Source organism: Bactrocera neohumeralis, unplaced genomic scaffold (assembly GCF_024586455.1).
Source record: "Bactrocera neohumeralis isolate Rockhampton unplaced genomic scaffold, APGP_CSIRO_Bneo_wtdbg2-racon-allhic-juicebox.fasta_v2 cluster10, whole genome shotgun sequence".
Classification (NCBI taxonomy): domain Eukaryota; kingdom Metazoa; phylum Arthropoda; class Insecta; order Diptera; family Tephritidae; genus Bactrocera; species Bactrocera neohumeralis.
The window spans coordinates 5,236,368-5,470,485 of NW_026089623.1; the positions used below are offsets into that span (position 1 = coordinate 5,236,368).

General features: G+C 37.2%; 3 protein-coding genes, 6 long non-coding RNA genes and 2 pseudogenes across 12 annotated transcripts; 6 read left to right on the top strand and 5 right to left on the bottom strand.

The window, feature by feature from the left end:
* Positions 1 to 13,168: 13,168 nt before the first annotated feature.
* Positions 13,169 to 24,550, bottom strand: LOC126765016 (uncharacterized). The gene is made up of 2 exons (XR_007668232.1): positions 23,985 to 24,550; positions 13,169 to 13,329 (listed from the first exon to the last, which is right to left on the bottom strand). It is a non-coding gene; the product is annotated as an uncharacterized LOC126765016 (long non-coding RNA).
* A 24,176-nt stretch (positions 24,551 to 48,726) lies between these two features.
* On the top strand, positions 48,727 to 48,929 carry LOC126765615 (small nucleolar RNA U3; annotated as a pseudogene).
* Positions 48,930 to 54,274: 5,345 nt separating this feature from the next.
* On the bottom strand, positions 54,275 to 103,893 carry LOC126764959 (uncharacterized). Of its 2 annotated transcripts, XR_007668165.1 has the most exons (4): positions 103,796 to 103,893; positions 95,914 to 96,171; positions 93,781 to 94,273; positions 54,275 to 54,972 (listed from the first exon to the last, which is right to left on the bottom strand). It is a non-coding gene; the product is annotated as an uncharacterized LOC126764959 (long non-coding RNA). The 2 variants fall into 2 exon arrangements; XR_007668164.1 differs by lacking the exon at positions 54,275 to 54,972 and having other exon boundaries at positions 93,637 to 94,273.
* On the top strand, positions 95,559 to 97,271 carry LOC126764960 (uncharacterized). Its single transcript, XR_007668166.1, has 5 exons — positions 95,559 to 95,649; positions 95,706 to 95,831; positions 95,920 to 96,021; positions 96,239 to 96,574; positions 96,735 to 97,271. It is a non-coding gene; the product is annotated as an uncharacterized LOC126764960 (long non-coding RNA).
* A 533-nt stretch (positions 103,894 to 104,426) lies between the features above and the next one.
* On the top strand, positions 104,427 to 163,363 carry LOC126764875 (putative nuclease HARBI1). 2 transcript variants are annotated; one of them, XM_050482519.1, is made up of 3 exons: positions 104,427 to 104,798; positions 162,137 to 162,563; positions 162,632 to 163,363. In XM_050482519.1, exons 2-3 carry the CDS (start codon positions 162,148 to 162,150, stop codon positions 163,293 to 163,295), a joined length of 1,080 nt encoding a protein of 359 aa, XP_050338476.1. In that variant the 5' UTR covers positions 104,427 to 104,798; positions 162,137 to 162,147; the 3' UTR covers positions 163,296 to 163,363. The 2 variants fall into 2 exon arrangements, with proteins under 2 accessions (XP_050338476.1, XP_050338475.1); XM_050482518.1 differs by lacking the exon at positions 104,427 to 104,798 and adding an exon at positions 161,794 to 161,926 and having other exon boundaries at positions 162,632 to 163,362.
* Positions 109,606 to 198,706, bottom strand: LOC126764867 (galactosylgalactosylxylosylprotein 3-beta-glucuronosyltransferase S). 2 transcript variants are annotated; one of them, XM_050482506.1, is made up of 6 exons: positions 198,331 to 198,432; positions 138,097 to 138,187; positions 124,443 to 124,715; positions 110,557 to 110,819; positions 110,146 to 110,497; positions 109,606 to 110,089 (listed from the first exon to the last, which is right to left on the bottom strand). In XM_050482506.1, exons 3-6 carry the CDS (start codon positions 124,600 to 124,602, stop codon positions 110,022 to 110,024), a joined length of 843 nt encoding a protein of 280 aa, XP_050338463.1. In that variant the 5' UTR covers positions 124,603 to 124,715; positions 138,097 to 138,187; positions 198,331 to 198,432; the 3' UTR covers positions 109,606 to 110,021. The 2 variants fall into 2 exon arrangements, with proteins under 2 accessions (XP_050338463.1, XP_050338462.1); XM_050482505.1 differs by lacking the exon at positions 138,097 to 138,187 and having other exon boundaries at positions 198,331 to 198,706.
* LOC126764955 (uncharacterized) lies at positions 125,688 to 126,316 on the bottom strand. Its single transcript, XR_007668156.1, has 2 exons — positions 126,067 to 126,316; positions 125,688 to 125,846 (listed from the first exon to the last, which is right to left on the bottom strand). It is a non-coding gene; the product is annotated as an uncharacterized LOC126764955 (long non-coding RNA).
* Positions 155,470 to 171,015, top strand: LOC126765027 (uncharacterized). The gene is made up of 2 exons (XR_007668243.1): positions 155,470 to 155,752; positions 169,920 to 171,015. It is a non-coding gene; the product is annotated as an uncharacterized LOC126765027 (long non-coding RNA).
* Positions 163,406 to 164,494, bottom strand: LOC126764909 (uncharacterized; annotated as a pseudogene).
* Positions 198,707 to 207,373: 8,667 nt separating the features above from the next.
* On the top strand, positions 207,374 to 214,629 carry LOC126764870 (uncharacterized). Its single transcript, XM_050482510.1, has 2 exons — positions 207,374 to 210,049; positions 210,129 to 214,629. Exon 1 carries the CDS (start codon positions 208,702 to 208,704, stop codon positions 209,881 to 209,883), a length of 1,182 nt encoding a protein of 393 aa, XP_050338467.1. The 5' UTR covers positions 207,374 to 208,701; the 3' UTR covers positions 209,884 to 210,049; positions 210,129 to 214,629.
* Positions 214,630 to 214,690: 61 nt separating this feature from the next.
* On the top strand, positions 214,691 to 216,198 carry LOC126764985 (uncharacterized). The gene is made up of 3 exons (XR_007668199.1): positions 214,691 to 215,501; positions 215,570 to 215,690; positions 215,770 to 216,198. It is a non-coding gene; the product is annotated as an uncharacterized LOC126764985 (long non-coding RNA).
* Positions 216,199 to 234,118: the final 17,920 nt, after the last annotated feature.

Below are 234,118 nucleotides of genomic sequence, written 5' to 3' on the forward strand. Positions count from 1 at the left end.
ATGGCAATCAACACTTTTATATACTTCGATAAATTTATATATGTGTACACGGTATGTAAATATATGTATCTGCAAAATATAAAACCCAAACTGTTTCCTTTGCAATATTTCCGTTTTTATCAAAAGTTACTTATAACTGTTTGACAACCGGCATTTTTTTTGCAAGGTCAATAAAATAAAGTGAGAATAACTTGATGAGTTATTCTATGCAAGTTAAATGAATTTATTATAAAATATTCATCGCAATAATATACATACATATATGCAGAAATTGAGAGTTGAAAAAATTAAATACTAAATGGAATCGATACGACTCACTTTGATAACCGTCATGGGATTTTGGGGATTAGTGTTGGCGACAGTGTGTGTCGGAAGGCTTTCGTCTCTGTGCTCCTGCCCTGGGATGGTTCGGTGGTCTCCTTCCTTGCTGGCTTGTTGTTAGTTGTGCTTTAATTCCGCGCCCGTTTGATATTAATATGTATTTTTACATATATGGTTATATTCGCGCCCGCTGTTTTTGTTTTTTATTTATTAGTTAGGTGGTTTTGTTTCCTTTTTTCCGCGCCCGTTTTTTTTTTTTTTATAACTGCTTATTTTTTACACCGCACTGTGATGTATATATGTATGTATGTATGTGTATTTTTATTTGCTTTTAATTTCTTTGTTTTCCTGTTTTTTTGTCACTACCCAAACTTTGTTTTTGGGCTTTTTGTGGGCACTGTATCTTGCTTTTTTCTTTTTATAATTTCACATATGTTGTGTTTGCACTTGCGCACTTATTCACTTTTATTTGTCACTTTCACTCAATATTTTTTTTTTTGTACTCTGTTTAAATTTTCGAGCACTTTGTATTTGTAACTGTTTTCTGTTTCACTACACTTATACATGTATTTTCCACAAGCCACTTTTTCCACTTTTAGTAATTTATTGAAAAATGTTTTTTTTTTATATTTAGCTAAACGAGCTTGTTAGCTTTTTACCATAGTGCCATTCAGAATGGCTCGAAGGACCATAGTTATTTTACCACTTACTTACTTATAGATAATTTCTTTAGCACTTACACCTTAGCACCCACTCCGAAATAAAATGCCTTTTTTGTTATGGCCAAATGATTGCCTTTTAATTCAGGAGGATATTCACAAGCTTCACAAATGCGTTTACAATATTTTAAGTATAATGTTAAAGAAGAAAATCTCCCTGGTCGGATACCAGTGGAGTGACAGTAAATGTATGGAAAACCGTGAATTGTTGGGCTCCTTGGTCGGAGGCTGCACCAAGTGTATATAAAACAAATCGAAAGTAGGTTGGATGAACTGCTGTGCGAAGATCAAAAATGATGACACCCGATGGTTGTGAAAAACTGAGAAAGTTGCTGCGCGCCGAAAATCAAAAATGATGACACACGATGATTGTAAAAAACTGAAAAAATTGCTGCGCGCCGAAAATCAAAAATGATGACACACGATGGTTGTGAAAAACTGAGAAAATTGCTGCGCGTCGAAAATCAAAAAGTCCGCTGATGTTGCTCGCTCGTAGGTCGTGACCGAAAAAAAAGGCACGCTTCTTTCAGGACGAGCCCTTTTTTGCTCGTTGGGCTGTGGAGAGTGTGGTCTCCAAGTGTGGAGAGTGTGTCAGTGTTGCTTTTTGAGTGTGACAGAGTTGCTTGATGAGTGGTGTGTTGTGTGGTGTAGTGGTGTATGAGGGCGGAAAGCTTAACTCATTTAGCCATCTGGATATAACTTTCGTTATCTTCCTGAGCCGAATGAGTGGTTGCACAATTTGAGGCGATTTCATCTTCCTCAGCATTGCATTCTTCGATTTTTATGCGTGATAACCCATCCGCAACGTGGTTTTCCCTGCCCGGGATGTATTTCACGTCGAAATCATACTCATTGAGGCGTATCTTCCATCTTTGCAGTTTTGCATATGGCTCCTTTAATTTATGCAACCATTGAAGTGGTCTATGATCGCTGTTGATAGTAAACTTCCTACCATACAAATATGGTCTAAAATATTTAGTGGCCCAAACCATTGCTAACAGCTCTTTTTCTGTAGTAGAGTAGTGATGCTCATGCTCATTCAGAGTGCGACTCGCAAAGCAAATTGGGTGACTTTGTTGGCTTAACACTGCACCCAAGGCCACGTTAGAAGCGTCCGTAGTTAGCGTTTTTCATAATTTGGGTACACTAATATAGGATCTTCAGTTATCAAAATTTTAATGGTGTCAACGGTATTTAAATAATCTTTATCTTGAGCATTTATCCTGTTACCTTTTTTCAAACAGTTCGTTAGCGGTTTGGTAATTTTTGCAAAGTTTTTAATGAATTTGCGATAAAAACCCGCCAAACCCAAAAACTGTTTGATCTCTTTTTCCGTTTGAGGTACAGGATAATCTAAATACGCCTTAATTTTATTCGGGTTTGGCTTTATGCCTGATGGGGTTACTACGTGCCCCAAAAACTCTGTTTCATGTTTTAAAAACTCACACTTGGCAAGCTGTACTTTAAGGTTAGCATCAGACAGTCTTTGGAAAACTTTATCGAGCGATTCGATATGCTCCTGAAGTGACGTGCTAAACACCACAATATCGTCTAGGTACACCATGCAATTTTTACAAATTAACCCTTCCAATAATGTGTTCATCAGTCTTTGGAATGTAGCTGGGACATTTTTCAGCACAAATGGCATACGCAAGAACTCGTAATGCCCTCCTTGCGCAGAAAATGTTGTTTTCTTTCTGTCAGCAGGGTCCATCTCGATTTGGTGGAAACCCTGAGCCAAATCCAACGTAGAGAAGTACATACATTTACCTAACTTGTCTAAGATTTCATCCATGTTCGGGATCGGGTACCTATCGTCTATCGTTATTGTATTTAACTTACGAAAGTCGAAAACTATTCTCCATTTCTCCTTCCCTGATTGATCCGGTTTCTTAGGTACAACCCACAGCGGTGCAGAGTACGGGGAATCGCTATGGCAAATAATCTTTTGCTCCAGCATTTCCGCTATTTGCCTGTCTACTTCCGCCTTGTGCACTTCCGGATATCGGTAAGACTTTACGTAGATAGGATCTTCGTGCATGGTTTTGACTTTAAGTTTTATTTTGTGGGTGAAAGTTAATTGATTTCCTTCCTTATAAAAAATGTGGCTAAATTTTATCAATAGGCCTTTGATCTCTTTATATTCCTCAATGTTTAAGTGGCTTAGTCTAAATTTAGTTTCATCGTTGTCATCATTCATAACATTTAAATTACTGCTAAAGTGAATTCGAAAATTAATTTTCAAAATATCAGTTTCTTAAGTATATCAAAACCTAAAAGTCCTTCGTAATTTTCAGAAAATGTATACACATAGAATTTTAAATTATGTTTAGTAAAAGCAGCTATTTCCTGCTTTTTGTCTAGAACAACTTTACCTGTTGCCGTCCTCCGAGGCTTCTAATTGAAAATTTGAAATATCCTGATCCATTGGCTCAACGGGATGAGATACTCGTGTTTGTAATGAACTTGTTTGCAGGGCATTGCCTGGGGTATGTGTAATCGGACTATGTAATGAGTGGGTACAATGATTTTTTTGACTGGGTTGGCCAACATTTACCTGTCTGGATTGATTTTGACCTAAAGTAGTATTACTGGATGGGACTCCCTGTGCATGAATGTTGTTATTAACAGGTAGACAAAAATGGTTTCTATAGGGTAAAGTGTATTTATGAAGTTTGTTATTATTAGGGTAAAAGGGAGCGCGTGAGTTAGTTTTTACAACATAGTCATAGGCATCATTTTCTTTTAAAATTTTAACTGCAGACTTTACATTAGTGGCTAGGTTTGCATTTATCAACGCAGTTAAATGGTTTGGAAATTCCGTTTTAAGAGTTTTGATACTTAATTGTTCTAATTTATTTGTCAAAAATGTTTTAGTTGCACTACTTTTATTTTTTAATTTAATACAATCTTTAATTCTACAAATTGCGTTATTTATTTCCTCACAAAGAATGCGTACACTACCTTTAAATTTTATGTTACTAATTTGTAAAATAAGAGTCGAAATTGGAGTGTGTTTTCCAAACTCATCAACTAAAAGTTCCCTTAACGTGGACCAATCTGACGGCTGCTCCCTTCTTATGATGTCCAAAGCTGCCCCTCGTAAAGTTCGTAAGATGCAGTTAAAATAAAAGGCTCGCTCAGCCGGCTGCGTTGGTGCAACCACAGGCATTATGGAATCAATGCTATCGACATACAGTGCTAAGTAATTAGCATCACCATTAAAAGGCTGAATTAGTTTAATATTTTGCATCACCAGCTCTCTTACTTGTTGTGCTTCAGCCATGTTTATTTTGTTTGTTTCAGCGTTAATATCTACAGTGGGTTGCCAAATTATTAGGGACAGTCACAAAAATATGGTATAAGTGAAGTATTGGTATTTTTTTAATTATAAGAAGCTTTAATAATAATAAAAGAGTAATTTACAAACTAACATAAGAACAAAAAAATAAAAATAATTTTTTCAAAAATATACATATGAGCGAGATAAAATATTTCTGATTAATAATCAGTACTTAGTCACATTTCCTTTCGCCTCAATGAGTGCTTTAATCCGTCTGGGCATACTTTCTATGCACGTTAAGGCACTTTCTTTAATCATGGGGTTGTAGTGCCATACATTTATTAACTTTTCAATCAATTTTACCTTGGTAGTTATTATCTCTTTGGCAATTTCGGCCTTGGTAATCTGCCATAAATTTTCTATGGGGTTCATGTCAGGTGAATTGCCAGGCCAAGGTAAAACTGGAATGTTATGGTCTGCCAGAAATTTGGTTATGCTTCTTGCTTTATGACATGGCGCTGAATCATGCATAAAAATGAATTCCTCACCGTCTGGGAACCAATCCTTAAGTTGCGGTAACAGTCGAGTTTCCAGAACTTGTCTGTATTGGTCTTGTCTCATGGTACCCTGGACAATGTAGAGACGTCCAACCCCTTTAGCGCTCATGACAGACCACACCATCATTTTAACAGGGTGTTTAACCCTTTCCACAATGCAGTCAGGGAGATATTTTTCGCCTGGACGTCGCCTGACGAAGCTGCTCTTGTCGGCCAGAATTTCAAATGTTGACTCATCTGAAAAACATACCTGAAAAAAAAGAAAGTTGCTTATTATTTTCAAATATATGATTTAAAAAATGGTGTAAGTTGCTAATAATAGCTGACCTTACTCCAGTCCTCATCAGTCTTCTGGCAGTATTTTTGAGCCCAGGCAAGACGTTTTTTCTTCATCGCATCTGTTAACCGAGGTTTCTTAACAGGACGATGACCAGTCAACCCTTCTTCTGCTAACCTTTGCTGCGTTCTTTTGGATACTAGTACTCCAGACTCTTGAACTAAGTGAGTTAAGTGCCCAGCACTTTTCTTCCTGTTTTGCAAGCAAATGTGTCGAATTTTCCGGTCAGATCGTGATGTTGTTATACGTTTTCTTCCACTCTTGCCTTTTCTTTTTGGCGAAGGTGACTGATTTTGATCCAAACTAATCTTTATTTTATTCACTGCTGTCTTAGAAACTCCAGCTAGTTCTGCTATCTTCCTTTGCAAATGGCTTGTGTGCTGGAGAAGAGTTTTAATCTATGATTTTTTCCTTCCGGACAAATCACACCCTCGACCCATACTGGAGCAAAATAAAAAAAATATTATATTGAAAATCGGTCCAAATTCATTATTTTTTAATAATACAACTATGATACTTACATTTCAACTCAACTTTCACTAAAATACGTGTTCAGCACCCTGCGAGTCTACTGTTTATAAAATATTTGTAGAAAGTAAACAAATACATTAACTCTCAAAATCTTCTTAAAACTGGTGTTATCAAGATGTGGTGAACGCAAAAAGTACTTTCCTGTAAAGTTGTTCCTCTTAAAACCGCACTCAACTGCGCCCAAAGCAACAAATTGGGGAAAAATGCGACTGTCCCTAATAATTTGGCAACCTACTGTAATGTTCTTAAGTACTCATTTAAAGCTTCTAACTCTTTACTTAAGTCCATCTATTACTCTTTTTATATTGGAAAGTGCGGAGTATTTAAATCTCTCATAGCAGCGAATATACATATGTTTGTTATAACAACACAATGCAAAAATTGGATAGTGTATTCTCAAAGACATAAATAAAAAAATATTTTGTTGTTGTTTCGCATTGCTCTCTGCTTCAAAAATATTTTTGTTTCTCACGTTTGTAAGTTACAACACAAACAACAATGCAGGTATGCCAACTGCTTAGTGTTCAAAAGTATAGCGCACAATTATGTTGTTGTTGTTTATGCACTCACTTGTTGCTATTATTTAGTTTTTAGTTTTTGCTTGCACTATTTTTATTTGTTTCACTCAGTGCGATTTCTAAGTTCCACTTCCATTTGTGGTTTGAGATCAAGGTCAATTGGAAGTCGACCGAAATCAGTTAAAGGCATCCAGAGGTCATTCAAATATAATAATACCAACAAAAAGATTAACGAAAATTAAGAGTCTGTCTTTTTGTTTTGTACTAATATATAAAAAAAAGTACATTTTTGCTTATTTTATTTTAACTTTGTTTAACAGCTTAGGTTAGAAAACACTTTTATTTATTATTATAATTGTTTCATATCTTTATTGAATCATTCACATAAATTATTTTTTAAGTTCACGTAAGCAATTAATTTTTGTTTGTTTTAATATTTAATTTTTGCGATTAGAACAAAGAATGAATATTGGTTCGTTTTAAAAGGATCTTTTTCACAGATCCTACCGACTGCGCCAGTAGAAAAATAAACACACGAGATTTAGGTTTAACTCAAATTATATGACCTTTAATTCACTTCAAGTGCTTAAACAATAATGATTTCCTAATCATAAGCTTACTTATTCGCCACCCACACTACGAGCTCCTATCTCTGAGTATAAGAGGCGTAGTGTGAGAGAGGCGTTTAGGAGTTGAGTTACACACGTACATATGTAGTCGACATATGTACGTATATATGTCACTTGTATATGTGTATATAAACAAAAAACACTGTACCCTGCCAGTAGCTGTGTGATTTTGTTTTGTATTTTTGAAGAAACAAATTTTCAAATGATCCTTACATGAATATTGAACACCTGCTTAAGTTTTGAAATGTAATTTTTTGTATTTATGAATTGTTGTGACTTTTTACATAAAAACGATAGAAAGTAGCCTATACCCGTCCCGAGGTTCCAAGCTATCTCGTCACCAATTTTCAGCCAGATCGGTTCAGCCGTTCTTCTGTTATAAATATAGACATAAGTTGCGAAATCGGGGACTATTTTGCAAAAAAAGTCCGCCATTAGGACCTTCCAGAACTAAAGGAATACCCTTTTTTACGTCTTTCCGTGCTGTGGTTGCGTAATGCACGGGCATACAACAAAGGCGTTTAATTTTTATATATAGTATGTATAAGATAAATTTTGTTGTTCGTTTTTAAATTCGTTTACTTTTGAAATTCGAATTATGAATTTTATGATAAATGTGTGTTTTAAAGATATGACAATATACTTGTCAAATAAGCGTAAAGAAAAATGAAATCTCAGATACTTATTTCATTTAGTTGAATACGCTTTAGGTATGGCATGGGTAAACTTGAAGATTTTGAGAAATTTTAGTTTAAAAAGCAAACAATTTATAGGATGTATTTTATTTTCGATTTATAATAAAATGTATACTTGTATTTTTTACTTGCATATCCTCTAACACTTCATTCTTTCTGCACATTTTATTCATATTAAATAGTGCATAAATAACTTTAAATCATAATTCAAGTTTTCCTTAAATCTCACTTATTTACCGAATGTAAAAGGGTTGCATTCCAAAAATTAGCAAGTATTTCTTGCAAATGAAGGAAAATAAAATAAAAAAAGAGAAGATTACACCCCAGATAAAGAAACCGTTATCGTTGATAGCGAATGAAAAATATTTCAGTATTTTCCCTATTCTGAGAAAGCGCGGTGTGATTAAGATTGTTGTTTTGAACCGCTCGAAGGCTGTCGTTTCGGAAAAAGTGAGGAGATCCCCGCGTTGGACCTACCAGGTTATATATTTGAACAGAAAAGATCTAAAGACATCGCATTGTTGAGCCGACCAGGGTCCATGGGTGTATTTTAAGCGCGGCCGAAGACCGACAATGCAGAAAGAAGTTGTAAAACCAAGAATGTTTTATTTATTTCCTACCATTGTGGTATAATCTGATTTATTTATTATTTATTTTAATATGTCCTGTAAATAAATATACAGACATACTAGAAAAATAAAGGGAAACTGACTGTTTAAGCCTTCGTCCCATTTTGTATAGATACATTTTAATTTACTTATGTGTACATTTCAACTCTAAATTAATTTTTATAGTATAGGAGGTAGATATTTACTTATACACCCAACTCTTTTTTTTTACACGGTAGATACGTTCTTCAGAAATCCATGTAAAAAAAAAACCGTGTAAAAAAAGAGGCGTTTCCTATAGTAAAATGGGGGATACGTTCCATGTCATCTCAAAACCGTTTAAGATGAAATAAAGAACTATATTTACTTCGAAAAACCGTGTAAAAAATGTTGAAAACTGTAAAATTTCAGATATGCATACAAATTGTATGTTCATATGGCATTTTATTGAGCATTAAAACTTAAAATACATAATTCATACAGGTGAAAAATTGGTAGATTAAGCAAAAAACAAAAGAAATCTGTTAATTCAGAATTAAGAACAGAAAAATTAGAATAGAAATAAAGAAAAAATACATACATACATACATAATTATTCGTCGTTACTTGATAACAAGCGCAATTGTTTGCGACGAACTGGACTAAAGTCGGTATCATCGCTGGAGATATCCATTTGAACAATGTAAATATCATGCGAACAAAATGTGTAGGTAAGAGTTATCGAATAAGTGGATTTCCCAGCTACTACTATGTAAGTATGTTCATTTCAACAATGGTGCTAAGTGTTGTAAACACAAACATAATTACAAGACAGTGATATTTAAACCCTACTAGATTAAAAGTTTTTTACAAAAAAAAAATTTTTTTTCATCCGTGTAACTTCAAATTCGTGTATAAAGAAACCGTGTAAAAAAAAGAGTTGGGTGTATTTTCGTAGTCCAGTGTTGCTATAGCGGTATGCAAATCAACATTTTGCGATGTGTCGTTGTAGCAGTTTGTTAGGTGTTGCATGGTTAGGGTATCATTACAGTTCATGATTCTTTTAAAAGTAGATATCCGTGCTTTAGTTTAGTATGGCCAAGATTCTCAAAACACGTTGCTGGTGTTTTGTCTTAAAATTCGATTTGCTGCCATGTTGATATATCTGATGCATAGTGTGCATCAATGAGCATTAATTTTATTTTTATATCCCCATTACACATTACAAGAAGGTAAATTAGGCGAATGCTGTGGTTGCGGCACGATATTAGTTGAAAATGTGCGAAATGATCACTAATAACCAATGCAGTATGAGATGGTGCATTATCGCACTTCTTTATTCAATAATTTCATACATAGTAAAAATCGAAAAATTCACTTTTAGAGCCTCTCAAAACGACGCGTATCTCAATTACTAATGAATATTTTGACATGAAATTTAGCATAGATGTCACTAACAGTACTTCCAACTTTCAGAAAAAAAAGAAAAATTTACCGATTCGAAAAACACGCGAAGTATAAATTAAAAATTCACCTTTCATGCTGGATGTACTCTGTTAAGTGGCAAAAAAGAGGTTTGCACATTCTTCTGTGGATGGTGATCAAATTGATGTAATCATTTCTGCGGAAATTCCTGATCCAGAGATAGATCCAGAATTATACGAAGTGGTGAACACCAATATGATTCATAGACTTCGCGTCAATCCCACTGCAGTTTGTTTGTCTGACAATAAATGCACGACAGAATATCCACGTGCTTTTCTTTCGGAAACGCAGACTGAAAATGATTGATGTCCACTGTATCGGCGTCGCTTACCAGACCATAACAGCAGAATGTTCGCATTCAATTTAGAAGAGTGAATATCGAAGTTGACAACACATGGATCGTACCATATTCACCATTTTTGTCTAATTTACGTTCAAAACTCATATTAGTGTTGAGACGTCACCAAAGAAAGCAACATGACGGTTATTGGTCTTGAACGAGATGAGATCAGCAAGTACCAAATTGGCCTATGCGTGAAATGCAATGAAGCGTTTTGTAAGATATTTACTTTCGCAATTCATGAACGTTTTTCCACCGTTGTGCATCTCGCAGTTCATTTGGAGGAGGCCAAAGAGTGTATTTCAACCCAGAGAATACAGTACAGCCAATGGAAACAGCGCCAACAACAAAATTTACGTTAACGAATTTTTTCTCAACTTCCGTCAGTGATCCGTTTGCGAGAACATTGCTCTATTCGGAAATGCCTTGATATTATACATGGAATGCTTCGTCGAAGAAAGCAAGGCCAAGCAGTAGATGAACATCCAGGTGCGTTCTCAACTAATGCATTATGTCTAATTTATACAATCCATCCGAGAAACGACGATTGCTTCTATTGATTAATGTACGCGATTCAACTTCATTTGAGTCATTGTGCATTGTGAATGGTATGGTCTGTGTATGTTTTTGAGAGGCACGCCAGCTATTACAATTGCTGGAACATGGTAATCACTGGAATCAAACGATGGACAATGCGATAGCTACTTCGCATGCCATTGAAGTTCGTACACTTTTCGCGATGATCATTTCGACATATCAGCCTTCAAATCCGCGTCAATTATGGGATACGAATAAAAATAACATTGCCGAAGACATTTTACATTGTATTCGCTAAGAATTCGAAATGGGCAAATTTCGGTTGATACTTCCAGTGGTTTGATATCAATTCCACCAGCCTTTGTCGATTCACTTCAATGAAAAATGAACTCATCACGAATGTTTACCTGAACATTGCTTGAGTGCACGTGCAATTTTAGTTTCCGAAATTGCCGATGTTAATGACTTAAACTGGAAGATTCAAAGTCAAATGCCGGGAGTTTTGCGCTTTTACAAATCGGTCGTTCGTCTTGACAGTGAAGACGAAGCCGTGAATTATCCGGTGGAATTTCTAAATTCCTTGGAGAGGTTTGATATGCCGCCGCATCATTTGCGACTCACAGTTAGATCTAACATTATTATGTTTTGCAATCTTCATTCGCCGAAACTGTGTAATGGAACCCGACTCATTGTGACACATCTATCGAATATAAGAGGGCAGAAGCTTGATTTTACAAATTCCTTTGAGCTCCACCATTTGCCATTTCAGTTCAAAGGTATTCAGTTTCCAGTGAAAATTGTATTTGCGATGACAATCAACAGAACAGAAGGATAGTCGCTAGAAGTGTGTGACATAAACATGGAAATACCATCTTTTTCACACGGCCAGCTATACGTGGCGTGTCACGAGTTGGAAAACCATTTTCTCTTTACATTTACGCACTGGAAAAGAAACCAAAAAATGTTGTACTATATCAAGCTGCGTTACATTGAAAAAATGTATTAAAATCGCAAATAAATGATTTTCAATTATATTGCGTTGACTTTCATTTTATTTTAAAACACATAATTTCACGCCTGCGGGGTCAGCTATATTTATTTTCCCTGTATTTATTCGTAATATATCATGGATTGAAACAAATATTAGAAAAAATAGTTTTTCTTTATCATTTGTTTATTCGTTTTTCTACAAAATGTCACAGACTACTAGCGGCATTCTTGCTATCTTCATAGTATCTTATTCTAATTGAAACACATTCCCCGACATCGACAGTTTTTGCTTCCATGGCTTCTCATAACCGCGACTGTATTACGGACTTGCGCCAATTTTCGTGAAACCGCGTTGCTCCAGCTCTTTTTTAAGTTGTGGAATTTTCAAATTGTTTATCTCCTTGGTAATTTATTTGACAATAACAATTGTGGAATCTTTAAATTGTTTAACTTTGCCATTTTGGAATAATAATCTCCTTGGGAATTTATTTGAAATTACATTTTTAACACCAATTGTAACAGAGTTCTCAGTAAAGCGTCTACCTTTTAACTCACTCTTGAATTCGGTCACTGGATTGTTAAATAAGAGTTTCGAGGTTCCCTACTTTTTTTAAAGAAATCACACAGAAACTTCAAATTTATTTTGCGGTATGCTTGTTTTAACATTTATTTATTGAATATTATCTGTTTCAAAGATGGAACGGCCAAAGACGTGAGATTATTATTAATCACGGACTTTAATTTAAGGCATCAAATAGTCGGTATTCATAGCGCGATAATGGTCCCATTGACGGTTACGTTTTCCGTTCTCACAACAGTCGAGTCTACGTAACTGGAACGAACCCGGACTTTTATCCGGCCAAGCACTGTCAACTCGCAGACTTTTGCCGCTATATCAACAACGGTTACGTTCTCACCGGCATCATATTTGAAGAAGTATGGACCGATGATTACACCGGCCCGCAAACCACAGCAAACCGTTTTTTTCTGGATGAATTGGCAGCCATTGAATTTCTTTAAGTTGGTCTTCATCGCAAATGCGGTATTGTTGCTTGAGGAATACTTTAGTATATCGTCCCAAAATTTCGAGAATAAAATGGGTATGGTCGGATAGGAAAGGTTCTCCAGATCACTAATATATATAGTTATAGCCGCAGGAAACTTAAAATTTTCGACATTTTTGCGTTTAAAGTTGAAAATTACTACTATTTGAATTACGTATTTTTACGATTTAAAATAAATTTTACAATTATATTTTTATTTTTATGTTCACTAACACTTCACTAATTCATATGCACTAATTTTTTATTATATAGTGCAAAAATAGTTGTATATCAATATTAAATTTATTGCTAAAATCTATTTATTTAACAACAACTAAAGGGTTGCAGTCTGTCAAATAATCAGAGCTGCCTTATCGACATCTTTTGTAAATGAACTAAAAGAAATAAAGAAAATAGATAAAACTCCAAAAGGGTTTTTGCTGTTGTCTATCGCAAAAAATCTTTTTATTACCCGCCAAAGGGATGTGTCAAGTTTTTTTTCGCGTAGAACTCCTTATTGCGTTAAGGGGATAAACCAGTGTGACGCATGAAAAATTAGGCGATTTTCGTGAATTCTTTTAAAAGAAAGTACTAGATTGAATGTTTCGACGTTCTATGGACGTAATAAAGTATATTTTTAGCTATATCAAAATTTTTAGTTACAAAAATATTGAAAAATAACGGAGTTATCTGCTGTCTGCGGAAGTGCCGAAAAAAGGTGTCTCAACTGCTGGCCTGATTCCGGTCGAATGAGTAGCTGAAACGAAAAAATTCAAAATGTTCATTAAACTTAAATATATTTTCTATACAATGAACTACGATCTTTGAAAAATATCAAAAATTAAGAAAATGGCGTAATTAAAAAAAAAAATCGTTTTAAGTTTCACTTATATATATTTGCTCCTCTGAGCGGTCGCTGTTTAGAACACTGCCATTTAAAAACTATTCAAGATACGACCTTGCCGATTTCACAGGATAGTTTTGAATATATAAACTATCGAAAAAGCAAAAAAATTTTTTTTGAAAGTGTCACACTGGTATAGCCCTTTAGCGGCCTTTGACCGCGCTTCAAAAAAATAACCCTGGTCGGTCCAACACCGGGGTTGGCGGCCTTCGGCGGCGCTTCAAAAAAGTAACCTTGGTCAGTCCAACACCTGGGTGTGTAAAATTTTTCTTCGCGCAAAACTCTTATTTGCGTTGGCGGCCTTCGGCTGCGAGTTAATTTTTATTAAGTAAAAATTATTCAAAGGAAAATGATTTTGAGCTGCACCGAAACGTGTACTCTTTATTAAAACTCTTAAGACTAATTTAATACACGGCTTTTATTTCGATTTATACTAACTAGTTGTTTACTTATTACTATTTTGTTTAGATACAGATCTATGTATATTATATTATTTATTTAATTTTGTTTACATATACATATATTGTTTGCTTAGATACATTTCCTTTGTTCCAACTCAAGGTGGTTTTGATGCATTTTCTTTTATTTTATTTTGATACATTCTGATTATATCATAAGGAATACGCTCCTTATCTCTCCCCATTTGTTAAAATGAAATGTCCTCATTTCAAAATTTCTAGGCTTGAAGTCGGCGTATAATTATTAATCATTGTATGTGTTTGATTTATTTTTATACCCTGAACAGGGTATATTAAGTTTGTCACGAAGTTTGTAACACCCAGAACGAATCGTCGGAGACCCTATAAAGTATATACATATATAAATGATCAGTATGTTGAGCCGAGTCGATTTAGCCATGTCCGTCTGTCTGTCTGTATATATACGAACTAGTCCCTCAGTTTTTAAGATATCGTTTTGAATCTTTGCAAACGTCATTTTCACTTCAAGAAGCTGCTCATTTGTCGGAACGGCCGATATCGGACCACTATAACATATAGCTGCCATACAAACTGAAGGATCGGAATCAAATGCTTGTATGGAAAACTTTCACATTTGACAAGATATATTCACGAAATTTGGAACATATTATTTTCTAAGGCAACAATGTAATCTCCGAAGAAATTGTTCAGATCGGTTAACTATAGCATTTAGCTGCCATACAAACTGAACGATCAGAATCAAGTTCTTGTATGGACAACTTTCACATTTGACAAGATATATTCACGAAATTTGGAACATATTATTTTCTAAGGCAACAATGTAATCTCCGAAGAAATTGTTCAGATCGGTTAACTATAGCATTTAGCTGCCATACAAACTGAACGATCAGAATCAAGTTCTTGTATGGACAACTTTCACATTTGACAAGATATATTCACGAAATTTGGAACATATTATTTTCTAAGGCAACAATGTAATCTCCGAAAAAATTGTGCAGATCGGTTAACTATAGCATATAGCTTCCATACAAGCTGAACGATCGGAAACATGTTCTTGTATGGACAACTTTCACATTTGACAAGATATATTAACGAAATTTAGTATATGATGTTTTCTTTGCTCTTATAATTTAGTTTTGAATTGGCGTTAATTTTTTAGAATTCAACAACCATTTTCCTCTTTGGCTTGCAATGTTTTTGGTGCCTTTTTTTTTGGAATTATTACCTGTGTTTGTGGAATTTTTCACTTTTCGACTGAGGATAATATTTGTGCAAAATCCTCTTGTTGCTTATTTATAATAACCATCAATGCAATTACTTGTGCGAGGAGTTGGGCTACCTTTGCTTCTTCTTAATGGTTGATTTACTGTAGTGTTTCAGAATTTTTCAGGACCTATACTTTTTTACCTTGTTCCACTTTTTTTTGGAATTGTCGCTGTCCGCTGTTTCAGGGTCTGTTGTAAATCTTGCTGAATTCGTCGCTGTCCGTTTTTTCAGGATCTGCTGTTGATTCATTCTGGAAGTATTGTCCGCTGTTACAGGGTTTATACTTCTATCCACTACCATTTGTTTCTGCACTTTTGTCAGGCATTTAGTGCTGGAAGTACTACTTCCTGTGGAATTTTTTGTTTTATTAATTTCGGAATAAGATCTCACTTTTTGAATAACAAATAAATTTGCCGTCCCGGTGGAGCCCCCAATTCATTTTTACATTAAGTAAAAATGAGTCAAAAGAATATATTTTGAGCTGCACCGAATTGTGTACTCTTTATTTATACTCTTAAGACTAACTTATTACATGTTTCTTACTTCTATTTATACTAACTAGTACATATTTTTACTTATTACTAGTTGATAGTTTGTTTAAATACAGAATGTATTATTTGTTTAGGTTTGTTTACATATATATTGTTTGCTTAGATACATTTGCTTCAAAAAATAACCCTGGTCGGACCAGAATCTTCGACGACAGGCTTTCCGGAGCCATCGTGGTGGAAATGGAAACTGTATCGGGTCCATAAAATGCACAAATTTTATTGGCGGCTTGAGATGTAGTTTTGCCTTTATCGTAGTAGTACCGTAAAATATGCCGTATTTTCTCTTTATTTTGCTCCATGTTTGCGACGCTATAACTCACGAACGACTTAAAAGAAACGACAATCAATCAAACACGTGTTAGCGCGTGAAATGAGCTTTCCAAAAAGGTATAGCATGACCCGATGCGACGATAAAACTAGAACTACGCGCTTTCAGCGTCAACTAGCGAAAATACCGCAAGACTTTGTTGACAACCTCTTATATATGTGGCCGTGTGAAAAACATAGCATTTCCAGGTTTATGTCACACACTTCTAGCGACTATCCTTCTGTCCTGTTGATTGTCATCGCAAATGCAATTTTCCCTGGAAACTAAATACGTTTGAACTGAAATGGCAAATCGTGGAACTCCAAAGGAATCCGTAGAATCAAGCATTCTGCCCCCTTGTATTCGATAGATGTGTCACAATCAGTCGGGTTCCATTACACAGTTTCGGCGCATCAAGATTGCGAAACATAATAATGACAGATCTTTGATACGCAAATGAAGCGGCGGCATACCAAGCCTCTCCAAGGAATTTAGAAATTCTACTGGATAATTCATGTCTTCGTCTTCATCCGGAAAATGACTTTAAATCTTCCAGTTTAAGTCATTAACATCGGTATGTTTGGAAGCTAAATTTGTGAACCTAAGCAATCGTAGTTACGATAGTGGCCAATGTTTAGATAACTATTCGTGATGAGTTCATTTTTCATTGAAGTGAGTCGACAAAAGGCTGGTGAAATTGATATCAAACCACTGGAAGTATCAACCGAAATTTGCCCATTTCGAATTCTTAGCGAATACAATGTAAAATGTCTTCGGCAATGTTATTTTTGTTCGTATCCCATAATTGACGCGGATTTGAAGGCTGATATGTCGAAATGATCATTGCAAAAAGTGTACGAACTTCAATGGCATGCGAAGTAGCTATCGCATCGTCCATCGTTTGATTCCAGTGATTACCATGTTCCAGCAATTGTAATAGCTGGCATACCTCTCAAAAAGATGCACAGACCATACCATTCACAATACACAATGACTCAAATGAAGTTGAATCGCGTACATTAATCAATAGAAGCAATCGTCGTTTTTCGGATGGATTGTATACATTAGACATAATGCATTTGTTGAGAACGCACCTGGATGTCCATCTACTGTTTGGCCTTGCTTTCTTCGACGAAGCATTCCATGTATAATATCAAGGCATTTCCGAATAGAGCAATGTTCTCGGAAACGGATCACTGACGGAAGTTGAGAAAAAACTCGTTAACGTAAATTTTGTTGTTGGCGCTGTTTCCATTTGCTGTACTGTATTCTCTGGGTTGAAATATACTCTTTGGCCTCCTCCAAATGAACTGCAAGATGCACAACAGTCGGGAAACGTTCATGAATTGCAAAAGTAAATATCTTTCAAAACGCTTCATTGCAGTTCACGCATCGACCAATTTGATACTTGCTGATCTCATCTCGTTCAAAGCCAATAACCGCCATGTTGCTTTCTTTGGTGACGTACTTGCAAACGTATTTGATCGATTTCACCAAACTGCAATACTCTACATTGATATGAGTTTTGAATGTGAATTAGACAACAGTGGCGAATATGGTACGATCCATTTGTTGTCATCTTCAATATTCACACCTCTAAATTTAATGCTGAATATTCTGCCATTGTCGTTTGGTGAGCGTCGCCGATAGAATGGGTATTCAACCTTTCCAGTTTGCGTTTCCGAAAGGAATATATTGTTTCGTGCATTTATTGTCAGACATACAAACCGAAGTGCGATTGTGGTATCCACAAGGTCCATGCACCATTTTGGTTTTCACCACTTCGTATAATTCTGGATTTATCTCTGTATCAGGAATTTCCGCAGAAATGATTTCTTCAATTTCCAAAGTAGAATCTGTGCTTGGGCCAAACCATTTTCTTGCCACCCAACAGAGTACATCCAGCATCTAACAGCACCATATGTACAATGCTTCAAGATAAAGTTCATCAAACATCGTAGCTCTTGCTTGAAAAGTCGTGCTGTGACGATCGCTTACTAATTGACCGCGATTCATAAACCCAACTTATTTTTATATATAAGATAATGCTAAGATACCACTGAAGTTACAAAATGTATCAACGTATGTAGATTAAATTGTGAATAAATTCAATCAGATCCGTAACTGAAAGTAATTATTATTTTTATGCTAGAATTCGAGAATTCGTGTTAAAAATTTGCTGGGCTTCTTTTTTTGATTTATTGACGAACACAACTTTAAGTGATTAATGACGCAGGGGTTAGTTTAGTTGCTTCATACACAAATTTGTTAAGATATGATTAATCAAGATTGGTATGCTATACCATAAGAGAGGTGGACAAATTTTTCAAGAAGACGTATCGCAAGCGTTCGTCCGCATTAGGAAAAATACTTGGCGAACAACTTATGAAGTTATGTGAAACAAGATGGGTTCAACGGCTCGATTCAGTTATCCAATTTGCCGCAAAATTGTCGTTGATCGTCAAAGCCTTTTTTTTGGACTTTTTTTCTACCTTTGGGAAAATCCCTTAAGTACAAAGTTTTACGAATTCAAATTAATTTTTGCTGGTGTGTTTTTGTCTCTTGCCTCTAAAATACATATTTAAACATAATTAATGAGCCCATAGCAAATTTTTTCACATACATATATAAATACTTAGAAATGCCCCGTTTTTTAATTCCGCAACTCACTCATCAGCGGATATATTTCGACAAATATTGTCGATTTTGTGATGATATCGAAATTGGCGCCTCCTATTGGAAATCTTAAAATTATAAAAATTAAGAACTTTTAATTCAGATATCTTAAAAACCATGTATTTTATTCTGGAAAACTTCCTCTTACAGCTCATAACTGTTTAAAATCCCGATTCGAATATTTATTTTAGATATTTAGTAGAACAGTCAATTTATCGGATACTAAATTTAAAATTAACTAATGTGTTTTGTTTTAGGACGGAGATAGATTTTGGCGAATGCCTGAATGCTATGTACGAGGTAGTACTATAAAATACTTGAGGATCCCAGATGAAGTAATTGATATGGTAAAGGATGATGCACAGGCTAAAACAAGAAATCGGTCTGAAATCAATAAAGCACGTGTAAGTGGTGGAGTTCAAAATCAGAATGTGAGGGGACAGGTTCGATCACGTTATAAGAATGGGCAGCAAAATGGAGCGAAAAATGTTTTGCGTGGACAATCAAGTCGGCCTCTTTCTCAAATTGCTGCCAATAAAAATAGAAAATGAACATTTTTAGATGCATTTTGAAATTATTTCATTAATTAAAATTGTTATGTAAAGAGGTGGTGGTATCGTTATTTAGGGACTCATTTCAGGTTACGTCGTGATCAAGTTTGCATATGTATTGGAATAATCTGCTGGATTGACACCAACAAAGCCTTTAACGAGGAAAGAGTAACCGCTTTGTTGTATATGGCTGTCAGCTGTCATTGTTGTTGTAGCGGCAGGAAACATTCCTGAAATAATTTCGAGGCATGGTGCCGAGTTGGCAGTCCTTGACCAGATAAAATCCGTATCCGCTCCGGTTACTTAGACAGGACTGTCGTGGGTAACTGAGTAGGAAGGTGTACAATTGTATATGAGTTTTAGAGTGCGAATTGATTTACCAAAATTTATTTCTAAGATTCCTTTATAAATACTATATGCAAACGGATTTTGCGCATAATATTAACATCGTTTCACATCCTTTCGCTGTGAAATATTTTGTAATAATTTATAGTGTCTCGGCTTGTTTTTTAGATGTTACTTTCTAAAAAAAAACGTATATAAAATCAAGAACAAAAAAAAAATATTTTGCGCATTGGTTTTACCTAATATATTCGAGTTCTATAAACAAGTATGTATTTGCTTTTTTATCAATAACAGCGTTCGTATCTTTGACTTTTAATATACATACAAAAATACCACGTCTCATAAATTTTGAAGATTTCAGTGATTTAATATGAGACTTAAATCTATCAACAAATGAAGTAGAGTTTTCGGTATCGCTGTTAAAACAATTTATCACTTTTTTTGATAGCTCAACAAAAAGTCTAAAAGATGTTTTACTACACAATGGGAACAAATTCCATTTATTACATTGACATACTCCGTATATCTCAAAGAAAATTACGACAGTATTAAAATGATATTGACTGCACTTAATTATATGAACTACTTGTGGTAAGTAAATGGAGACTTCAAGATGGTGTGTTTTTTGACTGAAATGCAAGTTGGGTATGTTAAATACTCCTATTATCTCACTCTCTGGGATAGTGGAATGATGCTGAAAACTACCGCTAAAAACATTGCCCGTGATGTACCGATTACGAATTGGAAAATGCAATATTAAATGATAGATAATTGTCGGTCTTAATTCTACATTAATACATTAATACTATGACTCCCAAGCTTTCAAATATTTGAAGAAGCGAAAATAAAAGCTGTAATCTTTATAGGGCCTCAAGTACAGAAAATTTTAATTGTAATAAATTTCTGAATTCACTTTCGATATATAACTTTTAATACACAAAAGCAAATTCAGAATTATTTTTTATTCTCATTGTTATCTTGAGGTATAAAAGTACAAAACAAGGTATGTTCAGTCCGTGTTCAAAAATTCTGTACACCAGTGTAAATTAATATTACGACCAAAAATTTAGCTTTATAATAAAGGCAAATGTTTGCTAATGTGTTTAAAAAATCATTTCTAGCAAGTGACCGTCGCGGCTGAATCGAATAAATTTCAGACGGGACGCCCACTTTTTGCATTGAAATTGAGGCCACATGTCAGCAATAAAGCACTGAATATTCACCTTCAAGGCGGCAAATGGTAACAAATTACACATTTATAAAAAAAATAAATATAAACTTAATAAAAATTATTATATATTTTTGTAACGAGATTCAGGAGATTAGCTTTATGATTAGGAGTAAGAAAACTAACAAGCAATGTCAATTAATACCTGAGACAGAAATATAGTAACACTACCATACATGGTACAAATACCATATGTGTGCCTCCAAATACCAGCAAAATACCATATGAGCAGGGATGGGCACCATCACAATCAAACAAGCATCACAAAATGAGATTGTGTTAGTGCGCTTACTGTGGGACCAAGCGTACCAGCAACCAAAAATAATCAGTCTGCTTGCAGATGTCGAACGAGCAGGTCTATGTCGCACGAAGCCGCAATGCTACGAATACGTATGTATATACATATGCACATTTTTAAGAATATGTGCATAAACCATTGAATATAAAATATAATTATTTTTCATTTCAAGCAAGAATAAAATTTAAGTTATTAGTTAATTATAAATTAGTAATCTAATTCATTTAAAAACTTAAAAATAAATTAAATTTGTATATGAAAAGAAAATATAAATCTATATTTGAATTCATCGAATATTTGAAATATATAACGAAACTTCAATAAAGTTTTTTGGTCTTCCATGTTTATACTCGCATATGTGTTCATTTACAGAGAGCTGCAACGGGTATATCATTTTCGTGCACACTCGAATGTCCATTCTGATTTTGTTTGATCAAACTTTTCAGTATGAATACATGTATTGATCGCTAGGAGATATGTTCAAAACGAACGAGCCTTTCGCGACACTCGAACCACAAGCATATCTGTTTGTTTTAATAGAGTGCCGAGTTGACACTCGTTTGTGAACGAGCTGAAACTCTAACCCGATCGTATTGAATGTGATCGAGTTACACACGAGTGTGCACAAAATTTGACAATATGTATGTGTGTAATAGGCAGTCATGCTATTATTGCGTAGTGATTGTCAACGGTTAGTGGTTTTGTTTGTTTTGTTTACTTTTTATAATTCATAATGACAACAATAGAAAATTCGGTTTGTGAGAACATTTCCAATGGCACCTACACCTTGCCTGGTAGGCGCAAAGGCCGAAGTTTCGTCTGGAACGTTCTGTCGGAAATATTAAAGCCAGATGAAACTGTAGTAGAAGGTTTCGTTTACTGTCGCTCTTGTTTAAAAGTGTTAAAATATTGCAAAGGTCAGACATCTAATCTGGTTCGTCACCCATGCTGTAAGAAAATAAAAGAGGGTCAACAGTTAAAAACTGTCACAGCGTCAGATAAAAACGAGACCATTGAAAGATGTGCATCGTGGATTATTGAAGACTGCCGGCCATTTTCGGCAGTGCAAGGTTCTGGCTTCTCGAAACTGGTAAAATTCTTTATTAAGATCGGTGCAACTTATGGCGAGAACGTTGATGTAGAAAATTTGCTACCTAACGCAACAACAATTTCCCGCAAAGTCCAAAAGTACGCAAGTGAAAAAAAAAGAACTTAAAGATGAAATAAATAGCATTGTGACCAGCGGTGGAGCTTCAGCTACAATCGACATGTGGACGGAAAGCGGAACTTCTTAGGCGTCACCTTCCACTACCAAAAAGACCTAAAATTTTATGATATGGTGCTGGGTATGAAAACCATGGATTTTCAGAGATCTACGCGTGATTATATCTTTAAGAAGCTTGATGATTTGTTTAAGGAATATGGAGTTCAGAATATGGATACAGTTAAATTTACTACTGACAGGGGAAGTAATATGTTAAAAGCATTGCAAAAAAATATACGCATAAACTGCAGCAGCCATCTATTTTCCAATGTTTTGGATAAGTCGTTCGCGGACACAAAAGAGCTGACAGATGTCTTAGAGTCTTGCAAAAAAATTGTAAAATATTTTAAAAAAGCAAATTTACAGCATTTACTACCCACTTCATTGAAAGCCCAATGTCCAATGTCTCGGTGGAATTCCCACTACGGAATGATTAAATCCATAATTGACAATTGGTTTGAAATTAACAACGTTCTAATTGATAACGGAGAAAGCCAACGATTGCTACACGTTAATATACCGATTTTAAAAGTCTTGTTTGAATTGTGCAAGGATTTTGAAACTGTGTTCAAGAAATTACAACTTTGTAGTTCTCCATCGCTGTGTTATGTTTTTACATCTATTTTAAAAATAAAAAGTATTTGCGAACCGAATAGTGATGACATAGCTGCAATATCGATGTTGAAAGCGAATATTAAACAAAAAATTGAGGAAGTATGGGTCGCCAATTTAAGTATATGGCATAAAGCTGCATGCTTTTTGTACCCGCCTGCTATAAACACGCAGTCAGATGACTTACATTGTATAAAGAATTTTTGCATTTCTCAAATTCAATATAATACACCAACTTCTACACAATCATCGTCTGTGTTATTGACGGAAAACGACTCCGTAAGCCCAACCACTCCCGTTTCTGCTTCGACATCACGTTTTTCTTTTAATGAAAGTGACTTAGAACAAAGTCAGTCAAGTTTCCCAGCTACGAATTCCAATAAAAGCAATGATGCATTCTTTTTCTCAAATTTGCTTAAGCCATCTGTCTCAAATACCACAGAAAACCCTGAAGACGAAGTAGAAAGATATAGCAAGGAAGTAGTTGAGATGACTGAAGCTTTCAATTTGATGGAGTGGTGGCAAATAAATCAGAAGAAATACCCTCATTTATCAAAACTTGCATGTCAGATTCATTCAATGCCAGCTAGCAGTGCAGCGGCTGAGAGATCTTTTTCTTTAGCTGGCAACATAATATCAGAAAAAAGAAATAGACTGGGACCCGGATCGGTAGACAGCTTGTTGTTCTTAAATTCGTACTATAAAAACTATACTGATTAAAAATTATAAAACTTAACACGATCTCATAAGTTTTTTAACTAATAATATAATGTATTTCTGTTATTTATTATTTTTTTCTTGAAATTTATGTTTTAAAAAAATCAAAATATTTAAGAAATATTTAAGTGCAATGAAATGTTTGTTTTTTATTTATAATGTGTTAATTAATAAATAAAATAAGTTTTGAGTGAATTCTATTCTTTAATTGAATTATTATTATTTAATATGTAATATGTACATACATACATACGTCTAATTCAACAAACGAAGCTAAGACAGAACGCGACATCCCGACGCCAACAAACATACATATGTGTGTACGTATGTTTATCTATTATTCTTTGGTCTTCGAGTGCCACTCGAGTGTGTTGATCACAATCAACACGTGCACGACACACCCGAAAATATAATATACACAAAATCCGAGTTTGCTGCTTGAACCCGAGGCTGCTCTCTGGTGGACACTCGCTTGTGATCGTTTTGAAGAGAGTATGATCAAACAGACTCGAACACACAGAAAGCAGCTGCCGGGTGTGCCACTCGATCGAACCCATTGCTGCCGAGTGTGGCGCTCGCTCGTGCTCGATTTTTAATGAGGGTGATCGAACAGGGTCGAACACACCCAATGCAGCTCTCTGTTCATTTATATACGGCATACAACTCGTGCGCATCAACCTGCTCAGTTCAACTTCTGATTGCAGACTGATTTTAACATCGCTTTGTTCCATCGTAAGTGCTCGTTTTACGCTCTTCGCTTGTGCGTGTTAGTGACAATCGGTGTGTGTACGTATACGATAGCTTACGCTCTTTTAGCACCTGCTAAGACTTTGCCCATGCCTGCATATGAGCAATGTAGTATTTTGCTGGTAATACCTGAGACAGACATGTAGTAACAATACCATATATAGTACAAATACCACATGTGTGTCACCAAATACCAGCAAAATACCATATGAACAATGTAGTATTTTGCTGGTAACAATACTATGCTGTTTCATTGTGGTATTTGTATAAACACAGCTAAAAAAACAGGTAACAAACTTTGCTAAAAGCTGTTGCACAAAAGCTCTTTGAAATATTCTGTCAAAATTACTTAAAAAATTAATTAATGAAATGGAAAGCAAAAAATTTTTTACAATTTTTTTCCCGAAAAAGCAGGAAATGCTTCATTTCATGTGAGGATTTTAGAGAAACTTTAACCAAATCGCTTTTTTGCGATAAAAATACTTACATCAACTTTAGAGTATTTTAAATAATTGCACTTATTTTTTCAATAACACACAACTACATATTTATTGTTAACATTTTTTTTGAAATATTTAATGGCTATGAATCAAAGGTAGTATTTCAGTTTACTACATTGCCATGTGTGTCACCAAGGTAGTAAACAGAATACCATGATACCTTTACTATGGTATTGTTACTACATGTCTGTCTCGGGTATAAGTCAGTATTAAGATTCATCTCAATTAAGGAGGTTGTAAAAAAGCCGGAGCTTTTTATTTCAACACCATAACTCGCGTGATTCCTATTCTCACAGTTTTCATCTTCGTTTAACATTAATAACAAAAGTTAAATATCAATTTTCACAACAAGATGCACAATCAGATATGTAATTCATAACGAGTGCTGTCAAGAGCATTTGAAATATGTTTTAGTGTAAGAATAAAAAAACCAAGCTTTTTCGCTTAGGTCTATTTTTCCATTTTAGAGTTAAAAATAAAAACACCGAGCTTTTTCGCTTAGGCCTATTCTTCAACTGAACTGATCTTTATTTCAATCTGTGTCGCTTACATTCTAATTTTATGTGCGAGCAGGCATTTATGTGTATGTATACGCTATAAGTTTTGTTGTATCTAATTTCATAATGCATGATGGAGTTATTCGCTTTATCAATAGAAATGTGTGACCAAGTTATATTCGCTTCAAGAATGAGTTCTTATTTGAAGTGTTTCTTGAAGTGAATATTGTTTATTTATATTGTTTAAGATTCAATGGTCTCCAGTGAGTAACTATATTAATTTTTCTTAAAACTTTTTTTTATAAAAAATTAAAAATAAAAATTTTGATTTAATATTAATCTTTCGTACAAAATTACTTTCTATTTCCATTTTTTTATACAAAATATTTGTTTTGCATTTTTTTTCAAAACATTTTTCTTACAATCGCTAAATATAGTTTTGAAAATATTTTTTCTGAAGTTTTCCACAAAAACTGTTTTATCAAATTTTCATAAAATTTGTTCGCTAATATCCCTTACAAATACTGTGTTTTTTATTTATTTTTCTTTCAAAAATTGTTTATTTAATATTAATTTTTCTTTCAAAAATTGCTTCTTTTATATTAATTATTATTTAAAAATTTATTTTTATCAATTTTTCTTTGATTTGTCTATTTTTTCAAAGGTTTTTAGTATTTCTGTTTTATCGTCTACTATGTTTGTTTTTTTTTTTGTTTTGTTGAAGTTGTCATTTACATATGTATATTTGTTGATTTACCGTTCCTATTATATTATGGTTATTTTTCTCTATTACTTCTAGATGTTGTATATGTTAATACTGAAATTTAAATAAACTTGAGTTTTTTACGTTTTTTTAAACTTGGAATCTGTTGATATTAAGTGATTTCCCTCTTCTTTAAAATTGTCAATTCTCTTGTATATTCTCTTGTATAATATACATTCTGAAAATCTTGTATGTTTACTCTGTTCTTTTTATTGATATTTTTTATTATATTTTCTTTCTGCTTTTGCAATTTTTCCGCGAGTTTGATTAGTTTTTGTTCGGAAAGTGTTTTATTATAAGTGGTCGTTAGGTGTAGGTTTATTTTATTATCTTTTAAGAATTGTATTATTGGTTACCATCGAAAAGGAACTATTAGCAATAGTATGGGCAGTAAAATACTACAGACCCTACTTATATGAAAAAGAATTCGATCTAAAAGCATATCATTTTGAAAAAGTTAAGATCGCTATACAAGGAATTTTCCAAAATAAACAGGACTTTTTGAATATAGCGCCCCCTGGTGGCGCCATTTATATGTCGACTGGTGCGTTAGAATCTGCTATCTTTACTGATTCTCCAATGAGAATTTTACGACATTTCATCTATTGGAAGTGAAAATGAGCTTCGAACAAAGAGCCAACATTAATTTTTGTTTTAAAATTGATAAAACTTTTACCGAAACATTTTATGGCGATGATTGCTTATCCCGTAGCAATGACGATCAACATGTGGGCCAATCAAAATCGGTGATCACCGGACATGCTTTAGGACGGTGCAAAAGCCTGTATTGAAGCAGAAGAAGACTATTTTGAACAAACAAAATTGATTTAGCCGAAAAAACCATTTGTTCGGTTCTGGAGAAACTACCTTACTCTATTTATACTGAAATTCGTTTTGTGTCCTTGAACGCCAAAGTAATCGGAATCGTGCCATCAATTCATTGGTATTTGAAGTATGCTATAAAAAATAGCAAACATATTTACATAATTACACCAACACACACATATATGTATACATATACACGCAGTTGAGAAATTAAAATTAAAAAGTGTATTAGAAAGAAGTTTAAGTAAAGAACCAGAGTCAATACTGAACTATCAGAGTTCAGAGTTTCTGTACACACACTTTACAAACCAAACATGAAAATATCAGAAGAGCTGTAATTTTTTTTCAAAAACACAGAATTTCTGGTCACATACAGGGGTGTTGTGGAATCTGATAGTTGTCGGAATCAGAATTGAAACCGATAAAAAAAGTAGTAGGTGTCATGAATTCAGATATTATTGGTTTGATGTTCGAAACAGAATATGTATCAGTTTTGGGTGTCACGGAAACCAATTTTATCGGTTTTAATATCGGAAACAAAGTAAGAAGATAGTATGCTGCGAAATCAAGTTATTTTATTGTTACGAATTATTTTATTTTCTTTATAGTTATATATTTAAACATCACTCGAAAATTTTTTGGATACGAAATCTTTGATATTCTGCCTTTGGGAAGCAATTGCCCGCTGCATCTCGTATATGAAACAAAAAATTCAAAGAGATTCATATAGTATGTTCATAACTTATGCTCTAGCTGAACTAAGAAAAAATGCAAAATTCCAAAAAAGTTTGGTTTTTGACCAAAAAAATTGTACTTTATGTTGTTTAAACAAATGTTCAAACTTAACTTTTTTTAGTTTTTTTTTTTAGTTTAAATAGAAGATTTTTTAATGCCAGAGATAATAAACTTTTCCCCAATTCCATACGACGTTAAGTTTTTTTTTTATCCTGCTCGCCACTTAAGAAAAATCGTAAAAATGAAAAACCGAGAAATCAGCGTCAAGGTTTTCGCTTTCTGCCCTAGCGCTCATATACTTATCTGCTAGACGCTCGGTCACTATTTCCCTTCTTGCTTCGACAATATTTCGAATTTACATCTATAACTTTGTAGACATATTCTTAGATAAAGTTTATATTTGAATAAACGAATTTAGATAACAGGATCCCCCTAAAGAGGATTTACAAAACGTAATTTAACTCCCAAATGCGTTTTTATTTATTCGATAAAAATTATCTCTTAAAATCTTCCTTTAAATCGGAACTCATTAAAAACTTTAATAAGATTGCTTCCAAATGTATTCATTTGCAAGTTTTGTCACATTATTAAACAGCTGATTCGAATACTGGTTTTGTGTATGTTCGAAGAAACGAGAATCCAAGCAGATTCCGTGACACATATGAAAATCAGAATTGGTTTGCATTTCTGGCAGCAATTCTGTCTTGGATTCCACAACACCCCTGATATAAAAAAATGGTGAAATCACCGTTGACCCTGATAAAATTAAAGCAATCGTTGAATACCCAATTCCCAAAAATCTAAAGGAACTTCGATCCTTTCTAGGACTAGCTTCGTATTACAGGTTAGGTTAGGTTAGATGGCTGATCAGAGATCACACATAGACTAATAATGTAGTCCTTTGTGATGCCATTTAAAAGAACTCCCCTGTGCGGACGTACAGATTGGCCAAGCGCTTTGTAGAAAATGCATAATTACACAGACGCTTAAATTCAACACCCGCCAGTTCGATGGGATGTCCGAAGGTATGCGTCCCCAAGTGTCTCAGTCTTGACCTCCCAAACGCGGGACAGTCAAGCAGGAAGTGCTGGCTTGTTTCCACCGCATCTTCTTCCAAACAGCTTCTACAGTCTCCATCCGGTAAGATACCCATTCTTACCGCATGTATGCCAATAGGACAGTGGCTTGTCAAGAGTCCCACCACTAATGAGAGGTTAGCTTTACTGAAGGCTAAGAGATCACTAGATCTTCTGCGATCTATCTTGGGCCAAAAGGCCTTTGCAACCGCACAAGTACCGATGCTTGCCCAGCGTTGGACAAGCATCCGCGAGGTTCAGCTATTTAATAGTAGAACACAAGAGGATACAGGAGCACCGATCCTTGCTAACTCATCAGCTTTGCAGTTACCTGCAATTCCGCTGTGGCCCGGCACCCATACCAGTCTAATCACAAACACTCTAGCTGCTAGAGATAGCGACGTTAGACATTTTTAGACCAACCCTGAACGCACTGTGAATGAGTTCCCGGCTAGTATTGCCGCCCTGCTATCAGAGTGAATGGTCACTTCTCTGAAGGTGGATGCACTCCGTAGCAGCAAATCTGCTGCTACCTCGATGGCTGCGACCTCAGCCTGGAATACACTGCAGTAGTCGGGAAACCTTAAACAGGAATTTATGGAGAGCTCTCGACAGTAGATCCCTCCGCCGACCTTCCCCTCAAGCTTTGACCCATCCGTGAAGAAGCTTGCTGCCCCTCTCCTCCAACGGCTTCTTCCCACCCGTATCTCCCTCGCTGGTATATGGGCAGAGAAGGAGCCGCCAGAGTTCGAAATGGCGACTCCATGATCTAGATGATCCGGTATGCAGTCAAAGTTTGTGAGGATATTCGAATGTGCAGATACGGGTTCCTTTATGAATCCAGATTCTCTGAGTCTGATAGCCACCTTCGCGGCTATGCACCTACCGGTAATGTCCACGGGCATTATGTTAAAAATTGCATGAAGTGCACGGTTGGGGTGGATCTTAACCCTGGTCGAGACCAACGTTCTGATACACTTAGTCGAGGCCAATGGTGCTTGGCTAGGCCTAGGCTAGTTTACAAACATTTGTATGGAAACACGTGTTGTATTTACGCTCATATATGTACAATATAGATACATTTTTGAAATTTCTTACCTCTCGATTAGGTTGAAATCAAATTGACTGCCTTGTTCACGCTTGGCGTGGCAATAGTGTTCACAAAAAATGAAACATTTTCAGAAAAATAACATTTTTCTTAACTTTTAAAACGCTCTAGCAGCTAAAGTATTTGACCTAGATAAATATACAAACATTTGGACATGTAACGAACATGGAAGCAGATAAATCAACCGTGCGAAGTGATAGAAACATACTAAAGTTGATATATTTTCATACAAAATATATGGGCTCTAGCCAAGCACCATTGGTGCACTAAGGTGTAATATTATAATATCCTTTTTTCGTCCTTTTCGATACGATATCCTTGAATTTTTTGTCTGAATTCTATAGACAATAAAATTCTAGTAAGATACCTGGAAGCGCAAGTCGTTTGCTACACTCTAAATATATTTAAATAACATTTAAAAACAAAATATGCCTGGCCAGACCCGAAGGTCTCGATGAGGGTTAATGCACCGCATATGCTAATTAGCGCAGCCCGTTGTACGGTTTCGAGTTTCTTGGCAAGTGTGGTCTTCCCTAAAGCCCTCCGCCACATAAAGACACCATAGAACAAGATGTGCTTGACTATGGTGTCATAGAGCCAGAAGTCCACTTTCGGTGAGAGGCCCCATCTTTTGCCAATAGCTCCTCTACAGCAGTATAAGGCAATATATGCCTTTTTTGCTCTCTCCTCGATATTCGGCTTCCATGAAAGTTTCTTATCCAGGATGAGCCCTAAATATTTCACTGTGTCCGCCAGTTGCAGGCGAATACCTCCAATTTGCGGCAACGGTGGCAAAGGGATCTTATATTTTCTGCTGAATAAGACCATTTCCATTTTGTTTGGGTTAATAGCGAGTCCACTTCCGATCGTCCATTTTGTTACAACCTGAGATAACCCTGCGTCAAATCGTGCACGCTGCTAAGGAACTTTCCTTTGACCATAAGTGCTACATCGTCTGCATAGGCAACCACCAGACAGCCGCGATCCTCTAGTGTTTTGATCAATTCGTTAACGACTAGGATCTATAAAATAGGAGAGAGAACCCCACCTTGTGATGTTCGCCTACTAACGCTGCCCCATTTTGTTTCGATCACTCTGTCGCACAGAAGATTGAGAATGAGGTGTTTGAGGTTCGATTGTCCTGAAATCCTTGGCCGTGACATGGGAGCCTCTGCTAGCCTTCGGGATGAACGTAACGAACGAGAGATCCCCTCACAGAGGACGTGTTGCTCGGAAAGTGAGCGTCAAGAAGCATCTGAAGTGTTTCTTCACTGCTGAGAGCCCACTTCCCATTTGCGTCTTTGAGATACCCCAGGGACACTGGATTTTTTGCGAGAATACGCCTGAATCTAGAGGACTCGGGACAGCCTTTCACTTTTTCACAGAAGCTCTTCCACGAGATCCTCTTAGCCTTTCTTAACTCGGACTTGTATATTGAAAGTACTGTTTTATACAAAGCCCAGTCATCAGATAACCCACTTCTGCGGACCTGTTGAATAAATGTTTACATGACGCCCTGATATCTGAGAGCTCCGTAGTCCACCATAGAGGTTTCCCTTTGCCCTTCAGTGTTTTCAGTGGACAGGACCTCTCCAGCGCAGCATTGCACGCCGAGCTGAAGACTTCAACCTACTCCTCCACCGTATCGGTAGTGGCCAACTAGTCCACCCCCGGTGCGCGTGGGAGAGTTTGCCGAAGCCTCCTGCGGTAACCTTCCCAATCCGTGTTCCTAGGGTTTCTGAAAGATTTCCTTCTCCGCTTAAACTAAACCCGATGTACCTGTGATCTGAAAAGGAGTGATCGTCGAGGACCCTCCAGTTCGAGATCAGCGGGGCAATCCATAGTGAGGTTAGGGTCAAGTCGAGAACCTCCTCCCTGCCTGCCGTCACAAAAGTAGGAGAGTTTCCTCTGTTACAGATGCGAAGATTTTCGCTAACAATAAAATCAAAAAGCGACTCACCTCTATTATTGGTATCCGAGCTACCCCAGATGTGGTGTCGCGGGTTAGCGCCGGAACCGATGATGAAGCCGGTGCCAGTCTTAGACGCTTCGGCTAAAGTCCTCCTCAGCGGTATGGGAGGTGGCTCCACCACATCGTGAGGCATGTACGCGGAGATAAGTAAGAAATCTCCGGTGTCACACTCGTTTCGCTGTCACTACGTCAGCGTTGCTGAAATTAGGTAAAATAAATACTGTTAATTCATTCCTTACCAACATAAAGGCTCTGTTCCTACCTGCATCCTTGGCCGTCAGGAGCCTATGGCTCTTTGTCCTCAATCCACATATCCCGTTGCCAGTCAGCCACGGTTCCTGGATCAGGACGACATCAGCTCCGTCTTGTTCCAGACGGAGCAAAAGATTGGCGGAGGCCGCCTTCGCATTCTGGAGGTTAATCTCGAGGAATTTCATTCTTCAGACTTTCCTCCAGGAGCGCTAGTTCAGCGCCCAAGTCGTGATCGACCCGCACCACCTCAAACAGTTGTTCGAGGCTGAATACGGAGTCGCCGATCGACGAACCGCCCCCAGTACTCGCCACGTCCGAGAGATTCGGGTCGATTTCCAAGGTCGTTTGAGCGTCAGCGCCGTTTGTCACATCCACCGCAGCCGCAGCTTGGGTGCCAACATCTCTGGCGTCTGATGGAAGTACTTTCAGCACCACCATTTCAAAACCATAGCTTATGGCTCCCTTTGTTTTGCTGAGACGACCGATGGATTCCGCGTTTAGCATTATCAGCGCTTGCCGATATGGTTCATCGGTTCTCTCTAGCCTTAACACTCTCCAGTCTTGCGTTGGAACTGAGGGATTACAATATCTGAGGATTTCCTCAATGTCTGAGGATTTCCTCAATCTCATTCGCAAGGGAAGGTTAGGCCGACAGCCAAACGCGAGCTCTAGGACGAAGAGGAAGATCCGCTTTGGCCACGGCCTCCAGTCTGGCTCCCTTCCAAACCTCCCCCACCGGAGATACTGCCTACTTATATAAGACGGCCGATCTCTCTTCAGCACAACTTGTGAGCTAATGCAGCCCCTGGTGCCAACCGGCACTCACACATTTTGGGGGTGCCCCAGGATTTTCCTTGACCACCCACAGGAAGACCGACGAGATACCTGACCAACATGCTTGTCACCGTAGCGTTCCACGATCTTGGCCGCCAATCGCCAAGTCTGACTTTAGCTTTCTCGCTAAAGCTGCTTTGCTTCTACCCCCGTGGGCCCTTTCATAACTCTAGCAGAGGTTCCTCTGCTAATGCTGGCGATTCCGCCGCGTATGAAAGATTCACCCTTCGCTACTTCTCTAGCCGGAGGGTTTGCGCCTGTTTCCCCCATTCTGCTACCTGAAGAGACACCAACTGGAGCAGCAGCCCCGTCGTATTACAGTAAATTTGTAAAAGAAAATGCTCATATGTGCAAACCGCTAAAAAGTTACTTAACAAGACACAAAGGACACTTATCAAAAAATAAAATCTAAAATAAAATGAGATTATGAAGCTATCAAAGCAATAAAAATATTAAAATAAAGCCTAAATGAACAAGTCGAATTACACCATCCAAACTTTAATGTAGGATTCGATCTAATAACTTACGCTAGTAACTATACAAGATACAATAACTATACATTTGTTATATCCTTCACGGACAGCGACTCAACCTTACCAAACAACAAAGCAGTATTTAAATCCAAAATTATCGCAGCATTCCATACAGAAATACAAATAATGTAGATAGCGAAAAAGAAAAGAAAAAAAAAGCTCATAAAAACGCAAATCGTAACATAAAAGAAATAATGGAAACATGAAAACTGAAGCTACAAAAATAGTAAAGGACTGTGCTGACCAGTACAGCAGCTATTGAGAAAAACACTAACGTATCAAATTCCGTACGAATGTACGTTTAACCAATACAAAGCATATAATGTGTAATATATATCCTTCTAATAAATGAAAAAGACTTGCAGACTCGAGAAATATTTAAAGAAATTCGTTCAACATACGGTACAGGAATGTCGTGAGGATACAATCTTAAAGAGGAGTGTAATCTTATCCGACAAAATATTAAAAATTCTGACACTTCTAAAATTACTTAGTAACCATGTACTGATCCAAATAATTATATTTAAAGCTTAGTACGCAGCTCTCAAGAAACGTAAAAACTTCATATAAAAAAACGCTTAAGAAACGGTCAAGATACTTTCCTGCGACAAACTTACTTGTGCTAGTACGCAGCTCTCAAGAAATCTAGTACTAATTTTTGATACTTTTTTTTAGTAAAATGTGAATATGGCAAACCTTGTTTTGCGAAGAAACATCAAATCAACAATTGTTTCTTGAAGGAAATTCGAAGTAATCGTCAAATTCGTCCTAAATTAGTTGAAATCATTATTATGAACTATATTCCATTTTGAAATGTTGCATAAAACCTACCAATCATCAACAACATTTCTTAAATCTCAATAAAAATATTTATGTTACCATACACATACATATTACGCACAAAGTTTGTTTTCTTTGTTTATCTCTCTTGCTCTTCTAATGCAGATCATTCACAATGCGTAACCAGCTGTCAAAATTACTTGAGAAATAATGTATTTTTTTTCTTGAGCAATTACTTGAGAGCTGCGTACCAACCTTAACAATGAGCCGTTTTCGCAGTGATTAGTTAACGATTGGTTGACTATTAGTCAATGTAGCCAACAGCTGTTTGTTAACTAAAGCAATGTTTTTCACAGTGCTTAGTTATAAAAATAAATTTTCTGGCTAAAAGTCTGGTAGCACCATAGAAAACATATGATTTTGACATTACAGTTTTACAATTTATGTTTTTATTTAATTTCACAATTGGTAAAAATTGCAATTCAAATGGCGACGAAAAAGATTAATTTCAGTGAAAACGACGTAAATTTATTACTTGCTATAATAAAACAACATAAAAATGTGATAGAGTGCAAAAAAGCGATACTGTTACGGTAGATGTGAAAAATAAAGCTTGGTTAAAAATTCAGGAGGAATATAACAGCAGAACCTCGTCTTCATTTCGCGATGAAAAAATGCTGCGTACCAAATATTACAACATGAAAAATGAATTAAAGGAAAAGGTAGCAGCCGAAAAAAGAAGTTGCATCGCGACAGGAGGAGGGCCGCCATTGAAAATTAGCACCAATGATATTGATGTAATGTTAACATCAATAATAGGCTCGGTGCAGTTAGAAGGAATGGAATCTGTATACGATTCCGATAATCCTTTTGAGCGAAACAAAACGGAGGATGTTATCGATAGCATTGGTAAGAAATTACTTAATTATTCTGCTCTTGAATTGGGAGGTTTCATTGTCTATATTCATGCTGTTACTCAAATACCATCATTTAAATGTATTAATGGTTTTGCAGATAAGGCAGCAAATAACATCAGTGCTAAGCAATCTCAGGATGGGAGCGAGGAATTTGAAGACATCAAGAACACATCCAACACAGCTACTACTTCGAAAAATTGGAGTACATACACGCCTGCAGATTTAAAAGCTCCTAAATGTAAAAAACTTATAATCGACGAATCGCAAAGCAAAGAGAAAAATACATCATGGTCGAAGCTGGCCGAGCTTCAGTATCGCGATGTAAGCAGCATATATTTTGCAACACTGCTGTGGCGACAATTATTGATTGGACTTTGGTGCAATTCATTCGTATACCCAAAGACAATACTGGAAACCTTCGCTTCCAAACACCATAAGAGCGTTCAATTGGATTTCTTGACCGAATATGTGATTCGTTATATAGTCTTTCAGCTGCACTGTTAACGGAATGTAGGGGTGTCCGTGTATTATTTTCATACCCTTTATCAGCAATCACAAGTCCATCTCCGAACTCTGCGTTCTCAAGACGAGCAAAAATACGAGAGTTTCGTAATATGGTAGCATCGTGTGTTGCTGCTGACCACCTAGAAACTATGTCTAAAATCATCAAACGAGCATCGCAAATCGTTTGTACATTAAAAGAAAATATGCTTTCTCTATTACGAAATAGTTCCGCATGGTCTCCGCCTGAAAAGGAAGGAAACATGTAAAAATAGGTATTCATTACGGTTTTGAGGTGTTTCAGCTCACCAGGTGACTGAATTTTTACGTTCATGCAATCTAAGGCACCAATAACTCTGGGAAATTTAGCAATTCGAAAAAACTCTTTCTGTTTTTGATGTATATCTTCCGTTGTAGTAGGAAATCATATGAAACGTTCTCGCAACCTTTCTATTTTATCTGAAACAAGAGTAACAACTCTTGATACTGTGGTAGTAGACACTCCTGACACGTCTCCAATCAATTGCTGAATACTGCCAGTGACATAAAACCTCAATGTAATGGCCAACACATGATCCGGCGACAACGCATTATTCCTAGGAAAAAATGTATGTAAATCGGCAGGCAAATCGTTAAAAAAGCTATACCATGTGGTAGCATACTGTATATTTGGACGTATGAGCTGCAATACTTATCTTTGCATAGGCGGAAACTCTCTCTAAAGTCCTTTTCATCATAAAGTTGAAAGAAGTTAAATCGCTCCCGGATTTCTTTTTTCCGACGGAAAATTACCACTTTTAGCAGCTCTTCGTAATCGTCGTCACTGTCACTGAACTCCATTGTTGTGATCACTACTTCCCACCAAATTGCTTTTTAGATTTATTTTATTTTTCTTTTAATAAAAATAAATAGTTTGACATTCGAACAGCTGTTTCTTAACCAATCGTCAACCAATGCCCGGGAGATGAGTTAACTAATGGTGACAATTTTACAAACTTTGAAATGAAAACCAATTAGTTATCTTCAACCATTCGTTAACTAATCGCTGTGAAAACGGCTCAATGAAAACAAAATATCACTACTGTTGCTGCTAACTAAAAGGTGTAGGGAAAAACCAAATATTAGTCAAACAAAAAAAGCTTAGTAAATTTTATAAACATCATCTTTAAAAAATTTTAAGCACCCTAATTGTCGCATGAAATAAATGCAAATTAAAAAAATATGTTAAAATTCGTCTTTCGGAAATTAATTCGAAAACATAAAATAAAAGAAAAGAAATCAAATTAAAATTTTTTGTAATACAAATAAATGAAACGTAATTTTAGCAAGTGATTCTAAATATGAATCTGATAACTGCGAAATTTATTAAATGTATAATGCTACAAAAAGAAACTGTAATAACTTTTTTCTTTGTGAGTAATGGACTTTTTTTCTTGTAACTGAAAGGATAGTATTTAAATGTTTAAACAATGAATGTCTGAGAAGCGTGTGCACCATAAATCCTACATCAAATTTGTGTATCGTCTCATTACAGCTATAGTAGATGTCATATTTCGTGCAGCCATGTCCCATCCATCGAATTTCCTGAATAGCGATGATGTGGGCATTATACATATATTTCGAGGACATTCACCAGCTGGATAGCGGTACTTTACCTATAGAGGGTACGAACATTCCAGATGCAAATCCGTAAATTGTGTTCCTTTGTGATTTCGCAGTAGTTGTCAACGTTTGGGGAAATAATTACCAGAGACTTTCGGTTTTCTTTCATTGGAATTACATTTCGTTAACATTGCGCAGGGTGTATGACGCAAGAGTAGAGATTGAGTATGGTAGCTCAACTGTGGCCGGACACTCAATGCAACTACCGAACCCCATTTACACCCCCTATTCTTTATTCCATTCAATGCAGGAATTATACTTTTAAGCTTAGTATTCAGCTCTCAAGAAATGTAAAAACTTCATATAAAAAAACGCTTAAGAAATGGTCAAGAAAATTTCCTGCGATAAATTTTCTTGTGCTAGTATGCAGCTCTAAAGAAATCTAGTACTAATTTTAATACATTTTTTCAAAAAATGCGAATATGGCAAACCTGGTTTTGCGAAGAAACATGAAATCAACAATTGTTTCTTGAAGAAAATTCAAAGTAATCGTTAAATTCATCCTAAATTTGTTAAAATCATTATTATGAAGTATAGTTTATTTTGAAATGTTGTATAAAACTTAACAATCATCAACAACATTCCTTAAATCGCAAGGAAAACATTTATATTACTACACACATACAAGTATATACATGCATATTACGCACAAAGTTTATTTTCTTTGTTTATTCTCTCTTGTTCTTCTAATGTCGATCATTCACAATGCATAACCAGCTGTCAAAATTACTTGAAGAAATAATGTATTTTTTTTCTTGAGCAATTACTTGAAAACTGGAAACGGACCTTTAATATGGAATGTTCTTATTTTCTGAATTTTTGTTATTTAAGTAAAAAGTAAAAATAGTATTACTATTATTATTATTACTATTAAATATGTTTAATGAACTTTAAATCTATAATATGCTCTCTAACACCATGTTCAGACCGACACTTAATCACAATATTTCGGCTGTTGAGTAGTTTATCCCACTAATTTTATAAATTTAACCAGATTTCGTCATTCAAAAATGAGGTGTCCGAGGTGATTTGAATCTAATCTACGCAAAAACCCTCTGTGCGACTCTAATTTAGCATCATCTACTTGTCAGCATTGGAAATCTATTACATCATCACAGCTAATTTAGACATTACAAAGAGAAAAAAATGTGAAGAAACATATGAATTAAACGCAATGAATGTGAATTCACCTGAAAATGGGCTTCCCAAATAAATCATAACTCGTCCATTATTTCCATATATGGAAAATATTTGAAAGAAGACGGCTTTCATAACAAAATACTATATGACAATGTTTTCTTTTGATAAACATTGAGCGATGTAAATTCTTGAATAGCAAAAATAGCTGTTTTTAATCTTTTCAACGGCAGTACGAACACTGTTGGGTTATGAAATGCTTAAATGTAATCTAATCCTTCAAATTTTCGATCTGAACATGGTATTATAGCGGGAATCCGTAACCAGTCTCTATTTGAGACATTTTGAGGTAAAGTCTCAATGTGTGACTATCCACTAAACAGTCTCTAGCGTTAGTCTCAAAATATTGCCTCAAATTTGAGACCTGATAGTTAGCTGGTCACAAAACTAAAAATAACTCTGGTCTGCCATTTGAATATACTGAATAAAGATCTTCATAGATATTAATCGATTGTCGCTTTTTTAGGATTTTGTAAGCAACTCAAACATGAAAAGGTTAAAAATATATAAATTTTACAGAAATTTCGTAAATATTATGAAACAAAGTCAACATATATTTTTATTTTTATTGATAATAATGTTTATTGACTGTGTTATAGAAAATTTACAATTTATTTGTTATCGACATATTTATTTTTATTCAAGTGTAACAGCATCTCTGAATAATGAAATGTAATAGATTTTGTGACTGTCACTTACAGAATAGCAAAATTGTCTCAAGTCTCAAAAATTGTCTCTAACTCTAATCTCAAATTTAGAGACTTGAGACTGTATCTCAATACAGAATCGCACGGTTAGCGTGGAATGCTTGATATATGAAAAAAAGAAATGTGGTGTCATGGGACACCAGCTAGGAACGAAGTTCCTTCGGCTAATGTAGAATCGATACAATTTGCAAAAAAAAATAATTTTATGTAGATTTTCTTGATATTTCTCTCAAATTTTGCTGATTAGTTTTTATTTAGGTACAGATAAGTTTTAAGAAAATTTAGGATTTTAAGAAATAATGAATTACGTAAAATAAAAAATAATTCAAATTATAGCTAAAATAACAAAAAATGTGTCTCTTAATTTTTGTTTGACACCATAAAATTACATAGAAATAGAGAGAGAAGGAATGAAAGAACGAAAGAAAGAGGGAGAAAGAGAAAGGTATTATGCACTACTCGCTGGTGTATACGACTGTCGCACCTAATTTTTTAAGGAAAAGGAATTGAAAGAATATGGCAACACAATGACACATTCAAAGCTCTAAAGCTTATTCACAAAAGCGCAATGTAAACTTTTTCAATGGTGAAGAAATGTGAAGGGGCAGAGAACGTATATTTATAGAGAAGGTTCACGATGACGAAAATTTAGGGATATTTCAATTTTGGGATATTACTGTTTTGGATGAGCATGTTTCACCACAGAAAATTATTAGCGTGTTTCACCACTTAACATCAGGGGACACGAAAATAGTAGAATTGAGCATTTTCAGTGTTAAATGAGAAAAATAATAATTCCAATGTTAAGGAATGTACGCTTACAGATTCGCATATTTACTATGCGCAAACGATGCTGCATATAATTTATACATACATACATATATTTGTCATGAAAGCACATACATAAGTATGTACATATGTATATATTTGAGCTATTTTATGATGAATTCCATAAAATCTTTGCAAATATATAATTGAATAAGATTTGTATTACTACCCAATTATGCATTTTATATAGGTTTGGTAAGACATTCATATGTATATTTATATACTTAAATAATTATTTGCTTTGGTCAATAGACTTTTCGATATCATGTTAAAAGACCAAGCGGTCGCACATTTGCCCATATATAATTATATGTGTATGTAAACAAATATAAGAACCATACGCATAATGTTCGTAAATTTGTCTACATGCAACAACTGTATGTAAATATGTACATTCAATGCTTCATGCGAAATTTCCGTTGACGCGGACAACTAATGACGAAGCTCATATTTTTTGCTTTCTTGTCAAAGAGTCAATGTGACTGATGTGCTGCACATAATGAGCGCGACAGACTGCAAACGACATCTGTGAAATATTAAAATACACACGTTCTTATAGACACAGTTATTGATGCAGCTGCACAACTACATAACTGTATCCATAAGAACGTGTGTATTTTAATATTTGACAGATGTCGCTTGCAGTCGGTCGCGCTCATTGTGTTCAGCACTTCAATGTGCCCAAAGACTGACGCGTCACAACATTGTGTTGTTGGTAGAAAATCCGAGCTGTGCCGAAAACACAAGCGAACGATCGCCAATTGCCACTGCTTCCCTTGCCGCTGTCACAGCTTCTCCAACAAACCAGCGTAAATATGTATGTATGTTTCTGTATGAGCTTGCATACATATCGACGCAGATTTTTGCAAGCCGCGTAACAATATTTTTTACATTCCTTGACAAATACAGTCAATCCCAGTTATGTGCCACAATCAAAGATACAGATTTTTGTGGTTTGTTAAAAATAAAAATATAATATGGCATATAAGCGAGTGGTACTTAAAACAATAATTTCGATGTATGTATGTTAAAAAACATACAGTGAGATGCTGCAAGATATAGGCAGTTAAGAGGGATGATTTTCATTTAAGCGGAGTACTACTTAACCGGGATCCACTGTACACACAAATCAGAGGAATATTGAATATTTTCTTTGACACATTTCTTGACTTGAGAATCGACAAATAAACTATGTTGTCAATTTTATTCTAATATATTTTAATATTTATATTTGCGGGGTTGTCGCTTTTGCCATCGTCGCGAAAAGACGCTTGTTGGCAAAGGCATGCTCGGGGAGATGTAATGGTATTTGTTTTTATGAATGAAGCAAGTTTGCCTGTTGAAAGTGCGCTTGCGTTCATGAATGAAAATATTGTTGGTGTGTGTTTTTCTACAAATTTGGGCATCGACTTGGCTGCCATATTGAATTGTGACGCTGCTGATGCTATTTGAAAGCATTGTTGTTTTTGTAGAACAATATTCGTAGTTTTTGCGGGTGACATAAGTACATCTGAACGTTTATATAAGTGTGTATGTTATGATATATACGTAGGATATCAGTGAAAGTAGATAGTTTTTTAGTGATCTAGGATATTTGCAAAAATTTTGTGGTGTTTTAAAGCGATAGAAAACTTGTTTCTGTCTAAGACTTACCGGGAGACTGGAACTTTTATTTGACTGGATGCTAATCACAAAATTAGATAAGTACAATAAATTGGTTCATTAGAATATATTTATTTGGCACTTACCTGCCCCTTTTTGGCAAATTTAAATATAAATTAAATAGGAATTTCCCCACGTAACAGCGAATCAAAACGTGCACTCAATTATTTTTTGCCGTTTTGACTTGGTCAACCAGCTGTTTTTTGTTTTTGTTTCGTTTCTCCTTCTTCTCCTTATTCATTTTGTTTTGGGTTACGGCATTGCCAGCCCACAAAATACAAGTAAGGTTTGTTAAGGCAAAGGACTGAACGTACCCACTGACAGGTGTTCCCAACTATTTTCTGGCAGAGTTATGGCCTCTGAGAATAGTTTGGGATGTACACCAGAGAATCCTTTTCGGAGGAACTCGAAAATTTTGAGAACGCCTCCAAAAGGCAAACTTGAAGAATCCGCCGCTGCTGGATCAGCAAAAAGATGTGAAAATGCCGACCAAACAGACAAAGGCGATAAATCTGAGCAGCTTCAGAATAGTGAAAATCCCAATATTTTCTGCAAATTGGGTATAAAAATTAGAGAGCTCGAAAGCATGATGTCCGGACAGAGACATATAAATCAAGCAATGCGTGATCTAGTAAGCTGCATCACAAGCTTGTATGAAAAGCAGGAGAATCCGTCGAAAAGAGTCATGGTGGGGAAAGCGTCGCAGGTATCCCCTATTCAAAGTGAAAAAAATGCACCGAAGAGACCACGCGAGATATTGGGATATTTGCCACCAACGAAGAAGCCCAAAAACATGAGCCACAAAGTGCAAGCGACATATAGTGAGGTCACTAAACTCATGCACAAAGACGGTTTGGGAGACAAGACCGCAGGCGAGAAATGGATAGACGTTGTCAGAAAGAAGAAACCGATCGAGAAGAGAATCAGATCGAAACCAGACGCTATTATCTTAACAAAAAAGGAGGGAGCGTCGTATGCCGATATCCTGAAGAAAATAAAATGTGACAAAGGCCTTGAAGAACTGGGTTCAAATGTGAGGTACATTAGAAAAACCCTCAAAGGAGACCTACTGATTGAATTAAAAATCAAGCAGAAAAGAGAGCCGACACGTTCGAAAGCGCCCTAGAGGGAGTTATTGGTGAGATGGCCGTAATACAGTCCAAATCCCATAATATTACCATTGTATGCAAAGACTTGGACGAGATAACCACCCCTGAAGCAATCTGTTAGGCATTACAAAAGGAGTGTGTGATCCAAAACCTGGGGAAGCAAAATATAAAAAATCTGCGGAAAACTCGAAGTGGCACTCAAATAGCCCTTATATTCCTACGAGCTGAGGATGCCAAAACTTTACTCAAGTGTGGTAAAGTTAAGATCGGGTGGTCTATCTGTCGCCTCCGGGAATTTTCACCTATTACTCGTTGTTTTAGGTGTTTCCAACTTGGACATATAGCACACAAATGTTGCAGCCCCATTGATAGGTCTTCCCTTTGTACACGTTGCGGAACCCCAGGTCACGTAGCAAAGTCATGTACAAATTCCCCAAGTTGTATGCTCTGTAAAGGGGAGCACTCCGTTTTAAATACGGTCTGTCCTAAATACGCAGATATGTTGAAGACAACGAAATAATGAAAATATTGCAACTAAATCTCAACCATTGCGCTGCAGCACAAGACCTTCTGAAACAGACAGTGCTAGAAGAAAACATAGATGTCGCTCTATTAAGCGAACAATATTCTCAACGTTCGGAAAGCACTTGGAATAAAGATATAAGTGGCAAGGCGGCAATATGGGCCTGCAAAGGTCAAGCCTTCACATCACGTTCCAACGAAACCCATAACGGCTTTACATGGGCGAATATACAAGGAATATTTTTTGTAAGCTGTTATGCTCGTCCTAGTGCAACAATTAGCGAATTTGAAGACTTTCTCCTGGAGCTATCCCTAGAAATCAGAAGCAAATCGCCAATAATTATAGCGGGAGATTTTAACACGTGGTCGCCTCATTCTAGAATTTTTGAGTCAAACAAACCTTACGATTCTAAACAGTGGCACACAAAATACCTTTCAAAAGGGAAATAAAGGTTCAATAATAGATTTAATGTTTGTTAACGACTCGCTTAGCAGGCATACTGTGGAAGGTGTCAGATATGTACACAAATAGTGACCATATGGCTATAATTGCTGAGGTCTCGTTCTCCCAAGAAACGGAACACTGTCCGAGAAATACCTCCCGAAAACGAAGTTGGCGGCAAAATGAATTTGATACTGACGTTTTTGAGAGTGTCTGGAGTACGGCAAATGCATCAGGCGAAAACGCAACCCAATTAGTATCCGCTGTGCGGAAGGAACTAGTTGCAGCTTGCGATGCAACTATGCGCAGGACGAGATACTATAACAATCGAAAGCCGGTATACTGGTGGAACGACGAAATTGCCAAGCTGCGGAAGCTCTGTCATTCAGCTAGACGCCGCCTACAGCGTAATCAGGGAAGTGATAATGAAATCAGCCTTAGAGAAGCATTTAAATGCCAAAAAAAGCTCCTGAAGTCAGCCATTATCCGTAGTAAGAGATCCTGTTTCGAAAAGCTCTGCGAAGAAGCCAACATAGACCCCTGGGGAACGGCATACAAAATTTGTATGTCGAAGTTTAAAACTAAGTCGCAGCAGCCCAAGAACGCATTATTTATGAAAAATGTTGTCGAAACGTTATTCCCGACACATGCTGCCATTTCCTTTATTAGACGAAACGAAGCTACGGAGCCACCTCTATTAGTCACAGAAGACGAACTATTGGCTATTGTGAAAAAAATCAAAAACTCCAAAGCGCCTGGAATAGATGGTATACCAAATAGAGCCCTTAAAGAAGCCATAACTCTAAGGCCCGGTTTATTTGTTAACATGTACAATGCGTGTATATTAGAAGAGGTATTCCCCGACCCGTGGAAGATACAACGTCTGGTTCTACTGCCAAAGCCGAAAAAGCCACCAGAAGAACCTTCATCTTATCGACCTCTTTGCATGCTCGACACAATTGGGAAAGTGTACGAAAGCATTGTAAGAAACCGCTTGGAGATAGCAATCCAAAAAGCCGGCGGATTATCAGAGAGACAATACGGCTTTATTAGAAAGAGGTCCACTGTCGACGCACTAAGAGAAGTAGTCGACACTGCGAAATGTGCAATAAGTGGAAAAAGATGGAAAGGTGGTACAAAAAAATACTGCGCGCTAATAACCCTGGATGTAAAGAACGCGTTCAACTCCGCAAAATGGGCAAATATAATAAAAGCTCTACACGACATACACGCTCCTCATTATCTAATAAATATTATAATGAGTTACTTTCAAAATAGGAGATTGCTATTCGAGACGGACGAAGGCACTCAGAGCTACACTATCTCCAGTGGAGTTCCGCAAGGCTCGGTTTTAGGCCCGCTGCTATGGAACCTGATGTACGACGGAGTGCTAAGAATACCGCAAACACAAAATGTGAAAACAATCGCATATGCGGATGACCTCATAGTGGTAGCTGTAGCTAAACATCTGGATGACCTTCGGATCAAATGCAACGACAGCATAAATGGTTTGCGCAGATGGTTCGCTACCATGAGTCTAGAGCTTGCTGAGCAGAAAACAGAAGTCCTGCTCATAAGCTCCAGGAAAATTGAGGAGAAAATATCGCTCACCATAGGAGAATGTGAGTTTACTTCACAGCCGCAGTTGAAGTACCTTGGGGTAATAGTGGACTCGCGACTCAAGTTCAAGGAACACTTGGTAAATGCGACACGTAAAGCAAATAAAATAAATAATGCGTTATCTAGAATGATGGCAAATAAAGGCTGTGTGCGTTCCAGCCGACGATGTTTAATAGCTAAGGTAATATGTTCAGTTATCCTGTATGCGGCTCCAATATGGATACAGGCGCTAGAAATAAAATCATATGCTAGACCGATTAACACAGTGCATAGACTTTCAGCAATACGCGTGATAAGTGCTTTCCGAACCATTTCAAATGACGCTGCTGAGGTACTAGCCAGTATGGCACCGATTGACATCCAGGGAGACGAATTCGCGCGAATATATAACTTGTCGGAGATGTCTACCACAGCAAAAAGAGGTGAGAAAATTAAAAGCATTGAAATGTGGCAGCAGCGGTGGCAAACTTCATGCAAAGGACGTTGGACCTACCGACTGATCTCGGACATACATTCGTGGATAGGTAGACAATATGGGGACCTTGACTACCACCTTACCCAAATACTCAGTGGGCATGGTTGCTTCAGAAGCTACCTATTCAAATATCGTCATGACGTTAGTCCATACTGTCCGACGTGTACAGAGTGTATAGAAGACTCTGAACACGTGTTCTTTTATTGCCCTCGGTTTTCAGGTATAAGGGAAAAGTTGAAAACCACCCTGGGGTGTAGTTTCTCGGTGGAAAATTTGACTGCACTTATGTGCGAGTCCTCTGTAAAGTGGAAAGCTGTTAGCGGAGCGGCAAATCTAATTATGACAAAATTGAGACATTTAGAACAGATTAGGCGTCAGTCAGTCCGTGCAATAGAGGAGACTTAAACGTCTTCTTCTCTCCCATGAAGTAATACTTTGTCCAGTGGTCCCGTGGGAGAGACATAAGGTGGGAGTAGGTTAGGTTTAGCGGATTAAAGTCCCGCACTCCGGCTTTCGATGCTTCCTCCTACTATAAAAAAAAAAAAAAAAAAAAAAAAAATAAGTGTGTATGTTGTGTATGCATTATTTGTGTGGGAATGCCATGCGCACATATTTACATGTGTACTCATATTTGTATTGTGGTTGGTATACATTATTTGTTCGGCAATGTCGTACACACATGCATGTACATACATATAGAGCAGTGCGCGCACACTTTTTACTGATAAATGATATTACGATTTGAATTTGAATTATACTTACATACATATGTGCATACATTAAAATTAAATGACATATTATTGTAATATGTATATTAAGTTTTTATGATATTATGATAGTATCTCATATAATCAAATAACTCTTAATTTCACATTAACTACAAACATTGTTTTGAAAATAGCATAATTTAGTTAGAATGATATAAATTATGCATATATTCATAGAAATACGCAAAATGATAATCACATCAATTAACATGATGGCATGTGAGCATATAAAAATATAAGCAAAAGGCCAACATACGTCTGTAATAGCAATGCATGATTCTGAGCATAATTTTCATTAAATGCTCAGCTCTGTTCACGCGCCACTGTTAAGATTTCTCCTTCTTAGCTAGCTGTGGTGAAATGCACTCATCGCATTTTGTTAGCTTTTGACAGTTCACACGCTTGTCCGTTGTTGGACCTTCTCTATAAATATACGTTCTCTGCCAAAACTAATTTGCATACACAATAATGTTACAGATTTTCATGCCTAATTATTTTGCAAAACTTAAAGGTAGGCTATAACTAGCGATCTTACAGTCTTTTTCTTACGGGTTATTTCTTACGGTTTTACTATCACTTTTTTTCAGTTAGGTCCCGCAGCAAAATCCCTATCTTCTCCAAGCCTGACGTAAGGAACTTCGTTCCAAAAATATGTAGTTCACAATGCATCCCACGCTTTTCTCACAATAATGCAGGAATTTTTCCTTCATTATTATTGTTAGTTTATACAAAGCATTATTTTTCACTTTTTAGTTTGATATGCTTTAAAAGCGTGTTTTTTAGTTTTTTTAAACAATATTTATTTTTAATTTTTTAGTGTGATGTGATAAACCCCAAATTTGTTAAAATATGAACTATGACATGTGGAATTGTTTAAGTAAATCGATAATTAGGCAGCATTTAATACCTACTCGTAACCTTTCATTGACAGAAAAGTAACGGTACAGACTTGGTTTAATCCATTTCTATTGTTCTTGGCTAGCACTTATAATTCAAGTGGTCGACACGGAAAGTAGGTAAACTAGGTAGGTGGGTTGTCTCATTTTCCATTTCTTCAGGTAGAGGGGTTAAAATATTAGATAGGTAGAATATTTTTTGTGTATTTTACATTTTTACGAATTCTTATTTTATATTGAAATAAGCTATTTATTCTTTCATAAGATTTACCAATATTGTGAAATATAAACGAATATTACTTAAATCGTATTCTCCGCCAATAGATTCGGTGACAATTTTTGAAAAGCTCACATCGACGTGACAGCCAAAGTTTAAAAAAAAAGGAGTTTTCTATTGCAGTTGCTTTACGGAGGCGTTTTGAAAAGTGGGATCTGAAATTTTTTTGAAGTTATACATACTTCTTATACGAGTTCGGAAAAGGTTGCGATAGATTCAGGTTGCGCAACCTAGCTCAATATCAATATACGCAACCTTGCTCAAGGTTGCGCAACCTTGCTCAATATGAATCTACGCAACCTTGTCTGCGAAGATGTTCGAGCAGCAAGCGAAGCGGTGACAATCGGCGATCGCTTGTTCGTTTCTTTCGGCACAGCTCGGCTTTTCTACCAACAACACAATGTTGCCATGCTTATGCTGTTGTTGTTTTTGTAGAACAATTTTTCAATTTTTGGTTGGTGACTTAATCAATTAAAAAATCAATTCTGTTGGGATTCGAACCTACGTACCTACGTGCTCGTCGTAACTTTTCAAGCGCTTACCACCAAGACCACCATTGACACTTGTATTGCGTTGTCCTAATTATGGTTTGGTTATGCATGAAAGAAATATACAATGGATCGCCGATTGTTCCCTCTTTCCTTGCTGCTGCTGCGCATATGTATGTTTGTATGCTTGTTCATTATTGAAGTTATACTGCTTTTTCTTTCCTTTGTCTTTCATTTTTGCGAATTCTCAACTATTTTATGTGCCCTTTTGTTAAAATACCCTGCGTTGGCCCTTGAAAAATTAGGGCTATACTTTACAGGATTATTTCTGTAGTTAGTCTTCATTTACATTTTTTGGAAATCGACCCGCGATGACGAGATATATCGTTTTATCTGACAGCGTGAGGTTTAAGAAGTTCATTTCTAATTTTGTCTTGTGGCATATTAGAAATGATGTTTCTTCGAAAATCGTTCGCTTACAACGGATAAAACGACTTCTGAGTGGTGATTTTAATGAATAAATTCCTTTTGGTTGAAATGCTCTGCGTTGGCCGTTGAAAAGTTAAGACTATACTTCTCATCATTCATTCCTTTCATTTTTTTCAAAGAAATTAATGACCTTTAGAAATATGCATATTTGGATTATTTCGTTGTCATTTCCATATTCGTAGCAATAGAATTTCTATGGCATAAGTAAAGTAATGGCCGCCGATTGTCACCCTTTGCCGCTGTAGCAGCTTCGCCTACAAACATGCGTAAATACTTATGTATGTAAGTATACGTATGCTCGTGAATACATACCGACGCAGATTTTTGCGAGAAGCACCAGAAAGTTGTGACTTTTAGCTTTTGCCATCGTCGCGCAAAGACGACTTGTTGGCAAAGGCAGGCTCGGGGAGATAATAAATTATTTTAAAAAAAGTGAATTTAAGTTTTCTAGTTTTCTTTCATACAAAATGATATGCATTTCTTGGAATATCACTAAGAAGTATAACTTCATCCGCGCGTAGGGACTCCACGCACCTTTTTTTTACAATAAAAATTCTATTATAAGTATTAATTTTTTTATTTCCTAAAAGTCACATGTTTTGCATTATTTGATATTATTTCTTCTGGTGCGCGGTTATACTATATGTGGCAGAGAACGTATGTATGTATATTTATAGAGAAGGTCCAACAACGGACAGGCGTGTAAACTGTCAAAAGCTAACAATATGCGATGAGTACATTTCACCACAGCAGGCTAAGAAGGAGAAATTTTAACAGTGGCGCATGAACAGAGCAGAGCATTCAATGAAAATTATGCTCAGAAACATGCATTGCTATTACAGACGTATGTTGGCTTTTTGCTTATATTTTTATATGCTCACATGCCACCATGTTAATTGATGTGATTATCATTTTGCGTATTTCTATGAATATATGCATAATTTATATTTTTCTAATTAAATTATGCTATTTTCAAAACAATATTTGTAGTTAATGTGCAATTAAGAGTTATTTATGGAAATATTTCTTATGTTTGAGAATATATTATAATTTCATATGAATATGTTTGTAAATATAATATACATATGTACGTATACATACACTATCATAATATCATAAAAACTTGATATACATACATATTACAATAATATGTCATTTAATTTTCATACGCATCTACATATCAGCTCATAATTACATATGCACATAGGTATGTATGTATGTAAGTACAATTCAAATTCAAATCGTAATATCATATATCAGTAAAAAGTGTGCGCCCACTGCTCTATATGTATGTACATGCATGTGTGTACGACATTGCCGAACAAATAATGTATACCAACCAACTTACAAATATGACTACACATGTACATAAATATGGCGAACTAAGGGGCGAAATAAGCAAACTGCTGGGAGACCAGGCACAAATCAAAGCGCTTACCCACGAAGTCATAATAGAGATTCGGGACCTGGACGAAATCACAACCAAGGAGGACATTTCGGAAGCTATACGGAAGCAGGTGAAAAAACTAAATAACTTTGATGTGAGTGCGATAAAAACCCTCAGGGCGGCATATGCGGGTACACAGGTAGCGGTAGTAAGCCTCCCTACGCTGGAAGCAAGGATTCTGCTAGATGAGCGAAAAATTAGGATAGGCTGGGTAGTCTGCAGGTTAAGAGAGAAACCCAATTTAAAAAGGTGTTTCAGGTGCTTGGAATATGGGCATCTGGCAGCAGCATGTAAAAATTCGGACGACAGGAGCAAGTGCTGTCTAAGATGTGGCGAAAAAGGGCACTTCGCACAGACGTGCGACAAGGCTCCCTCTTGTGGTGCTTGCAAGAGCAAGGGAAGGGAAAACTCAAACCACCAAATAGGTAGTAAAAGATGCCCTCTATATCAGGAAGCATATAAAAAATTCAACAAATGAAAGTTATCCAGCTAAACCTGAATCATTGTGAAGCGGCGCAAGATTTGCTTAAGCAAACCGTCTTTGAGGAGAAGGTGGACGTGGCAATACTGTGCGAACAGTACAAAAACATAGACAGCGCCACATGGGCTTCAGACACCACCCGCAAAGCTGCCATATGGGCATGTGGAGGTAAAGCTTTCCAGGAAAAGCCACTACTAGGAAAGCCCTACTTCACACGAGCCAGGATCTGTGGAATCAACTTTTATAGCTGCTATATACCACCGAGTGTCCCGCAAGGCGCGTTTGAGAGGATTTTGGATGATCTGGTACAGGAAATCCTAACAACTACGAATAACGTGGTAGCAGGTGATTTTAACGCATGGGCTGTGGACTGGGGAAGTGTCAATACGAACAAACGAGGAGACGCTCTTCTCAAGGCATTCTCATCACTCGAAGTGGTGCTATTAAATACTGGAAATAGGAACACTTTCGAAAAAAATGGCCGTGGATCCGTGATTGACATCACGTTTGTTAGTAGCCCGTTGGTACGATCAACATGCTGGGAAGTGTCGGACCTCTATACACATAGTGACCACCTAGCTATCATAATGGAGATCGGAAAATCCAGGAGTGGAATATACACGCACGCAAAGATGGTACAGACAAAAGGATGGAAAGCAGAAACGTTCGACGAAAATCTCTTTCGGCTTATGCTAGATGACAACATCGCAAATGTAGAAGATACAGAACGACAGGCGGAGATATTGGTGAGGCATGTCAGCAAAGCATGTGACGCTGCAATGTGCAGGAAAAAACAAGGCGCTAACGCTTACAGACAGCCTGCATACTGGTGGAATAGTGCAATCGACAGCCTGAGAACTGATTGCAACAAAGCAAGGCGTACTTGCCAGAGGAGACGAAGTGGGCCAGAATACGAAAACCTGCGCGAAAGTTTTAAGAGGAAACGCCGTGAGCTCAAGAAAGCAATCAAAAGAAGCAAACTCTCCTGTTTCAAAGAGCTCTGCGAAAATGCCGATGAGAATCCATGGGGCGATGCGTACAAAATAGTGATGTCAAAACTCAAAGGAAACAAAGGGAGAACACCAACCTGTCCCACCCTATTGAAAAACATCGTGGAAACGCTTTTCCCTACGCAGAGTAACGAAGGGCCTGTATTAGCAAATATATCTACGGTAATAGATGCACCATCGGTCACCGACGATGAAGTGATTGAAGCAGCCAAAAGGTTTGGAAATACCAAAACACCGGGTCTAGATGGAATCCCCAACAAGGCCCTTAAAACGGCCATAGCACACAAAGCGGTTCCCTTTTCACAGCTCTTTACCCGCTGTTTGCAAGAAGGTGTCTTTCCAAAAATTTGGAAGAAACAGCGCTTAGTACTTTTGCAGAAACCAAACAAACCGGCTGGAGAACCAAGTTCGTACCGCCCACTCTGCATGCTAGACACGCTTGGAAAAATTTTGGAGAGAATAATATGCGTACGTCTGGAGAAGCATCTGGAGCAAGAATATCCAGGACTCGCCGAAAACCAATTTGGTTTTCGTAAGCACAAGTCAACTATCGATGCGATCACAAAAGTGACAAATGTGGCAAGCAAGGCTATCGAAGGAACGAGGTGGATGTATGGTACGAAAGAATACTGTGCAGTCGTAACGTTTGACGTTAAAAATGCGTTCAATTCTGCGTATTGGCCATACATAATGAGCGCTCTGGAAGACAAAAGAACACCGAAGTATCTGTTGAGAATTATCTCCAAATACCTGTCGAATAGGCTGCTACTCTATGATACCGATGAGGGACCAAAGCAGTACAGGGTGACGGGAGGGGTACCACAAGGCTCAGTGCTAGGTCCACTGCTGTGGAACGTGTTGTATGACGGAGTACTTCGACTACCATTAGAAAGAGGGGTCCAAATCATCGGGTACGCCGATGATATTGCGGTAACGGTGGTAGGAAAAGAAATCAGTCAAGTAGAAAGTTTATGTGAAGACACCGCTTCAAGAATAAAGAGCTGGCTCACGGCAAAAAAGCTTCAATTAGCAGCCCAAAAAACGGAAGCAGTGCTAATTACCAGCAGAAAAAAATTAGAAAATGCTACTTTCAATATTGATGGCCATAGCATAACGACTCAGCAGTCGTTAAAATACCTAGGCGTTGAAATAGACACGCGGCTTAATTATTACACGCACATTGAAAAGTCATGTGCAAAAGCGACGCGAATAACGGTGGCCCTATCCAGGATGATGGCTAATATTGGAGGACCAAGCCAGGGCAAGCGAGCACTCTTGGCTAAAGTGAGTCAATCGGTGCTAATGTATGCGGCGCCAATATGGGGAAAATATGCCAACAAGCGTCTTTTCGCGACGATGGCAAAGGCTAAAAATCATAAATTGAACAATTTCTGATATTTGTATGAGAAGGAAAAAGCGACAACCCCGCAAATATAAGTATAGAATAAAATTGACAACATAATTTATTTGTCGATTTTCAAGTCAAGAAATGTGCCAAAGAAAATATTTAATACTCCTCTGATTTATGTGTACAGTGGATCCCGGTTAAGTAGTAGTCCGCTTAAATGAAAATCATCCCTCTTAACTGCCTATATCTTGCTGCACCTAACGGTTTTTTAAAATACATAGAAATTATTGTTTTAAGTACCACTCGCTTAAGTATCCGCACCCGCTTATGTGCCATATTAAATTTTTTTTTTAACAAACCATAAAAATCTGAATCTTTGATTGTGTGTATCTACGCTGGTTTGTAGACGAAGCTGGTACAACGGCAAGGGAAGCAGTGGCAATTGGCGATCGTTCGTTGGTGTTTTCGTCACAGCTCGGATTTCCTACCAACAACACAATGTTGTCGTCGAGTCATTCTTTCGACACATTGACTCTTTGACATGAAAGCAAAAAATATGAGCTTCGCCATTGGTTATCCGCGTCAACGGAATTTCTCATAAAGCATTGAATGTACATATTTACATACATTTGTTGCATGTAGACAAATTTACAAACATTATGCGTATGGTTCTTTTATATTTGTTTACATGCACACATAATTTATATGGGCAAATGTGCGACCGCTTGGTCTTTTAACATGATATCGAAAGGTTTAATGACCAAAGCAAATATTTATTTAAGTATATAAGTTAGCACGAACCAAGCATAAAGTGCAACTATGTCAACAACCCCGAAATTACAGCGCAAGCGACAACTGGTAAATTCTGCCGATGCAACCTCAGCACATCCGGCACATGCCAATCGAATTGCTTATACTAATTCTAGGAAATAGATCACGCCACTTAATAATTCCGTGGCTTAGAATAAGTATAAATTAACCAAATTTTTAAATTTAAGTTGGAGTCGTTTTTGGTCAATAAAGCGGACACACTGTCCGATTAAAAAATAATTTTTTTGGTATTCCATACCCGGGAATACATAACTGGCGCCCGAGCAAATTCAGTCGGTCCGGTAGGAAAACTGGCGCCCGGTTGAAAAAGTATTTTCGATAGCGGTCCCTGAATAACAAAAGTAAAAAGGAGGCATCGACGTGCCAGCCTTATCGAAAGACATAAGTAACAGCAAGTGAAGTGAAAAAGTATTTTCGATAGCGGTCCCTGAGTAACAAAAGTAAAAAGGGGGCATCGACGTGCCAGCCTTATCGAAAGACATAGCAGCAAGTGAAGTGAAAAAGTTTAGGCCAGCGAAATAATTGTTGTGAAAAACATAAAAGCTTTAGCAGTGATAAAATACAACAAGCAACAATAACAATGCAATTTAAATAGCGTTTATTGGCGACTACCAAATTGTAATTGTAACTAAAAGCGTAGATATGTACGAAAGTAATTATTATAATTAACAAAACTGTAACAGAACAATACTCTAAATTTGTGATTTTATATAAAACAGTAAACAAACACAAGCCTCATTATAAAATCCTAGTGTTAAAGATTAATTACGCGCGCGATCACACATGATAGTTAAAATCAAGCGAGTGAATGGCTAAAAATGTTTAGCCGAGCAGCACAAGCAACAACAACTATTGCTCACATAATCAACGACGGCTAGTGTTTGATAGTGGGGCTGTACAATTTGCCAACGTTGGCAACGAAGTAAACCAGCAGCAGCAGCATCTAGAAACATCAGGATTAGAATAAGAAAATTTTTTTAAATTATAAGAATTATTTAAATTAATTTAAATTATATTAAATTGTAAAATGGCTAATCCCAACAACTTGGTCAGACCTCCCATTCTTCCTTCTAACCAATCCACTCCTCAAGCGACAAATAACACTCAATTAAGTATAGACGACTTGACATCATTAATAGCGAATATAGCGACAAATATACTACAGCAGCAAGGACCAAAGGTAGTACAGGCCACCCTAAATCCGGATGCCAACTTGGCGACTACAACTGATCAAACTATAGAGGACAGACATAGAGGAATTTTAGACGGTTTAGATAGGATCCCTGATGTAGTGAAGTGTCTAAAAGAATTTTCTGGCCGCCCAGGAGATTTCATATCGTGGAAAAAAGTGTAGACCGTATATTAAATATATACGAACCATTAAAAGGAACCCCGATATACTACGGAATCCTTAGTGTAGTTAGAAATAAGATTGTAGGCAATGCAGATATGGCATTAGAATCTTATAACACGCCACTTGATTGGTCAGCAATAACAAAATGTCTGGCAATGCATTATGCCGACAAGCGTGACCTATCCACCTTAGAGTATCAAATGACAACTCTAGTACAAGGTAATAAAACGGTTGTTGAATTCTATCAGCAAGTATACAAACACCTCTCATTAATTTTAAATAAACTAGGATGTACCGAAATGAGCAACGAATCTCTACTAATGATAACGCAATCATACAGGGATAAAGCTTTCGACACCTTCATAAGAGGATTAAATGGCGACCTCCCACGATTACTGAGAATAAGAGAACCGGTCGACTTACCTCAGGCCCTTCATTTATGCCTGAAAGTAGACAACCAGAATTTTCGCATGAATCATGCTCACAATGTGAAAACGGCATACCAAACTCCTCAACTCTATCCTAAGCGACGTTCTTCACAGGAACAACTGCAATCCTTTTACCCTAAATTGGCGTACTTGCCACAACCAAATCAAACAAATTGGCAATCTAGACAACAATTTCCTAACCAAATTCAGCATACAATTACTCCACCCAGGCCACCTAAACCTCAACCCCGGCCAGAACCCATGGAAGTTGACGAGAGTATGCAATCACGTCGAATTAACTATATATGAACAGAACTCCTCAAAATCAATTTCAAGGGAAAAGACCACCATCAGTTAATAATCAGCAACAAAGGAAAACCCAAAGAACTTTCCACATTGCCACAATGTCGAAAGATGTGGAGAATGATTATTCGGAAGACGAACCATCTGAAGTTCATTTCTTAGCTTGATGAAGCAAGAGCTGATAACGGGAAAATTCTTAAGTTTTTGGTAGATACAGGATTTAGTAAAAACTACATTCAACCACACTTGGTTAAAAAACGTATTAAAAATAAAAACCCATTTTTTGCAAAAACAGTAACAGGTGATGTTAAAATTAATGAACACACAATGCTAAAACTATTTGGTCTAGATAACGAAATCAAGTTTTTCTTAATGCCATCCTTAAAGACATTCGATGGAATTTTGGGAAACGATACATTAAGAGAGCTTCAAGCAATTATCTACACAAATGAAAATTATTTAATAATAAAAAATCGAATAAAAATGAAACTAAAGCAGCTTCCATCAAAGGCAGTAAATGCAATACATATAAAGGACGAGCACTTATCGTCACAGCAGAAGACTAGCATTAAGCAAGCAGTAGACGCATTCCCAAATCTGTTCGCGGAGCCGAGCGAAAAATTAACATACACAACAAAAGTTGTTGGAGAAATAAGAACCGTAACGGACTTTCCTGTTTACTCGAAATTTTACCCATACCCAGCATCTCTCAAATCAGAGGTAGAAAAGCAGGTAAAGAAACTTTTAGATGATAAGATTATAGACCCTCTAGGTCTCCCTACAATTCACCCTTGTGGATCGTCCCGAAAAAGGCCAACTCAGCGGGGAATAAACAGTACCGAATGGTCATCGATTACCGAAAATTAAACTCAGTCACGACAGCAGACAGATATCCAATTCCTGAAATAACAGAAGTAATTTCGCAGCTCGGCGAAAGCAAATTTTTCTCAATGTTAGATCTGAAAAGCGGATTTCATCAAATTCCTCTAAGAGAATCTGACATCGAAAAAACGGCATTTTCCATCAACAATGGTAAATACGAATTTACACGTTTACCATTTGGTTTGAAAAATGCTCCTTCTATTTTTCAGTGCGCTCTTGATGATATCCTGCGTGATCACATAGGAAAATACTGTTATGTCTACATCGATGACATAATTATATTCAGCAAAACGGAACAAGAGCACCTTTTTCACATTAATACAATTTTCAATACCTTGGACGAAGCCAACATGAAAGTTCAGTTGGATAAGTGTCACTTCTTCCAAAAGGAAGTAGAATTTTTAGGGTATGTCATATCTCCAAATGGCATAAAAACGAATCCTGCAAAAGTTGAAGCAATTGCCAACTTTCCAGAACCTATAACTTTAAAAGAGCTTCGCAGTTTTCTTGGTTTGTCAGGATACTACAGAAGATTCATAAAAGACTATGCGAAATTAGCAAAACCACTGACTTCTCTTCTGAGAGGGGAAGAAGGTAGAATATCGAAAAACAAATCCGCAAAAGTAAAAATACTTTTGAATGAAGAAGCAATATAAGCTTTCAATAATATAAAACGTTCACTCACTTCCAAAGATGTGATACTTGCATATCCTGATTATAAGAAAAATTTCGAACTGGTAACAGACGCCTCCAACTTTGCAATCGGAGCCGTACTATCGCAAGACTCAAAGCCTCTGGCATTTATCTCAAGAACATTGAGCAAGGCGGAGGAACATTACGCCGCCAATGAAAAAGAGATGCTAGCCATAATTTGGGCTGTGAATTCATTTAGGAATTACTTATATGGCTCAGCTAAAGTACAAATCTTTACTGATCACCAGCCGCTCACTTATGCTTTGAGCAATAAGAATAACAATCGCAAGATGAAAAGGTGGAAAGCAGCCTTAGAAGAATATTAATACGACTTACATTATAAACCTGGGAAACAAAACGTCGTAGCAGATGCACTATCCAGGATACCCCCGAAGGAATCACAGGTTAACAGTCTATCAATAGCAACCAATTCGAATGATAGCTCGTCCCATAATTTAATTTATAGCATAGAAGCCCCTATAAACGCTTTCAAAAACCAAATAATTTTAAAAACAGATAGAACATCTACGTACCAATTTAAAATTGTGTTTCCTACATATCATAGACACATAATTACGGAACCTGATTATTCCGAACAAACCCTTAAATAAATTCTAAAAAGATATTTGAACCCATCAGTTATAAACTGTATAAAAGCGGAAGAATATGTTATGGGCAAAATACAAGAGGTCTACCCATTACATTTTAGCAAATACCAAGTTAGGTTCACACAGATACAAGTGGAAGATATACCTAATGGAAAAGAACAGGAAGAGATCATTATAAAAACGCACAATAGGGCGCACAGAAATACTAGGGAAAATAAAATGCAAATTCTGGAAAAGTACTATTTTCCTGCAATGGCAAGTAAAATAAAGAAAATTATAAGAAACTGTGCAACATGCAAGGAAAGCAAATATGACCGACGTCCAATAAAACCTCAAATTCAGGCCACACCCATTCCACAGTTCGCAGGCCAAATAGTGCACATTGATATATTATAGTTGGTAAGGAATTAGTTCTAACCGCGATGGACAAGTTCTCTAAATACGCAATAGCAAAACCCATTCGATCGAGAGCATCGGAACACATCAGACAGCCTTTACGCGATATCCTTTTTTCCTTTGTTCCAGAAGCAATAGTGATGGATAACGAGAAATCTTTTAATTCTGAAGCAATAAACTTCATGATAGAAAATGAATTCGGAATCAATATTTTTAGAACCGCTCCGTATACAAGTTGTTCAAACGGACAGGTAGAACGTTTCCATTCTACATTACAAGAAATAATGCGATGTCTTCAAAAGGAGAGCACGTACCGTTCATTCCACGAATTGTTGGATAAATCAGTTTTCGAATATAACTCCACTATTCATACGACAACAGGAAGAAAACCTATAGAAATATTCTTTGGCAGACGTGTTTATAGCGACCCTAAAATAATGGAGAAAGACAGATAAGAAACTATAAACAGACTCCTAGCGAAACAAAACGCAGACCTTACATACCATAACAAGAACAGATCACCTCCAAGCACATACATATGCGGAAGGAGATATCATATTTGTCAAAGTAAATAGAAGATTAGGAAATAAGTTATCGGCTAGATTTAGAAAAGAAATTGTTGCGAAAAATTTTAATACAACAATAGTAACTAAATCAGGTAGAGTAGTTCATAAAAGTAACATTAAATAGAAATGCATGAGTAAATATGAATTTAAGCACATAAAATTTCTTCTTTAATAGGAAAAATGAATACGGGGGAAATCATGACAATCATGCTGGTATTAGCATTGACGGTAGACGCACAACAAGGATTTAACGAATAATAACGGATATTTACTCATCAAAACTAACGAGCTGAAAATAATTAATCATTATGACAAAACACTTCATTTTATCAACTTAACAGCCTACGAGGAAACAGTAGCCTTAATATCAAATAACATTAACATGCTAAAAACCACAACTTTTGAAGATAAACAAATTTTGGACACAGTTAATAAGAACTTTGCATTACTCCAATCAAAAATAAGCGGCTTACACCCTCATTTTAAATCAAAACGAGGACTTGTAAATATTCTAGGGAAAGGATTAAAATATATAGCAGGATCCATGGACAGTGATGACGAGACGGAAATCCATAACGCACTCACAGAAATACACGAAAATGAATTATCCACAACAGCTAGTATGACGAATATAGTACGCGTTAATAACTTCATATCCGAGGAAATAAACAATATAACAAAACATATTAACCAACAGCAAATCTCAATAAGTCATTACATTAATACATTTAAGGACGCCATACAAAATAAAATAAAGTCATTAGAGGACAAGGTTCAATTTTTAGAGCACACATACCAAATAGAAAACGATATATCCTTTTTACGAAACCACATAGACGACATAGGACAAATTATATTTTCCAGCAAAATAGGTATAATTCCTACGGACATCCTCACCAAATTAGAACTCGAATTAATTACAGATTTCGACAGTTACCAAAATATCAAGACAGCAGTAATATTTCAAAACAACAACATAATCATAATCCTCCTAATACCCCAATATTCACCAAATACCCTTTCACAAATCAGACTTGAACCACTTCCTAATGTAGCTAACAAATCAATAGCCTTAGATACTTACGAAGTATTAATAGATTCAGAAAACAATATGTATGAAACATATGTAAAAAACAATTTGGAGAAAAATTTAATAAAAATTCACAATAAATGTTTAGAAAATATATTGAAATTTGAAGAAGCAAATTGTAATTTAGAAACTATAGATAAAATAAATGTCACTGAAATAGTCCCTGGTATTCTAGTATTTAAGCATTTTGATGTAGAAATAGAACACAATTGCAATAAGCAAAAAATAAAACAGAAAGACAACTTTCTTATCAAATTTGAAAATTGTTATATTAGTACGCTTAATAAGACGTATTCGAACATTAACATTAAAATATATGAAACATTTATTTTGCCAAATCGAATAACAAAAATTTAAGAGAAAAAAAAATGCAACTGAACTTGTTCTTAAATTAGAAAATCTTTATGTAAAACAAAAATATCACGAAAATAGTATCGAATTACTAAAGAATAAAAATAAAAAGAGGAATTTAATCAGCATAATTATAACTACAATTTTAATAACAATTGTATACATCATTATAAAAAGTAAGCAAAAGCTAAATATTTCAATTGAGCCACCGCAAGCAACTTCAGCAAAAAGGGGACCATTTCTACAAATTTCAACACCACAAATGCATTAATTCCGATTGAGGACAATCGACTTAGGAGGGGAAGAGTTAGCACGAATCAAGCATAAAGTGCAACTATGTCAACAACCCCGAAAGTACAGCGCAAGCGACAACTGGTAAATTCTGCCGATGCAACCTCAGCACATCCGGCACATGCCAATCGAACATGCAATCGAATTGCTTATACTAATTGCTTATACTAATTCTAGGAAATAGATCACGCCACTTAATAATTCCGTGGCTTAGAATAAGTATAAATTAACCAAATTTTTAAATTTAAGTTGGAGTCGTTTTTGGTCAATAAAGCGGACACGCTGTCCGATTAAAAAATAATTTTTTTTGGTATTCCCAACGCGGGAATACATAATTTATACATACATATATAAATATATGTATGTCGTACCAAACCTATATAAAATGCATAATTACATAGGTAGTAATACAAATCTTATTCAATTATATATTTGCAAAGATTTTATGGAATTCATCATAAAATAGCTCAAATATGTATATACATATGTACATACTTATGTATGTGCTTTCATGACAAATATATGTATGTATGTATAAATTATATGCAGCGTGGTTTGCGCATAGTAGATAGATATGCGAATCTGTAAGCGTACATTTTTTAACATCGGAATTATCATTATTTTTCTCATTTAACACTGAAAATGCTCAATTCTGCTATTTTCGTGTCCCCTCATGTTAAATGTGGTGAAACACGCTAATAATTTTTCTGTGGTGTGGTGAAACACGCTCATCCAAAACAGGTAATATCCCAGACGTGAAATATCCCTAATCGTGAACCTTCTCTATTCTTTAACGTTCTTTGGTACCACTTAAAAAGTTACAAACAAACAAACAAACATACATACATACAAGTGAAGCTAATAAAAGCGTATTACAAATGAATCGAAAAATGTGTCGCTAAGCGCATAACCATGGATAAATTGATACGAAACTCTTTGATTCGAGAGAGCGCTGTCAAAGTCCACATTTTTTATAACATTTGCCAATGATGCCACTATGGAAGAAATGTGTTAGGGAATTTTTAGTAAATGTTTTGGGAGTTTGTAATTTCCACACCACCGCTGAGGTATACAAAAGGCGCGTTACCGAAGTTAGTTTTGGGTGCTCGGTTTCCCTATAGGCCTATATCACCCATATAGGTACAAAATAAAATCACAAAAATAACAATATTTGTTGAAATTCAAAAATAATATAAAAATGAACAAAAACATCATTCAAAACAAAAAAATCTTAAAACTATACAAACAAAATATCACATTTCATTATTCTGTTTAACAGCAAATATTTGTAACCAATAAATATGAATATAAAATAAGAAAATAAATAAAATGAGTACGCATTATTTACATATATACAAACTAACCTACACTCAGTTTTCAGGGGTAATTATTACATAATTTAAAACTAAAAGGGCTGGGCAGAAAATAAAAGATTTAAAATTATCTATGTTAATATATGAGAAAAAAATTCAAAAAATAAAGTTTACACACATATGCTTCCGTAGAGCTTTGAAGATATTTTACCACCTACTGTACCTACAAGTGAGAAACGCATAATATTTTTGACTTAAAATTAGGGGTACTAAGGCTTCTATTATAAAATTTAATTAAAAAGAAAATTCTAATTTTAAAAAATAATGTTAAAATTAGATCACTGTTGCAATTTTCACAGCAGGAACAGGGTCTGACACATTTGAGTTTATCAAATAAAATTTGCCCTACACCTATCCTATGACAAGTTGAATCAAATTCCTTTAGGAAAATTGCTTCTAATAAAAAAAATAAAATTCTCGTGAAATATCTTCATATCCTATATATGGCAATGGTTGGGAGCAAGCGTGTGTCTTATAAATTTTTAAATAAAAATAACCACAGAAATACGAATATGCGTTTTCTTTTAAGAAATCTACTTCTAAATCTTATTCTAAATTTTCTCCTACTGCTATCCGATTAAAGGTGTGGTCTGGTCGCGGTGACCTTGAAATTCTTGCCAAGAAAGATCCCGTACCACTTTGTCATTGCACACACTTGCTATTATTTTATGAGACTATGCAATTGAAAAGGTTTCGTTTTCTGGAACGGGTTCGCAGTTTCCCTTTACTACGATATTGGCGTATCGCAACCCCCAAGATTTTTTAAAAAGATTGCAAAACATGTAAGGAGTAATCCTTACACTTCTTCCCCCTCCTCTTCTAATATGTCCGAAGTAGTGTTCTAGTGACTGTGACAAAAATCGCCACAAACGTCTTAAACTACTTATGTTTAAAATCCAACCCTTAATATAATTGAAAGAATTTGTTATGTCAGACCCATTTTCGTCTTCTATTCTAATTGTCTTTAAAATTCCTGCTGCCTCATCTAAAAATTCTAACTGGTCGTCTGACGCCGAAAAATTTTTTTTTGTTGGCAAAATAGCTTCAAAGTTGCTGCTATTTAAAATATCAAATAGCTTATTAAAAAATAAAAGATATTCCGCGGTACTTAAAAATCGAGCATTAGGGCACGACAAAAGCCCTGAACTGTATGAAGCGAGCATACCAGAGGCTACAGTGTCGCTCATAACCTGGGATGCCAGCTTCACACTCATTTTTTGAAAGTTATTAGGAAACATATGTGCTTCAGACAGTTTAGGGGCGCAACGCACGGGATTTTGGGAATCCTTATTATAGAAATGTACAATGTCATCCCAACTCACCGGACGCGATTTAAAACTGACTTAATTTTTTGAATTTTCTAAACAATTCCTACTGTTTTTTAAAAGGTGGGGGCTATCAAAAAAAAAGAATATATCCTTGCCTTGAAAATATGGGCGTTCTTCGGTCACTCCTAAAATCCTAGATAAATAGACAAAATTAGATCCCTGATCTGAAACAAAATGGCAAGGTATGAGACCTATGTTTAGTAATTGGGTGATGGTCTCAAATATATACTTTTTGGCGACATCCCCTTTACATGCACCATGAAAAAGGAAATAGGAGAGTGGGTGTGTCCAAGGCATTCAATACCTTGGACCATAAGAGTCATTGCACTATTACCTATACGAGACATACGATTTTCATCGCCGTAATCTTCTACTCCTATAATCTTATCGTATTTAGGGACGTATTGGAAATTACTCTTAAGTGCCATTTCATCGCACAAAATTGATACAAACTTTTGTTCCTGCGTAGAACCCCGACTTCTTAACTCTAAACACTTTAAAGAACTAGTACTACAACCGGGGTCTCGGGGCCATTCGGAAACGAACTCGTCAAGTGTTCTCTCTTCCGGAAATCTAAGAAGAGGTTTTAGGTGTCTATATGCTAAAGGTGAAAGAAAGTATACACCTAAAGCCAAAGTTTTGAAATAGGTGTCGTATCTACGACCTTTTGGTTGACGGCTACAATTTACTAAACTATTTTTTATTATACTATTTATTTGAGGAAGAAGATTTCTATTAAAATTTTCATAAATTCTAACCTCTCCTAAATTTTTAATTTCACTTTCTAAAGTCTTCAGCTTTACCGACATTTCTTTTAATTGAAATTTTAAATTACTAATCTCCTCATCTTTTTCTTCTAATTTAACCCTCAAACTTACATTTTCCTCCATTAATTTTAAGTTTTTAGGCGCGAAGGATGTCAAACTAGAACTTGTTTGACATCCTTTTTCTAACGAACTATCGCCCATGGAAATATTTTCCAAAACTCCTATTTCCTGTTCGAGTGCGTCTTCTGCTACAGACGCTAGCAATAACAGGTCGCTTGAACCTGAGGGGTTCTCGTCTAATTTAGGTTCAAAATCTAATATTCCTAATTCGATAGTCGAAGTAGGATCGCTAAATTCTACCTGAAAACTGGGTGTAAGAGTTAAAGTTTTATCCGGAACCGCAGTCGGCGATAGTTTTTTCAAATACCGGACTTCATCCGAAAAGTGGCGGTCACAGGCATATAAATATTTTTGCCGATTTTCTCCTACGCCCAATCGTTGTTTCCAAATACTATGCTTAAGAAAAAACAAATATACCCTAAACCTTAATACCTTTACTTATAATAATAAATTTTAAAATCTAATATAGACTACAAATAAAAGCAATATTGTTACATTATAACATTTATTAGTATTTACGATACTTTCTACTCGTATTACATTTATTTGTACTTATAATTTATAATTATAGTAATAAAAAAGAAAGAGGCCGAAATGCGTGAGTATGAAGAGCTTGATAAGCTGGCTGACAGGGGTAATGCTCGAAAATTCTACGAAAAAATGCGGCGGCTTACAGAAGGTTTCAAGACCGGAGCATACTCTTGTAGAACCCCCAAAGGTGATCTAGTCACTGACGCCCAGAGTATACTTAAATTATGGAGGGAACACTTCTCCAGCCTGCTGAATGGCAGTGAACGCACAACACCAGGAGAAGGAGAACCCGATTCCCCAATCGATGACGATGGAGCAGACGTACCATTACCCGACCATGAAGAAGTTCGAATAGCAATTGCCCGCCTGAAGAACAACAAAGCGGCAGGGGCCGACGGATTGCCGGCCGAGCTATTCAAACACGGCGGCGAAGAACTGATAAGGAGCATGCATCAGCTTCTTTGCAAAATATGGTCGGACGAAAGCATGCCCAACGATTGGAATTTAAGTGTGCTATGCCCAATCCATAAAAAAGGAGACCCCACAATCTGCGCCAACTACCGTGGGATTAGCCTCCTCAACATCGCATATACGGTTCTATCGAGCGTATTGTGTGAAAGATTAAAGCCCACCGTCAACAAACTGATTGGACCTTATCAGTGTGGCTTCAGACCTGGAAAATCAACAACCGACCAGATATTCACCATGCGCCAAATCTTGGAAAAGACCCGTGAAAGGAGAATCGACACATACCACCTCTTCGTCGATTTCAAAGCTGCTTTCGACAGCACGAAAAGGAAACTGACGTTGAGCAACACCAAAAGCTCCGTCAGGATCGGGAAGGACCTCTCCGAGCCGTTCGATACCAAACGAGGTTTCAGACAAGGCGACTCCCTATCGTGCGACTTCTTCAACCTGCTTCTGGAGAAAATAGTACGAGCTGCAGAACTAAACAGAGAAGGTACCATCTTCTATAAGAGTGTACAGCTGCTGGCATATGCCGATGATATTGATATCATCGGCCTCAACACTCGCGCCGTTAGTTCTGCTTTCTCCAGGCTGGACAAGGAAGCACAGAAAATGGGTCTGGTAGTGAACGAGGGCAAAACGAAATATCTCCTGTCATCAAACAAACAGTCGTCGCACTCGCGACTTGGCTCTCACGTCACTGTTGACAGTCATAACTTTGAAGTCGTAGATAATTTCGTCTATCTTGGAACCAGCGTAAACACCACCAACAATGTCAGCCTAGAAATCCAACGCAGGATAACTCTTGCCAACAGGTGCTACTTCGGACTGAGTAGTATTGAAAAGTAAAGTCCTCTCTCGACGAACAAAAGCCAAACTCTATAAGTCGCTCATAATTCCCGTCCTGCTATATGGTGCAGAGGCTTGGACGTTGTCAACAACTGATGAGTCGACGTTGCGAGTTTTCGAGAGAAAAGTTCTGCGAAAGATTTATGGTCCTTTGCGCGTTGGCCACGGCGAATATCGCATTCGATGGAACGATGAGCTGTACGAGATATACGACGACATTGACATAGTTCAGCGAATTAAAAGACAGCGGCTACGCTGGCTAGGTCATGTTGTCCGAATGGACGAAAACACTCCAGCTCTGAAAGTATTCGACGCTGTACCCGCCGGGGGAAGCAGAGGAAGAGGAAGACCTCCACTCCGTTGGAAGGACCAAGTGGAGAAGGACCTGGCTACGCTTGGAATATCCAATTGGCGCCACGTAGCGAAAAGGAGAAACGACTGGCGCGCTGTTGTTAACTCGGCTATAATCGCGTAAGCGGTGTCTACGCCAATTAAGAAGAAGAAGTAATATTTACATCTACTACGCTACTCCAAACAACATATTAAATTGGATCTATTAAATATTACAATACTATTTACTAAATTACATTACATTTCGCAAGTATAATATATTTTTTATCATGCAATAAATTGCATCTAAGACAATATCAAAATAGGCACAATTTATAAAAATATTTCTAAATTTCACTAAATAACTATATTTTTCTACTAATTAAAATTATTCCGTCGCGCTCCTACGCATCCAGCCACACACTTATTTTTAGTTCTCGGCATTTTCCTATAATACGTTAGGAAAACATAATATATTTATATACGTGTATTTACGATGGTTTTAATAATACACTTACCAACTTTATTTTTAGTAAAAACACTTATACGCTGTATTTTTAATAAACAAACCTAAACACTATATTTTCACAACATGTACTCCACAATGAAAAATAACGAACTGCTTTTGTTAGTTATTTTTAACGGGATTTTGTCTGGCAGTTCATTGATTTGCTTGTCACCTGATTCGTAGCCCATGAACTTTCAGTATTGCCATACCAAACCGTGAGATCATGGGCTCTCTCAAAAAGCGAAGAGAGGAGTTTCGGATCAATTTATCCATGCGCATAACTTAACAACGCCTCGACCAATTTTGCCAATTCTTTTTTTTTTTTTAATGTTCGTTAAGGTTCAAGGATGGTTTTTACGTGGTTCAAGGATTCGAATAATTGCTGGAAAACTCCTAAAAACAGTCATTTTCTTTTTCCCATGCTAACGAATGAATGTTTGTTTGTTAGTAACGCTAAGAGAACAGATGCACCAATCTTGATTAAATTTTTTAGAGGTTGTTCGTTGTATTTGTTTTGTTTTTCAATATTTTGATTTATAAATTATTTTTTTTTTGTTTCAATATTCTTTTATTTATTGAATCTGCTTTTTGTTTTAAAAGCCTAACAATAAGTTATAAAAGCCTTTTTTGAATCGTTCAAGTTCGGTCGCTTGCTTTTTTATTCCGTTATTCAAAAGAAAAAATATTGAAAATTATTCAGTGAAAACTTTACGTGTGTTTCTCACAAAGAGATCAATTGCAGATTGAATTTTGTTACGAAGCCACGAAAAGGTCGCCCAAATATCGGTCGGCGTTCTTTTTGCCATCAACGTATGGCAGCCCAAGGCAAGGCAAGGCAAGAAGTACTCCCACGATGCGGTGACATACGTGCGGAATTATGGATCGCGGTCAATCAGCAAGCGATCGTCACGATGTCACAGCACGACTTTTCAAACAACAGTTACGATGTTTGATGGACTTTATCTTGAAGCAACGTATATGTGGTGCTGTTAGATGCTAGATGTACTCTGTTGAATGGCAAAAGAGAGGCTTGCCGCACGCACACATTGTTCTTTGGATGGTGGATGGTGGTTACACCAGATCAAATTGATGAAATCATTTCTGCGGAAATTCCTGATGCAGAGAAAGATTCAGTATTATACGAAGTGGCGAAAACCAATATGGTTCATGGACCTTGCGGACACTACAATCCCATTTCGGTTTGTATGTCTGACAATAAATGCACGAAACACTATCCACGTGGTTTTTTTTCCGAAACACAAACTAGAAATAATGGATATCCACTCTATCGGTGTCGCTCACCAGATGACAGTGGCAGAACATTCAGCATTCAATTTAGAAGAGTGAGTATCGAAGTTGACACCATTATTGTCTAATTCACATTCAAAACTTACATCAATTTTGAGTATTGCAGTTTGGTGTAATCGATAAAAATACGTTTGTATTTACGTCACCAAAGGAAGCAACATGGCGGTTATTGGACTTTGCATGCGCTTTGTAAGATATTTACTTTTGCAATTCATCAACCTTTTCCGACTGTTGTGGAGAATGGCCAAAGAGTGTATTTCAACCCAGAGAACACAGTACAGCTAGTGGAAACACCGCCAGCAACTAAATTAATATTAACGAGTTTTGTTTTTCAACTTTCATCAGTGATCCGTTTGCGAGAACATTGCTGTATTCGGAAATACCTTGATATTATTCCTGAAAGGCATCGTGGAAGAAATAGTTGCGCAGAAAGCAAGGCCAACCAGTAGATGGACATCCAGGTGTGTTCTCAACTAATGCCTTCGAAAGAATTTACACAATCTACCCAAAAAATGACGATTTTTTCTACCTTTGTTTGCTATTGATTAATGTACGCGGTTCAACTTTATTTAATTCATTGCGTACTGTGAATGGTACGGTGTGTGCAAGTTTTGGAGAAGTAAGCCTGCAATTACAATTGCTGGAACATGTTAATCACTGGAATGAAACCATTTTGCGGGTTAATTCACCCCTGGGGCTTTGAGGAAAGCCCTCAACCTCCCCTCTATCCCTACCAGGGGCGTGGCAATAACGTTCATGAAAAATGTAACATTTTGAGAAAAATTACATTTTTCTTAACTTTTAAAACGCTCTAGCAGCTAAAGTATTTGACCTAAATAGATAAACATACAAACCAATTTGGACATGTAACGATAAATCAACCGTGCGAAGTGATAGAAGCATACCAAAGCTCATATATTTTCATACAAAATATAAGGGGTCTAGCCAAGCACCATTGGTGCATTAAGGTGTAATATTATAATATCCTTTTTTCGTCCTTTTCGATGCGATATCCTTGAATTTTTTTTCCTGAATTCTATAGACAATAAAATTCTAGGAAGCTACCTGGAAGCGCAAGTCGTTTGCTACACTCTAAATATATTTAAATAACATTAAAAAACAAAATATGCCTGGCCAGACCCGAAGGTCTCGATGAGGGTTAAACTGGAAGATTCAAAGTCAAATTCTGGGAGACTTGCGCTCATACAAATCGATCGATCGTTTTGACAATGAAGACGACGCCGTGATTTATCCTATGGAATTTCTAAATTCTTTGGAGAGGCTTGGTATGCCACTGCATTATTTGCGTCTCAAAGTTGGATATATCGCTATTATGTTTCGCAATCTGCGCTATCGAATACAAGTGGGCAGTATGCTTGATTCCACGTATTCCTTTGAGTTCTAGCGATTGCCATTTCAGTTCAAACGTATTCCGTTTTAGTGAAAGATGACATTCAACTGGGCACAACAATAGTCGCATAGTGTGTGGCGTAAATTTGGAAATGCTATGTTTTTCACACGGCCAGATACACGTGGCGTGCTCAAGAGTTGGAAACCCTCTTTTCTGTACACCGGAACAGAAACCAAAAAATGTTGTTTATCAAACTGCGTTACATTGAAAAAAATAAGAAGTGATAAATTTAACTTTCTTTTCAATTCAAAACACATAATTTCACGCAGGACAACGCCTGCGGGGTCAGCTAGTATATATATATATATATATATATGTGAATGGCGAGTTGGCCGCACGCGTTTGAAATAAAGTTATAAAAAGTTAAACTTTGAATCTTATTATTTTATAACAGTAAATTCAACAGTAATTTTCATACCGAGGGCAGGTAGGAACAAGCGGACCTACTCAGAAGAGTGTAGGCTTATAAGCTTAACTTTCTTCCTGCTGAAAACGCTAGAGAAGATCTTGGACGCGCATATTAAGGCCGCAGCGCCTTTGAAAAGCTTGTCCAAGGCGCTGCACGCATATACGAAGGGCAGATCAGCAGAGACTGCACTCCCTACACTGGTATTTAATATCGAAAGGGCTCTTGAATATAAACAGTATGCTCTTGGAGCATTCCTGGACATTTCCGGAGCGTTCAACAAAGTCTCGACGGAATCTAGTCTGAATAGTATCTAATCAATAGGCGTTGACCCCGCTATACAACGCTGGATCAGTAGCTGACGGATAATAACAAAATGGAACGACGCTAAAATGACTAAGGAAAACTGTAGAGGTACTCCTCAAGGTTGAGTACTATCTCCGCTTCTATGGACATTAGTGGTGAATATCCTGCTAAGGAACTTTGAAGGTAAAGCCAATAGGATAGTGGCAGATGTCTATAGATCATTGCAGTATTATGACCACCAGTCTCAGTACAGTACAGAATTGGGCATCGCAAATGGGTCTAGACAACGGATCTGCTTGTGTTCACAGGAAAACACATAATTCCGCTATGAAGGTTTCCTTCTATACATGGGACACAACTCTCTCACAAGGACCGCACCAAGTACCTTAAGGTAGTATTGGACAACAAACTGCTGTAGAAGCACAACGTGGAAGAAAAAGTGAGGAATGCCAGCAATGCTCTATATGCGTGTAAGCAGATGCTCACCACACACTTGGGGACTGGTGCTACACAGTTATTGTTAGACCAATTCTGCTCTACGGTGCAGTAGTAAGGAGGACAGGTGTACAGAAATCCACCTGTCGGAAGCCAATGGAAAGGGCTCAGAGGCTCGCTGCGCTGTGCATAACAGAAGCTTTAAGAACAACTCCAACGGCGACTCTTGAACTGTCACTTAACCTGCCACCTAAAGACATCTTCGCTGAAAACCGCGTACCAAAATCGGCAGGACGACTATTGACTGAAGGGGAATTTACATATAGAACCTTCGGCCATAGCTCAATGAGTAAAGACTTGCTTCTCCTCTTGGACTTAGCAAACTGGTCTACACGCGGCTTATTGGATTACCAGATTAACATAACCTAACTGCAAGTAACCTATGTTTCTACACAAACAACTACAAATATAGAACCTATCAACTTATCTCACGTGGTCTCTGCTACTGGATTAGCGTCGACTGTTGCTACGTTGTTTTGCTTCTCATAGTTTTCTTATTGTTCCTTTTTTACTCTGCCATACTTTTTCTCAATTTTCCTTTCTTCAATTTATAATTTTTTGTTGAGTGTGGTCTCAACTTTAATATCGTGACTTTTTTAAACCTGTTTTTTATGTTTTTACAAATTTTGTACAGTCGCCCATTCAATTGAATTTCACTGGGGACCAACTATCAGTGCGCGTCCTCACTAAGGCGTGTACTTCACCGTCTTTTTTCATTTAAATATTATTTATTAGTTAATTTAATGCAACAACGTATGTTTTGCTCTCTTGTCTGTATAGAGTCTTCTGCTTTTGACAAGCTAAGTATATCTTAACAGCAGCTATGTTTGCGCATTCTGATAGATGCCTCGTTCTTTTTCGGACAATTGGTGTTGTATCATATTTACTATTACCCCTGAAGTTACCTCGTTTCATCTATTTAGCTTAAATAATTTGAAAACAATTGATGAAAAACCATGAATCTCAACAACAGATATATGGGAGTGTTTAGGATTATTTACGTTAGTTTTAAGTTTATTTTCTAATAATGTTAAGTCTGATCTGGCAATACTGTTTTATCTAAGCTTTCTATTTTTCCTCTCTCTTTTATCATACAGTTCTGTTTTATATTATCTTTGTTTATTCATATTTCGAAGTTACGGTATTTTAAATTCCTTTGTACTCCTATAAATACCGGAGTTCATGTATGTACAACCCTCTTCTCTGATTGTAACTTAGTGCTGATGGTACTCATCTCAATAAAGCATTGAGAACTCTACCCGCTGGTAAAATTAATTATTTAACATTTTGGTGCCTCCTGTGAGGACAAATATTATTAAACTTATTTTGTAATTGTTTGTTATTGCGGTTGTGTGGTTTCATAACGGAACTTAATTGGCGATCATCGGCGGTGAAAGCAATAAAGCGCATACATGCACGTGTCTCGGAAGGTGCCATGGAAAGCCGTGATGTGTTTCATCTCCAACAAGAGCTTAAGTCGCTTGAATCGCATTTTGAGCGCTTCATGGAGAACCATAATCGTTTGGTTGGAGGAGCTACGTCCACCGAGATGGGGCCACATGATGCACTTTTGGAATCAGTAGAGGAGCTGTATACTGCAGCATGCAGCAGACTTAATCGTCTCATCGCTTCGTCAAGGGTTGAGTCTAATGTCGCTGACGGAACGCAAAATTGCCCCACGACATCTCTGGATGGGCATTTGGTTGATCTCAAATTAGACCCGTTAGCTATCCCGTTGTTTGATGGAGACATGTGTAAATGGTTAGCGTTCAAAGATGCCTTTGAAACACTGGTACATAATTCGACATATCCAGAAGCGTTTAAGTTGGGAAAACTTCGGCAGGCAGTAAATGCGGCCACTGTTCCTTTAATTGGTGGGATATATTCAGGTGGCTATCAGGAGGTGTGGAAGGATCTCAAGGACCGCTATGACAACAAAAAGCAGCTAGCGGAAATACACGTATCCCGTTTTCTTAACCTCAAAACAGCTACTCATGAGTCATCGCAATCGTTATTGATTATTGTGGATACGGTTCATGAGTCGCTGCATGCATTGCGTGTTATGGACATCCCTATAAATCAGTGGGACGCATTGGCTGTACCAATCGTGGTGGCTAAGCTTCCAGCCGTAACTAAGCGTGACTGGTGTATGAGCTGCTCCACTACAGAGATACCACAGTTAGAAGATTTATTGAAGTTTCTGGAAAGACGTGCTCACAGCCTAGCTCCTGAACCATCGGTCTCACTAGTAGCTTGCCGTCAGTAACGACCACTGAGGGCGCATGTGGCTACTACGGATGCCGCTCTGTGCGCTCATTGCGGGTTAGCTCATCGGCTTGCCAATTGTCCTGCAATATTGGCTCTTAGCATCGAGCAACGATTTGAAGCCCTTAAGAGATTGAAATTGTGTTACAACTGTTTACGTTCGAGTCATTCTTATCGTCAGTGTTCGTCTGGTAATTGTCGAAATTGTGGTCGCAAGCACAAGTTCAACAACACGACAACGTTTGCTTCTACAACTACACCAGCCGTATGCAGTGAGGTACCTGCGGAGATGCCGACAATCACAACAGCATGACTAGCTGCACCAGCAAAGCCTCTCGCTGCCAATCCAAAGCCGATAACTCTTTTAGCAACAGCGCGTGCATATGCCTTTGGAGAAGCATCGGTGCAGCGAGCGGCACGAGTTCTGTGTGATCCCGGATCACAGGTTAGCTTTATAACGGATCGTCTAGCAAACTGTTTGCAGCTATATCGACAAAAATGTGACTAGATGGTAGAAGGTGTAGGCGCGACCATCAATACTCGAGTGAAAGGCAGCGTTACGTTCACTCTGAGATCAACAACATCTAATTTTGAAATGCGAATTGATGCATTGGTTTTATCGTCCATTACTTCACCGACTCCAGCAGTGAACATTGACATGAACCAATGGCCATACTTGAGAGGCGCGGACGTGTGGGGGCGTCTCATAGAAGGCGAAGTCATCGGTGGAAGACCAGACGAACCTTTTGCCCAGCGTTCCCGCTTCGGATGGGTGGTTTTGGTCCAGCAGCAGTGACCTCTCCTTCAACGGAATCATTGCTCACACTCACCACTTCGCTAGACACGGAGGACTACCGGTTGGAGGAACTGGTGTCAAAGTTCTGGCAAATGGAGGAAATAGCGGTGGTTGACGATCTGCCACAGCACGAGTGTGAGCAGATTTTCGAGACCACTTATTGCCGTACCCCAGACGGCCGTTATATGGTACAGTTACCCTTGCGGCGAAAGGCAACGGAACTGGGTGACTCGTATACACTGGCATTACAGCAATTTCATAGGCTAGAGCGTCGTATGGTTGCGGATCCAGTCCTTAGAGAAAACTACATTTCATTTATGAGAGAGTATGCAGCACTTGATCACATGGAGATAGTACAACCACCTTACAATCACACAAATTGCTACTACATTCCTCATCATGCGGTCACAGCAAAGTTTCACGTGGTGTTCAACGCTTCGGCACCTACCAGCACTGGAATCTCACTGAACGATGTTCAACTGGTAGGTCCAACGGTTCAGGATTCGTTGAGTAGTATACCTTTACGTTTTCGTCGCTATCGAGTGGCGATAACTGCGGACATAGAGAAAATGTTCAGGCAAGTGTTGGTTGCACCTGAACATCGCGACTATCAACGAATTATATGGCGTGAGTCTCTTGCAGACGATATTCGAGTATATCGCCTGAAGACTATGACATATGGTATGGCATGCAGTCCTTACAATGCAGTACGAACCCTGCAACAATGTGCTTATGACAATTCCGCTGTGGTTCCTGACTTACAACAAGCGGTTCGTGCTCGAAGTGCGATATTAACTTCGTTTTATGTTGACGACTTCTTGACAAGTTGTGAAAGCGTTACTGATGCAGTGGATGGCATTTTATCTGCGGGAAAGTTCAGCCTAAGAAAATGGAACTCGAACGATAGTCAGGTGATGATGCGTTTATCTAATGAGCCGTCTCTTTCTAGTTATATCTTCCATCCTTGGGAGACTTCCGTTTTGGGCCTAAGATGGGACGCACTGTCGGATCAGTTATTCTTTCGCGTCGATCTACGTCAAAGAGGGGAGATACTCACAAAGCGTCGTGTACTCAGCGAGGTGGCACGACTCTTTGATCCTACTGGATTGTTATCGCCTGTTATCGATACTGGGAAAATATTCATTCAGAGATTGTGGTCTGCCGGTCTATCTTGGGACTCACAATTGCCAGACGATCTTTGCCGCGAATGGCTGAAGTATCGGGCACAGCTTCCAGAGCTTAATCAAATTCGAATCGAGCGGTGGATGGGCATGATTCCACGCGTTGAAACATCATTTCACGGGTTTTGCGATGCTAGCTCACACGCGTATGCAGCGGTGATTTATGCGAAGACGTTGCACACAGACGGTTCAGTACGTTTCACTCTTCTTACGGCACGTACCAGGGTAGCACCACTCAAGGCTACTACCATTCCAAGCTTGGAACTTGCGGCAGCGCTACTTCTTGCCGAAACATTCTAGAACGTTCGGGATTCTTTGGGACTAGTTGACGTTCCCTACTATCTGTGGTCGGACTCAGCTATCGTACTGTGTTGGCTGAGGAAGGATTCAGCAATACTAAAACCATTCATATCAAATCGGGTTCGTAGAATACAAGAGCTGACATCCCCGACGCGATGGCATCACATTCGTTCTGCTCATAACCCAGATGATTGTGCCAGTAGAGGCATCACACCTGGCGAGCTACTAGTACATCCACTTTTGTGGCATGGACCTAAGGAGGCAGATATGATCTATTTGGACGGTAGTGATGTTCCTCTCAGCAAGGATGAGTCAGATGTCTTACTCGCCGAAAATCGCAATACGAACAAATTGATTGCACTCGTGTCACATCCGTTATACACACGTCGTCCAAACGAGCATGCTATCCTCTTAACTGAACGGTTCATTAATATCACACGATTGTTGGGAACGGTGGCCATTATTCTACGTTGGTTAAGAAACCGTCGACACCTTCACCAACCGGTTATTAGTGCTCAGGAATTGGAAGACGTACTATACACTATAATCCGTTTAGAGCAACAGGAACATTTTGCAGATGAAATCCGTCAATTGAAGTCTAGTTCAGGTTTGGCATCTTCCAGTCAAATAATGCCTTTAAATCCCTTTATAGATAAGAACCGAATCCTACGTGTTGGAGGACGCATTCACAAGGCTGAACTGGGACATGATCAACGATTCCCTATTATTTTACCAAAATCAACGCCGTTGGTCAAGCTTTTACTACACCAGGCACATGAAGCTACACTGCACGGAGGAGCGCAGCTCATGCTACACACTCTTCGTCGCCGCTTCTGGATTTTGAGTTCCAGGCAAGCAGTCAAAGGTTTCATTCATAACTGTGTAGTGTGTCGGCGTCACAGAGGGGAAGTCCTGAAGCAGCAAATGACTTCCTTACCCGGGCAGAGGATTAGAGCCGCTAGACCGTTCATTTCATCTGGTGTCGATTACTATGGGCCTTTTACACTACGAATCGGAACGAAACGCTCTCGAAGGCTTATCAAAACGTATCTCGCAATTTTCGTTTGTATGGTCACCAAGGCTGTACACATTGAGGTGGTTGATGACCTATCGTCACAAGCCTTTCTAGATGCCTTCACTCGTTTCGTCAGCCGACGCGGTCCTTGTCGGGATTTATATAGAGAGGTGCGCAGGTCATGTGGTATTGTCAACTGCAGACGCTGGCAGTAAGAATAGAAGCCTGTCTTAATTCCCGTCCTATTACACCACTTTTCGACGATCCTGAGGAGAAACTTGCGTTATCGCCTGGTGATTTCCTGATTGGGTCTCCACTATTGGCGGTCCCCGAACCAGATATCAAGCATATTCCTAGCAACCGACTGAAGCAATGGCAATGGATACGTCATATACAGCAGGTATTTTGGGAGCGATGTAGTGAGGAGTATCTCACCATTCTGCAGAGACGAAACAAATGTCTTCGGCGCTCGAGGAATATAAGGGTGGATGATATCGTCCTACTCAAACAAGAGAACCTGCCTCCAACTCACTGGTGCCTGGGTCGAGTGACAACAGTACATCCCGGAGCTGATGGAGTGGTCCGCAATGTCACGTTGAGAACAGCTAGAGGATACATGAAACGAGCCGTCCAGAAACTATGTCTTTTGTTAGAGAAGGAAGATTTCGAGTCGACCGACTCGACCGGGCAGGATGTTTAGGATTATTTACGTTAGTTTTAAGTTTATTTTCTAATAATGTTAAGTCTGATCTGGCAATACTGTTTTATCTAAGCTTTCTATTTTTCCTCTCTCTTTTATCATACAGTTCTGTTTTATATTATCTTTGTTTATTCATATTTCGAAGTTACGGTATTTTAAATTCCTTTGTACTCCTATAAATACCGGAGTTCATGTATGTACAACCCTCTTCTCTGATTGTAACTTAGTGCTGATGGTACTCATCTCAATAAAGCATTGAGAACTCTACCCGCTGGTAAAATTAATTATTTAACAAGGAGAATAGATTATAATCAACCTAGAGTAAATGACGAAAAATGACATGCAGGGATATTAATATAAACAAATAAGTAAGGAAGGGCTAAGTTCGGGTGCAACCGAACATTTTATATTCCGCTACTTACAAGAATCAAAGCCAGGGGAATACTTTATAGTGTAAAACGTCAACCTGAGGATCGAAATCCAAGCAATTTTATATATATGTATGTACATACATATGTACTTGCATACTATACCAGCAGCCCACCCCGGCTTCACACGGGGATTAAGCAATCATTTCAAAAGTTATAATTTTGACACACTCTCATTATTCGTTAAAAATGAGAAAAGTGAAAGAAAAATGGAACATGGAAGTATATTTTTTGTATTATTATAATTTTTTAATTTTTGTAAAAAGACTTTTCCTACATATTTTACTCTATCTGTTCCTGAAATATTATTTATTTACACATAGCTTCCGTGTAATATCCCTACGACATTTCATGTTAATTTATTTTGTGGTAGCAATATACATTTTTTTTCAGGACCTCCGACCCTCGATAGACCAACATACAGTTGGCCATAAGTAAAACATTCTTTTCGTAGGTCAATCTACTAATACGAAAGTTTGGCCTTTTAACTTCCTTGTAAGTAGAGCGAAAGAAGTTTTCACCAGAAATTGAAGCCGTTTAAATGGGATTGGCAGATCACTTGGGATCATCGGAATCCTCGGTATATGAGTTAGCTATTAAATTGTCCTTCAATTTTTTGGAGAGCCTTAATTCCTCAAAAGCGTAATTGAAATTCCAATTTTTAAAGCCAATTCATGAGGTGGCAGTCCAGTCCAGATAAATGTTCGGTAATGAATTTAAAAACTCCTGAGGATTGGTTGAAAAATCAATTTAAAAAAAATTCAAATTGGTGCTCAAAAACAAGGACAGTTGGAAACTTAAGTTCCTAAGTGAAAAGGGAATTAAAGTGTTTGTTCCTTTATATACTACTAATAAAAAAAAACCGCTTGTTAATATTACAAGGGTTTCATTTATGATATATGTACGTTAGGATGTGTCATTCTGAGTCAACCTTTTTTTTTCAACTGAAAAACAGGCTAAAAACCTTCGAAAATGTGAAAAAGAAAGTCACTTAAAAGATGAGCTCTTAATATTAATATTAAGAGGTGCCTATTTCAAATTTTGTTTTCCATATAAATTACATGGAAAAATAATAATTTTTTTTGTGGTGGTTATTGTGCGGAGGTTATTATATGTGCACGCGATGGCTGCCAGTAGGGATGGTAAACTCGATTCCGATTCTACCCGAAAAACGAGTTTTCTCGTAAAATAATCGATTTTCCCAATGTCAAGAATCGATTCTTAATCGACTTCGACTACTGAAGAGCGATTCCGAAAAATCGATTATTTTACGAGAAAACTGGATTTTCGAGTAGAATCGGAATCGAGTTTACCATCCCTACTGGCAGCCATCGCATGCAAATTATTTTTAGGCACTGGTGCGCTTTATTCAGGCTCGATCAGAACTAAACTCTAAAACATTCTTACTCTTAAGTCTAAGCCTAAGCCGTCCTCACTGTCGTCGCTGTCGTTGCTATGTTTTGTCAGATGCAGTGTCAGCGAATCCCACGATTACGCCGACTTGCGTGTAGTGTAAGTCGTCGCTTGTTTGCGCTATATTTGTGCTGCGCCAGCGGATCCCACGGCTACGCTAGCTTGTGAGTATCGTTTGTTGTTGCTTGTCGTTGGATCATAACTCGGGCCGTTGGTCATGGATTGGGGTGGTGTTAACGTTCAGCATTGCTTGAAACGGATGTTAGGCAGACAATGCTGAGTTGGTGTTTTGGTGGTTTGCGTTTCGAGTTAACTCCTCCCTTCCTAAGTGGGAATCGTCCACGATTCTCTCGGTGACCTCTCTTACTAAGACATTCATTGCCTTTTTCGCGGTGTGTTTTTTATATTTGCTTAGAGCAAGTCGCAAGATTACTAGGATAAAGAATGATGCTATCGTTGCTATAAAAAGCAATGTTGTTGAGTTGACTTCTCCTCGAAGAGCGCCAATATGACTGATATTTTCCGCATTCATTTCATGAAGATAGTTCAAACTCAATGTCTCTATATGTCCTAAAAGATTGACTCTTTGAGCCGTTGGAGTGCCAGGAGTACGAGTAGGAGTATGATTTCGATTGTGATACTCGGTCCCATTTACCTTTACTAACTAATCGAAAGTCAAAAGGTAAGTACCGCTGACGGTTCTGCTATCTCCTTTTTCAACCTCTATCGTTGTTGTGGCATTGTTGATAATGACACTGCCGTCATCGATTTCTGTGATGCCCTTATCATGATTGGTAGTAGTTCAACAATTTGCTACAGCACCTGTGAATAGTTGCTGACAACAAGTAGGGGTTGTTTGCTTCTTGCAAAAAGTTGCAAAAGTTGATTTTTCACATTTAACAGCATACGCTTCGTTTCCGCACTCAGCGACGGTATTAGTATCCCCAAAGTGTAGGACTCGTCCTTCGTGAGGCACGGCGAATAAACTATACTTTTTACAAACAACTTGAGGGATTGGAGACTTAACTACAAAGTACAAATTATTCTTATTTTGTAAAGTCTTAATGCTAGACATTCCTATTATTTCTATTATGGTTATGTTAGTCGAGTGCTCATTGATAATATTATTGATATCACTATTATCTAATATTATTGGCTTCACTAGGTTCAACTTAGCTAGGGCTATTGAGATTGTGATTGATTGCAGTTCGAGGATTATTACTCTATTTCCTGCAGGTATTGTTTCGTAAAGATGACCTGTGTCTATTGCTTCCTTTCTTGTTGAGTTTATAATTGTGTTTATTGTTTGCGTGATTTCCAAGATTTTTTGCTGAATATGCGTATTAATTTTGTACTGTCTGTTATTAGAGTCAATGAGCATATCCTGTCTTAGTTGTAGTCTTTGGAAATCGTCAAAGTCAGGGGTGCCGGCGACGACTTTTAGTGCAGTACCTAAAAAGTTTAAGCTTCGAGCCTGTCGATGGTGAATGTCAACGGTTCGAAGTAAAGTCTCGATGTATTTTATGTCTGCTTCTACTATTTTCTTCATGTGTGTCAATGGGAAAAGGTCCATAAATCCTGCTGTCTCGTCTTTCAATGTTGCATATAGTGTCAAGTTGGTAAAGTGCGTCAAATAACCGTAATGTTCCCATACTATTGCGTTTCCGTCCAAAATTGGGATGTAGTTGGAGTTGGTGTAGTCAGTTAGCTTTTGTGTGAAAGTGGTCGTCAATTGGAATGTCGATATTATCCTGTAATTTAAAATACAAGACTTAAAGTAATAAAGTGATTAATTAAGGTGGACGAAGGTTGTCTTTGTGGACCCTTCTCCCCTTTATAAGAACGGTTGTGCCTAGGTCCTGTTCGACTACTTCTTCTGTAAATAGTGTTGAGAGTTTATTGCCTAGCCTTCGATTAATTTTCACTAGGATCTTGTCGCCAACGTTATACGTCACATTCTGACGACCCTTATTATGGTATTCGCGATCACTGGCCTGTGCTTTTTCGACTAGTTCCGTAATGTTAGCTGAGCTGGGATGAAGGATGTCGGGGCGTTGGCGATTTCCACAATGTTGTAATTTAGCAAAGTTGATTTTATAGCGCTTGAGTTAAGTGACTTTTCGTTGTCACAATATACATATAGTTTTAACGTTTGGAAAAATACTTATTAGATGTAGTATAGGTGGTTTTACGTCTATGATGACGCAAGTTGGAAAATATTTCTGGTCTGTGGAGAAAATATCGACGTGTAATATTTCACCAGGATTACATGGAACCGGTGTTGCCGCAATAACATGCTTCTTTGGATGTCTAATATATTTAGACTTTGAACATATTCGGCAATTTGCTACTATTTCCCTTGCCTTTTTATTCATCTTCGGGAAAAAATAGTCAGCCAAGATCTGCTTTACATTTTCTTGCGCTGCCCTATGAGCTCTGTTGTGTTCAGCAAATACAATTTCTTGTTGATCACTTTCGCTGAAGATGTCCGTAACCATCTTTTCGGTATGACGGAATCTTACGTTGGGGTGAAGTTCTACCAGTCGGTGTTGAATTTTTGCCAACACTGGTAGGCTTCAATGTATTGCGTTAACTACGCCATCATTAATGACTTCTTGCAGCGTTTTTAGTAATGACTCTACGTCGCAAAATGAAATACACGTCTGCTTTTTGAACCAAATATTATAAATGTCTGTTTTGACTGGCTTTCGCTTTCTTGAAGAATTATCTGGTTTCTATAGCAATTTACGGGCTTATCCACCGTCTCTATAGTGTAGGTCAGTGACTCCTCACTGTGCTGTTTGGACAACGCGTCAGCGACATGGTTTTCCTTTCCTGGTTTATAGAAAATTTTTGCGTTGAAGCTTTCTATTAGAGACTTCCATCGTTTGATTTTTGCGTTCGGGTTTTTATCAGAAACTGCAAACGTCAGAGGCTGGTGGTCAGTGTAGATATTCAACTGGTTAAGACCGTACAGGTAGTTCCTCAAAGTGTTAAGAGCCCATACCATCGCCAAGAGTTCTCTTTCATTTGTTGCCAAATGCTCTTTTCTATCTCTAAGTGTTCTTGAAATCATGGTAATGGGTTTTTTCTCTTGTGAACGGACGGCCCCCAAACCCCTTGAGGATGCATCGGTTGTTAAGTCAAATGGTTTAGTGAAGTCGGAATATGCTAACGTGACATCTTCTGATGCCCGCATTTCTCTAAGTTTATTAAATGCATCTATACCTTCTGGTGCTAGTTGAATTTTAATTTTTTTGGACTGTGTGGCACTTAGTTTGCCATTTTCTCCCTTTAGCATATCAGTCAGATGTTTTGCAAGGTTGGCAAAATCTTTAATGAAACATCGATAGTAGCTAGCCAATCCAAGAAAGGAACGTAGTCCTCGAAGAGTGGTTGGCTGCTCATAACATTTGATTCCATTGACTTTATCGGGGCTTGTTTTCACACCTCACCTTGAGACAACAAATCCTAGGTATTCTACCTCGGTCTTGAAGAATTTCGATTTTTCGGCAGATATTCTCATATTTGCCTCATGGAGACTCCGCAAAACCCATTCGATATCTTTTAAATGGTCTTCTGCCGTTTTTCAATAGACAATTACGTCGTCAACGTAAACGTGGCAGGTTTTGCCAATTTGCTCCCTGAGGACATCGTCGATAGCTCTCTGGAAGATGCTTGGGGCGTTTCTTAGCCCAAAAGGTAAACGACAGAATTAATATTTACCATTGTTAATGGAGAAAGCGGTTTTCTCCCTGTCTCTTTCTGCTAGCTCGATCTGGTGAAACCCAGATTTAAGGTCGAGGGTGGTAAAATATTGTGCACCTCTTAAGTTTGACAAGATTACCATTGCGTTTGGCATAGGGTATTTATCTTCGACTGTGACCTCATTCAGTTTCCTGAAATCAATCACAAGACGTTTCTTCTTATTTCCGTTTGATCTACTCCCTTCTTATCAACGACCCAAATTGGGTTATTGTAAGGGGACCTTGAGGGTCGAATGCTACCATAGACGAGAAGTTCAGCCACTTCTTTGTTTACAAAGTCGGCTACACCCATAGGATATGGGTAAAGTCTCGAGTAGACCGGTTCATCGGTTTTTGTTCTGATTGTACCAATTATATTAGTGTTGAAGGGTAGTGACTCGTTAGGGTCAGCAAACGCCTTATTTCTACTTTTGATAATTTCACAAAATTGCTCACGAACTGAAGATGGAATTTCTTCACTTTTTATGTCGATAAAGTTTACATTTTACATTCATGGAACAAGAGCTTTTCAGTTCCAGAATCGTGCTTTATTGTACCCGTACTGAGGTCTAGTTGGGCGTTTACCTGATTGAGCAAATCGAGCCCAATTATGCCGTCGAATGTTGTTATATTTGGTAGTATAAAGAAATCTGCAGTTACGCCAAACATCTTAATTCTACACTTTTGTGTTACAGGACTATTGCCGTGCAAAAACTTTACTATAAATGGTGTGGACGCTGGAATTATATTTTTTAGCTCAGGTATTGGTTTGATGTAATTTTTCGAAGCTCCTGTGTCCACTAATAATTTAATTTTTTTTTCTCGATAACCTACTCCTCGCTCAATCCACGGGAGTAGGGACGTCCCCCTAAAAAATTGCTCCTCCTCGAGATCTTCAGCTTCATCTTCGGCTTCCTGATTATAAGTTGCCTCACTAACCTTTTCTTGATTTAAGGTATTAATGCGTTGCATCTTTGGTCCAGTAACCCTATCTGAATCTGCCTGTCGTTTTCCCTGCTGTTGATTTGAACTATAACCCTGTCTACTATTACTTTGATTCTGTTGTTGGTATTGGTTGGCTCTCTGTAATGGTTCCCTACGCCAATTTACATTTTGTCTTAGTCTTGAAACCGATGGGTCAACGTCCATGGGAGTCACTTGTTCTTGCTTGTTAGTCCTAGTATCATTTGTTCTGTGCTGTTTATTTGCAAAATGCGGATTTTTTTTGTTGCTGTTGCATTTTTTCTCCGAATTATTGTTTATTCCTAGTTTATATTGGTCTTCAATAGACGTTGCGAAATTTGAAGCAAATAAGTACCTTTCCTTATTTGACTCCACCTCCTGGGCTAATGCCAGAGCGCTAGGTAGGTCTTTAGGGCGAGAGGCAAATAGTATGTCACAAGGTCCTTTAAGGCGTGATATAAAAACTCTTAAAGCGTCCGCTTTATATTTTTCGCAAATTGATTCTGATACTTGACCCTCATGGGTCATTATGGTTTTATTCGTGAGGAGAGTTAATATTTTCTCAACCTAGTCGAAGTATCGACGCACAGATAGGTTACCCTGTCGTAAGGGGGATAATTGTTGTTCGATTAAATATATCGGTCGTTTGTCTGCGTACGTAAAGTCTAGTCTCGCGATTATTGCGTCGACATTTAAAACAGTGTTGAAGGATGCCAAAATGGCATCAGCAGAAGCTTTTATTATACTCTCGCAACAAAGTGGCTAAGGAGAGTATTATAGTTTTGTTCACATAACGGATGTTTGTAAGTCCTAAAACTAAAAGAGTCAGATATAGAGTTATATATACCAAAGTGATCAGGGTGACAAGTAGATTTGAAATCCGGATGTCTGTCTGTCCGTCCGTCCGTCCGTCCGTGCAAGCTGTAACTTGAGTAAAAATTGAGATATCATGATGAAACTTGGTACACGTATTTCTTGGCTCCATAAGAAGGTTAAGTTCGAAGATGGGCAAAATCGGCCCACTGCCACGCCCACAAAATGGCGGAAACCGAAAACCTATAAAGTGTCATAACTCAGCCGTAAATAAAGATATTAAAGTGAAATTCGGCACAAAGGATCGCATTAGGGAGGGGCATGCAAAGGTTATGTTGAAAATCACTAAAAGTGCGTTAACCGACTAACAAAAAACGTCAGAAACACTAAATTTTACGGAAGAAATGGCAGAAGGAAGCCGCATCCAGGCTTTTTTTAAAAATTGAAAATGGGCGTGGCGTCGCCCACTTATGGACCAAAAACCATATCTCGGGAACTACTCTACCGATTTCAATGAAATTCGGTATATAATATTTTCTTAACACCCTGATGACATGTACGAAATATAGGTGAAATCGGTTCACAACCACGCCTTCTTCCAATATAACGCTATTTTGAATTCCATCTGATGTCTTCTCTGTATAATATATACATTAGGAACCAATGATGATAGCGGAATAAAACTTTACACAAATACGGTATTTGAAAAATATGTAAATGACTGATAATGAAATCTCGATTATCACTTTATCATGCGAGAGTATAAAATGTTCGGTGACACCCGAACTTAGCCCTTCCTTACTTGTTTTATTTCTAATTATACCAACGTCAAATTCTGGTAATGATTTTACCAGATCAAGAGGTTCGTCACACTTTACGTTCGGTAATATTTTTACCGGTTGGTATATTTTTGGCGTTTGACCAGTGGTCAATGCAGTCATTTGCTCCGTTAATCGTTGGAGCTTAACCTCAAAAGTCTGTCTTTGTTGTTCAAGAGCGCATGAGACGGCTACTTGAACCACTGCGGTTACCTGATTTGATTCTATTTTACTGGTCACCTGTAGTTTAATAATTCTTTCGAAGAGGTTTTCTAATTCTGAGTCACTCATAGACTTGGAAATTAAAATTGAATAGACTTGTAACCGTTCCTATAGTCGAATCAATCAATCACACTCTTTTGTTGACATGGGTAGAAAATTTCAGTTATTTATTACAATTTTCTTCACAAATTCTGTTTCTTTTTTATTAAACTCTGGAAAATTTGTTTCACAAAATTTTATGATTAGCTCCTTATTTTCTAAAATAAATTTCTTTCCGTCTATTTTGAAAACTTAGTTTTAATTCAAAAGATATTATAATATTTTTACTTTAATAAGCACTCTACTTACAATACTCGAAACATGTTTTTTATTATAAACTGCTTTCTGAAGAATCCTCGGATCCTTGGAGTCCTTGTAGAATACGTTTTTAAAGATTGTAGCTATTCTCTGTGAGTCCTTGTAGGATACGTTTTTAAAGATTGTAGCGATTCTCTGTGAGTCCTTGGGTCCCTTGAAGTCATTAAAGACACTCCACCGCAAAATACCTTGGTGATGTTTACTTTCTGGAGAATCCTTCGTATCTTCTTTACCCGGTTGGGCTCCAATTACTTTTAGGCACTAGTGCGCTTTATTCAGGCTCGATCATAACTAAACTCTAAAACATTCTTACTCTTAAATCTAAGCCTAAGCCGTCCTCACCGCCGCTGCCGTCGTCGCTGCTGTCGTCGGTGTCGTTGCTATGTTTTGTCAGATGCAGTGTCAGCGATATTTGTGCTGCGCCAGCGGATCCCACGGCTACGGTAGCTTGTGAGTATCGTTTGTTGTTGCTTGTCGTTGGATCATAACTCGGGCCGTTGTTCATGGATTGGGGTGATGTTAACGTTCAGCATTGCCTGAAATGGATGTTAGGCAGACAATGCTGACTTGGTATTTTGGTGGTTTGCGTTTCGAGTTACCTTGCACATATAATAACCTCCGCACAATAACCACCACAAAAAAAATGATTTTTTTCCATGTAATTTATATGGAAACAGAAAATTTGAAATATGCACCTCTTAATATTAATATTAAGAGCTCATCTTTTGAGTGACTTTCTTTTTCACATTTTCCAAAGTTTTTAGCCTGTTTTTCAGTTGAAAAAAAAGGTTGCCTCAGAATGACATACCCTAATTTACGTATTAGTTGCAAACAAAATTTACCAAGTTTTAAGCATTCAAATCTTGTATTGTGTATGGCGATAACAAGGCGAAATGTTTTGATTAACCCTCGTTGATATGTAAATTTTGGTTGTTAGATTCATTAGTTTCACCTTCTTCATTTATACATTCATTAATGTAAAATCTTTCGTCTTTTCCTGTAGAATATTTTGCAGTATCCGACAAACTAATATCCCCTGACATGCAAATTTCAGGAAACGGTTGCTTTGTATTTATATTTAAACTATTGAACCGTCCTTTTATTAAATCAAAGCAATGTTCAATTCTAATTCGATACTGGCTAAAAGTTCTGTTGACGAGATATTGTTGTTGCAAAGTGCCTTCCGTTGCATTTGCAACGGAAATAATGAGTGACTTATAGTGTTTGGCCCTTGTTCGTCGAGAGAGGACTTTACTTCTCAATTGCCTGCTCAGTCCGAAGTAGCACCTGATCGCTAAAGTTATTCTGTGTTGGATTTCGAGGCTGATGTTGTTGTTGGTATCAATACTGGTTCCAAACAAAACGAAATTATCTATGACTTCGCAGTTATGACTGTCAACAGTGACGAGGTATGTCTTGAGTGTGACGACCGTTTGTTTAATAATAGGGGATATTTCGTCTTGCCCTTGTTCACTAGAAGTCTTACGTCACATGTTTGTACCGAACATCGTAGAAACGCTGCAGAAACTATAAAGTAATACATATTGTAACGGATTTTCCGATAAAGTCTAGTTTGAAATTCTCTCTAGTGTTCGAGCTTATTACTCGTTATTCGAGTTTACAAGTTATTGCTTGTAGCTCTTTCCTAAGCAGTACTCCAACTAGAATTGTCTCTGTTGCATAATCTGGCAGCCCTTATATGGTGGTCAGCTGTTGATTTTCCAGGCCTAAAGCCACACTGAAAAGATACATTCAGTTTGTTGACGGTGGGCTTTAATCTTTCACACAATACGCTCGATAGAACCTTATAAGCGATGTTAAGGAGGCTTATCCCACGGTAGTTTGCGCAGATTGTGTGGTCTCCCTTTTTGTGAAGAACTGAAGAAATTATTTTAAATGAAACCATTTAATTTTAACTGGAACCGGCGAGCAACATATTATGTGGTTTTATTTAACTATAAATAGTTGGGCATAACATAGAGAATTTATGTTTAGTGAAAACATAAAAACAAATAAGGAAGGTTAGGTTCGGGTGTAACGTTTTACACTCTTACAACTTGCAGGAATCATAGTTCAAGAAATTCCTTCAGGCGTTGGGAAAACTTTATGTTAAAAAATATTGCGAAAGAATTCAACGATCACTATTCAAATTAGACTTTTTCTTGATTTATATTGAAGGCCACTAACTTTGACTTAATTTTATAGTTATATTTTACTTCGTGTCATTCTAAAATGTGAGATAAACTCGGTCGAGGAGGCCAAATTTAGCATATTTAGTCGATGTGGAAAACGTTAACCAGAGCATCGAAGTTCGTTATATTGGGGATATGAGGTTTAGACCAATTCCATCATAATTCAGCTCTAAACCATATAATTAAAGAAAATAAACTTCTCTATGTTCATTAGAATTTTACACATTTTGATCATTTTATATATTGGGGTGAGAAGGAATCAAGATGACCTCATTACTTTTAACATTTAAACATATAAAATTAGTTGGAATAACGAAAATCATTATATGGGATTTGGAAGTAGTATGGTCTCGCTTTTATAGTATCTATTTTATGCAAAACTGCATTCAATTAACATGCCACAGACAAACAAAACGCTTCTAGGGTTTCATCAAGGGTCCCTACATACATTCACTAATCAGATGGAGTAAAGGCAGCCGGATGTTCAAAAAGCCTGATAGTAATTATGTAAGAACTAGGTCAAGTTTTCGCTCAATTTCATCAATTTCAGACACAAAAATACACTCTTAGGAGTAAAAATGATTTCTCAATTTAATTAAGATAATTTACATATTAGCCAATAAAAGTAGTATAAAGACACCCGAAAGTTCGAAAGTCTTTACTTAAGGGACATGTGGGCCAAGGGAGGTATTGATTCGATTTCGGTACCTAGCGGCTTAAACAGTTTCGGTTCGATTTTGTTTAAATCTTTTCTTTTCTTTCCTTTGGGTTGGTTTTATCTCGGTATATTAATTGCTGCTTGATTTGTACACCGGAAAGTGAAAAAATAAAAAGGAATTTAAAATTTTGTTCTATGGAAAGTAGGCGTGGTTATGTCCAATTACGCCCATTTTTACACTGTGACATAGGAATGTTAAAATAATGTCATAAACAGAATTTGTTTGAAATTGTTCGAGCAGGTCTCGAAATAAGTGATTTCACTAAACAGGGCGATTCCACTCCCATTTTCCAAATTTTTACCCGGCTCTTACAAAACTGTCCATTGCATTATTCTTTGCTTCTAATTATTTTACCCAATACTTTAAACGCAAATATTTCAAAAACCAAAGTCAGCGGCAACTATATGTATATATTTTCGTAATGTGGAGAACTTCCTCTATGCGCACATAGCCGTTTAAACAATAGTAATATTTATCGATTACAGGGCAAAAAAAACGTCTTTACGCACGATTACGATATTTTTGGCACCGCGATCTGAAGGTATGGGCAGATAGAGGAGGTCCTCAGAATTAAAAAATGTATGTATACACATATACCCACCTAAAGCTTCTAGTTTTTGAGATAGTTTTTTTTTCAACAATTTCATATAAGAAATTAACATTCATAGTTTGTGTGTTTACATTCATGACAAAGACCTGTGTTGCCACATATTGTGTTGTGAAACACTATTGAAAAATTTTCCGTTTACCATTTTTTTCTTTCATATAGACTATATATCATATACAATTTAATAAATATAGATATGGTGATAAGTTATATAATTTTTTTTGCATCGGCCGTCTTCAGCTTCAAAAAAATAACTTTGGTTGATCCAAAGCCGGGAAAAAAAATAAGCCTGTCGGTCCAACACCAGAGTGTTCAGAGTTCTTTTGTGTCGAACTTCTTTCGGCACTAAATAATAATAAAAATTATAAACACAAAATTTTTTTTATTTGTTTTTTCACTACACAAAATGTGGTAACACTAATATTTGTAATAAATGTAAAGACACAAATTTTTGAAACTGTAGGTGTGCTAAATATTTTTTAAAGTATATTTATTTTCTTGAAAAACGGTGTAATTATAAATATGTTAATTGAAAAAGGTGTGCAATTTGAGTTAAACATAGTGAAATAGCGTGTATTACTTTCAGAAATTTTTGAAGTTTGAATACAAATATTTCGAATACTAAGAGTCTGAGATGGGTATACATTTTTAATCCTGAGGTTTTCCTCTATCCTTCCGTACCATCAAATCACGGCACCAAAAGAATCGTAATATTGCTCAAATTTCAGAAGCCAAATCGATTGTAAAAGTTTAATGCCCGGTTTCACAGTCCATACTTAAGTTGTGCCTAAATAAAATCTTAGCTAAGTATTGTTGCAAACTGAGTGGTCGTTTGCGTTTCACAGTCAATGCTCACTTTCTATAAAATTTTATTATGATATATGGCAACGTTATGGGCAACATATGTTTTACAAATGTCATTCATAAAAATATGTTTGAAATATTTAAATTATAACAGACAATACATAAATTTGCGAGGAAAATTATATCAAAAATTGATGAAAACAACAAAAGAACCCCAAATTTCATCACTAGCGAGTCGGAGCACCTATGGGAACTGAAGGAAAAGTATAAGCTGTTATTGAGTGCAAACGAACGGACACTTGCCCTACGCTACGAAAGATGTCGCTGAAAATTCAAAGCAAATTCAAAACAAAAATCAGCTGTTATTTAAGCACTGCTTAAGTCTCCCCTTTTCAGTACTTAAGCATTACATAAGTATGAACTGTAAAACAATATTTTCCTGTTTTATCTTAAGTTCAACATAAGTATGGACTGTGAAACCGGGCATAAGTATTTGAAAACTATGTTCGTGTTAAATATATGTAATTAAATAGGAATTGCTTGCATTTCGTGCGAATCAATTTGTTATGAAAAATATATAAACTTGAAAAGCAATAATCTACAATCCCCTTCACATTTAAGCGGAATGGAAATGGGTATTTTAAACAATTTTCATTATTTTTATAGACTAATACCGGAGCAAATAGAGCATTGATTTTGTTTAAAATAGTATCTCCCGATTTCGGGACAAAATGGGTATGTACCTATAGAAGAGGTCCTCCACATCAAGAAAGAATTTTTAACTTTCCAACACTCCACTAACACTTCACTAATTCCTTTCTACCCATTTTTTTATATTAAATAGTTCAAAAATAGCTTTTATTTAATATTTAACCTTTATTCAATTGCTTTGGTTCACACAATAACAAAAGGGTTGCATTCTAACAAATAATCAGTGTTACCTTATGTACATATTTTACAAAAGAACCAAAAGAAATAAAGAAAACAAATAATACTCCAATGGCAGGAAATAAATAACACATTATTAGAATCGCATAGAATCCACTTGTGCATTTGACGCCTGGTCGGACCAATTCTTGGCCGCTTTTAGTTCTTTCGCGTTTAACTCCTCTTTGCGTTAACAGCTTTTCAACACCGTGATTTATCAAGATAATGAAAATTCCGAAATCATAAGATAATGAATTTTGTATTGACGGTATAATTTTTCTTTCAACCATTTCCTTATTGTATGAATAAAAGGATATTAACGAAAGTTAAATATGGAATTAAAGTTATTTTTGCAGTATTTAATACAAAGCAAATGTAAAGAACCGAATTAGTGAAGTGTTAGTGGATATAAAACATACATGGGCGTTTTGACTCACATGAGCAGTTACTCTCAGCACACGTATTCTTACGCTCTTATTTCAGTCGCTATTGAGAGCGAAAAAACCAGTTTTGCACTGTGGGATAATGAATTGATTTTCCTGCCAGTTGCGCTGCAGACAGCAACGAGGTAACATAGGTAGTCGGTATGTTGATGTTTTTTTATGCCCTAGTATATTTTTGCCCTATTTGAAATGTATAACATAAATAAAATGTTGTAATTTCAGATACCTTTGGTGGGGTAAATTGGGAGTTGACTACTTTTACTAGCAAACTAGTTAGCGGAAATTTTAAGATAAAGTTGAAATTGTGAAGTTCTCGCGTCCAAAAACACCTTCGCTTTGAAATATATTCACTTTCATAAAGATTTTCGTCAAAACGGGGTTGTTTCTGGGCGCCCCAAGAAATTAATTTTTTTTATTTATATTATTTTGAATGCCTACATTAATTTTTTTCTTTTGTGACACTTTCTTATTAAAATTGCATTCGATAAATTTCTAGTAGTTAACCTGCTTCTGTGCTTGGAACAGATGAATTTCATATCAGAAAAAATGTGTTCACAAAAGAATGTTGAGGGGAAAAATGATAAAACCTTGAGGGAAATTTCTTTAAGCTGCGGATAAAATGGGCTTTCTAAGCTCCTCCAGAAATCGGTAATATCCTTTTTATCATTGAATGACATTTAACTTCTAAGAATTATTAATTCTTACTGGATTTTTAATTCATATTGGTTTACATCACATTTAAACGGGTTTACAAATATATCGATTAAAGGTTGAATTTTTCGGAAGTCCTCAAATCTGTCCTCAAAGTTAAAAAATAGAGTCTCTAACAACTGAGTGTGCGCACGTTTTACACTTAAGCCATCAGTACTGTTCATGAGGGAGCAGGCTTGTGGAAAACTTGAATAATCTTCGTCTTTGATCTCAGAAAGCAATAAAAATAAAATAGTTTGAAAATGAGTGTTTTCTTTGAATAAATCGTTTTCAACTTGGAAAACCCAATCCTTATACTTCTGCAAAAGAGTATTTTTTTTTCAAAAAACATATTATCTCTTTCAATACCCTCATATTTCTCAAAGTATTTATGGAAGGTATTATAGTGCCTCCTAAAATTATATCCCCGGGTCCCCTTTACACACATATTACACAATAGACATTGCACATTACCAAAGGCATCGGAAATCATAAAGCAATATCTGTCATTCATTTTGAACAAACTCACATAGGTACGCGCATAAATAGTATCATAAAACAATCAAGCGGCGCACGATGTTGCTTCGCTGTTGTTTGTTAATCAGCTGACTGCAAATGTTCTTTGTCCTATGGTAGCCACTTTACGCTCGCGGTTACCAATACATCCATACATTTCATTTGCCCATCTCTGATATAAAAGTTCAAAATATACATTCTGTCAAGAAAGTATCCGGAATTTGTTTTGATGTCTTCAATTGAGTTCCCGGAAGGGGATATTTCAGTGTGAAGAAAGGTAAAAGTCAGATGGAGCTAAATCAGGTAGACTTGGTACTTGTTCAATGATATTTGTTGAGTGTTTGGCTAAAATTTAGCACAAATACGTTAAAAAATTTTGTAAAATTCGACAAACACTACTGAGGTCGACTGACATAATCAGCTGCTGTAAATACACTGGTTGACAGTTTGCGCTAATGTTTGGCATCAAAATTAAGGACAGTTATACCAACCCAGAAAGAAATTAACCTGTCTTCCATATAAGCGGGAGATGAGAGGGGGAAATAAAAAATTTCAGATACTTTCTTGGCAGAATGTAAGTGTAAATGCAAATATCTCAAAAACCACAAATCAGCGGCAACTTTATATATTGATATATTTTCTTGATCTGGAGGATCTCTTCTATCGGTACATACCCAGTTAGAATGCTGTTCTAAGTCCAACCGTTTAGTGTAAACTACCCGACTCATCCGGCGCTATGGTAGAAGTTGGCAGAACAATTAAACGCGCTCAATGATCCAGAACGAATTCCCAGCAAAATTAAAAGACGTCTTGTGTATAAAATGTGTAGTGAATGCAGAAGTGTCTTATGACACTTCATCAATTATTATGAGGATAGCAGTTATATGTAATGAGTGTACTATGAAACTCCAATACTTAGTAGCACCTTGTCTGTGAATGTCGATGTTTCCCGTGACGCTCCATAATCATCGCGTCCTGGAAAAGTTACATCAGACGAATTAACTTTATATCTTAACTGCTAGTAGTTCCTAGAAGATTGACTGTTATTCCCTCAAAAAACGAAACAACGGAAAAGTAAATAAATCGAAAACCAGAAGAATACAATACTTAGTAGCACCTTGTCTGTAGATGCCGATGTGTCCCTTGACGGTCCATAAACATCGCGTCCTGGAAAAGTTACATCAGACGAATTAACTTTGTATCTTAACTGTTAGTAGTTCCTAGAAGATTGACTGTTATTCCCTCAAAAAACGAAACAACGGAAAAATAAATGAACCGAAAACCAGCAGAATGTAGCAAGAAAATAACAAAATGTTGATATGTTTTCACAACCACTTTGTATCAACACTGTGAAATCATCAATCGATTTTTTTTTTTTTCACAATTCAAAACAATGGAAATAAGCAAAACCGAAACAAATGCGTCAAATATCGTTTGCTTTTACAACTGCTTATTCATATGGAAGTAGTTATTTTCTGCTGGCAGAAATTTCACTAGCAGAAATATACAACTCTCTCAGCTTTTTACACTCTCTTCTGCCAGTTTCAGATAATTTTTTGGGTTAGAAAAGGGTTTTGCAGCAGAAACTTTATTAACAAGTAATAGTTAGCACTTATGAAACAAACTTACTGTTTTGAAAAAATTGTGATTATCATGAAGAGTAGAAACAATATTGAGAGAAATATCCCCAACACACGAATAAGTTTGCGGAGACATTGAATAAAGTAGCGGTTGCAGGGTTTTTCTCAATTCAACTAAATAACAATAAAAATTAAAAAACTTTTTAGTTTTGTGTATTTTATGTGTGAAATTTAACAACGAAATACAAGTCTGAAATTTCAACCTAAAGATCCTTTAGGTGAATTGATATTATCAACGAAAGAGAATACATAACTTTTGGCAAATGGATTTAGGAACCTCCAGTGAACTTTTACATATGGTGAAACTATCAATAGAAAAACAAGACACAGAAATGCGAGATATGCAATTGTCAGCAATACTTAGATATTTAACCTCTTCTTCTTTACTGGCGTAGACAAATCTTATAGCTCTGACAGCGCTAGTTTGCATTAGCGGGCTTAATATGCATTAACTTGCGCATTTGACCCATGTTAATGCAAATTAGTAATGCACAAAAATTTCGTGCAATTAGCTGAATTTACCAAATTTTAGTAGGCAATATTGGTTAAAAATGGCAGATTTTTGCTATTGTGAATGATGATTGATAGAAAGAAAAATATAAAAACGTTAACAAAGGATTTAAGGAAAGCGTTAGAGGTAAGCTATTTTTATATTGCTAATTATATTATGTGCCAGTAGACTTACAAAAACTAATATTTTTAGGTGGAAGGAAATAAACAACGAACAATGTGGACAAACAGTGACGAAAATGTTTAAATTCATTTTTGGCGTGAACGAGTCGGAAAGTTTTGACGTGCTAAGCGAAATTTGCACATCTATGCCAATATATCTGTGCAAATGGCACACAAATTTACATTAAAAGAAGTTCATGTAAAAATAAGGAATCTCTCTTAAAAATATAGGTATACTATGCATCAACATAATCTTTTTGACATTATTAACTTTTATGAAATTGCAGAGAGGAAAAGAAAAAGTTGGACCCTCGGGGAGCAGTCCATCGGGATGGAAACATTTTAATGCGGTTCATCAAATTATCGGATTGACGGCAGCCAATATTGTTAAAATCTACGAATCATATACTGTGGTAAGCTTAGTTTTACACGTTTATTATTAAAATTATTTCTTCTTTAAAACATATCGAATTCAACATTACTTCTGTTCCTTACCTATAGGATCACCAGAACCAATGTCATCTGAACCGGTGTGTACGCCAGTAATGACATTGATGAACTCGCCATGAGTGTCGACATTGGGTAGTTCAACATCAGCAGTGGGTACATCTAAAATTTCCAAACATTTTGTATGTGTAGCTGATCCCAGCTTTTAAGATTGCGTTACAATCAAGTATTGTGTTTACTTTCACTCAATTCTCTTTTAACTCATTTAGTATAAACGGATTTTTTCATTAAATTCATTTTGATCTTCTAAAAATAACAAAATTGCCATTAATATTTTCTTCTTATTAATTTTTATTTCACTATTTCTAACAAGTAAACAAATTTCAACATCAGCTGTCTAAATGCACAAGTCTGCCGTCTGTCACCATAAAATTTCAATGCGCTTTCGCCTTGCTTAATGCGCATTAATTTTGCTAGTCTGTCAGGGCTATTACGCGGTTATAGCCGAGTTAACAACAGCGAGAGTTAGGGTGTGTTCGTCGTGAAATTACTGCGACAATGGTGCCTTAGATGAGAAAGCATCACGTTCTACGAAAAATTCGAGCAACACTTCCAAAGAAACACGTTCTGTCGTCAAATTGTTGCGCATCACTAGCGTAAAAAAAGTATCAAAAAAATTTTCAATGCGCGATAAGATCGAGGAAGAATTGTAAGTGAATTGTGTGTTATGTAATGTAATAAAAGATGAAATTTGGGTATAATTCAATACTTTTGAAAATTCTTTTACTCTTCTCTTTCTTTTTTGCAGCAGTCTTTAGATAATTCAATACTTTTGAAAATTCTTTTACTCTTCTCTTTCTTTTTTGCAGCAGTCTTTAGACAAGAAACGATTTCATCTACATCTTCTTTCTCTTCTTTTCTTAAATTGTCACATCCATTTTCCAACATTTCGTCAACAAAATAATTATTGCAGTATTCAAGCAAAGTACCAGCTGGGCATCAGTAACAGAGCATCAAGTTGGCAACAAGATTGCAGTAAGTTGCAACCAGATAACAGCAGCCGCATTTGACTAGTAAAAATAGCTGTAAGAAGTTATATTAGGGACAGTTTTTTAAGAATGTCAATAAAGTGCACGCGTTTCGGCATAGTGATAAAAAAATATTTATTTTCACTCATATTATTTGGTGGCTCAAGTCGATCCAACTCTTGACTGCAGCCAAATATCCTCAAACTGCAAGATGATAAAATTAAAATTGTGCGGCTTTGAAGAAAAACATAAAATTAATATCTGAAAGTCTTATAAAGTTGCGTAAAAAGCAAACCTTGAAATAGCAGGCGGTCTAAACCGATAAAAAGTGTGAATAAATGTATACAAAATTTATGTGAATACAAATAAATTTTGTTTGTATTTCAACAAATAAATTAACGAAAATATAAATTTTAATGTTATAAGTGTTTTAAATTTTAATGTTAATTGAAATTAATATCGACAAGCGGGGTGGCGAGAATCCCCTTCCTAGAAACAACAGGCGGTGCGTATATTTAGCGTCTGTAATCTCAGTGAATCACTTATGAGAGTTGCACCAGCATCGATGTCAAAATCGTGATTGGCGACTTTAACGCCATTGTTGGCAAAGAAGGTATCTTTGGCACCACCGTCGGTAAATTAAGTCTCCACGACGAAACATCCCCAAATGGGTTGAGGCTGATCGACTTCGCCGGGGCACGAAATATGGTTATCTGTAGTACTAAGATTACAGCACAAGAAAATTCATCAAGCCACCTGGCTGTCTCTGGATCGAAAAGCTACCAACCAGATCGATCATGTTGTGATAGACGGAAGACACGTCTCCAGTATTCTAGACGTGCGTACGCTCCGAGGTCCTAGCATCGACTCAGACCACTATCTTGTTGCAGCCAAGATTCGCACCCGCCTCTGTGCAGCAAAAAACGCACGTCAACAAACACAAGGAAGGTTCGACGTCGAGAAGCTGCAATCACAACAGATAGCAGAACGATTTTCTATTCGGCTTGCACTCCTGCTCTCTGAGAGCACTCGTCAACAACTCGGTATAACGGAACTGTGGGACGGCATTTCAAGCTCTTTAAGTACAGCTGCAACCGAAACCATAGGTTTTCGGAAAGTACCAAAGAACAGCTGGTACGATGAGGAGTACCGTGTCGCAGTACAGAGAAAGTAGACTGCCTACCTCGCAACGTTACAATCGACCACAACATGTGGGGGATGTGATAACTATCGAGAGTTGAAGAGGGAAGCAAGACGCATTTGTAGACAAAAAAGAGAGAGGCCGAAATGCGAGAGTACGAACAGCTTGACAAGCTGGCCGACAGGGTTAGTTCTCGAAAACTCTACGAAAGATGCGTCGATTAACAGAAGGTTTCAAGACCGGAGAATACTCTGGTAGTACATGCATGCATGTGGTGGTTTTCCCAACAAAGCTACAACAATTTCGGAATCGGTATCGATACGTGATAAGATGTTGCGTAATATAGATATGCAGACGACGCATGACTTGGCTTGGTATGTGGGGAATAGTTTACTAATTGCGGTAGTGTATCTGTGAAATACTAGTTCAGTTTCAGTTTTTCTCTAAAATCATCAGGAATCATAATTGGCGAAGGCCATCCTGGGGATCGAAAAGTAACATATATTTCTGCTTTTTCTTAAATTGGGATTTTAAGACTTAATTCCGACATTGTTTTTGTTTTTTTCCGCCAATAGTATGTGGAGTGTTGGACGATTGTGGCTCTAGTGGTAGTCGTACGACGTACCGGCCATTATTTGATCGTGTAGTTGTGGCAGTCTTCACAATACCGACCTTTTAGAGTTTTGTTTGTTCTGGGGGAAGTTTCCTTAACTTTTGGATTTTCCTTAATTGGGAATTAGGGTATTTGTCTGCATTATCCTCAATTTGGGTTGGTATGGTGGTAGCTGGTTCTGAACTAGTCCCCTTAGAATCTAACCGAATATAGTGTTTTGCGCTAGAAAGGTGGTTGATATTTTTTCAACACCTTTAAGTAAGATTTACGGTATAAGGTCGCTGCCTAATATTATATCTATTTGAGAAGGTTTGTTGCAGTCAGGATCTGCTAGTTATAAGTGTGAGACCTTGTGCCAATGTCTGTTATCTATGTGATAGCTTGGAAGCATATTTGTTAATTGTGGTAGGACTATAGCTTCTGTTTTAATTCGCTTATCCGCTTGGGGGAAATTAGGGTAATGTTTGGATGACAATTTTAGCTTATTTTGTGCCTTAGACGCTATCAATGTTCGCTGTGATCCTTGGTGTATTAAGGCTTTGAGTTTGAACAGTTCTCCTCGGTGTTCGATGGAGACGACTACTGTAGGTAGTAGTACCCTATTTTGATATTCGCTGTATAGCGTTTGCATTTTTGATGCCCTTGAGTAGCTTGCTTCTTGTCAATTTTCGGGATTTGCTTTGGCATTGAGTGATGTCTTTTATGACAATATATGCAATTGAATTTCCTCGCAATTTTTATATGTATGGGCATGTGACAAGCAATTTATACATCATTTTTTTGATCTCACGAAATTGTTTCTTTCATTAATTTTTAGTTTTTTAAACTTCTCGCAAGATATCAGTTTATGCCCTCTTGTGCATACTTCGCATGACGTACTATGTTTTTTCTGTTCGGATGTGACCGACTCTGTTTTGTTAAAGTTTTTGTTTAAATAGATTTCGCTACTAACTTGGGATCTATTAAAGCTTCTTTTTTGAACATATGTTGATTTAATTAAGTTTTTCCCCATCCTTTCAGCGATTTCGTACTACGTAGCTAGAAAATCATTCACTTGTTCCTACGTAGGACACTTTTTTTGTGATAAGAGCGTTTGCTTCCATAGACTTAACGACTTTACTGGTGATGCGGCGGTGCAAATGTTTACCAGAATTGGGTCCCAGTTGTCTGTGAGAATATTATGTGTCTATGAGTATTTGTGTAGCCTTATAAATTCTTCACTTATTTCTTTTTTAATTTTAGGCAAGTTTAATAGTATCGTTACTTGTTTATCGACCAGTACTCTTTCGTTTTCGTACCTATCTATTGAAGCTTCGATTTAGTTCTTGTTGAACGTTTTTAGTTCTGACCATTTTTTTATCTACCCTTTCCGCAATTTCATATTGGGTAGTTAAGAAATCTTTCATCTGTTGCCACGTTGGGCACTTTCTTTGTGATGAGAGCGATTGCTCCCACAAAAGTAACGATTTTTCTGGTAATGCGGATGTGCATATATTTACCAGAATGGGGTCCCAATTATCTGTGGGAATATTCTGTGTCGATAAAACCGACAAACAATTTGAAACCGTGGATTGAAGCTTTATGAATTCTTCACTGGTTTCTTTCTGAATTTTTGGTAAATTCATTAGTATCGTTACTTGCTTGTCGACTAATATTCTCTCGTTTTCGTAACGTGCTTTAAGAGCTTCCCAAGCAAAATTGAAATTTTCGTCATTTAATGCGAACTGTTTGACTATTACGCCTGCTTGACCTTTGGTTTTGTATCTGAAGTGATACAATTTTTGCGTTTGTGATAATTAGGATGGTTTATGTACACTGCCGTGAACATGTTCCGCAAGGACGGCCATTATTCATAACCTCCGTAAAAGGTTTCTGTGTCAGATACGGGCACATCGAGGTGGATGCCTGAACTTGCCTTTTGATTATCTATTTGTGGCAGCTCTACACTCGGATGAGAAGTAGGTGCAATTGCTTTTATTAGTTTTAATTGATCGGAGATCATAGCTTTTTTTTCTTCGTACTGGTCTAAGGAGTTTTCTTATATTGCGTAAGCCGATTGTTTAAAATTTTGTGGTAGGTCTGAATCGTCAATTTTACTATGGCGTCATGAGCTGGTGGGAGGCGAATCCAGAAATTCTTAAGATTTTGTATTTTTATTTCTAATAACGATCCAGAGTTTTCTTGAATCAGTGTAGATGCAAATCTAGTGCAGCATTTTGTTAAACTGTCACTTTGTGAAATAAATTTAGCAACATGTTTTGAGCGCGTAGCTACTTCAGGTGTATTTTGATTGATATTAACTTTTATCATTTTGATTGTATATTAAAATCTTTGTCAAAACGAACTAAGTTTCCCTCAGTTTAAACTGATTTATGTATTTGAAGCGGTAAAGTATAATAAACTCTATACTCTTTTAAGTAAATAAGAGTTTATTTGTTTATATTTTAGTTTGAAATATATTTTAATTTAATTTATTTATTTATTATTTTTATGTTTTTCTTAAATCCGAACTTTTATTTTTTTATATTTTTATGTCCTTATGTAGGTATGTAGTTACACCCTAATAATTGGACTTATATGTACGTATTTTTGTGCAATTGAGAGCTCGTTGAAGAGAGTGAGTGGGTTGATGTACAAGTGCGGTGAGTTGTGTTGTGTACAAATGTGATGTTATCGACTATGGTCGTTTCCAATTTGTTCCCAGATGCGGTGTATTGGTGATCATTTGGAGTATACAGTGTTTTTGTTAGGGTGCACTATTTTATCGCGGGTAAAGTGGGGGAGGCTTAACTCATTTAAACAAAGTGAAATAAGAAATTCCTGGTTTCAAAGAAAATCCTTCACGCTGGACTCACGAGATAAACTCCAACAAATTTTCAATTCTATGAGCTAAAATGCCACAAAACGATACAATGGCTCAGGACATCGCAACTCTACGAGTACAGGTAGAAATAGTCACACAGGCTTTAAATAACACACAATTAAAGGTAAATACTCTAGAAGCACAACAATCCTCCCAGGAAGTCACTTCGACAGATCATCATGTAGAACTCACACCAAACATAACCAACGGAAACTTTATAACTTTAAAAACATTTGAAGCCATACCGAGCTTCAGTTGTGATAAGAACCAGTACAGTTCTTGGAGAAAAAGGGCATGGACATTTATGGAAAATATCAAAGAATTTTCTATCCTCCCGAACTATTATACAGCCTTTACAATTATACACTCAAAAATTATTGGGTAGTCAGCAAATATTCTAACCAACCACAACATCAAGCTGAATTTCTATTCGATAATCAACAGGCTTGATTACACATATGCTGATCAATGACCATTGTCTGTATTTCTGGAAGAAATTAAGAATATTACACAAGTAAAACGAAAACTATCGGAATTTCACGGTGAAATCAGCAAAACACTGAATCTCGCGCTCTCAAAGATAGAGATGTCAGGAGAACAAGGACCTGCATCCATGTTACAATATGCAAAGCAAGAAGCAGTCCGTATTTTCATCACAGGACTCAACAGCAGATATACAAGCGGCACATTATACAGTCGTCACATGCAGTTTGACGCATTAATTACACCATATAACCAGCGACAAAATCTTACACAACAGAAATGTGATGATAGAATAAAATACAACCCAAATGTGCAGGTACAATATAACCACCAACCACGCTAGAAACCAATGGAAGTAGATGACTCTCGACAACACGTACGACGAATACAATAGAACTATCGACCCCTCCCAAGGAACAACTTTAAGCAATCTCAACGATTCTATAACCCGTTCAGAGAAGATCAACAAGCAGCAAAACGCGGAAGAATTATTTTTTCAGGGAATAACAACATCAACAAGGTACAACGAGTAAACCAGACGAGAGACGAAGACCTACAACCACTTGCCCCACATACTGATGATATCTATGAGACAGGAAGTGTCCACCCACAAAACCGGTTAAAGTAATAACGCTTAACTCATCAATCATAATTTAGAATTCTTTGAAACCGAAGCTTTAAAGGAGTTCGATATGCTTCTGGGTGAACACGGTCTTAGGGTCTTGAAAGCAGAAATTAACATTTTCGAGAATCAACTCTCATATAAATATAAAAAGCAAGTAGTAAGCAACCAAAAAGTGAATTTCGCAATCAATAACGACACGTATAAAACTGAAATTGAAAATATCATGAGGATAAATGACGAAACTAACGAAATTATTCCAATTACTACTACAATACAAGCTACAATTAGGACAGAATCAGAAGATCCTATTTGGTTGAAGCAGTATCCGTATCCAATAGCAGACAATTAATTTATAAACAAAGAAGTATATAAATTGTTGGATAACCAAATTATTCAACCTAGTAGAAGTCTTTATAATTCTCTATACTGTAATTGTAATAGATTTTCAGAAGCTTAACGCTCAGACTATCACTGATGATATCCTATCCCAGATGTAGCTATGACAATACAAAATCTGGGTAAAGCAAAGGTTTTCACAACGATAGACTTAGGTCACCAAATCTTGATAAAAAAAAATCAGAGAGAAAAAAACTACATTCAGTGTGAACGGGGCAAAGTATGAGTTCCTTAGGATGCCGTTCGATTTAGAGAGCTGAAGAGATTCGTACAATAGTAAACGCACCACACAATGGCATTATGAAGATTTCAAACGAGAAATCGCTGACAATAACTGTAGATCCAAATAAAACTCAAACTATAAAGAATTATCCGACTCTAAAAAATTTAAAAGAATTACGGTCATTTCTTGACCCAGCGAGTTATTACAGAAAATTTGTACAGAATTTCACTGCAATAACGAAACATCTAACAACATGTCGCGGAGACAATGGTGGTGTAACTCCAAATCAAATAGCAAGGGTCCCACACTACAAACACAAGTTGAATTGTTTCAACCAAATTTCAGCAAACCTTTTGAACTAACGACGGACGCAAATAACAAATAGCTGTACCCTCTTAGAAGAAGAAACCTGTTTCGTTTATACATATTTAGAACTTTTCGTCAAACTATACAGCACCAATGAAAATAAAATACTCGCTTTCGTTTGGTCACTTCATAAATTAAGAAATTACCCATATGGTATATCAGATTTAACGATTATACATAATCGTCACTCACCTTTTCGATTTTCTATAAAAATGCGAACACTAAACTAAAACGATGGTAAAATTTCATAGCAAAATACGGCGCTAAATTAGTATATAAGCCAGGGCATCACGGCATAAGCGACAACGTTGCTGATGCATTGTCTCGCCAACAGATTAACACTTCAAGTTGCTCACAACATTAAGCTTAAAGTTCAACCAATCTAGTGGAAATCTCTTCGCAAAATATTTTTTCGTTTTCACAACACACACTTTTTTATTCGAATAAAGAAGAAATAATTGATACACTGAAAAGAATAATAAAACCCAATGGTAACAAGCGCTATAAAAAAATTAACAAACTCTATTCCACATAGAAAATTACATAATTTCACCGTTTCCAAATACCTCGATCGTTCAAACAATCTCAAAAAATGACAAAAGACTTAGAAGAGAAGAGCACGTAAAAAAACCAATACGCCAAATGTGTAAAAAAGCAACAGAAAATTGTGAAATCTGCTTAACAAACAAATACGAACACAGACCAAACAAACAACCAATTGGAGCCGCACCAATACATTTAGACTTATTTCACATGAACGGAAACACATACATCAGCACAACTGATAAGTACTTAAAGTACTTATACATACGGGAAATTCCAAGTAAAAACTATATATACAAACACATTGACGAAATATTATCACAGACTTACCCAAACGCCAAGTATGTCATTACATAACAAATCAACATTCACGAGCATATGTGCGAAACAAGTACACGAAAAACTACAAATACATACAGTTACACCAATATTTCATTCGACAACCAACGGTCAAGTCGAACTCGCTAAAGTCCCAGCACAGGAACATAACCACTCACCGGAAAACGAAATTTTTAACGCGGCACGACAATACAATGCAAAAATTCACTCAGTCAAAGGAGAGAAATCCGATGACGTGTTCTTCAATCGATGAGGGTCAGGATATCAAAAACAACTTGAAACAAATCAATTAGTTGATACCATAATAAAAATCGTAAGTGTATTAAGTACAAAAATTTTATATACTCCGAAACACACCGTCAAAACAAAAAGTCAGCTCATAAAATTATTACGGGTACACCTGACCACGACGACTTAATCGAAATTAAGACATGATTAATAGCGGGATTCTGTAACCAGTCTCTAGTCTCTATTTGAGAAATTTTGAGGCAAAGTCTCAATTTGAGACTAGTTACTATTCACTAAACAGTCTCTAGCGTTAGTCTCAAAATATTGAGACCTGGTAGTTAGCAGGTCACAAAACTAAAAAGAACTCTTGTCTGCCATTTTGAATATACTGAATAGAGATCATCATAGATATTAATCGATTGTCGTTTCTTTATATTTTGTAAGCAACTCAAACACGAAAAGGTTAAAAATAAATCAATTTTACATAAATTTCGTAAATATTATGAAACAAAGTCAACATATATTTTTATTTTCATTGATAATTATGTTTTTTGACTATGTTATAGAAAATTTAATATTTGTTATCGACATATTTATTTTCATTCAAGTGTAAAAACATCTCTGAATAATGAAATGTACTAGATTTTGTGACTGTCACTTACAGAATAGCAATATCATCTCAAGTCTCAAAAATTGTCTCTAACTTAAAATCTCAAATTTAGAGACTTGAGACTGTCTCAAGTTACAGAATCGCACGGTAAGAATGCTGATAGAAAAAAGTAAAAAGCAAAAGAAATAAAGTTATAATCTGAAATAATCTTAGAAACCCTAGATCTTAAAACTATAACAGACAGCTATGTTCGAGCTGCTTAATGATTACCGCAGTACTACAATCCTGTTGCTAACTTGATACTATGTTGCATATGATCAACTGATACTTTGCTGCAATACAGCAATAATTATTTCGCGTAAAACATGTGGTTTCCAAATATGGAAATCTTAACGTATGTATATATGGTAATTGCTGACGAAATGTTGGAAAATGGATGTGAAAATGTTTAAAAAAAATTCTAGCAAAAGAAAGGTAAGACTGAATTTACCGACTGTTGTGCCAAAGATACCTTCCTTGCCTACCCTGGCGTTAAAGTCGCCAAGCACGATTTTGACATCCAAGCCCTCATTGAAGGCATCTTTGGTCACATCATCTTCCTCTTCCGTCGGGGCGTGGAAGCAAATCAGCGATATGTTGAAGAACTTCGCTTTGATGCCGATTGTGCCTAGACGTTCGTCCACCAGGGTGAATGACAGTACTCGGCGACGGAGTCTCTCTCCCACCACGAATTCCACACCGAACTTGCGCTCCTTTATATGGCCACTGTAGTAAATGGAACACGGACTTAATCGCCTCATTCCTTTTCTCTCCATCGCATTTCTTGGGCGGCGGTGATGTTAGCTTTTACTCTAACGAGGACATCAACCACTGAGCAGCGGCAACTTCCCAATTAAAATACCGGACATTCCAGGTCATGCCCTGAAATCATAATTCTTATTTCGTTTGCTGTGGTCGAGATCAAAAGGGAGGTTTCTCTTCCGATGCTGTTTTTTACTTTTAATTTTTTACGTGTCGAGCCCCAAACCCAGCGTACAACCCTGGGAAGGGACGGTCCGTTTTCTCACTCGCCTTCAAACGGATGTTTTCTGGCTACCCAGAAGATACTTCACCGTCTAAGACTAGAAGCCGTGAGCTACTTGAGCCATATGTAAAATAATCGATATTTGACTAAAGTAACTTAATTAATTGAATTAGTGATTTTAAATAGTTAAAGGTTTATTACCTTTTAATTAGCCTTAAAAAATAGTTTATATTATAGAAAATAAAACAAATCTGAAAGATTTAAATAATATAAAATGTAAAGATTCATAGGGTCTTCCCGTCTTTTAATCCCACAAAAGGTGACGGCTAAAATACACTTAAAGCGCTGATGAAATTATTCGATCGTCTCTAGGGTACTTTAAGAAAGCGAAAGAACCTCCGAACGTACTAAAACGAGTCTTCTAAACTTAAAACGCGCCTGCAAGGATAGCTATGAATGAGATAAACTCACTCTATTAGTAAGACTCTGTAACGAAGCTTTTTTCTGCCCCTGCTTCTTACAAGTATAAATTGCTGAGGTATACTCGCCGTGTCCAGGGTTCGTTACAATAAATTTGTAAATATTGGGGCTCTTCTGCGAATCGTACTTTATTTTACTTTCAACTTATATTAATATGTAATATACATATATTAATCTACTTTGTTACAGAATAGTCTTCTGCGTTGTACTGTCGTCGCCCGAGGACGACGCTGTCAGGGAACGGTTCTGTGTGGCCCGTTAGGGCAATACCGTTTCCCGCTCTGTTGCGTTCCTGGGTGCTAGACGACTGCAATGACGATGTCCTGCGACGTGCGTTGACGCTGTCGTGCTACGACGACCACGCTCAGCTATTTCTGCCGACGCTCGTGTAGGCTTCAATGACGGTGTCCTGGCGTACACGTTGACGCTCCTCCGCAACGACGACTGCGCTCGACTACTTCTGCCGGCGATCCTGTATGCATCGATGACGATGTCCTGGCGTATACGTTGACGCTCGCGTGCTACGACGACTACGCTCGGCTACTTCTGCCAGCGCTCGTGTAGGCTTCAATGACGCTGTCCTGATGTACACGTTGACACTCGCGTGCTACTACGACTACGTTCGGCTACTTCTGCCGACGCTCGTGTAGGCTTCAATAACGCTGTACTGGTATACACGTTTACGCTCCTCTGAGATCCCGGATCACGGAAGACTGTGTTAGCGGCCGCGATGTTAAAGGTTGAGTTGGTCAGAGGATAAACTCACTACCAAGCTCACCCTTAACAGACGCGTTCACAAGTCAGGGTATCAAGACTAGCCAGAGGATAAACTCACTGCGTAGTCTGATGCCAAGCGTGCGTACGCTGTCACAGTCCCGTGCTGACTCTCTGATCATCCATCACCTAACTCCCCAGCAAGCCTGTGCTGCGTGCTAAAACATTCGCAACATGTTGCGTTGGGATGGCGTGTGTTGCTGGGACGGCGTATGTTGCTGGCAGTGGCGTGGTTTTACCGCTGCGTATGCATGCTTGTTGTTGTTCTATCTGCTTGTCTAATTTCTCCGTCTTCGTGGTTATCCCGCTGCATTGTTTGCGTGGCGTGTTTTTACCGCTGCGTATGCGTTCTTGTTGTTATATCATCTGCATGTCTGGTTCTTCAATCTTCTTGTATTTCTAGAAGTGGCGTGGTTTTCCCGTTGTGTTGTAAACATTAGGGTGTGCCTTTATGGGTTGTGTGGGCTAAATTCTGTATAGATATTTAGTTCTCACAACTCTTGTTATAATAATAGTTAATAATAGTCATTAGTCGTAGTAATGAACCCAAAAAAACAGATGTTGGCAGTATTACCTTTGTGATACCACCGTCAGAGACCAGGGCTATGTTCGTAAATGCATCATGACTTGCAGCATAAGCAACACTGCAAGTTTGACGTTTGATACTTCTTATACAATTTTTGACAATTTGCAGATACATTTGTTTGCATTTTTGAACGCGTATAATACTAAAATGGAAATTTTGCTGAATCTAAAACTAGACGAAATTTGTGAGCAAAGAAATGATAATTTTCTTAAATTTAAGAAAAAGAAGGGTATTGAAGTCAAAAAGAAAAATTTGTAGGTACAAATGCTTGTCTTTTAAAAGACAAAGTAATTATAGAACAAACTTTCGGGAATTTTTAAGAAACAGTTTAAAATTATAAATTATATTGAAGCTTCGAGCTTTAAAGCCACATCTAATGTAATACTCGCTTGTGCTTACACAATTTTATCATAAATAAGGTAGGTTATTCTGAACATATTAACGATACAATAACACATGCCGATATGGAAACCAACAATGAAATCGAAGGAATTCAAGATGCCCCCATTCGCCGTGTTGATTCAGATGATATCAATGGAATCGATAGAAGAAACTATTTTACCACTCTGTTTTCATCATAAAAAATTTACTTTACCTCACCTTCCTTTATTTGAATAATTTTTTTATTACTTTTTCTGATGAACTTCATTTTAATTTTTATTGTTTTCATTTACATTTTTAACTTCGGTCACAACTTTCTTCCACAATACATTTTTTTTTTTCCTTCTACCCGATTTAAACTCGTCCTCCATATTCAACCATACTCTCAGCAATAACTGTGTCTCCGCATTACTGAGATTTTCACTAAAAATTTAAAAATAATAATTTTTACAATTATTATTAACATAATTTAACTAAATTTCAATACAAAAATTAAAATAAAACTTCTCTTACTTTTCGTCAGATATCGTAGTTAAATGCAGTAAACAATTTTTTGATAGAAATTATGAGTGACAGCTGATAGAAGTGTTGTCTTTTTGAACGCTTGATTATTGCAGTGCTGCAATATTGGCATTTCTGAACGTTCTGTTTGTTATGCAATCGTCATGATGCGCGTCATGATGCATTTACGAACATAGTCCAGCTGACGGTAGAATCGAGAGAAAAAGCTCAAAATAGTATAACGTTAGAGACTACCTCGGCGGTTAAAATATTATCTTCCACAACTCCAAGTGTTAAATCTAGTAGCGTCTAAACAGATGAGATATTTGACTTTTCTACTTACTATATACTCCACAAAATTTTTTATGTCATCTCCTCCTTTTTTCTTATAGGTTTAGTGGTCTGGCAAAATTAAAACAACTGATACAAAGAGTTCCCTTAAGTATTGATATCCATATAATGTTGTTTAAACTGTACAGTGAAATTAAAATTTGTTTTCTGAATTGATACTATCATAATATATTACACACACAAAATACATTATGGCAATATATTAAATATTTTTAAAAATTTATTGAAAATTTAATCTGATTATCCCTTATAAATGAAAAATCACAAGGTAGGCTAAAAATGTTGTTCATCTTTATCTGCAAACGCCGTTTCTAACATATTATAGTTTTTTGGTTACATTTTACACAATTCGGGTAACTGATTCTATATAACATTTTGAGTGATGCTATGTTGGGCATTTCAAAAACGAAATAGAAACATTGTATATTAATGGCTCACAGTTTTTATGAGGGTTATTGGAACGTTGGATGATAGATAACATCGAAATAATGCCCCATGTAACAAATCACAAAAAACTATAGCAAGCTTGTTGCCCAGAGACTTTTCTTTTTTTTCTACCACAACAGATTGCAAATAGTACAATATATATAATACACATTTTTTAATTTGTACTTAAAAAATAGCTTAATGGTTTAGCTTTTCCATTTTTACTAATAACAGCCCTTCGTCCTGCAAGAAAAAGATTTTTAATTACAACATTATTAAAAAAGTCTTTGTATACATGCCTTCGTTATCCGAAGAGTTCGCAATCCCCATTACATCCAATGATTTTATGAGCGTACCAAGATTTGACCGATCGTCGAGATATTTGTTGCTAATACGTAGAGTGGTTCGCTCACGATTCTTCGTTTGTGTATGCCAAACCAATATTTCTGTACAGTTATTTGCTTTAGGTTCAATTATATTTAAATTTAACCGGATACTACGTAGAAAAAGGTCCTCTTCATAGCCCGGTTTATAAGGCATGCTAGCATTTGGATACTCAGCCATATATGCCAAATTCGTTGCAAATCCGGCCATATCCACTGGCCAGCGCCTTTCTGCTACCCATGAATCTAGAAATCCAACCACTTTTCCCTATCGAATATAATTATTAATAATTAAAAATAATAAGAACAAATCTATTCAATGCTCACCTTTCGTACAACTGGTCCACTTACGGAGTACTCTTCAATTAGTCCCACAGGAAACATAGAAACCCGTTGTGTATTTCTTATTTCAGAGAATAACTTTAAGTCATACGTATTGTCATCATCACCAAAGTAGAGAATTCCGTTTGTGATATTTCGCTGTCGTAACCATTGTATTGCTGCCCGGCGGTTGGCTACACCACGAGGCATTGGCTTTTTCTTGCGGTAAAATTCTGGCATTGGACTTGCCAAGTGCGTAAAAGGTAAACCTAATATAAAAGACTATTTAATCATTTACTACAGTTTGTTAAATATAGTATTAGATGTAAATAGTATACACTTTTAAAAATTATTATATACAACAGACATACGCCAATGATTAGCTCATATATGTAATAGTGCAAGTTATGTTACTCATTCGACGAAATATCATTATTAATTTTCAAAGAAAAATGTATTTAGTTTTAGTCATAGTAGAATACATTCAGCCTAATTGGAAACTTCGTGTAAATAAATCAATCTCATGTATCTTTATTTTCAAGCGAACGAAAAATTCGTTTATCGAATTTCGTGTGGATGAAAACTCAGTTTCGAATCTCGATTATACTATTGTGAACTTCGGCGATCTAAATTTATAAAGCCAATTGCGAATTTTTTGGCTTAAAAATATCTTTTTATATCCTTGCAAGATATTGCTACAGAGTTTGCTCACCTAAAAACGTACGAACGTGATCGGACCATTGTCACGTCCACAAAACGCCATTAATCGAAATCTTATAAATTGCCATAACTAAGCCGGAAATTAAGATATATGTATAACAAGTTTGGAAATTCTTACGAAGTAGGCGTGGTTCCACCCCGTAATAGATTTAATGTACATATCTTCTAAACCATCCTAGCTATAATGGTCAAATTCGCACAACGCAAATCTTTTTAGCATCTTTATCCACCCTGTGAAAATGGGTGCATTTGGATTATAGCCTCGTCCATTCCACATACATATAACGGTTTTGTTATAAACTATTAAAAGTGCAATAAATCTATAACTGCTTGACCGATTACAACAGTGAAGTATTAGCTCTACAATTTAGTTCTTCTTCTTCTTTACTGGCATAGAAACGTTCCATCGAATACGATATTCGCCATGGCCCACGCGCAAAGGACCATAAATATTTCGCAGAACTTTTCTCTCGAAAACTCGCAACGTTGACTCATCAGATGTTATCACCGTCCATGCTTCTGCACCATAAAATGTGTGACTTATAGAATTTGGTCTTTATTCGTCGAGAGAAAACTTTACTTCTCAATTGCCTACTCAGTCCTAAGTTGGTATTAATGCTGGTTCCAAGATAGAAGAATTATCTACGACGTCGAAGTTGTGACTGTCAACAGTGACGTGGGTGCCTCATCGCGAGCGCGACGCCTGTTTGTGTGATGACACGAGATATTTCGTCTTGCATTCGTTCACCACCAGACCCATTTGCTTCGCTGCCTTACCCATTTTGGAAAAACTACATGAAAATTCTGCATTAACGGCGCGGGTGTTGAGGCCAATGATATCAATATCATCAGCATACGCCAGCAGCTGTACACTATTATAGAAGATTGTACCTTCTCGGTTTAGTTCTGCAGCTCGAATTATTTTCTCCAGAAGTAGGTCGAAGAAATCACACGAAAAAGAGTCGCCTTGTCTGAAACCTCGTTTGGTATCGAACGGCTCGGTGAGGTTCTTCTCGATCTTAACAGAGCTTTTGGTGTTGCTCAACGTCAGTTTACACGGCTGTATTAGTTTTGCGGGGATACCAAATTCAGACATCGCGGCATAAAGCAGCTCCTTTTCGTGCTTTGAAATCGATGAAGAGGTGGTGTGTGTCGATTCTCCTTTCACGGGTCTTTTTCAAAATTTGGCGCATGGTGAATATCTGGTCGATTGTTGATTTGCCAGGTCTAAAGCCACACTGATAATGTCCAATCAGTTTGTTGACGGTGGGCTTTAATATTGCACATAATACGCTCGATAGAATCTTATACGCGATGTTGATGTCCCATGGCAACTACCGCGTAGCGCACATTGTGATGTCTCTCTTTTTATGGATTGGGCAGAGCACACTTAAATTCCAATCGTTGTTCATTCATTCGTCCGACCATATTTTACATAGAAGATGACTCATGCTTCTTTTCAATTCTTCGTCGCCGGGATTGAATAGCTCGTCCGGCAAACCGTTGGCCCCTGTCGCTTTGTTGTTCTTCAGACGGTTAATTGCTATTCGAACTTCTTTATGGGCGGGCAATTGAACGTCTGCTCCATCGTCATTGATTGGGGAATCGGGTGTGCCTTCTGGCGTGAAGTGTTCCCTCCATAATTTAAGTATGCCCTATGCATCAGTCACTTGATCACCTCTGGAGGTTCTACAAGAGTATGCTTCAGTCTTGAAACCTTATGTTAGTTGCCGCACCTTTTCGTAGAATTTTCGAGCATTACCCCTCTCGGCTAGCTGTCAAAACTTTCGTACTCACGCATTTCGGTCTCTCAATTTTTTTGTCTGCAAATGCGTCTCGCTTCCCTCTTCAACTCTCAGTATCTATCCCATCCCAGCAGTCTGCTTTCTCTCCGCTGCGACACAGCACACCTCATCGTACCAGCTGTTCTTTTGCATTTTCCGAAAACCAATGGTTTCGGTTGCAGCTTAAAATGCCGTCCCACAGTTTCCTCATACCAAGTGTTCAAGTCAAGTCGAAAATCGCTCGGCTGGCTGTTGTGAATGCAGCTTCTCGATGTCAAACCTTCCTTGTATTTGTTGACGTGCATTTCATGCTGCACGGAGGCGGGTGCGAGTCTTGGCTGCAACAATGTAGTGGCCCGAGTCGATGTTAGGAGACGTCTTTCTCTTCCGTCGGGGCGGGGGCGCATCTCAGCAGAAGAACTTCGCTTTGATGCGGATTGTGGATAGCCGTTCATCCACCGTGGTGAATGACAGTACTCGGCGACGGAGTCTCTCTCCCATCACGAATTCCACACCAAACTTGCGCTCCTTTATATGACCACTAGAGTGTGCCATTTTGAGGCTACCTTTTTTTTCAACTGATTCGGAATCGATCTTCAGTAGTCGAAGTCGATTAAGAATCAATTCTTGACATTCGAAAAATCGATTTTCGAGTAGAATCGGAATCGAGTTTACCATCCCTACTGGCAGCCATCGTGTGTACATATAATAACCTCCGTACAATAACCACTACAAAAAAATGATTTTTTTTCCATGTAATTTATATGGAAAACAGAAAATTTGGAAGAGGCACCTCTTAATATTAATATTAAGAGCTCATCTTTTGAGTGACTTTTTTTTTACATATTTCGAAAGTTTTGAGCCTGTTTTTCAGTTGAAAAAAAAAGGTTGCCTCAAAATGGTACACCCTAATGCCCACTGTAGTAAATGACACAAGGATCTACTCGTCTCAGTCCTTGTCGCATCCATCGCATTTCTTGGACGGTGGTGATATCAGCCACCGGACAATACCGGACAATCCAAGGCATGCCTTAAATCATAATTCTTACTTCGTTTGCTGTGGTCGTCATCAAAAGGGAGGTTTCTCTTCCGAGGCTCTTTTTTACTTTTCATTGGGGGCTTTTTTACGTGGCGGGTCCGAAACCCTGGGAAGGGACGGTTCGTTTTCTCATTTTAGCTCACCTTCAAACGGATGTTTTTTGCTACCCAGAGGATACTTAGTCAAAGACCGGAAGTCGTGAGCTGTAAAAGAATCGTTTCTGGCCACTCCTAAGTGAACGGCGACCAGAGAACTTTTCTCACTTGCGTGAACTTCTACACATGACTCCATCCTTAGTATTAATTTAGTTAGTTACCTTTTTTCAGTCTGAATCTGATTTATCAAGATTTTCATCTTAGTATTGACCTAAAAGACAACGTAGTTGTTTTATAACCCTTTGTAACCACAAAAGTTTTAAAAGTAAGCTTACATTTTTTTTATGGTTGTTCCCCGCTAACTATTTCGTGACTAGATTATATTTTTTATTTCGTATGAATAAATTAAAATTTCGATTAGAAAAGATATTTGAATGTGGCAAATGTTTCCCATGTGAAGTTGTCGATAAGAAAAATACTAATATATGAATTTTTCCATCGGGAATGGCGTTCATACGAAGTTTATAATAAGGCTGATTATGTGCAACGGATTAAGCTTCGCACTGCATGCAAGCCAAGGACGCCGTTGGCCGTGTAATATCATATATACTAAAAAACCCAAATTGCGTAAAAGGAACCAAATTTTTAAAAGTACCTTTACACTAAATTTCTTGTTTGTTGTATTCAAAGAGCGTTCCATGGTAAACAGGACTTCTATATGTCGACTGGTGCGTTAGAATCTGCTACCTTTATCGATTGTCCAATGAGAATTTCATAACAATTCATCTATTGAAAAGGAAGTTATTGCGTTTTAAGTGTCAGTATGTTTGTGTTATCGGTGCGAAAATGAGCTTCGAACAAAGAGTTTTAAAATAAATAAAAGTGGTAAAACTTTTAGCGAAACGTATCAATTGATGAAACAAGTTAATGGCGATGATTGCCTATCCCGTAGCAGAATGCACGAGTGGTTTCAACGTTTCCAAAGTGGCCAAAATCTGTGATCACCGGAAATTCCATCAAAACTGTGCGTGAATTCATCAAAAATCAGCCGAAATCATCATTGAAATTCATGGAAATTGAATTGAACATCTCCAAAACATTGATTTATCGCATTTTGACCGAACATTTGGGCTTACGAAAGGTGTGCGCACGGGGTTTTTCCGCACAAATTGACTGACGACAAAAATTGCTCAGAATCCAACATTCCAAGAAAGATTATTTGACCAAAAATCACATTTTAACCATTAACCACTCACCGTATTCACCTGATATGGCACCGTGCGATTTCTTCCTTTTCGGAAGAATGCATTTGCCCATGAATGAAAGCGAGGCCATTCAAAAGGCTTGCACCGGCATACTGGCGGCCGTACCGGCCAACGAGCTCAAACACTCGTTCAACATGCTATTGGGCTGTGCAAAAAAACTGTATTGAAGCAGAAGGAGACTATTTTGAATAAAATAAATTCATTTTGCCGAAAAAACCATTTGTTCTGTTTTTTTTAGTCCTCTTTCGTTCACAACCAGACCCATTTGTTTCGCTGCCTTATCCTTTTTGGAAAAACTGCATGAAAATTTTGCATTATCGGCGCGGGTGTTGAGGCCAATAATATCAATATCATAAGCATACGCCAGCAGCTGTACACTATTATAGAAGATTGTACCTGCTCGGTTTGGTTCTGTAGCTCGAATTATTTTCTCCAGAAGTAGGTTGAAGAAGTCACACGAAAGAGAGTCGCCTTGTCTTCTTCTTCGGAGCTTATGGTGTTGCTCAACGTCAGCTTACACAGCCGTATTAGTTTTGCGGGGATACCAAATTCAAACATCGCGGCATAAAGGCAGCTCTTTTTCGTGCTGTCAAAATCACCTTTGAAATCAACGAAGAGGTGGCGTGTGTCGTTTCCCTTTCCATAAGTATTTTCTAAGATTTAGAGCATGGAGAATATTTCGTCAGTCAGTCGTCAGAAAACTAATGGTCTCGGTTGCAGCTTGAAATGACGTCCCACAGTTCCTCTATACCGAGTTGTTGACGAGTGCTCTCGAGTGCAAGTCGAGTAGAGATTTGGGTCCAGCACCCAGTTGCAATGCAACTCCACAATCAACTGACAAAGTCAGTTCTTCCCGCATTTGGGTTTTAACCACAACCACCACGATACTCCCCGAGGGGCCAGTCCGCATGAGCAGGTTGGAGTAAACTCCAAGGTCGGTCCGGTCCTCGTAGCCGAAGCTACTACCAGCTGAGCTTCCGTGCGGCTCTGGACTGGTGGCCAGGGGTTGGACCCCATACACTCATCACATACACGCACCTTTCATACAAAAACTAACCCTATTTCCCAGTTAACCGCCTTCGCCGCTTAAACAATTCACGCGCAAACGACACTAACTGTTCTGTATTCCGACTAGTGGAGATCCTACCACTAACATCTTAATCGTCCATCAGTCCAGCTAATCCCCATACCACCCAGATCCCTAATGTCCTTAGGTCTGTTTAGACCTAACTAGGCAAAAGGCGTATCTAATGGAGGGAGAGGCACCTCTTGTGCTTGACCTGCACCTCCGACCTGGGAAAGAACGCACCTAACAGAACCCCCGCACACTCTCTCCACGACGATAACAGAGTGTCACCGACGCGAAGAGAGGTGACATCCTCCCTCCTACGACCCCGGCAGATCCCATAGACCTGACCCCAGGGGTCGGTCCTATTCTCCCTAACAAAACTCCTCCAATCTTCCTCTTTCATTTTCACTATCATTTCCTTATACTCCCTATCCGCTAACTAAATTCATACCTAAGCTGGGACAGCCTATCAGAATTGGACCGTCGGGCGCGTTGAAACTTTCGCCTCAATCGCCTGGCAGCCCTCCTCTTCAAGGTTAACTCACGCGTCCACCAATTAATCTTACTAGCCTTATAACTTTCACACTTCCTAAGTACCCTATCATTTAACCCCCAAACTACCCCATATAGACGAGCAATTTGCTCGTCCACCCCCAACTCTTCAAACTCTCTAAGCGGTATACTGGATACCGCTTCCCTAACCGAGAGTCTATTTTGAATCAAATTATGATCACTCAATGATACTAAACCACATCGAGGACAAGGAATTTACATCCAGCCCTAGGATAAATGGGCTACTACTCGCAAGTAGTAGTAGCTTATCCATGTAGCCCAGGTAGGGATCTAGGGGCTCGCAATATTTACAATATAAACTAGCGACAATCATCCTACCGAACTCCCCTTCGATTGCTACACATACACCCAGTTGTGAAGAATCCACAACTACGCAATCGTAACTTGCGGCGTTAACTCTAAGGTCCGTGAGGACCTTAAAACCGCCAGGAAGACCCCGCACCACACCGTTGGTGGCGTAGAACTCCTGAAGTTGAGTAATACCACACCCACCCTCAAACATGCAATCCCCCAACTCGCACATTACGGCATAAGAGCCCTGACTGTTAAGCTGGATGATTCCACCCATCAGTTTCTGGCGAGGGCGCGCTCAACAATGCCACAATAAATAGGGCAGACAGCTGACATCATGAGATGCCCGGCTGGCCTACCCTTAAATGCACAGGCAATGGGGTGCATTGACGCAACCGGCATCATCCATTTCTGGGACGACTGACCATTCTTACGTCAGACCTCTGGGAAGCCGGGCTGATATCCTGGAGGTTCAGCCGGAGTAGCTCCTCCATGAATCCCTGGTGGGGGATCTCCGTATGGACCCCCTGATCCACAACCCGACGACTCAACTTCGGGTTGACAGAGACGTCCACCCCCCATACTCGCATTTCTTATTATTCGCCACTCTTTCCCTCTCTAAAACAGAGAGAGTGCGAGTAACCGCCCCACCTCCCTTAATTGGTCGTACTTCGTGGACCCTCACACCAAGTGAGGGACCCACCTCTTTGACCATCTTCTTTATAATTTCTTTAGAGGAAGTTGCAGGCCCCTTACTCCTGACCACGACCGACCAGGTCTCCACAGGCTTTGGCGTCACCGGAGTGATTGAGCCGGCATTGGCCTGATCGGCGCCGAGGAGGAGTGTCGCCCACAACTTCCTTAAAGAGCGTCAATTTGACCGTGAAGATGGGCATTCTCGTTTATAACCGTCATCAGAAGCGCCTCATACTTTGAGGCAAGCTTCAACAGCTCCTTCGCAGTCCCCACATCCGACATTCTTGGGATCGAATACCAGTTCGTCTAGCTCCCACGTTATTCTCTTGGCAGCCGCAACATGGCTGCCTGTCCCACCCCCAACAATAACCGTTCCCGAGTCAGTACACAAAAATGCACAAAATTGTACAAAAAATGTGTACCCGCACAAAACACTCGCGGTTAATAACCCTCGCACCCAACGATCGCACAAGCAATTTCACCGCCAGGCAATAACGGTGCCAGCAAAATCGCGTAAACAAATGACCGCACAAAAGGAAATCGGAAAAAAAATCGCCGAAAAACACTTTGAAAATATCGCAACGATGCGTACGCACGTCTATCCGTGTCGACAGTCAACTAACGAATGGACGTCACTGTTGACAGTCATAACTTCGAAGTCGTAGATAATTTCTTATATCTTGCAACCAGCATTAATAGCAACAACAACGTCAGGCTCGGAATCCAACGCAGAATAACTCTCACCAACAGGTGCAACTTAGGACTGAATGGGCAATTGAGAAGTAAAGTTTTCTCTCGACGAAAGAGAGAGTCCTCCGCAATATCTGCAATTTTGCTAAGTGGTGGCAAAACTGCATACCCCGTATTCAAGTTCCCGCTGAACTATGAAAATAAAGAAATGCGCATTTGCAACCAGTGGCGTAGCTAGGTAACCAAGGGCCCTGGGGAAAATTAAAAAAATGGGGCCCACTGCTATGTAAACTGATTAGGTTTCATCAAATAAAAATATGAAATATATAAATATTGTAAAAATGCTAAGCTACCTAAGCTCTTTTTTGTGCACTTCAGGCAGGTAATAAAAATATTAAACAATAACAACATAAATTATAATTAATACTTGGTATAGGTTTGGCTAATAAATCTAAATAGAGAATATTCATTCAATGGTTTATTATATGAAGGTCGGGCCTACCAACTGACTAAATATCAATTATATTTAAAATGTTTTCTTAGCTTAAGTTTTCGCAAATGTATCAATGACTTCGTTTAAATCCAGGTTTGATGCGGTTTTGTTTTCAGTTGCTATAATGGATGAATGTCAGCATCGAGTTTGGCCCATAATAGTTCTTAAATACTTTTTTATTATTTTTAATTTGCTTAATGAGTTTTCAGCTGATGCAGAAGTAACAGGAATTGTAAAGAATAACAACATTACTATATTTTCATGATATTTCGCGTTATACAATGAGCTGTAACCGAAATCTATAGATTTGGCAAGATTTATTGATTTAACGGACATCATTTATTGACCAGTACCAAAAAGTTTATTGCAATTAGCTTTCTTACTCCTGATACGGCATTAGTTTTTTAACCGTTGTTGTAAAAAAATCTTAATTCGAATTCACAATAAAACGCACATCGACGAATAATAAAGCGTACATATCACAATCCGTCAAATTGACAACACTGCTAACCTACAGAAAGAATTTAGGGGATTTTCCTAAGCATAACTTTTGAATTTTTCCCAACTGAGTTGACATGATTAAAGTGGGGTTGCAACATGTCATATTTATTTCGGAAAATGGGAGATATTTCCAAAAGTTCACGCAAAACAAAAACAAATTGGTTGAAAAAATTAATGAAAGAATATTTGAGCAAATTCCAGGTGAAGTGGGGACCTACATCTCAATAGACACGATGATAGCAACTGACGGCGCAACTATATCCCCTTAAGTTCTTAACTACTGACACGTAACCTAGACGCACCCAAATTGTGCAACGGCACTAGGTTACGTATCACAGATCTGAAACGGCACATCGTCCAAGCCACTATTCTTAGTGGAGAGACAAAAGGAGAGACCCAGAACAAACAGCCTCGAAAGCTAGCCGGCATTCACTTGGGCGCTCTTTCCTTCTTCCAACTGCACGTGGGTGACTCGCGTGTTTTGATAGCAAGAAAGCTGTTGATTAAAGTTTAAGAACTTCAAACTGACTTCGCTTTCATGACCAGAAACAATTTAGAAGTGAATAGTAATGGAATTATTTAATCTTGATTTCGGGGCTTGTGATCATATGATCAAAGATAAAAATTTGTATGGAAGTTTTATTATTCTGAAGTTACCAATTGAGATTGCAGTAGCGAAATGTGATGTTTTCGTCAATGCAACAGCTAAGGGCACGACTACAAACTATTGATGGGACCAAAATTACATTGGAACATGTTTTATACTGTTCAGACATTCCCCACAATTTACTGAGTTTGACTTAGGAGATGTCAAAATAAAACGAAATGGTTGTATAATCCTTGCGGGTATGTATAATAATAACGTACATATTTTAATTTTAAGTTATGTTTAAGAGTTTTGCAGTTGCTTTTGCAATAAACAATATCAATTATGTCATAATAGATGAGAAGATATTAGCAAAGGCAAATTTAAAAAAATAATTCCAAAGTATTTGTTCAAGGATACAAATATATTTAAAAATGTTCCGATTGAAACTTCTTTAGAATATTGTGAAGCTTGTATAAAAGGGGATTATTTGCGGCGCAAGTTTGAAAGAGAAAAATTGTCTAGCCATAGGAACTCATAAGTTTCTATCGTAATCGAGACGTGAAATTCAGAAAATATTTCATAGATATCGACAATTTTGTTTACTGATGCGATATTGAAGGACTAATAAACGAACATGGCGCCTATTTATTGATTCGTCAACACGAAGTTTAAAACCAATTTTGCTTCACATTAGCAACCAATACCCTTCATCACCAGTTGCTAATTCTTAGTATTAAAAAAGTATTCTTCCAACCTCCAGTTCTTACCCGAAAAAACTAGAATATGATAAACACAAGTGGCAATTGTGTGATTAATTAAAGATAACGACAATTTTTTGGGTTAACAAAGCGGCTTTACAATATACCCATATCATTTATGTGAATGGGATAATCGAGCCCGCGACAAGCTTTATGAGTAAAAATATAGTAGAAATAAAGTAATTATTCAACCACTCCATAAAAAATTTGGTACAGTAAAAGCTCCTTATTCGCGCTTCCTTTATTCGCGTTTTCACTATTCGTAGATTAAAAAAATGAGACCCAATTTCTTTATTCGCGACTAAAAAATTTTTTATTCGCCGATCTAATAAGTACATATATAATAATTAAATTATTCCAATAGGTATCCAACCCAATATTCTTGTCAAATGGACTAATAAAAAAGTAAAATAGATCTTATTACAAGTTAGCCTTAGTAATGTTGTTAAATGATATCGCCGAGGACTTTGACACAAGCCGCCTTCGCCGCGATCGGTTGAATGAAAGCAACCTTATACCTCAATAAATAAAGTACACTTGTGCTCACATAATTAAGCCACTGCATAACAAAACTACGTTTCTGAAAATAAATTCACCGAATTATCTGTTCATTTGTATAACGGTATGCAAAAAAATTCCGTTATATGTTGGGAAGTTGCTAAGAGCATATTCAAAGAAATAAGTATCGTGGTTGGCGAAAAAATTAAAATAAATTTTTAAATGTTGTTGTTGTTGTGTTGTTGTAAAAGCCGCTTTGCGTGTTTTATTGTTTTGTCTTTCATATTAGTTACAAAAATTTTGATCGAGTAACACGTCTCTACTGCACTCTTCCTAGTTCATAATGTCAACTAAAAAAAATGAGAAACGAACTTCGACACGAAAAAAACTGTGTTACCGCTTAAAGTGAAAATAGAAATGCTTGATCGCTTACGCCTTGGAGAGTCATTGCATCCATATCACGCTCATTCAATGTCAACGAATCAACTGTACGATCGATAAAAAAATCCGAAGATAAAATAAGGTCGTGTGTAGCTTCAACTTCACTATCAGCTAAAATTGTTCGTGATCCAGCAATAGAAAAAATGGAAGTGGCGTTGTCATTTTGGATCGAAGACCGCAACCAAAAAAGGGTGCCCCTGAGTGTTCCAATGGTCCGGGAGAAGGTGAAGCGTCTTTACGCTCATTTTAAAGAACCTGATGGTAGTTTTAGTGGTGAATGTACAGATGGAGGATTTCAAGCATCAGAAGGTTGGTTCAATAAATTTAAGGTGAGACAATCATTGCATAACATCAAAATCGTTGGAGAAGCAGTATCTGCAGACACTGCTGCAGCCGGACGATATCCAGAAGAATTTGCAAACCTAGTAGCTGATGGAGGATACAACCCTGAGTAAGTATTTAATGCAGACGAAACTGCACTGTTTTGGAAGAGAATGCCAAACAAAACATTCATTTCTAAAAGCGAAAAGTCTGCTCCTGGATTTAAGGCAGCAAAGGATAGAGTTACACTGCTGCTATGTTCTAATACATCTGGAAATTGTGTCATTAAGCCGCTGATGCTTTACAGATCGTTCAATCCTCGGGCTTTAAAAAATCAAAACAAAGACAACCTGCCAGTGTTTTGGCGTGCTAATAAGAAAGCGTGCGTTACAAGCGCTATTTTTTGTGACTGATTCCGGAATTGTTTTGTTTCTGAAGTTGAAACTTATTAAAAAAAAACAGAATTTAGACTTTAAAGCGCTCCTAGTTTTGGACAATGCACCAAGTCATCATCGCGAACTTGAAACTATGCATCCAAATATAAAAGTGACATTTTTACCTCCCAACACGACGGCTTTGCTTCAACCTATGGACCAAGGAATAATCCAGTCCTTTAAGCTCTATTACATTAGACGAACCTTCAAAATCATATTGGATAATATGGAATGTAATCCTGATATGAATGTTATGGAATGCTGGAAGAAATTTCACATAGCAAAATGCATCGTAAACATAAAAGAATCAATGGAAGAACTGAAGCCACACACATTGAAGTCATGCTGGAAAAAACTGTGGCCTGATCCGACTGCAGAAAACGACGAAGAATCTGTACAAGCTCAAATTTTGACGGTTTAAGAATGGCAAATGAGCTCTGCGATTTCTTTATGAACATTGATCCGTCTATGGAACGAAGTCTAATTTTTAGGAGACAAATTGCTAATGCGACTGCTGTGTATCAGTCTGAATTGAAGAAGCTTTTGAAAACTGCTAAGCAAGAAAAAATTACAAAATACTTCAAACCATTGCCTAAGACATAAGATAATTAATTAAAATGTTCAAAAACTTCAATTAAATATTTTTTTTATATACCTATTTGTTTTTTTTTTGTCACCTAGAAACATATCCCCTATAATCCCATATAAATTACCATCCCGTATTCACGGTTTCTGTACTCGCGGCATATTTATGGAACATATACCCCGCGAATAAAGAGCTTTTACTATATTGTAAAACAATAAAAGAAAGCGAGCAGCCTGGCAAAGTTTTAGAGGAGTTACAACAAAATTTTTAGAAAATATATAATTACAAGTGTTGTTGACAAAATGGTGAAGAGTTTTCACAATTTCACTTTCTTCATTTACATGTTGAATATTTTCGTGAAAATTGAGGTGACTTTACTGAAGAGCAAAACGAAAGATTCCATCAGGATTTAAAAGACATTGAAAAAAGGTATCAGGGAATGTGGAATGTTCACATGTTGGCAGACTACTGTTGTTCAATTAAAAGAAACACATACAAGCAACATACAAGAAAAGCACTAAGAAGATCATACGAAACTAAAAGAATTCGTTATCAGTAAGTCAATACATATTTTATTTATAAATTTAACCTAACGTAAGAATGAGAGCAAGGGGATTCACGTAATCAAGCACCCCAATCCTGCTACATCCACGTCGTTGTTTCTGGGTATGGCTGAATTTAGGTATTTCCAAAATAAAAGACGTTTAGAAAATCTGATGTCAAATTCGTAATCAGCGATACTCAAAACGCCCAAGGAACAAGTCTCAAGCGAATCTGATAAATTTTTAATTTTTCGTCCGCCCTATTGGATGCGCCATTGTAAATTTTCAAAAACTAAGCTCATAATAAGCGACCTCAAAATTTTTAAACGTTAAGAAACTTATCATTGCGTGATGAGCAAAACGGACTTTAGTCTCGAGATCTATAAAAAAAAATAATTTAATTCATTATCAAAAATAAAGTTTAATAAAATATCTTTTTTTAATTATAACTAGCTAATCTTCCTAAATCCATATATATATATGTACATATATTTATAGATATCTTACCAAATCTTTTGAGTAAACCATCTATATAAGCATTGCATGCTTTAAGATCATTTGCAAGTATCCAATGAATACGTGGTACATGTAGTAGTGTATATGCCAACCGAATGAGTTCAGGTATCTGCTCTCGTCTAGGATATGTGGGCGTCACAAAATATATCATAGGTAAGGCTTCATAATCGCGGAGTGCGCGGTCGTGAACAAAAACTCGATGGTCAACAAGAACCTCGTTGCAAACAAGATAAGACTCGTTGAGCCGAGCGTGTACTGTCTCATCTTTAAAAAATAAAAATATATATATTTATTGATCCAATCGTGAAAAACATCTTGTTTATAAATTTATCTATAAGTTTACGGAATATGTATGATAGTATACATTTATTTACGGAATATGTATGTTGATTTTAAATATTTTATCGTAATTATATTCCTTTCTTATGAAATCGTTGATATGAGGTGTTCAGTTAATTCTTCTATTGCCATTTACCATACAGAATTATTTGAAATTAAATACTTCAGGACATCTATTTTAATAGTATAAGCATAAGAGTATACGTACATAGTGGTTATATTTATATATACCTCCCGAATCTGACTTGTAGGTATTATATGCAGCATCTTCTTTAAAATAAACACATCTGTTCAAAATTGAACACGTGCGTTGGTGGCAAAGGGTGCCACTTAATCGGTACGGAACATAATACTTACTTTTAAATTTATTCTTATGAAACTTATTAAAAAAGCACATACCGTCACGCCGGATCCAGAAATAGTTCCTTGGGTTGGTGGGGAATAAACATTTACTTCAAACATTAAGAATATTATTATATAAAACATAGTAGTATTTATACAGTTTAGTATCATTGAAAAGACACATTATAAATCGTAGACGTGCGGGTGACTTACTTTATTGCAATGTATAATATTGTAGTCAGGTCATGCATTGAATAGAAAAATTTCACGAACCAAAACGATGTTGGCCAAGTTTTAAGAATCTTTCAAGAACTTATGTTGTGATTTCAATGTCTAACTATGTTGAGTAAATTTTCGCCCTCTAAGTCCACCCCTCCATTCAGTCCACTCATTTTAAATAACTATTTTCTTTTCCTCGGCAATATGTTCAAATATATTGACGCGCAATTATAATACAGTCGGGCAGCAAAATTAGCTTAAGGGGCTATACCAGTGTGACGCATGAAAAATTAGGCGATTTTCGTGAATTTTTTTAAGAGAAAGTACGCTATTGAATATTTTGAACTTCTCTGAACGTAATAAGGTATATTTTCAGCTATATTTAAAGATTTTTTTTTTTACAAAAATGTTGAAAAATAACGGAGTTATCGGCTGTCTTCGGAGGCGCCAAAAAAAGTGCCCCAACTGCTGGCGTGATTCCGGCAGAATGAGTAGCTGAAACAAAAAAATTTGAAAAGTTTATTAATCTTAAAAATATTTTCTATACAATGACCACCGATTTTTGAAAAATATAAAAAATTAACAAAATGGCGTAATTTAAAAAAAAATCGTTTTTTTAGGTAAAAAAATGGTCGTTTTTTTAATGTCAAATTGACAATTTTCAACCAATCAAAACGATCGTAGGTCATTGTATAGTAAATGTATTCAAAAATACTCAGTTTTAATTTGAAGTCGATCGGTAAATTTTTCGTTGAGTTATGACGCCAGCAATTTTGAAAAATGTCGTTTCGAGAAAAACGCGTTTAAAATTTCACTTATATCGGGTGATTTTTTAAGAGCTTGATAACTTTTTTTAAAAAAAAAACGCATAAAATTTGCAAAATCTCATCGGTTCTTTATTTGAAACGTTAGATTGGTTCATGACATTTACTTTTTGAAGATAATTTCATTTAAATGTTGACCGCGGCTGCGTCAACATTCGGAAAGTCCAATTTTGGGCAACTTTTTCGAGCATTTCGGCCGGAATAGCCCGAATTTCTTCGGAAATGTTGTCTTCCAAAGCTGGAATAGTTGCTGGCTTATTTCTGTAGACTTTAGACTTGACGTAGCCCCACAAAAAATAGTCTAAAGGCGTTAAATCGCATGATCTTGGTGGCCAACTTACGGGTCCATTTCTTGAGATGAATTGTTCTCCGAAGTTTTCCCTCAAAATGGCCATAGAATCGCGAGCTGTGTGGCATGTAGCGCCATCTTGTTGAAACCACATGTCAACCAAGTTCAGTTCTTCCATTTTTGGCAACAAAAAGTTTGTTAGCATCGAACGATAGCGATCGCCATTCACCGTAACGTTGCGTCCAACAGCATCTTTGAAAAAATACGGTCCAATGATTCCACCAGCGTACAAACCACACCAAACAGTGCATTTTTCGGGATGCATGGGCAGTTGGCCACCAAGATCATGCCATTTAACGCCTTTAGACTATTTTTTGTGGGGCTACGTCAAGTCTAAAGTCTACAGAAATAAGCCAGCAACTATTCCAGCTTTGGAAGACAACATTTCCGAAGAAATTCGGGCTATTCCGGCCGAAATGCTCGAAAAAGTTGCCCAAAATTGGACTTTCCGAATGGACCACCTAAGACGCAGCCGCGGTCAACATTTAAATGAAATTATCTTCAAAAAGTAAATGTCATGAACCAATCTAACGTTTCAAATAAAGAACCGATGAGATTTTGCAAATTTTATGCGTTTTTTTTTAAAAAAAAGTTATCAAGCTCTTAAAAAATCACCCGATACATATATGTATGTATGTTTGCACCTCCGAGCGGTCGCTCTTTAGAACGCTGCCATCCAAAAACTATTCAAGATACGACCTTCCCGATTTCACAGGATATTAATGGTAATATAAGCTATCGAAAAAGCAAATAAAAAAAATTTTGAAGTGTCACACTGGTATAACACCTTAAAAGAATACCACGGTTATTCAAACTCAAAGGAAAATTACTAGGCGAGGTTAATAAGACGAGACCAATAGAAAGGAAAATTATAACAAATATATGCCATTATAATTACAAAGAAGGATGGCGCTCGTATGCAGATATCCTGCGACTTTACAATGCGACAATGGAGTAGGGTATCCATAAATAATATAATGTTCGAAAACGACTCGGTTAGAAGGCACATTGAGGGCACGGTGTCAAACATATACATGGAGTTTCCTGCTCACGAGAATCGGAACTCCTTATTTGAAGCACTTCCCGGAAGTGAAAGTGGAAACAACAGGAATTCGACACAGATCGGCAATTACCAGAAAAAAACCTGGTTTGAAAAGCTCTGTGCATCATTTATGGGAAAAGTTATGGAAAAATCATTTTCGAAACACGTAAGAAATATGAAGACAGCAATTAACAAACGTGAAACTAATAGCATATGGTATACCGATGTTCTTATAGTGATAGCAGTAGCTTAACAACTAGATGGCATAGAAACAAATGCAATGAGTGCAGAAATGGTCTACGCCAATGAGTTTAGAATTGGCTGAGCACAAAACAGAAGTTTTGCCCAAAAGCATAGGAAAGGTAGAAGAACGAATAGTGTTCACCATAGGAAAATGCGAGATTACTTCACAGTCAGAAATGAAATATCTAGGCGTAACAATAGACGCAAAAATTTAAATTCAAGGAATACCTTAATTTTTCTTATCAAAGTGATGGCAAACAGAAGATACGTGTCATGCATCTCATATATTAAAGGATTTTATTAATATTACTTATGTTCCTTCGGCAATAAAGACCTACCATCGCCAGTTCATCCTTCGAAAGAACAAACTTACGTGTTTTCGATATTTCGAATTACCATCTGTAAAATCAAATGAAGTTTTGCTTAACAATTCGTCTATTTCCCTCTGGTCCAAATACTAAGTGGACAAGGGTGCTTTAGAAGTTACCTCTACAGATTCCACAATGACATAGGTCTGAATGTCTGAAGTGTGCAGAATGCAAAAAATATATAAAATCAATTTAAACACGGAGCGGCCAAATTGGGGCTATATTCGGCCAAAGAAAAAATTAAATTACAAACTTTTAAATGTATAGTAAAACCACAATTGTTTTAGTATTTACAAGTTATTGCTATTATTCCCAACACAGTTGAATATTGGATTTTGGGGTGGTATTGATCAGTGTAATCCCATTTTGGCATTACGACACATTATTACCAAGTACCATATATGGTCTAACAGAAGTTTGACAATAATTATATTAGGTATATGAAGCATTCTAAGAACTACGTTCGCAATAGTTTTTTAAGATAACTCACATATATACATTATATATATATTTGGGAGCTTCAAAAAAATTTTTGAATTTTTTTTCAAAAATTCAGGTGCTGTAGCTTAACTCTAAGGGGTCGCTATTTAGTTTTTAGGTCTCCATCAGAGAGCTGCAACGATCACAATTTTTTCAATCATACCCGATCATTGACTCGGATTTTTTGTGACGAAAAACTTTGCTTCAACAAAAATGAATGATCGTAAGCGAGCGTGCTCAAAGCGAACATTCAGTTCCAATCACTGTTGCTTGTTTCGTAATGATTTTGTTCGATCGAACGCCTTGTATGAGCAGCAAAGAATGTTCGAGAATGTTGCTTGCATTCAGCTCGATCACAATCATACCGTTTGGTCGTACTGGGTGTTTCCTGCCAGCAGTGCAGCCGCTGAGCGTTCTTTTTCTTTAGCTCGAAATATTATAACTAAAAAAAGAAATAGGCTCGGACCATATTCAGTTAATAGCTTATTGTTTTTAAATTCATTTTATAAAAGTTTGAGCGATTAAGATTGAAACCAGAAAATAAAACTTTTTTTAATTTTAAGTTTTTATTGATGTCAATGAAGAAGTAATTAAAATTTGAAATTTGTGTTCCCAAATATTTTAAGCATTACCTTTGTTTATTAATTTTAGGCATAAATTGAATTTTAGTTTTAAACGTTAGAAATGATTTTGGTTAATTTTATGCATCGCAACTTGATTCCGTTATGCACATACATATGTATTCGCAGGGAATTCTCGATCTGATTGGTTCCATCACAATCAATTCAAACGCACATTTGATCGATGTCTGAGTTTTCGTGCGTCGTTGGACTTGATCGTCTTTTTCTGTACAATCATTTCCAATTATCATACCGGAACCAAAAAATCAGTTTGAATCAGTAAGCAGAGCAATCAAATCAATTGATCGAACTCCTTCGTTTTGAGCACGAAACTCGATCGAACAATTTTGTAGCGAACCGCTGTGCTGAGTTGTGGCCGTTTTGAGCGAGGCTGATCAAACCGAATCGATCATACTCAATGCAGGTCTATGGTCTCCATACATTTAATATAGGAATTTTCGTTTTTTCATTCAAACTAAAATTTCACCAACTAATTTTCGTTTCTCAAAAATAACCATCACATATTCAGAAATTTCACTTTTAAAACTTTAAAAATTCCCGCGACAAAGTTTCATTGTCTCAATTAGAAGATTAAACATTAGGGCGGGTCGAATTTTTTTGCAAAAGCGGCTAGCAGAAGCGAAAACTACAGTAAATTCTAAGAAAGTTTTGCCAAGAAACCATGGGTCTAAAATTAATTCCCAGTTCGAGCAGAGCGACTTTAGCTTTTGAGGTAATACTTATTAAATTGTACTTAAAAACCTATAGTTTTAAAAATAACAGCATGCCATGCAATTAATGCAATAATAGCAGGCTTTTGTAACTTATTTGTTTTTTCACGTGGCTGAGCAAAAAACAACAAAAAAAGCAATCGTATGGTATTTTTACCGCACAAGTGGTCTGCGTTGAATAAACAATAGTGTGTTCTAAATAATTTTTTTTTCAAGTTTAAATAGTTTTCGATTAATAAATTATAATGGAAACGTCTGCAATGTCAGTTGATTCCACCAAATCAGAAATTGACACAATTTCAATGAACTTCGGGTCTTATGTTCTTTCCAGTTTTGGTTTGCCAAGAGATTTAAGTGATCTAAATCTACCAAGTAATCGTGACGTATTAAATTACTATTTATTTTTACGCGTGGCTGAGCAAAAAATAACAAAAAAAAAGCAATCGTACGGTAATCTTACGGAGGCTGCTATATATATTTCTGGCCTAGGCAACACTAAGTGTTGCCAGGTGCAATCTGACATTTCCATTGGAAATCGCGTGGCTGAGCAAAAAATAACAAAACAAAGCAATCGTACGGTAATCTTAACACACAAGTGGCAAAAAAAATTTGGAAAAGTTGGAATAAATTAAACATTCCGTTAATCAATGAAAAGACTGCCTCGAAAAAACTGAAAACATTGCTAAATAAATACCATAATGAAATAAAATTTAAAAGTAGACCAAGTAAGTCTTCAACGTTTCTGGAAACAATTGATCAAGCTTTTTATATTGGAAAATGTCAGTGCGCAAAAACATTGCCTTGTTGCTGTGGTTTAATACCCATTGAACTCCAAGAGCTTATGATTGATCAGCACAGTAAGAGGAAGCTAACCATTCCCGAATTCGAGGCGATTGCTGTTGACCAACAATCAACACTGGCGCCAACTAGTCTTGATCCAACTTTTTTTCCTGGCTCAACAAATATGGATGTTGAATCAGAGGTGATGTTTGCCCTGCCAACTGCAAGAGAGCCAAGTTCGTCGAAAAAAAAAATAATACCAAAAGGTACGATACACCTCATTTCGCTATGGCTTGCGATACGTTTGGAATCGGTAATAGGGTTGCTTCTTTTTTGGCCACATCGCTTTTCAATGATATTGACTTTAAAGATGAAAATGGGGAACCAGTAATTATGGACAAATCCAAAGTTTCACGTGAAAGAAAGAAATGTAGGGATTCTCTTCGAAGAAAGCAACGCAATGACTGTGATCAGGTAGCCTTCTCCTTTGATGACAGAAAAAACAACTCTCTGATGAGCGAAGAAGAAAATGGAAGATATCATCCGAGAATGGTAAAAGAATCAAATCTTTCTGTAGGCTGTACCCGACTTTGAGGCCATTTCGTTGGGAGATATGCCTCCACCCATTCATGAAAAAATGCTCTCGACTGACGTTCAGTACATGTATCGAATGGCAAATGCAGTTTGTGATGGTTTCTGCCCCGAAAATTTAGTCAGTATGAAACCGGGACAAATTGTGCACTCTCGATGGCTAACAAAGGCAAGCAGACTCTTACGTTTATACGTGACAACTAGTTCACCATCAGCGAATTTAAAAACTTTGGCAACTTACATAATGAAAGTTTACGTACCGATGTACTTTAACATTAAGTTCTACAACTCAGTTGTATACGGCAGTCTCTTGTTTTTTAAATTTATACAGTCCACGCGATATTTACCACCAACGCTGCGAGAAATTGTTAACACTGTAATCCAAAATAATTCATACTTCCCTCATCCTGAAAATATCTTACTGGCAATGCTTTATGATAAGAGAAAAGATGTTCGCGAAAGAGCCATAAAAAAGATACTACATTATCGTGATAAAGTTTGCGATCCGACTAATCTAAGGGTTTATGATAAAAAGCACGCAATAAATTTTGAATGCTCAGACTACTTTGATCTGGTTGACCTAGATGATGACAGTGTTTTGTCTGAGCCTCCATTCTCAGCAAACCTTCCATACGAACACTTGTTGCAGTTTATTGAGTCAGATGATCCGCCCCTTCCTGACCCAGGGATTCCATGTCATACCAAAGCAACTGAGCGTTGTGTACAGCTTTTGACAGTTTCTCGACGCGCTATTGCAAAGAATAGAGACGATATCATGGCCGTAACTATAGAAAGTCGTACTACAATACCACGCATGGAATCCAAAAAAGACTTTAAAACCTAAAAAAACTAAAACTAGAAAAGATTCCCAGTCATAAGCAAAAAAACCAATGTCTGTAACTTGCACCACAAAAACATTTAATTTTTTGAAAACTTAATTACAATAATAAAATTTTATTTTCGATCCACCGTACTTTCCACAATTTTAGAATTTTTTAAAAAAATATGGGAATATCTGTATGCTGCATACATAGAAGCACAAATTTTCGTTATAACCGAAGAAACCAAGCACAATTTTCCGGATCGCTTCTTATGAAGGAATAAGTTTTCGAGTACAATTTAATAAGTATGACCTCAAAATCTAAAGTCGCTCTGCGCGAACTGGGAATTAATTTTAGACCCATGGTTTCTTGGCAAAACTTTCTTAGAATTTTCTGTAATTTTCGTTATTGCTAGCCGCTTTGTTGGTTGTTTTCCACTCATACAAATCGACCCGGCCTATTAAACATAGTGATTTGAAATTTGGAATTTTTTCAATAATAATATATAATCAGCCCTATTCTGCATTTCGATTACGTTCCCGCTCTACGCTCCGTCTGAATCGAAAATAGGTATTCTGAGTTACGATTGGATTGAAAGAAGAAGAGGAAGAGCTGTACCTCTTTCGAAGTCAGCTGTTTGCCTTGAAACGTGTGAAAATGAAACATAACAAAGCAAAAATACACAAATTATTGTTGGTTTATTAAAATAAAGAAATTATATCGCGTTTTTTTAACACTAACATGGAATCAGTAGCGGCAGCGATATTACTTGAGGAGGAGAGCAATGCATTATTCAAAATATGCCCTACATTATTCTATTAAATAAAAACAATTGCATTCAGTGCATTTTACAGCTCCTATATTAAAAAAGTAAATGCTTTTATTTCGTTTCACAGCTCGTTATATAAATGAATATTAGTAAAACAAATAAAAGGCTAACAATTAAAAAATGACTACTTTGAATCCGGCTTATAATTTGGATCTAATCTTAGCATTTGCATTTTTATTTCTACTTTTTCCTTCACCAGCTCTTCCTTAATTCTATTGTGTCGCTTCTGTTCTTCAAGTTGCTTCACTGCAGTCTCCGCCAAAGTATCTAGAGAACGATTCATGTGTCGTAAATATGAAGTAACTTCTTCCATTTTACCAAAGTCAGCTTCATTGAATTTTTTCGTCTCTGCATAAAATTCTTTTTGATTTGTATCTGTTGCTTAAGTAATGAAAAAGTGCTCTGCTTGTTTGCTCTCGCCTCTCTATTTTGGCTGCTAGCTCTACTGGTTGAAGGGATATCATCCGTTTCCAAACCCGTCAAAGCTATCACCTTTTCATCAAGTGGGCTTATGTGTTGTAAACGGCAAGGACCTCCACCGGTGCTCATCCTTTCTTTTTTGTTATACGATAATTTTCGCTTCATGTAACATTTTCAGTCAATCCAGACCTGCACGAAAACGTTAGATGTTACTTAATTTTTTAAAATTAATTGTAGGTAATACCTTACCTCCATGTATTGGAATCTTTTGTTGGTGGGCCAAGTGCATTTAAATTCCTTGCAACCTCCTCCCAAAACTCCTGTACTTCTTCCTTCGGTCGCTTTTGGAAGCCCTGCGCAATATCTCTTTTCGTGGCCATCATATCACACAATTTTTCGTATTGCTCTGCCGTTGTTACTCTTGACCTGCAAACATATCAAAAAATATCATTTAAGCACAAACAACCAAGGACACCACCATTATGTCTTTTACAACCATAATCATAAAGTTTTACTTACATATTTGAGGAAATTATTTTATCCAAGTGCACGAAAATGAATATATAACGGCTTTCCGCCGACAAAACTTCAACGTACAAAAACGTAATTACGATCGCAATGCAGAATACATAGAATTGGAATTTTCGAAGTTGAATCGAAACGCAGAATACCAAAGTTGCCAATCGGAGAAAATTTCGATTCGAGTAGAAATGCAGAATAGGGCTGAATATAGTATAGTTTTGTCGCGGGAAATTTTAAAGTTTGAAAAGCCCACTATATATAATATATACATAATATCTTCTTCTTCTTAACGGCGTGGCGTAATATATATATATATATATATATATAAGTATTTAGGAACATTTTTATCATACAAAAGGTTTCTCTCTATTTCAATACTACAAGGTGCTTTCCAAAGTAAACAGTATTTAAAAAAAAGAACAGAACAAATGGTTTTTTGGGCAAAATGAATTTATTTTATACAAAATAGTCTCCTTCTGCTTCAATACAGCTTTTTGCATAGTCCAATAGAATGTTGAACGAGTGTTTGAGCTCGTTGGCCGGTATGGCCGCCAGTATGTCGGCGCAAACCTTTTGAATGGCCTCGCTTTCATTCATGGGCAAATGCATTTTTCCGAAAAGGAAGAAATCGCACGGTGCCATATCAGGTGAATACGGTGAGTGGTTAATGGTTAAAATGTGATTTTTGGTCAAATAATCTTTCTTAGAATGTTGGATTCTGAGCAATTTTTGTCGTCAGTCAATTTGTGTGGAAAAAACCGTGCGCACACCTTTCGTAAGCCAAAATGCAATCATCGCCGTTAACTTGTTTCATCAATTGAAACGTTTCGGTAAAAGTTTTACCAACTTTATTTATATTAAAACTAAATTTAATGTTGGCTCTTATATCGATATCGATAACACAAACATACTGACACTTAAAACACAATCACGGGTGTTGTGGAATCCAAGACAGAATTGCTTAGCTGTCAGAATTGCAAACCAATTCTGATTTTCAATGATGTCCCAGAATCTGATTGGATTTTCGACTTTTCGAACATACGCAAAACCAATATTCGAACCAGCTGTGCACTAATGTGACAAAACTTGCAATTTTGGAAGCAATCCTATTAAAGTTTTTAATAAATTTCGAATTAAAGTAGGACTTAAAAAGATAACATTTATCGAATGAATAAAGACGTATTTGGGTGTTAAATTACGTTTATTACGTTTTGTAAATCTAATATCTTTGAATATCCGGATTATTTTCAAAACCGATACAAATTCTGTTTCGAATATCAAACCAATAGTATCTGAATTCATGACACCTACTACGATTTCAATTCTGATTCCGACAACTATCAGATTCCAGAACACCCCTGAATAACTTCACTTCCAATCGATGAAATGTCATGAAATTCTCACTGGACAATCGATAAAGATAGCGGATTCTAACGCACCAGTCGACATATTGATGGCGCACCAGGGGGCGCTAGATTCAACAAGTTCTGTTTACTATGGAACGCACCTTGTATATCCACAAATTGACCATTATGAAACTCTTCAATAGCTATATATTCTAGATACACACAATTGTTGCACCCCAATTTAATTTTAAATAGAAAAGAGTAAATAACCGAAGAAACTTATTTATTTTGAATGATCGTAAAAGAAAGAATTTGTTTCTTAGTTAAGCATAACTAAATTTTGCATATAGAACAAAAGGACTTACGGCCAACAAACCTGTTTGGTTCTGCTGATGATAAATTATGCTCAAGCGGTCGGTTAAACTAATCGAGAAGATATAGTGTTATAAATATTTATATAAATTATCATAATTGCAGGACAATTTGAATTCCGAGTGACTGTATGTCCGTCGTGAGTTCGCTCGTTAATCTTTTCACATCCATTTGACGTTTTTCGAGCATATTCAGTGTGTAGAAACAGCACAACTTTAGTAATGACCACATTGCTATACTCAGAGATAGTCAAGCGGCATTCAAAGCGATCTCAGCAAAGAGATTAAATGGCTATTAGTGCAAGAATATATAGAACGTCTAAACAGCCTAACGGTCTTAGTACGAAGTATAGAGTTCCTAAACAGTAATTTCGTTAAGTCATGCAAAGCATCGAGTTCCGGTAATTTTTGGTGCACTTTAATTGCGCATACATCGTGCACATAACACAATTGTAATCTTTGCTATGCTCATCCATTGCTTTTTTTTTAATTAATAGAATATTTCATAAAATACTTATAGTAAGTATTCACGTTGTAATTAACCGCTTGAAGAAGAATAAAGCGGCGGGGCCGATGGATTGCCGGCCGAGCTATTCAAACTCGGCGGCGAAGAACCAATAAGGAGCATACATCAGCTTCTGTCTAGAATATGGTCGAACGAAAGCATGCCCGATGATTGGAATTTAAGTGTGCTAGGAGACCCACAATCTGTGCCAACTACTGTGGAATGAGCCTCCTCAACATCGCGTATAAGGTTATATTGAGCGTATTGTTCGAAAGATTAAAGCCCACCGTCAACAAACTTATTAGACATTAGATTAGAAAATCAACAACTGACCAGATATTCACCATGCGCCAAATCTTGGAAAAGACATCTTTAAGTCGATTTTAAAGCTGGGCTCGAATTGTTACATCCGTTAACGTATCACTCGTCACGTAAAAGCCTGTACTTCGTATTGTCACATACGTGATCGTAACGCTTCTATCGTAATCTGGCATGATGACATACGTGAACGAGTATATAAACGTATCCGTTCGTTTGAATCGTCGTTCGAACGCGAACTACCAATCGTAATAGACAAATTTATGAAAATGTAAGCAAAATTTTTTTAAATTTTAAGTGTTTTATAATGTTTAGTAATAACGAACATAAACAAGAAACCAATGAATGGAATATCTTATTAAAAATTAACAAAAAAATTATTTATATGAACAAAATTTTTGTATTTTAGTTGACAATAAAAATTAAATTATTTACAAGGTTAAGGACATATACATTTTTGAATTAAATTTATTATATTAAAGAATACTTCATTTGATCTTTTATCGTTTGGTCAATTGCGGTGTAGCGGTTCGCCACTCGGGTGTCCATTTCTTGTGTGTGATAAAAATCGCAATTTTAAGGGTCGTAACTTATTGTAAATTTTATGCAGATGCTATGTAATGCCTCATAAACGTTAGCAAATCTTTCACTTTTGTGGGGTGATACCTTCCTCTCATGCCATATTCTCCACCGTCTTTTAAAGATTCCAATGCTTTGTTCAACTATACATCTACAAAGAAAATTTTGTTAATGAGAATTCATAATTTTTTTTATACCTACGTTATTTCTACGATCCCTTGGCTATCTCCGCACTATTTTTTTATGCCCATCACTTTCACTAGAGCTCAAATAAAAAACCAAAGTAGGATTCATTTTGATATTTAATTAGCTTTTGTTAGATTATTTAAAATTTCGCAACAGTTTTGACAGTTCCACATCTATTGTGCCCTAAAAATACTATCCAAAGCGATGTGGAATTTAAAAACTATTGTAAATTGAAAATATATTACGATCCGTACGCTATCGTATGTCATAATACCAATCACCGCTTACGATTGACGTATCACGTAATTTTCTTTCGTATGTTTGCCGATCCGTGCACGGATGTAACGATTCGACCCCTGCTTTTAACAGCACGTTAAGGAGCTTCTCTATACCGGTATGTTTGAATTTGGTATTCCTGCAAGACAAATACGGCTGTGTAAAATGACGTTGAGCAACACTAAAAGCTTCGGGAAGTCACCCTCCGAACCGTTCGATACCAAACGAGGTTTCAGACAAGGCCACTCTCTATCGCGCCACTTCTTCAATCTGCTGCTGGAAAATAGTTCGAGCTGCAGAACTAAATAGAGAAGGTAAGGATATTCTATAAGAGCGTATAGCTGTCACCATTGAAATTTTCGGTCGATTTCTTCTAGTTAATTGTAAACGAATGCAATGCTAAGCACGCCATTACTAATTGTTTAAAAACTTTTACATTTTAAACGTCAATATATTTTAGATTACGAAACTTCTAATTCAATGTCCTTCAGTTCTACACACGCGGACTTTGTGAGAGTTGGTTTCAGTTATTTAATCATCTTACCTGAATTACAATGGAGGATGTTCCTTTTCTGCTTTAATAACTAATTCCGTTTCTAAAGGGTTGCGGGATGCGAATATATATCGTACAATTTCTGCAAAATATAATTTTACGTGTTGTGAATATAGCTCGAAATGTGTGAAGAGTGCATTTAACCTAACCTTAAATGTTGTGTTTTCCATACGAAAATGGGGGAAAAATACGCGAGGAGGAATGTTAGGAATTTAATAAACTTCAGAAATTGTTTTCTCACTTTGGAATTTATATCTCATATTTTCGTTTGGTTAAGCTAAGTAATGTCGCTTTTTGTATTTTCTTTTTATTGTGTAGATAATTTTTTATGATTCTATACGAGTTAGTACGACCACTTTTAAATTAAGCTAGAAAAATTTAGACTATTAGATTTATTACATTTACCGCCATAACAAAGTCGGTGGCTTTGCAAATAATGGATTCAGTTGTCAAAATTGATGAAAAGCAATTCGAAACAAAGCAGTAGGTATTGTATAAATCAGGTATTGTGTACAGTAATCCTCAATTTATTGTTATTATGTTATGTTCTGTCCGGTTGCCGTGCAAGCGATAAATTGAGTCAAAATTAGTATTACAGATGTTCACAATCGGACCATAGCCACGCCACAAAATGCCGTTAGCCAGAAAACTATATATAAGGGCTTATAACTATACTAGAAATCGAGTTGCAAAACGTTGATTCGTGGAGGACAAAGAACTAAGGAGAAGCATTTGTGGTTTGAAAGAAAATACACATAAACGTTAAATTTATGGGATCAAGACAAGACTTATGGCTGCATAAGAGCCGGTGTAAAAAATAATAAATGATAACCAGAAAAACATTTCACGTTGTGACCAAACAGCTTTCTAACACATACCAATTGGCAAAGCAAGTTAAACTGCACATTTAGTACCAAAATTTTCATCGACTCAGTTTGTGAGCGTAGTTTATATTGAGCTGTCCGGGTCAAATTTGATCGTGAGTGAATAGTAATCAATCACTAATAAATTTATTGGAATAAAACCTTGCGCAGATAGTTCCGACTTTTCCAGTTAGTAGCATAATTTTCATCGATTCAGTTTGTTAGCGTAGTTTATATGTAGCTGTCCGGGTCGAATTTGATCGTGAGTGTGTACCAATCAATCACCAATATAGTTATTTGAATAAAACCTTGCGCAGATAGTTCCAATTTTTCCAGTTTTGAAGTCTAAATACAAATATTTTCAAAACTTTGATCGAGTACCACATCTTTCCCCCATAATTTTTAATTATTTTTTCTCCAGATCGAGTTTGCTCTATTTGAAAAATGGAGTTATTTGAAGAATGGCGAAAATGTAAAATAGAGTAAAATTCCCGGTAAATGGATTATGTTTTCACAAAACTTAGTGCTAACGATGTAACGCCTGATACACAGAAGGATATAAAGTTAAAAATTTCGAGTGTTTCGTCAAATTTTCCAAAAAATGGACTGAAGCAAATATGATGATTGAACGTTTTTTAAACAAAAATCGCAGTTGGTTAGAAGGAGCAGATTTACAATTTCACCTACAAATGGAACATCCCTGTCCTACCTCATCAACTGGAAGCAATCTACCTCAAGGTAGACCAAAAAAAAATTTTGAAGAGTCGTCTTTTAAAACGAAAAAACGAAGGGTTGAAGACTTACTAGAATCGCGAAGTGCCATCGAGTTGACCGTAGCCGCTGTAGTAGCAAATCGCTTGGAGGGTAATAGAAAAATAGCTACTTCGATTAGAGAAAGTTTGAAATCTACAGAAAAAAAGAAGTCTGGTAATACTACATACGAAGGTTTTGGAATCAACTCACTCAGAGAAGTTCCCAAAAAGAGAACAGATAAATTACCGGTGGAAGTTCTAAATTTAATTGTCCCGCCATCAAAAGTACCACGTCAGGTAACATGTGACCATGACGATAAAGATTATGTAGCATCTGATTCAGGTGAATCTAACAGTGAGATGAGTCATTTAATGAGTAATGATGTAGTATTATTAAACATTTTGTTGTTGTGTGTTATTGTTATTTTTATGTTATTGTTAATATTAGGTCTGTTCGTAGAAAAACCCCTTATTAGTCAGCACGTTTCTCATTAGTTGAAATGTAATGGACTTACAAACAGATTTCTATGTATTTCAACCAATGAAAAAAGCGATGATTAGTAAAAGATTTTTTAAGAACACACCTATTATTGTTATTATAATTTTCTCTACGTTCAAATAAATGTTATTGTGTGTTCTGATATTTAAAAAAATAATTAAATATATTTTTTACACAATTCTTTGTTTTCTACACGTAAATCTAAAAAAATATATTATTTTTTTCAATGAAACTTAAGATAATTAATTAACACCGGCAATTGAGAAGTAAAGTTTTCTCTCGACGAATAAAGACCAAATTCTATAAGTCACTCATAATTCCCGTTCTGCTATATGGTGCAGAGGCCTGGACGATGACAACAACTGATGAGTCGACGTTGCGAGTTTTCGAGAGAAAAGTTCTGCAGAAGATTTACGGTCCTTTGCGCGTTGGCCACGGCGAATATCGCATTCGAGATATATGACGACATTGACATAGTTCAGCGAATTAAAAGACAGCGGCTCCGCTGGCTAGGTCATGTTGTCCGAATGGACGAAAACACTTCAGCTCTGAAAGTATTCGACGCTGTACCTGCCGGGAGAAGCAGGGGAAGAGGAAGACCTCCACTCCGTTGGAAGGACCAGGTGGAGAAGGACCTGGCTACGCTTGGAATATTCAATTGGCGCCACGTAGCGAAAAGAAGAAATGAATGGCACGCTGTTTTTAACTCGGCAATAATCGCGTAAGCAGTGTCTACACCAATTAAGAAGAAGAGAGTACAAAAACTTTTTATGAAAATGTGTTGATACAGTTTCATTTTAAAATTTTATCTAATAACAATAAACTGAAAAAAAACATTACTTAATATAAATTTGTGGAGCTAAAGCTCTGGTGCTTTCTAATTCTACGCTATAAAATTTCTCAGACATGTTGAATAATATTCAAATATGAACTTTGATTTGGTGTGTTTAATTGAATTGGAGCTTAATAAGGCAACCAGTCCTTTACAATTTGTGCAGTATGCTTCGGATCCAAAATGCATCTCCTTTTCTTTGTGTTTTTGGCGAATTTTAAACGAAGTTTCTGTGGAGCTCGTTATCGTTTAGCGTTTTGCTATGTGTTTGGCTAGTTTTAGAGAATCAAATATATGTAAGTAGCTACTCAAGTATTCAAACCACAACTAAATTCAATTTATGTAATGAAACGTAATGAAAGAAAAAGACTAACGGTACTTTATCGTTATCATAACAATGTACTAAGTATGAGCTGCGTACTGTATGTATGTATTTCTGAGTTTTTTTTTCGTAAATTTGGTGTTTTATGTTAAATGTAAGATTTTTTTTAATTTATTGTAATTAGAATAAAATTATATAAAAACATTTTTCTAAAAACTTATTGTACATTCATATCAATGAATATAGGGGATGTAGGCACGCGGCCACGCACAACTTACCATTAAAATTTGGTGACACTTTATAACGGTACTTTTTGCGGTATCGAACTTTTTTTAATTGGATATAAATGACGTGTTATTTGTTAAAAACATTAAAAATTAAAACAAAGTTAGTAAGGGTTTCGAAATGAGCTCAAAAAATACGAGACTGACGCGGGATGAAAAAGTGATCATTTTTACATTGGCCGAAGAAGGAGTATCAATCGGAGATATTGCAAAGAGGGTATAGTCATCCCACGGTGCCAAATTTATTAAAAAAAAAAAAGTCCTGAAGATCGTTTGGATACCAAAAGTAGGAAAGGTCTAAGAAGAAAGACTACCAGCCGAACAGTTGGCTTTATCTACAGGATGGGTCTCATGGATCGATCCGAAAGTGGTGTGGAAATAAGAAGGGACTTAGAGCACCAACATGACGTAAATATTAGAGTAAGGACGGTAAAGAGAAGGCTTGAGGAACTCGGACTTTTCGGTAGGAGACCTGCGAAAAAGCCCCATTTGACGCAGATAATGAGAACCAAGAGGCTGGAGTGGGCACGGATGCGCAGAAATTGGACTGTGGAGCAATGGCGAATTGTCATATGGTCGGATGAAAGTAAATTTAACTTGCACTGTTCCGACCATCTCCCGTACGTGCGACGTTTTGCGGAAGAGAGACTTAAGGAAAACTGTGTAATAAGGACCGTGAAGCATCCTGAATGCTTAATTTGGGGATGCGTCTCCTTTATTATTTATTGACGGAATAATAAATGCAGAACGGTATAGAGAGATAGGATAGGATAGCAATGTGACTTTCGTAGAAGAGCAAATATCTTCCAATGCTGTCTTCCAGGATGACTCAGCTCCATGCCACCGCGCATGGCGCGCCTATGGCATTTAATGAAAAGTAAGGTTGCTCAACATAAGCCTAAAAGTAAAATAGAACTAAAAAGTATGGGAGGGAGAAAGTTTAAGGGTGTTATGGCAAATCTTATCGAATCAATGCCTACTCGCTTTGAAGCTGTAATATCTTCAAAAGTCGGTTCAATACCATATTAGAACTTATATTTTCCCGTAGTTCCTAGGTGGAACATAGGGTCTCGTTCACTACGAACGAGGCTCTGACCACCGAGTAAAGGTGGTATAACCTTAGCACTTGCGAAGAGGAAATTCCTACGCCATTGCCTGCCTAGAGGCGAAACCGGCAGGCCCGGAACTAGGTTCGGATGCAGAAGGCTAATCACCTAATCATCTTAAACCCTCTGATTACCGAAACCGAAATAAACAAAGTTAAGATTATCCAAATTGTCCTGGAAAATAAATATAGAAAAAAGAATAAACAAAGCATTAGTGGCTTACTATACTTGTAAGAGAATCGTCAACAAGAATTGGGGCCTCAAACCAAGTATAGTCATGCGGCGGTCATAAGACCTACACTTACATATGGAGCTCTGGTATGGTGGCCAGCGCAAAACAAGCAATACAACATTAAAAAATTAAATGGTATACAAAGAGCAGCATGTGCGGGTGTTACTGGGGCAATCAGGTCATGTCCGACTGATGCGCTCAACGTGATCCTGCATCAACTACCAATGGACATTTTTATTCAAAAAACAGCAGCTATTGCGGCGACAAGAATAAAAGAATTGGGAGGTTGGAACCAGCAGAACTATGGACATAGTGTAATTCTAAACAAGCTCACCATTAATATATCAGACTACATTCTCCCAAAGCTGGACTTCAATAGACACTTCCAGGTAAAGATACCATTTAGACGAGAATGGAGAAGAGGCTCAATAGAAGAGGAGGATACCATCTCAGTCTATACCGACGGGTCCAAAATGGACTGTGGAATAGGCACGGGGGTATTCTCCTCTGATCTTGGCATATCTCTCTCTATACGTCTACCGAACTCGGCTAGCATCTTCCAAGCAGAAGTACTAGGCATAGAAAAAGCCTGCGAAGCTCTATTAGAAAACCACGGGAATATAAACAAAGCAACTATATTTACGGATAGCCAGGCGGCGCTCCTGGCCTTGTCTTTACCCATGACAAACTCCAGCACAGTACACAACTGCAAGAGAGCACTAAGCGCAATAAAAGACAAGCTCCAACTAAACTTGATCTGGGTTCCCGGCCACAGGAACATTTTCGGTAACGAAAAAGCAGACGAGTTGGCAAAGGCAGGAGCTTTCCTCAACGAATCCGAGGCGGAGATAATACCAAGCCCGCTAGGATCAATCAAAGGAGAGATCAATAGACAATTTCAACAAATTGCAAATAACAGGTGGAAAAACATCACAAAATGCGTCATAACTAAACAATTATGGCCAACATATGACAGGAAAAGAACCAACGACTTACTAAATAGGTCAAGGAAAAGTATTTACAGAGTAACAGCTACCACAACAGGGCACTGGCCATTTGGGGAACACGCATCCAAAACGGGTATGCCCTACAATGACATCTGTCGTGGCTGCGGAGTAGCAGGGAACAAGGAATCTTCCACTTTCTCTGTGAATAGCCAGCTCTAGCACAGATCCGACACAAAACACTTGGAATCCATCTAGCACCAAACCTTGAATGGATTTCCACTAAAAGCATATCGGACATAAGTAGTTTCATCGAAACCTCAAAATGGTTTGAAAGAGAATGTGAAACGTAATAGCAGATACAGGAGGTTCTACGAACAGTGCATCAAAATGGCACATCAAGTGTTAATTGAGCCCGATAGGGCGGCACTCCTACCTACCTACCTACCTAAGATTAAGAACTTATACCACAATTAAATTTAATTTTTTCTTTTCTAATTTTCGATTGAAGTACAAAGTTTTGTCGCGTCATTAATTAAAAAACAATTATAAAATAAAACGCTTGTGTAGAAGCTCTTTTTTGTTTTAATCATTAAACGAGACAAATTAAAGACTAAAATTATATCTAGGTAATTTAATATAAAGTATTTATGCTTACTAAATTCATTAAAACACAAAATTTTTGAAAAAATTCCGAAAGATCGAAAAAATAAAAAAAATGTGAGAAATTAAAGTGGTAAGTTGTGCGCGCAGACAGGTGTATGTAGGCTTTTGTCCCTCACTGTATAAAATAGTTTATTTACCCGTTTTTCATTACAGTACTCTTGCCACATGTTGCTACAGAGTATAATAGTTTGGTTCACCGAACGGTTGTACGTATCACCTAAAACTAATCGAGATAGACATAGGGTTATATATTTGGAAGTTTTTTGTTTTATTTAAAGATTATTTACAAATTCTTAAATACTTATTTTGCAAGGTGAAAGGTTTTTCCGTGAACCCCTCCGTTCGGTATGACGGTTTGTAGAAAAAGGAAGGAATGGCTGTGGGAAACGCAGTGAATACAGCGTTGCCATAGTATCCTTCTCCAGACTAAATCAAATGTTAAGATCGTAGTTAAAGTGTAACGAATGATACTCGTCGACGTTCTGCTCCAGTTGCAAGGGTTGCGTGAGTTTGTGGTGATAAGTCTTCATTCGGTAGATATCCAGGCGTTAATCGGTCTATAGAAATATTTTCTGATTTTCCTTTTATTTCGATTTTGTAATACTTTTTCTCTGGAGATAAAACCCTATAAGGTCCTTCGTATGGCTTTAACAGCGATGGGCGCACTGAGTTATTTCTGACGAAAACTTTTCGCACGTCGCAAGGTCGGGATGTACAAATACTTTCCTTGGACCTTGCCATGATGTAGTCGTTGGCCAGATGGTGATTGTTAAACAATAGCGGTTACCTGATTGTAAGAAAAATGGTCGCCTAGCGTTTAACTAGCTTAAATGCGAGTCGAGTGATTTTTGCCTTTTGGCATTGTTCGCATGATATTGCGAATGCAATATTGTCTTTTTGAATTCCAGACCAAACGAATCTGTTTGTCAGTAGTCTGGCTGTAGCGCGAGTACCTGGGAGGCATAATCTATGGGTAGCTCGCAACACTTCAGAACAGAACTTCTTATGACTAATGGTTGCTGTCTATTTGTTTATCGCATCAGGGTATTGTGTATAACTTTAGCTGAAGCGATAAGTTAACGTTGTTTTGGCGTAGACGTTTGAGTTCTTGATCGACTTCTTGGTCCTCTATTCTGGAAAGCATGTCAGCTGATACATTCTCTTTTCCCTCAACGTGGCGAATGTCTTTAGTTATCTGAGAAATTTAATCAAGCTGGCGAGCTTGTCGGTTGGAGAACTTTTCGAGTTTCTTCTGAAATGCGTAAATTAGTGGTTTATGATCGCTATAGATGTGGCCATATTTAAAATTATGGCCATAAGTATTGCTCTTCTTCGAAAGCCAACCAGTGGAGCTTAGAGCGATCTTTCTTTCTGTTTCCAGGACACATGACTAAAAGAGGTATTTGCGCTTCGATTGCATGTGGGATAAAGCGTCTGTAGAAATTTAATGTGGCTAAGAATCATTTGAGACCATTGACTGTAGTGGGTTTGTCAAGATCTTTGATAGCTTGTACGCGTTGTTTTAGAGGTCGTATTCCTTTTGCTAAGACGGTTTGTCCTAAGAATGTGATTTCGGACTTTTCAATGACTAGCTTTGAAGCATAGAGTTTTAGGTTATATATTTGCAGCGCTAGAAGAGTTGACGGAGGTGAGATAGATGTTCGTCTAAGGATGATGATGACAGATGTCACCCATTTATGGGAATGCAAAATATAGTCCTCGTAGGACAACATGTATGAGTCTTTGTAGTGTCTGCGCTGCATTGCAAAGACCGAAGAGCATAAACATAAATTCGAAGTGGTCGAAAGGAGTAATGATAGCCGATTTTGGAACATCCTCTGAATTTACGGGAACTTGGTCGAAAACTTTTTGAAGATCGATCTTGGAAAAGATCGTCCTATCTATTAAATTACAGGTGAAGTCCTGTAGATATGGAATTGGATATCGGTCTGGAAATAATACACTGTTGAGGGCTCTGAAATCTCCACATGGTCGTTAGGTACCGTCTGCTTTCATTACCATATGAAGAGGGCTGGCCCAACTGTTGTTGGATGGGCGGCAGATGCTCAAGTTGATTAGACTTCGTATTCTGCTTAAGCCGCCGCCAATTTTATCTGGTGAAGGTAATCGTGCAGATAGAGATGGGCGGCGAGTTTCGATGTGATGAACGGCTGACGATAAGGCTGTGTTTTCGGGTTGTACCACGCGTGTTAAATTGCTAAACTCTTTGAGTAGGCTTGAATACGCGAATGATGTGTCGAATGTTTTTATTTATAATTTTTCGTTACTTACGAGCTTTCCAGGCGATGTCACTGATGTTATGTTCTCGACTAATCGTTTCTTTTTTAAGTCAACTTTAAGGCATAGCGACTTACAAAGCCGGCTCCAATGATTTCGCTTGTAACGTCTGCGATGAGGAAGTTCCAAAGGAGTTCTCGCCTTTAGCCTAATCTGATTTTAGAAAGCACTTCGCCGTATACGGTAATTTTTTGAAATGTACCCAAAAAAAAAACAAATCCCCAAACTGTAGGGAATGTGTTGAATAGTTCTGGTTTTCATAGACGAATTGCACGTCGTATGTCATACATAAGTGAGATTAATAAAAAGAAGAGGTCGGCGGTTGCTAAACAATCAGGGGATTTGTGGAATCCAAGACAGAATTGCTTAGCTGTCAGAAATGAACATACGCAAAACCAATATTCGAACCAGCTGTTTACTAATGTGACAAAACTTGCAAATGAATACATTTGGAAGCCATCCTATTAAAGTTTTTAATGAGTTCCGAATTAAAGAAAAATTTTAAGAGATAATATTTATCGAATGAATAAAGACGTATTTGGGTGTTAAGTTACGTTTTGTAAATCTTCTTTAAGGGTGAGCCTGCTTTCGAAGCTTCAAAAAGTTTAATTTTTTTTACTTAAATCTCTTTAAAAATTATCTAAGTCCCTAAAGTTATAGATGTTAATTCGAAATATTGTCGAAGCTAGAAGGCAAAAAGTGACCGAGCGTCTGGCAGATACATATATGAGCTCTTGGGCAGAAAGCAAAAGCTTTGACTCGGTTTTTCATTTTTACGATTTTTCTTAATTGGCGGGCAGGGTTGAAAGAAAAACTAAACGAATGGAATTGGGGAAAAGTTTATTATCTTTGGCATTAAATTATCTTCTATTTAAACTAAAAAAACTAAGAAAAGTTAAGTTTAAACATATGTATGTTTAAACAGCATAAAGTAAAATTGTTTTAGTCAAAAACCATAGTTTATTCAAATTATAACAAATTTTAGAATTTTACACTTAACTTGATCATAAGTTAATAACAAATATGAATCTCCTTGACTTTTTTGTTTCCGAAAGAAATTGCGACCTGCATACTGCCCGCCGTTCGACAAATGCATCGGGCAATTGCTTCCCTAAGGCAGAATATCAAAGAATTCGTATCTAAAAAATTATCGGGTGATGTTTAAATATATAGCTTTGAACCCTAGAAATTTCGCTTTAATCAATATTTCTTTCCCTCTCAAAAAAAAAAAAAATCAAAAAAATCGATTTTTTTAAGCTTCTAAAGCAGGCCCCTTAAATATACGCATTTTTTTCCAAAACTCAACAATTAAGACATCCGTGTTTTATTCTTATGTTTTTTCCTATAGAAATAAAGATAAATCAATTCGTAACAATTAAATAACTTGATTTCTTAACTTACATTTCAAATCTGTGTGCGACTATCCAATTGCTTTGTTTCTGACAACAAACCCGATAAAATTCCGTGTTTGTTTGTACGTGTTACAGAAAACATTTCTGATAATTCTCTAACACTTTTTCCTAATTGGTGATTATAGTACAATAGTTGGACCACTTCAAATGATAACCTTTTGCCCGGCATATTAACAAAACAGTAAGAGGAGTATTAGACGCGAACAAAGCAAAAATTTATCACCAACTGATTGACAAAATCATTTGAAATATCATTGCGTAGAATAGTTAACGGTAAATTACCGTTGATCGTGTAACACATGCTAATGTAGTGAAAAAAACGAATAGTGAAAAGAGTTTCTTGACACTAACAAAATTGAATGATATTTGCTTTTGTTGTTTTTTTTTTGCTTTTTCCATTGAATTTTCCGTTTTTTTTGTACCAATTCCCTGTAAATACTGTATGTAAATATAATCGAACAAAAAAATAAGTTAAACTAAAGTAAAAAGCAATATATTTTGCTACTGAAATTGAAAAAGTGTGTTTATTTTCCATGTGTAAACTCATTCTTGACATACTGTATGTATCTGAACATTTTAAGAAAATAATTTAAAATTTAAGTGTGCTTAAATCGGCTGTTAATAGCAGCAAAATCAATTTCCAACAAGATACGGACCCAAGATAGATTGATTAATCCTATTTAAAATATCTGCAACTTTTTGGAAAACCGTATTCGAAAACATCGAATTTCATCAATATATGGTCAAAAAAATGGATTATCGACTTAGTGGAAATAATACTAGAAATCGAGTGGAGAGCATATGTCGACGTCTAGGGACAATAATAGCAACAATATGTAGGCCAAAGACCGCTAAAACTATTGTAATTACTTTTGATTTATATAAATAGTCATTGGTGTACGTAAACCTTTTTGATATGAATTAGGTGCATTTTAAGCTTTAGCATTAATTTTTTTTTATTTGTGTAAAAAAAATATTTTCATATACTATATTTAATGTTAAATATACATATCTTGAAATGAATAGAAAAAACACAAAATTTATTCATTTTAAAACAAATAACCGTGTCGTAATTTACATAATAGAACTAGGTGTATGTAAACTTTATTGGTCCACTCCATTTTCCGAAATACATATACACATATTCATATAAACTTAGTTAAGAATTAGAATTAGAAAATATATACAAGACAGAAATTTCAATAAATAAATTCAGAGTCAAAAGTGAACTCTCACAGCACAGAAATTGAAAGTGATGTAAGGTTGTGGAAACCCCATTCTCAACAACTTGTATCTGTTTTGGCTTGCAGAGTAAAAGGTTTCTTTCCAGGATTTTGAAGTCTGTCGATTTAACTAACTGTAAACAAAGTGATTAGGGATTCTCTTAAGTTTTTGTTTACAATACAAAACTCCTTAACTTCTTGTTGTAGTTAGCATACGAAAACCTTGAGTGATATTGAAAACACAATTTAACAACATACATATGTATATACTACTGTGATCAAAATGAAAGGTGAATTTTTAATTTATACTTCGCGAGTTTTTCGAATCGGTAAATTTTCTGTAAGTTGATAGTGCTGTTAGGTACATCTACATATGCACAATTTAACGTCAAAATATTCTTTAGTATTTGAGATACGTACGATAGAAGTGAATTCTTCGATTTTTACTAAGTCTCAATTTATTGAACAAAGAAGAGAGATAATGCACCATCTCATACTGCATTGGTTATTCGTGATCATTTCACCACATTTTCAACTAATATCGTGCGGCAACCACCGCATTCGGCTGATTTACCTTCGTGTAACTTCTGGCTATTTAGTAAATTATTATGACCACTCCGAAGACACTGTTTTGACGAAGGCTCTGATGGCCATCACGACGGAGGATTTTTCCAAGTCACCATAGACTGGAAAATTCGTTGGCATAAGTGTATTGCAGCGAGAAGGGATTAATTTGAAGGAGATGAAATGGACAAAATTCACCTTTCAATTTGATCACAGAGGTATATATGTAAAAATGTTCATAATCTTAAGATTCTTAATTTATTCTTCAAAATCTATGTCGTCCACCTCAAAGTAACTCCTCTTAGCTCCAATAACTACTGCCAACGTTTTTTCAAACCCTTGAAACAGTTCTTAAAGTCAATTTTCGGAAGGAATTCGAACATTACCACTCATTGATAACAGAGAGAAAATTGTCAACGCAAACTTGTTTTTTGACCGGCTTTAACGTCGTTTGTTCGGCTTCGGTTCACCTTTAACCCGATATTCGACCGACTGATCGTCTGTCTATTAGATCTAATACTCATCGCCAGTTCATGACATCCTGTTAGTTGGAAAGCATTGTTTCACAGACGTTACGAGACGCTATTTTTCGAATAAATTTAGTGATCGTTTTTCACTTTCCTTAGGCCTAAATGATCTTATAAAACGATGTCAGTTTGATCTCTAACTGTTAATCGTCCATTCTGAAGCACAAATTTCTTTATTTTATTGACTTGTTGATCATCAGTTGAGGTTGACTCTATGAATAATTTGTATCAATAAAGAGCACTTGCTCGCGACAAAAAAATGATCACCGAAGGTCTAACATTCTGAAGGTCTCGGCACCATGTACACGAATCGAATCGAAAATATATTAAAATTTCACATTTTCTTTGATTTTCATTGTTTTACTTTTTTTATTATCGATCTTGAACGGCGGCAACAATTCTCTCCGTTCACATATATTTTTGGTATAATTTCAATCTGGCCGTTCCAGTCATTCCAATTGCAAAACGTCAAAACCTACACAATCCAGTCAACTGTCAAAGTTCGGTAGGTGAGTAGGTGAGCGGTCATCACATTTCCAGTGACAGGAGAGTTGGGCATCTCTTTATCTCTGCCCGACATGATGTATACTCATGCTTCAATGATTGAAATGATCGACAGCGTTCGGATTGTATACCATCCCTTAAACACTGATTTACTCGTGCACTTCGGTTATATTTCAAATACATATGTATGTATGTATATACATATGTATGTACTCGTACATACAAGAAATGTATGTACACCCAACTCTGTTTTTACACAAAATTGAAGTTACACAGTTGAGAAAAATTTTTTTTTTTGTAAAAAAAATTTTAATCTACTACAGTAAATCACTGTTTTATGTTTGTTTTTACCACACTTAGCACCATTGTTGAAATGAACATACATAGTAGTAACTGGGAAATCCACTTACTCGATAACTCTTACCTACACATTTTGTTCGCATACTATTTACATTGCTAAAATGGATATCTCCAGCGATGATACCGACTTTAGTCCAGTTCGTCGCAAACAATTGCGCTTTTTATCAAGTAGCGACGAATAATTATGTAGCTAAGTAAATATTTTTCCCTTATTTCTATTCTACTTTTTCTGTTCTTAGTTCTGGATTAACAGATTTCTTTTGTTTTTTGCATACTCTACCAATTTTTCACCTGTATCAATTATGAATAGTATATTAAGTTTTAATGCTCAATAAAATGTCATATAAACATACAATTTGTAGGCATATCTGGAATTTTATAGTTTTCGACTTTTTTAACACGGTTTTCCGAAGTAAATACAGTCGATCTCCTTTTAACGCGGTTCTTTTTAACGCGGAGTTTTTAACAATCCCCCGTTGTCTTTTTTACGCGGTTTTACTTTTTTAACGCGGTTGGCGAATCTCTAGTGCGCTTTGCAAGTACTGTTTAAATTGAAAGTTTAAGCCGTATATAAGCATGTATGTTCGTATTAAAAATGCAAACCTGCAACCATGTAAAAGGGAACCAAATGTCAAACCGAAAACAAACAAAATTACCGCGAAATGGCACCTAAGCGCAAAAGATTAAGCCTTAGGCAAAAAATTGTCATTTTAAATTCTTTAAAAAGTGGGGAAAAACCTGCAAACATTGCCAAGAGGCATAAAATTAACTAATCATCAGTTCGCACAATTAAAAGAAAGGAAAACTTTTACTGAATGCGGTTCCAGTAGCCTTACATATTCGTGCAACACTAGAGATGTCGTAATGGTTAAAGTTCGCGCTTGTATGGTGGATTGAGGACCTCGTCCATAGAAGAATTCCTGTGGATACTAGCTGCATAAAAGAAAAGGCCACTGTGTTTTATGAAAAATTTAAATGCGAAAAACCATCTAGTTCAAATATGCAAAATACGAAACAATTTTGTGCAAGTAATGGTTGGCTTAGGTGCTTCTTGAAAAGAAACTCGCTGCACAACGTCAAGATAACAGGCGAAAGTGCATCGGCAGATCAAGAGGCAGCAAAAATTTTCCCGAAAACTTTTTCAGACACAATTAAAGCACATGGCTATGTTGCAGACCAAATTTTCAATGCGGACGAAACCGGTCTATACTGGAAGAAAATGCCAAGCCGCACTTACGTAGCTAAACAAACCAGATCGGTGCACGGGTTTAAAACAGCAAAGGAGCGTGTCACGCTCTTACTGTGTAGCAATGCATCAGGGGACAAGGTTTTAAAACCTCTATTAGTGAACAAAAATTTAAAGCCGCGAGCTTTAAAAGGTAAGTTTTAATCATTAATAGCTGATTTGCAAAAATTTTATGTTTTCCGATTTTAGGAATGGATCTAAAGAAATTGCCAGTACATTGGATGGCAAACAAAAAGGCTTGGGTGACCGCATCGCTTTTCAAGGAGTGGTTCGAAAAGTGTTTTGTGCCTGAACTAAGAGGATACATGATCTCTAAAAACTTGGAATTTAAAGTGTTGTTATTAATTAACAATGCACCTGGACACCCAGTTATTGAGCACCCAAACGTCAAAGTGCTATTTCTTCCCCCAAACACAACATCTCTTTTGCAACCGCTGGACCAAGGCATCATTGCAGCTTTAAAAACTTATTACATAAAACATTCGTTTAGGTTCATTTTGAATAAATTGGAAAGTAATTCCGCAATTAATGTGATTTCTGCTTGGAAAGATTTTAATGTAAAGAATTGTATCGATTGTATTAAAATTGCCGCAAAGGATATTACAAAAACCAACCTAAGTAAATGCTGGAAAAATCTTTGGCAAGATGTTGTGTTACAAGAAGGAAGTGATAATGAAGGACTTGTTACCTAGGCGGAAATAGTTGAATTAGCCAAAAGCATCGGCGGTGAAGGTTTTGACGACATGGATATTGACGATATTAATGAACTGTTTGATCTGTATGCTCTAGACGATGTGGAAATTATTTATGCAATTGATAATAATAATAATAATGACCTTGAAAATGCAGAAGATGGTGTCAGCTCTCCACCCGTTTCACTTTCGTCAAAATTACTTCGAGAAGGATTAGACAAAGCTGCTGACCTTGAAAATCATTTTATAGATCATGATCCTAATGTTGAACGCTTATCAAAGTTTCGTCGAGATTTTAAAAACGCTATGGAGTGCTACCATTATTTATAAAAAAAGATGCATAAAGAAAAACCCCAAAGATTATTAACAGATTATTTTAAGAACTAAAATACTGCTTTGTACGTAGTTTAATATAATTTAAGTTACAATTGATCTCAATGTGAATTTTTGCCCAAATCTTGTAAAACAGGTTTAAAATATTTAAAATATATCAATGCATAGCGGATATATGTAATTGAACTCAATATGATTTTTTGTCCAAATTCTGTCAAACTAAAAGATATAGAATATATCAACGCATAGCGAATATGTGCATATGTAATAAATTTGTTTACTTCCCCAAATTTGAGTAACAGTTGGAATTTTGGTTATTTTAACGCGGATTTTTTTTTTGCGCGGATTTTTCGTAAAATAGCAACGAATAAACAAATTTGAATTGAAATGTGGGTTTTTTACGCGGATAAATTTGTGTCCCGGCAAACCGCGTTAAAAAGAGATCGACTGTATAGTTCTTTATTTCATCTTACACGGGTTTCAGATGACATGGAACGTATCCCCCATTTTACTATAGGAAACGCCTCTTTTCTTACACGGATTTCTGAGGAACGTAAAAAAAGAGTTGGGTGTATATACATATGTATGCATGGCAGTACTCGATGGAATTTCCATTTTTCACGCATCGAAAATTTGTAACATGCGCATATGTTAAAAGCTGATAAATTTTGTGCCACATATGATTCAAATCCAGCAGAAAAATTACTGTACTCGTAGATTCACCCGCAGGTTCACATCGATTCAAACAATCGTCGCAACGCTATGAACTGACAACTGATTACCGAAGAACAGATTGTTTATATTGCATCAAATCAGTTGACGGTGGCCTGTACTCGAATTGATCAACAATGTTGTCTATGATGAACTGAGTTGATTTGATTGTGTTTTTGGCACGAGTGTTGCAGCTCTCTGGTATATACATAGTACATATGTTAACAGCAATACAGTCAAGGAGGTTAAACACACGGAATACCCGATAACTGCTAGTCTAAGAGCCAGTGAATGGCAGAGTACAGGTATTTTACCAAAGATGATATTTTGTTCGGTGACACTTCTATACATACCTTACATGAAATGGGGAACAGCTAAGCCCAGCGAAGGTAGCTATGACGTCACCCAGGTAAGACAGGTACGTAAATCAGACCAAGTTCGCAAGTATTTTAACAAAGCTGGCATTTGGTCACAGCAAATAATATGGTAAATATAGCCAGAAAAATAAATGACAGACGATTTTTTCGGTTGTAACCTCGTGGCAGACGTTTTTGAAAAGTTAAAAAAAAAATTTTCGAAAGTACTTTAACAAATCTGGTTTTTATATACATATGTTATTTGTAATAGTATTATTAGTTTATTTTTCAAATGGCAGACGTTTTCTCCGCTTATAATACTCCGGCAAACGACAATATATATTGACAGTGTGATTATAAGTATGTACCTGTGTGTGATCATTTCTACATGGAAATATATATACTATTATAAAAAATATAAAAACAAAATTATATCGGGTGATTTTTTAAGAGCTTGATAACTTTTTTTTTAAAAAAAAAAAACGCATAAAATTTGCAAAATCTCATCGGTTCTTTATTTGAAACGTTAGATTGGTTCATGACATTTACTTTTTGAAGATAATTTCATTTAAATGTTGCGGCTGCGTCTTAGGTGGTCCATTCGGAAAGTCCAATTTTGGGCAACTTTTCGAGCATTTCGGCCGGAATAGCCCGAATTTCTTCGGAAATGTTGTCTTCCAAAGCTGGAATAGTTGCTGGCTTATTTCTGTAGACTTTAGACTTGACGTAGCCCCACAAAAAATAGTCTAAAGGCGTTAAATCGCATGATCTTGGTGGCCAACTTACGGGTCCATTTCTTGAGATGAATTGTTCTCCGAAGTTTTCCCTCAAAATGGCCATAGAATCGCGAGCTGTGTGGCATGTAGCGCCATCTTGTTGAAACCACATGAGTCAACATTTAAATGAAATTATCTTCAAAAAGTAAATGTCATGAACCAATCTAACGTTTCAAATAAAGAACCGATGAGATTTTGCAAATTTTATGCGTTTTTTTAAAAAAAAAAGTTATCAAGCTCTTAAAAAATCACCCGATATTTCCTACTTTATAATAATGAATTGGGAAGATGGGTTGTTTATAGATCAATAATAAGAACTATTATAACAACATTCACTTTATTGGTATTAATGAAAATATGTTTCGAGTTTTTATTGATATATTTTTATAATAATTTTCCATCGTATTATGATTCGTCAATTTCGTCGTCGGAAGCATTACTATTGTCATAATGCTCATCATCTTTGTCATCTTGTTCAACATCTTCGTTGTCGTCTGGAAAATTATGTATAATTTTTATAATTAATATTTTATAAATTTTAGTAATATCAATAAATCTTTCATGGTTTTCAGTCCCAGTAAGCATCCAAATATGAGACAACCGATTTTTTAAGTGAACCATATTGCCAAGCATTATAATTAATATATCTATATCAGAACCTCTAATGACGATATTTGACACGTCTAGAATACTGCATACATGATAAATAATTTTACTATCGGCTTCCTCGTGTAAAGGACAGGAGAGATCATCAACAAAACTCGATTCAACAATTTCATGATTCACTTTGTAGGAATAACAGTCGCGAAAGTTGAGATGTATTAATTTAGTCCAAAGGAACGGAATGACTTCACTGCTAGCCCAATGAACTGTGAAAAAATCTATTAAAGCCTCCTTAAATCGGATGTTTTTCAACTCCTTCGAGAAATCAGTTGGTCTAACTTGTTCAAGTCCTGAAATTATATACTGCATTTGAACAGTCTCAAGTCGTAAAGATCTTTCATTGTCTTTAATAGATGGAGACCAATATTGGTCGAAAACAACATCAATTCTTTGTCCGGGATATTTTGTGATCATTTGTAAAAATTTTTTAGAAATATTACCAAACGTTTTTGGCACTTCTTTCATGGAATGTAAAATGAAAAAACCATCAACAACGTAGACATTAGAAAACTGTGGCGGATTGTGCTCAATATTAGCTTCCAAAGCTTTAGCAAGTCCTGACTTGTCAGTTTTGTAGATTGTACCATCTAAATGGCACAAAGCTAATGGCACAGGTGTGATGGGGTGTGACGAAATTTTTATTACATCGATTTTATGATCCATTGATATCCCTAACCTGTGACCAAATAGAATTCGCTGTATTTTTATTTCTTTAGTTTTTCCACCCACTTTGATAGATTTACGTTTTTCAATTTGGCTAGCAAAATTAGGTAGCGGTATTTTCTTAACTGTTTCGTCGAATCGATTGACATTCGAGGAACACTCCGACAAAAATAATTCTCGTTGGTCACAGCCAATCTTTTCCACATTCAAGAGAAACTCTTCGACTTGAATTGTTGCTGCTTTACCAGATGCAATATTAAACAATTGATTGGTCGACAACTCAAGATTAAAGGGATTCATGTATTGGTCAAAAGCTTTTATAAATTTATAGAGTTGTTGTGAGCTTTTCTTTATATTGTGCGCTTTCAAATCTGCAGTGAGATGATAGAAGAGCGTATATCGTGGCTTCTAGCCCAACGTTGACGTGCTGAGATTGAATCCGTGAGGTGGATGATTCCCGTAAGCTTCCCAGCCGCATCGGCGTTGATAGTTTGTTCGAGAGTTAAATCTACGGGCTGCCTTGAAAACGTTTTTTCTGTTCTTTTAACTCCAAAAAAGCCGTTTTTAAAATCATCCTCCAATCCTGGATGAGTTTGTGCGACTTTTGATAAATTATAATGATAGTGGACTGTCCATCTGGCGTAATTTTGGTGGTTACAAACGAAGAACAAGTTATTAATTTTCGGTAATATGAACTTGAATAATTCAAAATCCACAATACGAATACTTCGACTTAGAATTAAATAATACTGTACAAGTTGTACGTAAATCATATAAAACTGAGCCGTCTTACCGAATTCACCGTTTATTGTTTTTTCTGCAAACTTTTCATACCTACTGTACAAATCTTTGAGGTGTTCATTATGAATGTAAAAGAATGGTACTTTGCAGCTTCTTAATCTCTCCAGTTCTTCAGTTATTTTAGTATTTATTTCAATATTTTCCCGTTGTAAAGCCATCATGGGATGTAGTCTCTTGCACCGATTAAAATGTTTCTCTTCCAAAAAGCTTTGTACCGATCCACTTGCAAGAAGTTCACTCTCCACCATTATTGTCGACAGTCCACAACCATCTATGATTTTTCCTATTGCTTTAAAATAAGATAGCATGATATGAAATGAGCCTTAATGTATAAATAATTTAGAATATTTTAATATCCCTTCGTGTTTTTCAGTTGCTTGAAGTTTTAGAGCGATTTTTGCAAGTGCTAAATCGTACGTCACTTGCATGTATGGTTGATTTAACTCTCCCAAAATCTTAATACTTTGATCCATCGTTGCTAAAACTACTGGAATCGCGGTAGGTGATGAGTTAATTGGGGTCAAATAGGAAATCCGTTGTTGTGGACTGTCGTCTTTTATTTTTGTGCTATTAAATCCTACCCACATAGGGATGTTTGGCAAGCCTAAGGCGTGACTTAACAGCATCAATTCTCTTGTATAGATCCATATTTACAATCATATTATCTTCATTTGCTTCAGTAGTATCTCCAATATCGGGTTGGAAGCCACTAGTCATCTTAGCTTTTTTTGTGTAAAAAGGTAGTTCTATGTCGATTGCTTCAAATGACCTTCTTCGGCGCCTATTTGTAAATGTTTCTGGTAACCCCTCTTCATCCACCAGGTCATTAGGTTTAATATTCTGACAGATTATGCCTACGGTATCATGGAGAGTGTCTTTACCAGTTTTTGTTTCAACAAACCGATCGTAGTTGTCATACGCAATACCTGTTGACAGATTTTCAGTTTTTTTTTATTACTTCCGGACACACTCCAGTTCGTGAAGTTGAAGTAAAAGTGGCTTATAACTTTCCGACTGCTTGTCAAAGTTTTCAATGCTATTCCTAAGCAAATATGTTTTGAAGTTTTGATATTACCATTATGTACCATATATACCATATCTTCACACATAGAATTGACGTGCCGTTTAAAATTGTCACAACTCCGACGCTTACGAGCATAACCTCCTATAACAAGCTACAAAATTAGAAACAGTAAGTGGTATCGAGCATTCACCTTGTATCAATCGATTACTAGTTATGTCATCTGGTAATCTAGATTTATTTAAGTTTATAACTTTTATGGCTTTTACCACCTTACAATAATTTACTCCAACACTGTACATCATTTAGCCTTACCATACCTCAACATAGCGCTTTCCACCATACTAGAAATATCCTACACTTACTAAACTTCACCTCACTGCATTGACTAAAGCTACGCTCACAATTTACCTCACTAAGCTCACCAAAGCTGCGCTATGTTTCTATATAAGCAAGCACTTTACACCAAATGCGATCATTTCTTCCAACTCGCCAGCCAGGACGGTCACACAGCAGCAAGCAGCAATAGGCAGTGGTAAGTGAAGTAGTTAGTTTTTGTAGACATTGCGTTGCAATTAGAGTTGGGTATTTTGTTAGGCCTCGCAGGCATTGCGTTGCAATGGCTCTGCCTTATATACAGTAGAATTGGGTATTTTGTTAGGATTCGCAGGCATTGCGTTGAAAAGGTATTACATCTCGGTGTGATACCAGTGCTTGTTAAACAATCGAAGTAGTTAGTTTTTGCAGGCGTTGTGTTGAAAAGGTTTTACACAAAATCAGTGTAATACCAGTGCTCGCAATGACTCTGCCTTATAACTTAATCGATGTGTTAGTTTTCGCAGGCGTTGCGTCGAAACGATATCACACCGAGTTGGAGTGCGCGCAATGGCTAGACCGTAGTCTCAGTTGGTTTGCGATACAGCGATACAGCTGTGATGGTGCGCTGCCTCGAGCAGCGTCACTACCGCAGCCTGCACATCAGTGCACCGTTAATATATCAGTCACAGCTGCGCTGCCTCGAACAGCGTCACTACCGCAGCCTGCACACTAGTGCACCGTTAATATATCAGTCACAGCTGCGCTGCCTCCAACGGCGTCAGTACCACTGCTTGCACACCATAGTGCACCGTTACCAAACTAACGCGATTAACTCGCATGTAAGTACAGACGAGAGAAAAGAAATAGTTCTCGAAGGGGTGCTCACCGTAGGTCAACGCGTTCGGTTGACATATTAATATTTTTATAATTTCTCCTTCGCAGGGGATCCATAGAACACTGTACTGTACCGTACAGTCAACACCATGTCTGGGAGTGACTACTCCTCACCAGAATATAGAAGGACCACCACCTTACCGTAATTATCGTGCCGACTTCGACAAGAACCAACGCCTGGCACACCAAATCCAATCGATTCCACCTGACTTGCCATATAAATATAAGCTTGTCTGGCTGTCCACATAAGGGGTGTGGATACATCTATTACAAAAAGTAAATATTTTTTTGCTAAGAGTTCGTGGGTCCCAAGGCTGACCCTGGAGCGACTGAGCATACCTCAGCTATGGACGATTATTTGATTGCAAGATATGAATTCGATCTTTAAATTTATCACGAATTTTGTTTTCTAAATAATTTACCTCTCTGAATAAGTCATTATATTGTTTATACAAATAAGAAACGAAATAATATCGCCCACGTTTAATTACGTTCCCTTCTATTAGAGAACAGATTTCTTCAAAAACAATTTGATGATTTTCTCGGGAAGCATGCCATGATGAATGCGCTGGTTTTTTCATTGATGAGGTTTTTTTGTTGTGCATTGTGATAAAAAATTTCTTGGGTTGTAATATTTGTCAGCTTTTTTAGTGTTTCGTCATATAAATCTGTATCAATCTTGAGATCTTCCAGAAGACTCGTTTGAAATGTTTCTTTATTTGAAGTGTGCAGAGCTTCGATTTTCGAACGAAATTTTTTATTTCTTTTGTTGCAAAAAAAGCATACCTTACCCAAATTTATTGAGCTGAAAGTTTTGGAAGGTGGACTATCAGTTGTTGATTCTGGGGGAATATCGACCTCTTCGTCCAACGCAGCAGTTTGTCCAAGATTTTGATTTTCTAGAATTTCACTTACACTACTATTTCTCTTACCGGTCGAATCTTGCATTGAAGTGTCAGCAATTGTCGAGTTGCTCGTAGATATTGATGGCTACTTATTTAATAAATACTCTGATGAAATACTAGATTGAGATACTGATGCAACTACATTGTCACTAACGGTAGATAGGTTATCTGCAGTCGAATCTTACACCAAAGTGTCTGCAATTTCAGAGTTACTCGCAGATATTGATGGTTGCTCGTTTGATGAACATTCTGAACTAACACGTGTTTTAGTTGCTGACAAAACGACATTTTTACTTGTTTCAAGAAATTTTCTCTTCAATGCTGTAAATGAACTATAACATGCACTGTGATAACCTGATTCATAAATATCACTATGTAAAACAGTATTTTGATATTTAAGTTTATGAAGTTTTCGTTGTCGCAAAATCAATCGACATTTTCCTATAGTTTCCTCAGAAAACAAATGTACTTTATCATTTTTTTCTATGTCACAACAAACACACTTCAATTCGGACGACATACTTGTGATTCATGAAAACAATAATTGAAACCATAAGAATTAAAATAAACTTTATAATATTAAATGTTGTATTACGCTCAATGAGATGATTCTCGACTAACGGTCCAAAATAAAGCAAAAACATGTGACAACATAACCGTTACGCCGGGTGTGCTATTTAATTGTCTGGGGTTATACTGCGTTTTAGTCAGAGATACTCACGAGAGTGAATGCGATAGCAGTAGTACTACATAGGAAATAAAGAGAGAGTAGAAATATACTTCATATATTATATACTTTATACACAAACTAATGCTCGAGGCTCGAGTGTGTCGCGCACTGTCAATATATATTGCCGTCTGCCGGAGAATTATAACCGGAGAAAACTTCTGCCGTTTGAAAAATAAACTAATAATACTATTAGTAGTGCGTTTCTGTAACTTTTCGTTATGATATTGAAAGAAATATCACTTTTGCGTAACGAAAGGTTTATAACGAACAATTGTTTTGAAGTGTTTCTATAACTCAGAAAAGTCACCTTTCGTTATGGTTGTGGTGAGTCGTTACCGATGTTATCGAAAATGTGCTATAACTAAAATGAATGCATAAACATCTGTCAATATACGAATATATTTGTTTTGTTTACTGCAAAAAAGTTTTGTTTACTCTTATTTTTTTTATTCGTAAGTACAAATAATATTTTATATACTATATACATATATATTTTGAATGTATAAATTTATTATCAATGTTATAATTTCTTAGTGACTCAAATTATGATAGCTGCTGCATTATTTGCCTTATTGGAGGACCAACGGAAAATGTTACGCCTTCATCGGCGACATCTGAGGGATACAACTGACCCATTTCATTTACCGGAAGCTCGCTTTGAAGAGCTATTCCGTTTTAAAAAAGATCCCGCAATAGCATTGTTACAAGAGCTAAGTTCTCATATGAAAAGTGGCGAAAGGCGTACGTTTGTCCCAAAATCATTAAGAATGACTGCAGCTCTTCATTACTATGCGACAGGATCATATTTCAGAGACGTTGGCCAAGATTTTGTGTGCTCATTAAGCAAGACAGTTGTGTGTCGTGCAGTAAAAGAAGTCACAAACATCATTGAAGGAAAATTAATATGTAAATACATTAAATTTCCAACATCTTTAGAGCAACAAAACAAAATAAAACAAACGTAAGAAAATCATTATATAGGTACATAAAAAATATTGTGTATGTACATATGTGTTTATATTTTTACAGATTTTTTTCATCTACGGGTTTTCCTGGGTGCGTTGGTGCTATTGATTGCACCCATGTTAAAATTAAAAAGCCGGCCGCTGATGTTGAATGCTGCTACATAAACAGAAAGGGCTACTTTTCCAAAAATGTGCAACTTATTTGTGACTACAATTTAAACATAGTGTCTGGGAACGCGCGTTATGGTGGTAGTACCCATGATGCTTTTATTTGGGAGAACAGCCAATGTAAACAATTTTTGGAAAGGCAAAACGCCAGTGATGTAGATTCAAGTTGGCTTATTGGTGATTCAGGCTATCCACAGCAACCATGGTTGATGACACCATTTCGAAATCCACAGACGATTGGGCAAAATAATTACAATGATTCCCACTTTCGGGCTCGGAATTGTGTTGAAAGGCTTAATGGAGTTTTGAAAAAGGTATTTGGGTGCTTATCACATGAACGGGGTGTATTGTTTAAACCAGCATATGCTGGATCAATAATAAATGCGTGTTTAACTTTGCACAATATCAGATTAAAAAGAAATTTACCAATTCCAGACATAAACGTATCGTCAAATTTCAGTATGGAAGTTGACAATTTGGAAGAGAATCGTGAAAATTGTAGTGTGCTAAATCAAGGCAGAAGATGTCGGGATAATATAGTACGAAATTATTTTAACTAACTAATTATTTTAATTATAAAAAAATCACAAATAAATTAACATAAAAAAAGGATTTTATTTCAACAAAAAACAATTCATTTTAAATAATAATAATAACAAAAATATAATATAATATAAAAAAAGCTTTGTTTATTATTTTTCGCATAATTGTTTAAGCGAAGCGACCATGGATTGCACGGAGGCACGAATGTCTTTCGCCATGGACAGCAACTGGTCAAATTCCTCCTGTCGTTTGCGTTCCTGCTCAGCAAGAGTGTTTTTCACTTGTTCAAATGCACTGAAGAAAGTGGCAGTATGTCGCATTCTGTCTGGTGTGGGCGATGGCACTGTATTGGGTTTGGTTGATGGCAGTGCAGCAGTTGAGGTTTTTTGAGGTGTATCCAACACGTCATCAAGTGATTTCTTCAATTCTTCATCTGCACTATCATTCATCTAAATATGAAACTTTGTGATTAAAACTCCATATTTTTTTTTGTTATACGAAGATATTACCTCTTGAAACCCCGACTCCTTAGTAACGCCATCGCCATCAACAAGTGCAGTTGGGAAAAAGTCTAACACTTGCAGGTCCATACCATCTAGCGGTGCTGGACCTTCAGAGGCAGGACGATTTCCAGTAGCGTTCTGGAAACGCATAATTGCGGCCTGCTGCTTCTTTACGCCTGACTTCTAGTCTGCCCAGCACTGCGAATTGAAATAAATATCAATGAATGCACAATTGTACATACATGCATATGTTAATATATAATATACTGAACGAACCTTTTTCCACTGCTCAACGGTTTTACATGCTCCTCCGCATGCATTCAATTCCTCTGTGAGAGTTGCCCATACAGCATTAGCAGCTTTGCCGCTGTTTGGGCCACCAAATTGTCCGGTACCAACATTTCTATGATTTTTCAATAAATCTAGAAATTTTTGTTTTTGTTGTTTGGTAACTTTTCCACTTCTTACTTTTTTCTGTAAATAATATAAACAATATACACATAAATAAAACATCAACATTTTTCCAGCTTACCTCGCTCATCTTTATTTTGGCGAAAAATATCACTGCAATTTTTTTAATGATGTGATAACGAATGTCATAACGAAAGAAATAACGAAAATGCTTTTCACCAGACTTACAGAAGCATTACACTTCGTTATACTAGTGAATTCGATATATCGTTCGTTATTATGCATACCGGAAAGTTACAGAAACGCACTACAGATTTGTTAAAATACTTTCGAAAATTTTTTTTTTCAAATTTTCAAAAACGTTTGCCACGAGGTTACAACCGAAAAAATCGTGTGCCATTTATTTTTCTGGCTATATTTACCATATTATTTGCTGTGACCAAACGCCAGCTTTGTTAAAATACTTGCGAACTTGGTCTGATTTACGTACCTGTCTTACCTGGGTGACGTCATAGCTACCTTCGCTGGGCTTAGCTGTTCCCCATTTCATGTAAGGTATGTATAGAAGTATCACCGAACAAAATATCATCTTTGGTAAAATACATGTACTCTGCCATTCACTGGCTCTTAGACTATGCATTTGAATTTGCCACATAACCACAAATATGTAGCAGTCATCGAACAACAACTACGTACTTTAATTAAGTATATGATAAATAGTAATGTATAACATAGAATGGTCGTATTTATGTTTAGTGTTTTGCTTGAGTAACATTAAAGCGAATAAATAAAGAACGCTCCACACTTTAGGTGTAGAGCTAAAAATATACTACTTACAATATATTAGATTATAATGCCCTGCGAACAGTTTTAAGTTTTAAAGTTAGCCTAAGTGGAAGCAGAAATTTCCAGTGCACCAGCTCCGATTCCAGCACAATTATGTAACTATACAAATCCAAGTGAAGTGGATCTGAACATGTTTAAAACATTAAATAATTTCCCCGATAGTTATTTCGAGAACAAGAATTGGAGAAAATTATTTATTAAGTTAATGGATAGCCTTAAATAATTACAAGATCAGAGTATATATGAACAAGCATAATGATTCATGGAAAAATAACCCAAAAAACGACGCAAATACTGATCAATAACAACACCATCCATAATTACTACGCCATAATAGATATACTGGATAACTCCTATGTAGACCAGCGCCAACAATTCTTACTAGAGGAAGAGATGATGAGAACCCGACAAATCAATACACCGATTCATATGTATTATGATCAAATAAATCAAACTCTGAACGTAGTATTTTCAAAAATATAAATGATGCACAAAAACGAATATGGTATCAATGCACTTAAAAAAGAAGTACTGTCTAAAGCATTACTCATATTCATATCAGGTTTATGCAACATAGTAACAAAAAACGCTTTCTACTCTCGTACAAGCCTTACACTAGTCGAAGTTTATGGAATAGCACGATTCTCACTACCAAAAACTTGAGTACATACCGAAAGCACTACAAATACTCTACTAAATACACTTTCAGCAAAGAACATTTTATGTGCCACAGCACAAAAACGAATGAATATGGACTCTTCAACGCATTTTACACCACCAACGCGACAAAACTGTAATATGACGTTGCAACAACCAGTCCAACATCAAAGAAAGAGTCAACGACTGAACCATATGGACAACGAGCAACACGAAATACAGTCCATGTCTAATGAAATTAGGAGTGGAGCAGGTAAAAATTAGTACATTTTTATAAGAGACCACGGTCTACCGACACTTAAAGTAGCTTTGCAAGGAAAAATTATCCATAAGCTAAAACTATACTGTAGGAAACAAAGAATTTTAACAAAAAAATTAAGGAATTAATGAAGAGGTCAAAATCTCTATCATTAATACTTCTCGAGATATTCAGCTTTTTAAGGAAGGCTGTATGCAATTTTCATAGATTTTTTAATACATACGAATATCTCGAGAAGTATTAATGATTGCGATTTTGACCTCGAACCTTTTTTTAGCAAAAAAAAAATTCCTACAAGATTTCATATAGGTACATTTTTTCTATAGCTCTTGTCATTTACTAGATATATACAAAAAAATGCGAATTTCGTGGAAAAGTCAGGTTTAGAGCCTCGTATTACCTCGTATGTATGTATGTACCTCGTAAATGTACTTCATATACATTTTTTCTATAGCTCTTGTCATTTACGAGATATATGTATATAAAAAGAGAGCCTCGTACTACCTCGCCGGTGTGAGTTACGACTTTGTTGCACTAGGCACTTTTGTAGAGTGACCAATTCTGAGAAATATGCGTCTAAGGTCAAAGCGATGTCATAAAATACCTCTGATCTGTAGGAATTTAAAGATAAAAAATCACGATTGTAGTGTATTTTCTTGTTTTTACATGCCTTGGTCCAGTTCTTAATGTTAATATTAAGGGCTAAAATTTTCAGGGAAATGTTTTTGGGGTATTTCCAAGGAAATTTCGGGATTGAAAAGAATTAATAGTTCAAAAAAACACCCTAATATACATATATAAATGTTGTTGGAGGATGGAGTCATGTGTAGAAGTTCACGCAAGTGAGGAAAGTTCTCTGATCGCCATTCACTTGGGAGTGGCCAGAAACGATTCTTTTACACATGGCTCAAGCAGCTCACTACTTCCGGTCTTTGACCAAGTATCCTCTGGGTAGCCTAAGAAAATCCGTTCGAAGGCGAGCTAAAGTGAGAAGGCGAAACATTCCCTACAAGGGTTGTGCGCTGGGCTTGGGACCCGCCACGTAAAAAAACAATACCAATGAAAACGTTTAAACAGCCTCGGATGAGAGACCCCCTTTTGATGACGACCATGGCAAACGGAATAAGGACTACGATTTGAGGGCATGCACCTGGAATGTCCGGACCCTTAATTGGGAAGGTGCCGCTGCCCAGCTGGTTGATGTCCTCGCAAAAATAAAGGCTGACATCACCGCCGTCCAAATGCGATGGACGGGACAAGGACAGAGACGAGTAGGTCCTTGTGACATTTACTACAGTGGCCATATAAAGGAGCGCAAGTTTGGTGTTGGATTCGTGGTGGGAGAGAGACTCCGTCGCCGAGTACTATCATTCACTCCGATGAATGAACGTCTAGCCACAATCCGCATCAAAGCGAGGTTCTTCAACATATCGCTGATTTACGCCCACGCCCCGACGGAAGAGAAGGACGATGTGACCAAAGATGCCTTCTATGAGCGCTTGGAGCGCGCTTATGAGAGCTGCCCGCGCCACGATGTCAAAATCGTGCTTGGCGACTTAAACGCCAGGGTGGGCAAAGAAGGTATATTTGGCACTACGGTCGGTAAATTCAGCCTCCACGACGAAACATCCCCAAATGGGTTGAGGCTGATTGACTTCGCCGGGGCCCGAAATATGGTTATCTGTAGTACTAGATTCCAGCATAAAAAGATTCATCAAGCTACCTGGCTGTCTCCGGATCGAAAAACTACCAACCAGATCGATCATGTTGTGATAGATGGAAGATACGTCTCCAGTGTTTTAGATGTGCGTGCGCTCCGTGGTCCTAACATCGACTCGGACCACTATCTTGTTGCAGCTAAGATTCGCACTCGCCTCTGTGCAGCAAAAAACGCACGCCAACAAACACAAGGAAGGTTCGACGTCGAAAAGCTGCAATCACAACAGACTGCCGAACGATTTTCTACTCGGCTTGCACTCCTGCTCTCTGAGAGCACTAGTCAACAACTCGTTTGGTTTTAGGAAAGAGCAAAAGAAGTGTCGCAGCGGAGAGAAAACAGGCTGCCTACCTCGCAACGTTACGATCGACCACTACACGTGCGGGATGGGATAGATACCGAGAGTTGAAGAGGGAAGCGAGACGCATTTGCAGACAGAAGAAGAAAGAGGCCGAAATGCGTGAGTACGAAGAGCTTGATAAGCTGGCCGACAGGGGTAATGCTCGAAAATTCTACGAAAAATGCGGCGGCTTACAGAAGGTTTCAAGACCGGAGCATACTCTTGTAGAACCCCCAAAGGTGATCTAGTCACTGATGCCCAGAGCATAGTTAAATTATGGAGGGAACACTTCTCCAGCCTGCTGAATGGCAGTGAACGCACAACACCAGGAGAAGGAGAACCCGATTCCCCAATCGATGACGATGGAGCAGACGTTCCACTACCCGACCATGAAGAAGTTCGAATAGCAATTGCCCGCCTCAAGAACAACAAAGCGGCAGGGGCCGACGGACTACCGGCCGAGCTATTCAAACACGGCGGCGAAGAACTAATAGGGAGCATGCATCAGCTTCTTTGTAAAATATGGTCGGACGAGAGCATGCCCAACGATTGGAATTTAAGTGTACTATGCCCAATCCATAAAAAAGGAGACCCCACAATCTGCGCCAACTACCGTGGGATTAGCCTCCTCAACATCGCATATAAAGTTCTATCGAGCGTATTGTGTGAAAGATTAAAGCCCACCGTCAACAAACTGATTGGACCTTATCAGTGTGGCTTCAGACCTGGAAAATCAACAACCGACCAGATATTCACCATGCGCCAAATCTTGGAAAAGACCCGTGAAAGGAGAATCGACACACACCACCTCTTCGTCGATTTCAAAGCTGCTTTCGACAGCACGAAAAGGAGCTGCCTTTATGCCGCGATGTCTGAATTTGGTATCCCCGCAAAACTAATACGGCTGTGTAAACTGACGTTGAACAACACGAAAAGCTCCGTCAGGATCGGGAAGGACCTCTCCGAGCCGTTCGATACCAAACGAGGTTTCAGACAAGGCGACTCCCTATCGTGCGACTTCTTCAACCTGCTCCTGGAGAAAATAGTTCGAGCTGCAGAACTAAACAGAGAAGGTACCATCTTCTATCGGGTGATTTTTTAAGAGCTTGATAACTTTTTTAAAAAAAAAAAACGCATAAAATTTGCAAAATCTCATCGGTTCTTTATTTGAAACGTTAGATTGGTTCATGACATTTACTTTTTGAAGATAATTTCATTTAAATGTTGACCGCGGCTGCGTCTTAGGTGGTCCATTCGGAAAGTCCAATTTTGGGCAACTTTTTCGAGCATTTCGGCCGGAATAGCCCGAATTTCTTCGGAAATGTTGTCTTCCAAAGCTGGAATAGTTGCTAGCTTATTTCTGTAGACTTTAGACTTGACGTAGCCCCACAAAAAATAGTCTAAAGGCGTTAAATCGCATGATCTTGGTGGCCAACTTACGGGTCCATTTCTTGAGATGAATTGTTCCCCGAAGTTTTCCCTCAAAATGGCCATAGAATCGCGAGCTGTGTGGCATGTAGCGCCATCTTGTTGAAACCACATGTCAACCAAGTTCAGTTCTTCCATTCCGTAACGTTGCGTCCAACAGCATCTTTGAAAAAATACGGTCCAATGATTCCACCAGCGTACAAACCACACCAAACAGTGCATTTTTCGGGATGCATGGGCAGTTGGCCACCAAGATCATGGGATTTAACGCCTTTAGACTATTTTTTGTGGGGCTACGTCAAGTCTAAAGTCTACAGAAATAAGCCAGCAACTATTCCAGCTTTGGAAGACAACATTTCCGAAGAAATTCGGGCTATTCCGGCCGAAATGCTCGAAAAAGTTGCCCAAAATTGGACTTTCCGAATGGACCACCTAAGACGCAGCCGCGGTCAACATTTAAATGAAATTATCTTCAAAAAGTAAATGTCATGAACCAATCTAACGTTTCAAATAAAGAACCGATGAGATTTTGCAAATTTTATGCGTTTTTTTTTTTAAAAAAGTTATCAAGCTCTTAAAAATCACCCGATATAAGAGTGTACAACTGCTGGCGTATGCCGACGATATTGATATCATCGGCCTCAACACCCGCGCCGTTAGTTCTGCTTTCTCTAGGCTGGACAAGGAAGCACAGAAAATGGGTCTGGTAGTGAACGAGGGCAAAACGAAATATCTCCTGTCATCAAACAAACAGTCGTCGCACTCGCGACTTGGCTCTCACGTCACTGTTGACAGTCATAACTTTGAAGTTGTAGATAATTTCGTCTATTTAGGAACTAGCATTAACACCACTAATAATGTCAGCCTGGAAATCCAACGCAGGATTGCTCTTGCCAACAGGTGCTACTTCGGACTGAGTAGGCAATTGAAAAGTAAAGTCCTCTCTCGACGAACAAAAACCAAACTCTATAAGTCGCTCATAATTCCCGTCCTGCTATATGGTGCAGAGGCTTGGACGATTACGTGTTTTCGAGAGAAAAATTCTGCGAAAGATTTATGGTCCTTTGCGCATTGACCACGGCGTATATCGCATCCGATGGAACGATGAGCTGTACGAGATAGACGACATTGACATAGTTCAGCGAATTAAAAGGCAGCGGCTACGCTGGCTAGGTCATGTTGTCCGGATGGATGAAAACACTCCAGCTCTGAAAGTATTCGACGCAGTACCCGCCGGGGGAAGCAGAGGAAGAGGAAGACCTCCACTCCGTTGGAAGGACCAAGTGGAGAAGGACCTGGCTTCGCTTGGAATATCCAATTGGCGCCACGCAGCGAAAAGAAGAAACGACTGGCGCGCTGTTGTTAACTCGGCTATAATCGCGTAAGCGGTGTCTACGCCAATTAAGAAGAAGAAGAAATGTTGTCCTAAGTAGTATGTACAGACCTTACATAAAGTCAACATAGATTTTCAAACATAATTCTTGGGACATATAACAAACATGGCAGGATTACGATTACAATATATGTAGAAAAATTATATTTATATAGTAATAAACAGATACACATAAAACCGCTACCCCACTTAAAGATTTACCGTCGTTTTTAGGATTAGGATTATTGGAAATTTGTCAAAACTTTGTTCACATTAACCATTATCTCAGAGGAGAAAATTAAACGGATTAACTTAGATGAACAATAAACTAAAAGAGGAAATAGAACTTTATCAACCAGATTTTAAACCACTGATGTAAGTAACTTTGCTATAGGAGCAGTATCTAGCCAAGGAAAGAATCCCATTGCATTTATTTCATGAACACTTACGTCCACAAAACAAAAAGAAATGCAATAATTTGGGCACCCCAAAAAAAGTAAGAAATTACCTACATGGAATAACAGATTTAACTATTTACACTGATCATCAGTCTTTAGCCCCGAATCCTGAACCAAAAAATAAAAAAAATTCTTAGAAGAATAAGTTGATAAAATGAAATAAATGTAGTAGCAGAGGCTTTACCTAGACAAATAAGCACTATATCAGATGTACATATGTATCTATACACCCAGCAGAATCGTCAGCTATACGCCACATAAACACAGTAAACTTACCACTTAATTTCTTTAACACACTTTTTCCTAAGCACAAACGATTCACTATTAGCTTTAAAACTTCAGAGAAAGAAATATCTCTCCTGTCTATATCGCTACTAAAAATACTCCTATTAACGCAAACTAAACACAAAGCGACGTTTCCATGAAATACTAGATGTGGTCATCACACAAATATTTCCACACCGTAACGGGCTCGTGGCCACGCAAACCTTACCACTTAAAATTTTCAAGTATTGAACATATTTGACAACATTTCATAGCGGTACTTTTTGCGGAATAGAAATTTTTTTTTAGAAATAAGTTAATGATATGTTATTAATTAAAAATATTAAAAATTAAAAACAAAACCCATTCAGCTATAGATAAATCAATTGAAAGATAGTGAGCTTTACAAAATGAGCTCGAAATGTAAGAGAGTGACATGCGATGATAAAAATTATATTTTTTATTTTTTAAATTTAATTTCATTTACAATATATTTGAAATTAATATTTTATTTTTGTTTTTTTTTTTTAAACAATAAAATCCTCCGCTATTATATAAGCACAGAAAAGCTAATTTGTGTTTTACTCATTAAACGTCATTTACATATTTTTTTATTTTGCTGTAAAATTAATTAGATTAGATCAATTTGTGTACTTTGAGTATTGCATTATATTTTCATTTCCTAATGTATACATATATTATACAGAGAAGGCATCAGATGGAATTCAAAATAGCGTTATATTGGTTGTGAACCGATTTCACCCATATTTCGTACACGTCATCAGGGTGTTAAGAAAATATTATATACCGAATTTCATTGAAATCGGTAGAGTAGTTCCTGAGATATGGTTTTTGATCCATAAGTGGGCGACGCCACGCCCATTTTCAATTTTAAAAAAAAGCCTGAGTGCAGCTTCCTTCTGCCATTTCTTCCGTAAAATTCAGTGTTTCTGACGTTTTTTGTTAGTCGGTTAACGCACTTTTAGTGATTTTCAACATAAACTTTGTATGGGAGGTGGGAGTGGTTATTATCCGATTTCTTCCATTTTTGAACTGTATATGGAAATGCCTGAAGGAAACGTTTGGTTGACATAGCTATAGTAGTTTCCGAGATATGTACAAAAAACTTAAAAAAAATTACGTCCAAATATGCCCCTCTCTAATGCGATCCTTTGTGCCAAATTTCACTTTAATATCTTTATTTATGGCTTAGTTATGACACTTTATAGGTTTTCGGTTTTCGCCATTTTGTGGGCGTGGCAGTAGGCCGATTTTGCCCATCTTCGAACTTAACCTTCTTATGGAGCCAATAAATACGTGTGCATGATATCTCAATTTTTACTCAAGTTACAGCTTGCACGGACGGACGGACAGACAGACATCCGGATTTCAACTCTACTCGTCACCCTGATCACTTTGGTATATATAACCCTATATCTGACTCTTTTAGGTTTAGGACTTACAAACAACCGTTATGTGAACAAAGCTATAATACTCTCCTTAGCAACTTTGTTGCGAGAGTATAAAAATACAGGCAAATAAAATAAAGTAAGCCCTGTTATTAATATAAATACAGGCAAAATTAAATTGTAAGACGCATTAAAACCGATCTCATAAGCCGTTTTAGCAGAAACTAAAAACAGTGATCTAACTGCTATATAAGAAATATTCACCGGCTGTGAATCGAGGCACAGCAACGTCAACTAGGCGAGCAAATGAAATACCTCCAACGATTTCTTTGGAGAAAAACAAGCAGTTCATCAATAAATAGGAAAACATCGAGTTAGACCGGCATGTGTCATCTCGTGACATTGCTCAGAAGATGGGAGTTAGTCACCAAACCATTTTAAACCATCTGCGGAAGGCTGGATACACAAAAAAGCTTGATGTTTAGGTGCCGCATGATTTGAAGCAAAAAAACCTTCTGAACCGAATCAACGCCTGCGAAATGCTGCAGAAACGGAACGAACTTGACCCATTTTTGAAGCGGATAGTGACTGGCAACGAAAAATGGATCGCAAACGACAATATTAAACGAAAACGGTCATGGTCGAAGGCCAGTGAAGTGACAGGAAGGTTTTGTTGTGCGTTTGGTGGGATTGGAAGGGAATCATCCATTATGAGCTGCTCCCATATGGCCAGACGTTTAATTCTACCATCTACTGCGAACAACTGGACCGCTTGAAGCAGGCGCTCGAACAGAAGCATTCAGAATTGGCCAACAGGAAGGGTGTAGTGTTCCACCAGGACAACGCCAGACCACACACTTCGTTGATGACTCGTCAAAAGCTACGGGATCTCGAACGGAAGGTTTTAAGGAGGGAGGCTTCTGCGAGAAGGGTATTATAAAGTTGCCGTCTAGATGGAAACAGATTATCGAACGAAACGGTGCATATTTGAATTAAATCCACTTATTAAAACTTTTTATAAAGCATTGAATAAAGAGCAAAAAAGCGGAAGCGGATATTTGACAACCTAATATTAAACGAGTATAATTATAAACACAGGAAGTGCATAAAAAGCTGTTAGATTTAACAACTATTATTAACTTTTCTAGGGGTACAAATTTTTACTCCGCTGAAATTAATGTAGAAAAGATGCAACATGTACTTGAATTAGATAGATCAGATATTTGGACACATTTAAAGTTATTTACAAATACCCACTAATAAAGAAAAAATGTGAAACATATATGAACCTATGATATCTAACTGTAACATAGAATTTGTACCTATCTTTAAACGTAAAAATAAACTAAATATATTCGCAAAAAGAAATAAGTAAGGAAAGACTAAGTTCAGCTGCATCCGAACATTTTATACTCTTGTAACATGTGATTTTAAAGTTATGTGGGGTCTAGGGAAAGTTTTCTTTCTATTTTATCCATTTAGGGCATAAAAATGCATCTTTGTTAGAAAACAGATCAAAGTAAGTTTTTCACTCAGTTGTAGTTATACTAGAATTTCTTTATATTAGAAAATATGAGGGCTAAAGAAATTACTGATCCTATTCAACCCAATTTTGACATACCGGCGTATTAGAACAAGTTTCTCTCCGAATTGACCGATATTTTCGATAAAAAGTTCGCAATTGAAACTTTGATCTACATATTCTTGGGACTCGAAAAGTTTTGCTCCGAATTCGACAATTTTTGGTAATAAAGTGGCCTACTTCAAGCGCACTATTAGCATTCATTTGTATTTTGGAAAGTAGAAGAATTAGATGGAAACTAAAATTGGGTTATATGGGAAGTAAAGGTGGTTGTAGTCCGATTTCGTTTGTAACATCATATACCAATTTTGGTCGATATGAGTAGAGTAGGTCCTGAGATATGGCTTTTCACCGAAATGTGGGAAGTGTCATGCTCATTGTCCATTTTTGACTCCCACTCCTATAAAGTGCTTTTGTATCATACCTGGTGTAAAATTTAATGCCTCTGGACTCCGCGCGCTTTTAGTATTTTTTTACACAACAGTTATATGAAGATTGAGCGGGCATTTTACACTGTTGGTTAGGATGCTTAAGAAATTTGTCCCGAGGGAATTTCGATATTGCTCCTTAAGTGGTTTAGAAGATATGTGCATTGAACTTCGTAGAGGGCGGGACCACCCCCATTTTTGGTCCAAAGGTGCCCCTTCCACTAGATTTTCGTTTAATGACAACTTGTGGCCGCAGCAGGGGTGCGATTACGCTCATCGTCCTCCCTCTAAGGAACCCGTTTACCAAGTTTCATTACGGTAAATTTCAACTGGTCTTGTAATTCTGATCGTTTATGTACATATGTATTACGCTATATCTAAATTTTTTATTTTTAGGTGATACAAACAACCGTTCAGTAAACAAAAATATTATAGTCTGAAGCAACATGCTGCATGTACAATACTATTAATAGAAAACAAGGAAGCATACTGTAAAACTATTGATGAAAATAATTCTCCAACAACTGAATTCAACAATGCTAACAAAATAGACGGAAAACGTATTGTAAATAGTAAACCATTAATTTAATTAATTTTATTGGCAAACATTTCATAATAAAGAAGAAAATATAAAAAATTATATGGAAACCAGAAAATAAAAAGACAAGATATTTTATAAAGTTCAAAGAATCAATTTGATTATATACTAAAATTAAAAAAAATTTTAAGAAGATCCTGTACTATCTATACAATTATAGGATGAAGTATATTCAGGGGTGTTGTGGAAACCAAGACAGAATTGCTTAGCTGTCAGAATCGCAAACCAATTCTGATTTTCAATGGTGTCACAGAATCTCATTGGATTTTCGTCTTTTCGAACATTCGCAGAACCAATATTCGAATCAGCTGTTTACTAATTTTTTTTTTTTTTAGTTTGGTACTCTGAAAAATAGGTTGCTAGTCACCTCTAAGAAAGCCTATAAGTTTCATCATTCATAATAATTTTTTTTCATTGAGTTATAAAATTCATAAGAAATAAAAAATTTTCCCAAAAATAATCAAACTTTTACTGTTAATATCTTTTAAACGTTTGGGTATACGAAAAAATAATAATAGACCTTTTTTGTAGAGCATTCAATTTCCTACAAAATCTAGGGAACAAGATATTTTTTCAAGTAGTTGGAAGCGAGATATACATTTTTCTATCTGATAATAAGAAAAAATAGAAAACTGTATGTAGGAGGACCTTTCCGTTACAATTAAAAACTCATGTTTGCAGAGGATTTCTTAGAGGTGTCTAGGAACCTATTTTTCAGAGCACCAAGCGAAAAAAAAAAAAAAATTTGAATCACCCTAATGTATGTACATACCTTAGGGGAACATTATATATAAAATAATCAAATTTAAAAATTTACAATAATTATCCAACATTTATTGAACATACATAAACGGTCCGGTACAAAATAAAAAAAAATAAAAAATTATATATATAAATTTACATTGGGAAACTTTTCCTATTGTCTACATTCTGAACACATTTATATTATAGCGCATTGCTTACAGACCAGGCCACATATACAAAGGGTAGTGACGCCTGTAATTACGAGAGTACATACGAGGGCATACGAATAAGTCCGCAAACAAAAAAAAATTATATATATACATATGTATATGTATATAGTATATATGTATGTATATATATGGACACACATATATTATATGGGCCATTCCATCAATTGGCGACATGGTTTTGTACCCGTGGTTCTCCGATTTTGACGAAACTTTAGAATATCATAATATAGACCAAAATAAGAATATCTGTAAGCTTTTTAGTGGTCAAAGTTGCTCCATTGTTTTTTGGCGCGCAACTCAAATTGAGATCAAACAAAAAAAATTACTATTTCTCATTAGTGAGAACAACAACGAGTTCGCTCAACTCATAGCACTCTCACAAGTAACGATCCACTCTCTGTAGAATTGGTCTACCAAAGCATTTCATTGTGTTGGTGTGAATTAATTCTGTGCAAGAAGCATGTTGGCTGAGTGAATGCTGTTCGTGTGAATTAACAACTGTTAACTCGAGTTATTCTAGTTGCACGACTAGAAAGAAGTATGTAAATACGCATAGACAATTACATACGAATGAGGATAAAAAAAATGTTTATCATATACTCTATTTTATTGCAATTTTTCATGAAGTTTATTTAGGGATTAATAGATTTAACAAAATATTATAAAAAATAAAAATATTTTAGAACTAAAACCTGTCCTTTGGAACAATTGAAAAACAAACTCTTTTTAAATCCCAAAATACATGCAACTTTTAGTTCCAAAGTATCACATTTTTATTAGTTACATTCGCGTTCATTTCCAGTCCAATTAACTCATGTGTAAATATACCTATGTATTATGCTAATAAGCTGTCGATAAATCGTAAAAAAAAAATTAGGGAAAACCAAAAAACATACATACGTACGTGCGACGTACGAGTCTCTTTATATCGACTAACGAGAAACTTATACAAATCATGAAATGAAATTATAATGAAAAGCATCAAATACCATACATGGATACATATGTATTTTTTATTTTTATGTATTCTAAACTATATAATAAAAAAGAAATTCACTTATACTCGTGCAACAAACAAATATACACATAATTCTTGTACTAAAAAATAAAATGTAAAGCCCTTCAGTCTCATATAACTTAAAAAAATTGCGCTATTAAAAGCTTGAACAAAAAAGAAGCAATTCATTTATCTAACAAAAATATACAATATATGCATAATTCATTTATTTAAAAAAAAATATGTAAAACATTCACCAGTCTTTTTGAACTTAAAAATAATTTATTTAAAGAATTAATGACTTCAGAAATTTAGAAAAGATAATTATCAAATTAGTTTTCAATGTTGCACATGTGTTTCTTATTAGTTTAAACTGTAAAAATAATTAATTAATTTACATATTCGTATGTAAAAACATGGTTTTTCCTACAGTAACAGGGTTAGACCCAATAGCACAACGCTTTTCAGAAAGTAAATTTTTGGCATTTGAGAATATTCTCTCAGACGAGGCACTACTAATTTAAAAAGTAACGGAAATTTAAGTTTATTTGATTCCCACCATTATAAAACGTCAAAATTGTCGTGCATTACTTCGTTAACATTTTCGTATAATAGTAATTCATTTTGAACTCGATCAAGATTATTTGTTGGATTTGAAGGCTGAAGAAATCCTGAGAAAAGTTGTTCCTTATTATTTGAGAGAGAATTTAATTGACTACTTTCGTTATTGTTTTGATCATGCTCAAAAATCAATGCTTCTAGCATGTTTTTGCAATGTAGTTTTATATAATTTTTTTCTTCATTTGTAAACTGTAACAATTTATTAGTCGGTGCTCCTACGAGATATCAAGTTTGATTTGAAAATACGTATGTACAGCTGTGAGCACTGAAATATTAGTGTGCAATTGTGGTAATCATTTCTTGAAATTACAACAAATTGTTGTACTTGACACCACATATATGTAGTACGTGCACATACATATCTGCAAATATATACCGTTTCAACAAATACTTACTGCTACAAGATTCAAAATCCATTGATCGAAAAGCAATAAGCTTCATTCCAATTTTTCCGCTTTTTATATAGTGAATAGTCATAGACAAAAAAGTTTGTTTTAAATAATTATCGGTCCATAAATCTGAGGTAAGTCCAAAGGTACTAAGTTCACTTAGTTCTAATTTTAAGGAATCGTGGGCTATATTGTATAGATTGTCTATGTTTCTGGATATCGTTGTTGGATGAGTTAATAGTTGATCAGTATATACGTTCGACTCATACTTAGGTCCAATTGAAAGCATTAGATCCGTATATTTTTTCAGTCCTGCATCTTCTATCATCTTGAATGGTCTGCAATTTTTAGTGACCCATTCAGTGAACGTATCAGCAACATTTTTTTTTGTGTCGTTGTCCACTAATATCTTTGAGTTATCCGAACGGTTTTTAAATTTTTATAGCATTTATGTTTCACAAGGTTAGACGTGCTATTCATAAGTTTAAAAACGCTGTTACAATTTTTGCATGCAACAACATCTCTTACCAAACTGCCACTATTTTCAACCTTGCCAAAAATTTCCCAAACCTTGCTTTCCTAGCTTCAATAACCACTGTACATATATTTGCCTTTCACTATATTATCCTTAATTTCATTAAGCTGCTGCCTTAGTACAGGCGTCGACTGGGTTGACGATGCAGATTCATCTAATGTTACATATTTTTGTAAAACAGAGACACAGGTGTAAATTGTATTACAACATGGCAAATATTAGCAAACAATTGCACTGAATTTCGCGGTCAATTACTTACACCCATTATGCCATGCCAAAACTATTTTATCCCCTTTTATCTTCGGATGCACAAAACAAACGACGAATTTAAATATTTAATAAACTGTCTCGGTTAAGCGTCTACGGCTATGGGTGCACCCTGTTCTGTTAAAAGAATGAGAGAAACAATGAATTAACATAACAATAAGTGACGATCACACACTATTCCACTACTAAGCGAACGCTAACGCTTTGCATTCACTGCTGGTTGATGATATGAGTGTGAGTTGGGTTTGTTTATGAGAGGAATGAGCTGAGTCCACCTGCTAGCGATAAACAACAACTCACAATGTCTTCTCTGTATCTGCATTCACATAATTCCAACTCAGCGTCGGCCATCAACTCGAGTTATGAGATGAATTCATAAATTCTCTGTTGCATTCATAGCGTGAATTAATTCTTGCAACCCTTTAGTACATATGTCACCCACAAAAACTACAAACATTGTTTTACAAAGACAACAATCGTTTCAAATAGCATCATACATACTTATATGCGTACATACATATGTAAATATGTGCTTATGACATTCCCACACAAATAATGCATACACAACATACATACTTATATGCGTTCACATGTAGATATGTCATCCGCAAAAATTACAAATATTGTTCTACAAAACCAACAATGGTTTCAAATAGCGTCAGCAGCGTCACAAGTCAATATGGCAGCCAAATAGTCGATGCTCAAATTTGTAGAAAAACACCTAACGACAATATTTTCATTCATGGACGCAAGCGCACTTTCAACAGGCAAACTTGCTTCATTCATAAAAACAAAAACCATTACATCTCCCCAAGCATGCCTTTGCCCACAGGCGTCTTTTCGCGACGATGACAAAAGCTAAAAATCATAAATTTAACAATTTCTGATATTTGTATGAGAAGGAAAAAGTGACAACGTCGCAAATATAAGTATTCAAATATATTAGAATAAAAATGACAACATAGTTTATTGGTCGATTTTCAAGTCAATAAATGTGAAAATATTCAATATTCCTCTGATTTATGTGTACAGTGGATCCCGGTTAAGTAGTACTCCGCTTAAATGAAAATCATCCCTCTTAACTGCCTATATCTTACTGCATCTCACGATTTCTTTTTTGAAATACATAGAAATTATTGTTTTAAGTACCACTCGATGAAGTATCCGCACTCGTTTATGTGCCATATAATATTTTTATTTTTAACAAACCACAAAAATCTCTATCTTTGATTGTGGCACATAACCGGGATTGACTGTATTTGTCAAGGAATGTAAAAAATATTGTTACGCGGCTTGCAAAAATCTGCGTCGATATGCATGCAAGCTCACACACAAACTTACATATCTACGCTGGTTTGTGGGCGAAGCTGCCAGAGCGGCAAGGGAAGCGGTGAGAATCGGCGATCGTTCGTTAATTTTTTCGGCACAGCTCAGATTTTCTACCAACAACACAATGACGCCGCGACGGTCCGTCGACACATTGACTCTTTGACAAAACGTGAGCTTCGCTACTGGTTGTCCGTGTCAACGGAAATTTCGCATGAAGCATTGAGTGTACATATTTACATACCTACATATACATGTTGCATGTAGACAAATTTACAAACATTATGCGTATGGTCTGTCATATTTGTTTACATGCACACATAATTATATATGAGCACATGTGCGACCGCTTGGTCTTTCAACATAATATCGAAACTTATAATAACCAAAGCAAATTTGCATCTATTTTTGTACATATATATAGTTCGAGTTATGGAAGTTCGACTGTATATTTAATTCTGCTATCTTCTAATTCTTTCTTTACCATAGGAATACCAAGGTCTTTATGAATATTTTCATTACTCATGTACCATGGTGAACACGTGATTGTTCTAAGCATTTTTGATTAGAACCTTTGTATTATATAAATATTAGTTGTACAGGTCGTACCCCACAGTTGAATGCCATACATCCAAATCGGCTTTATGACCCCATTATATACAAACACTTTGTTGTCTAGGCTACGTATAGAGTTTTTATTTAAAAGCCAATTTAAATTTGTAGCTTTAATCTTCATACATGTTATTTTACTAGAGATGTGTTTTCTCCACGTAAGCCTTCTATCTAAGTGAATACCAAGATATGTTACTTCGTTCACTTGGGGTCCTAAAATATTGTTTATTTTTACTGCCGGGCACATTTTTGGTCTAAGCGAAAATGTAACATGCTTACATTTCTTTTCATTCACATACATCCAAATCGGCTTTATGACCCCATTATATACAAACACTTTGTTGTCTAGGCTACGTATAGAGTTTTTATTTAAAAGCCAATTTAAATTTGTAGCTTTAATCTTCATACATGTTATTTTATTAGAGATGTGTTTTCTCCACGTAAGCCTTCTATCTAAGTGAATACCAAGATATGTTACTTCGTTCACTTGGGGTCCTAAAATATTGTTTATTTTTACTGCCGGGCACATTTTTGATCTAAGCGAAAATGTAACATGCTTACATTTCTGTTCATTCACATTTATACGCCAGTTCGCTAGCCATTCTTCGACAGAACTTAAATGCTCCGCTAATATTCTTGATGCCAGAATGTGGCAATTGTTACGGCTCACTATAGCTGTGTCATCCGCAAAAGTTGAAGTTAATACAATGTTAACATTTGGAAGATTTGCTGTATATATGATGTATAGAGTTGGGCCAAAAACGCTGCCCTGTTGTACACCAACCCTTATTTTTCGTTCATCAGATAAGAAAACTCCCACTTTTACCATAAATTGTCTATTTTTTAAATAAGACTCCAATACTTTATACAATTCTAAAGGTAGAATGTTTTAAATCTTATATAAAAGGCCTTCATGACACACCTTATCAAACGCCTGAGCTACATCTAGAAATATTGCGGAACAGTACTCCCTGTGTTCAAATGCTTTTCTTATTTTGTTAGTAATTCTATTTACTTGCTTTATCGTGCTATGTTTTTCACGAAACCGTAATTGGTGCGTTGATATTATATTATTTTGTGGAGGAAAGGAACCATCTTTGATAGTAACACTTTTTCAAATATTTTAGAAAGACAGGGTAGTAGACCGAATGGTCTGTATGAAGACGGCTGTGTCAAATCTTTTACAGGTTTGTCTATCAAGATAATCTGCGACTTTTTCCATGAATTAGGATAGTATCCGAGAATAAGAATTGCATTGAAGAGCAAAGAGAACACTTCTACAGCAATATTTGATAACTTAATTAGCATTTTTGGGGTAATATTATCATGTGCTGGTGAATTTTTTGGGTTAAGTTCTTTTATTATTCTAATAATTTTAGAAGGTGAAGTCTTAAAATACTCGAGTGACTCGTTAACTGTGTTGGGTAACTTGGACAACTCAAGGTTCTTTTTTGGGCAATTTGGTTGAAATACCTTTTCTAGGTGATTTGCAAAACAATTACCCTTTTCCACGTCACTTCGAGCTCAATTTCCACCCAAGTCTCGTATAGGCATGTTGGAGTTAGTTGGTGGCTTCAGGGACTTTTGGGCTTTCCAAAGAGAATTTTGGTTGTTTGAATTTGGACACAGGTTCTTTATATACATTTCGGTATTGGATTCTTCCTCACGTTTAAACGCTTTTTTTAATTTACGTGCAGCTGATTTCAATTGAAGCTGAGTGGAAGGGGAGCGATTTATCTGCCATTCACACCTTGCACGCATTTTTTCGTTTAGAAGCTTTTCTACATATGTCTAGAATAGTAATTTTTCTGGCACCAAGCGGCTTATAGTTTTTGTTTGATGTTGCTAAGACAGCTGCGGTAGTTATTATATCATTGAGTTCTTCTATGCTTTCGTCAATATCTCTTCCTGTATTTATTTTGTACTCAATATTAATGTGGCTACTCACGTATTTTTTATATTGTAGCCAATTTTCCACTTTTGGATTAACGAATATGGGTTGTTCACATAACTTTATTGGTACAGAAGAGTGATCAGAAGATAGATCACTACATGTATCAGCTGATATAAGCGATTTATCTATAATTTTGATTACAACAAAATCAATTAAATTTGGTATTTTTTTACGATCACTAGGCCAATATGTCGGCTTACCAGGAGATATTATGTCAAGGTTATTGTGCTTATTTATAATAGTGTGATACAGCTGTCGTCCTTTCGGATTAATTAGCCGTGAGCCCCAATATGTGTGCTTTGCATTGTAATCTCCACCTGCTAGAAATCTATGGCCTAGTGTTCCAAAAAAGTCTTTAAATTGAATGTCTGTAATTTTAAACCGAGGTGAGCAGTATATGGCCGTCAGATTTAAGTCCCCGCAGCGATTTTTTAAAGTTATTGTTGCAGCTTGTAATTGCGCTGTGGCATAAGATTCTAATGCGTGGTGGTTTAACCAACACTGCTGTTCCTTCATGCGCCTTTCCATCTGCGTGATTTGTAATATATATTCTAAATCCCGGCATAAAAATTGTTTTTGTTCCTAAAATGGGTTTCTGACAAAAGCATTACGTCAATATTATTTTCTTCCAGAAATCTAATAAGTTCCAATTTATGTTAATTAACACCGTTAGCATTCCATAAACAAATGTTCAATACACTCATTTTTTATTTAAAAAAGTTTGCAACATTTGGTTTTGTGATTTGATTATCTCTTGAATCATATTTTGCATTGAAGCCATAAATTGTGTCATACATTGGGTAAGGTTGAAAATCATAGTTTCAACGCTTCCATTTGGTTGGTTTTTGGGCAATTGCATTTATGCAGTATAGCCTTTTAGCACGTTTGCATAGCTTCCTTGTGTAGCATTGCCTTTAAGATTTACTGGTTTTGAAATAGGGACGGGGATTTCAATATTTTCATTACGAGCAATATTCATCATTTGGTTACGACGTGCTTGAACGCCCTCTGACAACTTCGATTTCAAATCTTTGTATACAGGACAACACCTGTAGTTAGCAGTGTGATTTCCTCCACAAACGGTGTATTTTTTTTATTTAAATCCTCTTTTTTGAGAGTACATTTTTAAGTAGGATGTAGATCAGCACCCACCACACAGACACGTAGAGTGCAATATGTTTTCGTGTGTCCATACTCTTGGTAGTTTGTACATTGTACTGGACCATCTCTCCTATGTGGTTCCTCAAGGGTGAATCTGCGATGGAAATTGTAAATCGGGTGTATTTCATTTTTCTTTAATTGGTTACAATTTGGCATCAATTCTATGCTCCTTGCTCAACAAGGCAAATGTGTTGCCATTTAGGATTTCTGGCTTTTTACCCTTTGGCGAACCCGGTTGAAACTTTTTATTATTGACCGCTGATTTAATTGGACTCGGTTTTCTTTTTACATTTACGAAGCGGTCAATACCAGTCTGGACAGATGGTCCTTTTTTGCATGGTACATTCTCACCTTCCGTTTTGTTTTCCTTCGCTGTCCGGGTGCTAACTGCTACCTGCATAGTGTCTGCTGACGGCGCATTTCTTGTTGTCCGATTGTTGTTTACTGCTGCTTCTGCTGAGTGCGCTTGCTTAGTTTTCATTTCGGCTGATCGCTGCGATGAGTCATCATCGCCGTTACATTTTTTTTGCCTGGCGTTGTATTTGTTGCCTCGACAAAGTAGGCATTTAAGGAATGCCTACGGACTAGCTGGTGAGGCTGCGTAGCACTCATTACTGATTTTATTTTTTGTTTTATTTTGTTTTTATCAATTTATTTCGTGCACTATTTGTTTATGTTTTTAAATAATAATTTGTGAGCACTGATTATTATTGATTTTGTTTTTATTTTATAATTATTTATTGGTTACTATTTGCACAATCTGAATATACGGAGCGAATTAAAAAACACGTCCGTACGGATTGACGGCATAATTTTTCTCTTTTCTTATTTTCATTCCATTACAAAATATGGTAACACTAATTTTTTGCTTGTTTGCAACGATTTTCTTATTGTATGAACAAATGGATTTCAACTAAAGTTAAACAAGGAATTAAAGTTATTTTTGCACTATTTAATATAAAAAAATAAGTTAACAAGTAAGGAAGAGCTAAGTTCGGGTTTCACCGAACATTTTATACTCTCGCATGATAAAGTGATAATCGAGATTTCAATATCCGTCATTTACATATTTTTCATATAACGTATTTGTGTAAAGTTTTATTCCGCTATCATCATTGGTTCCTAATGTATATATTATAGAGAGAAGGCATCAGATCGAATTCAAAATAGCCTTATATTGGAAGAAGGCGTGGTTGTGAACCGATTTCACCCATATTTCGTACATGTCATCAGGGTGTTAAGAAAATACTATATACCGAATTTCATTGAAATCGGTAGAGTAGTTCCTGAGATATGGTTTTTGGTCCATAAGTGGGCGACGCCACGCCCACTTTTCCAAAAAAATTACGTCCAAATATGCCCCTCCCTAATGCAATCCAAATTTCACTTTAATATCTTTATTTATGGCTTAGTTATGACACTTTATAGGTTTCCGGTTTTCGCCGTTTTGTGGGCGTGGCAGTGGGCCGATTTTGCCCATCTTCGATCTATTATAAATCCCAGCCCATAAAAATGCAGAATATAAGTGTGAATAATAGTGCTAATTTTCAACTTTAAACGGATATACAGTTGCGGCCAAATTCTTAGTAGTGCTAGGCATTCATTTAAAATATGTGGTCATACTTTTTTATTACAACTTTATTGTTGGGATGCATTTCAAAATAAGTTAGTTTCAGATGTTGACATGAAAACATGCAACAACTTGTTTCGCTTGGCTTGTGGTTTTTGTTACGGGGAAACTTTAGTATTCCATCCCACTATTTCAGGGTTAAAAGTGGTATGGTTGGATAGGGCTGATGCTCCAGATTAAGAAAATTAGAAAGAATTTAAAGTTGAAAATTTCGCTAATTTAATTTGCAATTTCTCGATTTATGGTTAGTTTTTCTTTCATATTATGCACTTTTTATACACTTACACTTCACTACAATATTTCTACATATTTATTTTTTAATAATATTTTAGATATTTGCTTAAAATAAGCATTTTATATTTTAGATAAATATTATTACACGCACAATAACAATAAGTGTTCCGTGTTGTCAAATAATAAGTGTTACCATATCACAAATGATTGAAAACAATAAAAATAAATAAAAAAAAAACTCAAATGCATGAAAAAAATTATCCTGGGTGATCCAACACCTGGGTGTGTCAGGTTTTTACGATTGAAACTCCTTTTCGCGTTGGCGGCCTTTGGCCGCGCTTAAAAAAAAATAACCCTGGTCGATCCAACACGGGGTGTGCCAACACCAGGGTGTGTCAAGTTTTTTTTCGAGTAAAACTTCTTTTTGCGTTGCCGGCCTTCGGCCGCACTTCAAAAAAATAACCCTGGCCGATCCAACACCAGGGTGTGCCAACACCTGAGTGTATCAGGTTTTTTTCGAGTAAAACTTTTGTTTTGCGTTTTACTCATGATATAGTAAGAAAAGGGATACTGATTTATGTATTTGGGGTATAAACCTATTTTTTATTCGTTTGATAAATGTGTTGATATGGCATTACTTATTATTTGACAACACGGAACACTTATTGTTATTGTGCATGTAATAATATTTATGTAAAATATAAAATGCTTATTTTAAGCACATATCTAAAATATTAATAAAAAACAAATATGTAGAAATAGTGTAGTGAATTGTAAGTGTATAAAAATTGCATAATATAAAAGAAAAAGTTACTATAAATCGAGAAATTGTAAAATTAAATTTGCAAAATTTTCAACTTTAAATGCAAATATCTCGAAAACTATGTATAAGTTTGCGGCGGCAATAATTATATATATTCTTAATCTGGAGCATCAGCTCTATCCAACCATACCACTTTTAACCCTGAAATCGTGGGATGGTATACTAAAGCCGACCCTTTGTTACAATTGCGTGATTTTTTATTTGCAACGCGTTTTCGGTCAGTCAAAATCTTAGTAGTCCCTGAAAGAAGTGTTTGAAAAATTAAAATTATGTGAAATTTTTTCTGAAAATTTAAAAATAACAGTGAAATTCATTTATTTAATTGAAGTTTTTGGTTTTAATGTTAAAATTTTACTTTTATTCATTTCGAAATGTCGAAAAATAAAAATTGTACGCTTGAGAAACGCGCCCTGATAAAAAAAATTGCTTTCTGAGGGCAAAATTAATGTCGAAGTCCAAAATAATCTTAGTTGCTCACCCACAATGGTGGGTAATGCTTTCAAGTACCAATCAAGAAATAAAAAAACGTGGGAGCAAGCCAGAAATGGCAGGAAGAGAAGTCAACTCCATTGTCAGATACCCACGGCAGATTCCATTTGCGGCTGCTACCGAGCCAAAAGGCGCCTTTAGTCTTCCTAGAAGTATTTAAATTATATGCCGGTATTTGTGTGATCATGACTTGGGGGCCCCCGATCCATAAAAAAGAGCCATTATTGCTAAAGGAAATTTCATTAGGTCTTCGACCAAATGGTGGAACATTTTATGGTCGGACGAATCGAAGATTGTTAAGCGGAAAAGAATTGCGTCAATATGTAAGACGTCCGTCCAATACCGAATACCAGCCGAAATATAGAAAAAAACGGTAAAACATAGTGGTGCGAGTATCATGGTTTGGGCATGCTTTTCTTGGCAAGGTGTAGGACCCATTTATTAGATCAAAGAAAGCATGACTGATGATCCATATGACGAAATACTCCAGAAAACCATGCTGCCGTATACCAGTGAAGAAATTCCGCTCGTTTGGACGTTCCAGCAGGACAACGATCCCAAGCACACAAGTTAAGTTGCTAGAAGGTGGCTTGGAAAACGTATGACAAGGTAATGGAATGGCCGCTACAGTCCACTGACATCAACCCCATAAAAAATTTGTGGACTGATATTAAGGAGACGGTATTCCAATGTAAGTCGACATCGATCACGCAACTATAAGATGATCTGAAGAACGCAGGGACTTTATTTCCATCGAAAGATGCCAAAAACAACGCTGTGCTACCATATTAAAAAATAAAGGTCACGAAACTAAATACTAATTTCATTAAAAGACAATAGCCATAAAAAAAAAGTAAAACCAAAAATTTTACTACATTTTGTCGGAATTTCGGGTTTAATTTGTTACACTACTAAGATGCATTCACCGTCACCTAAAATACAAACCAATGTATCATAAAAAATAAATGGAAATCGCTGACAGATGTAATAACCAAAAAATATAACTACTTTATATCCAAAACTCAAATTTTGTTTCAATATGAGTGCATGATAACCAAAAAATATAACCACTTTATATCCAATATTCAAACAAAATTTAAGTTTTCGTTATACAATTTATACATTTTGGTTATTATATGTCAGTGATTTCAATTTATTTTTTATGTTACTTTATCATGCACTCATATTGAAACAAAATTTGAGTTTTCGTACTGTACTGTAACCTTACACTTTATTACGTAACATTATTATATAATATTACTTATACATATGTATATACATATAATATTATTATATAATATTACTAATACATGTATATAATATTACTTATTTGCTTAATAAATTTAAAAAAGAAAATATCCATATGCATGAATAGAGGAATTTTTGCGAAAAAGAGGAATTTCAGCGAATTGCCTTGTCATCACATGGCAGCGCTCCATTTCTTCGTAATTTTTGGTAAACAAATGAGGTTCAAACGAGTGTAAAATGTAATTTTTAAAATAAAGATTTTTTAAATAAAAAACCTGCTAAAAGTGTAAAATGTGGATTTATTTAAAAGATTATAGTGTAATTTAATTAATTTGAAGAGAAAAATGTGAATCAAGTGGGTTTAACGTGGTGAAATATGTAGCTTCTTGAAATGTTCGAATTTTGCGAATTTTTGTTCTTTAAGGTCGAATATCTCGTAAACTAAGCGTTTGCGGTACCTATAACTCTATATATTTTTTAATCAGGAGGACTTCCTCTTTCCAACGGTACCTTCAAATCGCGGCGCCAAAGAATTCGGAATTGTGCCGTAAATTTAAATATACCAAGTGTAAAATGTGAAAAAACTTAGTGAAGAATTGAGAAATACCTTAGGGGGATTTTCTTGCTCTTGCAAGATTCCAGATTGCAAAAATCCTATACCGAAATATACAAGGGCACGAGAGCACCCATTGCAGAATCTAGTGATATATGAACGGCTGGTTCGGTCAATTTATTGTAAATGACTACTGTGCATGACTATTGTGAATTGACGCACCTTCTGCATTCTCTTAACAAAAAAAAACTGTAACAAATCTTTATAATTTCAATGGAAATTATAAAACCTATTTAAAATTTATCTTTCTCAACAATTTAGCGTCAATATATGTATTTAACTAACAGCCCTATACCGAAAAAACCTCTCAACTGAGTTGAGAGGAAAAATTTGAGAGATTTCTTGTGAGGCATATTTTGTGAGGCTATTCTTGCTCAAACCTCATAAGAAAAAAGCTTAAAAAGTCACCACGTGAGGTAAAAAGCTTTTCGCTGTCAAACAGCTGTTTTAATAAAAATAAGAAAACAAAAATCCACCTACTACGTACATTGCTTATCATCTACATATGCATACCGCTGCTAACCAATAAATAAAAAATAAATCCAATATTTGTTTATGCATTCATAAAAATAGATGGAAATAATTGTTGAAAACAATATAAGCGATAGTAGAAAATCATAAAATTGAACTCTGGTGCCTAATGAAATATTTTATTTAATTTTTGTTCAATTACCAGATGCAGTAGATTTGAAAATGCTTTCTAAAATTTAAATATTTTTGCTTTAATTAGGCAGAGTTTGATATTATATTTCACACGCTGTTCTAATTAATTTATTTCACATCACATTACATTTTGTTATTAATAAAATTATAGATAACCAAACTAGATATATGTATGTATATGTTGGCTTTATTTTAAACATATGTAATAATAGAAAGATTGGTAAATCTTCTTCTTCTTAATTGGCGTAGACTCCGCTTACGCGATTATAGCCGAGTTAACAACAGTGCGCCAGTCGTTTCTTCTTTTCGCTACGTGGCGCCAATTGGATATTCCAAGCGTAGCCAGGTCCTTCTCCACTTGGTCCTTCCAACGGAGTGGAGGTCTTCCTCTTCCTCTGCTTCCCCCGGCGGGTACTGCGTCGAATACTTTCAGAGCTGGAGTGTTTCCGTCCATTCGGACAACATGACCTAGCCAGCGTAGCCGCTGTCTTTTAATTCGCTGAACTATGTCAATGTCGTCATATATCTCGTACAGCTCATCGTTCCATCGAATGCGATATTCGCCGTGGCCAACGCGCAAAGAACCATAAATCTTTCGCAGAACTTTCCTCTCGAAAACTCGCAAAGTCGACTCATCAGTTGTTGACATCGTCCAAGCTTCTGCACCATATAGCAGGACGGGAATTATTAGTGACTTATAGAGTTTGGTTTTTGTTTGTCGAGAGAGGACTTTGCTTCTCAATTGCCTACTCAGTCCGAAGTAGCACCTGTTGGCAAGAGTTATCCTGCGTTGGATTTCTAGGCTGACATTGTTGGTGGTGTTTACGCTGGTAAACGAAATTATCTACGACTTCAATGTTATGACTGTCAACAGTGACGTGAGTGCCCAGACGCGAGTGCGACGACTGTTTGTTTGATGACAGGAGATATTTCGTCTTGCCCTCGTTCACTGCCAGACCCATTTGTTTTGCTTCCTTGTCCAGTCTGGAGAAAGCAGAACTAACGGCGCGGGTGTTAAGGCCGATGATATCAATAATAACTGTACACTCTTATAAAAGATGGTACCTTCTCTATTAAGCTCTGCAGCTCGAACTATATTCTCCAGAAGCAGGTTGAAAAAGTCACAAGATAGGGAATCGCCTTGTCTGAAACCTCGTTTGGTATCGAACGGCTCGGAGAGGTCCTTCCCGATTCAGACGGAGCTTTTGGTGTTGCTCAACGTCAGCTTACACAGCCGTATCAGTTTTGCGGGGATACCAAATTTAGACATCGCGGCATAAAGGCAGCTCCTTTTCGTGCTGTCGAAAGCAGCTTTGAAATCGACGAAGAGGTGGTGTGTGTCGATTCTTCTTTCACGGGTCTTTTCCAAGATTTGGCCCCTGCCGCTTTGTTGTTCTTCAGGCGGGCAATTGCTATTCGAACTTCTTCATGGTCGGGTAATGGAACGTCTGCTCCATCGTCATCGATTGGGGAATCGGGTTCTCCTTCTCCTGGTGTTGTGCGTTCACTGCCATTCAGCAGGCTGGAGAAGTGTTCCCTCCATAATTTAAGTATGCTCTGGGCATAAGTGACTAGATCACCTTTGGGGGTTCTACAAGAGTATGCTCCCGTCCTGAAACCTTCTGTAAGCCGCCGCATTTTTTCGTAGCATTTTCGAGCATTACACCTGTCGGCCAGCTTATCAAGCTCTTCGTACTCACTCATTTCGGCCTCTTTCTTCTTCTGTCTACAAATGCGTCTCGCTTCCCTCTTCAACTCTCGGTATCTATCCCATCCCGCACGTGTAGTGGTCGATCGTAACGTTGCAAGGTAGGCAGCCTGTTTTCTCTCCGCTGCGACATGGCACTCCTCGTCGTACCAGCTGTTCTTTTGCACTTTCCGAAAGCGAATGGTTTCGGTTGCAGCTGTACGTAAGGAATTTGAAATACCGTCCCACAGTTCCTTTATACCGAGTTGTTGACGAATGCTCTCAGAGAGCAGGAGTGCAAGCCGAGTAGAAAATCCTTCGGCTGTCTGTTGTGATTGCAGCTTCTCGACGTCGAACCTTCCTTGTGTTTGGTGGCGCGCGTTTTTTGCTGCACAGAGGCGGGTGCGAATCTTAGCTGCAACAAGATAGTGGTGCGAGTCGATGTTAGGACCTCGGAGCGCACGCACATCTAAAACACTGGAGACGTGTCTTCCATCACAACATGATCGATGTGGTTGGTAGTTTTTCGATCCGGAGACAGCCAGGTAGCTTGATGAATCTTCTTATGCTGGAATCTAGTACTACAGATAACCATATTTCGGGCAACGGCGAAGTCAATCAGCCTCAACCCATTTGGGGACCTTTCGTCGTGGAGGCTGAATTTAACGACCGTAGTGCCAAAGATACCTTCTTGGCCCACCCTGGCGTTAATGTCGCCAAACACGATTTTGACATCGTGGCGGGGGCAGCCTTCATAAGTGCGCTCCAAGCACTCATAGAAGGCATCTTTAGTCACATCGTCTTTCTCTTCCGTCGGGACGTGGGCACAGATCAGCGATATGTTGAAGAACCTCGCTATGATGCGGATTGTGGCCAGATTTTCATTCACCGCAGTGACTGATAGTACTCGGCGACGGAGTCTCTCTCCCACCACGAATCCAACACCGAACTTGCGTTCCTTTATATGGCCACTGTAGTAAATGTCACAAGGACCTACTCGTCTCTGTCATTGTCCCGTCCATCGCATTTCTTAGACGGCGGTGATGTCAGCCTTTATTTTTACGAGGACATCAACCAGCTGGGCAGCGGCACCTTCCCAATTAAGGGACCGGACATTCCAGGTGCATGCCCTTAATTCGTAGTCCTTATTTCGTTTGCCATGGTCGGTCGTTTCTGGCCACTCCCAAGTGAATGGCGATCAGAGAACTTTCCTCACTTGCGTAAACTTATACACATGACTCCATCCTCTCTTGGTAAATAGTTTGTATAATATAGAAGATTACGTACTGCTTCTACATTAAGGCTGTAAAATCCTTTCCGGTTCATGAAAAGTGACAGAGGAGTAATGGCGTCTGTGCTTGAGGGTGAAACAATCCCAATATGGGTGCAATCGATTGCGCCGATCGGGAAGAATTTGGTATACCATCCCAGGATTTCGGGAATAAAATGGGTATGGTCGGATAGAGGAGATTCTCCAGATCACGAATATATATGGTTATAGCCGCAGGAAGCTTACAGTTTTCGTTTTAAGTTGAAAATTTGCAATATTTTAATTACATATTTTCGATATATAAAATTAATTTTGCACTTATATTTTTCACTTTTATATACACTAACACATCACTTATTCATTTGCACACATTTGTTTTATATAATATAGTGCAAAAATAGCTTTTAATACACATTTAAATTATTGTTGAATTTGATTATTTAAGAATAACAAAAGAATTACAAACTGTCATATAATCAGTGTTACCTTATCAACATCATTTGTAAAATAACTAAACGAAATAAAGGGAACAGATTATACCTCAAATACGAAAATCAACAACCTATAAAAAACAATATCCCTGGTCGGTCCAACACCAGGGTGTATCAGAATTTTTTCTGGTTGAACTCCTTTTTGCGTGGGCGGCCTTCGGCCGCGCTTCAAAAAAATAACCCTGGTCGGTCCAACACCGGGGTGTATCAAATTTTTTTCGCGTAGAACTCCTTTTTGCGTGGGCGGCCTTCGGCCGCGCTTCAAAAAAATAACCCTAGTCGGTCCAACACCGGGGTGTATCAAATTTTTTTCGCGTTGTACTCCTTTTTTCTTTGAAATATATTTAATTGAATTAATGATAAGTTATGAATTTTAAGTTGCAATTTTATGTACAATTTAATAAATAAAACAGCTTTAAATTACGTGTTATACTGTTCCTTGAAATGTAAGCAAAATTACTGAATATGAACTGTCAAACGACGAAGAAAATAAGCACAAAAGGAAGACAGTAATAACCCAACGAATCAAAATGGTAGGTCTTATATACATTTGGGTTACTTTACATAGGACTCGTTTCGGAAGAAATGGTTGTAAGTATTAACACATGTGAAAAGTTGTGGGGTGGGGTGGTGGGGTGGATCCTTAGGGCCACGCTCAATTAAGGTTATGCTATATATTTTAATAATGGAGTAATACGTTAGTATTATGGAAAAAATGTTGGTTGGGTTACTTCTGCATTAACGGTATTTTGATTTCAATGGAATTCAAATTTTTATTATACTATATTCGCGTGCCTTATTTAAAACGTGTTTTCGCAATTGGAAATTTTTAATCTAATTTAATAAAATAACTTTATAATGAAGTCAAATAACCAATCAGGTAAATATAATACGTTATTTAGCACTCTGAAAAGTGGGCAATATATTACGTCCATATAACGAAAATTTGGAATAAAAAATCGTGCGATTTTTTATTACAAATTTTCGCCTGCGGCGCTTGTTTCAATGTAATATATTATACTGAAAACATAATGAAAATTTGGAATAAAAAATCGCGCGATTTTTTATTACAAATTTTCGCCTGCGGCGCTTTTCAGAGAGCTTTGACATTTTCTTTGAAAACAGTATTATATAAAATAATATCTAATTTTTTCAAAGATGATGATATTGCATCCACGAGCGCTGCAGCACTAATGAGTCCCGATGCTACCACAATACAGCAGTGGAATATAGTGAAAATGGTCGAATACTTGGGCTCACATAAATTTTGTGTAGCATTTGCCGAGGTTTACGGTCTGTTGCCGAAAAGCCGGCTTTGTACCATTCACAAAACCAAAATGGCACTGGACAAACGCCACCCAGTAGGATACTTCAAATGCTCTAGGGGCAATTGTAGGACGAAGTCCCTTATTTCAAGGGCAGCGGGCACGTGGTTTGAAGGCGTAAAATTAAGCTTTCCCCACGTGTTTTACCTAATGTACTGCTTCGCCCACCGCTTTACGCGGGAAGATATTTATAGGGAGAATTATGCGAGCGTGGGAAAGAAATTGTCATCTGCCACTATCTCCGACTGGTATAGCTACTGCAGGGAAGCGGTAGTTATATTTCAGTTAGACCACCAAGAATTCAAAGGGAAGATTGGTGGTCCAGGTAAGATAGTGCAGATTGACGAAAGTAAATTCGGGAAACGGAAATATAACAAAGGTAATAATAATAATTTATATATAATGCAATTATGTTTATTCAAATACTTTTATTTTTTTCAGGAAGACGCTTAGAAGGGCATTGGGTGCTGGGTATGATAAAGGATGGCAGTGAGGACCTCAGACTGGAGGTATGCCCAGACAATGTACGTTCCGCTGAGGTCCTCATCCCTCTTATTCGTAAAAATGTACTAGAAGGAACAACCATAAGGACAGATTTTTGGCGCGCAAATGAATGCCTCCCTGAATATGGTTACATCCATAAAAAGGTTAACCATAGCGACCCTGGGAATCCATTCATCGCCGAGGATGGCACACACACCCAAAGAATCGAGTCCCATTGGCGTGTAGTGAAGAGATTTTTTTATAAAGACAACTATAATAATCCGGCAAACTTTGCTGATGTTATAGTAGAGTTTTTATGGAGGCGGGAAATCCAAAAAAAAAAATACAGACCCATTTATTTCTTTACTGGCTGTTATTAAATATGTGTATAACACAAAATAAAAAACCTAAAACACAAATGAAAACCCAATTTTATTATTTAGGGGGTATTGTATAAATGGTTGGTTGGGTTATCTTGGTACTTCAACTACTTGTATGCATTATTACCGATACATATACAACTTTTAATTTTCAGTGTTTTTATTATTTAAATAAAGTGGATTTCCACTTTAATTCATTGAAATATTAAAAATACTAAACATTGAGTCACTCTATGCGTAAAAATACATAAATTTTATAATAATTAGTGAAAATTGTTTGGAAAAACTACGATTTTACACCATTTTCAGGAGGCTACCCTAGAGCCCCCGTGGTCCTAGGGGGGGAAGGGTGCTATTATTCAAAAGCTCCATTCATTACCTTTCAAATGAGGGTAGCAACCCCAGCCCCCTCCCTCTTTGCGCAAAACCTCTTCAAAATGATATACTAAACTAAACACCCCCATTTTTTTCTCCCGTAGAACTCATTTTTACATTGGCAGCCACTTAAATTTTTTATATTTTTTTTTTAATGTTTATCAACGATTATGTTTCCTGTATTTAGGGTATAATATTTCTTTATATTTTTTTTTATTTTAGTTTGTAAAATATTTTACTATAGTAACACTGATTATTTGACACATTTATTTTTACAAATGATGTCGATAAGGTAACACTGATTATATGACAGTTTGTAATTCATTTGTTATTCTTAAATAATCAAATTCAACAATAATTTAAATGTTTATTAAAAGCTATTTTTGCACTATATTATATAAAATAAATGTGTGCAAATGAATAAGTGATGTGTAAGCGTATATAAAAGTGAAAAATAATTTTATATATCGAATATATGTAATTAAAATATTGCAAATTTTCAACACAAAACGCGAATAACTCGAAAACTATAAGCTTCCTGCGGCTATAACCATATATATTCGTGATCTGGAGAATCTCCTCTATCCGACCATACCCATTTTATTCCCGAAATCCTGGGATGGTATACTAAAGCCGACCCCGCTGATTGTGCGATCCCAAAGCATATAACTATAACCAACGCATTTTTTGTAATAGCCATGCCCGTATAAATACAAACACGCCAGGAAAAGCAGATCAAAAGATATACTCGACTTCTGCACATCATGCGGCACCAATTCACCTATAAGTACTTTACATAGCGATTTTAGGAGTCGAAATGTATTTATAAATGTTGTGTCTTGCATAGTAAAAGGATCGCTTTTGTCTCGTAAACCCTTCAAAATTTTCCTCCTACCCCCCGATTCCTCCTCCTCAACAATTGCCGCGTACATAAAGAACTGTTCCTACATGCTAGTTATAACACTCATATATTTTTTAAAAAATGTCAAATATTGATGTAAAACAAAACAAACACAGATGTTTTGTATTATGATGGCTGCTTTCACACGTCACAGATATTTGTGATTAAGTGAGCATTTGAGCTTTTGAATTTTCGCCAGAATAAGGTAACCCTCACTATAGTGAGAAACATCACTGTAGTGAGGTTGGCGACTTTTGTGAGGGCATGAGAATAGGGCTGTAAAGTGACAGCTAGCATAGGGTTGCAATTATTTTTGACATGTAATGTCATTGCACGAGAATAAACAAGGGTTTTGGTCTGACATATTTCACAGCCATTGCAATAATTTTCTGCGTGTGTTTGTTGTTGAGCCGGTGCACCAAGAGGAAATATCTGCAATTCGTGCACCGTGCAAGGGTTTTGCAAGAGCAAGAGAATACCCCTCATGTGTTACTACTACAAATTTTTGAATGTTTAAAAGGGAATATTTAAAAAAAAAAATATAAGGGTTAAAATTTAGAATAGCATCCCCGAATTTCGGGGATATAATGGGTATCACTGGAAAGGTGACGTTCTCCAGATCCCGAAAATATATATATATAGTTGCCGCAGACTTATAGTTTTAAAGATATTTGCATTTAAAGTTGAAAAATTGACAACTTTTACATTGATAATTTGTATATTGTGAGTAACTTTTTCACGTATTTTATTCAGAACTTTTCACTTACTAACACTTCACTATAACGTTTCTGTATATTAATTCTGTATATAAAATTTCCGCGCCGCGCTCCAAAAAAAATAACCATGGCAACCCTTTTCTTATTGTGCAAATGCAGAGAATTGTAACTAAAATAAAATAATTAAAATAAAGCTTTATTTACAACAAATATTAAAAAAAATAATATACAGAAACGTTATAGTGAAGTGTTAGTAAGTGAAAAGTGCATAATATAAGTGAAAAAGTTGTTCACAATATACAAATTATCAATGTAGAAGTTATCAATTTTTCAACTTTAAATGCAAATATCTTTAAAACTATAAGTCAGCGGCAACTATATATATATTTTCGTGATCTGGAGAACGTCACCTTTCCAGTGATACCCATTTTATTCCCGAAATCCGGGGATGCTATTCTAAATCCCAGCCCATATAAGTGTTAGCAGTTAGAATTGTGTCATATATTCTTGATCTGGAGAGCCTCCTCTTCCCGAAATCCTTGGACGGTATATTCAAGTTTTTCCTATATTATCTCCACTTATAATACAAAAAATTAATAAATTTGGGTATAATTACCTGAGAGATTGCAATCGGTGGAGTCAGCAATTGTAACATCAAGAGTCCCCCATAAAACATACAGAAGGAAGCAAATGACAACAAAAAGTACGCCAAGCTTTGGAATTGTACTGCTTTTAGACCATGCGTGCTTTGATGGGAAACTATCTCTACCCACGGTTAGGTCAGCAGCTATTCTATTGGGAAAAAAGGCATTTTGCTTTCGGATTTCTTGCTTGTGCCTGGTCAACAGGTTCGTCATAATTCTTATTAATTTTTAGTTTACGAAAACATCACAAAGATAGAAATTAATAATAACACAAATCGCAATATTATGCATTTGTTTTAAAACAAATTTATCATTCACGAGTCATTTTCTGACTAATCAATATGTTAAAAAAATAATCGATACTCGTGATGGTCGATATTCATCGATGTTTGTTCCATATGATATATCTCTTACAGCACTATAGCAATTGTGAGGTTTTTGTATATAAAGAGGTTTTCCTTCTGCTAACGTGATTTAAATAGCTCAAATGCTCATAATTTCCTTACAAATTTGTGTTGTCTGTAAGGAAACCTCACAATGCGAAATTGGTTTTGTTTGTTATTTTAATTTGGCAAACGCAGAAAGCACAACTACGCGAAAATTCTTCAGTCACGTAGTACTCTGAACGCAATTTTAAATTATTATATAACATTATAATAAATTTGTTATAATATTGAGATATGATCTTATTGTAATATAAAATTGCAATAAATAAACCATCATATGCAATTATATTGCCACCATATACATTTTATAATATTTTTATATATATTTTTTTTTATTTATTTATATAAGCTTATACAATGTTAATAACATATGTACAACCTAAAACATGCAGCGCTAGCTTCAGAGGCTATCAGCTGTTCGTTGAATAAATGTGTTGGCTTAAAGCGCCTATACACGAGCACACAAGTGCGTTCGATCGGTATGTGTGCGCTTGCGGTTTATCGTGTATGGGCTTGTTCGCGTACCGATCCATGTTCGCGAAAATGTTTGATCTTTTACGATCGTGTCGGCGCACAAAATCTCATTTCTCTCGTGTCGCCGAACAGTGAAGATCGCGGACAATGGCAAGTGTTGAGGGCGGAGCCTGCTTTCGAGGCTTCAAAAAATCGATTTTTTTGAGGATTTTTTTGGGAGGGAAAGAAATAATTGATTCAAGCGAAATTTCTTGGCTTTATAGTTATATACTTGAACATCTTTCACAAATTTTTTGGATACGAAATCTTTGATATTCTGCCTTTGGGAAGCAATTGCCCGATGCATCTCGCATGTGCAGTTTTCGGACGGCGGGCAGGATGCAGGTCGCAATTTCTATCGGAAACAAAAAATTCAAAGAGATTCATATTTTTTATTAATTTATCTTCTAGTTAAATTAAGAAAATTCAAAAGAAAAGTGTAAAATTTAAAATTTTATTAAAAATTGAATAAGTAGTGGATTTTGATCAAAAAAATTTTAATTTATGGTGTTTAAAAATATATTAAAACTTGGCTTTTCTTTATATTTTTTTTAAATTTAAATAGAAGATAATTTTATGCCAATGATAATAAACTTTGCCCTAATCCCATACGACGTTTAGTTTTTTTTCTATCCTGCCCGCCAATTAAGAATAATCGTAAAAATGAAAAACCGAGAAATCACGCTTCAAAGTTTTCCCTTTTTGCCTAAGCACTCAAACACATAGTGTAAGAAAAATAAAAGTTGGAATAACTTATTATCGAAATACAAAGAAATATATAAAAGTGACATACATTAGAAATAAATTCGAAGAAATGTTCCGCTTGCCTGTCGCACATGTTAACTCTGTGAAGAACGAACGCAAAATGGATTTGTGTGGCGTGTATGGGCAAACGAATTCACACCGATCGAACGCCCTTGTGTGCTCGTGTATGGGCTCTATTAAATTCTCCTTAATAGATCACATTCTTTACGGGGCATCTCGACAGGATAAAATCTTTGTCTTACTAACTGTATTGCCGTGCCTATTGCCTGCGGAGACTCCACATTGCTTATAGCTTACGATATATGGCAAACTAATTAGTATGCAATATATCGTAAGCTATAAGCTGTCACTTCAGCAGTGTGACAGCGCAGTTTTCATTTCTATGAAAATTTCGAAGAGGCAACATATCCCATTTGCACATATGCCGACGGCATTTTCATTTCGGTAATATGAAAATTAGAAGAGCGAGAATTAAGACGGTTGTGTTGTATTATAAAAATAAAGTACATTTTCAAAATAACATTTTTTCAAAAATTTAATATTTAGTTTAATATTGTTAATTTACAGAAAAATTATGCAAATTGGGTTGGGAATAAGCGAAATCTTAAATTTAATAAGCTTATACTAGCAAAAACCAAAATATCATTGGTCATTTTTAATTTATTATTTTAATTGGTATATAAAATTTATGCCACAATTATTATATTGTAGTCCAAAATATGAATTCTTATTTTTCCCAGAAATACATTTGTAAACAAAAGGATCTTTATCCTTTTTTTGTTTATGAAAGATTTAAGGAGTTTAAGAGGTCAAAACGTGCGCTACGTCAGCTACCTACCCTACGGCATTCCGCAATGTGATAAAATAAATTTTTCAAGAGCTCAAAGCATGCGCTACATCAGATCGAACCTACCTCCCCTACGCCTTTGCACAAAAATAATTATGTTATGATTACAAATGCCCACTTACAGATTTGGCAATGGCAATAGCAATAGATTTGACAGTTAGTAAGACATAGATTTTATCCTGTCGAGATGCCTCGTTAAGAAAACGATAGATGTTTTTTATATTTTCTTCCGTAGCGTTGGAAAGGAGGGAAATCGTATCTGTGTTGAAGTGGCAATCTCTCTTACCTTTCAGTGTCAGCACAGTTGTTGTTGAGTTACAAAACGGACAGCAGTTGGTACCACGAATAATGGGATGCCCAACTCTGACTGAGAGAACAATTGCTAAACGTCAAAACCATCTAAACTTTGACAGTTGACTGGATTGGGGAGGTTTTGACGTTTAGCAATTGGAAACGAGCGATGGCCAGATTGAAATCTTACCAAAAAAATATGTAAACGGAGGGATTTGTTGCATCGTTCAAGACCTCTTATGTAAAAATGTAAAACAATGAAAATTAAATAAATTTGTGAAATTTAAAGGTATCTGATGAAACGTTTTGTAATTTGAAGCATCATAGTTTTATTTTCAATGGAAAATGATTAAAAACATTTAATGATTGAGAGCTAACAAGTTTAAATCCTATTATTGGGTATTGAAAGGCCAAAAGTCAGTGGTTCTAATATTCTTTAAAAAGATTTAAATAGTTTCTCCATATAATAAATGACCACTATATAGCAATTTTTTTTCGTACTAAATGTTGAGTGTTTTAATTTAAAATGCCCAAAATTTCTTATTTTGTTCGATCTGGCCATGATAGAAAATGTTATAAAAAACGCTTATTTTGAGGCGCTCTCACACTGGAATAAGTTGGGTATCCCATTATTCCTGGTTGGTACTGTTTCTTCCGAGGAGGTGAGCATGCGTCAGTATAGTATGTCCAATCCGTAGGCGAATGTATGGTGTTATAAAATTAGTTGCAACTGTTGATGGGTATAGCGGTTTGATTCTGGCTGTGTTAACTATTGAATAATGGTGGTTATATGAGACCCAATCAAGTGCCAATTTAGAGAGCCTATTTTGGTGTATGAGTCGGAATATATCAGATTTCATAAAGAAACTGAATGTAATTGTGGGCGTGTTGGATGCATTCTTTGCTAATACATCAGCGTAATTATTTCCGGATAACCCAGTGTGGCTTGGAACCCACATTAGCTTAATTTTATTTTCATATATAATAAGATATTCTCTAATAGAAATGATGATGTTAGTGTGGTTGTTGCAATTTTGAATGGCTTGGAAACATGATAAGCTGTCGGTGCATATTACATATTTTCCCGGGCTTTTTGTGGCATGTAGAACAGCATGAAAAATCGCAGTGGCTTCAGTAATGAATATCGAACAAAAGGGGAAAAGAAGTCCATATGAAATTGGCTTTCTCGCTAACGACCGCAAAAGAGGTTTGGATTTTTTTTTGAACCGTCCGTGAAAACAAATCTGCCATGTTTCAGAGTATTCTCAATTTCACAAAATTAAGAAACATAAATCGCATTAAGTGTGGTGGATTTAGGCAAACGAACTAATTTATCAATAAACGTGTTTTTTGGAATCAACCATTGTGGATGACGACGTTTAGGAAGTTTAGCAGGTTTTAATGGCAAGCTGTTTGTTTTGGCGAAAATGGTGCATTTATATATAGCTGACTCAATTTTTGGAGGTCGGATACGTGATGATGATGAAGAAAAGGCATCTTGAAGCACATGGTTAAAACCAAGGATGATCTTCGGGTATACTTCGTATGTGGTGTCTTCCATATTGTCTCTCAGAGAGGGAAGACCGGACTCTGCTAATATATTTTTGATTGGTGACGTGGGGAATGCTCGAAGCGATCTTCTAACAGCGGAGTGATACGGTGCAGCCAACATTTTTAGGTGACTTTTTGAATGATGCCCATATATTTCAAGAGCGTAATTGATGACGGAGAGTATGAGTGCCTTGACAACATTAATTAGCAAAGATGGGCCAATGAGGGAACGCTTGCATGCTAGGTGCTTAACAATATTTGAGTTTTTAGTAATTCTATTTCTAATATATTGACAATGTTGTTTGAATGCAAATTTACTATCTAGAATTAATCCAAGAAACTTAAGTGTAGGAGAACATGAAATATTTACATTGTTGAATGAAATCGGTGGAAAATGACAATTATGTTTTTTACAAATGTGGAGTAAACTGGATTTTAAGTACGATATTGATGCGCCTGCAGAAAGGGACCATAGGGATAGTTTAGAAAGGATTTCTTCAAAGGTAGAGGATATAAAACTAAGGTCAGAAGATTTTGAAAATAGAAGGAGATCATCAGCATACAATTGATGCTGAATATTAGGGAAGGAAGAAAGGATAGAGCTGATTTCAACAAATGCTATGGTGAACAGAATAACTGATAGCGGTGATCCCTGAGGAGCAGTGGCGTAACTAGCCTACGTTGTGCCTGGTGCGGATAATGAATTTTGCGCCCTTAAAAGATTGTGCGCCGCGAGCCCCCCGTCATTCAAAAATCATACCTGTGATAAAAAAATTTTAAGGTATTTTTACTTTATAACGCGCGCAGTTACCATTTTTTTGAACCCTTTGTCACAAAAAAAAATATTTTGTTTTTTTATTATTATTTATTATTATTATATATATTTAATTTAATTGTTAATTTAAACAAACAACAGTTAGAAAAAATAAATCACATTATTTTCATAAACAAAACGACTGTTTTTAAAACAAAGAGAAACATTTTTAAAATTATTGTTAATTAAATAAAATTAACTACGTAACAATACATATAGATCTAAAAAGTAACATCTTATACACTACATTTTTGGTGAAATAGGATTTCTTAAAACAAGGAATTAAGCCAGTGAACACTTAAGCTACCTACGAACTAAAACTAATTTATAAAATAATTTTGCGAGATTTGCGAGATGCAAACTCATCAATGAGTAAATCGAAATTCAATTGTTTCGCAATAGAATTTTCAATTGATAAAATTAGTAAGTTAAAAAAAAATAAGTTTTTATCAGTTTTAGCTTACTGAAAGCTCTTCCGCAAGATGCGACTGTTACAGGAAGGGTAAGGAAAATCCTGAGAGCTGCTTCTACGTTTGGAAAAGTATCTGCCAAAGAGAATTCGTGACTAACCTTGAATGGTCTCCGATTCACTTTCAGAAAATAATACATCTGATTGAAATTTCAGTGATTCTAATTCGCCTAAAAATTCTAATGCATTTGTATCGCGTTCGTATTCATTTGCTAAATCTCTGGCATGCTTTTTATTGTTTCGACGTCATTGTGTTTCAAGTTAGCAATTGATAAAAAATTAAAATCCTTTGCAATTGTATTCATTTTTTCGAACTTCCATTTTAGATCGACTAATAATGAATCTATCGCCTGAAATATTTGTGTCCTAAATTTTTCTTTGCTGTTTAAATTGTACCCTTCATCAGTGCTCTCGCCCAGATCTTGCCGTTTAATTCGTCTTTTTCTTTTTTCCGGAAAGTGGTCGTCAATATCTATTTCTTGTGCCAAATCTTGGGCATCACTGAAATATTTTTCAAAGGATTCATTTCGTATTTCTTGGACTTGTTTTGTTAAACTTTCCATTATTTTTGAAGCAGTATCCAGTGTAATATCTTTGCTTTGGAGGGTTTTATTTATTCGATCTATAGCAGTTAAAACCAAATTTGCAAGAAACAAAGAAACTTGAAATCGATGCTGTTGATCAAACTTTGTGCACCAGAGATAGTCTCTGCGTTAAAATTGTTAGACGTCAATGTATGTAGAGCACCCATTACTCCTTTAAGCTGGTGATATAAAGCTCTTACCGCTTTGGCTTTGGAAGACCACTTAGTATCCGCATGACATTTTAAAGTTATTTGAATCTTCTCCAATAAAATATTCCAACGTATTGTTGATCCAGAAAAAAAAGTAAATATTCTCTGAACGGTCCCAAAAAAGTTATTATGTCCGGTGTAACGCTTTCAGCATGTACTCCTGCCAAGTTTAGACTATGTGCTGCACATGGCACAAATCGAGCATATTTATTAATTTCTTTAATTTTTGCTTGTACGCCGTTGTATTTCCCGCTCATATTGCTACCGTTATCATAGCCTTGTCCTCGAATATTGGATATATCTAATTCATCCGCTTCTATCTTCTCCAGAATTTCTTTTGATAAACCCTCGCCGGTTTTCTGGTATGAATGTATAAAATCAATAAATCGTTCTTCAATAGTAACTACTCCTTTGGTAATTTTTACATATCTTATAATTTGAGACATCTGCTCGTTATGTGCAAGGTCCGGAGTGCAGTCAAAAAGAATTGAATAATATTTAGCTGCTTCTACTTCCGCAATAATATGTTTTTAACAGCACCACTCATTAAACTAATAATTTCATTCTGTATCAGCGGAGAAATAAGTATATGATAACTGTCCATTTTTGTGTGTTTCTATGTGATATTTTAACTCTGGATCGTATTTCGAAATCATATTAAGAGCAATTAAAAAAACTCCTGAACCGGACTCTCCCAATTTTTCATTGTGTCTCCTCAATGCTAAATTGTTTTCAGCGCAAAAAAGAACAATACTAATATGTATATTTAAAACATGTCTCCACTTCGTTTTTTCCCGTGGTATAGCTGTTTGGAGTGCATTATCTATGAAAGAGGGAGATTTAATGCTCTTTTCTAATGTTTTCCATCGTATAACATTTTGTAAATGGCGCGATGAATGTTCGTGATCTGGAATTCTAGGACTTAAATGACGCCAGTTGGTAAATCATTTTTCTGGATTAGCTATAGGCGGTGTATTTGGATTTGTTGAAAGATTTTCATTAAAAAGAATGCACGGAAAACAAAATACCGCTTGCCTTTTGCCACTATAAATTATCCAGGTCCTCTCCGTATATAGTCCATTGGATAATTTTCTTTTAAATCAGTCTCTAGAAAACGTCCTTTTGGCAGTATCATTGGAGGTCATAAAAATCAAAATGTTTACCCTGATCAGGGCCCTGTTCGACCAAAAAACATCGAATTTGATCTGTGATTGGGTACCAAGTAACAGGATCATTTCTATCGACGGTGACGGCTGTATTGGCAACTACGGTATCTAGATCCATAGCATCTTGAACATCGGGCTCATCATTTCCATGGGAAGTATTTGAGGCTTCATTGTCGTCATCCTGAACAATCGGATTATTTTGGTTATCATTCAGACATTGATTAAATGTTTCCGATACTTCCTGCGACGTAGATGGAATATTTGTATAGTCAGTATCTGTTTTCTCTTCGCTATTAGATGCCAGATGGTCACTAGTTTTAGTCCATTTAAGTAATGTGTCGGCCATTTTTTTACTATTGGGTTCATTTATTCTTTTTCGTTTCCGAAACTCCGCGCCAGATGGTCTTTTTGATGACATTTTTGACAAAACCTTGGTTCTTAAATCTAAAACAAAACAAGAAAATCCCTACATTTCTGGTGGTGAACTTAGATTTGAAGATTGGTATTGTATATTATAGCACCGCGAGTGCGGCCAAAAAGAGTGACATATTTTTTTTTTTTTATTCTGCTCGTGGAAAAACGTAAAAACACGTCTTCGTATTTATAAAGCAAGAACGCATTTTTTTTTACCTACTTTGCACCGCATAAAAATAAACTAACCACTTTTTTTCGGAATTAAAAAAAATTAGGGATATGTCTGACTTCGATAAAATATCTATTTCAACAAAAATGTTACCGTCAAATAATAAAAGTTGTATTGAAGTTCCACGCAAATAACAGTAACCTAACGATAAACTTTTCTTAATAAATCTGTGAAATCGGCTATTAACCTGTTAACTAAACGCAAACAATGAAAAAATTCGCCCTTTTTTAATGCGAATTTAGATAAGTTTTATTAATTTAATAATACTTATTTCTATTAAAAATAAGAAACAATGATGTAGTACTTACCAACTTATATAGAGCTTGTATTTTGTAATTTTCAACTAAATTTAACAAATTTAACTTCCAAACACTAACACGTCTGATTCTGATTCCACAAATAAAAAAGGATTTTAACTTGATCTTTTAAAGCTTATCAGACAATACCTCCCATTGAGCTCTGTTGTGGCTATACCAGCGATTAAATGCGTATTTAAAATTGATAATAAATTTGTAATTTAACTTTAGTTGCGAAAAGCGAACCGATTGTTGTTTGTTTTCAAAGTGAAGTATATTTTTGTCAATTGAAACATTGACAGAGTATTTTGTCAGTGGAAAACACCTATAAAATTAGGGATGTGCGATCTAGATCGATATTCGCGCCCTGTTGCGGGGGCACCACCTGCACCACCCTAGTTACGCCACTGCTGAGGAGTGCCGTTATCCGAAGGAAGAGTAGGTGAAGCTGTGCCAGAAATAAGAACTTTGATTTTACGTTTAGAGAGAAAGGATTTAACAAAACTAAATATACGGGGGCCAACCTTCCATTTGATTAATTGTCTTAAAACTACATGTATGCCCACGAGATCAAACGCTTTTTCAAAATCAAGCGAAAGAAGTGAAACGTGATTTTTATTAGATAAAGCGTCACATATGAAGTGGTCAAGGTGTAAAAGAGCGTAGATAGTGCTTTGTCCTTTTTTGAATGCAACCTGATTTGAATGAATGAGTTATTGAAATGGAGAACCCAAGAGAGTCTAGTAGCAAAAATTTTTTCTAAAAGTTTTCCTAGACAGGGTAGAAGGGAAATAGGACGATAGCTGGTAACTACGCACGGAGGTTTGTCAGGTTTTAGAATAGGAATGATTGCACTGGTTTTCCAGATTTGGGGTATGGTGGCAGTTCGATAAATATTGTTGTAATGGTTGATACTCTGCGAGTGGTAGGCACCTTGTCGCGGTGCAGGGGCTTAAATTGCAACACATTACGGCATCTCCCAGCCATCAGGGGCGATACTACACAGCATCTCTCCTGGGGGCTGGCAGGGGCTGCATGTGTGCAGCGACCGAGAGCTACCACCTCCTAATCCAGGGTGTTATGCGACAACCGTGCCCATTGGATGATTTGCAGCCAGGAGGTAAATTCGTCTGTATTCGAACGGAGCCTTCCCAACACCGGGCCGCCTTGGGAAGTAACGGTGGCCTTACCGCGTCAAGGGGCTCTGGCGCGGCGGACCTTTCAGTTTCCACTTCAATAAAAATACGGTACGTACGAAAAAGATGAGCAACAACAAAAACAAGAACAACAAACAAAATTCAACAACAGACAAAGACAACAACCGAAACAGCAGCATCAACAACAACAGTGCACGGCTGCACAAGCACCGCAAGCAAGAGTGGTCCGTGGGCTAGACGAAAGTTTAGCTTCCTGGATGCTCTGTCGCCGGAAGAGCGAGCACTCTTCGAGGAGCACGCGCGTGACGACGTCGACATGCCCTCTTGCAGCGGCACCCAACGTAGTGCGTCCATCGCGACCACTGCGAACCACGCGAATGCCGCCCCCACAACCCCCTCGAGCAGGATCGACTGCGGAGAGGAGGGTGGTTTCACGAAAGTGGAATCAAGTAGCGAGCGCAAAAGGAAACGGCAACGAGGGAACATCCCATGTACCCCGGAGCCAGGACGCCCAGGAGGTCACGACGACCCACGAAGAGCGGGAATGAGTGGGGCCACTCTCAAGTGGTACCTCTGATTCCTTCAGGACGGCATGACACCGGAGACAGCTGAAAAGCGGGCTCTGAGTAGGAGCAGGGGGAGCAACCCCTCTTCTAAAAATGCACAGCGCGCAGGTGTCAACGGTTCGTCTGCAACAAGACGCAGGAATCAGAGGCGGCGCCGAGCCAAAGCAGCCTTGTCAGAGGGGCGAAGCGAAATTAGGCCGGCACCCCAAGAGGCACCTAATCGAACGGAGAAAAGGAAAAGCGGCCAAATAACTCCTCAGGAGCCACCTAGGTCCAAGAAAATCAGAGAGGACAAACCACAGGAGGCCAGGGGAAAAGGCTCCAACCCCAACCAGCAGCCGACGAGAGCCGTAAGCCGGAAGTACTCAGAAACCGTGAAGAGCATCCGGATGGCAGTGTTGCCCCGCAACTACCCGGCGGAGGCCCTAGGGTCGGAACAGCAGACGTCTCTCCAGAACTGCTTAGTGAAAGCCTTGTTCGTGGGCGACGAGTATACCGGCGCCTTTAATGGCATCTTTTTCAAGGGCGGTATGCTCCTGGTAGACTGCCAGGATGAGAAGTCGGCCACCTGGCTAACGGGGACCACGCCAAGGCTAGTGGGTTGGAATAGCCCGGCCCTGTGTGTTAAGAGAGGCGAGGATATACCACAACTGCACAGTATGGCGGTATTCTTCCCTAGAAGTGCGAACGAAAATTACGATTTCGCGCTTAGTTTAGTGAAAAACCAAAACTTGGGCTTAAGAACCACGGCGTGGAAGGTCGTATCAAGCAGTGTTGTGGGTTCAGGGTGGAACCTCAACATAACGGTAGATGATGAATCCTATAAATACATCAGGCAGAAGGGATTCAAGCTAAACTTCCGCTTCGGCAAGGTGGTAATGAGGCCATGGAGGCCCAAAGCAACGCCGACGACGGACAAAGAACCCGCGACGGGGATGACCGCAGCTCCGGCTTCATCCGCAGCCAGCTCAGCAGGGCAGGAGGCGACTGCCTCTGTGGTTGCGGGAGAGCGGCACGAGTCCCCCAACGACCTCATCCCGGCCGAGAAAGCTGTGACCACCGGCGTGGATGAAAACAGGAGCAATGAGCTCCCTAAGGAGCAAGAAAGCATGCTGCCATCCACCCAAGAGCTCCTGGAAGGGCTGGATATGCAGGTTGATGAGGATATCGCGGACGAGGACCAGTCTCTCATCGAACCCATATTATAAGCTCCAGCGCCGGCATAGAAGTTGCTCAGGTGAACCTACATCACGCATCGGCAGCCTGGCTGTCATCGTGAAAAGGTTCATTTCGGATAACCTGGGCATCCTCTTGATCCCAGAGCCTTGGGTGGTTAAAGGAGAGGTAAGAGGCCTCAACACGAAAGGAAGCAAGGTAATCTGGGATCTCTCTAGCGAGAGACCCCGCTCTTGTGTAGTCGTTAGAGCCGATATAGACTTTTTCTGTATTTCAGAATTTCTAACGCAAAATCTGGTGGCGATACAGGTGAAGGACAAGGAAGGTTCGGACTTCGTCCTCTCATCCGCATACTTCCCGGGGGAGACGGCCATAGAAACCCTAAACATAACCATAAGCAGAGTAAGGCAGGCAGATGGTAGATCCACCACAATTGGACTGGAGAGCAGACTAAGTGCAATAAACCAGTCCATTGTGGACGCCTATCATTGTGCTTGTCCACTGAAAGCGACCACCAGTAAACAAACGTGCCCCTGGTGGTCTAGTAAACTCTCAGCTCTCAGACAAAAGGTGCGAAGGCTGTTTAATAAAGCCAAGCGCACAGGCAGCTGGGCAGAATACAAACGGCACCTAACAATCTACAATAAGGAGATCAGGCTTGCCAAGACAAACAGTTTCAGGAAATTCTGTGACAGCGTCTCCTCGACCCCGGAGGCAGCTCGGCTGCATAAGGCGTTGTCGAGAGGTAAGACGGACACAGTATTATCCCTAAAGAGACAGGACGGGACCTATACGACTAGCGCGGAGGAGAGGGCAGAAACACTCTTACAGGCGCACTTCCCGGAGACGGTTCAAGTCGACCTAACTCCAGCATCGGACAAACGCAGGCCGGACCGCTCAGACTGGTTGACTGCAAAGAATTTGTTCACTGCGGACTCAGTCAGATGGGCACTGGCCTCCTTCTCAATCTATAAGTCACCGGAAGTGGACGGCGTCTTCTCGGCCCTCTTGCAGCAAGGTATGGATACTCTCCTGCCACACCTGCTAGGTCTGATGAGAGACAGCCTGGCAATGTCGTATATTCCTAAGCCATGCAGAATTGCAAAAGTAATCTTCATCCCAAAGTAGGGAGGAGAGACTATTCGCTAGCCAAATCATTCCGGCCTATAAGTCTCACATCCTTCATGCTAAAGGGGATGGAGAAAGTAATAGATAACCACATTCGATCGGAAGTGCTGAAGAACGCACCCCTACATGCCAGGCAACATGCGCACAGAACGGGCAGATCCACAAACACTGCTCTGTGCCAACTCACGTCTGAGCTGCAAGATTCGCTGGATAACGGCGAGGTTGCGATCTGCGCCTTCCTAGACATTGAGGGTGCCTTTGACAATGCGTCTCACACTAGCGTGATCAAGGCACTTAAGAGAAGGAACGTTACCACTCCAATATGCAGATGGATAGAAGCCCTTCTGCGTACTAGGGTAGCGGAAACAACGGTGGGGGAAAGCAAGATTCATCTTGGCACCACAAGGGATTGCCCACAGGGGGGAAGTACTATCCCCTCGCTATGAAGCTTGGTAGTAGACAAACCCCTCGAGTTGCTCGCCAGCAATGGAATCCGCTGTCAAGGGTACGCGGATGACATCGTCATAATGGCGAGAGGCAGATTTGAAAACACTCTCTCTGACATTGTACAAAGGGGCTTAAACCTGGCGAAAGGATGGTGCAACACGGTAGGGCTAAACATCAACCCAGCAAAAACTACCGTAGTCCCATTCACTAGGCGGAGATCTCTTCCGGGCCTGAGGTCCCTAACATTAGGAGGCACAGAGGTGGAAATGTCGAAAGAAGTCAAATTCCTTGGCCTCACTTTAGACTCATCACTACGGTGGAGTAAGCATTTGGACTTAACGCTGTCCAAAGCAACTAGAGCACTTATGGTATGAAGACGCCTGGCCGGCAGATCATGGGGTTGTAAGCCAGGAATCATTAGATGGCTATATATATATATCATGATAGTAAGGCCTATTATCACCTATGGAGCGGTGGCTTGGGCCACCAAAGCAGCTCAGTCTTCGGTGATCCGGAGACTATCAAAGACTGCCTGTGTCTGTGCTTCGGGGGCAATGCGCACATGCCCCACTGTGGCACTGGAAGTCATATTGGAGCTCACACCGCTGCACCGGGTGATAAAACAAGCAGCAAACCACACCATGCTGCTAATGTCAGCAGAAGGCTGCGGTAGAGGAAAGTTAATGTCCTCCAGACAGATGGACGTACTGGCGGAAAGCACACCGCTAGTCCTCCTCCCAAAGGACGGCACAACAAAGAAAATAAACTTCAAAAGAAATTTCAAAGTTACTCTCGGCAGCAAGACGAGGTGGAGCGATTCCACGCTGGAAAGACTGTACCATTCAGTGGTACACTGATGGCTCCAAAACACCGGAAGGTATTGGGGCGGGTATTGCGGGACCGCGTACTAAGCTGTCCGTACCAATGGGCTGCTTCCGCAGTATCTTCCAGGCTGAAGTTTTTGCCATAGGTCAGTGCGCTGAAGTCAACCTCAGCCGCAACTATCGCAACCAGCGTATAGCTATTCTCAGTGATAGCCTAGCGGCACTAAAGACGATTTCATCATATGAGATCAAATCGCTTTTAGTTGAGGAACGCTTAGAAAGGCTAAACCGCCTGTCCTTGTGCAACCGGGTGCACCTAATTTGGGTGCCAGGGCACAAAGGAATAGAAGGAAACGAGAAGGTCGACGAACTGGCCCGCGCTGCGGCAGCGTCCAAGGTGATGGGACCAGAACCATACATAGCGGTAGGATCCCACACTTTTAAGGAGCTGCTCCGCATGGAGGAAAGAACGGAGAGAGAACGGCATTGGCAACAATCATCAGGCATGCGCCACGCCAAACTGCTACTAGGGGGGTACAGTCTCTCCAGGTTCAAGAAACTATTCACCTCCCCCGTGACAAATTCCGTCTCCTCGTCGCAATTTATACAGGGCACTGCAGGCTCAGGAAGCACTTGTTGAACATGGGCATAGTCTCCTGTGCTAACTGCCGGTTCTGTGACCTGGAACAGGAAACACCAGCACACCTAATCCTGGATTGCACAGCAATTTGTGGATATGTAAGCAGGGATCACATCACCTCAGTAGCGCCCGGCAAACTCCTAGAGCTATTCAGGGGGACTCTGGGAAGACATGTGATATCGTAGATGGCACAATAGACCTTAGGTCGCGGTGCATTACCTCATAACATTTATCTATCTATCTAATGGTTGATAAGTCGCTTGAGGAGATGAGAAGGAAGATGTTTGATGATGGGATAGGAAACTTTATCTAACCCAGGCGTTTTACCTTTAACCGCAGGAAGAGCTATATTGAGTTATATTAAAGATGTATCTGAGTAGAGATATTCGGCTGAAGGGAATAAAACAGATGAAACGTAATTATAGGCAAGTAAAGAGTGCTTATTAGACGAGTATTCAGAAGAGAAATTACAATCAGAAGATTTTGACGAGAAAAATTTGGGGAATTCTAAAGCTATATCCTGTGGATATAGTAGATTGCCTTGAGAGGAATTGAGTGAGATAATAGGAGAGAAAGAAATATTGCCAGATAGTCCTCTTATATTTGACCAAATCATTTTAGGGTCAGAAGAGGAATTAATGCTGCTGGTAAATGTCTGGAAAGATTTAACTTTTGCTTGCTTCGCTTTTCTTCTGAAAATGGCATGAGCTTTTTTATAAGCAACAAGGTTTGATGACGAACGATTTTGTTTGAAATGATGCCATGTTTGTTGCTTATGCAGTCTAAGAGAAGATGGCTCACTATCCCACCAAGGAGGGTTATGATTACGAGGTTTAGGTGAGGTTTGTGATCTAGATTGATTGGCAGCAGATCTTATAATCTTCTGAATCCTAGAAGTTTCCTGATTAATAATATCTGTAGAAGGGAGGGTGTCTGAGTAACGTAAACAAAATTCTTGAAATTTGGGCCAATCAGCTGAATCAGTGTTAAAAAATATTCTGGGTTTGAAGAAATTGGAATTATGGGAGGAGATTTTGGCTATGATAGGAAAATGATCGCTACCATGCAAATTATCTAATATATGTACAATGCCAAACAACTTTGGGAGAGAGTGAAGTGGAACAAATTGTAAGATCTATATGGGTGTAGGTGGAATGAGTGGAGAAATGGGTAAGGGAACCATCATTGAGGACAACAAAGTCCGACCAGAGGACAGCATCCTCAATAATGCGGCCCCTGGAGTTAGTTGAAGAAGAACCCCAAAGAGGGGGCATTGAAGTCATCAGCCAGTAAAAAAGGAGTCGAGCCAGAAGGGAAAAGGTTAAAGAAGTCTGCTGAAGTAAAAGTTTGGTGAGGAGGGGAATATGCACAGATAATTATTATTTTTTGGGGGGAGGGAATTTCGATGACAACGGAAGAGATATTCGAAGGAGATATTGGGAGAATATTATGCGGTATACTTCTCTTAATCAGGATTACAATACCTTGTTTGCTTGATGTGACGAAAGGAAGGTTATAAAAGTGACCAGCATAGGCTTTTGGAGTATGAGCTGATATATTGTTTGCAATATGTGTTTTGTTTAATAATATTATTTATTTTTTAATTAAAATTTCAAGTTCAAAGTAGTTATTAATGTATCCGTTAATATTCCATTGAAGAAAAGTTAACATAGAAAAATAAAGAAAATTAAAGTATAATAACATATTGTTTGCAATATGTGTTTTGTTTAATAATATTACGGAGGGGTTATATTTTTTAATTAAAATTTCAAGTTCAAAGTAGTTATTAATGTATCCTTTAATATTCCATTGAAGAAAAGTTAACATAGAAAAATAAAGAAAATTAAAGTATATACATATGTATGAAAAATGTAAGTTTTAATTGGAATTTAATATCTAGAATTATGTATCTATGGATACTTGGGTATGTGATTGTGGATGGCAGGAGGGTACAGGTGAAGTTGTGGAGGGGGTTATAGTGGTAGGAGAAATAGTTGTGGAAAGGGGTGAGAAGGATGGAGAAGGAGAATTGTATAGGGAAGAAACGGAGGGAGAAGGGGTTTCGGGGCAATCATTATGGATTGAGTGTATGTTGGTAGGGGATGAAGCATTATTGTTTGAAGTTGTAGCTTTAATGTTGTCATTAGAATCATTAGTGTTTGAAGTTTTTTCGATGTTGATGTATTTTTTTGAGTAAGTATTGTTGTTGGAAGCTGTTACATTAGCATAAGAGAATGGTGAGGGAGTAGAAGGCATTAGAGATTTGTATAAATTGATGGCTTCACGCATCGAACACTTGTGGATAGTTTTAATCTTAAGTATCTCTTTAGACTGGACAAATTTTGGACAGGCGTTAAAGGAAGAAGGATGTTCACCATCGCAGTTAGCACATTTGACTCTAGAGCATTCAGTGGGAGGGGTATGATTTGGGGGTAGGTTGCAGATAGCACAAGATGGGGTCTTATTACATCGCTTAGCAGTATGACCCAGCAACTGACAATTCTTGTAGCGAATGGGATTAGGATAGTAGGGACGGATATCGAGGGTACACCAGGCAACTTCAATACGACTAGACAAAGTATATTTGTCAAAAGTTAATAATAAAGCACCAGTAGGTACACGATCACCATTGTTTATCTTCATAAATTTATGAACATCGGATACTCCTTGATCTTTTAGAACATCAATTATTTCGTCATCAGCAAGCTGACAGATAAATGGAGCGTAAATTGTACCCTTTACTGAGTTCAGAGAGTTGTGAAGAGATATCTCAACAGCACCAGCTCCGGGAAGATGTTTGGTATGTAAAAATTTGTCAGCGATTTTTTGGTTCTTGAATTCCAGCGTTGAATTTTCTGGCTTTTTCCTCTTGTTTTTAGGACCCGGGGATAATAGTGCAAACCTATTATCCCCCAGCCTGTTGGCCCCAGGGGGCATTGCGAAAGAATTTACGTTCTTACCCGATTAAATTGTGGATTTAACTTTATAATGAAAAGTATAAAAAACACGTGGAAAGTGTAACGAATTGAAGCTCAAAATGTCAAAGCTAGGTTAAATTGCGTGTACACCTAGTAAAGAGAAGTTATGCAGCGAGTACGTACATATACATAAGTATGTGCGCTCGATATGAAAAAATCAACAGTACACAACCACGAACAACGAACGAATGTGTTTTATAATATTATAATCTAGCTTTACTTATCTGTGTTTAGTAAATATAAATCACATATTATTCATATTAAAGTGTTCACATACTCAGTTATAACCTGAAAAATGTTAGAAAAATTTTTTTATAGTTAATAAAGAGAAAAAAAAAATACATGAAAATGCCAACAAAAAAAAACGCTGTCTTTGAAAAATCCTACATATTTGGTTTTTAGGATGTAGCCACGCTAGTTTTCCTCATAATTGTTAACAATATATCTGTGGACATTTGGAAAACCCACTTAAGTCTAAAAACCAAATTTTACAGGAGAGCGAAAAAACACATTTAACTGTTAACAAAACTTTTGTTAATACATATTAAAAAGAAATAGGGCCATTACATAAAAGGGACATGATTTCTTATGATTTTCTAGTTAACTATCTTCGACTAACCGCAACGGTTTTATTTTAAACCAAGTTTAAAGGAAATAAGTGCTTCTTCCAAACTGATTTTAGAAAAAAATATCCGCTTATGTCAGGTAAGAGCATTTACAAAAATCACCTGAGACGAAAAATTTCAAAAAATTTTTAGCCTATTACGACTTAAGTTCCTTTTTCAAACATGACACAAACCAGACTTAAGTGGATAATCTAAAATTCATTTTTATTTATAAAAGACAAAATATGCAAGTTCTTTATGTAATTTACAATAGATCTAAATTTATTTCAACCACGGATTCTCCTTCAACTTTAAGATTTCGGTAAAAACTGTGCAGCTCTGGGTTGACCAACGGCAACATATCTAGCAAATCGCGTTTTTTGTTTGCAGAAATAGGGAGAGGACCCGTATAAGATTTTGCACGCTCATAGTTTTGATCTCTTTTACGCCGTGCTTTTATGTTTAATTCCTTAAATGGATCGTCCAAGCCTAGAGAATATTTGTAGCGTATCAGTCCAGGCTCTGTTTTCACATACCGCAACCACCTTACAAACTTCCACTCAAACTTTTCAACTAAAAAATAGTAAGAAATAATAATTTTTAAATAAGAATTAAGCAAAATACTAATATTAATACTATTACTTATAAGTAAAATACTAACCTTCGGTGTTATTGTTTCTCCAGGTATATTTGTCTTTCATCAATGCATTGAAATTGTAGAATTCTTCTTCCTTCATCTCCTGAGTAATATACTTTTTGTTTGTAGCAGCAATTAAATTTGACCAGTCATGGGGATGTTGAATAGAAACAGAAGTGTATTTCTTTTTCTTTTCTATCTGTGCGTGAACTGTATCACATTCTAGATGGGTATGACCAGCAACCAGAAACTTGTGATCAATTGTTTCAATTGTGGGATGATCTTCCAACACCCTTGCAAACATAGCACAAATATACGAGTTACGATTTTGACCAGTGCATGAATCACTGTATAAAATGACATGCTTTACGTCGTTAGATAAGCTTGCGAGGCACTTATAAATGCAAGAGTCGATGTCATTACCTCCGCGCTTCGCAATAGCTTCATGCCAAATGTAGCAGTTGGCCTTGTTGGGGGCACCATCATGAATAGTTAAGTTGAAGGTCCACAAGGGACGTTTATAAAAAAACATTGAAGCTTTCAAATAAGGCGTTGGCAGACCCTGCTGCAGGTCGAAAGAAAACATTTTCACAGACTTATCTTGACGGGAGAGTTCTTTGTCCCTTTTCTTACAGTCATATGCGAAATCAGCAGCGCCATGGTGGTTTTTTAATTGTAAAGAAATCTCAGCTTTTTCCTCCATATTCTCAGTGTTTTTAATTTTTTCTTTCAATGTTTCCCATTGGGTACATAAATCAAGGTGGGGTTTTTTTAAATTTAATGTCTAAAGTTTTAAACATTTCCTGAAATTTTGATTCTGACACCGGATAAGAAATATTTTCTTTATACAATCTATAGAGTGATGCCTGATTAAGTCCTCGTTGGAAATAGATCTTGGTAGTATGACGCCGACTGTAATGGCTTTCATATTTTGGTATAGAGTTTATAAAGTTCAAAACTTCGTTATGCTTCTCAACCGTAAGCTTGTTGCTTGGAGCACTCCATCCCCGGCGGTCATTAGGAGGGATTCCGCCGTATTCCGTTTGTGTTTTGTACATACAAATAGTTTTGATTCTCTGTTCTGTTTCGCCATACAATTGAAGGAAACATTTCTTGCAAACTTTTATGTTTTCGGAATTAGTTTCGAAATGGTAAATAAAAACGTACTCTCTTTCGTTCGGGTTATCTAAGGTGTCAGTTTTTTTGTGCTGAACGTCAATTAGGCTTGATAGTATTTGCCGACGTAAGTTATAGTCCCTATTCTAATAACTTTTAAAGAGGATGGTTTGTTCTTCGAAGCTAATTTTTGTTTTGGATTTCATTCTACATTCCCCAGAACTTGTATATTTGTGTAATCACTGCAGTTTTTTCTAGACCTTTTGTATTCCTTGTTTAAATTTCTACCTGGCTTTTTAGTTTGTTTTGGTGATTTATTAGGAGTAAAAAAAGCTCGCCCTCGTTCAAACCAGGGGAGACAAAATTATTGATGTTCGCTTCTAATACATTTGCCACAATTTGTATGCTTTCAGTGGTGGCATTCAGCGCAGAATTTTCACTTGAAGGTACAAAATCTGAGTATAGAAAATCCGTTTCATGAAAGACGTCTTCTTCAGACTCGCTTTGACTTGTAAATTCATCAGAAACCTTGCGTTGTTGCGACTCAGAACGAACACGTGATGTGCTAACTTCAAAGGAAAGTGTTGTTAAATCACAGTCCGTAACTCGCATTTGCTGATCTGCCACTAAACTTTCAGAGATTGTCTCTGTTGAATTGGATTTTAATATCTCTGTGTCTTTTTTTGGCAATTTTCTTGCCATATTTGCAAGAATCTGTCCCCTTTTCATTGTAAAAACAACTTATCTGGCAAACTTTTTGTTATATTTGCATTAAAAAAAACACCTAAGTTCAATTAAAATACCCCCAGACTTAGCCTTTCTGTTCGGAAAATTTCAGAAAATGCTCTTAGCAGGACATAAGACGTGTTAACACGGCGAGAGTTGATCATAAAATAATTTCTAAAATGAACTGAACTCCTTTTATATTGGTATTATTTCAAGTTCTGCCCGAGGAAAAAGCACTTACACCGAGTTAAGTTGTTTTTCCATAAGCAAAATAAAAAAAAGCGTCACATCAAGTTGACTTAAGATGGTTTTCTTAACGATAGTTAGAGGATTATTTAGAATGCTTTTTCTCTTTTCTATCTTATCTAACTTAAGTTGTTTTCGCAAATGCACTAGGAAAAAATATCGACTTAAGATGCTTTTTCAAAATTCATATCTCCGTCGCAAATCACGCTATCAGTACGCCGATAAGACAGAAATGACCGTTATGAAGATGTGCTTTTATGATAAAGAAATTGGAAAATTTACTTATCTCGACTTAAGCGGGTTTTCCAAAAGTCCACAGATATATTCAAATATGAGGGTGCTAAGTGATTTTTAAATTAATAAATATGCCAAACTTATTCCAGTGTAAAAGAGCCTCAAAACTAGCGTTTTTTATATAATTTTGCCAACCGCAAACGCATGATGAAAAATATTTGCAAGGGCTGTAAAATATGTCAGACCAAAACCCATATTTATTTCCGTGCAATGACACGTAAAAAAATAATTGCAACCCTGTGTTAGCTGGGATGTAGTGCAGGTCGCCTCCAATCTGGTGCATCCTGGGTAACGCTAAATGACCTGCGGCTTTCACGGCCTTACAATTCTTTGGACGACCTTTGGCTCTGGACTGGTTTTTGAGAAACTTTTATTTAGATTTGGTAGAACCCTGGGTGGGTGGTGGCGGCATTCTGGCACTTGAGTATGATGAGGTGACGCTTATCAGAAATGGCTGACGGGCTAATGTCGCAATCCCCCACGTCCTGTTGAAACCCTGGCAGGCCTCAGAGTGCTGAGCGAGGACGATAGGGCTGGACCGGAAGTTAATAGAACAGAACCAGCGGTCAAGAAGCAGAGGTCGCACAAGGGAGAAACCTCTTTTGGTAAGAAACCGCGAGCGGGAAAAGCGCCAACCTTTAGCGAAATCGCTAAAAGCGCCGGTGCTATAGTTTTCCTGAAGGTGGTCAAGGAAAACCCTGGGCCGCCCCCAAAATGTGTGAGTGCCGGTTGGCACCATGGGCTGCACAAGCTCACAAGTTGTGCTGACGATAGATCGGCCGTCTTATATAAGAAGGCAGTATCTCCGGTGGGGGAGGTTTGGAAGGGAGCCAGACTGGAGGCCGTGCTCAAAGCGGATGTTCCTCTTCGTTCTAGGGCTCGCGTTTAGCTGCCGACCGAACCTTACACTGCGAGTGAGATTGAGGAAATCCTCAGATATTGCAACCCCTCACTTCCAACGCAGGACTGGAGAGTTTTAAGGCTAGAGAACCGATGAATCGGTAAGCGCTGATAATGGTAAGCGCGGAGTCCATCGGTCCTCTTAGCAAAACAAAGGGAGCCATAAGCTATGGTTTTGAAATGGTAATTCTGAAAGTACTCCCATCAGATGCCAGAGCTGATAGTACCCAAGCTGCAGCTGTGGTGGATGCGACAGAGGGCGCTGACGGTCAAACGACCGTGGAAATCGACCCGAAGTTCTCGGACGTGGCGAGTACTGGGGGCGGTACAGCCTCGAATAACTTTTTGAGGAGGTGCGGGTTGATCACGACTTGGGCGCTGAACTAGCGCACCTGGAGAAGAGTCTGAAGGATGAAATTCCTCCAGATTAACCTCCCGCACGCGAAGGCGGCCTCCACCAATCTTTTGTTTCGTCTGGAACAAGACGGGGCTGATGTCGTCCTGATCCAAGAACCGTGGCTGATTGGTAACGGGATCTCTGGATTGAGGAAAAAGAGCCATAGGCTCCTGACGGCCAAGGATGCAGGTAGGAACAGAGCCCGTATGTTGGTAAGGAATGAATTAAGGGTATTTTTTACCTAATTTCAGCAACGCTGACGTAGTGACAGCGAAATTGGAGTGTGACACCGGAGATTTCTGGCTTATCTCCGCGTTCATGCCACACGATGATGTAGTGGAGCCCCCTCCTTTACTGCTGAGGAGGACCTTAATCGAAGCGCCTAAGACTGGTACCGGCGTTATCATCGGTTCCGACGCAAACTCGCGACACCCAATCTGGGGTAGCTCGGATACCAATAATAGAGGTGAGTCGCTTTGTGATTTTATTGTTAGCGAAAATATTCGCATCTGTAATAGAGGAAACTCTCCTACTTTTGTGACCGCAGGCAGGGAGGAGGTTCTCGACCTCACCCTAACCTCACACGGGATTGCTGATCTCAAACTGGAGGGTCCTCGACGTTCACCTCTTTTCAGATCACAGGTACATCGAGTTTAGTCTAGTCGAAGAAGGTCGGCCTAGAAAATCTTTCAGAAACCCTAGGAACACGGATTGGGAAGGTTACCGCAGGAGGCTTCGGCAAACTCTTCCACGCGCAACAGGATGGACTCGTTGGCCACCACCGATACGGTGGAGGAGTGGGTTGAAGTCTTCAGCTCGTCGTGCGATGCTGCGCTGGAGACGTCCTGCCCACTGAAAACACCGAAGGGCAAAGGGAAACCTCTATGGACTACGGAGCTCTCAGATATCAGGGCGTCATGTAGATATTTATTCAACAGGGCCCGCAGAAGTGGGTTATCTGATGACTGGGCTTTGTATAAAGCAGTACTTTCAATATACAAGTCCGAGTTAAGAAAGACTAAGAGGATCTCGTGGAAGAGCTTCTGTGAAAAAGTGGAAGGCTGTCGAGAGTCCTCTAGATTCAGGCGTATTCTCGCAAAAAATCCAGTGTCCCTGGGGTATCTCAAAGACGCAAATGGGAAGTGGGCCCTCAACAGTGAAGAAACACTTCAGATGCTTCTCGGCGCTCATTTCGCGAGCAATACGTCCTCTGTGAGTGGATCTCTCGGGGTGCTGCATGACGATTGTGCGGCCTTTGTCGGCATTCTGGATGAGCGGCATTTGACGTGGTCGATTAATTTGTTCAAACGGTTCAAGTCCCCGGGACCAGACGGCATCATACCAGCGCAGCTGCAACAGGCTGATATGGTGTCATGTAGGCTCCCATGTCGCGGCCAAGGACTTCAGGCCCATCAGCCTCTCCTCCTTCCTGCTAAAGGCTCTGGAGAGACTGATGGACTGGTATATAAGGAGACGCATTCCGAGAGACTATCTCTCAGGAGCACAACATGCTTATCGAGGAAGCCATTGAAACCAAGGACTACGCTGTTGGGACCTTCCTTGATATCGAGGGAGCTTTCAACAATGTCCTGCCTGAGGCAGTAGTACCTGCTCTTGACGGTCTTGGGGTTGAATCGAACCTCAAGCACCTCATTCTCAGTCTTCTGTGCGACAGAGTGATTGAAACAGAATGGGGCAGTGCGCGTGCGAGGCGAAGTGTGGGTAGGGGAACACCACAGGGTGGGGTTCTCTCTCCTCTTCTATGGATCCTAGTCGTTGACGAATTGCTCAGAAAACTAGAGGATCGCGACTGTCGGGTGATTGTCTGTGCAGACGATGTAGCACTTATGGTCAAAGGAAAGTTCCTTAGCACCGTGTATGAGCTGATGCAGGGATATCTCAGCATTGTAATAAAATGAGCGGTCGGAAGTGGACTCGCCATTAACTCAAATAAAAGAGAAATGGTTTTATTCCGCAGAAAATATAAGATACCGGTGGCACTGTTGCCGCTAGTGGGAGGTATTCGCCTGCAACAGGCGGATACAGTGAAATATTTAGGGCTCATCCTGGATAAGAAGCTTTCATGGAAGCCGAATACCTAGGAGAGACCCTATACTGCTGTAGCGGAGCTATTGGCAAAAGATGAGACCTCTCACCGAAAGTGGTCCCTGGCTCTATGACACCATAGTCACGCCCATCTTGTTCTATGGTGTCTTCATGTGGTGGAGGGCTTAAGGGAAGACCACACTTGCCAAGAAACTCGAAAGCGTTCAACGGGCTGCACTAATCAGCTTGTGCGGTGCATTACGATCCACCCCAACCATGGCACTTAATGGAATTTTGAACATAACGCCGGTGGACATTGCCGGACGGTGCATAGCCGCGAAGGTGGCTATTAGACTCAGAGAATCTGGATTATTAAAGGAACGCCTATCTGGATATCCTCACAGGCTTTGACTGCATACTGGATCATCTGGATCATGGAGTCGCCATGTCGAACTCTAGCGGCTCTGCCCATATACCGACGAGGGAGATATGGGTGGGAAGAAGCCGTTGGAGGAGAGGCCAGCAAGCTCCTTCACGGATGAGTCAAAGCTTGGGGGGAAGGTTGGTGGAGGGATCTACTGTCGGGAGCTCCCCATAAATTCCTGTTCCCGGCTTCCCGACTACTGCAATGTATTCCATCCACCTTCAGAGAAGTGACCATTCACTCTAATAGCAGGGCGGTAATACTAGCCTTGAACTCATTTACAGTGCTATCACGGTTGATCGAAGAATGTCTAACGTTGCTATCTCTAGCAGCTAGAGTTTTTGTAATTAGACTGGTATGGGTGCAGGGCCACAGCGGAATCGCATGTAATTGCATAGCTGATGAGCTAGCAATGAGGGGCACCCTAGAATCATTATCGGTAGAGTGGGCCAGGATAGATCGGAGGAGATCTAGGGATCTCTTAGCCTTCGGAAAGGCTAACCTCTCATTAGTAGTGGGACTCTTGACAAGCCACTGTCTTGTTGGCATACATGCGGTAAGAATGGGTATTTTACCGGATGCCGACCGTTGAAGCTGTTTGAAAGAAGGTGCGGTGGAAACAAACCAGCACTTCCTTCTTGACTGTCCCGCGTTTGGGAGGTCAAGACTTAGGCACTTGGGCGCATACTTTCGGACATCCCGCCGAATTGGCGGATGTTGAAGTTAAGAGTCTGTGTAATTATATATTGGCTACAAAGCGCTTCGCCAATCTGTAAGTCCGGGAGTTCTTTTTCAATGGCATCACAAAGTACTACATTATTAGTCTACGTGTGATCTCTGATCAACCACCTAACTTAACCTGTGCTAGCTGTCAGTTTAATTGAATACATATTTTGACGATAAATTGTTGAGGAAGGTAAATTTGAAATAGATTTTATAATTTCTATTTAAATTAGAAAGATTTGTTACAGTTGTTTTTTGTTAAGAATGAATGCAGAAAGTGCGTCAATTCACAACAGTCATGCACAATAGTCATTTACGTTCATATATCACTAGATTCTGCAATGGGTGCTCTCGTACCCTTGTATATTCCGGTATTGGATTTTTGCAATCTGCAATCTTGCAAAAGCAAAAGTATTTTTCTATTATTTTAAATTAAAAAACATCCAACATTTATTACGATTAAAAATTATTATAAATTGGACATTTAACAAATAGTGAAACCACTTAATTTATTTTTAAAATGATTGACTTTTAAACTTCAAGTGAAGTTTTTTTAACTAAGAATGTCGTTGGGTAGTCTCCGGAAAAAAAAATATCACTGTTTCTTTTACCACATTTGTGGAGACCATAAACCATATCCTATCCGCGGACTTGAATTAATGTACCTGCTACTGGTGACTTGCAATTTTTCATGATATTTCGCGCTATACAATGAGCTGTAACCGAAATGTATCGATTTGACACGATTTATTGATTTAACGGACATCAATTTATTGACCAGTACAAAAAAGTTTATTGCAATTAGCTTTCTTACTCCTGATACAGCATTAGTTTTTTAACCGTTTTCGTAAAAAAATCTTAATTCGAATTCACAATAAAACGCACATCGACGAATAATAAAACGTACATATCAAAATCCATCAAATTGACAACACTGCTAACCTACAGAAAGAATTTAGGGGATTTCCCTAAGCATAACTTTTGAATTTTTCTCAACTGAGTTGACATGATTAAAGTGGGGTTGCAACATGTCACATTTATTTTGAAAATGGGAGAAATTTCCAAAAGTTCACGCAAAAAAACAAACTGGTTGAAAAAATTAATGATAAAATATTTGAGCAAATTCAGGTGACCTAGATCTCAATAGACACGGTGATGGCAACTGACGGCGCAACTATATCCCCTTAAGTTCTTAACTACTGATGCGTAACCTAGACGCACCCAAATTGTGCAATGGCACTAGGTTACGTATCACAGGGCTGAAACGGCACATCGTCCAGGTCACAATTCTTAGTTGAGAGACAAAAGGAGAGACCCAGAACAAACAGCCTCGAAAGCTAGCCGGCATTTACCTGGGCGCTCTTTACTCTTTCCAAGGACAACTGCACGTGGGTAACTCGCTTGTTTTGAGAGCAAGAAATCTTTTGATTAAATTTTAAGAACTTCAAACTGACTTCGCTTTCATGACCAGAAACAATTTAGAAGTGAATAGTAATGGAATTATTTAATCTTGATTTAAAAAGCGTGTTTCTTCAATTTATAATGCATTTCACACTTATGTATATTTTATACTTTTATATCCACTAACACTTCAAAATAACTTTAATTCGATATCAAACTTTAGTTAAAATCCATTTATTCATAAAATAAGAAAATGGTTTTAAACAAGCAAAAAATCACTGTTACCATATTTTGGAATGGAATAAAAATAAGAAAAAAGAAAGATTATGACGTCATAACTATATTCATTTTCGTGTGATGAGTAATGTAAAATCTTTCAGAATTCTCATTATCCTGATAAATCCCGGTGTTGGATCGTTCAAAAAGGAGTTCAACGCAAAAAAACTGAGCACGCCCAGGTGTTGGTTCGACCGAGGGTTATTTTTTTGAAGCGGGGCCGAAGGCCGCCAACGCAAAAAGGAGTTCAACGCAAAAAAAAATGATCACGTCTAGGTGTTGGTACGACCGAGGGTTATTGTTTTGAAGCGCGACCGAAGGCCGCCAATGCAGAAAGGAATTCTATGCGGAAAACTAATGCGTTATTTATTTCCTGTCATTGAGGTATTATTTGTTTTCTTTATTTCTTTTGGTTCTTCAGTAAAATATGTACGTAAGGTTGCACAAAAATAAATGAACAAAAGTTAAATGTTGAATAAAAGTTATTTTTGCACTATTAAATATAAAATAAATAATTATAAACGATTTAGTGAAGTGTTAGTGGATATAAATTTAAGTGTAAAATCCATTATAATAGTTGAGTTTTAGAACTTTAAACGCAAATATCTCAAAAACCATAATTCAGCAACAACTATACATATGTATTTTCTTGATCTGGAGGACCTACTCTATCCATACATACCAATTTTAACCCCGAAATCGGGGGATGCTATTTAAATCGCAGTCTCGCCCGATTTCGGGTTTAAATGGCTATTTACGGATAAAGGAGATCCTCCAGATAAAGAGAATATATAATATATATATATATATATATATATATATATATATATAGTTGCCGCTGACTTCTGGTTTTTGAGAGGGGAAAACTTTAGTATACCGTCCCACGATTTCTGGAATAAAATGGGTATGACCGGATAGAGGATGACCTGATAAGGTCCAATCAGGTTGTTGACGGTATACTTGTATCCTTCATACAATACACTCGATAGAAACTTATACGCGATGTTTAGGAGGCTTATCCCACTGTAGTTGGCGCAGATCTTCTTTTTCGTGGATTGGTCAAAGCACGCTTAAATTCCAATTGTTTGGCATGCTTTCGTCCGACCATATTTTACAAAGAAGCTGTTGCATGCTCCTTATCAGTTCTTCGCCGCCGTGTTTGAATAGCTCGGCCAGCAATCCGTCGGCCCCCGCCGCTTTGTTGCTTTTCGGGCGGGTAATTGCTTTTCGAACTTCTTCATGGTCGGGCAATGGAATGTCTGCTCCATCGTCGTCGATGGGGGAATTGGGTTCGCCTTCTCCTGACGTTGTACGTTCACTGCCTTTCAGCAGGCTGGAGAAGTCACTAGATCACCTCTGGGGCTTCAGCAAGAGTATGCTTTGGTCTTAAAACCTTCTGTTTGTCGCCGCATCTTTTCGTAGAATTTTCGAGCATTACCCCTGTCGGCCAGCTTGTCTAGCTCTTCATACTCACGGATGTTGGCCTCTATCTTTTTCTGTCTGCACATGCGTCTCGCTTCTCTCTTCAACTCTCGGTATCTATTTCATCCCGCACGTGTTGTGGTTAATTGTAGCGTTGCGAGGTAGGCAGTCTGCTTTCTCTCCGCTGCGACACGGCACTTCTCACCGTACCCGCTGTTCTTTTGAATTTTCCCGAAATCAATGGTTTCGGTTGCAGCTTGAAATTGCGTCCCACAGTTCCCTTATACCGACGAGTGCTCTCAGAGAGCAGGAGTGCAAGTCGAGTAGAATATCATTCGGCTGTTTGTTGTGATTGCAGCCTCTTGACGTCGTACTTTCCTCGTGTTTGTTTAGCTGCACAGAGGGGGTGCGACGCTTGGCTGCAACAAGATAGTGGTCCGAGTTGATGTTAGGACCTCGGAGCGCTCGCACATCTAAAACACTGGAGATGTGTCTTCCGTCTATCACAACATAATCGATCTGGTTGGTGGTTTTTCGATCCGGAGACCGCCAGGAGGCTTGAAGAATTTTCTTATGCTGGAACCTAGTACTACAAATAACCATATTTCGGGCCCTGGCGAAGTCGATCAGCCTCAACCCATTTGGGGATGTTTCATCGTGGAGGCTGAATTTACCAACGGTAGTGCCAAAGATACCTTCCTTGCCCACCCTGGCGTTAAGGTCGCCAAGCACGATTTTGATATCTGGGGCAGCTTCCATAGGTGCGCTTCAAGCGCTCATAGAAAGTATCTTTGGTCACATCGTCCTTCTTTTTCGTCGGGGTGAGGTCGCAAATCAGCGATATGTTGAAGAACTCTTCTTTGATGCAGATTGCGGTTAGACGTTGATCCACTGGGGTGAATGACAGAACACGGCGATGGAATCTCTCTCTCACCACGAATCCCACACAAAATTTATGCTCCTTTATATGGCCACTGTAGTAAATGCTATAGGGATCTACTCGCTTCAGGTCTTGTCCCGTTCATCACACTTCACGGACGGCGGTGATGTCAGCCTTCACTCTAACGTGGACATCAACCAGCTGAGCAGCGGCAGCTTCCCAATTAAGGGAACGGACATTCCAGGTGCGTGCCCTCAAATGGTAGTCTTGATTTCGTTTGACATGGTTGTTATCAAAAGGAGGGTAACTCATCAGAGGTTGTCGATTGGTTTTCATTGGTACTGTTTTTTACGTAGCGGGTCCCAAACCCAACGCAGAACTCTGTGGAGGGGAGACGCAAAGTTTAAATTCAAGGAACACCTTAGCTCCGTATCAAAATAATGACAAACAGAGGATACGTTCCGTGCATAACATATATGAAGGGCTTTTCCAGAAAAAATAAACATAATATAAAATATTATGTTCTTTCCGCTTAAAGGTCAGTCCTTCGCAATAAGGACCTACCATCGCTAGTTCATCCCTCGAAAGAACAAACTTACGTGTTTTCGATATATCTGAATTGCCATTTGTAAAATCACATGAAGTTTTACTTAACAGTTCTGTTTAAATAGGTGTTCACCTCACTTTGATCTTTGTGACACTTACCACTTCCACTTCTTTAACTAAAACACCCTTTTAATTTATAAGAGCAATTCAAGGTAGATTTAATTTACTTACAAATGTGGAAAATGAGGTTCAAATTATTTGTAGCTCGATTTTTTCATGTAAAACAATATTGCGGAACTATTAACAGATAGTCTTAAGTTAAGCCAATGTGCGGAATATGCTCACATACGATGATCGAAAAGGCGCGGATCACAGCGGCGGTGTATACACTTCGTTTGCAGATCAAAACGGGACTGAAGAAAAGCCTAATACGATGACCCTTATGATCGGTGTGGTATGAGTTTGCGTGTGGGTGGTGTTGATTTGTGGGTCCTGTGGAATGTGGATTCTGTGTGTGTGGTGTATTAGTGTAGTGGCATTAGGGGGGGGGCAGCTTATCTCATTTAGCCATCCCGGCCCCCCAGGCGAATATTCAGCCTAGCAATCTCTGTAATTGCTGGAGAGTTGCCACTACGTTGCTGAGTCCAGTAGCGGGGCGATGCTGTGGCGCTTTTGGACGACGCCTGGTTGGTGCAATGTGGTGCGGACGCCATTGATGGGGCTCAGGTCGCGCTTGAGGCAGATGGCAGCGTGTGGTGTGGTCTGCCACACGTGTGGCACAAATAAGCAGAAGCACACTCCTGCGGCACATGTGTGTGCGACAGGCAGCTGAGGCAGTGCTCATGTGCCTGGGCAACACGCTGGTCGGTGTTTCCGGCGACATAGCGGGCATCGGATGCGACGCGGCTCGGCTTGGCCAGATGGCGTTGATGGGGCTGCTCGTGAGCCACTACCATAAGCGGTAGTCGATGCAGTAGCATTGGTTGGGCGGGGCGCAGGGATAGGCTCAGTACGTGCCACGTTGGTTGCCGACCGATCAGTAGATGTTGGGATAGTAGGCATGTCCACGTCCATTTTCGTCTCTGTAAAAAATGGTGTTTGAATATACAAGGTAGTACATAGATTGAATGTGCGATTGTGCCACGTTATGTGGCATGACTGGGTCGTCGTATTAACCGACCATTTCTGTAATTTTTATTGTTATTGTTAACGGTTTGTTGCGGGTTGCGGTTTTATTGATTTATTTTCATTGTTTTATTGATTTTTGTTTGTGTTTCGGCATTATGTTCGGATTACTTGGTATCGGATTTTCGCTATTATCCGCGGTTGGTAGAAAGCATAATTAAACCAGCGATCTGGTGAGTATTCCGCTTTGAGTACGGAGATCAACTACCCGGATGAGACCATCTGAGCCATAATGGAGCTTTTCTATGAGGCCAAGTCGCCACTCGGTAGGTGGGAGACAATCGTTGTTAATAAGTACACAATCTCCAAGCTTTAGCACACTTTCTGATGTTTTCCATCGATACCTCTTGTGGAGGTCCTTTAAATAGTCTTCTTTCCATCTACGACTGAAATTATGATGGAGAATTTTAATTCTCTCCAATCGATTTAATAAGGATAGCGACTCCACGCCTGGCTCAGGTGTGGCCAGAATGGGTGCTCCTTTGAAAAAGTGCCCTGAGGTTTGGTCTTCGGGATCTGAGTGATCTTGCGAGAGTGTTGTTAGTGGCCGTGAATTGAGTACGGCTTCAATGCGAATTAATAGTGTTGTAAATTCTTCGTAATTAAATTTGTAGTTTCCAGCTACCTTTTTTAAGTAGGACTTAAAGCTTTTTACAGCTGATTCCCATAAACCACCCATATGAGGAGCTCTTGGGGGATGAATGAGACAACGCCGGCATCAAATAAAAGGAGTCATTGTAGAGCTCTGAAATTTTGCACAGGTTATTTTTGAGACAATTCCAGTTAAAAAAAAAAAAATTAAGAAAATTCGCCCACTTTTACGTCCACCTGCCATACAGTCGAAATTTGTAAAATGCCGTATTGTCCGCAATACTTTAGATATAACTCTCAATTTCGGTATACTTGAATGTTATATAGTTACAAACATTATTTGAAATAAAAATTGAACTTTGGCCCACTTTTAACCCCATCACCCATACTACCTCAACATAAAAAGTGCCATATTTTCTAAAATATATTAAGTACAACATTCAAATTCTATATTACTATAATTTATATCATTTAAAATGTTTCATGCAAAAATTACAATAACACGCCCACTAATACGCCCACCTCCCATTGAAATGCAATAAAAAAACAATATTTTTTTTTCATTCAATCAATAAGTTTTTAACATCATCATGGTATTCTAATTTTTTCAATTTGTTTCTCATTCTAAATGAATTAATATAAGGATCTGATGATATTTGCAAATAGTGCATTACATCTTCATTCGTAGAAATACGTGAATTTTTACGAGAATGGAATAGCCTACAATTTCTATACTCCTTATTAATTGCTTCTTGCGCTTCTTCGGATAACATTCCTGTACTCTTTCAAATACTTTCAAAAATAAAAATTGCAAACAAACCTATTGGCAATATAGCCTCAGATACCATTTTGCTGCCGTGAATGAGAACTTTATGCACAGTGACAGAGCTTCTTAAAACATCATATTGGTGTCTTGATAGTGAAGCATCAATAATAAGGCTGAGTGATTTCTCTGGTGTAAATGATTTTAATTGTTCACTCTTTTCATATTTTTTAGCAGCAGACACTATTAAGTCTTCTGGAAAACTTTTACAGAATTGCGATATTTTACTTCTCTTAGACCTTTCTTGGCTTTCTTCGAAAGCTTTTACAGGTCGTCCACGCTTAAAGGAATGCGAAGTGCTTGGTTGTTCATCATCCAAAGTTTCTTCACATATGGTGTAAAGCTGTGCAAGCCATTCTTCATTATCAGCTAAAAATTTACTTTTTATGCGTCCAGATTTGTTCCATTTGGATTAAAATTTTGGTATTAAATATTTTATTAAAAAATCACGAAATTTTTTAATAATTAAGTCTGACATTTCATTGTAATTTGTTGATATGACACCAACAACAACATCAATATCTTTATTTCTATCCATCCAAATATTAAAAATTGCACTATAAGAAATTGTTGAATTATCCGTGACCTTGTTGAATTTTTTTATCACTTTATATAAACTTGTTTAAACTTGCACGCTCAAATAGATTGTGAATTACATATATAATTGCAATTACCATTTGTTGATCAATAATATTTAAAACAACAACAATGTAATATTATTTTACAGTTTGTTTTTAATAAGTAAGTGCTATAATATGGCTTGCTGGGATTAACCGCTAAAAGTTATTATTAATACAATGAGAATATTCTTATTTACGTGTGCTTCTTTTTTTTCTCTTACTTTTTTACTTCACTAAAATTGATAAGAACACGATCATTTATGTGTGTACAGATGTACATATGTTTGAGAAAAAAAAAAACTGGTTTGGCTCAGCGGATGTAAAAAATGCCCAAAAACCAACAACAACCAAAACCAAAATTATGCTCACTATATTAGGCTGCTAGTCTCTTGCTTATGAGCTTTGGACAACAAAAATAATTATAATGCAAGAGACTATTTTCTATTTTCCTGCCAGGCGACAAGCGGCACTACAATATAACAATTAAACTAACCACATTAGAAAGTGATCATAACACAACTTAGATAAGAACAATATCTTGCACTATCAATTTAAATTAAAAATTATGCAACTATCTAACCCAAAGTCAATGACCTTCAACAAAATTATCTATCAAATTAATAACGTAAATAAAATTTATGTAAACAAGAATATTTTTATTAAAACATAAATGATCTTTAAAGCATAATTCTGAATAACTAACAAAAAACAAATGTAATTTATTACTATTCTCTTGCACAATAAGTGAATAGTAAACAATTAAAAAAAATAAAAGTAAAAAGTTGTAAACATGCTATTGCATGCTAACATACGTATAGCGACAGAATGTGCGCGTTACGTACTTTTTGTAGTTTTTTGTATGTTTAATGTGCTTTTGCAAACTTTTGCTATATGTCCTCTACTTTAAATTAAAGCTGAGATTTCAAACTTTCATTTGGTATAAGTCTGCACCTAGGGCGAGGGGCTGCTCTATATTTCCTAGGCCATTGAAAATGCAAAATGTTCAATTTTTGCACCACAATTCTGTTGTTAAGAAAAAAAAAATGTGTTTTTTTTTTTAATTTATTTTTTCATTTACTCATTCTACAATAACTAAATTAATTAAAAAAATACTTTAAAGTTACATTTATTATGTATTTTTATTTTAATAAGCTTTTGATTATTACATATTGAACTAACATATTTCAAGCGCGTTGGCATACCTCAACTTTGACTTGCTCTAGACCAAAAAGTAATGAAGTTATGAGGCTGAAATTTCAGTGAATTGTTACTCATATATCTGTTAATATACTGTGAAGATTTCATCCAAATTGGACGACACGTCAAAAACCATTTTTTGCCGCGGTTACCATTGGGTTGTCTCACTGTGCAGCGTGGGTTCTCCTTCACTCTTATGATGAAAATCGCTCAAGGATGACAGTATCATCCAATGTCGTGAGAAAAGAGTCGATTTTTCGACTTTCTGGGGCAATTATGTTGTGCATGGGCGATCGTGGCCAAGAATCGGGAGATTCTGATAACCATCGAGGACCATTCCACCAAAGAGTGGTAGTTGCAAGGTGCAGAGGCTTGCACCCTCTTGTACCTAGATCAGCGGGATTGTCAGCACTGGCTACGTGTCGCCAAGTGGCTGATCCCACTAGGTCAAGGACTTGAGTCGTTCGATTGGAAATATACGTCTTTCATGCATGTGGAGGTTTTTCTAACCAGTCTAATACAATTTCGGAATCAGACAAGAAATACAATTTATATTTGGTCATATTTAAATGCATTTGCACCATGGATACTAGTTTGGCTAGTAGTAGCGCACCACATAGTTCCAGTCGTGGCAGACTTATTGTTTTTAGCGGTGCCACCTTAGCCTTGGCTACTAGTAGGTGACTGGTGGTCGCTGTGTCGCATTGTGTGCGCACATAGATGGTAGCACAATATGCCTTATCAGAGGCATTGCAGAAGCCATGTAGTTCGACTTTGTGCTGTGGGACATAATTTATCCATCGTGGGATTTGTATCTGTGAGATATCATTCAGATTACCCGCTAAATGGGACTGAAAAATCTCAAGAATTTTTGAGACACGAAAAGTTACTTGGGAATGCGCGAATTAATTTAAATCCTAATTGCCTGTCACTGTAACGATATAATTAGCGAAAACGATGAAAAGACGCGTGTGTTCGGTTTAACGGTTCAATTACAATAGAAATCTTTATTTCACTTAATCTAATTGCTAAGCCTAGATCTTAAAACTAACGGCTTAAACTAGTGGTAATATAAATATGTATTAAAAAAGGGGTAAGTATAACTCTTCAACTTTGGTTAATATTTAAAAAGATTATGGTAAGTATTAAGGTAAGTAGTAGATTGACATTATGAATGCATTATTAAGATAAGTAT

Bases quoted from the DNA above. Each gene is read 5' to 3' on its own strand.
- LOC126764875 (XM_050482519.1), top strand. From the start codon at position 162,148: ATGATAGCTGCTGCATTATTTGCCTTATTGGAGGACCAACGGAAAATG. The intron at 162,564-162,631 runs GTAAGAAAATCA...ATATTTTTACAG, and splicing joins CAAAACAAAATAAAACAAAC to ATTTTTTTCATCTACGGGTT.
- LOC126764867 (XM_050482505.1), bottom strand. From the start codon at position 198,571: ATGACGAACCTGTTGACCAGGCACAAGCAAGAAATCCGAAAGCAAAAT. The intron at 110,820-124,442 runs GTAAGATATCTA...CTTTTATATTAG, and splicing joins TGGTTTACTCAAAAGATTTG to GTTTACCTTTTACGCACTTG. The intron at 110,498-110,556 runs GTGAGCATTGAA...TATATTCGATAG, and splicing joins GTGGACCAGTTGTACGAAAG to GGAAAAGTGGTTGGATTTCT.
- LOC126764870 (XM_050482510.1), top strand. From the start codon at position 208,702: ATGACACCGGAGACAGCTGAAAAGCGGGCTCTGAGTAGGAGCAGGGGG.